Source organism: Embiotoca jacksoni, unplaced genomic scaffold (assembly GCF_022577435.1).
Source record: "Embiotoca jacksoni isolate LCO1_2020_lvr unplaced genomic scaffold, fEmbJac1.0.p SCAF_87, whole genome shotgun sequence".
Lineage (NCBI taxonomy): Eukaryota > Metazoa > Chordata > Actinopteri > Embiotocidae > Embiotoca > Embiotoca jacksoni.
The window spans coordinates 721,523-995,044 of record NW_027185444.1 but is presented as its reverse complement, the minus strand read 5'-3'; the positions used below and the strand labels follow the sequence as shown (position 1 = coordinate 995,044).

Genomic DNA, 273,522 nt, shown 5'->3' with positions numbered 1-273,522 from the left:
TAAATGTTTAATTAGACGTGCCGTATTGCTTGGTTTGGGTTTCGCCCGGCGTTTGGTTTATAACTCCGGGTGAAATCGGAGACGTTTGTAAATTCGCAGTGCGCAGATGATCACGGTGTACATTCCTGGTTTGTTTCTGAGAAGCAGATCTAATAAAAAAAGAGCTGTGGTTTTAAGCAAAAGAAGAAAAAAAAACTGGCAACGAAATCCCACGTTGTATTACATATGGGAAGTGAGTGTGAAGACTGTTTCATTATCCCCTTCAAGCATAGTACACTATTTTAAATCACTCTCGCACACACTTTTGCTCCAGGAACAGCGATTCCAGGCGTCGCCGTCTACCTGGGAAGCTCATCCGAGTTTACTGAACGCGTATTTCTGTGGATAGATACTCTTAAGGTTGGCGGGCCGTTGCTCGACCTGACGCACCCCTTCCGCTCAACACAAACGTCCGGCTTCGAGGCGTATAATACAAAGCAGGGGTGTCAAACTCATTTTAGTTAAGGGGCCACATACTGCCAACTTTGATCTCAAGTGGGCCAGACCAGTAAAGATGCCACATTTACGCCGTTTTTGAAGCAATCACTGGATCGATAAAAAAAAATTGTACTCATAAACCTCCATATTCTCATAGAAATGCAATTTATGTCTTTCTGTAATTTTCGCACTTAGCAAAGTCATCCGGCGGGCCGAGCTGGACCCCCTGGCGGGCCGGATCCGGCCCCGCGGGCCGTATGTTTGACACCCCTGATATAAAGGAACCGCGCTCCCTCGTCGGCCTTGCGTGATTACGTAACTGCAGCGCAATTGAGCCGTTAGGGTCGGACGTTCGCTGCGACGGGGGGGAGGGGGGGGGTTCTTTCTGGTCGACAGCTTCACATGTCGAGGGGGGTTTGAAATTCGTCAGGGTGACCAGTTCGCTGCCTGGCCAGCGAACTGTTGCTTCTGCCGAGGAGGCGACGACGACGCGGGGGGGGGGGGGGGGGGAGGGCGGCGGGGGAATCGGCCCGGCCCCCTCGGGTCGGAGGCTGAGACGAGATGGTTCAGATTACTGTAATAAAGCGTGGAAAATGAGTGTGGGTGGGCGGGGGGGGGGGGGGGGGGGGGGGGGGGGGGGGGGAAGAGAGGAGAAACAGAGAGAGAGAGAGGGAGAGATGATAGGGGGAGATAAGTGCTTTGTTCACCACCACGGCTTTCAGCGGCACCTGACCTCATCCTTCTTTCCGTTTTCTACTTGTTAGGCGACTTTTTTTAAAAAAAATTTAAAAGACTGTTAATTATTTTTATGTTTTTTTTTTTTTATCCAGACAGGCTTCTGGTTAGCCAGCTTCTTTTATCTATTATCCTTTTACTGGCTTTTTCTCTCCACTGCTCTCCTTGTGTATTTGTCGTGTTGTGATTTTAACTGCATATTTTAACTGTTGTTTGTGATTTTAACTGTTCAAAATCGTGCTGCTCGTGGGCCGTTTAAAAAAAAAAAAAAAAAAAAAGTTTTTATTGTGAAGCACTTTGTTATTTTATATCTGTGAAAAGTGCTTTGCCTACATGTTCTCATAGGCAAACTGTAGTTTTGCTCTAATTTTATTCACGGAGAGCAAAGACCTTTTCCTCCCGTGCAATTTATAATTGAGCAATTTCCCCCTCTGATTGCCGACACGTGCGCTTCGACACCAAAGCAGTTTTCAGGAGTTCCCTGCAGATCCCCGCGGTGACGTGTCGGGCCGGCAGGTGATTTTCCTCGCAGTGGATCAAATGATCCTTCGTCCGATTCGCAGGTAACCCGCAAGAGCTCGGTGGAGGGCCCTTTAGATCTTGACACGATGACGCCGCGCGCTCCGACAGCGACGTCAACGGCAGGCCGTCGATGTTTAAATAAGACGGGACCCCACCCGTCGGGTCCTCAGGCTGGTTTTGGCAACTATTTTCTGCCACATCGACCAACGTACACTTTCTACAGCCAGGCCTAACCCTTCCTGTCCGTCTTGTCTCAAAAGCTTCTTTTCTCTCCTCTCCCCCTGCAGCGTCCCCACGTTCCACGGCCTACAGGAAGACAATACTGAGCAAGCTCGCGGACGTCCTGGAGGAGGTGAGTGTCTCGCAAGCCTCGTGTGCATCGGCGGCACAAAGCAGGCGCAGCCCGCTCCGCAGCCTCCGATCAGCAGATGCACACGCCGTGTGTTTACTTCCTTTTATCGCATCGGGTGAAAGGGAGCCGGGAGGGGAACAGAAGACGTCCGTCTCGGAGGTTTAACCGGAACAGCTGGTGTGCGGTTGGGGTTTTCAGAAGCAGTTTGTCGCTCTTTGGTCTTTCGGGCTCCGGCGTGGTGATGTTTAATTCAATGTTCGGGAATTCGGCGCGCTGCCGCCCGATGCCGTGGCAACTTTTCAAAGGAGGGTCAAACAATTCAATCAGGCAATGAGGCACATTGTAATTAAATTGACTGAATGCATCAGTGGGGGGGTGGGAGGGGGGGGTGGGGTACCTGTTCGCATCTCAATGTCGGTATGGCAACCTCCCTTCCTCAGAACCTGTAAGTGCAGCATTTTGATGTTTTCCCATCATTTTTCTTCATGACATCCACATGCCGTCAATTCGTTCCTACTGACGAGGGAATTAATCCGCTCTTAAGATTTGCTTGAGTCGTTTAATCCATCAAAATAAATAAACAAATAAATAATAATAATAATAATAGTAAATTAAAAAAATTAAAAAAAGTTCAACCAAAATTAATGCAGACTCGATGTTTACTATGATGGATGAAAAAAAACAAAAAAAACAACAACTCCAAAGACTCGGCATCATTGATTTTCCATTTCGTTGGTAAATAAATGGAAACCAATGCCCTGCCCGGAAGCCGGAAAATTAAAACAGTACAACACGTTTAGCAAAATGGACAGCACTTGTTATATGTAAATGTCAGGAATAAACTAAGACATGCAAAATCACCGATATGTTCTTTAGTCCTCCAGATTATTCTTTTTGCATTTTGAGATGTCGCAATATCACATCTGCACAGCACTTCGTTTGATCTTTCCTCCAGAATAATTAGTTATGCAAACACTCTCATTTACACTTTTGATGCTGCTATCACTGAGGCTTTCAATATGTTAAAATTACATTCAAAAATGGCCTTTTCATATTTGTTAAGATATTCAGTGTCTGAGTGAAGAGAAAACAGTCCAGATCCTTTGGCTTTAGTCAGTGGACCACTGATTGTAAAAAAAACAACAAAACAAAACAAACTTGTTTCTACTTTTTAAATCTCAAGTCAAAGGGAAAGGATTTATCGCGCCGTTTCTAGTCGTTGTATTCTGCACGAATAGGAAATAAACACGTGTATCGATGCGACGATTATTAATGCCTCACAGTTTCGGGCCGATGCAGCGGCGCGCAAAGCATGCGACGTTTACACCACCGATCCCATGTTTCCGTATGTGTAACGTACCAAAGTCAAACCAAAAATGGCGTCCGGCGTTCGCAACGCGGACCCTCCTGCACGCCGGTAAAGGTCACGCCAACGGTAATGCAAATTGCAGTCGAAGACCGCGAGGTCACAGTTTGAAAAGGTCGGCGGGGGGAACAATTCAACTGAAGAGAAGCAGTTCAGTTCAGCGAGGGCCGCTAAGGCCCAGAGGACTCCCCCCCCCCCCCGCCCCCCCGGAAAAAAAAAGGCCCCCGCGAAGGAAGCGAATCGGGGGGAAAAGTAGGGCAGCGAGCTTCTGCGCGCTCCGACGCAACGGCGTCCAGAGAGACTGAAATAGGCGAAACACTGGAACTGCGTGACCTGTTTTTGGGGGTTTTTTTTTATTCCCAGACGCTCCGCTATAAATCATTAGAAATACATTCGTCAGCAGCTATGTAGAAACAATTACACCGCCACACCTGTTGTGTCTTCTAAAAACAACTCTCACACCGCGGTGATCAAACACTCCTCGACCGGAGCCCGTTTTGAAAGGCGCGGACTATTTCGCGAGCGATTTCAAATGACGAGGGAAGAAAACCAAAATAGACGGGCGGGTGTGGGATATCGGACTCGGCCCCCATTCGGGGTTTTTTCCCCTCCTGTATTTTTAGAAACAAAACCGGAGCCCGCATGTGCGGACGTTCTGTTTGTTGGAGGTCACAAAACAGTTCAAATCCCTCACGGTGTCTTTTATCCTGTCCTCTACTTTAATAGATCATTTCGGTCAGATATTGATTTTTTTTTTTTTTTTTATTACATAAGAGTGATGACGGCGGCGCTGCGGGGTACTTCGCCGGGGAAACGGAAGACTTGACGCATGTCGGCGTGTGGTCCTTGGGAAAGTTTGACGGGGCTCCGTTTTGTGCTTTTTGTGCCGCGGCTCCCTCCCCGCGTCGTTATTTAACTTCATGTTAATACGCGAGATGTTTTTCGCGTTATATTAAGTTAGGTCGCATCACCGTCACCTGCAGGAAACTGGTCCTTGGAGCAAATGCATTTCTCATCCAGCACTGAAGGTGATTTATTTGTATTTTTTTTAACACAAGGCGTGGACGTGAGTGCTGAAGCGTTTTTTTTTTTTTTTTTTTTTTATATCTGTATGCGTCGTGCGAGCCTGTTGACCAGTCGGGTATATAGGCTGCTCAGTTCGCCCCGCGATGCCATCCAGTACCCTATCCAGTACCCTATCCAGTACCCTACCTATCCAGTACCCTATCCAGTACCCTACCTATCCAGTACCCTATCCAGTACCCTCAATAGGATTACTTGGGGTGTAGAAAAAATGGACTGATGGATGGATATAAATTTGCTCTTGGGTAGGAGCTGCGATCGGTCCTCACGTTTGACGCAGCGGCATTCGCACATTCAGTCATTTCCAGTAAACCTGCCTGTTCACATTCAAGGTCTCGGGGGCACGTCCGTCGCGAGCGAGCGGTGGGCGGAAGGCAGCAGAACACGCCGGCCTGTGGCTTTAACGAGAAGGAGCGTCTAATTTTGATTTATCTCGCAGAAGCCAATTCGGCTTCACCTCCTCTTGACGAGTACGTTGGGTCTCCGACGGGAGAGTCTCTCCCGAGACGAAAGAGGAGACGAAACAATTCCAATGAGCAGGACTAACGCTTTTTCTTCTCTCCTCTTCTCTTCTCTTCTCTTCTGGCAGACACATTATGAAGATGGCGAGTACATTATCAGACAGGGGGCCAGAGGAGACACCTTCTTCATCATCAGTAAAGGAAAGGTGAGGACAGCGCCTCCGGCCTACCGCCAGAGTAATCAGCAACCGACACCACAAAACCGCCGCACCAATAGACACCTGCCTTTCTAAGCAAATGTGGAGGGGGGGGTGGGGCGGGAAGAGGGGGGGAAGAAGAGGGGGGGGGGTTTAGGGTGGAAGTTGGAGGCCCATCTGTCGTCCGGAGATGACGTCGTCTCTTGCAGCAGCGATGGGAGTATCTGGAGAGGAGAAAGGGATTCGCTTCGGTTTCACCTTTCGGTAATCGACACCGGCTCCCGCCCACGAGCGCGGTCCTCTCCGGTTTCACCGCAGGACGGCTTTCGCGTACTTTTCAGTGAGCATGTTTTGACGCCGAGATGCCCGCCACGCTTCGTTTTGTTTTTTTCTTTCCTCCCTGCTCCTGATCTGCAGCTTCCTCGTCCTCTTCCTGACCTTCCTTCGAAACAAGTTTCCAGTCCATCTCGCAGTTGTTCTCCCGGGTCACGTTTGCTCTCCCGTGTCCGTTGCACCGCTTTCATCCCTGGACGGCGTCATTAAACCCCGGTGGGGTGTCGCTGGCGAAAGCGTGTAACGCTGCCGCCGGTCCACTAGAGGGCAGCGTGTGGCGTTGCCCCGAGGCGAGAAGGAGAGCAGGTCGGGTGAACGAGGTCGAGGTCGAGGTCAAGGAGGACGGGAGGGTCGCGAGGTGGAGCGAGTTGGAGGATTTTCCCTCGGAGGCCGGAATTGGAGTCTGCGAGGTGACGAGGATTTCTTGAAAGCGACGTAGTTCTGGCGTGTAGCCGTAACAACGTGTTGTTGTTGTTGTTGTTCTTTTTCTCTCTTAACCCTCACCGTTTGTGACATTTGGTTCTCCAGTGGACCCTACGGTGAGACACCGGGCGGCATCATTACGTACATTCACCAGCAACACGACTGTCACTGTTAACCGTCTCCTGAGTCCACAAAAGGTAGCGGGGTTGATTAAAGACCTCCAATGTAGTGGGCAACGTAGTAATAATAATAATAACATGTTGGTAACCAATTATTATCCTTCAAATCCAGCTGAGTAGGCCAAATTCACAGTATTTGTGACACATCCAGGATGTCAGTGTCACTGTGAAAGATGAATATATATATATATTATGTTCCCCATTTTGTTTGTTGTTGTTTTGTTTATTTTACTTTCCTTTGACCCTTAACAGATGCAACTCCCCTCACAAGGCCAACACAACTCCACATAAGCTCACAGATAGGTGGAGACACACACACACACACACACACACACACACACACACAACACACACACACGCGCGCGCGCACGCACGCACGCACACACACACACACGCACCTCCCTCCACCCCACCGGCCATTTTTTTTTAGACATCGCTTAGACGTCCAACCCCGGGAACTGACGCGCGAATGAAACGGTTAAACCTTCTCCATCGTCTCGCCGTTTTACGCCACTTTTGTTCTCCGTCCCTAAAAGTCCCACTTGTCCTTCCGCCCTTAACTCCCCCCCCTCCCGCGTTTTCCCTTCTTTCGGCAGGTTAACGTGACCCGGGAAGACTTGCCCAACGGAGATCCCGTCTACCTCCGCACCCTTGGAAAAGGAGACTGGTTTGGAGAGAAAGCGCTGCAGGGGTAAGATTGCTCCTTAAAAAACAAAAAAAAAACACCCGGCTCTTCCGAATGAAATTTGCCGTCCTCCGTTCTTTCGCCGGTTTCCTTTAAATCGAACCGTTTCTGACCGCTCTGTTACATTCTTCCCACTCGGCGTCGACGCGCGTCTCTCGTTTCTAATTTACAAAGCGTCATCAAGCCGCTCGCCGCTCAAGCGCTCGCTCTTCTTAACGGCCCTGATTGCTCCCTAAATGTTCAGAATTGCTTCCCCCCCCCCCCCCCCGAGCGCTCACTATAATACTTGATTTACTGTCGCTGTTCCAGGCGAACACCGCCCCCCCCCCCACCTAAAAAAAAAAAAAAAAAAAAAAACGCTAATCAGAAAAAAAATTGAGTTTAAGCTGTCACAGATTTTATTTTTCTGCTTTTCAAAACACGTCGAGGCAACTTCTGATAAATAAAAAAAAAAAAAAAAAAATTGCGACTGACAAAAATCTGAAACGACCGGCTGCGCAATCGCACTCGCATTCACATCCGTGTAAACGGCACGACTCTCTGAACACGCTGCTATTTTACTTATACTTTTACTTTTATTTATACAAATATTATATATAGCTTCTGGCCTCAAAAGACCGTGGGGCCCCAAAAGTGATTATATTTTTTTTTTATCCCGCTTGTTTGCCCCGTCTTGTCAGGACTGCGCATCTCCAGCCGCAATGTATTATTTAAACAGACTGCTGTGACAGAAAGTAGTCTGAGCTGTAATATACTGTGGAGGGGGGTCAGGTAGAAACAGAAAACATACTGAACACCATTTGGGGCCAACAGTGTGAACATTAAAAAAAAAAAGAAAATGGCGATGTCGCCATCTAGTGGCTGCCGAATATATTAAAGAAAAACAAAAAAAGAAAACTGCCTCTAATTCAGCTTTCAGACTGAAAACTTCTGACTTTTAAAACAAAAAGACTGAAGCTGAACGAAAGCAGCAGCAGCATCCTGCGGGAAATGAATGGAAGCTCGCGTGCTTGTCAAAACATAATAAATTAGGATGTTTATTTTCAAAAGGGGGAAAAACTCTTGGGCGCGAGGTTCGGCGACGTTCGGGCGGCGGCCGGAGGGGGGGGGGGGGGGGGGGACGTCCCGCGTTATTTTTCTCGAGACGTCCCGCGTTATTTTTCTCAGAGCGACCGAACGCGGTAAGCGCGGCCCGCGTTCGGTCGTCGTGACGACGTAGCTCGTGAAGTAAGAATAACGTCACGCACTTAACGAGGAACGTATAAACGAGGACGCGTTTTTAAAGAGACATTTTGATTTTTTTAAAATTTAAAAAAAAAAAAATTTCTTCTTCTTCTTGAACACGTCGCGAGCGCAAAAATGAAAAGCGCAACAACAAAAAAACAACAACAAACAAACAAAAAAAAAATCGATTGAATTCTGTCGCGGGACAAACGGAGGAACGGGTGGAGCCGTTGTCGGATGGACGCGGCAGCTCATCGGAGGTGGATGAGGTGCCGTCCGTGCCCGAGTGGTCATCCGCCAATATCTGCTTCGCCTTCCTCTCCACCTTTCAAACTTTGTTGTTCCCCTCCACCAGCTGTGACCTTTATTCAAAAGGGTTCAGCAGAGAGCGAGTGTGTGCGTGTGTGTTGTGTGTGTGTGCGTGTGCGTGTGTGTGTGTGCGTGTGTGCGTGTGTGTGTGTGCGTGTGTGTGTGTGCGTGTGTGTGTGTGTGTGTGTGTGTGTGCGTGTGTGTGTGTGCGTGTGTGTGTGTGTTCGGACGCGGGGGAAAGCGGAGAGAGAGAGAGAGCGAGCGATGGAACTGTCACCTCACTTCGTTGAAAAAAGGTCGCCGTACGTCCCCGAGCTCAGACTTGGAGAGCGCTTTCACCCGGAGTCCAATGATTTTGATCCGCTCCCCGTCGGGACATCAACTCCAATCCCACGAACTCACCCTGTTGTTTCCCCCTGCTTTTTTTTTTTTTCCTTTGAAAACATTGGAGCATAAAATAATCTGTTTATGGGACGTTATTTATTTTTTTTTGTGCCGCTCCGGACAACAACGACACGTGGATTGGACGTTTGTAAACAAAGCGCCGAGAGACCCGGCGGTGTCTCGTGTCGGGACGGCTGCTCCGGACCCGCGGTCCCGAGCTGACTCCCCGCGGGACTCCGATGCGCCGAATATTTGTCGCGGTGAAAGGACATGGATTCTTGGGAGACGGACTCGGAGGATTCATGCGACTGGGGAGACTCCTCTGAAGAAGAAGCAGCAGCATCATCATCGTCGTCGTCATCATCCTCCTCATCATCATCAGAGGAAAATGAACTTGATGTCAAAAATACTAAAGAGTAAAAGCCAATCCTGCCGTGATGTGTGCTGCCTGTTGAGAGTGAGGTTTCCATCGTGTGCCAGTTCCGTTTATGGAGTTGAATAAGGCTTGAATAATAAAGGATATTAGTTGAACAATAAAGGATATTAGTTGAATAATAAAGGATATTAGTTGAATAATAAAGGATATTAATAATAGGATGTAATAATGGCCATAGAGTGTCTGACCTTTTCAATCAAATCCTCGACATTTTTGTTGTTGTTGTTGTTGTTGTTGTTCTCCTGATTGCGTTGTGTGTGTTTATGTCCTCCAGGGAGGACATCAGGACAGCCAACGTCATCGCAGCGGAGGCGGTCACCTGTCTGGTCATCGATCGAGAGTGAGTATCAATAAAGTCATTCCTTTTAGTGAGCGTTCTATATTCTACGCGGTCAATCCTTTCCTTTGTTGTTGTTGTTGTTGTTTTTTTTTTTAAGCACGGAAAGAAATGTACCGGTAACCGATGACACGAGTTCGATCGAACCCGATCAAATTCTGCTCCGCTCCCCCCCCCGCGGTCCGACGAGGAAGGTTTTCCCGCGGACGACGACGTCGCTGTAAAAATCGTCACGGCGCTGAATTTCTAGACCAAACAAAAACGGCGTGGATACCCGGCTCTCGTGGACATTTCTAATTGATTCAATATATCCAAGTCAATTCAATTTAAACAAATTTCAATAAACGGGAGCTGGAGAAAAAAAACAACAGGTTGGGAATTTTTGCGCAGGATCGCGCTCGGGAGTTAACTCGATGCCAAAAACTAAAAACTTTTTGGACTTCAGATATGCCGGAGATTCAGGGTGTGAAATATCTCCTGACGTCAGCTTCAGCAGGACATTTAGATGTGTGCTAAATTTGTGCAGGAATGACAACAACAACAACAACAAAAAAAAGATTTTATCACTTTATCGGGACCTTTCTTTGAAGTACATAACCATACTGTATATGTATGGTGTAATTACGTCGGCCCGGAGAGATCGTTGTTGTTGTTTTGTTTGTTTGTTTTTTTCTGTTTTTGAAAAAAGTTTCCTCGAGCGCCGTTTTAATATTTAAACTCTCTGTTTTCAGCTCTTTCAAGCACCTGATCGGAGGTCTGGAGGACGTGTCCAGCAAAGGCCACGAGGACGCCGACGCCAAAGCCAAGTGAGACGAATGCGAAGGAATTCAAATAACCTGCTCTCAATCCCCATTTTCGGTGTTAATACATTTACAAACGTAACATATTAACTTACCGTCCGCTGTTTCAGTGAACCTCCGCCGAATCTGAAAACGGCAACAACAACAACAACAACAAAAAGTGTCGTACTTGTGAGATCGGAGCTTTCAAAGAAAAAAAAAATGCTGAGGTCGTCGTGAACGCCGCAAAAAGGGGAGTTTTCACACGGACCCGAGCGGGCAAAACTGGCGGGAAAAAAGACACGACGAGGCTCAAACACGCGGAGCGAAGTTGACCACAAAATAAAACGGGAAGCGCGACAACCGTTAAGTCGCGAGTGTCCGCCGGCCGTCCCGGTTTTAGAGACAAACGTGCTTTGAGGCCAGCTGTCGGTGCCTCTCGAGTCGTCCGTTACATAACAAGTAGCGGAGGGGGGGGGGGGGGGGGGGGGGGGGGGGGGGGGGGGGGAAGCGGAGGGCGCGACCTCCGCCTCTGGTTTCCGAATGTGCTCTTTATTGATCGTCGCCGCGGAAACAGGAGGAGGACAGCGCTGTCGCTGGGACGCCTTGGCGACGGGGTGACTAATCTCGGGGTTTCGTTCAGCCGTCTGCCGGCGTAACCTCATACGGCTCTCACTCGGGGCGGGGGCGGGGTGGGGGGGTGGGGGGGGGGTGGGGGGGGAGAAATGAGAAGCCGGCAACGGCAGATTAAAAGAGAGCTGGGGGGGGTGGGGGGGGGGGCTTCATCCGATATGGAGATAGACGGACCCGAGTAAAGAAGAACAGAGGGGGGGGGAACCAAGACCGGATGGCTGGACTTTCCGTCCGATGGCTTCGGCTTTCCGGCCGGCAAACCGTCCGCCGAATCGTACTTTTTTCTTTTTTTTTTTTTTTTCTTTTTGCGGGACCGTCCCGTCTCTCGACGGGAACCCTAACCCCCCCCCCCCCCCCGAAATAGATCCGCTCACTCCCCTCTCTTGCTTTTCTCAGATCTGGCCTCATCAAAGCCGTCTTTTTACGCCGACTTGGCTTCTCCCCGCCCTGCGCCGTGTCGTCCCTCGCTGGCGCCCCCCCCAACCCAGCAAAGCGTTGTTGTTTTGGTGTTTTGTTTTTTTTTTTTCTTTTTTTTCCTAGGTGAGGAAAGCCTGAGTCAGAGTCCCACGGCGACGGAAACTATCTCTAATTGGTCACAGCGGATGAGCGCGTTTCAGCAGAACTGTGACTGACAGGTCTTTTCTTCAAAAGACGACGACCCCACCCCCCCCGCCCCCGGCGGAGAGACGCGCCGCGTTTTTTTTTTTTTTTGATCAGGCCGCTGCTTCCTCTCTTGCAGGAGGAGCTCCCGTGCGACACCAAACAAACCCCCAATACTTCCATCTCTAATGCAACGTCGCACTCCCCCCCCCCCCCCCCCCGTTTAAAAAAAGACCGCCGCTTTGTTTAGTCGACGGCGAGGTGAGAAACTGAAGTCGAGACAAGAGAGACAAGAGTTCCCGTAAGAGACATTATTGAGAATCTTTTCCTCGAGCTTTTTCTCCTCTTACGTTCACATCACCTCTGCTGTTGATGTGTAAAGACCTAAAAAAAACAAAAACAACAACAAAAAAAAACAACAACCTGCCCTTTAAGTTGGTTAACAGCTACTTTTTCATTCTCCACTTTCTTCGGATCAAATTGGTCAAATTTTCCACTTCCTGTTTGACCGGCGATTCGGGGAGGGGGTGGGGTGGGGGGCGGCCCATCCGGCAATAAAAGCATTCGCGACCCCGACCGTCGGTGAGAAATATACGACCCGGTAAGACGGCATTGTCCGACGAGCGAGTTTAATAACGCAGGAGTTACTCATAAAAAAAAAAAAAAAAAAAAAAATGGCATATAAAGAAAGTCTCGTTTTGAGGTCGGAGGTGCGTTCTTCTCCTCCCTCTGCTCCGCTGAGTCAGAGAAGAACTGGAGCAACACACACACACACACACACACACACACAGACACACACAGACACACACACACAGACACACACACACACACACACACACACACACACACACACACACACACAGGTCACCATACAGCATATACTCACACACACTTAAGACACGGGGGAGAGGGGTGGGGGGGGGGAAATTGCATCATTTTTATGACCTCATCCGCTCAGTGATACAGATTATCGCCCACATGGGACACGTTGTACTGCAGTGCAAAGTGACGGATTGGGCCAAACGACGAGTGACGACGTCATTTTAACGTCAACGTTAAGGGACCTCACGCTGTCCAGGGTTACGTCGCAGCGTCGGATGCGGACGGGCGCCGTGTTCCTTTTTTTTTTTTTTTTTTTTTTTTTTCTCGTTCAAGGTCACGGTTTGAAAATCTATCCGAGGCGGATGATGTCGGGTTCCAGTCCCACCGGGTCAGCTCGCCGGTATCCGATTCCCCGTTTCCGACACGTCGCGCCGATCCGTGGCTGCGCGGGAGAAAAGAAATCTGTGTTCGCGCCGCCGCTTTAGTGAGTGTCTCCGCTATTCACGGAGTCCCGCGGAGCCCGTGTGTCCTCGGTTGAGACAAAGGGCGAAGAAGAAAAACAAAACTATTAATTCACAAACATTGTTGCGGAGTGACTCGTTTCAAGGTTTCCTGGTTTTATTCAATTAAATAAGCTTTCATCTATTGTACTAAATAGAATCGGCTGTCTGGGGGTCGTTCTCCCGTTTCCTGCTTTACACAAAAGATTCATTTAGTGGTTCGGCTTTGTGGAGTTTTTGTTCTGCAGCTCTTGACTTTTGCTCCCTGTGTCATGTATAAGTACGCAACACTGCCACCTGCTGGTCAAACAGTGCTACTACTATTAAGCCTTTTTTTTTTTTTTTTAAACCCCTGGCAATGTAGAATTATCCCGATTGCTGATCCCTTTTATATCTTGACAGAATTTGCCAAAACCCCATTCATTAACAGGAGATACACACACACACACACACACACACACACCATATCAATCATCGGAGTTGTGATTTATTTGTGTACCAGAAGTCACCTTGACCTTATCGATAATCCTCTCCCGCACGCGCTAATTCTCATGCTCTCGGTTACTTACCTCTGTCCTTTTCTTAAGCAGAGATCATGTTGGGATTTGGAAGTTTTTTTTTTCTGGGCCAGCTTCCAGACCGGGGGGGAGGGGGGGGGGGGGGGTTGGAGGAAGGGGGAGAGACAAAAGATGAAAGGATCACCTGTAAACCTTCGCATGAACGCGTAGTAGCGTGGATATACACACACCAAAATAAAGCGTGAGCGTCCTGGTAACCCGACGTGTTTCTGAAAAACACTGCGCTCGGTAACCCGTCAACACGTGCCACCACAGCGCCGGTATGCAGCTCGGAGAAAAGGTTTAATCGTTCCCGGCTCGCAGAATGACTGATGCGTCTGCGTCGATCCGAGGCGAGCGAAATTCCCTTTTCACGTCTGAAACGGCCAAGTAATCCAGGACGAAGCGAGGCAAAACTAAGATTTGCCGTTTTATTGAATCAGATTCAAACCCGGAGCGCCGCTCATAAATGCCGGCCATTGTTGAAACTTACTTCGACGTGAATAAACTTGATCCCCCCCGCTCATCCCAGAAGGAAGACTGCAGACTTATCAAAACAAAATCCTCCTTTCTGATAAAACGTCTGTCGGGTTGGCGTCGCAGCCGTACCGTGTTTTGAAAGGGGGGGGGGGGGGCCTCGCGTCGAAGTGGAACTCCGTTCCGACTGACCCAGAAAGGCTCCGTCCCGGGCTTAGATCTGTCCTGAGCCCACTGATCCAGAGAGTGAGCTGGCGAAACTCTGTCCGGATCAAACAATAACCGGAGGAAAGACACGGGGGAGGGGGGGGAGGGGGGGGGGGGCGTCTGAGGATCAGGGCTCGGACACGTGGAAGCAATCTCCGCCGCCGGCGCGTGCAGGTCACCGACGGCATGTTTGCGGCCTTCGGCGGCGGAGCCAAGTCGTGTCCTTCGGAGCCAACCGAGCAGCGGGCGGCCCTCGTGTGACGGATATCCCATCTTTGGTTCTTTCCTATCGAGAACGGGGACGGGCCGGGGGGACGGGCCGGGGGGGGGGGGGGAACAGCCGGCCCGTGTTCCGACGGAGGGTCGGGTCGGGTCGACTTGCCGGGAGACTAAAAACTCGCACACATCCTTGTCCTCGCGTTCATATTTGCACGCTCCTCAGGAGCATCCTTGATAGATTACCGCGAGCTAAATCCTCTAAGATTTGCAAACAAACGAGCTCAAGGGGGAGAGAGACGGATATTTTGTCTGAGGTTGTCGAAAGTGGATTATGCATTCTTTCATCCTTCGTCTCGTCTCTAATCCTGTTCCCCGTTTCTTTTTCCCCGTTCCCGGCAACCGCAGGTACGAGGCGGAGAATGCGTTTTTTCTTCACCCTCAATCTGGCCGACTTCAACATCATCGACACTCTGGGGGTCGGAGGCTTCGGACGCGTCGAACTGGTACGAGGCGCCGCCCGGGACGACGTCGCCGCCCGGCCCGTCCTCGACGGCCGTCTCTAAAATTGTCCGACGAGCTCGTGCGAGTTAATGTGCAGCTCGACCTTTTTTTTATTTATTTATTTATTTATTTTTTTTTTGGTGGGTGGGGGGGTATTTACGATCCAATTCCTTTTCCTTCTCCCCGCAGGTTCAGCTGAAGAGCGACGAGAACAAGACCTTCGCCATGAAGATCCTGAAGAAGCGACACATCGTTGACACCAGGCAGCAGGAGCACATTCGTTCGGAGAAACTCATCATGCAAGAGGCCCACTCGGACTTCATCGTCAGGTACCGGCCCCCCCCCGAACCCCCGACCGGGCTGGGGAATTGGGCAGCATGACAGGCGGCTAAGAGGTTAAAGTAGGGCAAAGCCGGTAATAACGGACGGTTCACCGGTCGCCCTCGAATAACGACGCCGCGCTCGATTTGCCATTTATTAAGTGCCGCCGACTCGGCACAAAGACAATCCGCGGGAAAACGGCGTTCCGCCGACCGCCCGGCAACCGCGAAGGACATCGCGCGCACGGGAGCCGCCCGCCGCGGAAGGAAGGAAAACTCTCGGCGACAAAACGGCACAAAATTGCAAAAGATTCAACTTTTGCCAAAGAACAGGGGAAAGAGGCGCGCTGGACATCGGCAGCGCATTTTTTTTTTGGTCGGATGAAACCAAAATATACATTTGTTCGGATGGAATCGGGTCCGGCTCGTTCGGCGCGGGGCCGGGCCGGGAACGCCGCGGCGCAGCGCCTGGGCGCGAAACGCGAAGGCGGTGGGGGGGAGGGGGGGGGAACGTGCCGATACGAGGCTGCGAAACAATAGAGGGGAAGATGTCTTTTAGTTTTTGAGTACTAGAAAACTGAACGGAGAGATAACTCCCGATCTTAAAAAAAAAAAAAAATGCTTAGCGGGAGGAAAAACACTTTTTTTTTTTTTTTTTTTTTTTCAAGATGGCGCGGGTTTTTTTTAAAGAAGGAAAAAGAGAAAACTCTGGGTCTGTTCAAGTAAGACCTCCGACTTGAATCCGGTCCGCGGGGTTGAACGTGCGTCGACGGAGTGAACCGGAAGGCGCGATTTTAGCCGAATGCGCTTTTTTAGGACGTGTCCGTCGTTCGCCGTCGCGCCGCGACAGCTTCTACATTTTGGAACAGGACGACGTAGATCAGGGGTGTCAAACATACGGCCCGCGGCGCCGGATCCGGCCCGCCAGGGGGTCCAGCTCGGCCCGCCGGATGACTTTGCTAAGTGTGAAAATTACAGAAAGACATAAATTGCATTTCTATGAGAAAATGGAGGTTTATGAGTACAAACGTTTTTTTTTAATTTTTTTTTTTTTTTTTTTATAATCGATCCAGTAATTGCTTCAAAAACAGCGTAAATGGGCTGATGTCTGAGTTTTTGGTCTTTATGTTTCTAGTTTATTGTAGAAAGACCTTAAAATAGGGTTTATCATCCAAAAACCTTCACCAATGATTTAAACAAAGAGAAATATTGTCGTTATGTATGCGTTATTATGCTATGATTTTACTGGTCTGGCCCACTTGAGATCAAAGTGGGCAGTATGTGGCCCCCTTAAATAAAATGAGTTTGACACCCCTGACGTCGATGAATTCCTTTTCCTCAGCCCCCCAAAAAACCCCTTCGGAGATATTGACGCATCCGACGGCTGTCTGAGACTATTTCTGTGTGTTTTGCAGACTTTATCGAACCTTCAAAGACAGCAAGTACCTCTACATGCTGATGGAGGCGTGTTTAGGAGGAGAACTGTGGACCATTCTGAGAGACCGGTAAGCTCCGTTTTAAGTTTAGTTGAGGTCATTAAATCGAATTGTTTTTTTGTTTTTTTTTAAAAAAAAAAAAGATTTGAACTCCGCTTTGACCGAACCTCCCGGTTCTGGTCGGTCTGAGAAAAGACATTATTGTCTGACTGTTGCGGTTGTCTGCCGGCGGTACGCTTCGGCACCCGGGCGCGCTTGATTCACGACCCGGCTCTTTTTGTCCCGCCGCGTTTCCAGGGGTTCATTTGAAGACTCGACCACCAGGTTTTACACCGCCTGTGTGGTGGAGGCTTTTGCTTACCTGCATTCCAAAGGCATCATCTACAGAGACCTTAAACCAGAGAACCTTATATTGGACCACAGGGGTTATGCCAAACTGGTAAGCGATGGGATGTGCACCCGCCTCTTAAAATCCTCTTAATTGGATGTCTTTTTTTTTTTTTTCTTACTTTTTTTTTTTTTAAGATGGCTGATGCAAACAAGAGATATCGTTATCTGATGTTACAAAGAAATATTAAAAGAAGTTTGAACACTGCCTCAAGCTGGTTTTGAATAAACATATTAAAACAAGATAAAGAAAAGTATAATTGAGGTTAAATCGTGTTCTTTTGTTTGTTTTTGAGGCGTGATACCGTTTCATTTTCCCCTCCGGGGAGAAACCAGTTGTTGTTTTTTTTTCTCTTTAGGCAGAACGGCTACTCAGCTCTTTCTATTCATAATGCCAAAGCCATTAATGCCACCGTTTCCATCTTCGCCGTTATTCAACACACATTGAGAATGAATATAATCCGAGACAAATAAGGATAAAATTGATATGAAAAGGACTGAAATTCTTGTTCTACTTTGCCTAACTGTCAAAAAAACAACAACAACATCTTCCTTTTCTTCAGGTGGACTTTGGCTTTGCCAAAAAGATCGGGTTTGGGAAGAAAACGTGGACCTTTTGCGGGACGCCGGAGTACGTAGCACCAGAGATCATTCTGAACAAGGGCCACGACATCTCAGCCGACTACTGGTCTCTAGGAATCCTCATGTTTGAGCTCTTAACTGGCAGGTACTACACAAGCCTGAGCACGTCCATTAAAAACTCAAAAGTATTTCCCAGGATGGCGTATTTGTTACCAGGCAAAAAAAAAAAAAAAACTATTCGGAAGCTTCCGAGAGGCGACAAATTCAAATGTGACAATTCGGCGCGCAAGCGGCGGTTTAACTTTTGAACTCGATTCGACTCTCGTCAGGAGAAAATTGTTCGCGCTGACGCATTTTTTTTACTGGAAAGTTAATATCTTTGGCTTCTGCCACGCAGTCCTCCGTTCTCTGGCCCCGATCCTATGAAAACCTACAACATCATCCTGAGAGGCATCGACATGATTGAATTCCCAAAGAAAATTACCAAAAATGCTGCCAACCTAATCAAAAAGCTATGCAGGTAAGTGTTGCCTCTGGCGGTTTAAACTCACAGTAATTCATCTAAGTGGTCTGTGTGCTGAATCATCAAATGGTTTTTTTTCTTTTTTTTTTTTTTTAATATAATTCAGGGATAATCCGTCTGAAAGACTGGGAAACTTGAAAAATGGAGTCAAAGACATCCAAAAGCACAAGTAAGGAAATGTATCGACGGGTAGCGTTATTTTTAACGTTTGTTTTCTCCTCACGGTCTAATGATGATGTAATGCTGTTCTCTCCCCCCCCCCCTCCCTTTTTTTTTTTTTTTTTTTTTTTTTTTTTTTAGATGGTTTGAGGGCTTTAACTGGGAGGGCTTGAAGAAGGGGACACTGACACCTCCTATTATCCCTAATGTAAGTGCACGCCACTCGCAACCTCACCCAGCGCCTCCCGCTGCAGATCGTGGCACGCGTTACCTTTCATGTGTCAAACCGCAACTCGACCGTTTGGCCGAGGGCACAAAAGCGCCGGACGTAGCTTCCGGCTTTCCTGCAAGTCGCTCGTTTGCGGTCAATCCCCCCCCCCCCCCTCAGAATTCATTCGCATGCGGCGTGCTTTCTACGTCAACGACCCTTCTTGTCTTTCCGCCAGGTCACGTCGGCGGTCGACACGAGTAACTTCGACAGCTTCCCGGAGGACAACGAGGACCCGCCGCCCGACGACAACTCCGGCTGGGACGTTGATTTCTGAAAGCGCCCCTTAAAACCAAAAGAAACTCTTCTTTTTGTTGGCTTTCGATCGGCTGGGACGCCATCTTGGAAGACATGGCTGCGTTGTATAAAAAAAAATTTAAAAAAAAAACAACAAAAAAAACAACCTAGAAAAACAAAAACAAAAAACTGCATTCAAAATGAAAGAGAAGATATGGAAAAGAACATAAACAGACGGATGGCAAACCCTCTGGGTCACCGATATGCCTTTATTTCACTGTGGCTCTGGATCAAGCATTTATAATGGGACTGCTGTAGCACTTCTTCAGTGTTGTCTTACACTCCACTCGAAAGGGAAAGGAAAAGAAAGTGCAGGGATACACACACACGCGCGCGCACACACACACACACACACACACACACACACACACACACACACACACACACACAGGCTACAACCGAGGCCGATAATGGAGCCGGGGTTTTCTCATGAAAGATTGTTTGGTGGTTGGATGAACGTTTGACAGTTTGTTTTAAGTTTCGGGTCGAGGATAAATAAGTGTGTGAAAATGCGGAGGCCGGCTCCAAAAGAGAGGAGGCCGGCTCCAAAAGAGAGGAGGCCGACGGTCGGGTTTTTTTTTTTGTTCCTCTGCAATATTTGGTCAAAATATCTGGTGGACTTTGGGGGCTGCCGGGTTTTCGACATGCAGCCGCTCGCCGCTGCGACCCGCGACACTTTCCAGAGACGGTTTTGCAAGCATCAAGTGCTCAAGACGAACCCGAATGTCACCGGTTTTCTTCTTATTTACCATCCGCGGTACGCGTTATTTGAAATCCTAATGTTGTCACACGTGGAACGCAACTGTGGCTGAAAATCAAATACTTAGTACACTTCATGTAAGATGAATCTACCTTGGAAAAGCACAAGCGCTGCGCGTTCAGTGGAAAGAGACGGCGACTCTTCAAGTGCCCCGCTTAACACCTCGCGAATCACAAAACGCCGGCACGCGTTGAAACGTCAACTGGTGTTTCCATGAAGCGACGTGTCATTATGCACTTAAGACCGTTAACTGAGGAAATCAGCAGTTAGAGCTCATTTTCTGCTTCAGTAAAAGTCGTTTTTTTTTGGTTCTTTAATGCGCTTTTAATCACACATATGAACGCCTCTCTACCTGCGTTCTATCAGTTTATTTTGAAATCACCCAAAATGCCTCTTCCCATTCACCCAAACCGGACATCCTCCGTTCGCTCCTGTAAAGTTCTGACATAACTGTGAACATGGCTTCAATGTCTTTTGGTGCTGTTGATAAATTATAATAAGCGATGTTGAGATGACAGTACTGGTTATTGTTTTTGTATCGTGGGTTTTATTTAAAAAAAAAAAATTTTTTGTGCTCGATTACTTTGTAACGTACTTGACGTCATTCTTTAAGAAATTGGAGACTCGCGTGAGTCCGTAAACTTGAGTGAAAATTTGTTTGGTATCGCTTTGACGCCACCGTCGCATTGTGCCAAGTGGTATTCTCACGGTTTTTTTTTTGTTTGTTTTTGTTTTGTTGTTGTTGTTTGTTTTTTTTCTAAACAGGTTTAACTATGTTAAGTTCATCCATATAAATTCAACACTCTCTTTTTTTTTTTTTTGGAGCTAAAATCAACCACATTCACATTATCTGAAGACTATCTTGACTTAACCCCCATCTTGTGGAAATGTTGAGATGTCTCCTAGCGACAGACGGCAAGAGAAAACATGATATTTTGTGAAACCTCTCAACTCTGACCACTGGGCGCCATGATCTCACCCAGCTCCTCACCTCTCGCGTCCCAAAAATCAGAACATAAAATCAAAAGAAATGTAAGTGCCTTAAGTCAACGGCATACAAAAATTTAACATCACGAGACCTTTTCAATGCTGCATGAACACATATACACCTCGGAAACGTATGTGTCCTCTTAGATGGCTGCTTCTCATCCTTTGTTATATCTTAATAAATACATTAATCACCCTGGAAAGAGAATTTCTAGTCATTTTGATGGCTGGTAAAAGTGTGTGTGAAATAAATTCCCTGCTTTCGCCTTTTGATTTATCTCACGGGGGAAACATGTAATAACAGTGAAATGATACGAATCGATCATACCCGACACGGCTGCAATGACATGCTTTTCTCTTTGACGTAAAACCACCACTGGCCTGATGTGAAACACCAGTGAGCATTAATCACGGCTCAGAGCGACCGTGCATCACGTCGAGAGTCGCGAAAATTGAGCATTTAGAGATGGCGAGAATGATCTGCAGTTCTGAACTTTTCACAAATAGGGAAAAAAAACCAACAATATTCTTGTTTACCGCTGTTGACAATCTTTAAAAAGGTGTGATGGCAACTATCATGACGCAAACTCTTGATACATTGTTTTGGTTTATATAAAGCTGCAAATCATATTTCAACCCAGCAAGTCAAGCAGACTGACACATTTACATTTAAAATGACAGAACTGTGTTGAAATGGTTCGAAAAGAAAAAAAAGAAAAAAAAAAGAGAAGACATCTTAAATCTGTAGATGTACCATAAGTATTTTATTGTGTTAAGGCCAGGTTATGTTTATGACCAAGCCTTATGTGTGTCATTACTTTCCAAACCAATGGTTTTGAGTTTTTACTGAATGCCTTCTGCAAAGTTTCCAGATATTTGCCTTTGTTATGTTGTTTTTCTGCTGTACATTCATTTTGCAGAGTGCCACGTGTAAGATTTTTAAAATTATAGAGTAAAAAAAAAACAACAACAAAAAAAAAAAACTTTTGAGTCGTCTTTGTCTCTTAGTTATTTTTAAAACTTGACAGTTGATTGAAAGCCTGTGCTGTGAAGATGCTGCAGTTTGCCGCGGCCGCCACACGAGGGAGCTGCTGGTAAGACAAATCTCCCTCGACTTCCCTGATGATGCCTCTGGCCTGCTGTGAACCGGTTAAAGGCTCCATGAGATCTAATAATCAGTCCCGCAGTTTAAAGTCGCCCACTTAGTGGTAAGTGCAGATGATTCAGCTTCTCTGGTCTCTGTGTTATTCGCACAACAAATCTGTTTGGGGGACAGGGAAATGGCTTCAGCCATAACAACAGGGTGACACTTCTGCGAGATCAAAGGGGATCAAAGTGCATCAAAGGAGCTCACCTTACCAGCGCTGACATTTAGTAAAGTGGAGATAAAAGCTCGACTTCAAAAGATATGCAGCAATTCAAACGCGCAAAGTGCTGGTGTGTTTGTCAGGTGTCTACGGCGTGGCGTATCTCTCGTAGTTTCACGCGCGCACGCGCACGCACGCACACGCACGTCCTCGCACTCAAAATGCAGGCTGTACGTGACCAGCAGATGACGTCCAAGTGCCAAGATATGTTCAGAGAGAAACTGAAGCGATCGTTTCCATCTCACGCTTCAGCAGCACCTGTGAGCTTTTTTTTTTTTTTTTTTTTTTTTTTTCTCTCACCACACGGAAAACGGACTTTATATTTATTCAGTTCAGACCGTCTCCTTATAGGTTGTGACGAAAACAACAACAACACCAACAACAACAAAAACAATAATAAAACAAGGAAAAATACTAACTTTCCACCGAAACGCAGTTGCAATCACTTTCGGGAGCGTCTTACTTCGGAGACAGAAGGAACTCGCTGCACATTTCACGAACACCAAGACTTAAATCAAATGTTGAAAACGAGTCTCCTTGTTAGCAGGAGGGTGAAAAGCTGGTCTGACGGGGGGGGGGGGGGGGGGGGGCTGGTTTGGCAGATTTGGGTCAAACGCACATTTTCCCGAGCTCATTTGAATATTCCTAAATAAACATCTCCTCGGCGCGGACGTTTGCGCGCAGCGGCGCCTTTCAAAAGAGAGAGAGGGGGGGGGGGGGGTCAGAGATCAGGATAGATCAGAGAGACGCCTTTAATCTCGAAGTGCCAGTCAACCCTGAAAGGCCTCTCCGCGGAAGTCTATTAATTCGGTAAACTTTTCACACCCTTTAATGGTCCGCGTATCCTACACATTGATGTCCGCCGCCGGTGTAATCAAGCACACTTTTGGGAGGATAATTACCCCCTTCGCAATCAGAGGGATCAAATGAAGTAGTTAATCGACGCGAGCAACTTCAATCACTGTCTTCACACAGCCAAAGGGCAGTTAGTCTGCTTGAATGTCAAAGAAAACGGGAGTAACCAAACAGCCTTCAACAGAGATGGGGCAGATATGAAGAAAACCCCAAATATAACACCAAATAGCGTTAGGAAGACAACAGACTTCAGCCGGAAGCAAAATAATGGATTTACTAAAAATTTAAAAAAAAAAAAAAAAAAAAGTGCTGCAATGTTGTGTAGGATATACGTTTGTTCTTCAAATTATAACAATTTGAAAGTTATGAGAGTAAAGATGGTAAATGGTCTGCACTCGTAGCGGTCTCAACGCGCTTTTACAGGGTTTAAAAAAAAAAAAAAAAAAAAATGTTGTATTACCCATTCACACAGTATTGAGGCTGAGCTGCCAAAGATGTATATTTAATAATCAATCACCAGTTTTGAGGGGAAAAACAAAAACAAAAAAGGTACTGTGGTGATTCAAATAGGTGATAAAACAAAGAAAATGTGATGTCTCACTGTAGTCAAAACCACAACGGGTCGGCTATAACCATCACTGGAGTGAGACACCGAGACGTGCGTGTTTGTTTTTGTGTTTTTTTTTTCCACAACTTAAGTTGTAACAAAGGAGAATAAGACACGTAACTGTTGGACCTTGAAAACAATGACGCTTGTTTTAAGAAGAAGAAGGAAGGAAAAAAAAGAAAAGAGAAGGGACAATAATTAGTCACTTTTTTTGTGTGTGTTTTTTAATTAAAATGTTGCTTATTCACTAGGTTTATTCCCCCCCCCCCCTTCCCCGTGCGTCACTACGTGATTGGCATTTCAGATAGACTTTATCATCGGGCATGTCATTATCATTACAAAAACACTGGGAGACGCAGTCCGGTGCAGGGAGAATAGATGGGCATTTCCGTACAGTGGGGCTGTTTTAAATTCCACCCCCTCCGCCTTTGTTGTGCACAGCGAGGGGCGGGAAGACAAACAGGTCCACATGTATAAAGATCATCCCAGGACTGAGAGGCAGGAGACTTCCAAGCATCGTGCCGAAACACTCTGGAAACTTTGGGATTCAGGATTCGAGGCCGCTTTGGACTTTGTCACTCCGTTGTTGTTGTTGTTGTTGGTTTTTTTTTGGTCAGCGAAACAGCAAGGATTTTTTCTTTTTTTCTTTCCGTGTGTTTGCAACTGCGTTTAAGGGGAGAATCATGCAGATGCCGTCAGCGCACCGCTTCTTGACTGTGTATCTCGCCCTGTTTGGATACCTTGGGGACGTTTACGCGGGGACGGTCCTGATGAACTCCAACGCCATCAAAAACTTGCCCGGCGTTTCGGTCGGAAAAGGAGCCGAAACTGTCAGTCAAAGTCCGCGTACCTCACCCTCCAGCATGGGACACAAATTACCCGTAGACACCTTGCAGGTAATTTAACTGTCCCGCGCGTAAAAGTCAAGTCGGTGCGCCGCGACAAAAGTTGGCTTCACGTACGTTGTATAACGGCAATATCTTTTGTGACACGCTGCATTTGTTTTTTGTTTTTTTTAATCATACTATAGCAGTCAGGTGTTTGCACGGATGATGAAGACTGCGGAGGAGATGAATTCTGCAACGACGCGCGAGGCGTCTGCCTGCCCTGCCGTAAGAGCCGGAAGCGTTGCGCGAGGGACTCCATGTGTTGTGCCGGAAACCGCTGCAGCAACGGTGAGCGGAGAAATCTTTTTATGAAACAAATACTGACTCAAGTCACGTTTCTCTCGGTAGTAATATTGTCTGTGGTGTGTGCGTAGCTACTGATGTCTTATCGGTTCTTTAATGGATGACTTTATTATCCACCCTGATCGAATCCAGACCCTAAATGCATCTCTTCCCCCCCTCCTTTTTTTTTTCTTTTTTTTTTTTCTTAGGTGTTTGTCAGGTGAATGACATAGATGGCACAGACGCATCCGTCACCGCTGGCTGGCACAAATACAACAACACCATGGGGCATCAAGCAAAGAGGCCTCCCACAACCCACAGTCATCAGCCGAACGCTGCCAAAGGTAACTTGTCCTGTTGAGAATCCTCTCCGTCTCACCCCGCCGTCTTCCGAGAAAAACGACGCGAGAAGTGTCCCGTAACATAACTTTCACCTTTCCACTTTTACCCCCAGGCCAAGAGGGCGACACGTGCCTGAGGTCCGCAGACTGCTCCGAGGGTCTGTGCTGCGCCAGGCACTTCTGGTCTCGCATCTGTAAGCCCGTGCTGACGGAGGGCCAGGTGTGTACGCGCCACCGCAGGAAAGGCAACCACGGCTTGGAGCTGTTCCAGCGCTGTGACTGTGGCGAGGGCCTGTCCTGCCGACCGGAGAAAGGAGAGCGAGATCACGGTGTCAGCAGGACGGCAGCCCGGAACCTACACACCTGTCAGAGACGCTGATGCAAACGCCTGGACTCTCTCTCTCACACACACACACACACACACACACACACACACACACACACACACACACAGAGACAAAAATACACACTCACAAACACACACACACACACACACCCAGGAAGCCCACAAATGCCAAGTCATACACACTTCCAAACACACCTTGCATACACTCTATATGCTGACACACACACACACACACACACACACACACACACACACACACACACACACACACACACACACACACACACACACACACACACACGACACTCAACACCTAAGACATTCTTTCCTGCCAAAGTTGCTGACACAAACACAGCACCCGGAAGGATAGGACATGATTCCTGGAAAAACGATACACCCAGAGGGATGCAACAATGCAACACTGACTGATCCAATTCTCCCATCAACAGATAAGGAGCCAGAACGTTAGGAAGTGACATTTCAGAAGTATCGGGAAGGTCGATTCATGTCGTCGGTCACGGCAGAGATGTTTTTGTTTCTCTTTTTATGGAACTTCAAGCCGCGGTTATTGCAGTATGTTACTGTATTGTACATATTATTCCGGAGGCGGCACTTAATTGAGCCATTTTCTGTCAACACCAGTATTATAAAACATGGTGCTGCATGCAATGTAAATTTGTTATATAAATTGTTTTATAAAGAAATGTTATATAGAGAAAATTGGAATATATTTGTTTTATTAAATGTCACGTGATAAAACCTTACTCCTCTTTTCTGCACCTCATTTTTTTTGGCGCGACGTTCGATCGATTGCATTTACAAAAACAACTGTCCCCTTCGGGGAGAGCAAAGAGTTGTTTTGAACAACCACGGTGTGGTGTTTTAACTCGCAGCGAACACAGTCGACACAAATCCGTGGCTGAGGATGGTTTCAGCGTTGGGGCCCATGATCTGTTTCCCCAGACTCACTATACACACAGTTGATGTAATACGTGCAGGTAGAGACACTCTCACCTGCTCATCAGATGAGCACTAAAAAAACAAAACAAAAAAAAAAAACAGGCCGGGATGCGGCCGTATCAAATGATGACTGCACAGAGGTAATAACAAAGTATGTATGTCCTGGCGAGTGTTTGCCGTCTAAAAACCTTTGGTGTTGGCTACTTTCTAATTAGAACTTCCCCGCCTTCATGTGCAGCAGAGCAGATAGCGAGCTATTCAAGGTAAAGCCTCTAATTACTTCCATCTTACACAATCTACACAAGGATTTATGAAATGAGGTGCACCGCAGCATTTCGTTTTGTGACGCAACCCAAAAAAAAACTTTAAAAAAAAAAAGAAAAAAAAAATCTTGGTTCTCAATCTCTCCCAATTGCAGAGCACACCCCATTTCCCGGCTGTTGCGCAATGGATGTGCTCTAATGTGCAGAGGCCATGAATCCACTGAAATACACCTCGGTGCCTGTAATTAGACCCGTTCAGATTAGAAGATGGGTGAGGAAATTACTGTACTCTTTTGCTTGATTCTCTCGTCAGATCAAAAGAAGCACAAGTCACTCTTGATATCTGACCGAGCCAGATAACCTCTTCATCTGTTTACATCCAAAGACATCAATTTGAAGTTTGTCTGAGGAGGACAAGGTAAGATTTACTCTTGACTGTTATTAAAGATCAGTGGTAAAAAAAAAATAAAAAAAAAATAGCTCAGGACATTAACTTAAGTGCTGTTCTCATGTACCTGCACGCCACTCGAGTATTTCTATTTCATGCTACTTCAATACTTTTACAGTCAGGTACAAAACATTGTTTAACAACACATTGCAACACACAGAGCAATAAAATGAACCATTGTACTGGCATCCGTAATAATGACACAATCAAAAAACTAAAGCACCGCCAGCAGACATTCTGCCTGCGTAATGAGTCCAATATTTATAATAACAGTATAAATTTTCAGAATTTAGATGATTATACCTAAACTATCACTGGAGCGAGATAGTTTCACTTTTAATAGAGCATTTTTAAAAAAAATTTTTACATTGTGGTCTTTCTATTTTTACCAAAGTAGAAGGTTCTGAATATTTATCCCACCGCTCTTTTGCGTATAGGCACATTCGACCAAGAGGCGGGCAGACATTCAGAGAGACACGCTCCATTTAAACAATTTAGCGTCCATTTTTCACAGTAATTAAGAGTAATGGGAGCATTGTCGGCAGCACAATATACTACGCGGGCTCGGCCAAGTCATGTTTGTGGGGGTCCCGGAATCTGTGTGTGTGTGTGTGTGTGAGCCTGTCATCATTACGCCGACCACAGACTAACACAGGCCACAGGCATGTGCCCGAAACTCGGGGAAGGCCAGATTGTCTGTGCGTGTGTGCTTTACACGCGCAATGAGGTGGACTCCAGTCAAACAACAACAACAGCAGCAGCAGCAGCAGCAGCAGCAGCAGCAACAACAACAACAACAACAAACACCGCGACGCGCCGTCGTGCCCCGACGCGCCGCCCGAAAGCTTTTACGCATTCACGCACATGTGCACACGCGCACACACACACACACACACGCATTCGCACGCTCTTATAGGGAGGTGAATCGCAGGGTGTGAGAGGTTAGGAGGAACAGCACGTTTCGCCCACGCAGCGGCATCTGAACCAACAACATTCGGTGTTGTCATACCACAAGAATGAATCGGCACTTCCACTGGCATTTCATGCTACTGTACGCTTCCAAAAAAAAAAAAAACTGGAAACGTGTAACTACGGCACACATTTATCTTAACAGCACACATGCGCGCTACAATTCATGAAAATCCTGATTGACGCTTGTTTCGCGTGTATTTTATTGGCACAACCCGAACTTAAAACAAACCAGATCCTGGTCTGGGTGCAGATCGTATATTCTCCGGGAGAACTTTGATCATGATAACACTCGACGGGCAATAAAACCCAAAAACCTATTTGTTTATACCACCGTCTTAAAATCTTTTATCTCCCTTCATGATCTGAGAGTTACAATAAAGCTTTTATCCGCATGGGTAGCTGGTGTATTGCCATTGTTATTCTAACACGGCGGCCAAACCCTCTTGACAGACCTCACTAAGTTAACAAACTCATGAGTGAAAGATGAAAGGGTGAAGAAATGAGGCAAAGTACACAGAGGTGATGCATGTTATTCTGTCAAGATGAAAGCGGTGGCATACTTCTGGAATGAGCGTTCGTATCAAAACCAGGCTCCTATGTAAACAACATTTCACAGCGAGGTGTCAAACTTCTGGGGGTGCTGGCGCTGATCACTTCATAGAAGAGAAAACACAATGCTCGCCATTCATCTTTGTGGGATGACAATCTGCCTGGTTGAGCAATAAGGGGAAATCTCCCCGTCCTTGGGAAATAGTAATTAAACAAAGGACAACTCATTCAGCACAATGTGTTGAGTGTGTGAATGCAGGTGGAGAACAGGTTTGCTCCACTTAATTTAACTCCCGGCTGATGTCAACACAACAGGGGGAAACAAGGCTTTTCTAAGAACAGTGGTGGTGGTGGTGGTGAATGACGCGTTGTATTTTGATTGGGTTTCAGGTTACGTCCCAGGTAAATCACCGGTGACAATTGTTCCCAGTCGCTTCGCGTGCATTCATGTCTTATCAAATTTCACTTCTCTTTCGCCTCTCTGTCCGTCTCCACGCGGGTGTGAAAGCAAGTTAAAGGCTGAGCGAGGTGCAAAAAGGTCCCGCCGTCCCTCGTGCCAGCGTTGTTCGGGAGCTCAGACCGGGGGATCCGCTCGGAGTTCGGTTTGTGCGAAGTCCGGATTCGGGAGAAACGAAAAGGCCGGTCCTCCGGCTGCGTGGCGCGGGCCAAAAAAAAAAAAAAAAAAAAAGCAACGATTGAGGATTTTTAGGGGGAGTTTTGTGTTGTTCGAATTTCAACAGTTTGTCTGTTCAGCATCGCTGACTCCGGGATAGATTTACAGTTTTTGGTTGGTGAGCAAAATGGTTTTGTTTAAGTCTCTGCAGAGGCCGAACGAGGCCGAATCTGCCAAACCGGAGTGTGATGAAGACGTTGGGATTGCTCCGCACAGCAACTGCACGCAGCAGCTGTTAGCGAAGAAAAAAAAAGTAACGGGTCCTTAAATATTTGTACCTTTTTTTGTATTTTGTATTTTTAGACACAAGTAACACTGCTCAGGTGTTGGTAGTATATTTCTCACTCACTGCGTTGCCCTGCAATTAATCTCCATGTTAAGTTTGGTTCAACATTTCCTGGCTCCCATCTTTCCAATCAAAGTGAAAGTGAAATTTGTGAAGTTGCTTTCTTGAGGTGAATCGGATGAAAAATATCAATCCCTCTCTCGTGTGACAAACAGAATATAGCTAGTTATTTGTTGAGTTTTTTACATGCCACGCTGGCTGCTTCCCCGTGTCCGGTCTTATTGCTAAGCTAAAACAAGCTAAATAAGCAGCTGGTGGCTGGCTGTCCGCTCATCTAACTCCCAGAAGGTCCTAATGGGTGACCGGTTTGATCCATCCTGGTGTTCCTTCCATCTGCTGCCGATATCTCTGCCGTGGTCTCAGGTCCCTCTCCGATGAAGTCATACCGCACTGGAGTCCACCATTTACCACATGAAGGGAACTCGGCTGCTCTGACCTCAGCTGTAAAGGCCCGAAATCTGTAAGCGTTGTTGGGCTTAAACAGGAACAAGTGGCCGTGTCAGATTGCCTGAACTGGCTGTTGCGGTCCCGCCGCATGAAAGCGAGCGAAGAGATGCCCGACCGCAAAGTGCTTTCCTGAGGCTCCGTCGCCCTCCGGATTCACGCATATGTTTGTTTTCCCTCTGCTGCCGCTCGCGTCGCAGAAAACAAACAACAACAACAAAAAAAAAACTCTGCGGGCGGTGGGGCTCGAGGACCGGACAGACATTCCAGTTCACGCACTCAACCACCTGAAACCTTCAGGTGGATTCCCTCCCTCTCCGGTCCCTCTGTGCGCAACACAGCCGGCTGCTTCAGCGCAAACAACAACAAAAAAAAATAATCTGCCCGTCGCTTTCACAAATAATACCCCGATATGCGATGTCCGTGCGCCCTGCCAGAGGAGCAGAGAGCACAGATGCACCGGGGGAGGAGGGGTGGGGGGTGGGTAGAGTTGCAGCTGGGGATAAAAAAAAAAAAAAAAAAATGCCTACTCTTCATTATGGCTGGTCCAGAAGCCTGCCGCTTGCTGCTGGCGGCCTCGGGGCTGGGGCTAGGACAAGGGCCAGGGCCAGAGCTGGCTCAGCTCCTGGCTGCTATGTAAAGTCTGCCTCAGCCACAACCACATTGCGCAAAGCTGCTTCACACATATAATTTACTCATTATTTACAAAGTTTTTGAAGACGTTAAAAAAAAAAAAAAAAATACATATATATTTATATATATATATATATATATATATTGCAGAGCGAGAGAGTTGGTGGAAAACTAACGCAGACCGAGTTGCTATTCAGTTAAAAGAATAAAGTTTTATCCCGTTATATAACACCGAACGATGGCAGGCTTATGGAGTCACAGTCAATTAGCACAGCTGATTGAATAGAGGGGACCGCAGAAACATTATACTTTGAAAAATAACTTCGACTACTGAGGAGAGACAGTTTGACCAACAACTGGCAAACCCCAGTGTGTGTGCACGCCATCAGTAGGCACTGCTGGTGACCATACCTAATCCAGTATGCTCGCAGCAGACAGACTGCTACTTTTATGAAGGAAATAGTCTCTGAGCCTTCGGTTCATTCCATAAGACACCCTGACAGGAGATGGGTGCGTCTCTGGACGTGAAGAAATATCTCTGCGCTTCAAAAGGAGCATCAAAAAGCCCCCGTTGTTGCGTAATGGCAGACCTTTGGTCAAAGGGGAAGCATCCCCTCAGACAGAGGCACAGTAATGGTCAAAGTGGTTCGACCGTTGTCCTATTAATAGTCATCAGGACTTAATCAGAGCTTTCCGCCGCTCCCCACCTCCTTTCGCGACACCCTGCCTCCTCCAAGTCAATCTCGTCATCTCCTTCAACACCCAGACTCTTTAATGTCCCCCTGCTTGTTCTCCATCCTTTCAAAAACACCATCTTTAACCCCAACAAAGACAAAGGCTGATGCACATTTGTGTTGGGACTTTTCAAAGGTGGAGCCCATGATAATAGAATGGAGAGGAGGAGGAGGAGGCTGAGGCTTTGATCTCTCCGGGGGGTAAATGGATTGGATTGTCTTGCCCCATGCTGGTGGGACTAAGCTGGGGACAGTGTGAGTCACTTGGGGGTTGGGGGGTATATCAAAGGTAAGTTATCTTCAGAGGGTCTTCACAGCAGCACATTAGTACTCTATCTAAATGTTGATTTGGTCACACCAACATCTAAGGAGCCCTAAATGAGCTGACAAGGGGAAACACAGAGTGAATGCAAATGAGCAAAGCGGTCAAGTTCATTTTTCTCGGCAGACGCCCCCCCCCACCACTCTTTCTCTCCTAATCCGCAGCTTTAACTATTATACCTGTCCAAAGCAGGGACGTTTAAAAAAAAAAAAAAAAAAGTCTTAATGTTAATTCCAAACATCAACATTTCCACAAATTACACCCGGACTCAAGTCCGCTATATTTCGTGACGTACTGCCCGGTTCTTCCACTCACAGAACCAAACCTTAATACTACAGCATGCTCATTGTCTATGTTGTGGGGAAGGAAATGATTGGGAACACCCTATAGCCACAGCAAACAGCCATGTTGAGGTTGCCGACTGTGTGTGTGTGTTCCTCCGATGTGGGTGGGAAACATCATATTACTGTCACTCTCACAGCTGACTTGAAGAGAAAGGTATAAATCACACACACACACACGCAGTCGCGCACACACACACACGCACGCACGCACGCACACACACACACACACTCCAGCACCGACCGTCAGCCACAGCCAGAGACAAAGAATTAAGTTTATCGTGCATGACATCTTTTGCCGTAATTTGATCAACTGTGGACATCGAGAGGATCTGTTCACGAATGTCCCCGCTGTTACAAACCGCACGTTTCACATTACCCCGGCCTCACGTCAGAGGAAGGGACAGATGGGTACATTTTGGATCGAAGGAAAGAGAAAGGACACAACTGGAAAGTGCGTTTACGGCCGGGCGACTCGAGTTTACGTGAACGCCGCGAAGCTCTCAACCCTCATTGTCGCTCTGTTTGTCACCAGTTCCGCAGAAGTCAAATGATATCTTTCCACATTTATTATTTCAAAGACTGCCAGGCTTGTTAGAGTGAGTTCTCAGCAATAGCCGTAAAAAGAGGGGAAATTAGACTCCTTGGCCGGTGTCACAGTTTGCCACTCTCTGTGTGCATGGCCCAAATGTGGGATCGCAAATAAGCATCTCTATTTTTGGGCACTTTAAGACCAGTAGCACCCGTCTGGGTCAGTCCATATCATTAGAAACAGCTCCAGAGATGAACAAATTCTCCTGGCACTCAAATATAATTCTGGTCCTTAAGCCCGTAGTACCATTAAATCAAAGCCAAGCCTGAAAACCTCCCTTCATCCTTGGTGTTATTTTTAAATCTCTACTGAAATGTAAGTTGACACGTTGATTGAAAATGCCCACTACTTTGGTTATCTTTGTGCATCAAAAAGGTCCAACTCAGCACATTCCCGAGGGGCTTGAAATTGCGCTCAGAAGCCTCAGTCTAAACCCCCCCCCCCTTGTTACAGAAATGTACATTTCAGCCCTTCTCTCTACTCAGCCCTTATGCCAGCTGTCTGTTAGGCCTTTCTCCTTTCTCTTTGGCTGTTGGCAAATATATTAGCCAGACAGAGATTGGCGTTGCCAATTGGTACTCCTTTGCATAATAGTTGTTGCATCTATTGTCTCATTTAAACTGACCGCAGTGTGTTTTGGTGGAGCCCACGAGGGTTGGCCTCTCCACAGCTCTAATTAGCATTCCTTTCAGATAAAACAATGATCACTTGAATACGGCTGAGCTGAGCTTGCAGGAAGCGATCTAAAGAGCTGATAGGAACCCGTGATTACCAAAGCCAGTAACTCCAATCCCCAACGCATAATGTTTTTCATTCAACGTGACCCCCCCATCACCTCATTTTGTCCCATCCACTAATCTTGTCTTAAGTTAGCTTCAAACTACCGCTTTGCCCCGTGGCTACAGGCCTTATCATTTATTGATTATGTCTCTTAGATTAAAGGACCTCCTTTCATTTCCACAAGAATGCGCCCCACTCTTTGTGTCCATGTGGAAGCATTTGCTGGACAGATGGGTTATTTTCCCCCTCTCGATGAGGTCCCACCGGTCAGAAAGGGATTCGCAGGGACTTGGTAAGTAATGGTGCTGTTGATATCCAATTGTTGCAACCTGGCGATGAGTGTTTGACCATGAATGTTAAACAGGAAAGATTTAAAAAAAAAAAAAAAAAAAAAAAAAAAAAAAAATGAAAATAAAAAAAAAATAACAGCATGTAGAAAAACAACACCGCTAAACCTGAAAATCTCAACATTAATCACATGAGCCAGTTTGACAACAAGTCATCTTAATTCCTCCAGACAATTCAGGGCTGTCAAATGACTGCATAACACTACCTCAAACCCCCTCAAGCCTCCCAGACTTAATTCCATGTGCTGAGACGTCGAATTGCCTGAATGTGGGTTACACACAAATGACGGACATTTTGTCTTGGGGTAATTACTAATATGCCACTGTTGTTGCCCAGGCTGCCTGTATCTGGGTTTTGGTTTAAATGTTGGGTTTACTCTCCCTGGGCTGCGTGGTTTGCAACGGCTTAATCACAAAGCCACAAGCATCTCAGAAATTTTGATAGGAGCCAAACTGGGAAGGCTTCATATCTAACACTGTTCTTGCTGGTCCTACACATAGCTGCCGTTTCTGCAGAGTCAGCGGGGCAATTCAATTGAAAGAGTTTATGTTGACAAACTTCAAACATGCAAACAGATTTAAAAAAAAAAAAATGAAGTTAAGGGTAGTTCTGGACTGTCAAATATTACAAGTAAATCTGCCAAGAAAGGGCTGGAGCTGTCGTGCGTAGGAACGGAAAGAAATCTTCAAAACTCAATATTAAATATTATCTCAACATCTCGAGAATGCCGACGCCTGCCACGTAATGCCGTTTTGCCATTTTGTCACTGTTATTGGACAGTTTCTCTTAGTTTTCATCGGCAACAGCTGGGGCATCTGGAGACCGTTTCCAGACCGGTATTCAGGCCGGGAATAGAGGGACGCGCAAGAAACCAAAGCGGGGCGTGAAGATTGAAGAGAAATAAAACGAGAGGAGGTCTCCGAACGGACATCGAGGAAAAACCACAAGCTCCTGTGAGATAACGCAGATCCCCCAGTCTGTGGACAAACACACGGGCGGCATTGCACTCATCAGCCCCGGGACAGGCTCTTTCAGCATCCCAAGAGGCCAGATGACATACAATAATTTCTGGCGCGCAGGTGTTTACGATCCTTTTCAAACAAGCTCGTTTACAAAAACAACAGCATTAAAAATAAATAAATAAATAAATAAAAGGGAATCAAGAGTTACAAGCGACGAGGCAATTAACGCCCGCGCACCATGTAGGGCGCCTCGGCTCACTGCTAATGGTTCGGGGCCAAGTGCCGAGCCTGCGTTTTATTGAGCGCTCTCGGTTGCGAGACGTCCAAAACGTTAGCGGGATCTTTTGAAACTTCGGCTCGTTGGAGACACGGAGGCGTTGTTGTCGGGCTGCGCGCGTGATTTACAGTCAAGCTGATAGACTTAAAAAAAACAACAAAAAAACTTGCTTCTGTTGACTCCCGCCGTGCAATCAAATAAAGATTCACTTTTTTTTTTGCAACTTCGGAGGTTGTGCAGGAGCTGTGAGACGTTGCAGTCAGAGGCGGGTGCAAAGCTTGGGCCTCCGAGCTACAATTTTTTCCAACAGAGGAGAATGGCTGACTCATCTGAAGAAACAATTAGCGGTTTATTTACGGTAAAGGTAAAGTCATTTCCTGTTGAAGTTAAGCCATATTAAGCTGCGTTTATATGAAAGGTGCAATCAAGTTTAAAATGCTTACTAATGTTATAAATCCAGTCGACTTAATTATTTATTGCCATTATTATTTATTTATTTACAGGAGATCATTCCTGCCCACCACAATCAGTATGTAAAATAGCTCACCTCTGGCCAAATCTGTCCTTCATCGTTAACACTGTTGCACTGTTGTTTAATGTAATTCAATTTGATTTTATTTGTATATACGGTGCATTTTTAAATGTTTTGTACTTTTATTACCTCTTATTTTTATTTTGTAATTTTTGCTGCTTTTGCTGTATCTTCCATGCCGCTGTAACGAAAAAAAAAAATGTCCCCGTATTGGGATCAATAAAGTATATATTTATCTGTCCATCTTATGACATTTCTTGCGTTTGCCTGTCAACAAGTGTCATGTGTTCCTCCCCTTTAAATACAATTTGTAGGAATGTTATGAGTGACGGGAAACATAGCACCAATATGTTTCACCTCTGTTTGGTTAGACTTACACACAAACACAACTTGGTTAGATTTAGGGAAAGATCAGGGTTTTCGGCAAAATAGAGGATAGTCACAGTTGTGGTTATAATAATAAACATTGGGTTAGGTCTATGGAACCATGATGGTTAAAAGGAAATGTTGACTTTGAAAAGGGAAATGAAAAGTGATCGTTTGAAGCCATGGTGACAACAATAAACATGAATTTAGGGTTCCATGAATTTGTCATGATTAACAGACCGTCTGATTGAAATGGGAAAAGAAAGAGTCTCCCGTGTTAATGTCCAACGGTTTGTTGACCCATCCATCCACCCCTCCTCTGCACTTGACCTACTCTTCTTCTTTTGCACCTGTCATACTCACTGTAGCCAATAGAGGGAGCTGTCACAATTAAATCTCAGTATTGCCAAAATGAGCTGCTTGCACGACAACCTAAGGGGTCATTGTCATATGGGAATATGGGAGGAAAGTATTTCGCCTTGTAAGTTTCTTTTATCGCACATGTTTTTCTCAGTTTAGTCCTTTTTTTTTCTTTCTTTTTCTCTCAATTCTGTGCATCACTTTTCCTCTCATCTTCATCTCCTTCCTTCCCTTCTTCCCTCTGATCTGTAACAGGCAATGCAGGAACGCTAACCCCTGCTGTTCTGAGATCTGTGAGTACATTGTGAGGAATGTGTGTCCTTCCTGACATTACAACGCTCTTTATCAACTAACAAGTGGAGTAGGAGGGGAGCGGGCAGGAAGAGAGGAGGATGTTGAGATGTTAGGGAGTACTTTGGGAGTGAGGGGGAAAAAAAAAAAAAAAGAGAGCTCTTTGTGGCCGCTTATCTGACAGGATATGAAGCGACTCAATGGCTTTGGCATTTGGCAAAATAGCTTCCTTCAATGGGCATTCACTAAGAGGCATCCCCTGACATGAGGCCACATATGTCTGAGCAGTTGACGGTGAGAGAGGGAGGGGAAAAAAAGAAAAAGAGTATTTCAGGAAGAGAGAAGGCAGCCGGAGGGTGTTTTTAGAAGTTCCGTATTTTGTTAATTGCCCTTGATAAGATGCCGCAATTTGCCGGTAGTTGTGATGATTATCGACGGCAGCAATTTAACAGATGTTAGTGCACCGTTAGAGCTTTTAACAACATCAGTCTTTCCAGCGCTGCGTAACGGACCATTCCGACAAATGACCGAAACCAGGAACAGTTCGAGTGCGAGTAGAAGAGGCACATTTTTAGAGTTAAAGAACCAAACTTAACTCAACAAAAGGACACTCGAAGTTCTTCGCACACACACACACACTACCGTTTGAGTATTATTTTTGTTAATGGGATCTAAGGGGACATCGTTTTCCTTATGTGGTGTAATTGAAGCTGCTGTATTAAAGGGTTGTGTTCCTCTCCTGCTGCTGAGACACCAAGTAATGCAAACCTCATCCCAGTTATTAACCCAGGAAGTCCCCACGGTGCACTGCACTCTAATGAGAGGCCGAAATTTATTTCATTTATTTATTTCCTTCAGATGTTGCCCCTTTGACCAATGTGAGGCTCATTTAGAAATACTCACTGGTCCATTTCTGTTCATGTGTCCAAACGCTCTCTCAGATGGTTCCTTTATCATGTGTTTTGATGGTTTTCTCTGATCAGCTGAATAAAAAGGAAAATTTAATTTCTTGAAGTTCCTCGGCCTATATTTCTATTCATTCATCCCTTGCTGGTTGATCTTATTTCTTCTTTTGGGAATGTAAATGAAGTATTTGAAATTGAAAGGAAAAGAGAAAAGAGAGATTTTAACCCGTCACCTGTCATGAGAAAGATACACAACATATTGTTCATTGGGATTACTCATATCATTCCCCCCAAAAAACACACACACACACACACCATCTCTTGGTGGTCGCTACACGATTTGTTTCACAAGCAGTTCTAATTCTGTCTGTTAGTTGCATTTTATTATCAATTAATAAAGCCACAAAGCAAACACGCTTTTAATTAATTGCATCTGTGGGTTCACCTTCTCAAAATCAGATGCACGCAGATATTTTTTTTCATCTGCCAGCATTTGTAGATAAATCTAATTGGCGTTGTCCACACCCCTCTCTCTGAACAATAGGCCTTTTTCCTCACAAAACAACAGCTCCTTGTCTTTAAACAAATTAACACTAATGCATCTTAATGGGGTTGAAATTACAACCCCATGTTGCCACAGGGCAATTTCTGACAGGGACTTGTTATTCTCGATCTAACCAAACATCTGGAGTTTCCCATAATGCACTTTTTATTGGTCCTCTGGCTCAATCTCCATTTTTCACCTGATTGGCTGTGTTTCTTACAGTGCACCCCCCGAGGAATGGCACCACTGTTGTGTATCCAAGGAAGAGATTAACTCTTCAGCACTCAAAACACTCAAAAACTGATTTTCTCACAGAGGGCAAAAAGCCGTCACAGTTGTATTGTTTCCTTTGCTTTGATGTCAGACTTGAGCCCTGACGGACGTATAATATCATTTACAGTCAAAATCAGGGGTGGTCTTTGCCGGTGTTAACAGCTCACCCTGCTTTTTGTCCCACTGATTCCAAAAGACCAGATTTTTCTCAGGCTGTTGAACATGAACCGAATGGTTTAATTGCAAGCAGACACAAAAGAGATGGATATTTGAATCATGCTGAGTAAAATATGCCTCCATCTGGATTTGATAAGCACATAAATGAATGCCATCTGATGCTTTACACTTCAAACAATTACATTAATTCCAGGGCACCTACTATACTTTGACTGTGGAGGGAAAAAAGGCACTAATCATAGAGCAGACACGTGGTTAGGAAATATGCAGTTTCGTGTTGTGAATACTTCATAGCTGTCGTGGCTGAAAAAAACACGAGAATAGAAAAATAAAGAAATAAAATTGGCCTCTTTATGAGTGAGAACGATTTGATTTTATCACATGGATACGCACTCTCATCCCCAAGAGAAACGGGATTGAAGGGTTTTCACCTTTTAATACCAAAACAGTTTTTAGCCAGTGTTTGGAAACAACAAAAACTTTTGCCAAAAGATCTCCTGCAATCCCCGACTCAATAACATTTACGCACCAATAGCTCTGATCACAAGAGTTCATGAAATATGTGTCAAAACAGGTTGCAGAGGAAGCATGAATCTATAATTATACAGATGGTATAATTATGAATCAAGCACATATACAATTCATGGTATAATTATGAATCTCGGCAGCTATAAGCCACTAATGGGAACTGGGAGTGTGGAGTTATTCAACATGCAGACAGCTAATTACTGTGTAGACCTCGTTAATTGGTTATGACCCTGTTTAAAAAAGGGAGCGTGATCAGGTTGGCAGATTTATGGAGCAGTAGCCCACGTTCACAACCCTGATGTTTTGAAGTGGCTTTTTTTTTTTTTTTTTTTTTTTCCTAAAGTATCTTTCACCTGTGTTTACCAGAATAGGTATGAGAAATGTGTGACGGAGGGATCGAGCAAAGAATATAGTTATCTCTGAGGACGTGTGGCGTTTTTTATTTTTTTTTAATTTTTTTTACAACAAATGAGAATGATTACATTTGCCGGTGTGTCTGATACTGAGACTTTTACACACGATTAGATGAAAAAAGCTGCCTTGCAGAAACATCCAAACGATTAGCTTTTGTGGTAGTAAAAAGAAGAAGAAGAAGAAGAAGAAAAAAAAAAGAAGCTTTCGGATCACCAAAGCAGCTTGGTTTTGCATGGAAACAACTGCGGCTGCGTGTTTGGTTCTCATGGAAGCCACATGACAGGGAGGTCATGAGAAAGACAGCAGGCCCGGCGCTGTGTGCGATCTCACCACACTCGTTCTCCACCACACTTTTGATGTTTCCCTCCTCAACTTTTATCATTGCCCGAGAGACCCCTACTCTCACTGTCAGGAAGGCAGACACACACAGACACACAGACACGCACACGCACACACAAACCCCCCCCACCCCCCACCCTCCTCTGCTCCTTCTCCATCTATGCAGAAGCTTGGCTACTGCTACCCATTTCCAGCTTCACACAACTATTTTAACAAGCACAGAAATCATTTAGCGGACACTTTCCTGGATCATAAAACGCCAAATGATGGCTTTGGGATCCTGAGCTTTTATTGATCTGTGTTCTCCGATCAAATGTATACGTCCTGGGCCAAGCCTAGTCAGCTCTCTCGAAGGGAGGAAATGAGGGGGGTGGGGGTGGGGGGGGGGGTGCTCATGTGAGGCTGAAATGTGATATGGAGCCTGTGTCGCATTAGCCTTAACGGGGCGTGTGGCAGACGCACTGGCACCACAGAGGGAAGACGGGTGGAGGAGGAGGAGGAGGAGGACTAGGAGGAAGATGAGGGAGGCAAATCGCCGGACGCCTTGACGCAGGATGAGTATGTGGAGCTTATGCAGCAGGAAGGAATGTCATCATCCCGGCTGGAAGGTTTTCTGCCCCCCCACCCCCTCCCCACACACACACACACACACACACACACACACACACACACACACACACACACACACACACACACACACACCAGAGAGGGAGAACGACGCTTATCCCTGGATCTAAGTCACCTTTGTACCCACAGCACACACATCATCACACATCCCCTGTCAGCCTGTCATCCCGCAGGGTCACGGTCAAGCTGGCGCTCCCTCTCGCTGTGTGTCATGTTGTCTCTCTCCTGCTCTGTAATTTCCTTTTTCTTTTTTTTTTTTCCCCTCTCGTGTCTCCCGGAAAGAATGTGTCTCCTGTCGCTCCACCAGTCAGTGTCAGGGGGTGCAAAACAGACCATTTCGGTGTCTGACTCGGTTACGGAGTCACAGAGGTGCCAGAAGGATTCCAAGAATTCCAGCTTTTGCATCCGCAACCGTGACGCCACCTGAGGGAATGCCATAGGAGATCACACCAGACGCTTCCTGCACACGCTCAGCGTTCACCCAGTCATGCCGTTTCATGTCCCAATGACGTTGAGATCAGGCTGGAAAGTAATTGCACGTGAACCTGAGTGGAATACTGTGCAAAACATTCTTGCTGTGCTCGTGCACGACTGCAAATGGAAGGAAGAGTGAAGGAAGAGTGATGATGACAGAGAGGATGAAGGAGCAATAGAGGCAGCAACAAGGGAAGGAGAGACAGAGCCAGAGCGAGAAGAGTGGAGGGGTAATGACTAGGTCTGCTCAGGACAGAGGAGGCGACAGAGGGGGAAGCGTCTCCGATCGTCTCCTCGTGGCTCCTCTTTGGCGTCTGCGATCCTCGGACCCTTCACGCAATCTCCCTTATTACAAGGCTTCCCCTCTCCACACGGGCACCACTACAAAATGGAGCAATTACATTTAATTAGGCTGCAGAGGGTAGCAAGCCTGCCCCATCCCAAAACCTCAGAGAAGTGCAGACTTCAGGTAACACAACGGTCGGGGAGAACTTCAAAGAGATGCAAAATTACAGCGCCATTAGTGGAGCCACCGCAGAACTGCTGTGAAGCCAGGGAATCATTTGACCCAGAGAGGTAGATTCAAAGGAGTTAAACTGAAAAGCAGTGCAGTAGAGACAAAAACATCTCAACAGCAAAGATTAAGGGGGCAGACTGAGCTCTTCTCTAAACATTGTTTGTGTTGCATGGGAGACTTGAAAAACTAAGGAGTCTTTACAACGCCTATTAGTTATCCCATGCCCCTCTAGCCTCTCTGGAGGAATTCTCTTTTGGTCCCTGCGAAACCATTTGTGGTTTTACTAAAATATAGACGAAGTTTGCTCCGAAACAAACAAACCAGGAGTAAGTGTCCACAAAGGTCAGTCAGGCTGTCCAGGATTATATCATATGCCAAGTAATCCCACTATATCTGCCTGCTGTTTGCAGTCTGTAGCTCACGGAGAGCATGATGACCGTAAACATTTTATTGATGCTGACTCACTTGGTCTCCAACCAGAGTGGAAAATTCTGATTTAAAATGCTGGTAGATCCGCTCCGGAGACAGAAGGACTCCTGTTTAAATGCACAACATCCACGCAGGTGAACCAACAAACAGAAATGACTCAACCCGCATATTTCACATTTTTCTGGATGGTTGTAATGCAATTAAGGAGACCGAGTTAAGTAATAGGTCAGCGCTTTTTAATTTTTTTTTTTTATGTCTCACAGATTAAAGGATAAAACGTTGGTGTGTTATGTTCCTCCATAAATGAATGGAGGAACATTGGTTACCAAGGCGCCCAGACAACTTCTTGAAGCAATTATTAGTACAGCTTTAAACAGGAATCTCCTAATGAGGGCACATCTTTTAAAAGAAGGATATTCAACCCTGTAATAGAGTTAGACTTGTAGCATTTATGCAAAACAGTCACATCACCTAAGGACACTTAACGTGGCTGTTTCAATGAATCTATGACCCATCTGCACACTATACCATTAGCACACAACAATTGGAGATTTCTCTTTACGTGGCTGCTCCAGTCTGACTCACTGCCACTGAAATGTTCTTTTGCACATGTTATGCGTGTCTTTTGTAGTTAACTGCGACTCCATAAAGAAATGGCGGGGTCTTTTTTTTTTTCCCACCACAAATTAGTCTCATGCTGCGTCGTGATTTACTGTCTCCGTTATAGTAATCACAACCAGATCTGCTCTCACCGTAGACTTCGACCGACTGCTGGAAACTTTGACAGACAGCCAGTCGTACTGTTGTCGCCTGAGCCACCGGTGCTCTGAGTGTGCAAAAAACACAAGCCATATTTCAGTGACTGGGCTGATGGTTACCGCAGTTTTCAAATGTACCCAACCACTGGAATTAATATTTTGTTGCTTTTTTTCTCTCTTTTTTTTTTTTTTCTTTCACATAGTCGACTATAGAATCCGTAATTATAGTAGCATTCCTTACAAAATACTGTACACGGTCATAAAATAAGTAAATGGATACTTTTACTGAAAGAAAAAAATGCTATCGGAAAACACCGTGGTATGTAACAAGCGTATACGGACATTTAAATTACTGGGCCATGAGACTGAAGAGCACTTTGTACGACAAACTGAGCACCGGTGTAACAATGGACAGACATCACAGGAAAGTTGCCGCCTCACACCGCTTAAATCCAGTAAATTGCAGCAGATTTTCAACACCTGAGACAGATATACCCTTCAAACGTATATTCATACTGCACTGAGGACAATAACAGTGCCATAACATAGCCCCAAAATGGTCCGGCAGGAATCGACATCTAAACATGAAAAGTTGTTTTATGTGGGACGAGAAGGGAATGTTGATATATAGTGTAGCATGACTCAGCATCCGGCAAACTCTTCAAAAAGACATCGTGTCTCGCTCGAGCATCCTGAGATTGGTCTGCTGCGGCTGGATCTCGATGACAACACGATAAGACCAAAAGCATTCCAGCGTTCATCAGCTGCTATCTGAACGAGGCCTGCCTCCACTTTAGACAGCATGGCTCTCTTTAAAGACAACTTCAACTTAAATGCAGTGTCTGATGATCGGTGCAGCCAGTAGATACAGTGAGTGATATCAATCTTTCAGACTGCCCCCCCCCCCCCAAAAAAAAGAACCCACGACTCTTTTGTGCAAGCAGCTTATTAGGACCTGCAGATCCCTTTGAAAGTTCAGCGAAATATAGTGGCTGTATAAATAATGACAATCTGGTGTCGGATGGATGGTTTGATATTGATATTGCAGCAGATTTAGGTGCCAGGAGTCGCTTCCTGGTTCTTGGACTGGGTTTACTGTCGCCACGACGACAACAGTTGAATAATTTTGAGGAAGTAGCAACTTCCACGCACAGCACGGCTCAAGTAACCATTTTAACCCAAACCATCACCTTTACCTCACCTCAACTAAGCGGTTTACCTGCCGAACCAGGGGGTCGTACCGGTCGGAAGACTCGTCGCAATCTTTGGATGAGAGAAAGTGACTCAAGAACAATCTGAATCACAAGTATTTGGAAACGTACACATTTTGGTTCATCGGGTTCTGTACTTCAGCAAATTCCAGTTTAAAATGATTTCAATAGATGCTGGATTGAAGTGTTGAATTTGAGTAGGTTTACTTAAATATAGATTTGGGTGACATGATGCAAAAATAAAGTCTTAGTTGTAGCGGCAGATGCTTTTTTTTATCTATCAGGGTAGAAAGATACAAAGTGCAGCCTCAGGCCTTCACTGCCGCTGCTTTGTTGTCTGTTTTCCTTTGGTCTGGTCTTTAGCAAGCGAAATATGCAGCTGAATCGGAATGAGACACGGTGATTGACGGATATTTCATCTCTTCGCCCTGAGAAGCTCTTTGTATATGATCGTTGGGCCTCATTCACCAACCGTTCTTAAGAAGAAATGTCTTCTTAAACCCCACTTGCACAGTTTTAACGAAGATTCTGGAATTCAGCGGTGTTTTCTTATTTGAGATTTTGTTCCCTTGGGTAAGAACAAAATCTACGCTCACTCAAGAGCACTCTTAAGCACCCCCGAATGCTGAAATGTTTGTGCCAACTAAATGGTTAATAAGTTTTCTTCAATTCAACAGTCGTATAATATTATACAATTTCATCTGCGGTGATATTTCTTTGTAAGTCATTATTTTAAGAATTATTTTCTTTACAGTGTGATACTTAACATCTCAAGAAGGAAACACACCGCTAAAAAAAATAAAAAAATCTAAGAGGTGTCCGTGTATTTTCTACCTTTTGTTTCTGGAATGGACAGAATTGGTTTTGCGCCGTTCTCCTGATTGAGCAATAACCGTGTGCATCTATTTTTGTTCAAAATTTGACATCCGGTACTTCGGCTACGTTATTAAATATGACAACACTTTCTCTTGGAGTCCGCCGCTCCACCGGCATTATTTACGTTTCTCTCAACTCCCTCGCTCCCTCTGTGTGCACACGGCACTGCAGCGGCATGCCCTTTTATGGGCATTGGCACGGTGTTTACTTATGGTAATTAGGAGCAACTGGCACACTCTTTCAACTTATGAGGACTGTGGGATTCATCAAGGGAAGAACACGAGAACAAATCTGGGGTTTAAGAACACGTCGTGAATCTGACGTACTTAGAGCACTTAAGAACAAATTTAAGAACGATATCGGTGAATGAGACCCATTGTTCTCCTGAATGATGAAATCTCATCCAATTAGTTTTGACAAATTTGGCTGACTCCAAGCTCACTGAATGCTCCTGTATATTTCTGCCTTTATCCAAGGGAAAAAAAAAAAAAAATTAAAAAAAATAAATCAATACATGCCATTGTGCCACTTGAAATGGCAGCAATACAAATCCAAGCTGAAGAGTGCTCTCACTATCTCTGACAGATGAGGTTGTTTTTCTTATCATGAGTTGTTCCTTTCTTTCCCACAGCTCCCTCCTCCCATCACTTCAATGGAGATCAATTTTTGTTCCATCAGCTTTATACAACTTTCTTCGACAACTCTACTGGGGCTTTTTTTTTTTTTTATGTTATGCTCCTCGGCATAGCAAATTGTTTGCCAATGTTTAGTTTTGCTTCGGGCCTCATTATTATCTCTTGACTCTCTCAAACTGAGAGCCAACTGCAGCTCAATATAAAGCTGCTTTTCCACCGCATAGTGTGGCTCAACTCGACTTCTCTCTTTTGGTACCAGGTGCTTTCTGGATTTTCCTTTGCCACCTCATGTAGTAGTGTAGCGGGTCATAACAATGGTGTGTGACACACCGTGATGTCATCTTGGATACACAATAGACACACTTGCCAGATCGACCAAACCCTATTACCAAACAGAGGAACATCTGCACCTCCTCGGCTGACTGTCGTGTGGTTTCGCGGGTGACCATGAATCACGTAGCCCAGCGAATAAAAAAAATACTGCGTTGACTATGTTTGCGCAGGTTGTGCATTGTCGTGGTATGATGACACCATGATGCAATGATGGCAATGAATATTTTAGTGATGATTCTCTCTTAACAATACGTTTTCTGCAGTGCTTACACGTCACCTTTTAGCATCGGCCCGGGTTGCTTCGATCCTCAGCGGAGGCGGTCCCATAAAAATACCAGGTATTATCAATAACTTTTGCCTGTTGGAAAACCATAAAATGTGAATTTAGTCAGCTCAAATGGCAATTCTCTGAGTCAAGTGTGATCTCTCTAACATGCTGCTGCCCAAGAAAAAAATAATGAGGTCCCAATAGCAATTACTTTTGAATTGCAATTTGGGTAGTTTGTGGTAAAAAGGCAATATCTCTCACACAGTTCTGCCCATATTGACATTCACCTACTCCAATCAAAGCTGAGACTTGGCCATTTATTGCAGTATCTATTATGCTGTTTTTAAATTGAATCTGCTGAAGCACAGAGCCTGAAGAACAAAATGTGAAAATGTAAAGAAAGAAAAAAAAAATAAACGGTACAAATGTCCAAATACTTGCAGTTTGGCCTGTAGATAAAAAGGCAGTGAAGTGAAACAAAAGACCGGAGCAATATGTTGCCTCTGAATGGTTCACGGAACGGAAGATATGAGGCATGTGGTGCCCAGCTGCATTCAGTCTGAAGATATATTACTGCCATAAAGGTGTTTTTGAACTGATCTATGCGGATAAAATCATAAATCGAAGTGTCAGGTCAAACATCTAAATCAGGGATCATCAAGATCAATGTAGTGGAGTCAGTTAGGAAAGAAAACTAAAAACGGGTGATCGAAGGTGAGTTGGAAAAAAAATTGCACACATCTCAAATTTAAAGAGAATATTTACTCCTTTGAGGGATTAGCTTTAAAATGTCAGGTGCTGCTTTATGCCAAAACCCACAGCGACACATCCAAACAACGCTCTTGAAGGTCGGCAGACGTCTAGGGCTCAGACGGCACGCTTGCCCTCACACATCCATGGAAGCATGTCATTGATCACATGTGCGTGGCATTAACAAAGACACAAACAAGGCAGGGGTGTACCGCAACCCTGTGATTATTCTAATTTATGAAGATGTCAGAAAGCACTCCACGAAAATACGATCCGCTTTCCCTAAAAAGCTTAATGGATGAGCATTTCATCTCGCAGCCTTTCTGGGAGAATATTAAATTGCTCTGAATTATGGAGACCACAATGTTCTTTAACATGGTGGCAGAGTTTGAAAAGAAGCTTCAATTTGAGAGAAACTTAAGATTTTAAATATACATTTTTCAAACAACAAATCACAAAGGCCACAGAGGTCCTAAAACTTTAGAATTCCTCATCCCCGCTGAAGTGCCCGAACAATGACATCCTGCTCTGACAAAGAGGCCAGACTGCAGCTCTCCATCACAACTCCAATCAATGAAATCTAGACAGACACAAAATACACAGCGGGCAGCATCGCCAAAAGGCCGTACTGTATCATAAATCACCATAGAGACCACCGTGCTACCAAACCACACAGAGCTACTTTAAAAGGGGATCACTTATGCTCAAATCCCTGTAAATGATTAAGAGCTGAGGTCATGAGTGACATCTTACATGTCGACAGCCTCGCCTTACACAGTTTCCCGGAGTTTCTAACGTAGCTTCGCTTTCACCGTCCAGAGTATGTCCTAGAGTTGTCCAACGTGGAAAACTGTCACCTCAGCCAGATTCGCAGATGTGCGCTTTGGTTTTGTATCAATATGCATCATTTCAGGATCATATTAAATCCCGTGTCTCAACACCTTCAGCTAATTATGCCCAGAGGTAAAAAAAAAAAAAAAAAAACAACTCGAGCCCCGGCAGGCCAAATTTGGCCGCCTCGCTCCATGGGAACCTGGACCAAACAGGTTGCATAACTCTCCCTCTCAAGAGGTCTCTGTCTATTTCTTTTTCACCCTTGTCCTCCTTTCAGTAAACACCTCTACTTTGACACGAGTGGCAATTTTCATCTCACTGATTGAAGAGTAAAGCTGCTGCTGGTCCGCCACACAGACTCCTGCCCTGCTCTGCCTTGCTCCCTCTCTCACTTTGTACTATCAGTCATTTAAAAGAACCTCCCCCATAATCTTAATCCTTCAAGTCTCAAGGCCCCTTCAGAACGGAGTCTGAGCCCTCTGTGTCTCCTCTGGCCTGTTTTTTTGGTGTTTTTTTTTCTCGATTGCTCTTGAGATACTAAACAGCGCGACGTTAACTTGTTTTAGTCACAAAGCTGTTTTTCCAGCAGAGTGACTTTGAGCATGCATTTCCACACGCAAGCTAATAAATATATTAAGAACTCATAGGCAACAAACAAAAACTCGCAACCTTTAATGAGTCCACTGCTTGCACTAACACAAAGAGTCACTTCATTGCGCCTCTCTTAATCTGCCAGTAGCCTGTCCCTTTAATAGCACTGCCTAATTGTAATGACTGTGTCTGTTTGTCTTGGGATGAATGAGGCTCTTGGATGGAAGGGAGGCGGCAGGCCTAGACCACATCAGCGAGGCTGGGCAGTGGTGATGACTAACAGCTCATCAGTATTGGAGACGGAGGGCACCTCATCAAAGACTAAATCAACTAAACTGCCCCCCGCCCCCTCCCTCTTCTCCCCCAGATTAGAACCACGAGTGGCCAAAGCCTTGAAGCAATGATTTAGGATAATCTTAACCTCACCAAAGCCTTAACTAATATGAAGAGAAAACACAAAACTAACCACAGATTGTGTCTAGACAGAGCTTTAATCTACTCTGATGACTTATTCTAAGAACTTGCAGATGAGCACATTGACATCACTGGTCTAGTTTAGGAGGGAATATTACACATGGTAGGCATAAGCTCCTTCATACTATACATTTAAAATATTCGACAACCTACCAAGTAAATAAACAAACAGGACACGGACAGAAAATGTAATATTAAGACATAAATTGTTGCAGAAAAGCATGTCAACAAAATCAAGTTTTGAAAGGACGTCAGTTCCGCTGCGACCGACATGAATCCGCTTCGAGCTCCGCGAGCAGGTCATTTTAAAGACTTGTAGCTCCGGCAGCAAAAAGAGATTGCTTGTTGTTTTTAATCCAGACTCTGCATTGCCTATCAGAGGTGCGCCTCGGGACCCTGCGACATAGTTAATAGCAACAGAGACAACCGGGTCTCAAAGGTGATGAGTAAAATCAATTCTGAACTGAGCCGCAGCGACTTTCCACAAAGGTCAACTGGTAATTAATTCAACGCAACTGGTCGCATTTCAGTTCGTTTTGTCTTCCTTTGTTGTCTCAGTAAGTCGATGCGTTAGACAGACGGCGAAAAGTTAGTTAATGGGTTACATGAAGCGGTGTTGATCCAACTGGTAAATGCTGTAATAATATGCGATAATGTCCTATCTCGATTACATTTTATAAAAAAAAACTTAACCAGAACAAATTAATAAGACTCCCCATCTGATTAGTGGAATGTGATGCAAAAATTATTATTATTATTATTTTTTTTTTTAAAGACCACACAAAAACCATAATCAGATGCTTACAAATATGAGTTCAAAACAGCTTCAAAGTTTGAGGGTTTGTAGTGATCTCAAGACACTAAAATCCCACAAAATTATATATCCAAAAATATGTAAATCTTTCATTAATGAGGCCTAAAATATGTGAGGAATTGCAGTTAAAAACGTGTCCATTTCAACCTGCTAATATCAAACTTTGCCGGGGGAGGAAAATATTATGACAATATTAGTCATTCTGTTGCCCCATTACTTTCAGCAGTGGGATGAGTTTGCTTTAAATACTGTATTTGCTTAGATGGACAGGAGAGCAGCTACAAAATAATAATTAGCTCTAAGGATAACTCCAGACTGCAGCATTCATTATGGCATGTGATGATAACACTGTGTTTGATGAGAGGAGCAAAACAACATGCCTCCTTTGCATTTCCCTCACTGCTCAGTTGATGTTCCTGCATGATGAAAGCATCCCATAATCCCGCTGGAATGACAGTGGACAAAACATGGATAAGAGCGGGGAGGAAATTGCAGTACAAACAGCCTGATGAGTGCCAGAGACACGGCCCAATGAGTATGGTCTGATCTGTGTTTGCACAGGACCGAAGCATGCAGATTGAAACTCAAAAGCCTTTGTGCGAGTGTTTGAATGTGTGTGTGTGTGTGTGTGTGTGTGTTTGCGTTGAGCAACAAGCTGAGGTTGGTGTACCAACAGCGAACGAGGGCAACAGGTGATTCAGGGGAAGAAACTTCTGCAGAAATGGATTCCCATGGGATTTGTGGCCAACTCACACACACACACCCTCCCCCACTTCCCCCCCCCCTCCCGCCCACCTCCTTCACCCTCTGCCTGTTTCCTCTCAGAGATCCCAGAGGTGTGATCACAATGACTTTAACTGAGATCAATTGTGGATTATTGACAGGCAGAATCTGACTCACAATAAACATCTCTTTTTTTCACATGAATTGAGCAAGGCACAAGGTTTTGGATGATAATCTTTTCTTCCTCTCAGAAAGCGTCTAATTGCATTGGCTGGTAAGCCCACACAGAATGGTATGCAGTTATGAATGGTGTGTTTACGCAGGTCGTTTTTAAGTGAAGTGTATGTTTGCTCTCATATTGCATATAATTTGCCCGGTAACACTCACATCTGCTATTAACTTACCACAGAGTTACTTCAGGCAAAAACAAAAGGTACTACATCTTTGTGTTATAATCTGGACGGCAATGCAACGAACAACAACAAGTAAAGACTGACGTTTTTTCTGCTCTAAAACTTCACATGTAGGTTTATAATTAAGAATTCGGCTCCTGTGGAGTGCAGACATCCCAAACATCATATTAAATTGCTCTTTTTCAAACTCTGCGTATAACCAGCCATCCAGTGGTCACAGATGCAGATATTAAAAAGACATTTACATCCAAAATCATTGTTAAAGTCGCTGTAATAAGGGGAAAGTGTCTATTCCCATGCTCGCATTGTCCCTCCACACACAGTCATGGCTAAATCAGTGGCGCCACAGCCGCAGAAGCAGGTAGTAATAAGGCTCTGGATGGTGGCCCATAGATGTGTTAGCTGATGTGTTACTCAGAGGGCCCCTATGAAAAGACCCCAGGCGCCTATCCCAGTGCCTGTCTCCACAGCACTAAGCGACCATTAGGCTGGATTTAAAGGGCAAGACATTTAGGCTGCTGTCATCTTGTGTCAGTCCACCACAGGGACCGCGCCGTGGTTAAACGGGCTCGTAAATAAACACCACAGGCCTACAGGCAGGGAGCTGGGCTGTGGTGCTGCTGCTGCTGGTGGTGGGGGAGCTGACCGCAGGTTTGGACCGAGACTCTTTTCAACGCCCCTCTCCCCATCCGAGCCAGCAGCTCCACGGTTGCCAGACCTAACCTTCGGCTTCATAAGTCATCGACTAGACTGACAGCTCCCCACACAGTCGCTTTGTCCCGCTCTCGCTTTCTCTCCTCCCGTCTTTCTTTCTCCTCCTCTCCCACACACACTTTTGCATCTGTCTCGCGCTGTCCCCTGGCTCCGCTCGGAGGCAACGCCGCCACCGTGGTGGTGGCGACAGCAGTGATGGAAAAACTGAGGGCTTCTTTCTGAGCAGCCCTGGGGTCCCCCCCCCCCCCCCTCTTCTCCCCAACCCCTCCCTATCCCCTCCCCCGTTGCTCACCCTCTGTCTCTCCCTTGTCTGTCTTCTCCTGGAGTGGAGACCACACAGATGTTTCAAACCACATCCAAGCAGTCTGGCTGTGATGAGCACATTTGCACACAGAGTGTAAGTTAACAATCTGCCAACAGCTAAAATGCGTCTGACTATGGCCTAGTACTAATCTTTGTCTAAGACAACGGCCACTGGAACTAAAATTGAAGCTGCTTACGTAACTCGGGTAGACTTGCTGGGAGAGACACACACACACACACACACACACACACACACACACACACACACACACACACACATAAAGGCAAATTATCACGTGAGGTACGGGATGAGCTGTTGCTTTGGAAACAGGGCGAACAACTTAATACCTCTGGGTTGCCTGTTGAAGACTCTCAACAGCAGTAATGTTTTGATCATCCAAAATAAGACCAAGTATAACACTGTTTGCTGAAAGGCTTGTTCCTGAAATCACTCAAGAAATAAATATACTGAGCAAGAAAGCCGTGGATTAAGAATGTATTACCGTCAGGAACTGCTTAAATGGTGTGATTCAGTCAAACTCCGACGAATAAAGAGGAATATAAGAGTTACTGAATGCCACGTCCTCTTTGAGTAATCAGCCATCTTTACCAGCCTTGCAGACATCAATGCAAGTATGTCTCAGCCCCTGTCATTTAAAACAGCTACTGTTTTAATGCACCAAAAACTAGTCAAACCCCTCAATTACTCTTCATGTGAATACTGTGTGTGTGTGTGTGTGTGTGTGTGTGTGTGTGTGTGTGTGTGTGAGTGTGTTTGTGTGTGCTGCGCATACTCATCTGAAGTCTGTGGTTTGGTATGGTTTGGCGGGTGTGGGAAAGTGTGGTTAGAGCTACACTCACACAAATAGCGGTTTTCTGTGTGAGCAGACAGTGAAATTCTCATTTTAAGACAACAACACAGTGTGTACCTCGAGGCTCGCCGATGGCCAAACCGCACAATGTTTAAATCATTTTGGCTTAATTGCTTTTTAACAAGGCTCCCTACTGCGTTGACATTATACATTAACACTGTGGGTGCTGAAAGCTCACAGTCTGACAGGTTTGCTCACGTACAACTGCTTCTGACTCACAATAACATAAGAGAGGCTTTTTGAGAAAAACTCCATTAAGCGCCGTTTATAAAATTAACAACAATGAGAGCAGAGAACGCTTCCAAGCAGCATTAAAATTCTATTTTTATGCCCCGAGATCTATCAAAATCCCATAAAAAAAACACAGTGGCTTCACATCCTGGAACAATGTTTCCACTGTGCCCAATAAACTGAGCTCTCACTTGCAGACTTGCACAGCTGGCAGATATAGGATGAGATATGATCTGACCTTGTATCCAGTGATATAGTGGTGCATGATACATGGTACAAACACAGGACTACCAGTCATAAACCCCTTCATTAGGAGAGCCAGACAGTGTGGAGCATGTATTTTACTACACACCCAACATTTCAGATAGAATATAACCTTTGGGCGGAATATTGTAGGACTGGGCTCTCTCTCTCTCTCTCTCTGTGTGTGTGTGTGTGTGTGTGTGTGTGTGTGTGTGTGCGTGTGTGCTTGTGCGTGCGTGCTTGTGCGTGCGTGCGTGACCTGTCTGTCAGTTAAACCTTACTTTGGGTTTTGAGTACATATCCAAAATAACAATGTGCAGCATAGAAATTATAAAGCACTCAAGATGTACAATATGTAGTTATGGAAACCTAAAAACATCTGAGATGACTTCTAAAATGGTATTAAGTCAGATGGCACACGCTTTGCACACACAACGGTCGACGAAGGTAGAGAAACGTCAAAACAAAACCTGCGGAGACATCCTAATATCCTCGAATTAGTTTGAAAGCAGGTCCCCAGATAGCTCTGACTGCGGTCATCGGGCGCCTATTTTGGAGACGCACAGTCTTAAATAGCTGCAGGAAATGAGGAGATGATGATGGACTTCTACTCTCTGCCTAAGCACCGCTCTCTGAAAATAGGAGCGACGTGTTGTTTTCTACATGCCAGACAGAAAGATGAAAATAATCCGATTAAAATAAAAGTTAACTAATGAGGCAGGCAGGAGCGCCAACAAGTCATTGATGTAAACATTATGGCCATATTTGTAATGGAGAAAAGGCATGAAGACTCGATCAATTAATGAGAAATATGGAATAGGCTGCCACAAAGACAAGGCAAAAACATTAGCAGCAAGAAAAGAGAACGTTTTGGTTCAGAAAGTGTCCAGAAATGTCACTTATTCCAAATATTTGGCATTTCTATGTTCCTATTTTGGTCAAAAAGAATTATCAGCATCATCATTTACAGCACTTTGTGGAGAAGGAACCCACACAAGAAAAATAACCAGCCATGCTGCAGTGCCTCTAAAGTCCAAACATGTCAGCAGTCAAATATATTATCTTTAATATCTACTCCATCAGTACCACCTCTTTATGAACGATTGTCATCACTACATTTGCCTTCTCATCTCTCAGGCATAAGTCAAACCACAGCCATGAGTTTCAGGCGCCATCTTGTGGCCGTATGCGTTACTACATCCGTGTTTACATGAGGCAGAAAAATGCATCATGAATTAATTAAATGCTTTCAGAGCACTCAGGGCAAGAAAAACTTCAGATGATGTTTTCTTTAGTTTTCCATGGTTTCACGTCGATTTTTTTTTTTGCTTGTATTTTGATACAAACAATAAAAATGAAATGCTACTGCTTACTACATAAATCTCTATATGACAAAATGTTCCGCTCTCAAATGCGTTGTAGGGAACAAAAGCAGCAAAAATGACAGCTGGGTAATGTAACAATGAATAATGGCACCACATTTACAAGTCATTGCAAAATTCAGCATCATCTCTGTTGTTTGCCTGTTTTATGATGTGAAAATCAAATGTCGCGCAGCTATTTTTCTGCGTGAATGACAGCAGGAAAACCCAGTGACTGGCAGATAATTAACATTTCATAACTGTGGCATTTAATAACATTCAATAACTTCACGAGCAGCAAAGGCAATGAAAAATACTACTGAGCTCTTGGAAATGTTGCTGCTATCAACTCAAGCAGAGTAAAAACATAAAATATGATTAAGCACGAACAGGAATAACTTAGAAAGACTGATTACATGCAATTCTGCTGCAAATATTTGGTTCATTTGAAAATAGTTAATGAAGTTCTTGGTGGCCATGTGTCATTTCGTAGGCTGTCTCTGGGTGGGTTTAACAGTTTTGGATGCTACCATGGGGTCACGCAGGGATTCCCAAAGTTATTCTCAGCCGGCTTCTCCTGGTTTTTCTCCGATCAGGTCTGACTCCACTGCACTCCCGGGGAAATATAATTAGTAAGCAGTGATGTGCTGAAATGTGAAGAAGTCGGGTTAAGTGTAATCTTAACAGGTGGCTGAGCTGCAGGGCAAAACTGAAAATAAGTGAGAGCCAAATTGATCACCGGGAAAATGAGTGGCTTCTGGGTGCCCCGAAGAGAATTCACCGAATGTTTATGAATTGCTCTTAAGTGTGGTTAATCAAGTTATGGCTGATGGGGAAGCTTTGATAAATTTAGCATCGATCCGGAAAGGCCAGATCTCCAATGATACCGTCACTTGTCAGCAGGGGTAATGAACTATTGAGGGCTGCAACATCAGAACTCGATAAGTAGTTGAGCTGTGTCACAACACAGAAAAGGGCACAAGAACAATATCATAAACTATGTGACTTCATCTGGCACTAATAAAGCAAGAAGGGCAAAACATGCTGCCGTCTCTGTTCTTCATTTTAAACATAGAGTAGGACAACTAATCAATCTTAATGCTGTGTACATCTTGTTTAAAGCATCCCTTCAAATGTAAAGACAGACCACCTGGAATCGTTGCCTCAGTTTTGCTCTTATGAGACATTTGTTGTCTGTGGTTGCTAAAGCGTAACATTAATGAAAGTCTTGAGTGGATATAGACTAAATCTGAATTTATTATTTTACAACAGTGAATGAATTTAGACCAGTGGGAGCAACTAAACATTTACAAGTTCAACAGTAATCACAGCATCCTGTGGTATAAACTACAAAACTCCAGAACCAGGAAAGTCACAGACATGCATCTTGTTAACGTTCTATAACAATCCTCAAAGCTAAAAAGAAAAAAAAAAAAAAGAAAAAAAAAGCCCTTTGAATTTATAGTTTTGCTGTTTTTCAAAGAAATGACCCTGACACCAGATGGTGAATGTTTGGGACAAACACTACAGCACAGCACCCTCTAATGTGGCTCCGCTGTAATAACCAACCTGCAAACAGGCCCAATCTACCCTGCAGCACTAAACTATTCCCGTCCGCCCCTGTGCTGGCAGCAGGGAACACTTGATTTAGTTTAATGAGTAAAAAGCCAGAGTTCACTGAATAACAAAAATAATGACACGCTGGATGCTTCTCAGTGACGCTGCAATTTCACCAGTACCCATGCTGTGAGAAAAACAAAACACACGGCCTCTTATAAAATGTGTGGTAGCGCGGCTTCTTTTTCTTTCTTGTATCCACATCCTTCACTGATTTTTAACTGAAACACTTAAGTAGTGAAATGGATCACTTTATTTTGGAGGAAATGAAGACTACAACTCCCCAGGTCTGAGCACGCAATAAGCAACGGTGACAGATAGGTATTACGAGGAGTTTCCTCTTGCCTCCGTTGGGGATTTGTGATAATCTCCTTTAGAATGAGTCATAGGTAGATTACCATATTGCCTGCTGTCGGCCAGGATATCCTATATAGGCTATGCTAATACGTGAAACTCAGGAGGCTCGCTGGTGGACTTGGAATGACTACAGTGCTTACATGTACCTGGGAAGCACATCCCTCAGCCACTATGAATGCATTAGCCACTGCTGCTATGCACACAGGAAATCAAATCTTCATGCTTATGTTATGGCTTCAGCCAACAAACATCTCTTTATACATTTATGACATGCGGTATTTACCCGTGGTATAAGCGCGGCTGCCGTATTTGCCTTTTCACACACTCAGGAGTAAAGATGTAAAGGCGTACAAGTAAGATAGTCATTTTAATACAGTTTCTATTCTGTGAAAAGACTGTGATTCTTTACGGGCACCCTTGTTTTCATTTTGGACATTTACAAATATATACAGCGTTTGCTAGATTTTCATGCATTTTGAATCATCAGTTTCAAAATTAAAGCCTTATAATAACTGATGAACAGATTCTATTTTTTTAACACAGTTTGCTAAAGAAAATAAGATAAATATATCAGAAAATGATTCGCAACCCTGAGAGCGTCTTAATTCCTCTTGAGGATTACATTGCTGACCATAATAGCAGTAAAACACTTAACACTTAAAAAGAACATCAAAACATCAACGTAGCAACCGGGGCCTGTAACAGCATAACTTGGGGATGGTTTAGCCATAAGTAAAAGCTTTATCAAAAAGGACCCTTTTAAATATAATCTTAAAATGCTTTTTGCAACAGAGGTATTATTAGGGCCTTGAAACATATGGGATTTGCACAGAAATCAGAATTTCCCGATTTTCAAGATATTTCAGAGTAAAATGAATATAATATGTGAAACACTCTGCTGTAACAGTTGCGTCGACTGGCTTTCAGAGCATGAAATCAAAATAAATAATACGAGTGCACTAGTTCTCACTCGACTCAGTTTTATGTTCAGCAGCCGGAACAAAACCCGAAGAATAAATATGAGCCTTGACGTTGCAAATGTTTTGTTCAATTTTGAAAACTGACGAACCCCTGGCCTCAATGCTTCTGCATCTATAGTGTGACAAGAACTCCTTTTAAACTGTGACAAATTATGGTAAATGGAATTATGTGTTTACCTGATACCGTCCTCTTCCTCACCTCTTCGACAGCTCTTCTGGTGTCGCCGCTGTCTGTTGCACTCCTCCTCTGCTCTCTCCTCTCTCCTGTCCTGGTCATAAAAAAAAAAGATGCAATCAGCATGCAGCAACAAAAATAAATGGAAAAACAAACCACATCTCTTTTTTTTTTTGCTGCGATGTTTCGATCATAAACACTTCATTTATTTGAACATTTATTTGAACACACCAACTAATATCAGTTTAAGCATAAACAAACCATCAATTCATTATTTTATCCCATACAAAGGGGATATGCCAAAATCAATAGTCATTATTTCATACAGGCTGTGAGTTTACCCAACAATATGACAGTTACAGGCCACAATTGAATGCAGCTTAAACCTCTAAATATCAGCTTCTCTTTGGACCTTAAACATATATATGTCTTTGGGGGATGTTACACAAAACACTCAAATAATAGGTCATTTTTAATTTTTCTAAATAATTAAAAGTGACGCTGGCTGAGCAGACTCAGGTTTTTTTTTTTTGTTTTTTTTCCTGTAGCATGATGGAGGAATTGGTTTTGTTCATAATTTGATTGATATCAATACCAATAGCAATAATAACAACAGGTTATAGGCTGCCTACCTTCCTGCTGGCACTTGAAGCATGTACTAACCTGTTGCCAGCTTGACTTTCTGCTTTCTATTGGGAGTGAACTATTGTATTCTGATCCGATCATCAATCAATCAGACTTTATTTTTGTAGCACTTTTCCATACAAACACAATCTAACACAAAGTGCTTTACGCAATCCCCCCTTCCCCCCCGCGCACACACACACACACACACCCACCCACACCCACACACACACCCTTTACATCCACGCTCAAAGCAGTAAATGTTAGTTTTATAAATGAAGGACTTAATAAAGATAGGAACAGAGGAAGTCAAGAATCCCTAGTGATAAATCACACTAATCCGCAACGAGGAAACACCAGACACAGGATCAAAGTTAAACATTAAATAAAATACCTAAGTAAAGTCCAAGGATATACAGTGGGTACGGAAAGTATTCAGACCCCTTTACATTTTTCACTCTTTGTTTCATTGCAGCCATTTGCTAAAATCAAAAAAGTTCATTTTATTTCTCATTAATGTACACTCAGCACCCCATCTTGACAGAAAAAAACAGAAATGTAGAAATTTGTGCAAATTTATTAAAAAAGAAAAACTGAAATATCACATGGTCATAAGTATTCAGACCCTTTGCTGTGACACTCATATTTAACTCACATGCTGTCCATTTCTTCTGATCCTCCTTGAGATGGTTCTACTCCTTCATTGGAGTCCAGCTGTGTTTAATTAAACTGATTGGACTTGATTAGGAAAGGCACACACCTGTCTATATAAGACCTTACAGCTCACAGTGCATGTCAGAGCAAATGAGAATCATGAGGTCGAAGGAACTGTCCAAGGAGCTCAGAGACAGAATTGTGGCAAGGCACAGATCTGGCCAAGGTTACGAAATAATTTCTGCAGCACTCAAGGTTCCTAAGAGCACAGTGGCCTCCATAATCCTTAAATGGAAGAAGTTTGGGACGACCAGAACTTTTCCTCGACCTGGCCGTCCAGCCAAACTGAGCAATCATGGGAGAAGAGCCTTGGTGAGAGAGGTAAAGAAGAACCCAAAGATCACTGTGGCTGAGCTCCAGAGATGCAGTAGGGGGATGGGAGAAAGTTCCACAAAGTCAACTATCACTGCAGCCCTCCACCAGTCGGGGCTTTATGGCAGAGTGGCCCGACGGAAGCCTCTCCTCAGTGCAAGACATATGAAAGCCCGCATAGAGTTTGCCAAAAAACACATGAAGGACTCCCAGACTATGAGAAATAAGATTCTCTGGTCTGATGAGACCAAGATTGAACTTTTTGGCGTTAATTCTAAGCGGTATGTGTGGAGAAAACCAGGCACTGCTCATCACCTGCCCAATACAATCCCAACAGTGAAACATGGTGGTGACAGCATCATGCTATGGGGGTGTTTTTCAGCTGCAGGGACAGGACGACTGGTTGCAATTGAAGGAAAGATGAATGTGGCCAAGTACAGAGATATCCTGGAAGAAAACCTCTTCCAGAGTGCTCTGGACCTCAGACTGGGCCGAAGGTTCACCTTCCAACAAGACAATGACCCTAAGCACACAGCTAAAATAACAAAGGAGTGGCTTCGGAACAACTCTGTGACCATTCTTGACTGGCCCAGCCAGAGCCCTGACCTAAACCCAATTGAGCATCTCTGGAGAGACCTGAAAATGGCTGTCCACCAACGTTCACCATCCAACCTGACGTAACTGGAGAGGATCTGCAAGGAAGAATGGCAGAGGATCCCCAAATCCAGGTGTGAAAAGCTTGTTGCATCATTCCCAAGAAGACTCATGGCTCAAAAGGGTGCTTCTACTCAATACTGGGCAAAGGGTCTGAATACTTATGACCATGTGATATTTCAGTTTTTCTTTTTTAATACATTTGCACAAATTTCTACATTTGTGCAAATGTCTGTCAAGATGGGGTGCTGAGTGTACATTGAGAAATAAAATTAACTTTTTTGATTTTAGCAAATGGCTGCAATGAAACAAAGAGTGAAAAATGTAAAGGGGTCTGAATACTTTCCGTACCCACTGTATACCACTTAATAAAACCAACTAAAATGTATAAACAGACAATTAGATAAATGCAATTCAGTTAAAGGCCAGACTAAAAAGATAGGTTTGAAGTTTGTTTAAAAAAAAACATGAACAGGTTTGCTGCCCATCTGTGAGCTGAACGTTGTCAAATCAGTTGCAGAGATGCATGTGCTTCACATATGTGCTTCAAGGGAAACAAATTATGGCTTGAAGGCTTATCAGCTAAATTCAAAGGGAAGTCATCCCACTTTCTTTCTATATTTAGTCCATATGCCACTTTAATATTAAAGTGAGTGCAGTCTAGCTATACAAGTGGTTCTCAAACCACGCAACATCTTACACTGGTGTGCTTTGGAACTAGTTTTGTATATGGTGGTTTACATTCATATAATCATAAATAATTGAGTGCCATGGAAATATGCTTTCAGCGTGCTTTTTATGACAAACATGTTTGAGAACCACTGAGCTAGACAAGATGGAAAGCTCAAGAGACCTATTGTTCACCGACCTTAGCTTGTAGATGAGGCGCCCTCTTCCTTTCCTTCCACTTCCTGGCCTTTATCCTTTTTCTTTCTGAATAAGCTTCTTATATCCTTCTGAAGTCAGATTTTTTTTTTTTTTACCAACTCCAACGTCAAAGTCCAAGATGGCTGCTCAGTGCATCAACACTGGTGAAAGCCGTAGCGATACTGTTTATAGGTAGGTAGGTAGGTATTTACTTTATTAATCCCCGAGGGGAAATTTTTTAAATTCCATTTAATTATGAGCAAGTCTGTCTTATTTGTGAGTAACTAAAACATTCGTACACACAGTAGTGTCCAACTTCTATCTCTGGACAGGTTGTTGCGGCGTTTGTATGCGCAGAAATACCGCGTAGTGTGTTACTATCAACTAGTATTACAAACATTGGCTAAAAACGGCTAAGCGGGCTTTTCAGATTTGTTGCTCGGCGACGCCGCCAACGAGTATGACGTCATCCGCAGCTTCAGACTTCCGATGTAAGTTAAACGTAGCGCTCGCGCTCTCACAGAATGCGCATGCAGTGTAAAGTAGATCCTTGACTTAGATATAGAGGAGCCAAAACAATATTATTTTAAGGGCATTTACGCTGCATGATCAGAAGGACAGGTGCATAAATGATTTTTATTCTTTTTAATTGTGTATTAAATCCAACATACCTATTCACACCTATCTAACAATTCATTCATTTATTCATTAATTCATTCATTTACTTTTGGGGCGATCTGGAACTATTCGTAAATCATTTATGGCTGTAGTCTTGGACACCCAGACCTAATGACACCATTACTCCAGAATATACAGCTGATTTTCTTACATCAAATGCAATACAATGGGATGCGGAAATGCTTTATACAATGCCAGCAGGGAATCATTAGCCCACGGGGCTATTACATATCAGACTACTGACGCTTGTATTTGAAATATGAAAAATCTGAATCCCACTTCCTATTGAGCCTTTGCTCCTGTTTTACATTCACTCGGAATATTTGATTACAAGGTGATTTAATATTGATGTGTTCTTGTGAAGGTGCTCCCACTTCTTCTTCCTGTCAAATTGAATGTTAACATATCGGGAGCTGTGTGGCTCTATCTGCTGCAGCGATACAACATCCCCAGCAAGCCAATGATTTTGTTCACTTGTTAAAGAGGTGTTAGGCATATCTGAACACATGCATTAGCTCTCTGCACTGATTAAACTAAGGGCCGGAAACAAGGCCTCCAAAGGCCAATTAGAAAAAGTAAGCTGTCACAAGCTAGCATACAGACACAGCGTGACCCTGTACCTTTGTTTAGTGCAAACAACTCCTAACTTTGCAAAGTCCCTGGTGAATGAATAATCACCATCCATAAAACCTTTGGAGATTTATGAATCTCTGGGAAGCACAGTAGTATTCCTGTGTCATGATTTAAATCCGCAGGTCTATTACAGAATTACTGCTGCAGAAAATGACTTCACATAAACACAAACTGCAGCAGAACCTGTTTTGGGTGATGTATGAATACATCTAAATGAACCTAGGGGGCAAAGATTATATTATACAGGGAAATAACGACTCAGTTCATAAAACTGAATTTCTACATATCTTACTACGAAGCCCAGATCAATGTGACTTTTGATGTTAAATTGCATTTATCACGACCTTAGCTATTCTTGATAGGAAAACTAAAAATACAACTGCATATCTGCGTTCATGTGATGACATCTTTTGAGTAAGGTCACAAGAACATTTTAAAATAAGCCTACAGCCATGTGAGTCACAGTGGAGATTTGAGCTGAGTGGTAACATCGGTTTAGCTTGTACAACCCAGTTCACCGTCTTTGTTCAGGTGAATGCGCTAAATTTCAGGGCAAACAATCATTTGTTTGCTGTTACCGAAGTCACAAGAATTCCTTTTCTGGTCATCATGACTGTTTGTACATAATTTTATCCAAATCCATCCAATAGTTGCCATCCACAAAGACATACTACCATCATGAATAAACATTTTATTGAAGAATGCATTGCAAAAATATCAGCCAAAATAGAGATTTTAAGAATTTTTAAGATTGATGTGGTACCATTAACAAATTTGTTTGTCTCTCTATTTTGGTCTTACTTGACTCAATTGTATCATACTGCTTTGAGATATATTTCAAATTCAGGCTGCAGGGCTCATCACTGTGCACTGGGTTGGATGGTCTCCACTTGCTATGTGCAGGCTGCCACACAATATATATCAGTATACAAGACTGTTCTCGGTAGATTACCCTTGTATATACAGTATGTTCTTAAATTGTTTCTGTTCTCACCGCCTTCCAATTTAATTAACTTTGTCAAACATTTTTTGGTATACATTTAACCTCTTGTGATGCGTGGACATTAGTAAGTTTGCACTACTTGTAATGCTTTGTTTTGTATTGTATGTATATAATCAATGTGCACTTGACAATTTTGTTATCTTCTAAGTCACGACTGAAAAGGAGATTTTATCTCAATTGTTTTTTTTTTAAGGTTAAACAAAATAACATAAAAACTGCCGTGACCTCAACTCATCGGGACTAATATTTACAAATGTGCCTGCGTATCTCCCGTGATGTAACCTAGAGCAAATAAACCATTTTAGAGGATCACACTGGGCATGCACTTTGTCCCCCCCCCCCCCCCCCCCCCCCCTCTCTCTCTCTCTCTCTCTCTATATATATATATATATGTATAAATAGAAGCCTCTCACTGTTTTGACAGTGAACACCAGTAAAACTTCAGGTCTGCTTAGAAATTTCTTGTAGGTGTGCAACATTTCATCACCTTCAGACTGTTTAGTTTCATAAATAATAATTGCAAATGACGAATAAATCCCATTTGAGGAGACAGTGGATTGTAGGTTCTCTCAAGAATAACATTCATTGAAAGGGATATGTCCATTCTTAATGTTGTAATTTGATCTACTAAGTGAAATGATCAGGGTGAAGGGAAACAAAAGGCTTTGGACATAATCATGTGACAGACAGAAATGTTCATAAAAATGCTTCCATTATTCATTGGGAGAATTTTAATCCAATTCATTACAAAAAGAGATTGATGACGTATGCATGTCCTTGTGTTTGAGAAGATGAGGGCACAGAGTGATTTCGTACCCTATTGCGATTGTTTTTTTTTTTCTGGTTAAGAATATAATTTAAGGCTATGTCAAATAGTACACACAACATACAGTAGGTTTTAAAGGACAGTTTGTAAAAATTAGCACATGATATTGTACCCACAAACAGCACGTTTATACAGTGCTGTTCTCCTGTCAGCAGTGGTAGTACCTTTAAATGTGCATGCGAAGAGGAGAAAGTGGCTTAAGATAGACAGTGAACACTGGAGGAGACACAAATGGCAATTAAAACAGGATGATTTGTATGCTTTTTTTTTGGCAGGTCTTGCTTCCGTATTTTGTTTTCCTTTCCCATCAAGATAGTGCAGAGGTTTATTTTGGTCCTTAAGGACACTAGGCTTGTTGTGGCCTATTTTCTGAGCATCTTTTCAAGCACTCTGGCATTCAGCTCCTGCTCCTCTCTGAACGTCACCCTATGAAGAGCGTTGTGAACTTGACTGGCATTCTCATGCTTTGATTGACTGCAGGACACTTTTTTTTAAATGTCATTCGGGATGTGTAATATGTTTCACTCTCTGAAAACCAAGAACCGAACGGAGAAGGTGATTACGATTTCCATTATCATTTCCATTTGGCCTTTTTGGTTATAAAAAACATTTTTCTTTTTTGCAGTTTGTGTCGATAGGTAAGAAAGTAGGCTCAGCAGTGTCATTTTTTTTTTTACACTTCTTGGCAGACTTCCCACAGCTTTTCAGAGACACAGGAGCTCTCCATATCCCTGTGTTTGGTGACCTGTCAGTGCTCTGCCTTGAAGTGAAAGCCCCCTTCACAGAGAAGACCTCCTTCTGTCAGACCTCTCTCTGCCGATACTATATTGTTGTAGGATTACTGCAGAGGTCTACGACCCCATTCACAGCCCTATTACACAAGTCGAAGACTACAACCTCAAACATTCTTATCGTCTTCATAAAGACGGCAGCTGTGCAATTTAACATTTTCAAATTAATTAGCCACATTGCTAAAGCCCCCCTCACAGTGAGTACAGGACAAAGTTGCAGAAACAGTCAGTGTTTGTTTTGATTCTCACAACACAGTAAAAGAGGTTAGAGCTTTATTGTTGAATGTGATACATTTTTTTTGGTATTCTTTCCATAAACATGATATGAACAGAGAGAACCTGCATCATGTAAAGGGATTGAAAATACCACATTCTGTAGGTACAAATGTCCATATAAAAACACTGTGATCATACTGTCTAATTTCACTGTGGAAATACAGCGATGACAGCCATGTGGATATAATGTCTGTAATGTCATGTGTTAGATTCCCCATCTCCATTAGATACAAAATAGACAAAAATAATTTCATATATTTTTCAGAAATTTTCAAAAACATTGTCAAGTGATCACAACATAAAATAATCAATGACAATCCAGATTATTTGCAAGTAAAATGCTATTAGCAAAATAAGTTTCTTTTAACTTTGTCATAGACTATATCATCACAACTTTCTTCATATTTCCACCATGATTTCTCTGTAAATATATCTAACATATTGAAATAAACGACAATCTCTGTGATCTGAGTAAAGCAAACAAAAAAGAAACTGCGTAAAGAAAACGAAACAAAGAATCACTCAATAACAGGCCCATCTTCTGTGTTGAATTAAAAGATAAAATTACAGTCAAACACGGTTCACATAAAATTTCATATTTCTTTGAGGCACTCATCGCCTTTCAGCTCTATGTCCCCATCTCTAATAGCCCTGCTGCTGATAAACGCTTGGTACAAGTAAGCTTTAACATATGATTAAATAAAATTTTAATGCAAGTGCAATCACCTGTCATGGACAGTGATTGGAGCTTATCCAGCTGAGGCACACGTTTTATGATCATTTTCTAAACAAAAACTTCATAATAAAGAGAGAAAAAGAACAAAAAGGAAACACATTTACTGCATGGCCAGTCAGAGTTTTGTCATTGGTATGTGCAGGCTGTTCCAGGGTCCCATCCACAGTTCGTCCTCATCTGATAGTGTGTGGTCACTGTGGGACTCCAGTGTCTCCCTACTGCTCTTGTGGCTGTCCACTGAAGTCTCTAGCTCCTCACTGACACATGGGCCACTGCTGTTTCTGTCAATCATGGTATTGGCAATATTGGTTTTGGACCCAAAACTTTTAAGATCTGTTATTGTAGACCCCACAGAGCCAGAAGAGGACCGAGGGTTGAGGTTGACATCCATGTTTGGGGGAACACACGTACCTATTCCATTTTCTGTGTCGTTTCCTGAACCCTCAATGCTGATAACAGGAGGGGGTTCTTCATGAGTCACACCCAGCTTGTCTAGTTTTTTGAAATGCTTACCCAGCCGACACGGAGAGCCCATCTTTAGGTTGTTTAGATGGGGCGGGCGCCTAGTTCGGACAATGGTGCCATTCTGTGCGAGGTAGATGTTCCCGTTGATGTTGCTGTGGCTGTTGGGGAGTCTGTTCCGTTGGGTCTCTGTAGTGCTCTCCTCTCCAGTGGAGCTGGTCTCGTTCTCCCGATCTACTATCAGCTTAATCCGCTTCTTTCTTCCAGGCTGAGAAGGACATGGTGGAGAGATCAATATATCGTTTTTTTTTTTTTCAGAAGGTATAGTATACACGAGTCTCAGAAATGCAGAAATGCAAACAAAACCCTGCAGACACCAGGCTTGTTCACCAGGTAGTAAGGTCATAGTATTCACAGTTCTCGCCAGAATTTCTGCCCTCGTTCAAGAAAAAAAAAAAAAAAAGGATTTCTGGTGGAATTCAAATTTGTGTATTTTTGATGACGATATGAAACAATAATTTCCTTCCTTAAACCTCATTAATGATACTAAACAAGTACTGACATACAACTATAAAAGGCTGCTAATGGGACTAGTTAAAAGGATTTTTTTTGTTCTACTAAAAATGTTCATATTGAAAGAAATGGGAAAAAAATATATTAAGAAAATGAGAAAGAACCCTATTTCATGACCAAGTATATCCAGTTCTGGGCTCTATTTTATAGCCTGCAAAAAGTAGGCCAAACTACAACCTAATGTCTTTTGCTAGTTTCATACCAACGCAGTCGTCATTTTCCAGTGCAGCACCCATGCCAAAAATGGTCGTGTTGGTCTTAAAATGAGGTGTCTAATTTGAGACAGCAGAATGTGATTGCACCTTTGATCAACCAAAACCTGGTCTTTAGTCAACGGCACACTATGTTAATGTTATTTTAAGGGCGCATTATGAAAATCTTAATTTGTGCCTACAAAGGTGGGTGCACAATGTGCTTAAAATCTGCTTATGACACACACAGCGACATGCAGCAGCTCACAAACATGCAAAGATTCAAATATAAAAAGATTACAATATGACAGATTATTACTGTTTACATCAATCTGTTCAATCTGCCCACAAGCAGATTTGTTTTCTCTACAGAGAAACAACAAGTTTTAATAGCATTCCATCAAGCTACAAGCACACCTGGCATTTTAAGGAAATGGGAGATAACACTGTTTATTTCATATTACAGCCAAACACACCTATACTATAATTACACCTTCATTGGCTCGGCTATAGCCCACGGAGACATTTATGTGGTGGTTATAGGCTTTATCAGCATTGTGTGAACTCATTTGGCAATTTCTTGAATGTAACAGGTATTCATGTATATGTTATAGTCCCACTCTATAGGTTTAAAAGACCAAATACGACCCCATTGAACCGTGCGCATTATTTTGCACACAGATTATATACCGTTAAACAAAAAAAGCGGATTTGTCATGTCCTAAATGCACTTATGTTATGCTCTTTATAACATGCATTTAGAATATTAAAATACAGCCTTCTGTGCTAGAATGAAATTTATGGCGAGAAAAATTAGTTTTCTACGGAAAAGTTTCATATTGTTTAGGCCTCAAAAGTAATCATTTCGAGATCACATAAAAGATTGAGAAAAGAAGATAGTACTGCAACATGCAAAATCTCAGTAGAAAAAGCCTAAAGAAAAAGGTACAAAACACACAGCAAACATCAGAGAGAGAAATAGGTCAAAGATGTAAGAACAAAAGTCAGATTCAAATAGTTTGCAAGCAGGAAACCACCACGGATTCCTTGCGAAGGGGAAATGAGGAAGAAGTGGACGTCTGAAACACTCTGCAGAGGCAAGCAATATGTCTTCACTCCCATGCAAGGGTAATTGATTTTATTCACTCTTACTTCACAGTAGACAATATCTCTCTCTAGAAGGTAGTCGAGTTTCCTTTAGACTCTGAATCAGCATCTGACGTTTCTTCGGTTTCTTCAGAGCCATTTGACGCGCTGCCGGTCGCTGATCCAGAGCCGCTGACTGAAGATTTGTCAGAGGAAATGGCGTCCTCATCGACCTCAGTGATAGGGGACAGTCCCCCGTATGTCTCTTCAGAGGTGTCACCCATGCTTCTGACCTCAGAGCTGTAAGGGGGACCAGTGTAGGGGGCAGAGGGCCCAGGGTCTCCAGACGCATCAATGGACCTCCCAGACCGTGCTTCATCGCTGACCTCGCTGGTGGACTCTTTACTCTCCTCTGCACTCTCAGATTCTTCCTCATCCTCTTCTTCACTCTCTTCTGTGATTGTGTCTTCAGATCCACGACTGGGGATGGACTGTTGGGAACGCCGGCTGCCACTGGCGGACCGGGAGCCAGCTGAGCTTTCCTCCTTGCTGCCTGAGGAACTCTTTTCTGTCATCTGACTGCCGGATGAGGCCCCTGAACCAGATGTTTTTTTCTGGCTGGACCCACGAGATGAAGAGCCTTCACTTCCTGATCCTGAGCCTGACTCTGCCTCACTGGCTGTTCCTGTCCCTGACTCGGTCTCACTGAGTTCTTCACTGGACTTCTCTGAGATGACTTCTGATGACTTGGTTCTTGAGTCAGATAAAGATGCAGCAGTGCCAGCGCTACCACTGACACTCTCACTTGCACTCTCACTTCCTTTGCTACCACTGACACTCTCACTTGCACTTTCACTTCCTTTGCTCCTACTCCCACTCCCACTTCCACTCCCACTCCCACTTCCACTCCCACTTCCACTCCCCCCAGAAGCACTGCTGCCCTTGCTGGCCTCAGTAGCTGATGATTTCATTGAAGAGCGAGCTGAAGACCCACTTTCTCTAGTGCTACCTGAAGCCTCTTCCTCCTCTGACTCTTCATCAGAGTCTCGCTCTGTTCCTGAACTCTTTTCAGTGCTCGTCTCCTTCTCTGTTGCTGTGCCCGTTCCTGATTCTGTTTCTTTCTCAGATCTAGAATCTTCTTCAGAATCTTTCTCAGTTTCTGTCTCTTTCTCTGAAGCTGATGACTTCTCTGACTCAGATTCTTTCTGTGACTCTGATTCTCTTTCAGTCCCAGATTCTTTCTCACTGACAGATTCTTCTTCTTCAGATTTGGACTTGCTTTCTTCATCAGAATCCCCTGGCTCTTCATCAGGCTCTTCCTCTGAGTCTACAGTGCTTTCGTTAGCATCATCCCGGTCTAAATCGACTTTGAGATAATCTTTGTCAATGCTGCTCTTCTCTGAGGATTCCTCATCAGAGTCTTTCTCCTTACTGCTTCCACTTGCACCTGCCTCTGGCTCACTTTCTGTCACACTAATAGACACTTTAGACTTCTTGTCATCCTCACTGGCTGCTTGTGAGGCCTCCTCATCTCTCTCGCTGCCTGTGGCTGAGCCACGGCTCACACTACTCTGTGACTTCCTCCGGAGCAGCAACTTGTTACTTAAGTTGATTTTCTTCAAAACTTTGCTAAGCCGGCTGCGAGTATCAGACTTGCTATCTATTGGTCCTGTGAGTGCTGGTCCGTCAGTCAGACTCTCCTGGCTGTCAATACGGCGGGCTGACATCAGTTTGGCATAATCCTTGTCCTTCTTCCCGGCGCCAAACATCTTAAACATCTTGGCTTTTTTCCAAGGAGATGGGCCAGAAGGACCGGCACCCGATGGCCGTTCGCCTCCCTTGCTGGCCGCCAGGAGTTTGCTGAGTTTCATGACAGACTTCAGTTTCTTGGCAGCCTTAGAAGGCTCGCCCTCCTCTGCTGGCTCAGCTTGTTCGATTTCATCCTCTGGCGGCACGTCCCTGAATGCAACCCTCTTTGGTGGACCTCTACCCCGCATGCCACCGCGGCCCCTGCCTCTGCCTTCGCCCTAAGACAGTCATATTTTATTTAATAACCTTTGGTGATGATAAAGCCATAATGTTAGAATGTCACATAGGGATAACACTGCTGTTTTAATAGCACACTGGACATACAACCTATTAAGGCAATCGCTAATATTCTTGACATTATCACTGAACATATAAAATTTACATCCAAGGAAAGCTGATACCTCAGGGCCATGTGGACTGTAGTAATACCCATCATCCTCCATGATTACCTCTCCATATTCATCATACATGGGAGAGATCAGCCTCCGTCGACTGCCAAACTGAGGAAGGTCATACCTGAGGAACAGATTCAAACAAAATATATATATATATATATATATATATATATATAGATAAAACATTGTTTAGAAATACTGTACACAACATTAACAATTGGATTATAGTTTCAATAATCCTTTAAGTGAATCAGATGGCGGTGATGAATTGATGATAACATGCTGCAAAATTAGGTCACAAACAAATGAATTAGCTTATAAAGAAAAACTGTGTATCATATTGGGCACAAATCCTACAATACAGGGAGGCTCAAAATGTCTCACTATGCATAGACCAGTGACCTTAATCATCTGCTATGGAGACAAGAATAATAGCAAAGTCAGTAGACTCCCAACTCCATGTGTAAATTAAAGGGTTTGTTAACCCATAAACATATCGCGTTTTAAAATGGTCATCTGCCGTATTGATTTTGGTGCATATAGTATATTGTAACTTGTCCAATAGGTCATAAAAGGGCTTACTTTTTACTGTTTGTAATTATTCTCATTATTATTTCTAATTCCTTCTCCTAAATTTCCCCCCGTTTTATCTGGCTGGCTTTTTAGTTACTGCTTTTGGTACTTTTTTTGTATATTCGGGAATATATTTGATTAGATAGGCAGTAACTGCTGTGGTGATTTGTTGCCCTTTTTAGAAATTACTTTTCAATTTAGGAACAATTTAATGGAGAGGGAAAAAACAACAACATGCAGTGGCTAAAAGAGCTTTTCCCCAAATAAATATATTGGAGGAGATTTGACCATGTTTGTCCAAATAGTCCAAAAAATTAAAAGAATGGAAGCAAATACTGAGATAGGAACCTGTGTTGTAATAGGTAAGACCTAAAAGCCTATATAAACACTTGAATTAATACAGGTTGCATTAATCCTCTCAAATATGCTGATTTGCTGTTATTTTTTGTTCCTGAATAAGTCCGGCTACACTTCATTGCCTTCGCCAGAGGAGTAGTCCAACAACACTACCTCCCAAACGCTGTTTTGGCAGAATGCACACCTGCATCTTTCACCAACTGTCATCAAAATAAAACAACAACAACAAAAACAACTGTGAAACACTATTTCCGTGTTGATGGTCAAATATACAAAACATTCCAGTGTAGATGAAAACAACTTGAGGATGACAAATATTCAATAATTATCCACCATTAGGTTATCTGTATTAGGAGGCTGGATTTAGCCTCACTTGGATAAGACGTGAATTACTATTCTTACTCCACGAGTCTAGAATAGAGGTGCCTGAAGGAAAGAGGCCATTGGCAATTTGCGTCAGTGCCACCTTCTGAACATATGAGGTCCGCTATGAGGATCACACGGTCTGGTGATTGCTGGATTAAAAGCTTAACGGCTGGTAAAGTGTGCCCCTCATCGCAAACGGAAACAGATCAAAGGCGTCCGCTTGCAGTGACGGTACACTCTTTGGCAACAGCAGCTTTTGCCATGAAGTTTGTGACATATTCAAATAAAATTACAGCTCTTTGCAAATGAAGGCCAGTGTGATTCAGACACAGTAATCAGACTTTGTAAAGGTGACTTGTAAGGTGGGCTGGTGAGTAACTACAGAGGCAATTATAGCACTTAATTTCACCAGTCAGTTTTTAACGTTTGTTCGATTTTCTTTCAGTGATTTAAGCTTGTAAAGTGTGAAAACCTTTCCCCGTTTTGATCAACTCGCGGTGTTAATTCCCCAGAGGGGTGCAAGTCACCTGCAACAGAGTGGGAGCGTTTAATGAATAACAATATCTCAGCAGCTGTTGCGGCTTCGAGTTCCATGTTTTACCTCTCTAGACCATATGGGCGTGTAACAGGCAAGCCAAAACACCCTCTGTCCATTCAGCTCTGGGAAAAACTTTCAGACTCTCAGGTGCCCAGCTCGAGGCAGAATAATTGATCTCATTTAGCGGGAGTAAAGGGGGTAAATTCCCGGATGATATGTAACGCAGAAGCGGCAGCATAAGTGATGCTCATCATTTTAGTCTGAACTTTTTTGAAGTGCTCTTCATCCCTCTCAGCACTGTGAGCTGGAAAGCAAGATCAAGATAAACAAGTCCTAATGATGTAATTTTTTTTTTTTTTTTCACTTTAAATGAACCGATGGAGATCAATTGCATGGATCAGAGTGCGACTGGTGAGAGATGAGACAGTCAGTGAGCTGCATGCTCACCCTTGGTCATAATTATAGTAGTCCTGTGTGTAGTAGTCCTGGCCCGGGTCGATACCCGACTCCATGGAGAGTTCCTGCATTTCACAGAGGCAGACAGAGAAATTAGCCCTCCTTGGCGAGAGACAGCAAAAGAGCAGCAGCAGCAGCATGCGGGGTGACTACTGTATACAGCAGAACGACTACAATCCCTGTGAATTAAGAAAAGCAGGAGTGTTTCTACCTCAGGTCTCAGAAGAGATGGCCTCAGCAGTTGCTGTTGCTGCCAAAGATTAGTGCCGAAGAAGGATAAGGTAAGGGAAGGAAGGGATGGTCAGGAGAGACACACACATAAGGACGAGTTAAGATATAAAGCCAGAAAATGCTGGTCTCTTTAATGCTCACTGCGAGGTCTACTGTATGTTATCCACTATGGAGGAGCAAGGTGAAAAGACTGATGAAATAAGGATGGAAATAAAGGAAGGAAAAAGAGGAAAGATGCTAACCAATCACTGGAGAAGGAAATGCAACAAAAATAAAACGTATTTCAGATATTGAAAGTGACAAAGAGATTTTGATGTCAAACACTGACAGAGTCACTTCGCTTTGTCCCTGATTGTGTTTTTTTTTTTTTCAACTGACGAGAAAAACTAATCCAAATGCTTATCTGCTTTTTGACAGAACATCGAAGAACACAACAGACTTTCGAATCAAACCTGAACTGTAATGTCAGTGTTAGAAGTTCTATCACCGGGATCTCATCTTAATCTCATTCAGTGTTTTCCATCAAGTGTATTTGAGATAAGAATAATGGGATATAACTGCCTCAAGCTGCCTTCAAAATGTCCCGGCACAACAATGAGATAAAAACACATCACAACAGGAATGCTTACCTGTCTGCCGTACCCTCGCCTCCTGTGTGTCGCAGAGAGGAGGAAATAAGACAAATAATGAATATGGATTGACAGAAACATTTCAAGTGCTTTTAGATAAGTGAAATTTAAAGTCTACGGGACAAATGTGTCTACATTCTGCTGACCAGTGAGGAAATACCAGCTTTACTTACTGTGCATTTTCATGTGTTAAATTACAGCGTTGCAGAAATTGTTCAGTTTTTAAAGACGGTGCCTAAGGCTGCAAAGTTATCACGCTGGAGTAGGCTGTTTTTTTTTTTTCCTCCCCATTATCTCATCCAGGCAGGGAAAAAAAAAAAAAAGATACAATAAATGCAAATATGAAAAAGGCTGCTTAGATTGGAAAGCGAAAACTGTTTATACAGATGTATCTGGAGAATCTACGAGGAGATATAAAAAAAAAGGACATTGTGATTAATGCAGAATTTCTGACACAAAGAAAGTTAATAAAATTGTCTTTGGTTATCACGTCATAATAATAACGCCATGAGTTTTATATATATATATATATTGCTATATTGGAGTAAGTAAATCTTAGAAATTTCACTCTATTAAACACATTAAAAAAAAACTCAGAGCTGCTCTTGCAGTGCCTTCAGTACAAGTCAATGAGGAACGGCGAGTAATGGAGCAGCTCGGCTGAAACCTCCAGGTTCACAAGCATACAACTGTAACCTGTCTGGGCCCATAAATAATGTCGACTTTCACACTCTCAGATATATGGCCAAGCAATGATGTGAGATTCCTCTGGAGAGTTGTAATCTGTTATTATGGCCTAGGACCAGGGGACAGCGCAGAGCCGTATGCCACACCTCCCAGGCAGAGTGGATGATGGGAGTGGGCTCTGATGAATGACCTGTTGGCTTGGCTGCTGGCTACTGCTGCTTCATGCAACATCGAGAAAAAAATGGTCCAGTGGACACTCGCCATAGGAAGTTTGCACAAGAGAGGACTTGGTGGAAGACAGGTGATGAAGAAATGCAGAAAAAGAGGTGAGAGAGGTGAGCTCAGAATTACAGCAAGACCTGAATACAGAGCAGCCAAGAGTATCATATCTACAACAGCAGGGCGATATTGCTCCTGTAAATAAGTTAGGTAATAAGGTAATATACGTTTTATATGGTAAATGTAGGGTCTTTATGACTCTCAAAGTAAACTCATTACAGTGGGATTCTGTTCAAGACATAATAGTCAACAGTTTGGGGAATTCTTCTTATTGACATTAAAACAAGAAGATTAATACCACCCTCATTTCAGTGAGATCCGTACTTGTGTGTAGCTAAAGATAGCAGCTCAGCACAGCAAAGCACAAAGAAACAGGGAGACACAGTAGCTAACCCTGGCTCTGTCCGAAGGTAACACAACTGGTTACCAAAGCTCACTAATTAATAGCCTATGTTTTATCTCATTATTGTGAGTTGTGCACAAATTTCTGGGCTGGAGTATTTCTCGGTTGTAACCCTAATAGTAAACATTTCATTTCAGAGCCAATGGTGGGCGGTTTTGTTGGACAAAGTCAGGTGAAATACTTTCTTCTGTTTCTTTCTTTTATGCTCAGCTAACATTCTGCTGGCTTTAGCTTGCTATTTATTGTACGGGCCTGAGAGTGGTATCAATCCTCGGATCTAACTATCAGCGAGAAAGCTGCGCGTCACTAAATGTTGACCTACTCTTATAAAAAACAAAAAAACAAAAAAACAAAACTTGCATACTATAGTAGGCTATTTGGTAAAGGAGCAATTTGATTTTTTTTTTTTTTTAGGCAACCAAAGACCTCTATAATCACCATTTTGTGTGCACATGGATATTAATTATTTCCTAACTTTTTGTAGCCTCTGCCACGTGCTCGTTACTTTGTATTTCCTTTGACATACGATGCGGAGTTTTACTTTTTAACATGACGCTAACTTCAGCTTTAGTTTGTAAAAAAAAATAATCCTGAATCCTGTAAATTGTCGTTGGAAAAGTTCCCCGGAAACAAACTTTTCTGCTTTCTTTGTATTAGTTGTTTTCCTGTTACTGCATACAATTTCATACATACAAAAGAGATTGATAAAAACCAATTGTAAAAGTGTTATATAAAAAAAATAGCATCCATTAAGGATACTATTTGGGTTGAAAGAAACAGCATGTGAGTTGCTCGCGTCTTTACAAAAAAAGATTACCCCATGCGGTGAACATGGAATATAGAATTAGCAGGCCTTCGATCTGCCCATCAGGAGAACATGTGATGAATTAAACATTCCATTGTTCTGAAAGTGAAATATGCTAAGACCACTTGCCTTAAGGCATGGAGGCTGAGACAAACGCATGAAGGGTGCGCGGGGGAAAGACAGAGGAGAGAAAGTGGAAAAACCTTAGCACAGAACAAAAGCGAGAGGGGCGATAGGGGTTGCATTGCAATGAGGCTAAAGAAGGTAATATGATCTCCCGAGAAACTCGTGGAAAGATTAACCAGAAGAGGACAAGGATTGGAAAGTATTAGACCAAACCACAAGGAGAGAGGAATTTAGGACAGAGAAACACAGACAGGCAGAAGGTCAGAGGGACGGATAAGGAAAGGAGAAGGTAACAGAAGCTGACAGTCCCACAGGCAGCAACCCTGGTTAACGATTGATTGGTTCTCTAATTAGCCTTCTCCAGCGTGCAGACGAACATCACAGTGACTACTTTATCATGCTGAGAGGCTCTATGCAGATACGTGAAAAGAAGAGTCCCCCAGAGGTTGGCGGTCTTCATTCAACATGAGCCTGCCGGGAACCCAGCTGATGTTTTTTTTTTGTTTTGTTAATGCTGTAGCTTTAACCTACAAGAGAAAACATAGATGCGCCTGTCGTTATTATATTCAAATGAAAAATATTTCCTGTTGCCCGTCTTATTACTTCAAGTTTATATTTTATAAATACATTGTCTTTTGATCATATGTTTTTTTTCATTTCCTTGACTGTTTATTTCAGAATATGTATTTCTTGTTTATGTCTTCATAGTCTTGTTCTGTTGCTCAGTGGATGTTTTTTATGTCACTGCATACAACATTTGTGCAGTTCATATCTCACTTTCATTCATCATTATATTTAGTTGAATACACCTGCAAATACATTTTTTTTTTTTAATGTGAAATTAAGAAATTGCAACAACTTTCTGACTATGTTTCATCAAAGAATATGCAATCACCCTTGCTAAAAATTCAGAATCCTTTTTCACAGATTTCCATACCTTTGGGAAATTAGGAAAAACAGTGATGGTCAGTTTATCTCATTTGAAAAAAGAACATATATACTATATAAACTATATACTGTATAATGCGCGAAAAAACTATATCATGTTTTTCTTTTACCTAATTTGGATTCTGCATGTATGGAATGCCACTCCAAATTTGTCATGCTTTTATTGCGAAAAAATAAAAGAGCAAATTTGAAATTAATGATATGCAGCCAGCAAATGGTTGAGGAAACAGACCGCAGGGCTGTAGGATTTAAAAATATCATTGGATCAAAATAGCTTTTGCTGTGAAATGATAATGTTCAGATTATGAACTGAAAGAACATGCATAAACACGATGATCTGACTAATCTGTGAACTCTGGGACACACTTTACACTATCATAGATCTCATAACAGTTCTCTATAATTGCAAATAAAATGAGCCAGAGTCGTACAGAATATTTAAGCCTTTTTTTTTTTGTTCTAATGAAAGCCTGTAAGCATATTGTACAGTCAGTGCTGCAGACCTGAATACATTTCTTGGCTGGTGGCTCTAAAATTTTGATTTCCACACAAAGCATCAAGTAAAAAAAGCATTTTTACCTTCAAAAAAACTCACTCAGTCCAAACATGTGACATGGCTAAAGCACATACAGTATAAAATACTCTCAAGTGTGCAAAAAACAAAAATGTAAAAACAACAGAAAAAACAGGCATGAAGATGTAGAAACGGAGATAATGAGAAAATGGAGACAAAAAAAAAGTCAGAACTCTGTGGACTGAGAAGAAACGTTTTCACTGGGCTCAGGTGAGTTTGGGCGGTTCGAGTTCAATTGGCTTGTCTGCTGAACCTCTGCTGCTTTGTTCACTTGGTTCTGTCCATTTTCAGCACAGTTCATACTTGTTGAGTTGATTTGGGCTGCAGAGCTGAAGTTGGGTTTTGGCGTGCTCTGCTCGTTGCTGGGTTCAGCGCTTTGCAGTTCGTCAGCAAACTCTGATTCCTCGAACACCTCCGGTTTCTTGTTCAACTTGGGCGCCTTGCAGTTTTTGTCTACTTGGCTGTACAGGTTGGCAACAGACCTCTCTATGTCGGCTAGATTCTGGATGTTTTTCAGGATCCCTTTGAGCTCCTTCCTCGTCCCAACGTCAGTTTGTGATGGGCTAAGAGGAGGTGGGTGTTTTCGTTTGGAGACAGGGCGAAGCGAGGACAAGGGCGGCAAAGAAGTGGGAACAAACTGGACGACTGGGCGTAAAGGATCGCCAGCGGGCGAGGGTGGGGGTTGGGGAGGAAGAGGCGGTGGAGGCAGGGGAGCAAGCTGTTTATTGTCAGGAGGAGGAGAGAAGTGAGGGGTATACTGAGGTTTATTAAGGTAGGAGGGTAAAGGAGGACAAGGAGGAGGTCTAGGGGGAGGAGAAGTGGGTGGGGAATGTGGACGTGGTTGCCGCGGAGGAGGAGGTGCTGGATTTTCCGGTGGGTCTGGTATGATCTCCAGGGTGATCTGACAAGGCTGCCCCATCATGTAGCTGGACATGCTGGAGCTGAACGTCCTGAGAACCGGCGAAGTTGGCCTCTGGCTAACCAGGGGCCACGACTCCTCTCCCTGAGTGATATTAATGCTGGGGGGCAAATCTCTGCGCACAGACATGGGGCTGTGGGAGTAATCCATGATTGAAAGCAGGGCTTCTGAGGTCAGCTCCAGGATATCCTCACTGTCTCCATCCCTCACAAGGATGGAAGAGAGGGAGTTTTGGGAGCCCCTGTTTTGCTTGAGGGTTTGTTCCTGGAGAGCCTGTTGCTCAAACTGCCTGGCCTGCTCACGGACTGACAACTTGGTCTCTGCGCGGCCATTCAGGCGAAGTGTGTCTGAACTCTCCGGCCTTTGCCCGCCTCTCATGGCTGCCTGGAGTATCTGCAGCTCCCAATCGGCTGGGTCCATAAGACCATGTCTCCTTGGCACCTCGTAGCCGTGCAGCCCCCCGTGGATGTGAGCAGGCACTGGCCGGGCGCACCCTGACCCCGCTGAGTGGGAGGGAGAGAAGAACCTCAGTGCGTACGGATTTTCCCCCTCTGTAAAGCGATCAGGACTGCCGAGGGGACTGCTATCATCATAGACAGGGTTCTGCGTAGTGAGCGGGTTACGGTCAGAGCAGAAGGTCACGTTGCTCTCTGACTTGGGTAAGTTGAAGTGCAATGATCCGTTGCTGCGGGCTGCAATGGCACGACAGGCAAAGGTGCTAAGAATCCTCTGGTGGTCAGCCTCTTCAATGACAGACTTTTTAGCCCTGCCCCAGTGAAAGGTGGAGGTAAAGAAGAAAAGAGACTTGAAATGGGTGAAGATTGATGGTTTAGGGGTGAGCGAAGCAAAGAACAAAAGGGTGAGGTAAAAGCAACAGCGCTATAACACGTTAACTGATTGTGACCCTTAGTATTGTGACTGTAGTTTTACAGGTAAATTCAACAAATCAGTTGATTTATTGGTTTAAATGGACATAAATATGGTGCAGTCTCTAATTGTTTTCACAGTACACACACAGATGTGTCTATTTTTTTTTAGGGAAACCAAAGGAAAAATACTTTTTAGAAACGTATTATCATGCCCACAGCTATATTGGGCTTTGTTTCAAAGTGTAATAAAAAGAACAAACATCAGCTCACATTGAGTGCATTAGTAAAATCAGTCACAACACTGAGAGGTGTGAAAATGAAGGCAACAGAACACAAAAGGAGATAATAGTCTAAAGAGAAGGGAGAGAGGAGACAGCTGGAGTGATATATTTTGACGTGCAGCACCTGCAGACTAAGGCAGCTTCCCTTTTTCTGACTGCACGGAATTGAAAGAGTCACACAATGTTTGAAAAACTAAAAAAACTATCCTGTCCCTTCAAACTGCCACCACCAAGGTCAACGAACAACACTGGCTCTTCCAGTTCAAATGTAGTTACACAAAGGGCTTTTGACGATAAAAGAAAAACTCTAGCATTTTAATGAAGGTTAATTACATACCACAACCACAACTACATATATAGCCTGTTTGTATATTCAGCCAAAGCTATGAGGAAGAGGGGAAATAAGGGTGTCGCTCTTGTGCTATATTTACACAGAAATTGCTCACACGTAATTTGTCAGGATTACTTACTGCAGTCTGAATCCAGTGAGACAAGGGAAGAGAAATGATGGATAAGATAGAAACACAGACAGATGGTAAGAAGACTAAGAAAGAAATGTCAGAGGTGTTAATGAAAAATTAGGATGTGGATGAAGTGTAGACGCAAGCCAAGTTTCTGCATTCTGAGCTAAAGTACTGTCCTGATTCATTTTCTGTGTATTTGACACGCAAAATACACACACACACACACACACACACACACACACACACACACACACACACACAATTTACCTTCCTGCATAGAAAACTTTGAACATTACACGTGGACTTTTATACTGTTTTCATGTGATTATTTACAGGACTAACTCCTCTTGTTGTGGTTGAAGGATTAAAAATGAAACCCAAATACACAATAATCAGTTACAATACGATGCCCATGAGAGCTTTTCTCATGCTATAGAGCCAAAAGCCTCTGCTTGTTGTTGACTGTTGGTCAACATCTGTTGTAAACACTGCAAAAGCTCTTTACAGCTTGCCATTACATTTCCTATTCCTTTTTCAAACATCAATTTTGATGTTAGTAGCAGTATGACTTAAACATGCTGTAAATCTAAATTGTTAGACCCTACAGGGCAGCAGTTTTAATTCAACCTCGTTTAATCCTCAAGCATTAACATTTCATTGCACACTCAGGGCACTATTCAGTATGAAGGGTAAAATTCGATTGAACTGATGGCAAAACACTTTGGACATATGGGCAAGCCTAGGAAGCTATTAATGTACTGTAGTTATTAATCAAACCAAGGTTTAAAGTAACTTATGGCCATGATTAAGCACGGACCCGATTTTGTATTATTTTCAGTTTCCAGTAAACTATTTGGTATTTTATGAACTTAAGCACACTCTTACCTTGAGAGTAGGTCTTGCAAAAATGAATACGCAGTCAAATTAGAAATACATACATAAGCTAAAGACTAATCACCAGCTGTGCTGTTGAATACAGTGGGGTTTGCAGACATTAGAAGTGGATCACAGTTAGGAAGACAAAGAGCAGAGAGATCCATTGATGCAGCGACTAATATGCAGCAGGGAGATTTCTGAGGTCAACATGCAGAGCTGGCAGTTGGTATTTTTAGGGAGAGGATTGATAAGATTTTAAATCTTAAAGTGTTGGTGTACAAAGCAGGAAAATGCCCACTAGCATTAAAGCTGAAAGCATTTCCTCTGAGTTTTGATCTAAAACTCAAAGGTAAGAAACCTGTAGAGCCAGACGCGGAGATGTGGGATGTGTGAGGGTGACAGAAACTGAAGGGACAAGGTTGACTCACATGCTGCTGTCGCCCAGCTCTTCATAGAGATTAGCAGTGGGAGCACCCGCTGGAGCTGCTTTTCCTCCCGGTGGTAAAGCCATCTGAATCCGGGCAGTTTTGGCACACTCTGCCTGCCGCCTGTGGAAAGTGTTATTATTTACAGTCACTGTTATATGTGGTTTTACTCCATATGCAAGAAGACATGAAAGGAAAAAAGTAATGGGCAAGGAGAACCAACATTTAGTGTAGTTAAGAATAAACCAGACACATCACTTATACATGATGTCTCAAGCATGAATTAACCATGCATTTTCAGTCATTTATGCAAAAAAAGGAAAGCAAACATTAAAGTACGTGCAGCTTATTGGACACCAGATAATTGATGTGACAGATCAACTCTGGTTGAAGTGTTACGAGTCTTGTTGACTTTGGGTGGATTTTCCTTCTGAATTTCATCAGATATTCCACATGAAGAGAAACTGTTCTGTCACGTCACACATTCACTCCGTAAACTATAAGATGAATCACTGTTGCTTCGTGTCATTGTGCTAGAGCCACATGAAAAGAGTGGCATTAACCATCACAAGCTCACAACATTCATCTTGAAATAACTAATGAATAATGAAGATGAGAGAAACTGCACTTCTTACACGCGCATCAAGCAATGAAAGAGCAATCACTTGTAAAACATGACGATTTACTTACTCTTTGAACCTGGTGATGGGTTTTGATGTAGAGAAAAGCAGATGAAACAAGAAGAGAGAGAGGGGAGACAAAAAACACGTTTAATCACATAATTTGGCATGACTCACACAATTTTGATGCTAGAAGGAAATTAATGTCTTTTTAAAGGAGCACACGTTAGGTGAAATATTGAGTCATTATTAGTTACATAAGACTTACTCAGATACAAGTGAATATACCTAACATACTGCATTCAAAACTAACCAAAAAAAACATGTATGTTCTCTTCAATTTCTATCCATAGTGTGAAACCCTTAAGCCTCCAGCAGTGACTGCAGGGCTACATGCAAAAGTAGCATTTGCTTTTTTCTTAAGTGAATCTTGTATGCTTCATATCACCATAACTTATTCACAGCAAAATTCAATTATTCCACATGAATGAACAAATTGATGTTTTAAATATCACAGTCACTCCTAAATTTAGGCAACAGTGAATTATGTTGACAAATAGAAATGCGAAAATTATTTCCTAAATCGTTTAACTTTACCAAAGTAATGTCGGCAGCAACAAAGCGCCATCTGCTGCGACAGGCTGCGCGTTGTCGCCATCAACAGTTTTCTGCAGTGTGTTTGCTCTGTGCATTTGGATAAGAACTACCACTCTACCCATCTGCTGCGAATAAACATTCCCAAACATAACGGCGCAAGGAACACTCGCAGCATACCAACGATTAGAGGAGATAAGAACGCGTCTCCTGCCAAATAAGAGTTCAATTACCTCACCAGTGTGAATGACGCGTTAAACAAAAAAGCATCATATTTTTGTGAACGGCGGTGTGTGCGTCAACAAGGGAGATAGAGCCAGAAAAACAGAAAGACCACTGTTATTGTGTGTGTGTGACGGGCAGATAATCAGAGATGATTAAGGGGTGCGAAGACGCACTGTGACGGTCACAATTGGCTGTAGATGTTTGTCACAAATGAGTGTTAATTAATCTGCTTTCACAGAGCATGAGCAGGGAGATTAGCCCAGCAGAGTGCGCAGTCAGCATGTCTGATGAGCGAGAGAGAGAGAGAGAGAGAGGAGGGAAAGAGACGCACACAAAACGACAGCAACCGAGCAAGCAGTGCTCTCGCTTTATCTTAAATACTTAACAATTTACATTTTTTAACAATGCTGTTTGTGGTTTTGCTGGCTCTGCTCTAATATGCCTCTGGGCACAGGATGTAAACAATGGCTTACCTTCCAATAATAAATATCTGATTTGTCTGTGCAGAGCAACCCTTTAGCTAAAACCATGAGTGTAATAATATTTCCCAAGACAATGATCCGCTTAATAATAATAATGTATTTCCCTCTTAATTCCCTGACAACCAGTTAAGGATGATTAATCAATTGTAGAAGACGGCGATTATTACAAAGGACAGAATACTGACTGTTTGTAGGTGACCATGACGATGAGGATGGCAGGGATGCAGCAGAGGATGATGATGATGGCCAGGGCCAGGAGAGCTCCCTCTGTGTAGCCCACAGCCTGGGCTGCCTTCTTCACACTGGCCACAATGTCTGGCGAGCGGATCTCGAGGATGCGGCCGCCCTCACCCAGATGTGGCTGGAACTCCTTATTGATTTCTAGCACATTACCGTCAAGAAATCTGTGACAATGAGAACAGAAGAAAAAAAGAGTTTCCTAGCAGCACAAAACCACTTAGTTTGCAATTTATCTTAATTTTTGCAAAATCTCGAATATCATATTTATCTTAATGAGGCTGTAATCAATATTTTTATAATAGCAATGTGTCAAATTACAATGTTAAAACAATGTGACGCTGCAGAGAATTAACACATTAAACTACAGCTCTCCTCTTCTTTAAGAAGCTTTATGGCTATGGTTCACAAGTCCACTGTTTTGGTTCACTTTCACTGATCTCACAGCATCATTTTGGCTACAGCAGGCAGGAAAAAGCTTTAAAAACCCACTGTACAATACCTGCGCAGCACCAGATAGCAGACAGACACAGTTAGACACTCGCTGGTGAACAAAGCGGATTATTTAGCAGCTAAAGACACAGACATTTAGCACAATAGTTGGTGGAGAACAAAAACAGAGCTAAAACAGAGCAAATATTGGAGTTGTAATTACCAGATGGCCAGAAACATGCCACCCATATAATGTGTTAATCCATAACAGCTGGATGTAATAAATAAGCAACTGGTTGATAACATAATGGCTTTACCAACTTGAGGTAATGATGCTGTACGTCAGCATGTATGTTTCTGCTGCCCTGAGGTGGCCAACAATGTCAGTTATTGTAGGTTTGAGTAGCTTATTTGCTGAAAAAAATAAATATTTTAAGGTCAGTTGCACCTGCTAATTAAGATAATCACATTTAGGGCTGGATGATATGGACATCCTGTATCACAATGTATTTAACCAAATACCTCGAAATTTATATTGGACAATATTGTAAGGATGACTATTGGTGCTTTGACAAAATATTTACATTATGACATTTTTGATAAATAATCATCAGTAATTTGGATATAATGACCGAAGTGAGTAATGTCAAATAACAGAGCAGCTAGAACAGGTTGATAAGTTCAGAAAATTAAACCACTTTACTGTAATACAGACTTTAAAACCAGGAGAAGACGAAGCTAATATACAATATACAAAATCTAAGATAATAGCTAGTTTCGTATCACAGTATCAATATCATATCAATATATTGCCTAGCTGTAATCACATCACAAGTGATTAAACAGCAGCAGGGGATATATATCATACTGATCTGACAATGATGAAATATATTTTTAAACTTTGAGTGCAAATAAAAAAATAGATGAAAAACATTCTACCACATGGTCCTGATTCACATGTCTCCTGTTTCTAGTACTGAGCAATGGCATAATTTGCATGTACATGCATACAAATAATCCACCCACTGTTGTTCCAGTGTTATTTTGTAAATCTAACACTTGCTACAGAGTAGCTTTCAAACAATCTGCATCACTGCCATATCCAATTACTGTCAGTTTTGTTTTTCTATAGGTGAATAAATGACTGGAGATGAAGGTTATTAACTGGACTCCAGCGACCTATCCTCCAGAGAGCGCAAATAACGAGTGCTGCATTCAAGGTGAAACAAAGACACTCTGTAATGCAAGACTCCACTTTCACTGTTGTCCTTCTTTTATTCCTTCTGTGATCTGACAGCAGAGTCACAGCTATATAACATACAATTACCCCACAACATTATCAGACATGCACAGCATGCATAAAGGGCCTTTCTCCTCTAATCTAAAAGGTTTTGCCAACAGTATCTGTATCTAAGGGAGCGGACTCCTATTACAGCAGGGACATAACAAACCTTTTTAAAATTAGCTCGGCTCTCTCAAAAGCAGGCACAATGATTGCAATGAAGCTGTTTTTGTCATACAATTGCCACCCTACTTAATTCCCGACAAAGGATGTGGTGCTCTTCTGATGGTCAAGGACACAGTAGCAATAGTAATTATTTAACTCCGTACATAAACAAAGCACCTCTAAATGTCATTTGAGTGGAGGATTTCTATCTCACAATCTCACTCGGATGAAGGTGGTGTGGGGTTTCGGAGCGACACAGAGCAGAAATGACAGAAACAATTGATTAAGAGAAATAAAGACAGATGATGGTGTCAGGTTGCTAAATGTACGTTAAGCAGGAGCATATATTGGCAGAGAGTGAAGGGGACAACTCAGAAGAGGGTGTTTCCTATTGATTGAAACCTCTCATGCTCTGGTGGAGTCGCCGTTTTAAAATCGGTGTCTGATCGGTTTGACAGACGGAAAAAGAACCATGAGAATGGAGAGCGCAGGAGTGTTCTCGGGTGCCCGCCAAGGCCAAGGTCCTTTTTTCTTCTGATGGGATGACAGTGTCCTGTATGCACTTTTTCTGTGGTGCTTCGCCTCTCTTTGGTGTTTCAGGACACTGTCTCAGACAGACAGACTGACCCTGGGCACTCTTTAGCTCTATGTCCCGAAATAAAAGGAATAAAATGTATTGCTGGCATATCTCCCAGCTCTCAGTGCAGCCTTTGAGGCATTGGCATGATGGCCTGATGGACTGATTGAAATCCTCCCTGCCCCACTCTTACTTACGTCCCTCCATGACCTCACCCCCTTCCTTTTGTCTCAGATATCTTCCCCTTTCCTATGAAAAATGACAGACACGTACAGTGCACCTGCAGGAAAATTAAAACCTTATAAAGAAAAAAAAAAAGGAAGCAGCCATGGGTGGTGATACTGTAAAAGAGGAAGCCAAGAGGAGCCTGGATAAGTGATGAATTTGCTGATTCACTGTTTGAATGAAAGGTAAAGAGAGACTGCGTGAAAAACATGCAGCGCAGCAGGGACATCAGGACATTAATTTAAACCACCCCGTGGACTGGTCTTCTTGTAATAAAATTCACCCACTCACTTGAAGAGCTCCTTTGGTGAAATGGCCCTGTTCGTGAGCGGGTCAATGGCATATACCATCAGGTCCGACTTGGAATAGTCCTCGAGCTCAAAGCCGTCGCCATGACGACGTGGGCCGATAGACTCCACAATGACCTTGGCACCTGGAATCTGGTCCTGGATGTGTTGCTCCATAATCCTGAGATGTACATAAAATCACAAGTCAAAGTTTAATGGAGGACACAATAAAGAACTTAAGACCCAACAGTAGTTGATGTTTAGACTTAAATAAGCCAAACTCCCAAGTTCAGATGGGTTCAAACCATTTCTGGCACCTTTACGCTCAAAGCAATATGACAGACATCAATCTTAAGTGCTCCACTCGGGCAATGATTGCCCCATTGGGCAGCAGTCTGCCGCTCCACATTGGGCTCTTGGCAAAGTGAGGCTCTGATAATCCTTTCGAGGTAGAAAGAAATCCACACCTCAAATCACAGCCAATAAAGGAAAGCCTTGCTGTCTGCCTTTGCCAAGGTGGATAAACAGATTGAGGACTTGGGTGAAATGTTCCCAAATCAACAATTTACGCTGTGCAAAATCGCACACCACTCAAATGACATCACCGCTTAACATAACTAATGCGTGTGTTTTTCAGCCTAAAGAGCTGTGTCACTTGTGTGAGAGAGACAGGGAGCTCTTGAAAAACATCTATTAACACCCATTTGCCTTTCAGATTGACTAATTAGGCTAAACGTTGCGTCCCAAGAGCGGCAAAAAGATGCTTCATGAATCTCTACCAATTAATTTAGACCAGGAGAACAGACTTCAGAGAATACATTCAACCGTCTCATTGGCTCATCCATGATCTCATTGGATGGATCAATGGTAAATGAACAACAAAGGGCAACAAGTTAAAGTTTGACATATTCAATCTTTATTAGTCCTGATTAATAGTTGTTTGGCACAACTGCAGTATACAAATCACTATGGCCCTTCAAAAAATATTAACATGTAAATTAAAGTGCCACCTTGAACCAAGTGCACCTGATATCACAGTGAGCAAAGAACTGCCCAAAAAAGATGCTATTATTGTTCTTGTTCCAATTCTACAGGAAACTGATTAACAAAGAGAATAAACTAGAGGGCAAAGAAATGAGCTAGAAAATATGCTGCATGGATGAAAGGAGGAGAGATTTGGTAACGGGCATCTGATGAAAGAAGTAATTTACTTAATTTATTTATACAGTATTACATCCTCTTTTTAGAGAGGAGCTTGCTTAATATACAATTTACAGAAAAAAATAATTTCTACATTCATGCAAACACTGATATTATTTTCCTTGGTTCAACTTTCATATTTCTTGAAACATGATTTATGGCTTACCTAATGAGTTCCTCCTTTTTCTCTTCCACTAAAGTGGGTGGAACAGTGGACACAACAACTTGCATGTCCAATGCATTGACCACAGAAACCTGAGAGAGGGAATCCGATAGAGACAAGGACAGAAAAATAAAGACCAAAATATTAAAAGCACAGCAGAAAATAGATGTACATTTTGATTGAGGCAGTTATTCACGTCCTACTGTGAGTGTGGTGAACTCATTCAAATGTTTTTTGGTGGACCAAATTAGATCCTCTAATTGCCTTCATGTATTGGTGCCATGCGACAAACTTAACAGGACCTAATTCTGATGCCACAGTTAAGTGCATAGGCAACAGTCTCTGTGCTCTGAAGCCAAATCTCCCATGTGGCTCCTGTGAAATTAGGTTTCCCCTTGAAAATTAACGAGCACCACAGTTAAGCACTCGCTGCTCTCTCGTATCCAGGCAATGTCCCAGACCCTCCTTCTGTCTCGTTAGAGGCTTGTTAGCCAGACATATTTCACTGAAATGAAAAATAAGCCTGCCCACAGTCAGGAAAGATAAGCATTGAATTGGGGGCAGAGCTGAACCCAAACACAGCGGGTGTGCGGGGAAATTATTGGGAAAAAGAGAAATGCACAGACAGCAAGCGAAACACAGGCACATATTGAGACAAACATACAGGCACACATAATATTTACAGAGCTAAAACTCATGGCTGAAAGAAAAGACTTTAATAGAATCATCAGCTAGTGGCAGAGGCCACATGTGGAGCGTGTTGAACCTACTGTGAATAATTTAATAGACTGAAGCCTAAACATTTAGTGCTGAGTAAACAAAACATATAATAATCATCGAGGCTCATAATGACCAAAAAAATAAAAAAAGGAAAAACAGAGACAAAAACAGAAACCAAATTTACTTACAAATACAGTTTGTGGCTCTTCTTCATGACAGAATATTTTAATATATTGACAGAATGGTTGCGAAAAGACATATTTCATGCCAACAGTTCTATATGTAGGCATGGATAAAACATCACTCTTCAACAGTATGTTCCACATTAGTCTTTTTTTGTTTTATACATTGTAATGCAGATGTTATTACAACCAATATTTACTGATAATGACAACAATATGTATTGATAGCATTAAAATTGTACAAACAAACTATTGCAAATTATCATGCAGAATGCAGTTTAAAAATATTTAATAGGTCACAATTAACTCAAAACAGAAATCTGAATATTTTGTATTTTAACAAGTGAACATGTACACTGTTTCTGCTTGTTTTTAATTTGAAGAGGTCAGTATTTTCTCCCAGAGCTGCCGTTTCAATGAATACTGTCCTGTCAGAGGTTGAGGGTGGCCTCATCATTATTATTTTTTTTCTCCTTTTATGCAGCCCTGTTAGTGATGGCTGCTGCTCTCTGCAGGATCCTGGATTGAGAGGTTCTTGGAACTAAAGCAACCCAAGAACTTCCCCTTTACCATTCATTTGTTTGACATCGACTTTCTGTAATAATGCTGTATCTGACAAAATTTGTCTATAATCTGAATCAGCCATACTTCATATTTAGCATACAGAGAGGAGGGCGGTATCCATATTATCTCCTAACTCCACCGGAGGACGAAAAACTGTCTTTCCCAAAATGTTAAAATTAAATGAAAATGTTTTGCCTTAAAAATCCCCAAATCCCAAGATGACTAAACTAATGTCAGTCGAGTAATTTTCTTGACAAAGCCCCTCCAGAGCCACAGAAGACATTATACAATAGTTTTCAGAGGCTGTGCAGCACTCAACAAGTCATCTGACCCATATAAGTGGTTTGTTCCTACCCTAAAAAAACATACCACAGGAGTGTTTCATAAAATCCACGCTTCTGGTTAGGTTTAGGCACAAAAACTGCTTGGTTATGGAAAGAAATTGGTTTGGGTTAAACTGATCACTCAAACCCTGTTGTGCTTTAACTTTACTACAAAGTGATGAAACCTCTGCCGTCATTGCAACAGCAAACGTGGTTTTAAAAGACTGCCCTGAAACAGGAAGCAAAAACAGTCTCCAGTACCCGAGTCCACTCTTGTGACGACTAAACTAACTCTAAAATAGCAAACTAGCTGAAATGCCCTTTTAATAAAGTTCCCCTGTCTTCATGAATTGTAAACAGGTGACACTGAAAACCATTTACATTCAAAAGCACAGCTCTCTGCAGAGATACCCAACTGTAGAGGCCACACACAGCATGCAATCAATATGCCTCTTATGCACCAGTGAAATACAAGTCAAGGACTAGCAGTGTATGTGCATCCTGTATATATTTATCTATCTCTACAAACACACATGCACATGACAAAAAGCAACAAACTGAAAACTCACCACCACTTCGGCACTGCTGCTGAGTCCTTTTCCATAGTCATCTGTGGCAATGACCTCAAACTTGAAGTAGGATCTGCGCATATTTCGAAACATTGTGGCCGACTTGATGATGCCCGTGTAGGTCTCGATGACAAAACTGTCCTGGCCCTCTGGTGTGGGTGGAATGATCAGGCGGTATGCCATGGCACTGTAATTCCCAGTGTCCTTATCATTGGCCTGTCACACACACACAGTACACAAAACCTAATTAGACAGGGAAACGACGACGCTCACAAGGACAAGAAAAAGAGAAAATACTTATCCAGACGTGTCTTTCAAAACATCTGAAACCATCATCCAGCAATCACTGCTTGAGCTCTTGACCATGATGTTACCTGTTTGGTTCCAAGCATATTGTTCTTCTGTCCACTTCCCAATCAGAGATATTAAGCTTTTGATACCCGCAGTAACATCAGTAAAATGGGCTCGAAGAGCAATGCTCTTCCTTGTGTGACTCCATATACAAAAAAGTCCCCCATGGCTCATCAATCTTGCTTTTTTTTTTTTAAACCACACAATGGTTCTGCAGCCATGAGACAAATCAAAATGATTTAATTTCCTCATGACAAGAGACCAGAAGGGCTGTCTGATTATATAATTGGAGGTCAGCACTGTTTTGTGTTTTCTCTGAGGAGCAGAATTGTCTTTTCTGCATCTATTTTTGGTTCCCCTAATGTTATGTTACTTAATGATGGAGTCTACAAGATGAGACCTATTTCAGTCTTATGTTGAATTATAGCTGCCTATTGTCTACCCTGTAGTTTACTGTCAGTGGGAACCACTGGCACATTTGTTTTTAACAATTCATCGATCACAGATAACTAAAATGAGAGGTACAAAGTGGAGCTTTTAAGTGGCGTTCTCCTATTTGGGGAGACATTTGCTTATAGCTTTATTCCAAGCAGGTGCTTTGTAAAAAATAGCTGACAAGATGGAAAAGAGCCGCAGCTGGAGGCTCATAAGTTATCGCAACCTCAAGTGGTTTGTTTCAAGCTGCTGCACCTTTACCCATTGTTACACGCTGTAAAAGGCTAAAGAGGTGGCAAGGTTTTCTCACATAAAGATCTTTATTAGAATCATGTTTGTTTCTTAAAGCCTGCAGTGACTCAAGTTACGAACACAAACTCGACAAGTCATCATCTTTTAAGCTGATATGGAAAACTTATTAGCAAACAGCTGCTTAGTCACACTTCCAGCAGTTACAGATCAATGTCATTATCCATATGTTGTAATGTTTCTGGCTCCCTGGCAAACATAAGCCCAATTTTTCCTGTCTCTGTTTTGGGTCTCCTGAGGGAAATATCTGTCTCTTTAGCTCTAAGTGCTAACTATGTTCACCAGCTTGTTGTGTCTCTGCCGTTTGGTGCTGGCCCGCTCGCGTACAGTGAGGTTTTTAGCTGAAAATAGCTGCCTGCTGTGCTCAAACAGAATTGTTGGAGAGTGGGGAGAGTGAACATAAAACAGTAAAGTTGTTGCCAGGCGGCTTAACAATGAGTTAAAACTCGCTATGAAGCTCCATAAAGCAAAGGGCAGCTGCAGAGTCAGGTGATACTTCTCTGTGGGTTCAGCACTATGAGCGACACTTAACATAAGACATTTGACATTTTAATACATTGTTAGCATAAAAATGTTCATTATGCATATTCAAATTGGAAAATCCATAAAAATGTTTTCATGAACTTTAGATTTTTGGGTTATTTGGAGTCAGTGCTCATACCAGCTCTTCAACCAAATCCTCAAAAACAAGATAATTTATTAATATAATAGTTTGCAAGAAGCTTGTCAAAACACTTTATCTTGTAGTGGACAAAACCAAAAAATGTGTCCACCGACCTCTGAGGCAGAAGTTCTGATTGGCCACTGAGCTCACATGCTCGCAGGCATCAATTTTCAGAGTGCCTGTCTGTGGCGAGTGACACTGACAAATAGGAGCAATCTCTTTTTTTCTCCAGCTATTGGCACAGGAGGGGGTGTTGGGTGTGGGGGACAAGGTCCCAATGATAGGACTGCATAAATCAACAGAGTGAGATACCCTCAAAATTGACCAAATATAGGTGCCAGCATTTTATGTAGGGCAAACATTCAGAAGTGTTGTAGACACTGGGGTGAAAAACTGTCAGTGAGCGAGACTTGTTTTTTTAAGCTGCCATAAGAACAGCAGGAGGACATTTTATGGTTTGTATTAAAAACCCTTCTAAACACCAAAGAATAAACTTTGAAAAATGCTTTGAGAGGTTTAAGTATCTTAAAAAAAGCTACTCTGGTGTTTAAAACAAGGGGCCAGGCAGTCAGGGAAGGAGAAAAGTGACATTCACTTCACAGTCGTTTGGCTACCTATCAATCAGGGGACAGTAATTAAGTGCCACACAAAGCAGCGTGTAATCATGTAATCATATTTTTCTTCAACACAGCACTCTTTTGCCCTCTTAATAAAATAATTTCCACTTATGTTTTACACACCAGAGGTAGTAGATGTCGGCAAACCTTTGTGGTACTGTAAAGGTCATCTGCTTATAGAAAAACCTCTGCAAGCTACTGCTAGTGACAATATAATGCGTCTATCGCTATTTCTGGCAAAGAGTCAATATAATATAATAATAACAGCATGAAGTGAAAGTGTCAGAATCTTCCAAATGTTGATTTATAATGGGTATCTCAGAGAAAGAAGCGCTCAGGTTACTAATTGAGTTAGTCACAAATGCTTCACACCTTAGTTCAGTGTCCTCCGAGAAAATATACATGGCACTTAACCCATAATTCTACTCTTTTGTGTCTACGCCAAGTTAAACGACTGACAGAAAAGGGATTCCCGGTTGGTCAGGTGGTTTGAGCCTGTGAGCCCCCCCACGCTGTCCTTTCAGTGCTACATCTGAGCAAAATGGGCTATACATATTTAGATGACATGGGAATTTGACGTTGGTAAACAAGCCGTTATTTCCTTGAGTTCCTTATCTGACAGCTGCTGTAATTTCAATCCCTGTCTCAGGTTTCAGCTGGTACATATTTACTTTGTTGTTTCCTTTCCTGGAAACGTACTCCAACCCAACACCCAGGCATTACTTGCCTACCTCTAACCTTTAAACCAAGTTTTTACCCTAAAATTGAATAGGCCTTTTTCACAGCAGACATTTTGACTTATTGTAGGGAAAGCACAGGTGCATTAATGATGGCTACGTTCCACTGAGGGGAGGTCTTTCATCTGTGCATGTTGGCAAATGCACAAATTGAGACACTTAATGAAACTGAGCCATCATTCCCACACCTGTGCTTTCCATTATGTCTATTACACGTTTTGTTTTTGCCATCTAAGATCTTCTTTGGGCACAAAGTATGCCTGTTTTTGAGACAGCAGCAACAAAGAAAAATATTTTATTGATTGAAATGTTTCTGGGGAATTGTCAATATAACATTCTGGGAGCAGAGCAATGTTTCTTGAATTCTTGAGAAAAGATTTCTCTATTTCAGCAGCTGTAAAAAAGGTTTCTTGGATGTGCACATAAGTACACACATCTCACAAATCGGATTATAGATTGCTACTTATCAAACAACCAAGATATTTGTAGTTAAAAGAAGTAAGTACGAAGATATATTACCATGCCATCTGTGCCACCTGTTAATCTTACAATTTGCCTGTAAAAACAGCCGGGATAAGCAAGAACACAGATGTAACAGCACTAATATTGACTGCATCTCTTTTTTTGCAAGCTAGGCATTGCATGTGCTTGTTTTTGAGGCTTTCATACACAAACAGAAGCCTAATTGTGCGCAGACACCCACTCCTTTCACGCACACAGAAAATGGACATACAGTATATAACATAGCATGAAAAAAAGAAGCCGACTCTACAGGGCAGGCAGATAATCAGGCAGGATGGCCAGCCATGCTTCTGTGAACATACTGGGATTACCACCGCTCAGTTCACTCTGATCCCACCTGTTCGTGGACAAGGCAGACAGCAGGGAGAGCAAAACTGATGTTGAGATGTAGCGAGCGACAACGGAAGAGAGCAAACTGTGCTGCACAGAGCAGATCGGATGAATTCTCCCACCATGGCTGCAGGGTAAGTGTTGAAGAAGTGGGAGCACAATCAAGCGTTTCAGTTTCAGCCTTGTTTCAATGTATGCGGATACAAAAACCAGCAAAAACAAAGGAAAGAGCCGATGTTTTCTTACCACTATCTTTAGGACGGAACTGAAGATCTTGGTGTCTTCCGTCACGCCGCCTATGTAGAGCTTCCTAGTGAAGACGGGATGGTGGTCATTCTCATCCTGCACCTCAATGAACACCTTGGCTGTGTTAGCTGCAAAAAGCACATGGCACCAGAGGGTTAACCAAAATTACAGATCTCGTATGTACAGTATCTAGCATAGTAAATACGTAACCGACAAACATATGGCTTTCGACTGGCACTTTAATGTACCTATTCATGCATTTGATGAGCCTGGTTTGCTGGAGGCCCTCACAAATGTAGAACTGTGACATACAAGCTTAAAAACTTGATATCATCAACAGCCACTAGCTGTTGAATAAACACATCTCACTCTGTCATCTGAGCTGGTGATGATCAAATGTCGCACGGTTTGGCCTCAAAATTGTCCCATCAGAAGTCCACAACTTCAAAAGACAGCCTCAAATGATTTCCCGGAAAATTTGGAAAGTGATTCATTGCTGAAAACATCACGGTGTGTCAACAAAGCTTGCTCAAATAAGATTCCATTGGCTGGCCATCACCAGTTTTTAATATAGTAATAGTTATATTTTTTTTCTCGTCTGAGAAAGGGTGCTTTGACCAATTTGAAATCAATTTTTTTTTAAATTCTGAAATTCAGGAATCAGATTCACCTAGTCTTTGAAATTTGATCCAACAATAGTTGCTACAGGAAAACCTTTTTTTTTCTTTTTCCTAGTTTTGTTTTGACCAAAAGTAAATAGTGACGTTTGGAAAACCCCCTCTTCATTTAGTAATAATTTTCAGCTGCATTGCAATAACTATTTGAAGTGGATTTGTAATTGCAGGCTGCAAAGATAAACATGTTTTCTTCCTCTGAACTCAATCCTATCAAATCAAACAGCGTGAGGAGCTATTTCGGTGAAGCTGACAACTTTGAGTAAATAATGAGGAGGTTAATTCTGTTTTGATTACAGCAAATATTCTGCAAAAAAACTGAGTGAAGTCTGTTGATGACTTCTCTCTCATTGCCCCCACAAGTAGATCAGGAAAACAACTCAGCCAGTCTGCATTCTGCTTATCGACCAATCACAACACTCTCACTCTGAGTGGAATATGGCTCTGTTAAATCCTCATAAAACTGATGATGAAACCTCACCTTCGAAGCCATTATTTTTAAGTGAGGTCCACATTGAATCATTACTGTGGAGAAGTTTGCTTTCCCCTCAACTTGGTGCATGACAATGCCATCAATAAAAGGCTCTGAAAGTTTGACAGGCTTGCATTTTGCACATTATTGGGAATAATAATTTGAAGAGCATCCAATAATCAAACTGCAATAGTTTCCCTGGAGTTAGGAGTTAGAGGAAACACCGTGAAAGGCAATGAGGCAGAATATGTGGCATTTAAACACTAAATCTGCTGGTTAACTCCTTTTTGTAAGGCTTCTGAAATAACCATTCTGTCCCTTTAAAAAGAACACACACAATACACTGAGTGTAAACATTCATCCCCTAATTTGTCACAGTTGCACCAATGCAATGTGCAGCAGAAATATTTGCGGCCCCAAATCCTTCCAACGCTGCAGTTTAGGTAAAAAACATGCAGTGTCAAGGACCATTTTTCTTCTGCTGGGATACAAAAATATAAAATCATGTGGCATTTGGAGCTAAGGATGCACCGGGGGAATGGGACAAACCAAACACAGCACATCAAATTACAGGCACAGAAGCTATAGTGTGAGGCACTGAGGGAGGACTCGAGGGGATGGGGAAGAGGTCTGCAGAGTGTCTCCCTCCTCGCTCTCTTTGAAGAAAGTGTCCACGTTCTATCCTTGGAGTATCACGACATAAAAACAGAAATACAGTCTCTCCCATTCTCCACTCTTGCTCTCACACATACTTCTCAGCATGCATGAAAGAATGAGGCCCATTAAGATGAGGGATGGTTTCTAATGGAGACTGGGTCTGAGTGTGTGCACTATCGTTTACAAATCATTTAATTAAATCTTGTCTTTTTCTGGACTATCATATGTGTGCACGTACATATTAATGTCTGTATGCATGCATGTGTGCATATTGATCATGTGCATACATATACAGTGTCTGACTGAGTGTCCTAAAAGGACTAAAATAATCTAGCAGACAAATCAGTCCAGTAATGCGCTGATGATTAAAACTCAATAAAAATGCATTAATAAGAGGGAAGATGTTCTTCATCGTGGAGTCCTGATCTGCATTACAATAATACAAGTAAGAGAAGAAACAGTTTCTTTACACCCGGCCCACACAGGATCTGTGCCTATAGATGACAGGGAAGCTCTTTACTTTGAATGACCAAGAGTCCTCTACTTTATATTTAGCAAATAAATGGTGTGTGCTTTTGTGTGCCTGTCTACTTAGAATTACTGTCATCTGTATGTGTGCGTAAGTAGAGAAGATCATTGATTATTTATTGAACCCCATTTGTTGTTAGCACTTCATCCTTCATCATAAGGAGAACTTGTATGTCAGTAAACTGGCCATCAACAAGCCTAATGATACTCCAACGTGAGTGTGGCCATCAGAATGTGGCCTGAACAGATCAGAGCTCAATGCTTCCTGAGTATGTTTCCACCTGTACTTTTGCTGGCCACTTGTGGTCAGATCACGGCCAGTTCACATATGTCCGGATTGAAGTAGCCAAATGGAAACAGCCTTAAAGCGCCGTCCAAGATCACAGCATGCCTAAAACAAAGTGCTTTTAGAGTTGCTCACCCGTCACCGCAACCTGTGGAGGCAGATGGCCGCCAGCCTCTAAACCTGGTTCTGTCGGGGGTTTCTCATGCATGGCTAAAAAGACGTTTTTTCCTTCCCACTGTCTTCCCACTCACTTGTGGGATTTGCTGGGTTTCTCTCCATAATACTATGTTAAGATCCCTGAGATTAGGTTGTGATTTGGTGCCCTATAAATAAATGTAATGGTCAATGACATGTGAAATCCCCTTCTCTCTCAAACTCAGTTCACCTACCTATGTCCCTGTCTTGTGTACAAAACTATGAACGCCTTTGAGAAGAGACTCTCTGAAAGCAGGCAAAGTGATCCTGAAATACTCTTCTTCATGTGAGATCGATGAGGCAATGCGATGCAAAAGGAAAAAGCTGTGAAATCAGGTTTTTGTTCATGTTGTCAACCAGCACATCGTAGAGTCCAGTTTGTTTCAAGCATGCTGAGGCATTAAGAATGAGAACACACGGGAGTTCCATTAACCAAGAATTTGTCATGATTAATGCATTGTCACCCACCCTCGTTTTGGGGGCGGTCCGCCTAAATCAAAACAAATGGGCTATTTTTTCATCGTTAGACACTTGGGTCATATTGGGACTTAAAGTTTTTAACAATTCATGAAACTGTTGGACTGCCATGCTGCATTGAAGCTGGGATAAATAATATTATTTTAGTTCTATTAATAATCACCATGACTGAAAGATCAGAGTCGAATATATCGATAGGTTGAATGGCATTTTAAATTGAATAACCAATCACATCCTGCAGCATCTACACAAATGGATTAGAGCAGTATAGAAAGCATAAAAGCATAGAAATAGAACTATACACATGATGGAAGAATGTTTTTTCTTGTTTTGATCCAAAATGGCAGCACTAAAAGTGTCGGTAGCACAAATGCATTTGAAAAACGGTACAATAATGGTGTAATAAACGGAACTTCTTTGGTATGCTGTATTGTTTGCTGCATTTAAAAGCACATCTGAAGCTACTGATGCATGCCTATGTTAGTCCAGCAAGAGAGCACGATTAATATTTCGTGACATTTTTCTTCAGTACATCCCTTGCAAGGCCGAATTGAGCATTTAATAATGCACACATACAAATGTGTAATGCAAAATAGCTGTACTGCAGTAAATGTGAAAACATAAAGGACAAAAACAGGCTGTGATAGAATTTATACAATTGTATTCAACAATAATCGGTCAGACTCAGGGTTTATGATTCAGTACGAATGCAATACCAGGAATCCTCTGAAACCTGAAAGCAACACAACAAAACATTCACCCACATATTGGCAGATATGTCTTACTTTTAGAAGGCACACGCAGGTTGGACATGACAACCAACATCGAGTCTGCCTGGACCCTGAGGACATAGCTGGTCACATTTTCATAATCCAGAGGTTGAGCTGTGAAGATGACGCCGGTCTTGTTGTTCACCTGGAAATGACCTGGAACAACACAAAAGTAGAGTGCATGAATATCTGGAAAAAAGACGAGGTTACAGAGTGAATGGAAACACTCGATAGTGGCGTAGTTGAGTTATTTTCTAATGGCGTAGTGTTACGATCAGAGCTACTGTGTACCACTTGGTTTTGTTTGCACTCATAGTACTTCACATGTCTTGCTGAATATTGTTTAAATGTCACGGCAGGTTTAACAATAGAATTAATTTGCACTCCTACCCTGGATCTCTTCTCTTCAAGGTCAATTGTTAACCAAGTGTAGAGATCAATAGGCCTTTATTAAAATAGTATAGCACGATAACACAGAACCTGTAACAAGTTCAAGTTTAATTCTCAAGATACCGAAACAGCTTGAAGTCTTCACATTAACTACAGAAAAAAAAAATCAATATAATACTCTGTGGTGACTGGCAGCGCTGGGGGAAAAGAGAGTCACTAGACAATAGGGAAATCTCACTATCAATATCAATAGAGCTGCTTAAATTATGAACTAAGCTTTTTTTTTACACTTGAATCATTGTTGGATCACTGACAGGAAACATCAGAGAAAGACCTCCAGCTAATTGTATTATTCTTTCATTGGCATCCTTCAACTCTTTTCTTGAAGATATTACTGCCAGAGACCCGGGGATAAATGTCTTATTTTAGTGATTTCCGGACTGACTCTAGCTCCTGTTTTCCAGGGACACGCAAGCGGATCATTGCAGGAGCTCTTGACGTACACGTGGAGCAGGAGCGACTGACTGACAGCTTTCCTCTACACTCTGTCCAGCTTTTGGCTGAATAACTTGGGTCAACCTCACACCTGTCTGGTGTTCTCTCTCTCCGTGGTTGTAATTATGCTCTTCAGACTTTGCCAACAAGTGCGAAAAAACGTCTACAGCTTGCAAATAGGCCAAAACTGTCAGCTCCACTTCTACAGAAAAACAAGACTTCTAGACAAACAGTCCCTATGGCTAAAATGGGATTTTTGTTCAGTGTTTGAAAATCTGAATCTCATTTTCATGTTGGTAAAATTTTTGCAGCTGAAGAAGTTGACACACTGTTAGAAAAGCTTCTGTACTTAAAGATAAGAGAGCTTTGTTCTTCAAACACAAAGCCTTTATCATAATTTAAGAGAAAGTGTTTGGCAGGGAGTGTTTGGAAACAAAATATCTTGTATAATAATATATAAAAAACAGAAAAAGGTTAATTGACTGCACGCTATATTATCTATAGCCCATACCGAGTTCATTTCCTGCAACGATGGAGTAGAAGATGGTTTGATTGATGGCAGCGGCTAGAATTGTGCCCACGGGAGTGCCGAATGGCGCCAGCTCACTTACTGGAGGAAACCTGGAAAGACATTCAACACAAATCATGAGCCAAACAGCATGACCTGACATAGTGGCCGATATTCCAGTATCACAGGAATACAAAGAGAGACAAATGATTTAAGGCATTATGAGTAAAGTGCTATCAGACTACAGAGAAAGGCATTAATTACTGTGATTGTGTGATTGCTTTAAAACGATAACCTTTTGGAAATAATTCATATAATTGGTTTTGCCCACCGGTGAGTGTGAAGCCTCTGCCAGAATTTTCAAACAAACTATCTGCCAAATAATTTGTAAACCTGTTGGCAAGTGTACCGAAGAGAACTGGTGCTGTTTTAAAGTCAAAGTTTATCCTGATTATTTAACTTTGTATGAAGTTAATGAATAAATACAACATATTCATGGTATTATTTTTGAAAGCATCTTCACTTTACTTTTAGTGCCTAAAATGTTTGCACTGCACTGTATATCGATTTTCCCCCCCCCCCCCACATTTCTATTTCATACTTATTTGCAATATTATTGTTCCTCCTGCCTTCTCTTATGAATTCACAGTTTGAATGACACATCTTTCTTTTTTGTCAAAGAACATGACTAACGGTTTTCTTTTTAAATCATCTTGGAAAAGAAAAGACAGAACAATAATTTATAACATCTGAAACTGTTTAACAACAGTCACTCATTGTTCCAATTATTTTGTTTTGCTGTTACTGCTTTTGTGCGTTAACTTGAAATTCTATCAGTCTCCTGATAACAACACAACACATTATTTTTTTCCTCCCTGGTATATGAATAAGTACATGATTTTTCTCTAAGGAAGCACAATGCAGTTTGGGAAAAAATATAACTTATAAATAAATAATGCAGAACTGCTTGGAGGGTTGCCAAATCGCCCCACATATCCAATAATAACTTAGTAGTGAACATAAGAACACTCAGAAGACTGAATACGGGTTAAGTGCATGGGCAGCAGGGGCAGTGAAGAAGAGAGTGCAGCTATGAAGCAAAGCTCTCATTTTTTTGCTCAGTCTTTGCTTCAACTCTCAACTATGGTTGCAGACTTTGAGCAGTGTATCGACCCAGGGTTGTGACAGTCGTGACCACTAGAATGCCACTGAAGAGACAAGCGGAGAGTCAAGTGGAAGTTTCTCTGCTGTGTGGCTGGTCTGATTGAAGCATGTTTGAGCTGCTTAAACATAGAAAAGAAAGAAAAACTGGAAAAAAAAGCACAAACAAATAACAAACAAACAAAAATATTTCATGGTGAGTGTAACTTGTTATGTGAGCAGACTGAAATATGTTTTCCTTGGCAAGTTACAACTTGTAACAGCTAATATTTGCCCTTGACTATAGGGCACACACGTGTGCAATCACATCCAGCAGATACTGTATGATTGTCACCACTCTCCACAGAAATTACAAGCGGCCATAAACGGCAGGGAACCCATGTCTTGGTGCTGTGTCGGTGAGGGAAGATTTAAGGTGATAATGTCAGCTCGCTGCGAAACCCTCTTGTGATACTGTTACTGCCTTCTCGTTTGTTCTTCTCATCTCTGCGAATGAGGTGTGTGCATGCGTGGTGGTGTGCTTTCTATTGTGATTTTCAGTCAAAGTTGGTCTATTATTCACAGCAGTGCAAAGAAATGTGTGTCAGTGTTGTGGGAGTAATACTCACGCCGTAATCTGTGACTGTTGCAGTCTATTATACAGAGATGTCAAAGTTACAGGGGAGAGACTATCTTGGCAGTCTGAGTTATAAACATCGAGTGTTTAAGTCTGTTAATAGCATGCTGGTGAGGGCTTTCATTTCTCTCACCTTTGCTGACCTCTCAGCTTCTTCAACAACATAATAAAACTGTCCAAAGAACAAATAATTTAAGAGGAATAATCATTGTGTTTGCCAATGTTACACACACTAGGTTTTTGTTTTACACAGGAATTTGACATTGTCATTTAATCTGTGAGAAATTAACACACAGACACACAACCGGAGCAGTGGGCTACTGTAGCTGTACACAAGGAGGAGATGGGGGTTAGGCACCTTGCTCAAGGGTACTTCAGCCATGGTTGTCTTCCTTGTTGGCACGGGCCTGCGGTCCTCTGCTGCCCCATGCAATTTCTCTTCAGGGTTTACTTTTATTTTATAGAGCAACTTTCCTTTATAGGATAGCAATTGGGAGAGGTTCCACAAGGAAGATCGAAGCAATTTATCATGGTGAAGACAGAGAGCAAGAAGAAATTCAGTCACACAGAAACGGAGCAGTGTATCTGCTGAAAGGATACGCAGGTTTTGAGACAGTCAATGACACTGTCGTTGCTGCTCATTGGAGTAAAACAACACACCCAGAAACCTTTCAGACACTTTGCAGGTATAACAGCCACTATGGAATATGTGCTTACCTCTCTCAAAAGTTTTCTAGACGAACAAAGGTGCAAATAGCACATTCTTGAAGGACAAAGAGTAAAAAATGTCCGTCTATCCATCCGAGTGGCTACAGTTACTGTCTCTGGAGACAAACAATCTCCAAGGACATCTCAGATTGAGAATAAATCTGGAAAATGGGAGCCATTCTCTAGTATAGAGGATGATACAACATAACCATCTTCAGAGATAATAGTTTAGAATGTATGCTGCAACATAATGACTTACTTGCATGAGCTCACAAAGCCTTTTACAAAAACATGCAGTGCTGTTATTGACACATGAATAATTTGTTGTTTGGATAATACTAAATGACTTCTGTTCAATTTCCCTCTGGGTGTACTACTGGGGTGTCATTGAATAATTGCTTCCTCTGCGGCATCCAGGAGCATGAAGCCACGCCATGATCCACAGTGATGGGAACCAATTTATTAATGTGGCCTTCGAATAAGTAGATTACCTGTTTGGCTCAGGAACAGGCTGACAAAAACATAGAGTCAAGCCCTTGAACAATGTGAGCACAATGAGGTGCAGCGCAGCCCAAAATGTGACTCTAAATCAGCCATGTACAGTAATTGTGCCATTCATTTGAATCGAGGCTACCAGGATGGTTGTTCTGAACGTACGTGCCTTCCCTTCTAATGCATTTTTCAGCAATCTATGTGTGTCGTGGAGATTATCAGGACAGAAATGAGGATGTCACTGGACAGATGAGACACTTTTCAGCAGCCACGACTGAGACTGATACAAGTCTCACACAGAAACTTTGTGTATTTTGCAGGTTACAGAGCACTTGCAACTGGCATATGTTTATTGATATCAGACTAAAGGTCAAAAGGTGAAGTGACTGTTGTACTGGCTGCAGCACAAAAGGCCTTTTCTTTACTGGCTGCTGCAGGGTCATTTCGATCAAGTTATTAGGGCCCGAGCACCGAAGGTGCGAAAACCCTATTGTTATTCAAGCAATTATTATTATTTTTCTCCTAAAAGATAAATTGACTATTTGGAGGCTTTATCAAATTCAAAAACTCATTAAAGTTTTTACACACATCTCTCCCGGCGAAAGATTTCGTATTCTAGTGGAGTCGCGAGTGGGCGTGGCCAAATGGCTCGCTAGCGCCCCCTAAAGAGAAGCCCCGGCGGCCACATTTACCTACATGCACGAAATCCGGTGGACACGTGTATCACACCTAGACGCACGAAAAAGTGACCTTGACCATTACGTCACCTCGACAGGAAGTCCGCCATTTTGAATTTAGTCGCCATTTTTGGCGATTCGCACGTTGTACTTTAACGAACTCCTCCTCGGGATTTTGTCGGGCCGACTTGAAATTGAGTCTGTGCCCTCTTAACATGTTTGGAATTAAAAGTTATCATAAGAATTTGTTTTCATCGATCGGTGTGCCCGTGGCATGTCATCCAAAATATGATATAAAACTTTTTTTTCATAATTTGGATGAAATTTAAACATTTCATGATTTAAAAAAAAAAAAAAGTCATTAAAGAAGGGGGAATCGAACTCCCAAACTTTTTACTGAGGCAACAGTGCTAACCACTGCGCCACCAACGTTCCTAGGTGATGCTGCATTGTGACAAATCTTTAGCTCACTGCAACCTTTTTTCCGGATGCCCCAAACAATCGGAAAGGGGATTCATCAGAGAAAATGACTTTACCCCAGTCCTCAGCAGTCCAATCCCTGTACCTTTTGCAGAATATCAGTCTGTCCCTCATGTTTTTCCTGGAGAGAAGTGGCTTCTTTGCAGCCCTTCTTGACACCAGGCCATCCTCCAAAAGTCTTCGCCTCACTGTGCGTGCAGATGCACTCACACCTGCCTGCTGCCATTGATGAGCAAGCTCTGCACTGGTGGTGCCCCGATGCCGCAGCTGAATCAATTTTAGGAGACGGTCTTGGCGCTTGCTGGACTTTCTTGGGTGCCCTGAAGCCTTCATCACAACAATTGAACCTCTCTCTTTGAAGTTCTTGATGATCCGATAAATGGTTGATTTAGGTGCAATCTTACTAGCAGCAATATCCTTGCCTGTGAAGCCCTTTTTGTGCAAAGCAATGATGACTGCACGTGTTTCCTTACAGGTAACCATGGTTAACAGAGGAAGAACAATGATTTCAAGCACCACCCTCCTTTTAAAGCTTCCAGTCTGTTATTCTAACTCAATCAGCATGACTGAGTGATCTTCCTCTTGTCCTCGTCAACACTCTCACCTGTGTTAACGTGAGAATCACTGACATGATGTCAGCTGATCCTTTTGTGGCAGGGCTGAAATGCAGTGGAAATGTTTTTTTGGGGGATTAAGTTCATTTTCATGGCAAAGAGGGACTTTGCAATTCATCTGATCACTCTTCATAACATTCTGGAGTATATGCAAATTGCCATCATAAAAACTGAGGCAGCAGACTTTGTGTTCATCATTTTATGTGAAAGCCAGCAAGCATCAACCTCATATTTAGCATTCGTGAGGCCTAAAGCTGATTTTTCTACTAAACCTGTAAGAAAATAACAAATTTGGGTATTAGTGTGGAGTTGAACTGAAGTGGAGGCAAGCACCAATCACCTCAGGTGAGCTTTATGGCAGAGTAATCAAAGTAAGTGACACAATCACTTTCAAAATCCCCACCAGACCACACACAGCTGCAGCCATTGAAATCCTAAATTTATCTGGCAAAAGGCAAAGGGCCTCAGGTAAGGATATTTTCATGTCATCATATCCTCTTTTACTTTTCATGTGTGATTTAGTTCCACAGCGGTTCACCAAACTCATAGAAACTGCATCGGTGCCGTTTATTGGTACATTTCGTTCACCAAAAAACAAACAAACAATTGTCAGAAATCAAAACAAAACACAACACATAGTGCAAGCCACAATGCCCATCTCACTCAAACAGAATGTTTTTTTCCCTTTACATTCTATTTCACTTGTTTATTTAAGTCAATTTCTGTAATATTGAAATTTCAAATTTGTCCACATGCAGGCATTATAATTCTGAAGTCAAACAAGTGTTTTTCCCCGGTGGAGAAAGGTGGACTATCTGTGTGTGACAGGATTGTACCAGCCATACATTTCTGTTAAGCTTTGGTGGATGCAGCTTTGGCAAAACTCCGTTCTGGAGCAGTGCTGGATAACCTGTGCAGACCTATTCATAGGTTTTTCTCAGGTCTGCTGAATGTGACTGGGGTATGAAAGACTGCGTGGAGCTGCTGCACCGAGCTGCATGGTGTAATTGCCAGGGAAGAGGCAGAGCTGACATGTTATCACCTCCCTACAAAGTGGCTGTGCCTCAGGGTTGTAAGCTGGCGAGAAATGCCAACGGGGGTGTGAAGGTGTCTGAAGTGTGCAGATTAGTATAAAGGTGTACCCGCATGTAGACATACGAGTGTGACAGAAAGGTTAGTATATACAGTAGATCATGATGGGTAGATAGATGGGAGGACAGACTTAAGAAGAAACAAACTGAAATATTGAGTGTGGGCACATGAAAGGTCAGAGTGGAATGACTGACCAGCTACATGAGCAAAAAAAAACACTAATAATGTGATAATGAAAGTGGCGTGAGTTATCAGTTGACTGACACACTGACACTTTCAGGGACCAGAGAAGGTAAATAAATTGTATATTTAAGAGTCAAGGAGTAGGCAAAGTCAAAGAGTCAATTATGCATAATGAAATATCATGTACTGCTAAGCAGGGCCAAAGTCACTTTTTATTCCTTTCATATTCAGATGAGGAAAAATCCCACCCAGAGAGCGAGTGAGAGGGAGAGAGAGGGAGATAAAGAGAAGAGGAAGATGCTGACATGTCTACAGGCAGCAGCAGAGAGTCCCAGTGTCAACATGAGAGAGGGTGAATGACATGCCACTGAGAAGCGCGGGCGGCACACAGGTGTCAGCGAGCACTCTGCCCCAGGGCAATGGCAGAGTGATGCTTACGAGACAAGGCAGAGGCGTATAAACCTTGTTGTGCACCACAGGGGCCACTGTTACCGTGTTGCATATCTTGCTACCTCGCCTTCTCTCTCTCCTTTCATGCACTGCAACACGGAGAGAACAAGAGGCAATGGACGCGCCGAGAGATGCAAGGAGTGACCCCGCTGAGTCTCTGCTAAAGTCCGTGTTCTTCTGGTGGCTATGTAGATGCAGTGCTGCATAAAGGTCCTGGACAATGAGTCCAGACATGAGTTATTTAAGTACAATGCCGAATGCCCGTAAATATACATTTTCAAAGGTGTTGCAGCACATTTCAGCCTGACTGTTCTGTTGGTGGTGGTATTATGCTGCACATTTTTGTTCAGTAATTGTGAATCAGTCTAATTTAATGACAGCTCAGGCGGCTAAATGTGCTTGAGAGTTTGTTAGTTAGCGGCTGTGTCACGCTGGTGTTAACTTGTTTGTTCTTGCCTGGAAGCAAATTCTGAGTGCAACAAACAGAGACTCCTAAGTTGAACTAAATTACACATAGGGGATGCGTTTCAGCTCTTCCTCGAACACAAGCTGACATAAAAGGAAAAACACTGCTGTGAATGCACCACTCATGTTTGTCATTAAAACCACAGTTCCAAGATATTCTGAAAGCCGAGGCAAAGTCAGCTAAGTGACAAAGCATGATTCCCACAAGAAATGGCCTTTTAAGTTGAATCTTATTGCAGGATGTTCGTTACATTAGCATCGTTTACATTTAAAAGGACTGTCAAAATACAAGTACTGCAGCATTGTAGTCACTGATGGCATCATAAATTCAGGTGTCCAAACCTGTATTGCACTCTAATGATTGAAGGCATCTGTAAATACTGTGTCACATGGTTTTTCAAAAAAATATTCAGGGCTCAATGTGTTCGTTTTTTTAAACCTTGCAATCGTTTCGAGATAAAAAGGGCACTGCCATCCCTCATTTAAGGTAATGTTAGTTGGAGCTGCAGTGTGTTATTGACCAAAAGGCGAACTTTAAAGATTACAGGTTATGTTTGGCTAGAGCGAAGAGGGATGGTGGAGTGGAGAAAAGTAAACGAGAAACAGAGATAAAAAAAAAAAAAAAAGAGCTATTACGAGATCCCGAGACCACTCCAGATATGCCGAAGCTTTTGGAGCCAAGGAATTATAAAGCTGTGTCATTTAGCTCGAGTCTATTCTCTACCAGGGATAGACATTATTCTGTTCTACTGTCATTGTGAGGGGAAAAAAAGAAAACACAGCAAGAACACAGCATCCAGCTAGGCCACAATAGCACAGCAGCATAAAGGTTACTGCTGTAATGTTGGCTATCAGAAAGTCCACATTAAATAGCAAACAAAAAAACTCTGCGGTCTACCAATAAATAACAAAAACTGCTCTTCCAAATGTATTCCTCCATTCTGCAGTTATATATGGAAATCCCCTCATATGATGCACATGTGTCTGTTTTGAGCATGTACACTATCAGAATGCAATTTTGTATGTATTCGGCTATTTACAATCAGAAAAGACCTGTCTGCGGTGACGTCTGTGGATTATCCAGAGAAAGAAGGTTATTGTATCTGGAGAAACACAATAATGATGGCTTTCAAATGTATTGTTGCAGCAGAAGGTGGAGCCACTCAGAAATCACAAAAAGCCGAAGGGACCTGCACGGCCAGACAACACTAGAGATATGTGAAAATATATTTTTTTGTGCTTCAGGTGAACTCACCATTTAACTTCAACCCTTCAGAAGCAAAAACATGGCAGGCAGTGAACACAGCAGATACTATAGTGTACACAGTATGCATTTATGAAAAAGGAAGTCTGTATTTACATCAACAAGACAGTGGCAAAACAAAGTATAATCCTGTACTGACCAATTTCAGTAACCAAGATCACTTTTTCCTCTCCTGAATTATTGTTTGCTTTTTTGCATCATACCATTTACTGTGGTGACCGTCTGCTCAGTTTGGACTGGTTAAGCAAATATATATATATATTTTTTTAAATCACTGAATTAAAGCAACACAAAACAACTTCTGACTGCTGGAGGGCAGAATGTAGACTTCATTAAAACGTCACTCCACACCTCTGCAGGAATTCTTCAGGGAAATGTGGACTCTGTACGCATGTTTGCTGGATTTATTTAATGACAATTAACAATACAACAGTAAACGTAAATATTCACATCATGAGCCTAACCACACTTCCATTTATCTCATTAACAATGACTCTCTCAAATTGATATTGACAGAAAAACGATCTGCATAACTTGATCATTAAAGCAAAAGAAAGAACAGACCAATACTGCTCTTTTGAGAGAAAATCATTTTAAAGGTCACTGTCATGCTACAGATTGTATTCAGGACCAATCAGATGCCTCCCTGCTGGTACTGCATGATGGTTCAGAAGCTTAACATCTAAAGGGCCTCAAAACATATGCACAACTTCCATATTATGGCAATACCTTGTTTTATAACTGAATGTCATTTGGCAACATATTTTGGGATATTTCACAACTGTTGAGGCATCAAGGTGATGCAGTGGTCCTGTTAATAAGGGAGATAAAATATATAACTATATGAATACAAATTATTATTATGTTAATTTAAAGGTGGAATTTGTTGTTTTTCAATTGATGCATGAAGTGAAAATTTGTCCTTCCTGCTTCCCAGCATTGCACCACTTTTGCTAAATATGAAAACCCCACAGCTTCCAGACACAACATTATGATTAAAATAGTTCAATTCAAAATGATCACTATACATTTCTTTCATACCAATCGCGGCTGCCAAATACAAATGAACAATTTATTACCTTCAGCAAGTGCTCTCTCTGTTGTGAAGCAAATTCAACACTTGCAGATATTAGCGCACAATGTTTGTGAGCTGCTGACACATGCTAAGAGGATTGAGCAAGATAAATGCTCTGGTGCTAACAAACTGATGGAAAAAAAGATTTGTCTCTTCCTCTTGATTGCATTTGTGGCTCCAGAAAGTCTTGTCAAGCAGGCTCTGAAAAGTTTCTTCTGTTTTCTCTCTTATTTGCAAGTGATTCCTTTTTGTTTTACTTTCCGCATCTAATTGACGACTTCCTTATCTTGTGACCTACAACCAACTCAGTATCACCATACGAAAGCAGATACAAAGGGAATGGGAGTGACTGTCAACTGTTTGTCACACTGTATAAAAGCTGCCCTACGGAGGAGTGACGTAGAGCACTGCTGGACACCTCTCTTTGAGGGTGGCATGTATTTGCTCCTTCTTGCAAGAATAAATGTCCGATATGTTTGATTTTGAACCAAGCCTCGGCCATTTTTCCCAACACAAACATCTCAGAAATCCTCTCTGACATTGACCGTTGACATGACGTGATACTTAAGCAAGTGTTTGCATTCAATTTTTCTGTTTTGTAATGCAAGAAAAACAATTTTTTTTTACAGCCCCTCGTCTGATCATGTGCTACTCCACCGATCACTTATCTTGCCATGCCAGACTCAGAATTTCTTTTGTATTCACAGTATGCTCGTTTTTTTTTGTTTGTTCTGTATTGCACAAGAAAGAAAGCAGGCTTCAATCAAAAAAGTCTTCTGGAGGGCAAGATAGAAAACATTAGCAGCGCTCGAGAAGGAACATTTACTGTGCAGCAAGACACTGCGTGCCAGCTTAGCCATGTCAGCCCATAGGACATCACTTCACATATCATCCACTGGCTCATTTAGCACACAAGAGGTGACCTGGTCAGCGCGTGTCCGGATGCTGCCGGGCAAAAGTGTTGTTCACACGGAGCCAGCTACCGAGGCATGCAATGTGATATCACACGGCGCCATGTAGGTACTAATGCCATCCTGCATGTTTTACTGTCAAATTACTGCTCCTGTCCAAATTATCGGTTCTACCACACCAACACCTGGAGGCTGGTCCCACAGAAGGGCTTTAGTGCCTCTCTAACTAGCAGAATGCAGAAGGAATGCAGCAGGAATGCAGCAGCAGAGACCTCTTTCTGAGTGATGTCAGTAAGAGTCCAATCACATACAGTATCTGTGGTGGATTGAAATACTTTTCTTTAACTATGTTCACCACATCTGTTCAGTCAAAGTGTATTTACACTGATCAGCAGGCTCCGACTGATGTAAAGCATGTATATTTGTTTTGTTTTCAGGGACATCCGCATTTGATAAATTGGAGCTTTCAGAGAAACTGTCCAATTGTAATCATGCATTGGATACTGATATGAATTGCTGCTTAAGTTGGAAACTCATAATAAGAGTAGCTGCATATGACATTGACATGGTGTCATCCTCTAAATAGTTACGGATGCTTATCTGGAAAGTTGGTATGAGTCTTAATAGTCGAACATATTGCTTGCGTTCACTGGCTCTCAGCGCCGACCTTTATCTGATATTTGGGATGTGTGCAATGAATGTGACTTGGCATCTGTTAGACAGCCGAGTGATGTCTGCCTATTTAGTGGAGACAAGTGAAAGGTCAGTGCGCTGCTTGGTGTTTGAAGGTTTAAGGCTCAGGGCAACCGACTCAAACCAGCGGCTAAAAATCAATCATGCCCTTTAGAAGCATAGAGGAGCTTTCACACCTTACAGCTGTGATTCAGTGGAGGGAAGAAGGAAGGAAGGAAGGAAGGAAGAAAGGAAGGAAGGAAGGAAGGAAGGAATCAAGGAACCATTCAAGGAAGGAAGGAAGGAAAGAAGGAAGCATAGCAGGGGAGATTTCTAGATGGATATATAGAAATAGAGAAGGCGGAAGTCACTTTTTAAATGTAGGCTTGTAGCGAGGCTTGGTGCCAGTGAGTGGGAGACTACACTGTAGAGTTTACAGCTAACCCTTTGAATGTCTAGCAATGAGCATAGTTGAGTAGGCTGTGAGCACCTCTATCAAGTCTGGGAAAACAACAGCTTCAAGAAGGCTGCCAATAAAAGAGATGTATGCAGTGAAAGCATGTCATCTGTCTAAATATGTGAGGATTACAGCCTTGACTGAATCGATAAATACCTTTTAACTCTTGATGATAGGAACATTTGATGGAGGGCGAGGAGTTAAGTTACATTACTTTTTGATTCCTTTAAAATGAACAGAATTTTTTTTTTTATTATTATTATTTTTTTTAATTAAAATACATTATTGTTTAAGTTTGTGAGTAATTTATAATAGCTCCAGGGTGGGAGATATGTGGGTGGTATTTCAAGCTACAGGATATCCAGCTACTTCAGGTACTGTGTGGCCATTTGTGACTCAGACTGCTGTGAACATTAAATCAGCCACTGTGGCCAGTGGACAGCCACAGGAAATGTATGCAGGCAGCCTCTGTGGTCTATAAATATCAAGAAACTGCAGAAAAGAGACGTGCTCTATAATATCCCGCAGTTTGAGTTATTACCACTGACATTCACATTAAAAGTAACAATGTCTAATGGAGAAGCTATGTCTCAAGGCTCAGAAAAGTAATATCTGTATTTCATACAAAAGGCACTCTTAAGAAGTTGAGTGTATGCTGAAACCAAGAAAATGCTAATTTTAATGTGTGGGGCAACAAACAGGAAGCAATTTTAGTATACTGTCACTAATTGTGTAATTAGCGAGGAAGCAAGCATAAGTAGTGACACTGTGTTGTTGTCTGTCGTAATATTCAATGTTGACACTGTTTACTATGCTAACAGTATAACCAACAGCATCGCTGAATAATGGGCTGCAGTGCTCTCCTCAGGATTGCCAGACTGCATATTAACACGGCAGGTATGGCACAACATCTGTTGTCTGTGACTGCAGTGAACTGCTGTAAGAGGGAATAAATAATGTCATGACATTTTACTTTCAAACCACATTAGACACTATAAAAGTCAAGATTACTTGGCTACACAATAATTCAAACACTTCTACACTACTCTTACGATATAGTATAGAAGGTATATAAAAATACACAATACCAAAATACGCGTAAATATTTAAATATGGACAAGCACTTCCATTGATGTGTATTTAAAAGACATTTAAACTCGAACAATATACTGCATATTTGGGCTAAAAAGGGTTAATGTTCAGTAATACAGCACATAACTAATGGCCATTTTATTACAGTGAGCACACAGACAGGAGTTCACCCACTTGCTGAGGAGAAAATGAAGGGATACTGACTGTAAAGTGCGGAGAGAAGCAAAGAGAAGACAAAGCGAGAGAGTAACTGACAGAGAGAAATATAAGCAGAGAGGAAAAACTCAGGGGGATGTGGGAGCTTGGCAGGGTGGTGGTGAGGGGAGGACGATGAGGAGGAGAGCAAAATGACACACTCAGAAGCGGTGAGGCAAAAGTCTCATGTGATTTGGAGTAGATTTAGAAGGGGAAGTGCTGAGGGGGAGATGGGCTGCACGGAAAACTGCTCAGATTGCATGTTTGTAACACTGGGCCGGAGAAGTAGCCTCAGTGTGAGAGGTGGGGATTCACATGGTGGGACTATGTTAGATAGCAACTTAGCCCCTCGTCTCCAAGCGCACGCACACACACACACACACACACACACACACATGGGGAAATACAATTTTCCAAATTTTTCCTTCCTATGTGCCCGGAGCTAAAGATTTCCCCAAAGGGTCCTGTCCGTGAGATCCATGTAAAACAGGCAATCACTGGGGTTTCATGATAGAGCTAAAAACAATCTCTATCTCCCTGAAAACTTGACCAAAATTACTCTCCAAGCTCATGCACATTTTTTTAAAAGTAAAAAAAAAGACCCCTAAACGAGCATTAAATAAATTCACCATTACCAGCTGGTATAATTTTTCAAATTTAAATTGCAATTTTAGTTCACAGCTCTGTGCAGTGTCAACTACGCATGACAATGATGTTTGTTGAATTTAAAAAGTAGAATTTTGTTCATTATTGCATCAAATCAGTTGGTGGTAATTGTTTGGGCAAGGATCCATCAACAAATGACATCAGCTAAAAACGGATGAGAGCGAGGGAAGATATTGAAAAAAGAAAAAGTACTCTGGGTGACAGAGATGAAAGATTAACAAGGTGAAAGAAAAATCCATCCCAAAAAGCTATAGGCACAAGGGGCTTACAGAGCCAATCGCTCATCCCCTGCCTGAACATATATAGCTCCGATCAACAGAGTCGAGTGGAACAGACCAAAGTGGAGCTGCGCATACAACTCTGCATCAAAGCTGCAAAAAATGGTGGTAGAAAAAAATAACACACTAAAAACAGAAACAGCAGTGACAATGACAGAGTTTGTTGTGTTTCGATCAAAATAGACATGAAAAAGAGTGCAATAAATATTTATATGAAACTATTCTCAACAAATTGTGAGAGAAAACTGCAATATAAAGTAATTATGGAAACTGACTTTCAGCCAAACGGAACCACCAGCTTCTCAAGCTACATTAGTTTGCACATATACATCCAGTAGATAGCAGTTGGACGAAGTTTAATTTTTTTCTTTGACCACCAAGATGAGAAAAATACCAGGATTTTTTTTCTTTTTAAATTGACCAACACGTATTACTACATAGATGAGGGCGGTTAGACACAATCACAAAGTGTACTTGTGAGCTAAGAGGCTTAAAGCTGGAAGATGGGTGATAATTATTTGTAGGTTCAGCACAAAAAGCAATCCCATTAATACATTTATATACGATTAACTTTGGTACATAATATCTATGATATTATTTATTCCTGGGTTAAAAATAAGTTTGAAATGGTTAATGCAAACCATTATGAAGCCATATATGTGTTTCCAAGGACACAACAAGTGGTGTTTCGCTCAAAACCTCTGAAAAGCAAGTGGCAACACGCTTGCTACAGTAGCAACTACGGTATAAGCCATTTATTTTAGCCAACAATGACTGGGAGCCGCTCATTTCCCTCCGACAGATGGAGAGGACCCACCATAAAGCAGCAGAATAAATCATTAAGTCAACCAAAGCCCTGCAGAGTTGTTTTAATTGTGTGCTCTGGAGCTGTAGGCATAGCTTACCTGATTGCTGCTATAACTAACTGCCTTCACAGAGACAGGCGAGATGTTCTGTGGACGTTTAGGAAGTGATTTGTGCTCAGAAGGTTCCTCGGGGAGAGGACCATGTGGAGAGATAGAGAGGCGAGGAACGAGGAGACAGTTGATCGCGGAGCGAGCAGATTGGATACTCTCCACTGGAGAGAACCTTGTCCAGCAGGACAGGCTCGAGCACCTGGCTAATGCTTTCATGGCTCATAATTTACAGCAGGCCTGCCGCTGTGTATGGTTAGCATTGTCAATGTGACACCCTCCAGAGGTCTGCGCCTGTGGTCCCGACCTTCTGCGTGTGTGTTTCAGACAGACAACTCATTCAAAGCCTTAATCAATGGCCTTTCAACTGTGATGCTGCTGCGCCCGTGTATCAATCATTGAACAAAGCTGAGCAACGGAAGAACGTGAGCACACAAACAAAGTGCTGGATTATACACCATCAGGAAATCATTTATTCGCCGCGCACACTCTAATCCGTCTGAGGAAATACACGCATAGACACACTCCAAAAAAAAAAAGGCAGGGAGATGGGCAGAAAGACAAACCTGTGCACAAAGAATGACACAACATCTCAAGTGATGTGTTGACAGGTTGGGCAGGACTTCCACTTCCTATCTTATACATAAAGGCATATCAAATTCTGCTACAGAAGACAGTCTGCCAAGACTCCCCGCTATGACTGACATAGAAGCTAGGAAATCAATCGACTTAAAACAAGCTTTACTGTAAGCTCCTAACGACTGCATTGTGCCAGGTTACTTTGCCATTAGACACAGTCTGCCGAGGATCTCGAAAACGCTGAAGACAAGGCACCTACTGCAGCACAACATAATAGACAGCATCTGTAAATGTAACTTTTTCTACATCACAGAAGACTTCTCATTGCAGCTTCAATTTGCATGTTAATAAACCATGTTTTTTTTTTTTCAATTATAAATGGGTTCTTGGCCTCCTCCCGAATTACAGTATCACCAGTAGAGACTCTCAGCTCTGGCCCAGTACAGCCCTATATTGCAAGAGCAGTATAGATTATGTTCCCTCATTCTGCATTTCTCTCTGCTGGTTTAACAGTCTGGACAGTAAATCGTGCCAAAGGAGACTCTTGATAAACTCAGAGGGAAGCCCTGTTTTTCCCTCAGAGAGAAACAAATGTGGTTTCGCAGCGGTGATGATGTACACCATGTACCCTGAAGCGCTGATATATATTTATACATAAAACACATTGAGCCAGTCATGCGCAGAAAAGAGCGCATGACAAAGATGGAGACACAGAATCAGAACTGGAGTCTATTCACTGGGCGTTGACAGCGGGTACACAATAATGCACAGATGGCTATTGTTACCACAAAATAATAAATGCATGAGGAACAGTGACTTTACGGACATTCTCAGCAGTGGAAAGCAGAATAAAAAATTTACCAGGTGATTAAATATCAATCAACGTGTTAGAGGAACGCAATGAAAGATGCGACCACAGATGTGAACGTGCGTTCCACTCTCTGCAGCCTTTTCCACCTTCCCTCCCTGTCTGACACTCCAGTCTAAGCTGCTCTTTGGTGTGTGAAGTTACATGTGGAGGCAGCTGCATCAGCAGTGTGTCAAGGAGACTTACTTGTACTCCTCCTGGGTGAAGATAGGGATGCGGGATGGCTGGAGGACAGTGATCTCCACCAAAGTGCTGTTGGACTTCACTGGCTCCCCGTCATCATAGGCTATCACAAACAACTACAGTGGGCGAGATAACACGTGTAAACAACAAACGCATGCAAATGCAATCACAAAATTACTACTTATAACTTTTTATCCATACTAACTACTCACTACACATTTAATTGAATTTTGAAGATAGCCAGCTATTTTTTTTTTGTAGACATTTTCGGCACCCTAATAATGACACACTGGCAAAATAGGACCTGGCGAGCAGCCTGCAAAGCTTCCAGAGAGCGGGTATGAACGTATTGATCTACATTCATAGACTGTGAAGAATGGAGCTGGGGGGAAGCAACAGGAGAGGGGCAGCAGGGGGAGAGAAATAGGCAGAAAGAGAATAAACTGAAAAATGTTTAAAGAAACAAGAGTGAAGAAAAAAGAGAGAGACTAGAGATAGACAACATCTGAGGGTAGCGACGGATTAATACCTAATATCCCACAGCACCTGCTGCGTTGTTCACAACCATAGATGTGCCTGTGCAAGGTCACCTTAAGTTGATAAAACATGCGAGTGCCTGGGAGGGCATTTGTTTAATCAATAAGAAAACTCAATATTACTGATCACAGAAACAAAAGACGCAACGATACGATCACTGAGATGAGTCTGGAAACACGGTGAGACTGCCCCAGAAAACTTTGATTTTAAAGAGTCAATATGTTCACATTTCTGACCCACTGACATTCACTGCAACTCCTTTCACAGTAAAACAAGAAAAGCAGAGCAGTTAATATCCAGGGATGTCACAAGAACCGATACTTTGATACCAAGTCAAAGTCAAACTTATTTATCTATGGTCCCAAAGATACTGGATATGCTGGCGGTACTGAGAATAATGGATGATAACAACGACATGTGTGATGGCAGCTGCAAAAGAAGGTGCAACAACAGGTCTGCTGTGCCTTGTGGAAATAAAATACCAAAGTCACACAGGGAGACATTTGGTGTTTGAGTTGGATGATCAGGGACAAGATCAGACAAAGCCAGAATGCAAATAGTGTCACAGAGCCTTTGGAACAAAGGAGTCGCCGCCTCAAACTTATCCAAGTACCTCGATTTAAGTAGTTTCAGTTCTATATAAACAACATGTTGTCCTCATCTCTCGTGGCAATGCTCCTAACACAACACTCACATAGGCTAACTTCAGTTTGTTCAGGCCACACCTCATAACTGAGCTGAGTGCTGCTCATAGTCAGTAGGCGACAGTCAAACTGTTCAGTCTGCCAAAATGAAATATCGTGCAAGTGCAACGGGTTTTATTTTCAATTAAAGAGTTAATTTAGAAATGCATTGACTTGATAGTTTTATTATTTTAGTATCCAATTTGGTATTGAGAATAGTGGAAATTCAAATCACATGTCTGATATCATGACATCCCAAATAATCTCAACTATGAGATATAAACAGTGTTCATTTCATGTAAACAAATTTGGGGATTCTTGTATTTGACTTTTAGGATAATTAGAATTATTATCATTATCCCATTATCATCAATAATATTTATTAATGCTGTTATCATGTTGACATCAATAACAACTAACATTTGCCTTGTATCAAAATCTTGTAATATGAAGGCCGACCAGATCAGGCAGAGTACAGAGGTTAAACTGTATCATTCATGATTTATGATCACTGACTCTTTACCTGCTCACTACTGTACCAATCAACTAATAATAATTATGCAAGTGTACAGTGCAGCCAATGTAACGTTGTATTTCTCACTATTACTCTGCTGATAAATTTAAGTCGACGTTCTCAACTTTTCAGCTCCAGATGTGCTACATATTGTTGATATAACTCAGACAGCTTAAATTCGTGCACAGATCTTTTCATGCTAAATGTAACAATTTACTAACTGAATAACAAACATCGACAAAGTGACACACTGACACCAGAAGCAGAAGTTAACTCACCAGTACTGTCAACATAATCACAGCCACTCACCTTAAAGGTGACGCTGGGCTCTTCATTGAGGTTGACCTTGGTGACGACTCTTCCAGTTACCTCTTCCACATCAAAGATGCTCCCACTGTACGGTGACCGGTCCAGGTCCACTCTGTAGCGGATAAAACTGGCTGGAGTGCCCTGCAGGAAGGAGAACATGGACCACCTCAATCCGATAACAATCTACTCATCTGGACACCACCTTTCACATATTCAAATGAAACCAAAGAAGACGGAGAGAGATTGTCTGAGAGTAATTGCTGTAAAATACATTCAACACATGAGGCTAAAGCAATATTGGTTCCTGACGAATGTAATTTATATAATTGTTACATTTGAGTGTTTCAATAAGCATCAGAGTTGAAGTGGTTAATGTAAGAAAAGGTTGCTCTTCTTACCGTAAGCTGAATCCTAATGTCTCTTTCCATACTCGTATCCATTCTAACAACTCTTAACTTGTCATAGCCTCCATTAGTCTGCTCCTCATCAGACAGGCTAAAATAAACTCTCTATTATTCATTGATTCAGACCTGTCCCCTTCATTTGAAACAAAAACGTCTCCATTAAATTCATCCCTTTAGTCTCCAGAGTAACACAATTACATTCATTAGTGACAGCCTGGACTTGAACATGACCCTTTCATTAAGATTAATCGTGGTTCCTGATTACTAATCATCTCTATAGCTTATCTTATTTCAGTTTCATCCCTTTGGACCTTAAATTCAGTCTTATTCTTAATAAGCTTTTTGAAGCTTTGCTCCACTGCCTGAACTGCTTTGGCTCCCCGGGGACGTGGGTAAAAACTAGGGCTAAAGAGAGATAGAGAGAGGTAAATCCTGGAGTAGCAGTGGATCCCTCGGGAGGCTTACGAGCACAAACGTGTCTCTAAGAGGTTACAAAACAATCTGACTGTATTCACTAAGGGGATTCTCACAAAAAAAAAAAAAAAAATCTAATCTCTAAAAGCTCTTTAAATTGTTTTCTAACATGTAATGGAAAAGATGTCAGATCAGGACCATTAATAAAAAAAAAGATTTCTCACAGAAGGATCTATTACAGTGACTTCTGTAGAAAGACCTTCGCAGCGATGGCAACAGATATGGTTATGTAAATGCATTTCTAAAGTAAGTAAAAGCAGCCAACCTTTAGCTTTTGTTCTTCCCGCTTATATCATCAGAATAACTTTAATCATGTACCTATCTTCACTCTTGAACATCTGGACCATACTGTACAAACAACATAAATATTTACTGGCAAATGTATCGTCTGCACCTTCTAATTTATTGAACGTACAGCACAATTTCACTGTGACAATATGTTCCCACACAGTGACACAGAAAGGATAAAAATGAGTCAAGTACTAGGTGTACTGCCGTTACAGACACATTTTACCTCGATTCTGTCCACAGACATTTTCAGCTGTACAACACGTTTTCTCTTTATGGCATTCTACTCACAGACGATGAATATTTTATGTGCACCTCTAGAGTGAACTCACTGTGTCATTACCACTGCGGACAAGCACCAAAAAGGTAGACATACAGTACCTCAAAAGAAGTCATCAATAAAATTTCTACATTTCACGTCGCAGATTTTTTTTTTAAAGAAAGGTTACTTTCCAAACATATTCTTTGTTTTGTACTTTTTCTTCATACGAATCCAATTCTGTTCAATATAAAACTCCCCTTTCAGAAAATGAAAAAAGAATCTCCGAAGCACAGGGAAGCACTGAATGATGCCTTAGAGACACACAACGCAATAGCAAGGCTTGAGCTGAGACAGTAGCAAAGCCAACAAATCAATATGACGTATTTTGGTGGTGTTGTGAAATGATTAATGTTGGATTTGATTTGCAAGTGACTTTATTGAGGAAATGGGAATCACTAAAAGCAGGAGCAGTAAACTTCCTCTGCTGTGATGATCCAAACCTCACTAGAAAAAAGTCCTTCAATCTTGTGCTGAAGAATGAAGGTTCTTACTGGAACATTTGTCTCCATGGTGATCTCCTCTCGTATTCAGGTGATTAGTATTGACGTTATGGGGTTGAGTGGCATGCCAAAAATACACCCGTTTTTTTTTTTTTTTAAAAGCCATTACTATCACTGCTCCCAAGGTACAGATGGACAGATAATATCCAAAATATATGAGCAGGAATTCAGGAGAAGCATGCATTGCTCACATACAGTACAGTGTGTTACATCATCACTGCAATTCTGCCTTTCGCTTTCTTTCTTTCTTGAGTGCAAGTATTTATGAGTTATAAGCTCTGTTCCACCAAACTGAGGTGTCTATGACAGCCACCCTGTCAATAAAAAGCTTTGAGCTGCCGTATCCAGGTCAATAAGAGACTGGGTTAGACGGCTCCTGTTAGGAGATCAAATCCCTCAGTCTGTCAAACCATTTTCCCGTGTCACTGTCATGATTTAAGCGGTGCCAGGGTAACATAATTATGATTTCTTATTTGTGCTTTAGCACTGCTGGATATTTTCTACTGTACAAAAAAAAAAAAAAATCCTGTGTGAGATAATGAAAAAAAAGCCACAACTTTCACATTAACAAAAAGGATTTTAGAATTGCAAAAGCCACAACTTTCACATTAACAAAAAGGATTTTAGAGTTGCAACAACAGTAAGGTGAAGGAGCAGTAGAAGCAGGAGCAGGAGGTATCTCCCTCTAAGTGAAAAAGTGAGATGTACAGCAGTCACTGTACACTACAACCACCCACAGCTGGAAATGACAGGCGGCCATACCCCTCAGCGTGCATGTGCTGCAGAGGGAATGCAATCTTATCCGGCCCTATTGAGATCCCACCGGCGAGAGGGACACTAATGACAAACATTGAGTCCAGTCCTACAGGACTTTACAGAAATACACATTCAGAACTGGAAGCGATATTGTGGCACAACAGGGAAATCATTATGCCCTTTTTTTCCTCGTGAATTTTACAAATATAAAAGGAAAAAAAATACTTAATGCTTCACGTGACTGCAGAAACCCTGTCGAGAAAAAAAACACAAAACCAAACCAAAAGGAAAGAAAGGTTCAAGACTGCTAGCTCACTGAGTGCAATCAAACATCAAGGTGGGTGGGCCTGCTAATAAAATAAGTTAATTTGAGGTAAATGACATGGGTCCAGGGATTCTCAGAAACTGGACTAACTACATAATTTCTAACCTGAACAGGCTGTCACTTTCTCTCCAGTACCAGGACAATCTGCTTAGATGTAGGGAGTTAGAGGACTGTGAGGAAACATGATGCTGTCTGAGGCATCACTCGCAGGTGATGAGGTGAAACAAGATCCCCTCACAGTGAGAACTAATGGAGAGGAATGAACGTACACACAGCACCGAAGCTCTAATGAGCATTGCAGTCTTGAAAACATCTTTAAAATGCAGTGTGTGAAATGCTGCGGTTGAAACTGGCTGATACTCTGACAGCAGCATGTCGGTAAAAATGATCAAATAAGGCTTTTTCTCTCACCGATGTTGTACCCAGTGGATGTCTTAAAGAATACATGCATTTGAAGTGTGACACATCTATTTGTTCTGACTCACTGGTGGATCTTGGTCCTCAGCAAAAACAGTTGTGATGACTGTTCCTTTCTCTGCGTTGGGTGCCACCATGCCCTTATACAGGTCTTGTATGAAGATGGGGGAGAAATCATTCATGTCCTAAAATGAAAAACAGATAAACAATTATTGTACTGTTGATATTTGCATTGCAGTTATATGACTTGTACGCGTCAGCACAAAATATTCAGTCACACTCCCATAAATGACAGCAGTGAAGAAGAGGCTGTGTAGATTACATTTGGTATTAAAAGGTTAAAATTAATGAATCAACACATTCTACTATGACTTTTGCTCATGCTGTCTGCATGCTGCACATGTAATATTGTAGCAGTTTAAATTTAGCAGTTTGTTTGACTTCAGTTAACATTTCCCAAATTTCTCCACCTTGTTAATTCATCAAGCCCGCGGCTGTGCACGAGTGCTTAAATAACCATGAGCTGAGTGTCTTCACACCTAAACATATTCATACACTGCAATTACACCTTCCCAGGGGAACATAATTCATCCATGTGTAAAATAATGAAGTATAAAAATAATATTGTGGCAGACTGAAAACCAAACATGTCATAATAATAATAATAATAATAATAATAATAATAATAATGTGTAAATTGAACTAATATGGTTTTCTTTATTTTGCTCACCTTTTTGTCAGTGTAGTGTTAACAAATCCGTATGTTTAATTAAATTGTGACAAAATTCTTTTGGTTTACTGATAAACATTCACGCTATAGTACCTGGTGATACGTAGATTAGCTTGTTGTCACGCGTCAGTGTTATGAATATGAATATGAAAGTTTTATATATAAGAGTTTGGATCAATAACAATGTGTTATCCTTTTAAGATATCTCAAGATATTGATATCTACATTTTAAGGACTATTATGGTACATATACATGAGAGTTTTCTGATCTACTTGAATGTACAGACTGACATTCTATAGAAACGTCGTGGGTGTATATTCAATATGACCAGATGTTTATATGTCTCATTCCTTGAACAAAGCAATAGCCATACAGACATGAAAACACATAAAAGCAACATCAAGAGTCGTTGACAAACTAGACAAGAAGGCTGACAGGTTACCATAAAGATAATATACTATATGAAAAAGAAACGAGACTAATGAGATGAGGAGGTAGCGTTCACAACATTTCTCATCTTTTTCTCTACATGAAGCCCCCTTCAGGCGATGAAACTGCTCCCCGAACACATGTGAGAACTTCACAGCTTTTAATCACCTTCCAGTGAATAATACACAGCAGAGCTCCATCACAATGTGGCTCGGCAAAGAAACGAAATCTTGTTAACTGTGCAGCACTTGCTTTGCTGTGTGAGGATGGAAACTCAGTAAGCCATTCACATATCTCTCAGGGAATAGCTTAACTATAATATAACTGCTGGAGCCTGATCTTCCTTTCTCTTGAGTTTTCTCTTTACTTTTCACTGTTTTGGTTGAGCCATGGGCCACAGTATGGGTTCTATATACTCAGCGGTGGAGGGCAGCTTCCCTTTGATCTATACACAGGTTTAGTGTTTCCTAGCAGAAAATCTATGATCCAACTCTTACTTTGAACAACAAAGCCTGATCCTTATGCTGCAAGTGTTGACGAGGAAGTTGTAAAGAAGACGCATGCACCGACACACTTGGGTTTGCTCAAAATATGCATCTGCCACATGTGCCACACATAATAGTACTTTATCTTTAGTCATTCGCGCACACACCGCTTTATGTTTCTGAAGGTAAAAATAAAAGAGAAAGTTTGGGATTCATTCAAAACAGAGAGACAAGCAGGACACTCAATCAATCAAGGTATACGATAAAAGAAACAATACCAAAATAGTGCAGGGGGGGAATCAAACTCAAGTTACTTCAAATAACCTTCTGGAGGTGATATACGAGGAAGGAAGTGAAAATCAGTGGAATCAACTCCATCTCTAGTCCCTTAGAAACCTTTGTGAATACATTATGCTCATTCTAAGTCATGTCTGCCATTGGTTTGATATCAGCTGCCGCCTCATGCTATCAAACACCGTGCCTAGGTGACAGCACAAAGAATGCAACAAAGCTCGTCTTTATCAGAGGACAAACTCACTCTACAGGTTGGCAGAGCATGTGGCGACTATGCTTGAACAAGCTTAGGCCCTTCCTCCCGTTCCATGTAATATAGAGAGCTTAATTCTGAAGACTTTGAGACAGTCGCAAGGCGTGAACTGAATTCATACGCAGAGATAAATGTACACGCATTTTTGAAGAATCATAAAATACACAAGCATGAACACACACAAACACTCTTGCATACACACATGAATAGTATCACAACACGAGGCGTCTAATCCTTTCGTTGGGATTCAGCTGTTAATCTCTTGAAAAGGTTGGAAAAGGAACACAAGCTCAGGAAAAACCTGACATAATTGCTGTCACAAAGCTAATGAGTCATTCAGATCCGGAATAGCACTGTGTGCGACACAGAAACACCTATCCATCACTTCTCTTTTCCTGGTAATGATGTGAGGACAAGCAGGCTGGAAGGCCAAAATGTCTTTTACAAAGGAAATGCAATCAGCTTTTGCGGTGAATGGCATAAAACTGAATTCCATGTCACAACAGCAGCTCAGGTTCAATGCTGTAATATGTCTCCAATCCCCTTTTGAATTGGGGCTTATGCAAGCTATTACTACTGTAAAACTATGCTAATGACTCACCACGTATTCACAGCCAGTGCTGCACCTCCAGAGGGACAATGAGGATAGATGAAACGAGAACTGAGAGGCTACGGTCGACTTGGCTATCTGGGGGCTCTTACCGTGATGCGGACCGTGACGGTAGCTTGCCCCGGGGGCATGACCCCATCTTGGTCGACAGCTTCCACCTGGAAAGTGTAAGAAGTCCCCATGCCCATAGCTGCCAGGTCCTCAAAGTCCAGAGCCTGCAGCACAGCTAACTCCCCAGTGACAGGGTTCAGAGAAAACAGCTGCCTGGCTGATTCCGTCTTGATCCGATATGTGACATTGGAGAAGAGGTCTGAGTCCACCGCCTGGGAGAAGGAAAAGTAAAGGCAGGTGGGGTTGGGTGGGGTGTGTATAAAGACAACAGATGACGTGTGGAAAAAGCTACAAATTCAATTTTTTTTTTTTTTTAAACCGGGACCCGACATTTGGACACTGCATAAGCTGGTGGGTATATAGGCTGTAGACAATGAATATTAATGTTTCTATTTTAATACTGCATTTTTATGCTGCAGGGGTTACTTACATCAATCATTAATCAGCCTCTGATTAAATTCAACCACTAAAGAACACTTAAGTTGCATTAAAGTTCCTCTTCTGGCATTGATTAAACCTCTAAAAACTCATCTCTGTTCATCAAAATTACATATTTAGAAACATTTTCCTTAAAGAAATCCCCTACTGACTAAAGTGGTTTGAGATGCAGCTACACCGTTGCCTTCGTATGCATTGATCCATGAGGGTTGTTTCCATTTGGCTATTTCAATCCAGACATCTGGCCTGGACGTGATCGGATCACAAGTGGCCAGCTTTAGGCCGAGTGTTTCCACCTTGCATCAACATGTGTCCTGGGTGACCACCTGTGATCAGATCTCACTTCCCCAGCCGTTTATGCAAATGGTCACGTAGGCTATGTCACGAAAATATAAAAGCAAATCAGCAGAAGAACAGGAACCTGAACATCAGAACCCCAATGATTCGGGTCAGATGAATTCATTGTTCCAGCGCGTCTCCACCGCAGTGGATAAAAGCAGCTCTCACAGCTGTGGGTCTGATGCATGTCGTAAATCAAACCACAAAACAAACAGATGCATGAGAAGAGGAGTTCAAGCTACAGGTAGGATATTTAATGCGCTGTCTGTTACAAATATAGGGATATGATATATTTCACGTTTGTAATTGTCTGAACACTGGCGTTTGTAAGTATTCGCAGCCTGAAACGTTCGGCTCGTTAGATGAATTCATTGTTATACGTTATGTTATTATTATAATTATTGATCCACAGCATCTCCGCTGCGTCTCTCCCACAGCTGTGGGTCTGCGTGTTGGAAATTACGCGATATTAACTAAAAGAAAAATAGATAAACCCAGAGGAGGCTTTGGTGAGACAAGCATCATGTGTGTTTTAATTCACTAATCAGCTGCTTCATAACGTAGCCTAAATTTGCAGTAAGTTTCTCCTGCTTTTAGTCGGCTACAGTTCAGCTGCACTCAGCAGAATCACACAGGAGATTGAATCTAAATAAAAGAAAAGCAGGCAGAGATCAGATCAGGTGAAAGACTGAATGGAGAAAAACAAATCCAAAACTAACAAACCTGCTGTAACGTGACGGTAACACACCGGAGCACCGGGTCAGATACCAACACTGGAATGTAGCGCTGCATTTATTTTTAACTGTTATTCAGAGGACGTCAGCCGAGTAGTCTTACAATGCCTCCTCCTTGCCTTTCCACTGCTAAACGAATGTGGCCACATGCGTGCCAGGCCACCTCCGAACGTGGCCTGAACAGATCAGAGCTCAGTGCTCTCCGAGTGCGTTTCCACCTGTACGTTTGCTGGCCACTTGTGTGGTACAATCACAGCCAGGTCGCATATGTCCGGATTGATGTAGCCAAATGGAAACGGGGTGGAATGTGCTAGTCTCCGCCTCTATATCCACCCATCCCTCTGCCAATCACCTGCACCTGGGTCTGGCAGCTCGATGGCATGAAAAGCCCCACCTCACCAGCAAATGGTGATTGGTTCTTCAGATATGTGACATTTCAAACCATTTTTTTTTTTTTTTTTTTTTTTTAGATTTAGATATAATTTACATGGGAAATATTTAAAATACATCTAATATATAATATAATTATATAGTGTTGAGACGCAGAATGGATATTGTTGCGTTGTTGCAACCCCCTGCACACATGGCATTACTCTGATAAAAAAACAAAAGGAGTTTCTACAGGCAAGAGGCTCAGTCTTATGTTATTTTAATGTGTCAGCATAACATTTTGCTAACATTTGCTAGGTAGCGCAAAACATAAAGTGCAAGTGAGGCTGTTTTATTAGGACCATGAAAGTCTGAGATGTTTCAATACAAAAAAAAAAAAAAGTCAACCTCATGTTGGTGGTAGAGGGGATCACTGAAGTCAACAGAATAGACATTGTGCAGTATACCTGTCCAAAAATTGGAACTGAATAAGTCAAAACTTTGACCTGCTGGTAGCGTAAAATGGAAACTCAAAAGACCCAAAACTCTCTGTGGCAGTCAAGGAAGATTCAGTGGCTCACCAAAGTCAGTAGGTTTTTATCTTCTGGGCAAGAAAGGTGGATTGACTGAGCAACCGACGGCCAATGCAATCCTCATACCACTAGAATGACTAAATAGCTAAAATACATCCAGGTATGAGCAGCACGTTTTAATCTACGTATCTCAGCTACTTTCTTTTCTGTGTGAGATAGAACGACAGATGCTGGTATGCTCTTGCGGTGTCTTGCGTGCCACCCCCGTCCGTTTAGAGCCGAGGTGTGTTGTTGTCGAGGAGATTAATATTGTCACAGTGCCACTGTCACTCACACCCCTGACCCTCCCCTCCTGTTTTATCCGTCTCCGGGAGACGTCACTCACAGTATGCCAGCAATTACGCGCCTCTCTGCTTGTGTTTGCTCTGCATGCAAAGGGCTTCCCTACACTTCACTTACACAAATGCACTGACATTTGAGATGGTTAAGGCTTCACCAAAAGACACATTTCTATAATGTAAAAAAAAACAAAAAACAAACTTAAAAAAATGTATTAGGAATTATATAGACGTTTGTCAGGAAAAGATGGGAGAGAAGAGAGAAAGAAGAAAAAAACAAAACGATACTGTATCGAAGCCTGGTTACGACTTGAGAAAAACAGCTGTAACTCTGCTGTGTAAAAATGCCCAGAGAGCTGTCATGGCAGGAGAAAATGTTTTGCTCTCTGCTGTGTATGAGGTTGTATATTTTGTCTGTCTGTGTAAATGTAAGCATTTGATATTTTTAACTATAAACTACCAGCTCTTGAAGTTAAACGATGCTAAAAGCCTGTTAGCGGAAGCACCTACATGATTTAAAGACACAGGAGACGGGTAGAAATGGAGAAAAGGAGACAACAACTTTGGGAACAAACACAATAAACAAGTTCTTACACTTAGTTTCAGGACCAGAGTTCCCACGGGGCTGTTCTCGGGTACGTTCACCACATAGGTTTGCTGGGAGAAGACTGGGCTGTTGTCATCGATATCCGTGACTAGGATCAAGAGGGTCAAAGTGGTCCGTCGCGGGTCCACTGCCCCATCTGAGGCCTCCACCACCAACTCATATTGGCTCTTCAACTCCCTGTCAAGTGGCACTCTCGTATAGATGCTTGCATTAGCGCTGATTGTAAACAAGTTGGGATGATTCACTATGCGGTATTGCACCTGTCCATTAGCTCCTGCATCTGGATCTGTGGCCTGGGGATAGAGAAAATGATCACAGGGCTCAGTTACGGGAAGATTAATGATAATCTTTGTGCAGTTGGTGTAGGAATACGCAGAATATTAATATCGGAGCAGCTCACCCTCGTAGATGAACTGCTTTTGTTTGACTTCAGTGTGAGTGATGTGATGTCTGACACTTACAGCTTTTGTTGTTTTCAAACAATCATGATTTAATGCTCCCAAAGAACTACTATGGCCATGATTAATTTCACCAGCATATCTGCACATGTTTGAGTAGTCAACTAAACAGAGAGACAGTGTGAAATATAATTGATAATCAGACGGAAGCACAATAGTTGGCTAATATGTGAAAAGAAACATCAATAAAACGTCATCAATAATCCTCTTTTCATCGTTGAGGCTGCTCAAGTAGTATGACAACCTGTGGGAAAGACCATTTTGCATATACCAATAATAGAAGAGAGATAAATATTCACTAAGATACGGCAGATGAACAACCCAACACAGATATTTCGCTTTAGGTAAACAGCAGATGTTGTGAGTTTGATCCATTACATGATCCATTAGAGCTTGGCTTCATCTTAACAGCTTGCATATTTACAGAGGTTTCAAGTACAAAGCCACGTCAATCTACGGTGCAGCAGCTGAGCCAAAACAACTCGCAGACATTTGAGACTCATTTCTATGTTCTTTATGTTGATTCTGCCAAAAACTCATGAGCAATCATCTGGGGAAAAAAAACAGAACACAAAAGGAAATAATTGAAAGCTGAATTAAAAACTGTGAGAGCATGTCATTCTGTAAATAAAAATATTAAAATAAAAACAGAAAAAAATGAATTGTCAGAGAACGAAGAGCAAAAGAGAGGCACAGGTGATGCTGTGATTATTCAGCAGGGCTAAAATGAGTTTGTAGTGTTTTAATTCGTGTATGGATATGATAAGTGAATTTTATAATGCCTGTGTATACATACACGTGTGTGCGTCTTCTAACAGTCTCCTGTGTGGTGGCAAGTCTGTATTGTAATTGAGAGGCAGAAGGAACAATGGGAGGAGAAAAAAAGAGCTGGACGTACATCAAGCTCCATTTCAACTGACTGATTGGAAAATATTTCTCACCCTCAGTGCAAGTAAAGACAAGGCAGCACAAAGGAGGGAAGAAAAAAAAAAAAAAAGGAAACGGTGGAAAAGGAAGGAGGATATACATTTCTAAAAGCCGATTGTAATTTGTTTTACATGAAGTGTTTGAAAAACATTCCAAACCAAGTCTAAAAAAAAAAAAAAAATAACTTGGCATTTTAAGGGTTTAGAAAACAACCAGATTATTTATTTATTATTTCATAATTTCTTTTGTCTCTTGTGTTTTTTTTTTTTTTCAGCAACAAGAAAGTAGCCCAAAAGCCACAAAATAAAAAACACCCACATGTCCCAATCAATCAGTGTATTTTTTTTTAGAGCAGCTGAAGTCAGACACACTGGCCAGGCAGAGAGGAACACATACTAATTTATGATAAAACATTAATTTGACCTTTTGAATAATTTCATCATTCATTGTAGCATCTGAAATTTGTATGATTTTTCAAGTCAATATGTGCATATGGATCACTACTTATCTGCAGTGATTACATGAAAACAGAAATGATCACTGCTCCTTGCCTTGTAAGAGGTGTAATCTAATTAATTCACATCCAATGAAATCAAATATCAAATTAGCATATTTGTAGTCAGAAAACAGAAAAGACAACAGTGCTCTGCAGGAGACATGACAAACACGAGCAATCATGTTGTAAATTCAGGCCTTTGTCCACATGATATAGTCCTTTGATCGTGTACTGTAGCTTGTTATTTACTGAGACAATTTATTCACCCATGTCTAAATCACTGTTCTGGTTTTCCTCACATTTCCTCGCACTGTTTGTTAGGCTCTTTCACAGAGTTGTTCAGCCAGGAGCCAGGGGTTATTTAGTGATGTTAACTTGCACAGACGTCTGATTGTGAGGTGGTGGTTCGCGAGAAGGCCCGTGCGCCGATTGTCGGAGCAGCAGATGATCCCGTACGTGCAGGTCTTCGCCGCACAAAAAGCAGCTGAAATTGGTTGGAGCAGTTTAAAAAGTCAAGGCCCCGCAGACCACTAATATATTATACTCCCACAAATGTGTCCACTATTTCTGCTTTTTTGCATTTTCAATAACAACATATTCATCTTTCTTTGGAAGATGAATGTGTAAACCCTAAACTTCAGTCTGAATCATTTATATTGATAATGATGTCTTGTTGTTGCCTGGTTTCAGCATTTTCAAACATAAATTGAAGCACTGATGTCTTCCTCTCCAAACCAAACAAAAGGAGTGTGTTCACCAGGTGAAATGCAGCATGACATAATTTTGCATATGTATATATACACCATTAAATACACGTTATCAGGGAATCTGCCTGGCAAAAATTAAATGGCATCATGTTCAACAGCCTGTCAATTAGCGACAATTTTACATGATGCTTTCTATGATGTGTCTGACACAAATGCTAATCGATTTGTCCTCCGGTCATCTGCACTCTCGGATCAAGGCTCCCTGCGATGAGCAAACAGAATGGATTTATGTGGTGTAGGATTTGTCAGTGACAAAATAAACACCTCTATTAGCACGACCAGCAATGCTGTCACTTGTGATAACCCAGTAAATCGTCTCCAGTCGGCGTGAGTGTGTGTAAAATAAGAACAGGTGGGAACCAGTTCCAATTACTGCAACGATAATCCAAAATGCTTTAAGGCTAGCATTAAGCTACTTAATAGCATTATGCATTTGCACTGCAGTCGTCTTCACGTTGGCAACTGCTTGAAGCTTTGTAGTTTGCCGCATTATTACTCTCTCCCTGCAGGGGAATTTAAGGCAGTACATCTACTGTAACACATCCGATTTAGATTTGAAATACTCGACACAAATAGTATCTTAATTCCAACAGTCTGCATCTCATTCATGCCCTCATCTGTCACTTGATTCTGTAGTAGCTGTAGGCCAATGTTTTGATAGGGATGACAACAAGACCAACTTTAAACAAGCCTGCACTTGCACAAAGCTCCGAGAAAAATCTCTACATCACAAGATGTTATTCCGGCCCACGGAGAGAGACCTAACAGTTACTGAAGATTTGTCAGCCTATCACGACGGGTGATGAAACACAGAGAAATACTTAAGTAAAGAACATTAAGTGACGATGTTCTGGCTGCCCAACTTTCTTATCTTCTCATTTTCTCTTTTCAGCTCTGGCACATGGACAAAGTTGTCAGTGTCAGGTGTGTAAAACAGTGTGCGAATGTGAAATATCAGTTAATTAGTTAAGAAGCCATTTAACATTTCTTCTGCCTTCTTTCTTGCAAACTCAGACTGTTGACTATGTAACATAATTAACATTTATCACAATATTTCTAAATCAAATGTATCCTCTCTTGCTTCTGCACTTTGCTGATGACTTAATGAGGCTGTAAGGAGTTAATGAAATGTTGAAAACAGGCATTTTATAAAATTCATTGTATGCACTAATTGGGAGTTGGAATCTCAATGTTACATGTTTTTCCCTTCCTGGCATTCAATTAAACCTGTAAAAACAAATCTCTGTTTATTAACATTACATATTTTGATGTTTTTTATTCCAAGAAAAAAAAGAAATCCCCTGATACCTTAAAATGACTTAGATGTAACTCGAAGCCAATTTCGCCACTTTCCTGCAGCCAGAGCTAGCAGGTCAAAGATATGGAAAGCTCCACCTCTAGGTAGACAGAACTGGTTCCTGAGGTGTGTGACGTATGAAATGCTGGGTGTCTAAATCTTTTTTTAAATTTTTTTTAGAAAACTAAATTTTTTTAGTCCATCACTGCAACTCCAAAACACAAATCCTCAGCCACGGACGTGAATGCTTATTTCACCCATGATGTCTTCTAGCATATAAAAAAACCACCACACAGACATGTTAACACTGCTATTATAAAATGTGTGCAGTCCATCTCGCTTGCACTTTGCCTTCAACTATAAAATACCAGCTTAAAGCATAATAACACTTCACAACAGAATACAAAAACACGTATGTTGTGTGTTACGGGCACAGTTTATTTAGAAGTCACATCCTGAAGGGAACGGGTGGCCTCAAATACTGTGCAATGAGCATGATATATTAAAATGCTAAAAATGTGCTCCTCGCATGGAAAATGTCTCTTTGCCATGAAAGGATTAAGTCAAAGAGATAAACCAGAAAGAAGCAAAAGGATATCATAGAGTCAGGCTGCAGGTAGACATAAATAATAGGTAACAGAAGTTTAATGACAAACTGTGCTGAGTTTTCAAAATGTCAAGGTATTTAAAGTTTTCCAATTTTATTTGTATTTTTATTAATGAGGACATTTCCTTTTTTATTGCCTTTTCTCAAACAAAGTCAACTCAAAGCGCTTCACAAAAGGAATACAAATCTATTAAAATTTAACATGAGAATGAAAAGAAAAATAAATTAAGTAGAGTAAATAAAATTAAATTTCAACAGTCTGCATCTCTATTTAGTTATAAAACAGTGTAACAAGTAAATTAGTTAACATGAGGGAAACAATCCATGTCCTATTCATGGTATTTTTACCAAATCGAATCTATTAAAGGACCATCATATTCTCTTAATTGTGTTTACCCTACGTAATCCGTTTAAATAGTCTGCAGTTATTTACTGAAACACAGTGTTACATTGAATAAAAAGCCTCTGTACCTTCTTGATCATCTACAACAGGCTGTGGCCCCTCTGTGCTTGTGCATGGAGAGCAGGATTGTGTTGAGCTAAGTACTTTAATGTACTTTTCTTTTCAGGCGCAGCCTCAGCTCTTCCTGGCGTGGGACCAGCTGAGGAAATTGTCCAAAGCGGGACAGGGGGAGAGAGTCGGTGTGGTGGGCTGAGCCACAATCTAGCTGCTGGCTGCATTTCTAAGAAGCACTTGGAAGTGCGACAGAGGACGGTACATTTACCGCATGCAAACACCAGGCTTCCTTCATATGTCCTTTTGTCTTCTTTCACACTTCATGAACTCCTTACATTTAGGGGTAGCCCAATTTAACACCCCCTAAAAAAAATATGCAATGGCATGCCTAATGTTAAAAGTTATGTATCCTGAAAGATGACAAATGTGAGAATTCCTGTTTAGCATTGGCAAAGACCCGAGGTTTTTGTTTGTGTGAGCAATTACAAAGACCTGACAAGGATCTGAAACGGCACAGAAATGTATACTCTCATCAAAATGTTCTTGATGATTCTCTAAAGTATTTTGCTGTTTAAAGCCACAATTACTTTTATATAAATAAAGATGGAAATATTTTGGAGAAATCAACAACTACACAAAGATACAGGTTATGTTGAGAAATGATACATCTATTTAGTTAAGAATTGTTTATTTTTTTGAACATGTTCATTACACCTGGTAACATACTGTCAATTACCAGTTACCATTTATTTTGCTATATTTTTCTGGTGCTGTGAACCTGCATCAAAGAGCAGAAAATACTCAGAAAAAATAATGTGTATATAAAATATCGTGTGATATTATAAGAGTGCTCCAAACACCCTGCAAATTGCCCTAAAATGTATTCTTGCTCACTATTTTGAAGCTAAACTCTGAACTGTATTGAGGTTTATATTGTGTTTCAAAACACTGAGTTGGGAGGAAATGTGGGGATTTAGGTGATAGATTATATTCAAAATCAGGGAGTGAAGCCGTATGAAAAATATAAAAAAGGCAATAAAAAAAAAAAATCAAGAACCAAGGATTGTACTGCCTCACTGTATGCCTGTGGTATGTGTGCACATTCATAGAGGGTGTCAGCTATCATTATTCCATGAATTACCCCGTGACAAGCATCAAGCCAATTAATCTACAACGGTAATTAGAAAAATCTGGCAGCTCTGTGGAGCTAAACCGAGGCAGCCATCAGGGAAGCAGCTTTGCCCAACAAGATTGACCACATTGAAAAATGACAGGTATTATTTAATGGGCAACAACAATGGAAATGGAGGTACAGTCAAGACTTAATGGTCGGTATAAAACAGGTGGACATGCAACAATGAAAAGAATAAATGGAATCTAGAGGGCAAAAAAGGAAGTTTAATAATGTCAGAAGAACAAAAAGATCACAGTTCCTATGAAACATTACACTTACCCTGACTTGTCCTACAAACAAATTGGCCTCTTCCTCTTGAACAGTAAAATTGGTGGGAATGGTGACATCAAACTTGGGGTCATTATCGTTGACATCAGTGACGACTATGTTCACCGTGGTCGTGGAAGTCTGAAGGAAAAAAAAAGAAAAAAGAGCACAATAAAACACAACCCTTTCCACCCTTTCCTTTCATATTGAGTATAGAGTTTTCATGAGAAAGACCAAAAACACAGCTGAAATATTATATAGAAACTTGGATCCTGTCTTTTGGGTAAATACTGAAATCAACTTTTAAATGAATAATTTATGGTGTGACTGTAAAAATGAGATTTATCATGCTCAAGTAAGAATTTCAAAAGGATTAAAATCAAACAAAGTTGACTATCAAAAATTTACAATGAATTACTTTTTGGAAGTACTTTTGACCTTGTGAATTCGAGGACAACCAAAGGCCATTTTAAGACAAAAACAAAAAATAGAACGAGAGTGCTGTGGAGAAACAACACAGGTTAGCAGCTATGGTTGGAAAAACAAGCTTTCATGATGTATAAAATGCAGGCTGGTTTTCTTTTACTGGTTGGCAAAAGACAAAAGTATAATAAGTAATTTGTTAGGAGACAATATTAATGAAAAAAAGGTTAAAAATAAGCAAGAACCAAATGCTAAACTGTTTTTTCAATCAGAATCTTCCTAGTCAGGAGAGTATTGGCATTTACAGTCTTAAGTACATTTTCAAGAAGACAGCAACAATTCTGGTGTTGATATGCGATGAAAATATTCTCAACCATCCAGGAAATTCAAACACAAATACACTACTATGCCAAATTTTACTATATGGTTAAGCAAAGCAAGGACTTTAGAAGCCTTTGCCAGTTTAGCAGGGTTTCTTCCTGCTAAGCTGTTTGAAATTTATTTCAAACGGCTGCTTTAATACGCTGCACCAAACCCTGCAAAAAGCCCTTTTAGACAATGTTAAAAGTCTTTCAATTGCTATCACTTAAAAAACAAATTGTCAACTTGTTAGTCATACTACTGTGATGCATCTTAGATGTTACAGACAGAGTAAATGGCTTAGATTTGGTGAAGCTTTCAAAATAAATTTATAAACATTGGAAAACCGATAACTCCATAAGTGTACACTGTTTGTTGGTTTCTCATTAATACTTAGTACTGTATAAAACTACTGATATGCTGGCTGACACTGGTTCATGGTTGCTTTATTCAGATTTCCACGTGGTTATGATCGCAACAGTTTTTCCCTCCTGAGGTCAATAGGCAAAATAACTAATATGAATATTAATTCAATGAATACGCTTGCTTAAAATGTAAAGCCCTGTTTGCAAAGGGAAAGTCATAATGTTTTAACATTCACATCACAAGACGGTACACCTGTATATAATACTGATGTAAGAAGGAAGGGAGTGTATTCATCTTTTGTACTCTTGCAGGAAATTATGCTTGACAGTGGTTATTAGGAGAAAACTAAAGAAGGTTGAAAAGCGTATCATATCTATCGTATCTTTCTTTGTCTTAGTATCAGCTTTTTCCTCTTAAAACAAAGGTTGACACATCAAGCATGCAGACTTCAGTTATTCAAGCAACTTATCACATCTGGCACTTTTTATTGCATTAAATAATTAACCACAATTTGCATGTTTATCTTTTTGATCTCCAAGTTCACTGGACAAATCAAATCCCCCGCAGCATTATTTTAGGTGTCCATGGATTTGTAAGGCTAGTGTGGACCACTGCACTGCTGTTAACCTTCAAACAATGACACAGTACACCCAGCTATAGCACTTCTATAAATCAACATTGAAAATGGCTGAATATGCACAATCTGTAATATCTCAGTACCCTGGGACGATCCTGTATGCAAATAACGGTGTAAATGGCTTCCTTTGGGGGAGGAAAGATGGGTGGGTTATCGGTGGAGTTGGCCCTTCCAAGGAAAAACTACTCCCGAGAAGAAAGCTGTTTGAAGTTGCCCTGGCAGACATTGAGCACGCGTCGTGAAGAAAACGACCTACTTCGTGTCACCTTTATCTCACCGTCTGTTGGGAAATCCTTCCCCATTGTTGTTTCTTTGTTCTAAATTCTGAGGCGCACGTAATCAGCCTTTACATGTGCATGTTGACATGGCAGGTAACCCATCCTAAAACACACCCATGCCTCTGTTACTTGAGGTGAAGGTAGAATGCAATAGGATGCAGCTCACTGTCAGCGTTGTGATGGGATCTCCTTATTTTTTCATTTCACAGAAGACCCGAAGCCAATTAGTGTCTACAGCTTTGCGTGGGTATTCTTATCAAAGCCAAAAATCCTACCTCCATGGACAGGAGTGTGATTAATGAGCTGCTATTATTTATTTAACATAAAAGAGATAGGAGCTCTGTGATGTCTCGTCTTCTGTCCTCACAGCCAGAAAGATGCAGAGGTGGCTGATGGTGTTCTGCTTTTAAGTGACAATCCTGACCAGAAGCTATATTGCAGGGACTGATATGATCAGGCTGTTAGGAGTCATGTACTCGCTCCTCCGAGGGAAAAATAACAATTTTATCCAGCATCCAAGGGTGAGTTTTGGGGATCTGAGTCTACTTCGCAGCTTTGATTGAAGCTTGCTCTGTTGAGAATACAAATTTTGAATTTGTCACACAAATGAGCACAATTTGTCTTAATGCACGAGTAGATCTGGGAGTTAATATCACGAAGAAAAAGTTTATGTATGCAGGCACGTGTCTGCAAATTTGACTGTACTCAAAGAGACGTAGCACCAGGGGGGGCAAGATGGCTTGCCTCGTTCCTTGTGTCAGGTTTCCATGGTGACCCAAGTTCTGTGCTAATTACACATCCAAATCCCCTGTGTCCCCCCGCCCGTCCTTTTCTCTATCGCTCTCCATCTCCTTTTGGTCCCCTCCTCCTGTGCTTATTTCGATCCTTTTTCATTTTCCAGCCATCCTTGCAGAACTCTGTCGCACCGAATGAGCTCTGCACCTCCACACTCCCACAAACCTTTACCTGCTCTCCCCCATTCAGCTCACTTCCTGTTGTGACAGCATTTCTTCCTGGCTGTGACATTTAGCTCACACAAGTCAGCCCATAATTTACTCGGTGGACAAGATGTTTTCGCACACGCAGACACACACACACACACAATATGCAGGTAAAGGGTGTCGGTTTGCAGCCTGTCCATCAATATCCGGACAAAGAGCACCAGCTTGTGGCTACCTCATTCTGTGAGGTGAAGACCCATCTTACACGCTTTTTATTTATTTGCTCTTTTTTCTCTGACCCTGTCACTGTCCATCTCCTCTGCCGCCCTCACTCTAACTGTTACACTCTTTTTTTCCCCTGTGCACTCCCACAGTTCTGGGGCTCTCAGTGGGAAACACTAACACAGGCTTCTTCTGTGGCTCCACTTGTCCAACACGCTATATCTGCCCAACAGCTGAGAAGGAGCAGTGGATCTGAGTGTTTATGAGTGCGCAGGTGAGAGGGAGGGAGGGGGGAGGCAATCAACATGACTCTTGTGACAGCTCATCAGCTAATGTTCATTACCTATCACACACGGCATCTTAAAAATGAAACCGCATTTCACCTCTGACTGAAACAGAGACAGCTGCAAAAACTGAGCCAACTGAGGTGAAGTCTAATTAAATTAAGTCGGTTTATATGATTATCAGCTCTCGGTGGGACACGGAGCAGCCAGCGTTCTCTTTTGGTTATAGTGTCGACTCTTTCTCAAGGCTAAGTTACAAAGCAGCTGTGAATGCAAACACTCAAAAGTATACTACTCAGATACTCGTGATAAAACTGAACAGGCAGTGACTTTTTTTTAAAAGGGACTCAACTGATTCTACACTTGAATAGCAGTTTACTAGTCATGGTTAGTGCATCTGAGACTCTGAAAAGAGCTGTATAATGTCAAGTATACGACAGTAACATGCTGATGATATGATGTCATGATGATGTCTTCATTGTAAATTCAGCGTGGGCTTGGAACTAAATTTATAACAGAAAGCCTCTGTTGAAATCTGGAAGTGTGAAGACTGAGAAATGTAGGGACTTACTAAACAAAGGTGGGAAAGATGGGGGTCTAATTAAAAGATGCTCTTGGTTGTATGATGGGAAATGCAGGATTCAAGTGAGAGGTTGAGAGGTGAAGCATCTTCAAGACCTTCAATAACGTCCAGTTGCTTTTGGATAACACTTAGAAATACCCTGACCTGGATGACAGAGAATCTTCACAGGAAGCTTGATGATATTAGAAACTTAAAGTTTGGCTATTTTGGCTTCTGTTGCTTCAGTTTTAGACATTGTCTATCTCGCTATTTTTGATTTATTTATTTTTTTCTCAAGTCACTGAATTTTATGGCAGTCATTTTTTAAAAGGCTCATCTTTGTGCAAAGAGTGTGCTCCAAACCACTGTGTTCATTATCATTGTCATTTTATCTTAACAAAAGAAATATTATCCCAGTCATGCTGGGTACAATGCTACATTCCTGTAGCTAATAAAAAAAGAACACACAACTATTAAAAAATACTGATTGCTCAAACTGGCTGTACGTAAAATACACCAACAAAATATACTATTGTCAGATGTAAAACAGCAGACGTAAACGCTATTTGAAATGCAGACAGCGAAGCTAGAAGTTGTATCATTCAAGCACCATATGAGTGACAGGGAATCTTAGTGAGTCTAATGCTGTGCAAAACACTTCGCAAGCTCAGTTCATTTGTCAGTGGAAAACATTAACATTAATGCAATGGTTATTGCCAGCTCCCTTTGTAATTGTAAAGACAAACATTTGGTGAGTGACAATCGCTCTAGTTTGAATAAAGGGAAGTTATAAATAGACTGACAGACTCTAAAAGTTTTTTTCAGATGAACACAACTGGTAATAAAAAAACTAACTCTTGAACAATAGAATTCACAGCAGTTATTTTTTACTATGGCTTTCATTAACCAGTGAGGAACTCCCAATAAGGAACTTAACAGGTTACCAAAGTCTTAAATATAATTTCTAAATACAGTGTATGGAGAAATATGAACAGCCAGGACTTAATATTCTGGTCTCCCATCGATTTGGCATAAAAATAAATGGTGCTCCTCACTTCTAATGCCACCACAGATTTTCTGAATCCGTGACAAAATCACAGGGCATTAAACTCTGTGAGCTCAAACACCCTGTTAGACTTTCCAAGTTAATGAGGCGCCTGGGTTCAGCGAGCCAAATTTCCAAGCTAATAAGCTAGTTTGAGATGATATTATTTGAGCTTAATGTGCTCTAAATGTTTGAAGATCATCAACCCTGAAGAATCCGGCCAATGGTTTAAGAAAAAACGGTTGTGCCTCACCCCTCCAGGGTTGCCGTCAGACGCTGTGGCAATCAGACGGTACTGATCAGTGGTCTCTCTGTCCAGAGGCTTGCTCAGAAGTAGAAGGCCAATCCTGTAGAGAGGAGTCAGACAAGACACTGGCATTACTGTTATAAAGAAGGACACAACAAACAGCTTGTAAGGAGCATTCATTTAAAGAAATGTATTCATAAACACTTCATCGCTCATGAGAGAGAGTTTATTTACTTCCAGATTTGACAGATTTATAAAACGTGGCCGCTAATCAAAGAGGATGAGTTTAGGGTGAAGAACAGGTGGGAGTTTAAATGCTCCCACTCTGTCTTCCTCTCCGTTTAGCCAGTATCTTGCTCCCAAAGCGCATGGACCACCGACAGAAAGATTCATGTTTTCCTTCAAATGACTGCAGCAGACACAGCGGCCCTCCTGCTCGTTCACAAGGTATAATTTGGCTCTCCGGCATTCCAAACACAAAGCATGGATGCATTCCCATGCAGAAAGGCAAATTATCTTTGTTTGCACACAGGCACACGAGACAAGCGAGAGCAAGTGCATCCACACACAAACAAACACACAGCATGCACAAAACAATTTCCCTGCCGCACTCCGGAGAGGCTCTGCCAGGACCACAAACGGAAGGAAAGACGAATGCATCTGAATGCACTGCTAGATTAATGCCCAAAATCGCAATTCCCTGCTGTCACCCCGCTCCTTCACATTTCTAATTTAAAGCTCCTGTGGCCAAACAGTTCAAGCAGAACCTGATCACCACTTTCCTCCTGCCTCTGCAACCCACAACAGTCAAACTATTCAGACTCTTTTTAAAATCTAATGAGCAAATTACTGAAACTTTATTCAACGTCGTCTATTTCTCTAAGCACTTGTCTCAAGTTACAGTGAACACACTGGTTCGAAGCCACCACACCTGATGATCGGTGCTTAAAGAGGGCAAACACAGCTTTTTAAAACCTCCATTAAAGTGAGGCACACCATCCATCACTGGCTGCTGTGCTGTTGTTTATTTCTACATAAGCAGGAGAGTAGAAAATAGCCCTCTCTGTACTCAGTGAAGCGGAAGTTACAGGAAGCTTTGATGTGAATATGATAATGATGATATACGTTGATAACTGTCATAATTATAGGGATAATGATGATGATCTTGATGGTGATAATGACAAAGATTAGAATGATTAATGCCGCTTAGCTGGCCTGGGGACTGTTTTTCCCCACTACAGCTGGAATGTTGAACTCCACTTGAGCGGCTGGGTCTGAGAGGTTCACTGATCATGTGTGATAGCGTCCCGCCTCCTTTCCCCAGCCACCGCAAATGAAAAGATGTTGTCAGACGGATGGACACTGTTAACAGCATCGTCTACCCTGCCAGCGGTGCGGGTTACGGGCTATTCATGCCAGTCACTCGTCACAGTTGATCTTTCATTCTGCTCCGCTCAGGTCTCTATATGGTCAATTGGCCTTGAGGCCCAGGGCGGGGTGAGTTCCAGGTGGCATGAATGTTTCACCTGAAGTCAAAACTGTCTCGGTGAGGTAAATAACTGAGCTGCAATTTGAATCTCACTAAATCTCAATTTTCACTAAAAGCAGACTTTTGTTACAGATTTGAAGTTCTTTAGACTTGGAAACAGAATTACCAACTCATTTAAGGCACGGTAAACTTCATTGATTTCACAAAGTGAAATTAAAGATACATTTACGGCCTGGAAATGTTTGATAGCTCCTAGTGTATTTATTTATTCAAACTGACTGACCAATTGATCACTGTTTGGTTTCACTGCCCTGTAAAAGTGCAACTTTCTCTGACCTTCCTTCAATTTCTGTTTTAATTTCACTTTGAAGTAGAGCTGCAACGATTAGTTGATTAATGACAGAAAATGAATTCTTTTTTTTAATGAAAAAACACCAAAGTTCTCTGATTTCAGCTTCCTAAATGTGAATATTTTTTGGTTCCTTTAGTCCTTCATCATAATAACATGAATGTCTTTTAGTTGTGGACTGTTGGCCAGTAGAAAACAAGATATTTTAGGTTGCCCGTCAGGCTTTGGCAAAAATTGATTGACAGTTGACAACTAATTGAATAACGGAGAAAATAATCGTTATTTATTAGTTGCAGCCCTACTTTTAAACAAGACGGTTGGCTGCCAACTGGAACACACAGCAAGGATAAACATTGGCATGGTTTCCACATTTTGAGAAGAAACAAAAAATAAAAAGCTTGGTTACCAGCATGATACTGTAATCAAACAAACGTTAGAATAACAGAAAGATCTGAAGACTGAAAATCTATAATAAACGTTATACACCTTTAAAAAGGTTAATGTTTGCAAATTGCAAATTTCAAATGGTAGCCTATCGGATTTGAGGCTAATCCGATACTGATACTTAAGAGATTCTACATCTTATTGAAGAGTGTTACTCATTTCTTTAAAAAGATTCCAAGATTCTTGACCAAACAGTTTGTACCGAGTTGACGTTTCATAGTTGAAATTAACTCAACATTTGTTTCTGGTGGACACGTGTAAGAAGAGACATAATGTTGAGTGAATATGAAGTACTTCCACCTCCTTCAGGGGAACCTGCCCTATTTATAAGGGGTTCTAGCCTGGAGAGCTCATTATTCATAGTAGCTGCAATGAATCAGCCCCATATGTCGCCACATGCAGAAATGCAAAAACCTCTTCATCAAATCACATCGGAGATCTGAGGGTTGAAAAACGAGACTGTGAAGTAGGGCTCTGTGTACTGCACACTCATCAAGTGTACCAGCTAATCATTTTTTTATTCATCATGTGCTATATCAGCACCTGCTTGAAGTTATTATATTGATAGGCTGCTGAGAGCTTGTGATGTGATTGTAATATTTCTGCCACACAGAGAATATCCAAAAGGAGAATGTATCTATTCATTTGAGCAAGATTTCGGTTATATTTGGTTTAGGAGATTACAGCGGCAATGGCAACAGTTGCGGGGATTTTAATTATAGCACTACGTTTTTGCTCACCATTACCACTATGAAACCATAAAGTAAAAATCCCTTCATAAAAAGAAATGATTTTAACACTGTGGATACGATTAAGACAAACAAAAAGCAGACGTACACTGATGCAACACAGCTTTGTCAGTTCATAGCTGGGAGACTGAGGGTGGAGACAAAATAGGCTTTAATCAATTTGTGAGAAACGTGTCTGGCAGGGTCCTGCGTTCTCTTCTCTCCATATTTGCTTACTTATTTAATGGATGGAAAAAAAAAAGCCCTGACTACATCAATATTTCATGCCTTTCTTTTGCTCCATGCTTGCGGTTGGGTGAAGTGGCTTTTTCGAATGCTGATGTTGATTATGAGATTTAAGGTGAGATATTTGTGTGCCTTTTTCCTCCCCAGTAATATTAGCAGTGTAATGCTCTGTTTCATATCAGACTGTGAAGAGGACCGAACTGAGAAAGCAGAGGGAAAGATCTCCAGTCACCAAATAAAGTTGCATTTTGTGTGATCAGCTATTCTGAAGTCAGCTCTGCCTATCTGCTCCAGTTATCTCTGACCTCGCTGGTAGAAAGACATGTCTCTTAGTGCTTTATTTCAAATTACTAGGGCAGTATTCTAGTAATACTGTATGATGAAAGGAATTTGTCCTTTTCATCTTATACCACTGAGGAAAATACAGTATTGCAAATTGTAACCAATCACAAAAAAAGGAGCTTTGATCTGAGATATATTTACAGATGTCGAAACAAAACTAATAATTGACAAGGCAGCATCTATTCCAAACCATTACAACTGCACATCTCTTTTCCTCTCGTTCCTTTTTCCTTCCACCACTCGCTCAGGTAGTCTATAGTTCATCACCAGAGAGAGCTAATGATGATAGACCCGGCCTGGTTTGTTTGAAGTGCCTCCTCCATGGTCATCATAGTAAAAGACAGAACAGCATTGTCAACATGTTATTACTATTTGTTTAGCCTTTGTTTCATGACTGTCTCTCAAGTGCAAAGAAAAAGGTTATCTGAGATTACGTGTTACGTAGCCCCTTTGATTGTTATTATTACCTCATAAATTCAATAAAGCTTTTGATAAACCCACTACTGTGAACAAGAACATTGTCTTGTTTGGTCAAAAACCTCAATAAACTGCCAAACTCATGTCTTCGTTTTTAGAGTTATCCCTATGACAGATTGCCAGGGGCCTGTTTTGTTAGTTGGACCATAGCCACTTATCCTGTTCAGCATGCATTGTGAGAAAGTTGGCGTAAGTGACATACCAACAAAAATAATCACAAGACATTTTTTTTTTTAAATGCTACAGTTCACCAATAACCTGCGCAAGTTTGAGAGGAACCAAGAGAACCTGAAGAAAAATCGCGCACAACCTCATCTGGACTTACGTTTCAGTGAGGTTGAAGGTATTCTGAGAATCCCCACTCACGATGCGATATGTGATCGGATCATTTTCTCTGTCTGTCGCCTGGAGGAAGAAAAAAAAAAAAATCAAAGAGTATAAAAGTCAGACAATGTCATTAAAGCTGAAGGGTATAAGATTAGGAAGTTGTATCTCAACTGTCCTGATCTATATACATTATGCAATATATCCCCACAAAGCACAACTGTAGCATTACACCAAATGCATTATGTGAGGGTGTGTATTTGTGACTCACCTGCAGATTGAGCAGAATAGCTCCTATCCTCATGGCTTCGCTGACTTCCACGCTGTAGGTGAGCAGAGGGAAGCGTGGGGGGCTCTGGTTGTTGGGTGGCAAAACTTCAATGTAGACTGTAGTGATGGAGCTCCTGGCAGAAAGAAAAGCACCAGCCCACTGACAGCATCAGTTTCAGTTTGACAACCTGTTGAGCTGCACAACTGTACCTGCCTACAGCACAGAGAAAAATGTTCATAATATAGCTCACATCGAAGTGGACTTATGTGGAGTTTTGAGTTTTAAAGAAAGTTTTCTTTCCTGGTTCAGAATGGTATCACGAATGTTTCTTTGTGTACTCAAGTGTCAAACAGAAAAAGCCTCTTATTCAAAATTTGTTCACAAGTGCTTCAAATCAAGACTTTTGTTCTCAGTCGTTCACGCATGAAAAAGGAACTAACTGCGTTGATTAATTAATAGTATGTTGTGTGACACATCTTTTGTGGAACTGTTGTAAAGGTACCTGCAGCCTGCTGCAGCTTGCTTTATTCCTGGGCTATTGAAATATTTCAATGTCTTTGTTTTACTTGAAATAAAAAAGGAAAAATAGCCCACCCGCAGCTACAGTGTACACTTGTCTAAAATGATTGGCTTTTAAACTGAAAAGAAGAGAAATTGCTTTGTATCACAAGATAAAGAGAAGAGTATGTATGAGAAATGTCAAACATTCACTCACAGCAACTGATCAGAACTGCTACTTTTCAATGACTCAGCCCAGAAATGATGCTTTGGGTCATTAACAAGCTAAATTGTGAATTAGTATGAGCACATCTTAAATCAAATAAGACTTGTAAAACATCATGTGCTCCAACCCCCTGCCACTTGAGAAGACATGCATAAATGAAACTGACTGCACACAAATACATAAATAAAAAACCCTGCTCTTTATGAAATAGTAATTACCTTAACATCACATTGATCCCAATAAAACAACAACACCCACATTCCACTCGTGCAGAACTCCATTAATGTTCACAGAAATCATACACAAGAGTTTTAGAAGGGTGCAAGGCCACCATACCTTCTCTGGGTCTCTGGTGCATTGTCAAAGGCCCTGACAGTCAGTGCGTAAGATTGTCCAACAGTTAAAGTGACACCCGGCGCCACAGTGATGCGTCCAGTGCGATTACTGATGATGAAATGTCCTTGGTCACCAGCCAGTATCTCATAGGTCACCAAACCGTTCAGTCCCTCATCAGCATCTGCGGCTGTTAACTGAGAGAATAGAGGGAGGTATGAAACAGATACACATTAAACACATGGTGTGTCTGCGTTTTCTTTTGTACTTTGTAGTTACAAGGAGGTTCACAGCCACCAGCACGCTTACTGAACAAGTCAAGCAGTAAATATTTCTCAATAGGAGGCTGGGACTGACTTCAGACAGTTGCTAAACTGGTATCCATTTGGTGCATTATTATTATCTGCTCTGAAAGATGGGATACCAATGTGGTTGGCATTTAGCTAAAGGTATACATGTCACTAAGGCTGCAATAAGACTGACTACACTCAAAGTGATTTCAGTGTGGTGACCTTAATGATCAATAAAGCTGTAGTAGGAATTAGTTGCAGGTTGCCTTTGGAAAGACAGCTGTCGTATATAGTTCTTTTGGGAAGTAAGATTAAAAAAGCATAATATATAAATATATAATTTCTTTCATACTTTCTTCTCAAATGAATTAAGCAACCACCATTTCCTTCGCGCTAATTATTTAGGGCATCCTGCTGCTTGTAATTATGAGCCCTCTTGGTGTAGTTGGCTTCATATCTTTAAGGCCTTGCAACTTTAATCCAAGCTACCCCGACCTCCTTTTTTATGCTCCTGTCGTTGGAGTAAAAGCTGCAGCATCAAATAAGCAGCAGCAACCTCAGGGGGCTTGTGGCTCATAAACGGCTTATAAAAATCGGTTAAGCGGTCATACCAGACACTCTGTGACCCCTGGCCTCATTTTGGGGAGGGTGAAACGGCTGTTTTTTAAAACCGATTAAACTTGACCTTTTCAGTGTCTGCCATTTTTTTTTTGAGAGGCAGTGCCGAGAGGACAGATGAACTGAAAGACAAAAAGATCACGCTGTGACTACCAAATGAGAGACAATGAAATGATGGACCTCCCCCCACATTTATAACACACTGGGGTTAGGGATTTACATTTTCAAGACAGTCTGCATGTAAATGTACCTGCACGTATCATTCCTCCTTTGTTTGTGCGTAGAGGTTTGATTTAGTTGGTGTTAGCATGTGTGTGCGTGCATAGCACAACACAAAAAAAGAAATAATGACCTTTAAAGCCAGTGCAGTCATAGAATCAACATTATATCATTCCTATTAATCCATAAAAATAATCACAACTGACTAAAATGTTAAAAAAAAATTAAATCCTGTTTTTAAGCGAAATCCTTTTACTGCAAAGGGAAGGATTTGATAAATGGGCATCACTGAGGCCTTGCAGTATGAATTACCCAGGCTTGTGCACTGAAGATGGAGATAAAAACAGCTTCTCTGACTTGTCTGTCATGGCTGCAGATCAGATGAAGGGAACAGTGCCTGTCAACACAATGCACTGGATTGTTGTGGTTATTTACTTTGAGCGTGAAAAAACGTGTATGAGAGAGATTCTGTTTGATGGGGACAAAGACGGAGGCGTCGAGCCGAGTGCCAGAGCTGGAGACCAGAGGAGGGAGAGAGGTGAGACAATGATTATTGGATTGATTACCTGTAGTATCGTCTCTCCTGGCTGCATGTCTGTGAAGACGTCAACGCTGTAAGAGACCTTAGCGAATGTGGGCGTGTTGTCATTGGCATCAATGACCAGGATGTTGACAGTTACTGGGATACTCTGCTGTACGCCATCTGATGCCACCATCTGTACGCACAAGAAAAATAAAACATATTGTAACTTGCTCAAATAAATCACAGACAACAGATTTCTTTCATTGAAGCATGAGCTTTTTGATTTTTTTTTTTGGCTTTGATAAGTGAATGTCAAACATCAACATGTTTTTATCAGCCCAGTAGCATCACTTGCAATTTGAATTTGTGTATTCTCATTGTTCCTTCCTTTAACATTTAAAAAGCCTTTGGAGATGAGACGACAGGGCTCGTATCAAGCTTGCCTAAAGGACAGTTTGCAAGCTGATAAAACTATATGTTTATTTGTCCCTGGCAGCTGTGATCTCCAGTACTTGGCAAGGGAGAAGGAAAGTGAGTAGAACAACAAATGAAGTGCAGGACAGAGGCGATCTAAACAACAGCTGTAGCAGCAACAAGAAATACATGTTTCTGTGAGGGGAAATTGCTTTTCTCCTAACAAAAAAAGTGCATTCTGCGCTGAAATGGAAATGACAAGTCTTGCTGGTTATACCGTGCAGTCAGGAGGGAGCCTTTAGTAGCAGCTAAACATTCACAGTGAAAGTGTTGAACAGAAACACATGATTACATATATGACAGCCCTTTTTTCTTCTGTCAATCTGCACTTCTGTTCTCCTGCCAGTCCCAGGAGAGAGATGCCAGAATATTGTGGGGAGCCAGAGGGGAAAGCAGATTTGGATTTCCTGATTCATCCTCACTGTATGTATAGGCCAACTGTACTTATAGACAGTTATACGTGTTGGCTAATGTAAACAACATAATGCCTGCCTGCTTGCTCATCTCTCTCTCTCTCTCTCTCTCTCTCTCTCTCTCTCACACACACACACACAAACAAACACAAACACAAACAGTGAGAATACAAACAAAGCATGAACATAATAATCTTTGAAGGCTGGTTTTTATCTAAATTGGATCTGTGTACTCTCTCCTTCCAGTCTGGGGTACTTAGAGTAATTATTAAATTAATTTGATGCTAGCATTTGCGCAATGACAAGATTTCTCTCAATAACACTCTTTGAAATGAAATATTCTGCACAAAAGCAACAACAGCACAGCCTTCAAAGTCTCTGCAGTTATCTAGTAAATATTATGTTAGCAATCTTTTAGCAGGAACTCAGAAAGCCATGCATTCATTTAAAATGTCTGATAATATCACCAATTAGGATTATTTCTCCAAGACACCATGTTTCCTCGTGTATATCACTTTATCTTGCTTCAGCTCCAGAAGTGAAGAAAAACATCTGACTGACACATTGACCTAATTGTAGGCTAGATTTGAACATAATGGTATGTTATGAAACAGCAGTGCAGATTTTGTACTTAAAAAGAATAGGATGCCATTAGTAACTCTATCCTGCTAATTTCATTTATGTAGGCTATGTGTCCCACATTAAAAGCAAGGTCACTCACGGCCTCATAGACCATCACTGTACTTACACATGTGAAACAGTATCACTGGACTCCCACACATGGTTACTCAATAAGGCATGAGTGAAACACAAGCTGTTACAAAGCCTGAGTGGACAGGTAGATAGATTCATATAGAAGCACTATTCTGGTTCTGCCAGACGTACAGTATATAGGATGGGTGAAAAATTCTACTGAAAACATCCTTTATGGACAACCTGTTTATGTTTTATATTCATGTAGCATGCACAGTGTAAGATTGATGGGTCAAGTATGAGAGGTGGATCAAATTGATTCAAGTATATAAGAGCTAGGATCATATTTTGTCAATTGGTGTTGCTAAAATATCAAGGTAAATGTTATTTATAACAATAACCATCACATTTTCCTGAAACACCAGTTTTAGTAATAAAATATGTTGGGGCCCGGTCAGACTCAGCCCGAAGAAACAACATGGGGCAGCCACCCTGTGGACCCACCACCCGCAGGGACAAGCATGGGGGTCTGGTGCGTTGCAGACCGGCTGCATAGACTAGCTGTAGGGACGTGGAACGTCACGTGGCTAGCGGATAAAGACCCGGAGCTGGTGTGGGAGGTGGCGTGGTACCAACTAGATATAGTTGGGCTCACCTCCACGCACATCACTGACTCTGGTCAGGACTTCGTCCTTTTCTGGAGTTCGCCAGAGTGAGAGGCACCGGGCGGGAGTGAGGATACTCACAAGCCCCTGGCTGAGCACCGCCGTGTTGGAGTTCTCCCCAGCGAACGAGGGGGTTGCCTCCATGCGCCGGCGGGTTGCAGGTGGGAAGACTCAGAATTTGTAGTTGTATCAGCTGATCTGCGGCTGTATGTCTTGGACACTCGAGTGAAGAGAGGGGCAGAGCTGTCAACTGATCACCACCTTGTGGTGAGTTGGATCAGATGGCGGGGGAGTCGGCTGCAAAGACCTGGCAAACCCAAACGCGTAGTGAGGGTGAACTGGGAACGTCTGGCGCAGACCCCGGTCTGGGAGGTCTTCCAACTCTCGCCTTCAGAAGAACTTCTCGCACATCCCGAGGGAGGTTGGGGACATGGAAACCGAGTGGACCATGTTCAAAGCCTCTATTGTGGACGCAGCCGCTAGGAGTTGTGGTCGGAAGGTCATCGGTGCCTGTCGTGGCGGCAACCCGAGAACCCGGGGGTGGACACCGGGCGTGAGGGAAGCTGTCAAGCTGAAAAAGGAGGCCTATCAGGTCTGGTTGGCTCAGGGGTCTTAAAATCATTTTGCGATGGCACCCACAACATAAGAGTGATAGTTCATACCACAGCTACTTTATTTAGCTCTTACAAGCCACTCGTATCTCCTGCTTTCCTCCACACCATTTCTGTTAGTGTACTATAGCCAGTCACGGCCAAAGCAGATGAAGCCGGGATCACTGGTTGTGACACTATAAAGGCTTCTCTTTGTGTCTAAACAAAAGCGACCTTCTAATGAAGTGCAGCGTGCTGTGCTGTGTTCATGGTGTCCTGCAATAATCAGGGTCACAACAGCACTAGAGGTTTAAGTGCTGTCAACACCATCAGAATCTCACAGCAGTATATCGTAAAAGCAGTATACAAGCATCTCGGTAATAGAGACTGTACATTCTAATGTAAGGTGAAAATAATCAATACAAAGCAGCAAATAGGTTCTCTTTTACAAAAACGCAACCATCTCAAAACCCCTAATCTGAAAAGCATTTAATGAGACCTGCCATCTCCAGGAGAGACATTCACAAACAACTAAAAACACTCATTCAGGCAACAAGCTTTTATTCTGGATGGAAATATTGATGAAGAGGATGCTTCAGAGCATATCAGAGATATAGCAGGCACAATGCTACTGATGATCCAGGAAGCAAATTTGTCTTTTCTATCTGATACTGAATGAAGCCACCATTCTAAACAGCTGTAAGGGCCATTCAAATCTAAAAATGAAATGGTGAACATTGATTCACCTCCCAGCGTCTAAGCTCATCATATCCAAAATCACAATGAAACTGTACTGGATAAACAGAACTGTGCACACAGAGCACTAAAGGGTAAAATATGTACACACACACACAAGAAGCACATCATGTTTTCATTAACTAATGATGCCCATAACACTTCAACCAACCCAACCAAACCCAACTCTAGATTACAAGCTACAGTGAACCAAGTCATCCTTGTTCAGAAACTCCTCCAGTCCTCAGGGAACCATTCCCACAGAGCTCACTGTGGACTCAATGCCGGTTCGCTGATACTCTCTAATCCAAAAGGGATCCCAGAGGATAGGAGGAGCTACTGTATTTCCAAAGAGGCTGCCATCTCTCTGAGCAGCATAAAAACAAGTTACTTTAGTGAAATAGGCTGCTGATGTCAATGTAAAGGCAATGAAAACACCAAATGTACAGTAAAAAAATAAAGATTAATAAAACATTACAAAGTTAAAGCACAACCCACATCAGAATCCTACTGGTATATGAAGCTAGCAGCATAGTTCAGTGAGAAGAATTCCTAAATAATATTTTTTTTTTCAAATAACCAGTTCATCATTTCGAGATACATTCTCTTTTGCTTATTTGCTGAGATCAGGGTGATATCAGGCCATGATTTCTAGTGTCAGATTATTTCTTTTTTATATGTACCAGATGGGTATATTGCAGTGTCACATTCCAAGGCAGATCAGTTAGTTTTATAATTATGGCAATCACGATTTTTAATTGACATCTTAAAAGCTTCGGTTGTTTGAGTATGATTGTCTGAGTGTTGGAATAATCTATAAATTAAATTGCATTTTTACAACAGATTTTAAATCCAATTTCCTGTCTTTATGAGGAGACGTGAGCTGAGGTCTGTGGTGGCTGGCAGGGCCACAAGCAAATAGATGAAACACATCCAACGTAAGAAACACCTTCATTAATTTGACTAAATTTAACTGAAAGAAATATATTGCAAATACAGAAAAAACAAGCAAAATCATCTCCATACAACCAGAGAATTAAGTTATAATTCAATAACAGATTCTGAAGGACACTAATTGTCGAAATCACAGATAATTGGTTACAGGTTACAAGACTGGGGTCCTACAATCAGAATGTTCAGGCTAAAATAATAGTTATTTCCTTTTGAAAAATGTTTCGTAACAAAGCATTCAAAAAGTTGTAATGTCACACGGACAAGTTCAGAAAGTTCTGTGCCACTTGCAGCGTTTCCACATTGGAACTTTCTGTATTCTCAGCGTGCTTTTTCATGCTGCATTTGCGCTGTCCAATCGGTCAATGGGTTTCTTGATTATTTTTTTTTGTCATCTACTCAAGTGTTGCCATCTTGCCTGGGTTTCTTAAATTACAGTAGCTCTATAAAGTATATACAAATAATTTAACATGAAATAAAAGTCAACTGATCATACAAAACAATAATACCGGTTGATCTTTGAATGGAAATTTGTAAATCAAGTGAACAAACTAGTTTACTTTACTGCTGTTTGCCAACTGATAAAGGTCATATTGTTCTGGAAGTGTCAGGTCAGCTTTATGTCTCAAAGTGCCTCTTGGTATAGCTCTAACCTGTGACTTCTATTAATATACACTAAATGGGGGATGTAGGTCACAGGTCTACAGTGCTGTCTTGCAGATAGCTACACCGAGTTGGAGGCCTACCGTGAAAGTATAGGTCATCTGCTTCTCTCGGTCCACAGGTTTGAGGAGCCTCAGGTAGCGGATTATCCCAGTTGGGGTGAGGCCGAAGATCGTGGTGTAGTCATCCAGGGTAATCTTCACCCCGGGGTCTTTTGTCTTCCAGCAGAAAGATATACAAAAAGAAACGTGTTACCATGGCGACACAAGTGTTTCATCAGTTTTTCCAAGGCCGCAGCTGTGGGAAGACCTATCAAACAGTACATTTTCATCTGCCAAAAAGTTGAGAGAGTAAACTGCTGCCAGGTCTCCCATATGTCTTCAGTCAACAGCGGAGGGAGCTGAGAATGGAACCGTAAACCAACGTCTTTCTGAACATGATTGGATCAAGGAAACAAAGGAAGATAAGAAAAGACTTCTGCTAAAAGAGCGTACACCTATTACCACTCCTTATTGTAAAATGGGGGAAAAAATAAAATACAAATTAAGCGGTAGTTAAACAATACGGATTTTACAAATTTTGTTTAAGGTGTAAAGTTGTGAAAAAAAAATTGAACATAAAAAGAGCCATTTAACAAAGATGTGTCATCACTGCCGTGTTAACAAATAAACCTGAAGTCCATTATGGTCCATTGATGCAAGTCAGCTTCGATTCACGTCCATCAATGAGTCCTCTTAAGAGAGTTAGGTAAACATCAGGACCGGGTGGCTTATTGATTTTGTTATCTCTGTTTCCACTTCACTTTGATTTGTTAATCTTCTCCAAAGACTCAGTGGAGGTATATTTTGAAAGATGAACTAAAGGTAGTGATTATTTCTGTTGCGTGTCTGTGTTTTCCCCCATTTGAATATAACTCCATCAGCGCAGTTGGTGTATGAAATTAAAAGCTGCGTCCACTGTGGTGGGTGAACGCACACAAACATACACAATTACACAGTTTGTTAACTGTGCCAAACAAATATGTCAACACACCCACTTCATCCAACTATACACATACACACAAGAGTTAACTCATAAAATAACAATATTCTTGACAGAAGTTGGTATTCAAAGAGAATAATTGCATCCGTTTTGGTTTCAGGAAATGCAGAAACAGCAATCTGCATATAAAGAAGTAGAACACTTCAAAACAAGCAAAACACTTCAAACACACACTCCTATTAGGATACAACATATTATTCTATGCACACACCCATCATTACCGGAGACCTGCTTAGTATTTGATTCATTGCTTATGAAATTTGAAAGTAACAAAAAACATATAAATTGTTTTTTAACAGAGTTACAAAGTTGATAAATTTCAGTTAAGGATGTCTCCAGCAGTGATGAGCACTCTGTTTTTACTTTCTATAGAATGATCATGCATTAACAGCAGGGATGTCCTGTGTCAATTTACAAAAAAAAGGATGAAGCCGATCAAGTTTTCTTTTTTTAATGGATCATTACTGGCAATACAAATTCTATTCACTTCTGATCCTTTGTTTATAGTAACTTATTTCACTCTAAGTATGGCAGCTGTCAAAGCCACCTGATTTCAACATTTACAAAAACACTGGACTAAGCGCAGTATAGCAGGCAACAAAACAGCAGACATCAGTTTAAATTCCAGATATGAATACTGACATTGAGCCACAGCGGGCAAAGGGAGTACTTTTCAGGTACACCAGACAAACAAAATAAAACAAATGCATTTAACCTTCAGCATTTTGTTCCAAGTGGAGCGCGAGAGCAGGTCGTACTCCAAAGACATTATATAAAAAACTCTAGGACGCTACATCAATATATTGTAAGAAACCAATTAAAGCTGTGATGCAGGTTTAATGCAAAGCTATTAAGCTGTCAAATCCCAAAACTCAATTTGCTTTACCCATATCAATAGAGGCCTACTTTACGTTATTAAGTGAGCACAGTACAGCTGCATTATGCAGCAAAACATAAATACTGGTCTAACTCAGGATCAGAAGATACTCCAAATTTAAATGACTCGCATTGGAGATAAAGAGAAAACAAAATCTGGATCAGGACATCCCTTTATTAAAATGTGTGTGTCTGTGTGTATCACTGCATCTAAAAGCAGCCCCCTTTACCTACAGGTGTATCACCGGGAGCCAGCTACAACAAGGGAAAAAATACAGCCTGATGAACATGTACACAACACAAACACGTATATAAATGTGGACCTTTAATCAATATCTAATCAATGCACTACAAGCGCTTTGTGTTTGTATGCACACACACACACACGTGGATGGACATGTGTAAAGTGTAGGCAACAGGGCATTTAGGCTGATAAAGGCTCTCTCTCTCTCTCTCTCTCTCTCTCTCTGTACCTCCTCAACATCATTATCCAAAGCGATGATTCCCAGCGGGGCGGTGAGGTTGTTGCTGGCTGAGATCGTTGTACCGACTGGGGAGGACTCACTCACGTAGCCCTGATAGGTGGCAAACTGGAAATACGGCGCCTGGTTGTTCTCATCCAGGATCTCAATGATGAGGTCAGCGTAGGCAGGGAGGGGATGACCATTGTCCTGTTCAGCCTGGAAATAAATAACAAGACTGAAAAGTCACAGTGTGAGAAATATCAACAAGACTACTCTGCTGGGAACTTGTGCTGCCCCAACTCTTATGAAAACAAAGGGACAGAAAGGTATAATTTCTCTGAGTGTCATTTCAATTACAAAAAAAGCTGTATTGACTAAATTTAATCAGGGTCCATTTAGGATTAGGACTTAGTAATTACCAGGACACTTAACGAAAATACCACCGTTTGCAGTGGAGAGAGAGTAATTAGTGGCTCTCCTACTCCGCCAAATGAGTGACCAGTGATAAAAGAGGCTCATTGGGAATATTACTAGCCGAGTCAATGCCAAAATTAACCACTTAGAAATTAAGGAAGTGTACTCGGACTGCCTTCAGGTCTGTCTCTACTGTGAAAAGTCAACTTAAGTGAACTGTGCGTCTGTTCAGCCTCTGTTCTGCTTGAAAGCTCAGGAATGAACCATGGCACAATCTGATATAATCAAATCCCCAATGACCCCACTGGCACATCTCTTCAGCATGTTAATATTGTTCTCCATAAACAGACATGCAGTATAAAGGCATTGAACAGAGCTCATTGAAAAACTATTATTTAAATAGCTGAATCAGGTCACAGTCAGTTCATGAGAAAACCAGCATTATTCTTTAAAAAAAATTCCATTTCTTCCTCACAAAATCAATGTTTGTTTTAATCTTGAACTAACCAAAATACTAGAGCATGCCATGTATCTGGACACAACAAATGTTACAATACGACTTGCAGATAAATCCCCAGAGTTGTAAACTCTTCCAAAAATGCACGAGTCTGTTTGTGTCACGCGCGGTGAAACTAAACTGGATCAGTCTGTAACAATCACTACAATGCAAACATTACTTCCTCTTCATTTTCCAGCACAGTTGGTGGATAACACATCGGCTTCAGTAACACAGTATATTACCTCAAATCATAGCATGTGCTCTCTCTGCTGCTCAAACGGTACAAAAACCTAAAGGAGATGCACTTAAAAGCTGAGCTGCATCTGACACTACCACAGCCCAGTCAAACCAGACCAAATGACGGTGGTCTGGTCAGGCTGTCACTACAATCATTCCCCTCCTGAATGTGAATGTGTTAATGTGAATGTGTCACTATTGCCTCCCACACGGGGATGCCTCAGAAACATTAAGGTTTTGAAAATACAGATGGAGAGGGGGAATGAGGTGACATCAGTTTAAGCCTTGACCTGGAACTAATTCTGCACATTAACTCGATTTCACTGGGCTTGTGTTGCAGAGTGCCGGTTGTAACGGAAGAATATCCTTATACGGCCAAATGCTGAAGCGAAGACTTCATGTTTATGGTCTGGTGTGTATACCCTTGTGTGTAAAGCTGACGTTCACACTGGTTATTATTTCAGGCACAATGTTATGCCAGACTATCTTTCGTGAACATCTTCTATCTTTTTCCCTTATCTCAGTGATAATAAAGAACACCCACAAGATGCTGACCCGGAGATCCAATCTGTTCGCAGAAACACCTGAGGGAAAAGTGCTGTCATTGACGGACATAATGTGCGTGTGTGTGTGTAGATGTTCTCTCGGTTTGCCGACATCCACGCAGGCGCACACACACACACACACACACACACACACACACACACACACACACACACACACACACACACACACACACACACACTTTTATCTGAGAGAGAAGACAGGGTGTAGGATTACAGTGTTCCCTGGTGATTTAGCTCTTTAGCGGTGTCCCTATTTCAGAGAGGCAGTACTAAATGACCTGTTCTCCACTGCTACAACACCGAGGCCTGGAGGAGATTCGCTGCAACCAAAAGTCACTGTTTATCACTCAATCTTGATTCACCCTTCCTGATTCCATCATACCTAAAGTGTCATACTGCATCTCTTCTTTCTATTTTCTGTCTTTCGTAGCTATTTCTCTCCATCCACATCTTCCTTTGTAACTTGTCTTCATTTAATCCTCGTCATCTTGGTGGTGTGACTCCATCAGGGTCGGTGATTACTTTTAAAGAACAACAGATGTGTTATCTGAAATATGCTTCAGAGTTTGCAGCTCATTTCACCATTAGCTTACCTGAAGCCTTAGCTATGTGGACCACATACTGTGGTGTATCAGTGCACTCTCAAGATACCAAAGTCTAATTCTCACTTTCTTGCTCCCCTGAGTCCTGGAGCAACAGTTCCTCCCCCTCTTCATGACTCTGGTAGATAAGGCCCCTATCATCCTTCACGCACATCTCTCTATCCATCTTGGTCTATTCCAGCTTTCTTTCCTCCAGCTATGCACAGTCCTCCCAAAGACATGCAGAATACTTCTCATATGATCAACCTCCCCTTCCTCTTGTGGAAATCAGGTCTTGCTCTCATCTCTTTGCTCCCCAGCTATACCAGTAAATAGTGGGTTACATGGTGCTCAGAGGTGTCTAGAGGTTAGTGATGTCTAGATGGAAAGTTCATCTTCACTGCTGCTCTGCACCAGCAGCACCAAAGCAATCCCTGACTCTCCCTCTAAATTAGGATGCATGAGAGTGCAGCAGCCTCTCCTCCTGCTAAGTCCATAAATCATAACATCTTTTTCACCCCCATCTCCTAAGCAGCTGAAGATAAGGTTAATGGCCTTTAGGACTGAGGTTATCTTGGTAGGACAGGTAAGAGTGCATGCTAAAGTTATCAAGATCAACTTGACGTGGCACAAGCACATTAAAAATATAGTCGAGATGTTGAATAAAACAGCTTTGTTTGCAGAGTGCAGAGGAAGCAGAGCAATTCATAATTTACCGTGGGCTGAGCATGGAAAAGATTGTCAGGCTCCATCACATTCAGTAAATGTTTCTGCATGTTTTGTTTTTTAAATGCCATGTTTCAAACAAGCACACTACAAAAACCTGTGTAATGGTGAACAGCTTTTTTAGAGGGTTTAGGTTCAATCAAAACTCCCATAAAACTCTTGGCGGTGATGTCCTCTAACCTTTAACTAAACTAGCGCTGATTCTGACAATGCAAAAAATAAGGGCAGCAAAAGTAGAGTAATTTTATTGTTTACCTTGATGATGAGTGTGAACCTTTGATACAAGTCCCTGCTGATTGGCTGCAGCACACGCAGCTCTGCAGTGGTTCTGTTCAGGGAGAAATACGCTGGATATGTGACTGGGTGACCTACAATAAGGAATAAAAACGCTTACGTTACCATCAAGAACTGCAGTGAACATTTAGAAGACAACTCATGGTATAACAACGGCAGCAAAGAGCATTAAATATGTAAAATCAATGAAGATACGTGATGGACCTACCAACCAGGATGTAGTAGAGAATTCCAGGTCTATTTGATGGGGGCTGTATGTTTCTGTCCATGTCCACAGCCCGGATTGAAGGGGTTACATTCAGTGGGTTCAGTTTGCTCTGCAGTCAGTCAACAATACAGCAAGACAATGGGATGCAAATCCATTAATTTTCTGTCATGTAGTTGGGATATTGCCTACAAAAATAACTTGACTGCATTATTATGCAGAGACAGGAATTTTGAGTGTCTTGTGAAATGGAAAATTCACCCTAAAAAAGATATCATCTGCCCCAGAAAACATTTTGTGTGCTATATATTAATATTTTGGCTGCGGTATAATCGTATGTGATGTGTTGTACAATCCTCGCAACTCTGCTCCTCCACATAAAAACAGTATTCTCTAGAGAATGTGCTCTGGACTCTGCGCCTGGCCCATTAAACTGTTTACTGCTTTCAAGGGGGATGAGAGGAGCTGTTGTGATTGGCTGTCGTCCCAGCTATACCTGCTGATACTGTATTCCAACAATATTATGTTAAAATGTAAGGGGCAATAAAGTAATTGTGCCTTGCTGTGCTCGGATTACACTTAAATAGAACACTGCAGCCACGTGTTTCTTCCCTACATCTGTTTTAGTAGCCACACTTCTCCCACTTTTAGAAAAACCAGAGGATAGAGATCTAACTTACTGTGGTATATAAAAAATAAATAAGAAATTCCAACACGGCGTATCAGGACTTGTAAATCATTATACATTTCTAATGTCCATTTAATTCTGATGTTGGCAATTGCCTTAACAGTAATAATACACAGGCCAATTATTAGGTTACTTAATAATTAATTCTGAGGTTTTTGACATATTTCGCATCAGCATACTTCTAAATGTGCCCAATAGTGTTGTGCATCTGTATGTGGTGCTGTAGGCTACTTTTCCTGCACAGGCATACTCAGACATCATCAGCACTAATTATCCCACCTTTACCTCTACACTTTTGCACCAACATATGGTAAAGTGGGAATATGTCTAGCACATCACATTTAAGTAAAACTGTCTTCATGCAAATGCCTCCATATGGCCGATACAGTATGTGCGAGTAGAGGCTCAGGGGCCTGATCCGAACTTCCTTAGCAAAGACAGGCACATGGCTAATAGCTCTCTGGCAGAAGAATCCCCCCCCCCGAGGGGGTATATTTATATCCCACAGCTCTGGAGTAATCCTTACACCCCTCCCCAACCAGCCCTCTCGCTTTTACAATGTCTGGAGGTGTGCTTAATCAAATCCCCCTAGCTCTGCACAATGATGATTAGCTATAATACCCTCCTCCAGCAGTCATTATACAGGGGGACTCCAGAGCCCACATCATATCCCCCCAGGGCAAAAAATAAATACAGATCAACTTATTAATGCCTGTCTAGCCATTGTGATTAATTATAATACACTCATCAATTATGAGAAGACAAATCTCCCCATGGATAGACATGTTAGCATAATGGTTACGCTGCAGAATTGAGACACATCAAGAGACCAGCAAAGTCTGACAGAAAAATGCGAAAGCTAACATAGGTCATTCTTAACAAAACTGTTATGAGATTACATTGTACACTGTTTAAGGTGAGTAACAGGAAGAGAATAAGGGGTAAATGTTATGAAACAGAATTAATAAATGAGCAATATTTTTGAGATATTATAGGAGACTTTCTATTGACAATAGTGTAAACATGTATTGTATAAAGGGTAAACTTCACTGTAACGTATTTGTATGAGGCTTGTGTATGGTTCGATGAAATCATGCTGTGCGGAACAAGAAGAAAAAATAAAAAAAACAGGGAAAAATGCCAATATTTTTCTAACTGATGAAAAAGCTACCTTTTGTGTAGCTGGTGCTCCCGGGTCCTGCACACTTATCAGTCTTCCAATTTTCATCATATATTATACATTAACAGGGACAAACTCTCTGGAAAGTGGAACGTCTGGACAAACAACTGTGACTTACGATGCCCGTTCAACTACAGCTAAAGACACACATATACAGACAGAACAAATACATACGGTACATGTATATAGATTTTCGTTACTCCATCATCCTCTGTAGGCCTCTGTCAACGACTTGATTTCTCAAGCAATCTATATACTGCACTGTAAATCCCACTGTGGCTTTATAAGAGGCCTTCGTGTCTTTCAGAGCCTGTTCACACCTGTCATTATGTTTCCTGGGGGATCAGATCACAAGTGGACAGTTCTATTAAGTACAGCAGTTTACACCTGGCATTTCATGCGTCTTTCAATTTGAAACACTTCAGTTCATTCTAATAATCATTTCATGCATGAAAATACACAGTGCATATAAAATAGATTTCTAAATCAAATAGCTAAAATGTATAAAGCTATATATAAAGTTATATATACTTTTTATTAATTGTTCTTTCCACCTCAGATTCTTTATCTCGTATTCTCGGTTTTCATGCTGTCTTCCTTTCTCTTTTTTTGGCTTCTATGAATTCCAGTGGTGTTCAGCTGTCATCCCAGGTCAGCTCGGAGCTCTAATTGCTGGTATAACGGACCAGAAAATGCCCCCAGAATTGCCATGCTGAGATAAAACGGCAAAGCGTGCGCTGCCTCCAGGTGAGGAGGCAGAGAAAAGGTGTACACGGACAATTAGGATACTAAAATGTGTGGCGATGGCATTTAACAAGAATTTTTACATGTGGCACAAATCTCAATCATAAAATCACAATGCCTATGCACAAAATGACAGACAAACACACAACCTGCGTGCAAATATGCACATGCTACTAACAGGAGGAAACGTGTTAAAATGACCTCGTGTTAGAGCAGCGTGTTCCAGCTTGCCTGTCTGCCTGGTTCTTACCGGTTCAGTAAATTCAGGGATGGCAACGCGGTAGGTGAGGGGGTTGCAGTCGTGAGTGTTGTTCACCAGAACACAAGGCAGGAACATGGGACCCAGATCGTCTCCATCCAGAACATCCACAGTCAAAGTCGTAGTAGCTGTTCGTCGGTTAGGGAGGTATGGAGCGCGGTCCTGGAAGACGAACATATGCTTTTAATTAATTTGAACCTTGAAACTCCCACACAATGTGGTGCTTTGCGCACTGGGGCAACACACTGCTCAGGCTAAAATCAATAAAACATGTAAAAGCCATAACAGATCTGTGCTGCTGTTCTTCAGCATACATTTGTCTATAAATAGAACATTACTGAAATATTTTCAGTATTTTTCTTTTTTATTAAAAGGCTAACAGGGGAAATTTGGAATATGCTCTTTCCATAAAAGACCATAATCTCTGCTAAATGACAAATTTGTTATTTAAATGCAATTAGGAAAACTTTCAATTATATAATTTATCCGGAAAAACGCTGTCAGACCATTTTGATAAGAACAAGTTTAAAAATAAAATCTGAATATCAATTTATAATTGTATTCAAAAAAATTCTACACTTATCTGCCTAATGTTTTGTACAGAAGACTCTCATATCCTTGGCAGACAGCTTGTCAAGTAGTACTCAGGTAAAGATGCTTTGATGTAACAGATGTTAAGATGTAAATGATGTGTCCAACATCAAACCACTTCAAATCAGACTGAACTGCACTGCTCCTTTTGCATTACACTAAACCTTTTTCTTCTTCAGAAAAAGAAATTCTTCGCGATAAAACAGAAACAGCACAGCAGTCATCCTTAAAGATTGCCCGTTGTGGTACTGTTGCTTGGCAGAGTGGTACCCTGAGAAGTGAGCAGTAGAGCACTTCAGAGGTTTACATTCTCAGTGTAATTGAACTTTTGACACAAGAAGCGCAGAGTTCTAGTAAATATCACGTCTTCTTCCTCTCTGCTCAGATGTCCTTTTGCAAGAGGATGTGAAACCTTCCTGGAGGACCTCTTGCCAGTGTAACCGAGGTTTCAAACAGAGCAATAAATACCCATATGTAGTGACTTACACAACCATAAATAACAATAATAATAATAATAATTCATGGTAACAATCTGTGCTTGAAGTGGGCCTGTACTCACTGGTTCCTAATTTCGCCTGCCGGTTTCTCTCTGTCAGTAGCTATAATCCAAGTAATTAATCTTACAATAATGTTGGTCTGGCACCAAAAGGACAAAGACCGTATGAATCAAGTCCCACAGAGCTGTAAAAGTCAATGTCTTCCTAACCAGTCCTAAATGCAGGCTGGGAGCAGGAAGCTAATGATAGCACCACTGCTAGCAGTGAAGAGCCTGCGAGTATTGAGTATTGTATAGAGTATTGTTAGCATCAGCAAAAACACCTGTGGCCACAGTTCAGTTTTACTCCAGAAATGTAAGCATACTGTAAGTATGGGAATATCGTATTCATTATTAATAGCAACAAGTGGCGTATGCTTGCTGAATTAATGCTGCCATCAAATATTCAATTAGATAATTCAACCTAATGGTCTACAGTCTCTCCGAAAGTTGGCTGAATGCTGCAACTTTATTTTCTGTATGGCCTGTCTGTCGTAAACAAACTTAAAACCTTAAGTTATTTTAAGCCTAAAATAACTTATTGTGAGTAAGAAGAGGGAAAATGAAAGTTGGTTTAAGTGTAACTTAACTGCTTTCCACCTACTGGTAGTATTTTGTATCTGTATTCTGGGCTTTTGTTGGCGTTAGTCAACTCACGGTTTGTTAATTCAAAGGTTAAAGCCTCTGGTCTATTTCACTTGGCTCCGTCATTCCTCCGGACCTAGAAGTGTTACAGTAGCTTGATAGGTGCCTGTGATGCAGAGACACAAGTGCCACACCAGTCTAAAAAGTCCAGTCTTTTGCTCTCTCATGCAGGAAATAGAGAGAACAGGAGATGGGTTGACAGCTAAATGATTATTTGTCCTGCAGTACTTTATCTTCTCCATTTCACAGTATAGCGTTGTATTTAACCACTGCTTGTTAGGGTATTCAGTTATGTAATATGGGGTTGGAAAAAGATAATAATAATAATAATAAGAGTCATGACATTTTCTGCTTCAATTTAAAAAGGTTCCATTTAAGGAGACTTTCAGCTTTCACAAAGTAAGACTTTGAAGCATCCAAAACAGACCATACAGGAATGGTGAAACATTTGATCCCAGCCAGGGTGTTTCTCCAATTGACATAAAATTCTTGGCTGGTAGCTCCACAGTTGGTCAAAGACATTTGCTACCTAATGGCTACGGGTTAGGGCCGAAGATAGAGCATAAAAATGTGTTCCTTCCAATTCAGTCCAACTTTTAATGGCACTATTAGGATTACTTGTTCTTACTTTTCACTGTCGTGTTTTCTAGTGAGAGAGTGAAGGAAAATGCACTCCCTCAAGTAAAATCCATATTTAAATCAATCCTAATATGCAAATATGCTCTGGTACATACAGATTGTAAACAGTTATCTTTGAACTTGTCAAAGACTGCGTCAGTCAAAAGTAAGTTGTAATGAAAGCCTGAGGGGTTCAACCCTCTAAATTTTGCGGTCTGTGAGCAATCTCTGAATTAGCATTACTTAATTATAGGTAAAACAACTTGTAACTGACAGCTAATTGAGAGCACCTCAAATTACTTGTTACTTATTAATATGTCATAATTAACAAGCATCCCTCGTGTGACTGGTAAACCTGAAAATTAAAAGGGTGGTTTATTAGTGATGACAACAATTTTGAAAGAAAAACCTTGCCTTAAAAATGCACTCAGATATAGAAATTAAGCAATTCAAAGACTTGGACTCATCAGAGCAGCAAACTGTTGAGTTCTTCTTCAAAACAAAAACAAAAAATATAACTAAAAAAAAAAACCGTACAAATCAAGGCCGATTTATAACCAGCTGATATTGCACACTTGCTGGTTTTACACTTCTTTCTTCAAAAGCGGTTGTGCCTGTGCAGATTAGTTACATTACATTTCATTTAGCTGACGCTTTTATCCAAAGCGACTTACAATAAGTGTATTTCAACCATGAGGGTACAAAACCCAGAACAACAGGGATCAAGAAAATACAATTTCTTTAAGAAAGCCAAACTACAAAGTGCTATCAGTAAGTGCCATTTTAAGCGCTACTAAAGTTCTACTATTCAAGGTAAAGTCGGAAGAGGTGTGTTTTTAGTTTGCGGCGGAAGATGTACAGAGTTTCCGCTGTCCCGATGTCGTTGGGGAGCTCATTCCTCCATTTAGGAGCCAGGACAGCAACCAGTCGTGATTTTGTAGAGTGTTTAGCTCATAGTGAGGGAGCAACAAGCCGATTGGTAGAAGCAGAGCGGAGGGAGCGGGCTGGGATGTAGGGTTTGACCATAGTTCACTTACATTGGCTTGGACCAACACCAGGTAGCGGGTTCTCTCCTCATAGTTTAGCCTCTCTGCCAGAATAATGTCTCCTGAAAGGGTGTTTCCGACAGCTACTGTCCTGTTAGAATCCTGAAAGGGAAAAGACGGAAAGAAAGGGGGAACAATAAGTCATGATTGCTGAATAAATTGTGTAGAGGGTGTTTAATATTGTGTGATTTGTCCTTATACCGGGTCATTGGGGTTGTAAAGGATGCTGTATTCTATGTGTCCATTGGGCCCGTCATCAATGTCTGTAGCGCCATTATATCCTGAGAAGCCAGTGAAAATAATCGTTCCAACTGGTGTAAGCTAGAGAAAAATTTGAGAAAGAAAAAGAAAAGTGAACAGCTCAAACAGCCCCTGTGAGTACATCAACTTACAGCAGTGTATTGCTGTTGCCACTCCTCCCCATTAATATACAGACAGAATAAAAAAAAAAAAATCAAAAGGGGAAAGTTGCAGTCAGCAGCAGTCTGAAGGCTTACGTGCAGCACTGTCAAAATAACAGCAAGTAAGTATGAGAACCACTGCTGTTCCCCTGAGCCCTCAGCAGAGTCCACAGGACCAGGCAGTGGGCAGGAGATCTTGTTCAGGGGAGTTGACAGCAAAGTAGAATGACTCACTGCACAGTTAGGGCAGCTGCATGTGGCTATGATAACACACTATGACAGGAATTCTGAACATACAATGCACAGAAAGTGTGTACAATACATTGGGTTGAATTAGTGCAGGTGTTGCCGGGGTGTTCTGAATGAAAAAATGTTTTACTGTCTTGTGCTCTCTAGATTTATATGGCTGAATGAAAAGCAAGCTTCTACAAAATTCCCTAATGTCTCCTGACCTGCCAGACGGCATGAATACACACTGCTAGATCTACTAGTCAGCCACAATGTGGGGAAAAAGATTGTGTTGCCACATTGCACAGAGCTGTTGTAAAAGACAAAGATGCTGAGACTGCAATCATTACTTGCATATTGAAACATAATAATTTGAAGTTTAGTAGAAATGAACTAGTAACTACATCTTGAAGGCAGTCAGGACGATAAGTTCCTAAACAACATGAATCAGCCACTAGATTTGAGTTTCAGGTCCATTTAGAAAGTCAATCTGCACCAGTGGGCTTAGACATAAAGCAGCTATGTAATTAGACAATTAAAATCTTTGGCAGTCTCACTGACTGAAAAGGAATTTTGTGGCAAACAGCAATGCATGCCACTATGTCATCCTTTGTGAATCCCGCCCAGGGACACTGAGATGAATGAGCTGAAATAAGCACACACGCTGGGCTGGACCAATTTTCACTAGGATTGGCTAATTTTTCAACCAAGAAAACCTAATGCAATCAGTATACTTTGATGCTACAATAGCATTCAAACTATTCACACAGTGTCTTTAAGTTTCAAATCATACAGAACCAACAAGAGAACTTGCTGCCTTACCTCATTCACTGCAACATAGTAGCGCGGCTGCTGAAAGCGAGGCGTGTTGTCATTCTTGTCCCTCACAACAATCCGTACCTCGTGAAAGATGACAGTACCAACCAGCTCATTGGTGCACTGGACCTTAACCACAATGGTGGTGATGGATTTGGGGGGCTGGAAGACAGAAATTTAGGTGTTGGGAGTTGAAGTTGTTGTATATTTCTAATTCCCTTCTTTCTGACATATAGCTGCCTGCGGTAATGATAAGCTGTTGCTAACAGTATCAGTATTTTCATTATATTTATAATTTCTGATAAACATTATGCATAATTCATCAGATATTATAAATTGATACCTCAACTGTTCCACTACTCAATCCTCTTGTTGATGATGATGCCAACATAGTACTAGTGTAAACAAATCGTGGCTGCTGTTAATTTATATTTTAGGCTGTCTTGTGCAGCCTGATTTTTCTTTTTGAATATTAGATTCAAGATAGTATGTTAAAAAAAAAAAAAAAAAAAAGTTTGATCAAGAGAGCTATGTGCCATGTGCTAAGCTCTGTTCAAATGTATTGGACAGCAGCAGCTTGTCCTATCGCCACCACTGCTTGTGAGACATCATCTGAATTTAGCAACAAGGGTGAAGTTGCCCTGCGGCAGCTTCTTTTCCTCCCTCTCCTTTTCCTTCGCGGAGGTTTGCCTCTCGTGCTCCTCCACTTTTGTCATTTCTCCTGGCCATATTTCGGAGACATTCCCATTAATAGCTTCACGTCCACCTCCCCTTCCCTTGATCCATCTAATCTAACAACATATTTTAAAACAGCTTCTTTGCCACAGCAGCAACACCCTATTCTAATCCCCCCAAATCTCACATCATATACTGCACAATTTAGACTGATCTGTATGCACTGCATGTTCAAGTGGATGTATTATGTACAGACACAGACATGCAGAGACAACCATGTTAATTTATTCACGATGTTTAGCACTAGGGGTGAATTATTGTGCTACACCGACACAAGTTTGTGTTGCCTTTGATAGTTATAAAATAAAAAATACATTTCTCTCCATCTCTCCTGTACTCACATCTCTGTCCAGAACGCGCCCGGTGCTGTTGAGGTAGAGTCTCTGCTGTGCTGGTTCCAGTATCACCCAGTAGTCATAGTTGTCCAGTAATGTCAGTGAGATGGTTCTGCCGGGGTCTTGGGAACGGCCTTTTATCTGCATGCTATCCACCAAAACCGTACCTGTGGGGGCAGAGCAGTTCCCGTTTTAATGAATGGCCATGATGTTGACAGACAGTCATCCTTCAGTGTTTTATTCTTATGTTAATCGGTGAGCTTGTTGGCAGAAAAGAAGTGAATCGTAAATTAAATGGCTTTTCATAAGACCTAGGCTACCTATTGACTATGAAAACATAACATAGAAAAGCAAAGGAACTGGAATATGAGGTTAAATAACTTCATTCAGTTGAAATTAGATCATCGTCATGAACAGTAGCAGTTAATAGGATTTTTCATTCTGTGTAACATGCTTAACCTTTTTAATCCTTTATGTAAAACTTTCAGGAGAAACTTAAACATGTTTTGTTTTGTTTTTTTTAAACTTACGCCTACAGTAATCATGAGAAGACTGGAAATAATGTCTCAGACCTGTATACACTACTCCACATCTTTCTGAGGCAGATTTCTACAACTGATAATTATCATCCTAGGGTGCATCAACACCTCGTTTACGTTACCCAGCTATTAATCAGTGATTAATTAAACTCTTGCCACGGCAGACCTCTGTGACAAGCCAGTTACATCGGAAGTTTGTTCGACTCTTGTGGCTAAATCAGTGGCTAAAATAGGAACTAACAGCTAATGCAAATTCGAACTGCTCCCAGTTACTCAAGCTGTGTGGTGTTTTACTTCAAACTACATGTACTCATAAACCATGCCTGAAAATACCAAATTCAGAAGGATAACACTGAATGACGAGGAAAAAAAAAAAGGTAAACAAAACTTATATTCCACTTACGGCGTGGCCAGAGTTATTCTGTGAATCAGTTTTGTTAGGATAGTGCTCACATGTATAACACATTTTGACCACATGTTGCCACATATGATAAGATGGGAAAATGTCAAAAAGTTGGGTTTCTCACTATCCAAAATCAAAATGTTTTAAAACCACATGCTATCAAATAAGCAAAAAATGAGCCAATGCGCTATTTTTAAAAGCCTTAAATGAAAATTAGTTAATGTTATAACTTATTCTGATTTGAACCGTATTCACATGGTTTATATTAATACCTCTGCATGATTCTAGTATTATCAAGTTTCCCGTTTCTTTACTGAGGTACTTAGTTACAACCACATTTTGTGATTGATTTTATTTTTGACAATTATTTCCTTCATTTGACTGTTTTCTGGTGCGTATTTAGACCTGCATTAAAATTGGTGACACCGTTTAGATTTATTGATTTACAGCCTAATAGCTCTGCATAGCTATAATATAATGGATAGTAACATTGAGTAGTTCTATCATTTCCATAGAATGCCTCTGCAGTACATGGTGTCGCAGGATTTAGAGAGACACTTCAGCAAAATTGGTAACAAACAAAATGCCTACCGACAGAAGCACGTTAGATGTTTGGTTGACCTTCTGAATGCATAGACACAAAAAGACACTCTGCTTGCAATGTTCACTGCTGTTCCTGTCATAAAATCAACAGAGACTGGCGGCTGCTTTAATGCATTTTGTGTCTCAGTGGGTCACTTGCTTGCTACACTGTGTGGACAGAGATGAAATGGAGCACAGAGGGATTATTTTGACAGCTGTCATTTACATGTTTGGATTAGCATATGATTTATTTATTTAAGATATCATGCATGATAGGCTGTGAAAAGAATCTGATAAGACACAGTGTTAATCTAAATTTGACTGTTTATGCTTGTTAGTGCTGTTGGATGACTTGCCTCAGTAAAAGAAAAATGCTTTGTTTCAATTTGTATACGAATATGTAATTGGCTAATCACATTTGTAAATCACATGACAGACGTTTTACATTGAAGTGCATTTTACAACTGCACTACAAGCTATTTATTTACAGGCATAAGTAGCTCATTTCATGACCACTATGAATACTGTTCATTTCATAAAAAGGAAGAGAAGCATGTAAAGCTTACAGCATGTGAGCAAAACAACAGCTGGCAAACATACAATTTTAAGTATTCAGGTGGCTTTATTTTGATTTACTGCCTTTTCCCCGTCTTAATCCATCCCTTTTATTTTCCACGTCTCGCATGTAATTAACACGATGCATAAAGTCATTGAGGTGCAATAAAAGCCCAAAAGCAAATTTGAAGTTTCAAGCTAGTTAACTTGACCATAAATAGATGTTTAAACTAAAAACACTTGACGTGTCTTACTAATCTACCAGCTGTAAATTTAGGAGGATGGCGGTGCGTTAATGTGCTTTGTAATTGCTGTCCCAAACACCTTGTACTTCATCATTTCATAAAGCAGGTTTTGTCATTTAGCCATTAGTCACTCAGGCTTTCACATACTCGAGACAGAGCACAAATGGAGGTGTAATGGAGGCTTTTGCATTATAATTATAATACCCACTGCAGCATTTTTAAGCTCTTATTAATGACTGTGCTCCTTCTCCTTGTTTGCAGCAGTCAAGGTTTGATGCATTTGTGTGTTGCGATCACAAAGACCAATAATTATCTGTCTCACTTGGGCTAAACTGAAAAAAAATGGTTCCTTGAAAAATTTAATTTGAAAGTCAAAAGAGCCCTGTGTTGCTGGTTCATTAATCTAAAACACAGCTTTTCATAAATATATCTGCCTCAGTAACTTGAGTGGTGAACTACATCTTCTTGAAACTCGCAGGTTGTAAATTATGCAGCTGATAACATTACAAGGGAGGACACAGAGAGTCTCCTCTTTTCTCAAGTTAATTGAACTTCAGCTTTTCTGTTGTGACAGGCAATACTCCCACTGCTCTGGGCACTTCCTCTCTTAATATCAGGCACACAGAAAAGTTGTTGTCCTCATCAGTCAAGACGACGGCAGAGAGTCAGACCTATTCAGACAAGTGCTACTCGGAGGTCCACATACTTTTTACTGTATACTTCATTTGTCAATAAATAAAATTACTCTGTTTAGTAGCCTGCGACTCAGTCAGAGGCGACTCTGATCTGGGCTTCACAGTGGACTAACCCCACAGAGACAACACAGAGGGCTCACTTTTATCCCAAATATCAATAATGCTGGCATCCAAAGATGATGGCAGCAGATAAGTGACAAGGCCCATTTCAGATAGGATTCCAGACTTAGCATGAAAAAAGGTTAGATGCATCTAAAGGTTCGTTGGTATTAGCACTGAGTCTTGTCCAAAAAAAACAAAACTTTGAGCTTGATCCACAATCTGAATTTTTCTAGGTTCATGGTACCACAAAGAAACACACCAAATGCAATAAGTTCGCGTGGGAGAGTAAAAACAATTAACTCACAACTACAAATCAAAACAGCAACAGAGCAAATATTGCTAAAGGCAGGAATCAGTCGATTAAACAACTTATTTTTTAAAAAGTGGCCTACATAATTTTATCTCAAACAAACCAAATATGGAATACTTTTCTTCCTTGAATGGGAGTATAAAGTTCACATAGAAATGTTGGTATGTGTTTGAAAGATGGGGGCCAAAATCGCTGCAGTTATCTTGTGCACATAGCTCTTTTCATGCCGCATATAAATGATCAACAATTTGAGTTATTCCTCATAGAAGAAATCTCTCCTTAATAGCTGTTTAAAGGTTCTCTTTTTATGCAACAGTTAAAACTGTTAAAAATCACTGCACTTGTTCCCACTGACTTTAACAGAAATCGTTTTTATGGGTAAACGTTCAACAGCAGATCAGCTGGCTTTAATCGATGAGAACTCCATGTTCTAGTTTTGTGGCTGTTCACAATCCAAAAACTGCCCTGCTTAAGGCAATAAATGAATGACCTTATAGTTTCAACCAATGTGAGAACATCTTTCCATGTCTGTGCAGCATTATAAACATTTGCTATATTGCTTCGCAGACTTAGTGAGCAATAGGTGCAAAAATATTGAGGTCCTCATAACTAGTTAGGTCAGCTAACCACCTGATTTCTAACCCCTGCAGGCCTGTACCCCAGTTTTTTACTTAATGCACAACAAATCCAGCTGAACAAAGTCAATATGAATAAATTGACAACTAGTCTGTGTAAACGTAACTCTTTTAATTTAGGAAATTTTATAAGATTTTGCATTCATTCCTAAAACAAATCTGGTGATTGAGTTGTGTATTTGTAATGTCCCATCTCGATTACTGTAGTTCACATTTGTATGAAAATCATAAAAAAACAGTTTCTGGCAATATAATGAGAATATTAGTTCTGTCCTGGCATCACTTTAATGGTTGATTATTAAATTTTGAAGTGATGTTAGGCTCTAACTGATAACTCTAAAAGCACAGAGGTGATTCCTTATCTTAATGGCTGAGGTCCTGCGAAGCTCCTTTTTTGGATCTTATGAAGTCCAGATAACAAAATGATGTTTGGTTTTTGCAATTCAGGTGCCACAATTTGAGAACGAGATAACTGATGATCTGATCAGGGCAAAATTTACTATTAATGACCAATCTTCCAGTCTGGTAACATTTATATTAACAACTTTACTATTTACAGCCATTTGTTAACACAACATTTGAAAGAGCGGCCATGTCCAGGACTTTGAAGAGCTTCTTAAAGCTGCCCATGGTGCTGAAGAGTACGATGAATAATGATTATGGCATGGTATGTAGTATAAATACTGGACCTACAAAGCTTAAGAACATGACACAATAGTACATTATTTAAATGTAACAGAACTTTTTATATTCATCACACACCAGAATAAAAAAAGGAAAAACTATTTGATAATATATGATAATACATGGAAAATATGAAATCAAGGCAGTTAAGGTTATCTTGAGAGCAGCAGTGTGTGGGTTATATTTCTGCCTCTCATATCCTCTGCTTTGTTCAACACCTTTTAATGTGTTTTTAGTGTGTATTCTTGTTGTTAGCCACAGGCAAGAAGTATACCATGTAGGGCACATTCTCCAATAAATATAAAATTCAAGTATGTATTGGAATATATAATGAAGATCTAGTAGTCTACACCTAGTAGTCTTCACCAAAGGACAGAATTATGTATTCATAACTGTGGGGCCTCTGCAGCACATCATCGTAGACTGAGCAATGCTGCCTGGCATGACTCAGAGGAGGAAGATCTCTCCTGAGATACTTTAAAAATGAAAATGTCTGTGTATTCACAGTAAGTGGTGGTCAAGCAGCAATTATGGAAATAATACAATTGAAATGTCATGTAGGAAGACTCGATGGTATTTGTCTCAAACCTTCATTGAAGTGTTTAACTTTCTTTAAAACTCACACACCGACTACCCACCACTCAAGCAAAGACTCTCATAAATACATACAGTACAAACATGAGCAGAGCACCAGCTGTGAAGACTGACTGTGCAGAATACATTGCCAAAATTAAAATAGCGTATGTGTATTACAGCCCCCACCAAATCAGAAGGGATGTGATATTACTGCCATCTCAGCACTCCAAAAGCTTAATAACCGCTAATTACTTTTGATATAATTTGACATGAAAAACATCTGTCAAGGTCTGCATTTTTTTCTGGTGAATAAACTGGAGTCAAAGTAACAAATGAAAAAAAGCAGCAGCTGTTTGCTTCAGTAAACAAAAGTGTTGTGAGGAATAATCTCTTCCACTGGAGGAGAATCAACATTTTTTTTTTTTTTTTTACTTCCTTTTCGTACTGGGTTGAGTGTTCATAGTAAGTGTGCACACACTGAGTTTACATGTACATGCCTACAATACATAGTAGACAGACTTGGGTCTGACTTTACAGCAAGACTAAAGCTAGCGCTCATTTGAAAAGGCTGCAAGAGAAAGCTCTGGGGGAGAAAAAAAAAAAAAGCTTAACTTTTACCACGATTCAATAACCAGGACACGGCATTTTGACATATTGAACACTGCTGGTACATTGTGAACAATTGGTATGATGAAAGTAAAAGAAAAAGCTGCTGTGATAACTTTTCCAATGCCCGAATAGATACACCCCACCAACAAAGCCCACTGCAATGTTTTACCACAGGGTTGTTTGGTCTGAATGCTCATTAACAGTTAACAGCCCTGCGAGCAGCTCACAACATGCTCACAGTGACACTGTTAGGAAGTTGATGTTAAGTAGGTATAATGTTAAGATGTTCGGCATCTTAGTGTACCAAGTTAGCAAGTTTGAAAATCTGCCCGAAACACAGGGATAGTTGAGGATTGGTACATGAAAGAATGTGTCAATAGTTTTTTTTTTTTTTTTTTTAGGATTTTAGTAATAAACTGCAGTTTGAGGTTGAATGAAAAGTCAGGCAAGTGCTTAAGTAATTACAGTTAATCCTAAAGGGGATATCAACATGTATATACCCAATATGCATCAACCATTCAAAATTACATAGAGTACAAAGACAGCAAACATTAAAACACATATCTTTGGTCTTTTGTGTGCACACATGCAAACAAGTGTACAGGCTAGAGCATGTTGAGGAAAGATGTTTTGTACAGGCTATTCCACTCCATATGGGATAAAAAAAATAAAATAAAAAAAACCGTGGGTTTTGATCCCTGGTTTTATCATACACTATTGAGAGGATCAGACTCCATCTGTGTTCCAAAGTTGGGCAGATGCTCTGCTACCATCAAAACTTCAATTTATTCCGAGGATAACCAGATGACCTGCATCAAGTGAGTGCAGAGTATAGGCCAGTGTATTTGATTGAATGATAGGAGATGATATGATGCAGCCAAACCATTCAGGGCATTATGTTTTCTATCTGTAACATTTCATGTGATCTGGGAGGCATAACTCCTGATTACAGTAATTGGGGCTAGATTCTTGTCCAGTCAAAAATGACAAAAAAACAAAATGCGTTCTCTCACACACACACACACACACACACACACACAAAAGCACTCTAATTTCATTGACTGCATCTAGCAGTGGGAACTCTACTGTCTGCCAACTTCCATAATGTTGCACATCTAAAGTATGATCTGTGCACAGGTTCCAAAGCAGCGCCTCATGCCTCTGCACGATCCAGGCTGGTTTGAAAATTATTTAAAAAAAAAAAAAAAAAAGTAAAAAGCTGGAAAAAAGAAACCTTTTGGGCCAGTTGCCAAATGTGGCAACAGCTACTGATTCCCACAGATTTCTGTCTGCTTTGTAATTGTTAAGGCATGTTGGTTGTAGTGAAACAAGTACTCCCAGGGTCCAAAGATTTGTTGGCATCACCTGGTAGAAATGAAGATGACAGAAAGTCATCATAAATAAGCCTGTAAAATCAAATTAATGGCATACTATGTTGTAAGTGTATAGTACAGGCATACATTGTCAGTTGATTTTAATTGTGCTGGAGCAGAAGAAAAATCTAATAATTTAAAATTCTTCACACATCTGTGAATGAATGAAAAAAAATATTTCAAAACCTAATTTGCTTCTTGACGAAAATGAGAATGCTGGAATGTGCTGAAACTTTCATAAAATAAAAGAGTGAGGCAGCAGATATCACAGTGTCATCAAATTATATTAACGAGCTAGCAAATGTGACATTACTATTTAATTTTGAGTCTCACCCATATCTGCCACATAGTTGGGATAATTTTGTTTCTTTTGGTGCAATATCACCATTTGAGATAAATGGGCCCAGCAAATGCATTTTGACAGTTTAGCTTTAATAAATTAATGACAATGTAAAGAGGTTTAGTTTCAGTCTAAGCAGCCTTTTATGCAGTCCTGAGTGAATGAATGAAATACACAGTTTAGTAAACATTGACATAGACTATACAACTAATCATAAGTGGATCAGGGAGGCCTATTTCTTTAAACAATCTGCTCTCTTTTAATCAACGTAAGTCTGTTATGATATACACTTTGAATAAACAGTTACTGTGGAATGGTGATGTATTATGTATATAAGAATCAAGTGCTGTATTAGACTTTTCCAGGGAGCATATGGCTTGTGTGGTGAAAGAGAAGATGGACAACACAGATTTAATGGATGGTAGAGAAAAATACAGTAGGCCATCAGCAGTGTGCTGATAATAAGCTGTAGATAGAAAGGTTGTTGTTGCTTTATCTACTAAACAATACAAAAAAGTACAGACTGAAGAATATAATATAGATATTTTTTATTTAACCTTTAATTCCAAGATACATAGATTTTATCACAATGAAGTCAATAATGTACCATTTACAAGGTTATCTATAGAAGCATCTATAACCGTGTTCCCAGTCACCATAATGATAATTGCCATCCAATTTGTTTGCTCTGCATTGGAGGTAGTGGATTGTAAGCAGCAGGCTACGTGACATGAGCACGCACTGTTATAATTCAAAAATCACTACACCGTGAGGGGCATGGACAAACACAAACCTTGGTTTGGGTAATTTGGTGGTTGGAACAATTCATGCTGCCAAAAATGTGACGATATCAAATTACTCGATAGAAATCTTTACATATTACATATTTCTTTACAGAATGTTGTCTTTTACTCTCCCAAAAGCTTTTAGAATGGTTGCAGAGCAAAAGGACATGTCCAAGCACGAAGTCAGTGACAACACACACAATATGTCAGATGATTCTACATCAACCACGTGGTGTAGAATCTAGGGTTACTTCCAGTGTGTCCAAGACCTTCATCTGCTCCCCTACAGCCTTTTAGGTCAAAACCTTTAAATGAGAAACCTTTTTCCAGGAACGAAAGGGCATTCATTGCCATGAAGTTGTATGCGAGATGTAGTGCTTTTCACAAGAGAATGGACAAGCTCAATCTACGACTGAAGTCCTATCGATGTTTAAATGCCAGACAGCTTTGGATTTGTCGACAGTGCCATGGTGATCCATCAATTACATGAGGACATTTTGAGCTCGTAAATAACACGTCTTTAATAATTCAGTTCAACAGGGTGCTGCTCCGCTTTGAATGCACAATTTAAAAATCAAGAGTGAAGCAGGATACAAATAACTTTGTCGAGATTAGATTTTTAAATTCAAAGTGTGTATCAAAGTAACTGAATGATATGTGGACAAACACTTAGTCATATATTCTTAACCATCCTCTAGCATGCTTGATTAGTATCTCTACATCTGAAATAGAGGATCTTTACAGCTGGAGCGGCTCAATTGAGAATGCAATTGATATGGCTGTTATCAGACTATTGAGTAGATGTCGAACAATGATAAATCAATAATTTTTTTCCTGGGAAAAATATCAATGTCTTTGTTGAACACATCTAAAAGATTCAGTTGGAATTTTGCAACATTTTACAGTAACAACTACTTGCCAATAAATACTGTGATGATAACGGCTTTTTCAAGTCAAACTGGGTGTATAATAAATGACAGAAAGCCTTTGTGCATCCCTACAATGTTAGTTTGAACATATCCTGAGTCGAGCTGCCATCACTTTTAAGCAATTCCCTCTGCAACTTTATATTGGCTTGAAATGACATGAGAAATGAAACAATCTCATCTCTCCTGTTTCTAAGTTTTGGGAGAGAGTGATGAATATTCACCAATATGTCCAAACTGTTACAGGACACAAGAAAGGATCTTTAGTTTTTAATGACGACAAAATTTAACCCCGGCAGTGTTTTGTGATCATTTTAAATTCCTTCTGAAAAAATATCACAAACAAAGAACCTAACATATTTCTGTTGGAATTAAAACTTAGTTGTCCAATGTGAACAATAATCATATTCAAATCTAACCATGAGTTTGTCTCAACATCGCAGTGACCGAATACTCTGCAGCTTCATCACAGCCTCTGTTAGTCTGACAGCCAATCTTAAAAATACAAGCAAACTGAAAATAAAACTGCCTTCATCAACAAGTAACAAATGTATTATCAGCTTCCTGCAATAAAATAAGTGTAATTCATAGACATTATGTTTGAGAAACGGGGATTCCTTAATTGGAGTAATGATTTGAGAAAAAACTGGTTCACAGGTAGACTTGGGATGTCTTGGCCATTAGCAGAGTTTTGTGTGAAGTAGAAACTGTCCTCGCACACAACACTATCCTCTCCCTGCAACATATGTTCAGATATAAAAAATAAAAAAAAACACTCTCTTTCACTATCACGAATACAAAAAAGATTACGATTGCAGAGGGTACAATGGTGATGGGGAGAGACATATTGTTACCAAACACAGTTTTGATGCCACCTAGGTTACTAAAGTGCATGTAATTTACTGCCTTAACAACAAATTAGTTTATTGTGTGCATGTAATCATAGTCATTTAATATAAAGGAAGAACCCACTCAAAATCGGAGAGAATCACTGTATCTGACAGCCAACTGTTCTCTCATATATTTCATCCCATTCTGCCTCATTTATAAGTTACCAAGGACACTTGCTGAGAGATCAGGGAAGCAAGGAAAAGTCGCTTAGCCTTGGCATATACAGTGTGTGTTGTGGATAACAATAACAACCGTACCAATGTCCCAGCAGCACCCTACCTTGTCACTGTGATTTGGACACACATTAGTTTTAATATAAAAATAGTGGCAATTATACAATTTTCTTCTATTTGCAACTTCTTATTTTTAAAAGAATTTTGCAAACTTGATTTCCAACTATGTGTATGTTAAATAACAATATTAAGAGTCTACAGTTGAGTTAGAGTCTCTGTAAAGCTGCCCTCAGGCTCAGCAGTGCTCTGCGCTAAATTCTAACACTGGCAAAGTAGAGCTGAGGCTGTCGTAATTTTTGCAGGTATTTGATCATAAATCAAACTATTGGACAAATTCTTGACCTGATAATGGCACTACAAGAAACATAAAAGAACAGTATAAAAAAAAAGAAAGAAAGATTCATTCACCACAACTGGACATGAATGTCTGTACTAAATGTCATGATCCATTTAATGTAATCGTTTATACAGTTTATAACTACACATTTTCCTTTATTCATGTACAGGTCTATGAATATGCAAGTAGTCCCCATCTCTATCTTCAACCACCTCCATATCATTGAGCTGCTGGTTCAAGCTGCAACTTGATGATATGGAAAGCCTCACCCTGCCAGTTGATGGGATTGGTTATTCCGGTATGTGATGTTTGAAACCCTGGTTGTGTGAATCTGTGTCATGTCTTCTAGTGTATAAAAATGCCACATACACATGTTATCAAGGTTAAAAACTGGACTTTCTCTGTTTTTTTTTTTGTTTTTTTTTAATGTTTCAATAAATAAGTGAACATTTTGACCTGTTGGCACGATATCAAACGTTTGGGGATCCTCAGGTTTCATGACCCTGGGACTACAAATGCCTGAACAAAATGTAATGGCAATCCAGCCAATGGTTGGTGGGATATTTCAGTTGAAACCAAGTGGGTGACCCACTAAGTCATCTCTATAGCAAAGACTCAGACTGTGTTCCAAATGATATACTTCCCTTAGTACACTCACATATGAGTAATCTTACATGTTAGCACTTTTACTTGTGTAGTATTTTAATTTCAAATGTCTCAAACCGCACACTGCCGCCCTGCACTCACTGGAAATAACCGTAGCATGTGAATGCGTCACCTGCCGACATATCTTCCAGCTTTAACTATCTTACCATGAGAAGAACGTGTTTTTGTGCCCTCTGTTTAATGCACACAACATACACACTGATGGCTTTTGTCCGGGAGCAGTATGGTGGTACTTAGTGAAAAATAAACACTCTTGTGCAGTGTTGCAAAAAAGCTATATCTTCCTTGGTGGCTGCAGTTTGTAAATACATTGGTTGTTTCTCCCTTTCCTCTACGTGGCCAAATATGCAACTTGTCCAGCATTTCAGACAAAAATGTTGGACCATTTTAAACTGGCTACTTATGGTGTACATTATATTTCCATACTTGACAGTCTGAACACACTTATGCAGTAAAAATGGTGAGTGTTAGTACGTAGGTAAGCGGCATCAGACTCACAGCAAAGTGGGAGGTTGTAGCTCAAGAAGTAGAGCTGGGAGTTGTGTAAACTCGGGCTCAGTGGATTAATCATTTGGCAACTGAACAAACCCTAAATTGCTCTGTGTGTGTGTGTGTGTGTGTGTGTGTAAATAGGTGAATCAATGGCAAATTGTGAAGTCACCACTTTACAACCATGACCAACACAAAAGTAGGACTGTGGTCAGTCAATCGATACAGCCACTTTCTATTTGTTGAACAACATGCTTTACTCTGCTTGTCAGTTTCTGTTGCGTTAAAATGAACTCGAAACATGAAATACAAATGACCAATCATTTTAATGTCTGTTCAACCTACTGTGAGGATTAAACTAATGCATGATCTCATTATAATTTATTAATTAAAAATGAATTGATGAATGGTCTGTATCTAATCATCAGAGGAATGTAAATTACCATCTGAAAAACACAAATAAATCCAATAATAAAGACGGCTTTATATGCCTCCTTAAGAGCAGGTTTGACTTGGTTTCAAAAGAAAATAGGATGCTAGTACACACTGACACACAGACAAATGTTCCCCTGCAATTTAAAATGCTGTTCCTTCAATATGTACGAGAAGCAATCCACCAAAACTTCTTTCAAATTGTAGTATTATGTAAAATAAATTAACTAAATTCTGGCTGCTTTTTGTTGGCAATGAGTTGTGTACCACTCCAAAGACTCATGGTGGTTTTGATTAACCTTAATTGCATTGCAGTATTAACAGTTATGAGTTATAAAATGCCAGCCTCATTAAAACTGCCTCAAACATCATTATGGTGTTCACAAACCTGGCATCTCTGTTTTAGTAAAACAGTCCAAGCAACTCTCTACTGATGATGCGATCAACATAATGCTGGCTCTGCAGCCTTGGGGGAGAAAAAAACAATCCACTGTCAAGTGAATTATAGAATAAAAGGTGTAAACAGTTTTCAGGGTTTTGTCTTTTGTCAAACAGGTTTTATTGTGGTGTTGCTCATGCAGAAGGCAACTTTTTTTTTGCAGTTTCCCATCTCATCTGCACCACAGTACAGTGTGGAAACGTAGCAACTATCAGTCTGCTCTATAGTCTCTTCACGTACATAGGGGGAGAAGCTGCAGTGAAAGAACACTGGGATTCCCTTAGAGAGACGTGAATGAAAAAAAAATATTTTATGATGACACTATTAATCAGGGTGACAATCCCACCATATTCTGGGGGAAAACCAGCTGAATAATGTAGTGAGGGTTGTGTGCTCCCACCAGGGCCAGCACTCACAAAAAAGCCATTTCTCACTATGACTTTTAAAATAAAATAGTTGGGGTAAACTTAGTACAGACAGCTTACTTGTTGTGATTTTCTCTGATCATGCATAAAGTAAACACATTCAGTTAAATTAAGCAATTTGACTCAGAGATTATTTGCATTTGCAAAGACTGAGCATTTTTCATTGATATTTAAAACCCCAAAGAATCCAAGTAGGTTCATGCAAACAATGATACAGTGCAGCTTAACACATGAAAGGCCTGTTTCTTTGTCGTAATGAGGATAAGCACAACGTGATTTACAACAGGAACAGAAGTAATTATGCTGACCGTTTATCTCCACAATATACTGTAATTGCTGTCTTTATTTGCACATCAAGCACTAATATGTTCTCCACTTCTAAAAAAACAAAAAAACAATAGCCTTTACAGGAATAGTAGGGGCAAGTACAGGCTGTTGCGGGCCACTTTAAATCTGGTAAATAAAGACCTTCAGTGTCTGGAAAGCAGAAGAGTTGATCATAAATTGTGTTATATAAAGATAATGGCTCGTTAGGCGAATACATTATAAAAAAAAAAAAAAAAAATAGGTTCTGTACTCAGGCAGTCACAATGTATTGTATGTGGTGAGCAACTGAGCCTCACTCGGTGTCCCGCCCTCCTGTTTTGCTCTCTAATCCACAATGAGCAGGTGTTGTGCACTAATCCCGGCCTTTCAGCTATGCTCTAATTATATATTGATGACTTGGCAATAATCACAACTGGACGGGACCGTGTTTGTTTGTGTCTGAATATGTAACACAGAAACAGGAGGAGAGAGAATGCGTTTGAACAATAATTAGACATCTGCCGAAAATTATATATATAAAAAAAGTGAAGGTCACGAACAACAGCAACATGTCCCAGGTTAAGTATCATTCACTCACACAGCCTCTGTAACTACACTTACACAGAAATAAGCACGGGCACATACACATGCTAAAAATGTATGTGCACACAAGACAGCAGTGCTCGTTTTGTTTTGAGTAACAGATTCACAGCTTCACGAAATCAAATTGCCCACTTGGGTAACGCCGCCCCACTTGTCCAGATGTTTCCACTCCTGTTAAATTGCAATTATTAAGCACAACAGTGATGTCCAAAGTCCTGATCAGCAAAATTAGAGCGAACCTTGGGAGAATATCATAACAAATGTTCAATATGGTCTTAAAAATTTAAGCCGTTTGAAATCGACCCTCCTGCCAGACCACAGTCAACATGATGTTCATGTTTGATGACACACTACCAAAAACTGTCATAATAGTGCTCAATATTTGTGATTTTGAGATTCTGAAAAGCCCATCCTAAAACAGCCAGCACATAGACATACAGCAACCCTCACCCTCTAGTACACTGCTACCTGCACCCCGCACTGTTTTTTCAAAGCAGCTACAGTATTGTACGTACAGTTAGTTAACTCTGTAACAGTGCAATGCAAAGATCAGTATATATATATACTGATCTTTTGGTGAAGAGAGGGACACTGCTTCACTGCTGGCTGTTTATATATATATATATATATATATATATATATATATATTTTTTTTTTACCACACTTGGTAAAAGAGTTACAAATTATACCCTTGCCATTTGTACAGAGCGACACTGAAAGCCCTATACATCACTTTGCTCCCCTGCTGACAACTACTATTGTTTGAATCCAGTAGCATTCAGGGATATAGGTGTTTGAAGATTCATCATAGCGAGGCATACTGCTACATGCTTGGGGGGTTTCTAACTGGACTATTAGCTTAATGTTGGACTATATCTTTAGAGAAAATGTTAACTGCCTTTCAGGTACAATTAACTGAATAAAAATGTTTCGGGTACTGTAGGTCTAAGGTAGTTCAATGTTAATTCAAGAATTTGACCCTTAATCTGAAGTACGCATTTAATTTCCAGTGCAAGCTCCTACTAGATGTCACGTAAGGAAATGTAAAAAAGGAATAAATAGATATAAAGAAAAGGAAAGCCTTAAAACTGACTACATATTCTAAATGTCAATGTAAATGAATGAAGCAACAGAGAGCATGATTTAACTAATGACAAGCTTGGTGGAGATTGAGGGACTGGATTGACTTAAAGGAGAGAAGGTAATGAGTCCTTGGTGGCTGAGAAAAAAAACTCACATAGGCATCTCATTAATTGTTTAAACCTCAAACATTTATCCCTTTCTAGAGATGCCTACCAGCCCTATGAATCCTGCAGACATAGGACCTGGTATTTTGCTCAGGAGGAAAGCCAGCACCACTCAAGAGATCGTCATCCAGGATGAGACAAGAGACCTTTAAACAGACATGGTATTCAGCATTGGCACTGTATTTTCTCAGCTCTGTCAAATCTTTTAATGCCATGTCAGGGCTGCTCTGTGACAAGTTGTACTCGGTGTAAAAACAGAAGCAACTAAAAGTTGAAAACCGACCTGAGAAAAGAGCTGAACCACCACACAAGTTTTAGGTGGCTCACTTTGTTCGTCTTTATACAGACACTGCTGCAGTCATCGCTTCATTTTCTGTCTGGTGAGCTTTGTGTGGAGCGGTGCGAGTTCAGAGACAAGCGTGAAGAGGCAGAGTCAGACAAAGGGCATTGTTTCCTCCCAAGTGTGTACTTTTCATCACATGAATGATTGGTTTGAGTACTTGTAACAACAAAAGGGCACAAAGTGTTGGAGTGCTCTTGAAAGTAACACTCTCAATTTTAATCAATATTGTATTGAAAAAAAAAAAAATAAAAAAAGTGCAGGTTTTTTTTGTGAATCCTCTCTACGTATAAGAAAACAAATTTAAGCCCATGCAAAAAGTAATGAAACTGAGCATAGTTATAATTAAATAGACAAGTCCTGAAATGTGGATATGCATGCAAGATAATACTGTGCCTCGGTCTGCACTTGGGTAATATTAACAGCATATGATGCGAATGTGAAATTTGCATCATCGACCCCTCTTTTAGGTGGTGTTAAGCAATGGAGTATTAGTTCTACATTAAGAGAACTAATGAGAGAACTATATACACGTTTCTTTATTTGCATTTTGAGAATAAGGTCAAACATTTAGTGTTAGTGCCAGGCATACAACATTTTAACTTTATTCTTGAAATTTCAACATTATTCTTGAAAGGTAAAATTTTAAAAAAGTCTTCTTATTTCTTTAATTTTTTTCCTTCATGGCCCTAAATCTCCGCTGTAGTTTTAAGACTGGTGATGACTGTAGTCCTAATGGGAGGCTTATAATGAATCAATCAAAGTGCTTGTCATAACAATTACTGTGAGCCTGGTTATATCGCTGGCTATAAGTACAAGCTGGACCTCTGCCCAGTACTTGCAATGGACTTGCAGGCAAGTAATTAAAAATGGTCAGTTATATGAATCAAATTATTTGGGCTGTTTTGATCTAAACCAGGTCCACCTATACTTCACCTACTGTACTAAAGAAAAGTAGCAGTAACCAAAGGAACCCCTTTCAAAGCTTGCAGCGTTGCATACCTTTACCAACAGAGATTAGGTTTGATTTCCCATCAAACCACTTGTTTTTGAGCATTCAGGCCATAATGTTTCAAATCAAACATACATTTAAGTGACACAATTACCTGCATCATCTGTCTATGGAGGATTTTTTTTACTTTGATTGCCTCATTGAAGGGGATGTCAGCCTTCATCAAAATGCAATGATTTATCAGCATTTAGAGTTAATTTACCTTGGCAGCACACCACAAAAGAATACTAAATTGACTTCCCTTTAATAAAGTCCTTCAGTAACACTCATTTTGATGTCCTGTAAGCTGTTGTTCAAAATGCAGAGGATGGAGAGTATCCTCACACGCTTCAGGCAACAGTTGATATAAATCATGAATTTGCAGAGACAAGATAAAAGCTAGGAGACAACACTCTCATTCATGGACACACTGATTCCCAACTGTTTTCATAGGAAGCCTTCTGTCAATGGAAAAATACACCCCCTCTCAACCACTGCCTCTTTTCTCTCCTCACATATGCAGCTGCCCCTATACAGATAGAAATCTCTTCAATCTGATTAAATGCTTTTGGATTTAGCTCAAAGGCTGAAAACGCAAAGGAACCTATAGAAGACGAGCTTTGGGAGGACTTTTCAAGAGCGTAAGACTTTATGTGTTGTGTCTGGAACCTGTCAGCAGGTCTGCAGAAGCAGCAGCTTAGATAAATTAAACATGTTACGCTTCATTTGAGCAACTGGGTTGCTATCCCCTCATGACTTTCCTCTTCCTAAAGTGAAAACCTCAGAGTAAAACATAGCAAAATGGAAAAAAAGGGCAAGAAATTTTGCTTATTTCACGATGCCTACGACAGAGTCTATTGTGTGCCCCGAGTCAAATATAATTCCACGCAGACAATCTATGAATGAACAACTGTTGACACAGTAAAGTGCCTTAAAAGTTGAAAATGTTATCATGTTTCTGAACAACACACTTTATCCACAGGGAACCTTATAGTTTCATGGCTCTTCTGCTTCAGATTAGATTTGCTCTTCTGTGAAGCTAAGGGAGAGGATTATATATTTATTTGTTTGTCCATCTTTTCTGACCCTGACTAAACAAAGCCAGACAGACGGGTGATTATGTTGTTTTCCTTCCCATTCACAGACATGAACAGATATAAAGGCAAATACTCAAAAAAGATGGGATCTTATTATGTGCCATTTGTATGGTTTCTGTGTGACAGAAAAAGAGAGATGAAACACATTTAGAAGGATAATTGCCTTGGTCAATAACGGCGGCTTGCCTGTTTTACATTCCATTATGGAGTGGACGGGCACTGGCCCGTTTCATCACGGAGAGATAAATAAAAGGATGGAGGAGCCAGAAGAGACCCATATCCCAGGTAAATGAGAGCTTTATGAAGAAGATTAGTGCAAATCCCTCACAGAGAGCATCGGCACATGTGGGCCGAGAGAGGCTTTCGGATAGAGGTTTGGCCACCTCCATCTCACAAATTCCCCCAGCAATCGATCAAAGCCCTAAATCACAGCTGCACAAACAGAGAGGAAGGAGTAGGTGAGACTATGACAGCCTGAATTGTAGGCCATTGCGCTGATGAATGGGCAGTCATACCTGATGCAGAGCCGCCCATTCATAGTATCTCGATACAAATATGCACATAAGGCGTGTGCATATGTGCACATACATTTTCTCACTAACATACAGAGCCACCCACGAAACAGAGCACATACAGTATCGCAAGGAAGCAGGGTATCTGTGAAATATTGTTGTGATTGTATAAATAAGCTCTGAATACCATCTGTAGTGAGAGCTGCTCATTAAACTCTATTAACCTGCAGTACTAATATCTGCAGGGACAGTGAGACAAACACACACCTGCTCCATTTAGGGAAAAAAAACATTTCTCATTCCCTCAATGGATGTATAGCTCCTTCCCAAGCAGCAGTCAGCACTCCCTATCACATATACACGCATATTTGCACGTAAAGACATACTTGTCAACAAAACGCATTATCGCAAAGAGCCCTGAAGGTGAGCGAGGAAAAGAGAGGGAAACTCGAGACAGCTGAGAAGTGGGTGCAGGTGATGAAGAGGGCAGAGGAAAGATGAAAAAGGAGGCACAGAATAGTTTTCTCCTGACCCACTCGAGTGCTGCGTGTCTGATCAATGCTTCAGTGATTCCTGTACTGCTGTAGCACAGGTAAATACAACCTGCGCTGGGAGCAGACAACTCATTAACGGAGCCCCACATCAAGTCTGCATGCCAAACACCATCTGCATTCACTGAGAGACACACGCACCGTCTTTACCCTGGGAGAGCAGTACAAATATACAAGCCAAGAACAACCACAATGTATTTATCTTTAATTCAAAACGCAATCAAAATAACAAACCATCGTGTTTGACTAAACATCTCCTCTACCCGCCTGCATCAAGCTGAGCTTTACTCTACACTACAACGCTCAACAGTCCCGAATGGCCAAGTATTAATATGTATTATGTTACCAAAGTAACAGTCACTGTAGTACAAAAATAATCCCTACAGTGTAATCCACCCCACTTGAGCACAGCAGCATTTACCATTCTGGAATACAGCGTGAAGTAGGAGTAAAAATAAGAGAGGAACATAGAGTTGGTGGGCGACTGTTTGGTACATACCGTTGGGGCTCTCCTCGTCAATAGTCACTATGGTTGCAGGGGGGCCAGGCCGGGACAGTTTACATGCTGCAAACACAAGAAAAACACGTGGATTAATATAAAAGACACTCTATTACTGTATGTTGTGTATATTACTTTGAAATAATATGGTAGCTGATGATTGCGTGTTAGGTAGAATAAAATCAAAGAATAATAATAAGTACAATAAATAAAAGTAGAGTTATAAGTAAGGCCAAAAACTGTTGTTAAACAGAAGTTTTGGAAAGTAACTAGGTACATTTATTTAAACTCTTAATTACAATTCACTGACTAGTTTTAATTCATGCCAGATTTTTTTTCCTGGTTAATTATTTAACATTTTAAACAAAGCATACCATAAACTTACTTGGAACTACTATTAGTACTGCCACTAACTGTCTGTTGGGGGACATAAATGAGGTTTTAGCAGTTAACCAAAGAGCCAAGATAATATCATCAAAATTACAATTTCAGGCCAAAAGAGGAGAAATTATCCAGTAGTTTCTCAAGAAAATATAAACACTTAGGTTAGAAACTGCTGGAGCAAATTAACTTATTTTAATTTATAAAGTAGGTAAAAGTATCTTCACCTTGACCAGCTTCAGTTGCTTTTAGTTTTTCAACTGCGCTGAGTACTTTGAATATTCTATTTAAGTAAAAGTACAAAAATATTAATGAAGGACTGACGTCCACATATTGCCAACAGCAATGTTACAACAACATAATTATTTTTTATTTTTTTTAAAAAAAAGCGGCTGGCATACAATCTCTGACAGTTTAAATATTTAATTGGTGTGAAGACGAAAAAACGAAAAATGTTGTCTTTCTGTAATGCCATTGGTTCCCCCGCCGATACGTCTTTTTAAAGCAGGCGGCATTAATAACTGCTCCCACAGAAACATCAACAGGAATGGACTGCACAATACAGACAGCGGACAAACAGGGTGGTGAAAGCATGTGGCATCATCATAAGCAGAGCACTGACGGGAGCGACTTCACAGATGGAGGTCACAGCAGCGAGATGGTACGAGCACATGGGACACAGGTAATGGCAGCTTGACAGACAGCACCAGATGGGGCAGCAGGAGAGGTGGAGAGGAGGAGACGGGAGAAAGGGAAGTGTCTCGTCTAGAGGAATAGGCGCTGCCTTCGAGGCAACGCGCTGTGCAGCTGATGTGAGGAAAGTTCAGGATTAAATGTCTTTCAACAGGCGAGAGAGGGAGGGGGGGGGGGGTGTGAGATAGAAGGACATGGTGCAAGAGAGAATATCGGGATGTAATAGCACAAAAGGAAAACGGATAACAGATCCTTGCCCTCTTACCCTCATACTGCCAGTCTGAAGGAAGTCAGAGGTTAGTGTAGCCAGAGGGAAGCAGAGCAGAAGCATGGAAGGAAAAAAAAAAAAAGAAGAAGCATGCAACAGTTAAGGAAGAGCTCTGAAGTTAGGAAGGAAGAGAAAAATATCATTATATAAAAGCAGAAATATTAGAAATGGGGGTGGGGGGGGTGAAGAGGCAGTTTTAAAGAGGACTTCTTTAGAGAAACCTTAGATGTTAATGAACCACACAGTTTTTACATGTTACTGCCAGTAGATGCTGGCTGACATCATTCCACAAGAGAAGCAGTGAGGTGCAGTGTAAATAAGAGTCAAGTCAAATGTCCATATATTTAGTGGTAATATGTGACCTGGAAAGAGAAGAAAGGAAGAAAGAGCAGGAAAAGTCACAAAGAAGTTATTCAAAATATCATTCTCTCTCTTTAAAGACCGCTCTGCCTCCATCTTGCCAGATATTGAATCGCAAGCAGCTTGCTGTCAGGCGGTGTCGTCTTACATGACATGTAATCAGAGATGGACATTGACACCGCATCAACAGTCAGCACTCTCGTGTTTCACACCCGCCTTCTGTTGCCTGACTTTGTTTGTGCAACTATGCACCTGTTACCAGGTGCAAAACAGTGGATAGTTTTCTTATTAAATATGCATCTCCACGAGCCATCACTAATGTGGTGGTTTAAAAGTGCAAATTAATCAGATAAAAAGCTTTGGATGGGATCTGCCTGCATCTTTTAATCATGGCCGTTTCCACAGAGTAGATACACACAATAATTAGCAATTGAATGGCAATGAAAACCTGAGGCTACTGTTGGGAATATGTCAGGCAAATCATTAATTGCATTTTCACTCTCTTCTTCCCCCTCATAGTGTCATGATATGGAAATGTTTTTTTATTCAGAGTTTATGTAGAGTTGAGATTTACATCCATGCAAGGCATTTCGTCTTCGCTCCTAACATGTCAGTGGGACGATCCATTCTCAGGACAAGACAATATGATGAAAGGCATACGCAACGTACCCAAACTTAAAATCCTTGAGGAATAATCGTACAGACATACTTATGTTGCACTGCTAATTCTAAAGGTGTACTCACTGTTCATTTCTGTGATTTTATGGCAATTAGAAAAGCTGTACCTGTCTGCCGGAGAAATCGGGTTTCCTTTAATAGCGACAAAATGAACAGAGCAAGTGGGTCACACCTCGCAATCTGAGACACAAACAACAAGCAACATCAAAATATGTATGCAAATCTGCTCAGAGAATATACTCTGTGTGAAGTAGAAGAGTGTGCCCGTGTGTGTGTGTGTGTGTGTGTGTGTGTGTAATAAAAGGGTCTTGCACTCATTTTGAGAATCTTTAAGCGATCACAGACATTCTGTTTTGTTAGTTTTGCATATGTGTGTTCAGGCAGAATTGTGTGTGTGTGTGTGTGTGTGTGTGTGCATGCGCAGCTTTAAGTGGTAGTTGCAGCACTAGGAGAGGAAGATGTGAAGAGTTTACTTTGAAGACAAAAGGCAGAACCCAGCAGAGATAAAGAATAGCACCTCCATTTTGCAGTGATAACAGTCCTATATTGCGATCAAAGAACAAACATGTTGCACTCAATTTCATGTGAACATGAACACGTACACAGAAAAACTCAAAGCCTGCTCACAGTCGTGTTCACTACTAAATTGAAACGATCCCAACTTCTTGCCACTTTTACACCTTTTAGCAGTGGGTGATATTTTCTATTGACGTTCTATGTCAAGCTTTCCTCCCATTTAAGAAGTCCTCCAGTATAATGAGAGAATATCAGAAATGTTTTGTGGCCTTGTCACTTCCCCATGCCTTTCTATATTTTTACAAGAATGTGTCAAATTGTCCCATCACATCTCCTGTTCACCCCCGCCTACAGCACTCAAAATAATGATTCAAAGTAAAGTGCGCAGGCCCTAACACATACAAATATGTAGTAAACAAACACTATTTTAACATTTATCTACAAATCTGACAGAGCCTGACCCGTCCTAAAAAGCTACCCTTTTTATCGTGGATGCATAGAGATGTTAAGGAGAGGATGGTAAATACATAGATAGTTTGGTGTGGTAGGATGTATATTTAAAACTGCAGAGAAAAGCCAAACTTTTTATAGAGTACGATGGATATTGTATACAGTGACTACATTATGTTGAGTATACTTGTCTGACATGTCGGTCTATAAGGGAAAAATGGGGATAAGGGACAAAGTGTAACTATACTGTTGTTTTCTCAGTGCTCTGTAGAAATTGTTGTGTGTCTCGCGAAGATGTTTAATGCAATCGATAAAAACTGTATGCAGGAGCATGGGGCCCTCTGTTACTGAGGTCTGAGGTCAGTTAACAGTCTTGGACTTGAGAGTGTTTTCAACAGTAACCAGATTTTAAGAATAGAGAGCATTTAGTATCCCTCCTATCAACCTTATTTTCAGATACAATATTGTGGTTGGATTAAAAAAAAAAAAAAAAAAGGCTGGTGACTGTTTGAGGTGTTGTGCAGGTGTGTATATATATATATATATATATATATATATATAAAAAGTACTTAAAGATTATTTTATTGGAAAGAACTGTAATGTTCTATGCAAGCCAATGCCATTAGAAAAGAGGAAGCCATTAGAGTAACATCATGTACCAGTTGAATCATCTGTCGGAGAATCTCCCGCCCTCAGTCAAGTGAAATTCCTCCTTCGTCAAGCAGTGTTTTTCTTTCTTTTCTTTTTTTTTTTTTTTAAAGTTAGGGTGATTTTACACAAAGGAAATTGAAACTCTCGCTTCCTTCTGGTGTGAAGTGGAAGTTTCACTCTCCATGTTCAATGTCTTAGTGTTTGGTCTCTTGAACTTTTGTTTGAGGGGTCTGAAGTCAGTAGAATTTTGTACGACTAAATGTGCATACTGAATATTGATTTCTAGCTTCCACACTTCCCATCAGATTTGTTGGATTCTGTCACTGGTTGAGTGCTTCTATGACGGATGAAAGATTCGCTATTGTATATTTCTGCAGACTTTGTTGGATTTATAACAGGGTAGCTGTTAGTTCTACCAGTGCGATGGACTGAATCCAAACTCTTATTGACTACAAGAGGAAAACTGACATGTTCTCAGCTAACATTGCATGGATCTTTATGATGTTTGAATTTGTCTAATTTAGATTAAATTTCGTGTACATTCACCAAATTGTAAAGGATACAAAAGTAAGGCCAAAAGAACTGCAATTTTTTTGCAATAGTTGGGTAGATTACACTGATGTTCATTGGCATTACTTTGGGAGCATGACTCAAAAGCCCTGTTGGCTTTTGAGTCGTGCTCCCAAAGTAATGCGCCAACTTGTTTTGACCAAACTCACATTGTATTAACACTGTAGATGATTGTTGGTTTGTAGGCATGTTGCAGCAAACTGGTTTCAAATGTGAGGCCTAAGGGCTGAGGTCATGTACCCAACTCATTACTAAAGCTTTTACGACTGCAGCGGGTTTTTTCTTCGTCTCCAGTATGTACTCCTATGCACCTAAAATAAAATAAAAGCTTTCATATGCATCACCAATGTATCACATGTATTTTAGTTCTTTCATGAAAATATTTGAATAAGAGAGTCCTCAGACAACCTCCTAAGCAATTCAAGTTATTACAAAGCTGCCCATCAACTGCTATATTACCGGGGGAACAAGACAGTGATGAGATGAATTCTGCTCACTGACATTTAGTTTCAAAAGGCTTTTTTTTTTTTTACCTGCCACTCGATTCGATGGCCTGTGCCTTCATCTGCAAAAGCACCTTTTTAGCAACCAATAAATCAAACTGCTGCTTTCTCGGGCAATGGAGATTTAAAAAAAAAAAAAAAAAAAAAAATACTTTAAAGGACAAGTAACCTAACAAGCAAGGTGGTTCAGAGGGCTGCACTGTTTCAATCAATCTGCCAGACCTTTACAATACACCTACAAAGACTCAGAAGCATCTTATTTAGATAACTAAGAAATACGAAATTATTGCCCGCTCTAGATGTGGGCAGTCATACAAAACAAACTGTCAAAGAAAAGCGAGGGGTCAAAAAAAAAAAAAAAAAAAGAGGGAAAGAGGTAGGAAGATTATTGAGAAAGGGCAAAAGCAATGAAGAGGAAAGTGGGAACTCAATTCTCATCCTTTAGATGGATGGGAAACTGCCAACTCAACACAAGGTTCCTCTTATCATAAAATGTTTCATACTGTATGTCCATACGCAATCATAAATGCTTCTGCCCTTTTAAATAAATATCAGGCCCTATGCAGTGATAAGGAAATGTCTGACAGAGCCTGTGGAAAGTTATTCTGGCAAGGTCAGGGAAATCTTGATTAGATATTTTCTCTTCTTTCAGTCCCAGCACCAATGGTCCACCTGAGGGAAAAATCTCTGAAATGTCTGCTGACCTCTGATTTGACCAGCACCCATTAAAAAAAACCTCGAGGTTAGAGGTTAGAGTTATGATTAATCGCAGAGGTGGCAAACAGCCCAGGGTAGGGATGAGCGGACACAGAGCAAACATGGACACTTTTAATTTCCCAGCTAGATTGATGGAGAATATTTTGCATGGATTCATGTCCAGTGGGGCAATGCGGCATTCTGGGACAGGTCCAGTAGGGGCTGACAAAAGGACAGTGAGAGGGACAAAGGGCAGCTATCCAGTGGCACCAGCTGCCAGGTAATGGCTGCTTTTGGGCAACAGCAGGCCAAAACAGAACAGCAGTCTGTGATGTAGTAAGCAGGACTAAGGCCAGTTGTCCACAGGGACCAGTTGTCAGAACTGGGCATTACCATTCACATTATACAATAACAAGTAACATAAATATAAGAGCTATATTTAAATGATCTAAGGGGAACTGTCTAAGTTGTATTTAGTTCAAAGGCGCATGCTTCAAAGGAGTTGCACTTAATCTCTTAATTAATAGGGAAAAATAAAACCAATGTGTCATCTACTATTTCCTTTAAAAGCCAGGTTTACTTTCACCTGGGCAAACAGATATTATAATGGCAGATTTACCAAGCAGTAAAAAAAGAATGCTTCTCTGCAGAGCAAACAAATCGTGTGCAGACTGATGTACACAATAATAATCTTGGGCGCAAGTACAGTTGCTATTTAACGAGTGAGCTGGAGAGGGGGGGGGGGGGGGCCTAAATGTTAAATATTGTGTTATGGCTGACTTGGTTCAAATTATGTGCCGTTTTCTTTGAAGGTTAAGATAATTAAGTGATGACAGATTGGAATAAAAGAGCTAAAACTATAATAAAGCATCAATCATGCACATCTGTTAAAATCAGCAAAAGCCTCAAGTTTCTATCTCCACTTTATGCCCAGTGTTTAGGTAGCAGAAGTAGGTATGCAGTTCATATTGGACAAGCACTTGATCGGTGCAAAAAGCACGATGTTTAAAAATTGCAGTTGATTTCACTGCTACATTCGTAGGTTTGTCTACTAAAGCTCTTAGCACTGCTCTGTTGCATTTTCATACACCTACTGTACATTCTAGTTCACCGTCATCAGTTATACTTCTCTTATACTCCTCTTATATTTCATGCCGTTTTATTACTTCTAACTTCTACCTTGTGTTATTTATAACAGTATTCAGGGAGTGCTGTTGCATCTCAAACATGTTATCAGTAAAGCAACAATTGATTATCCAGCTGCTGAATGTTTCCATGAATGCCATCCAGCCTTAGTGGGTATCATGTTCATCTGTCGGATGGAAGAATTAACAGATTAAATCAAAAAGAGAATACATGAACCATCACCAAAACATACAGAACAGATAAGAAAATCAATATAATGCAACATTTAAGTAATTGTCTTCTCAGATTCGATGCCGACAGTTTAGATCCACATTGCTTGCACTTCCCTGAAAAAGCTTTTTTTTTTTAATTTTTTTAATCTAATTTAAAATACGATTCTGATACATTGATCTAAGATTTTTTTTTTTTCCCTTGATACCCAAGAGATTTTTGCAGCCAATAGACTTCCCTAAGGTAACAGATCTGATGCAGTTGCAACACAATTATGATCATAGCAGATAACTCGTACTCAGCTACTTCCGACCCAGCACAGTGCAAAACAACAGTTGGAAATCTGTGAGTCAGTTCGGCTTTGTGGATAACCAAACTTGCAGCACAACGTCCTCCTTACATGAAGACACCAAGACGTTCACTATTCCCTTACATGCAAGAATAAAACAGCTCAATCAATGCGACGACACGCTGTGCTATGTGCTTCTTCTCGTGCCGTTTCCATGTGCAATCACTGTTTCTTACTCTCTCCACATCGCTTTCTTTCCTTACAAATCATTAGAAGTGTTTCTCTCTCTGTCGTGCTCCTTGCGGTAATTGTGCGCGTGTTCATTTTTTAAGGGCAATGTGCGTATGGCACAAAAATTGAAAGAAAATGAGGCAGACAGTGAAAAAAGAAACAGTGGGGGCAAGTGGGGCAGCAAGAGTGATTGTAAAAGTAAAGAAGAAGGTCAGAGACAGAAATGAATTCCTGCAGCATCATGTAAATTATTAGTGGCTGATCATGGAAGAGAGAAGGGGATTACTTTACTGATATGTAATCCCTTGTAGACACTCTCTCTACTACTCTTCTTCAGACTCCCCCCACACTACTGCCCATCTTTGTTTCTGGGAGGTTAACCACACAGACAGCAGGGCGAAGGTTGCAATCACGCTCCCTGTTAATAGTTCAGCACACACATGCTAACGTACTGAGCTCCAAGATGGGCCTGTTGGTACAGACCCCAGGCAGCACGGGGCCCAGTCTTACCAAGAGAGCACCCCCCCCCCCTCCCTCCCTCCCTCCCTCCCTCCCTCCCGCTACCCACTGCCTGATTACGGCCTACTGGCGAGCAGATTAAAACCCTTTCCCCCTGTCACTCCACTGCTCCCCCACTCCACAGGCTTCTGCTGCAGCCAGACACAGTCTGCACATCTGGCCCCTAATCAGACAATCCCAAAAATAGACAAACAATTGTGGGTCAGAATGGATGTGCAGATGGGAAGAGAAGGAAAGAGAGGGAGCAGGCAGAGATGGAAATAGTGTCAGCGAGGAAGGTAGGCTGATGTCACATGGCAGAAGTGTCCACAGGCATATTTACTAATCCACACCTCACCACACGCACAAGCACAAACACACACACACAAATAACGATTGAGCGTGTATGCATTGGTGTGCGCACGCGCATTTGTGTGACATCTGGACTTAGTGACAGAGGGATTTGGAGGTATGGACAGTGTACACCTGTCCACTGGGGTTTGGACTGAAGTTTGACCTTTCATTACCATTTGTTCAACGACTGCATGTTAGTGCACTCACACAGGGATAGATGGACAAAGATAAGGTACACTCCAGTGTTTAAATTCATACAGTCAGAACTGATTCTCTGCAGGGGGAGACCATGGGGCGTAGAGTACAGCAGAGATAGTAAAATGCAAGGTAAGGAGGAGACCATGAAAAGATGGAACATGTAAGAGAGTATTGTTGATGAAAAATGTGTCAAAGAAAGCAATTAGGAGACAGAATACAGATGGAATGGAAAAGATAGGGACGATAGAAACAGAAAACAGTTTCAGCTCTACTTGAAACAAATATGCTATTTTTATCTTGACAGATGCAGACCATTTTTAAGTTATTTTTTATGGGAATGAGCTATTAGTCAATTACAGGAAAGTGACAGACTGTAGCAGTCACAAATAAGCTTCTGTCTTTAATATAAATTATACTTTTAAGAGGTCCCTGCATGAATCAATTTATTTGAGGAGAGACAATAACACCAAAACACTTGGAGCTTTTATTTCAATTAAATCCATTAATTGATTAGTGTTGAAATCACAAGGTTTGTCAAAGTCAGCCCTCTGTTCTCACACCGTGTCTCCATCCACATTAATTAGAAATAGGAGAATCATAATAGTTCTTTTCTAATTAGTTAAAGACTTGAAAGGAACTGTGATGTCAACTGAAAATGTGAAATCTCTCCAGAGCGCGGTGCCATCTAAAAACGTCTGGTTGCTATTTTCATTTGATAGACAGAGAACAAACAAGTTGACAGAGTCAAAAGTCAAGGACGCCTTGAGGTGGGCAGAGCAGGGAGATTCATGAGTGAGAAGATGAGGGATGTGGTGTTGGTGAGGTGAAAATCTCTGCTCAAATCAAGATCATCCCTGGGTGACAGTGAATGGCAAAGGGAGGCAACAGCACCCATATTCGCCATTACCCTTCAAACCACAACTCAAATATACTCAGTCTCACCTGCTGCTCCAACTGCACTGTGGATCATTTTCTGGCAGACGCTGATCCAATCAGCGCACATTTGCCTCATAATTATTTCTGCCAGCAACCCTTCAAATTACAGACTGCAGCCATAAATATAATCACAATTTCTTTCCTACTGATAATGGTTGCTTTATGGCTAAAACAGGAGACGATGTAATATTTCAACAAAAATGCAAGGACTTGCACGAGCCAGGCCAGTATGTGATCACACTGTACAGTATGTACAAAAACTAGATGTGTAACAGTACTTTTGGATTTGATACGAGACCAGTCAAAGTAATCTATTTATGCCAACATTCTCGCACTCTTGCTGCATCCAGAATGTTTTTTTTCAGTGCATCAGCTGTCTATGCTACAGCATGCCAGCAGTGGTTAGTTTTAAAAGCTGGGTAGACACTGAAAATGTAATTAAGCCTGTATATGTTAACTCACTTCCTGCACGGTCAGAAGCTGCAACTTCGCTGCTCATGCTGTACGGGTCAATCGACCGGACACCATGTAGAGCTCATACTGAACGTAAGCACCTCGTACCTGGTTTGTTTTGTCCAGTGATAATTTCAATAAAGTTTATTCAAACAAGATGGCTGTGACTTTAATGTTTGCAGAAAGAGAGTTTCTGCAATTCTAAAGCTAAAATCTAAAAATGACTGAAAGGACTCATGAATTGGAATTCCCCCCAATCTCTGTAAAAAAAAAAAAAAAAAAAGTTGACAGGACGTATTGAAACCAGGATTGACATATCCCCTTTTTTGCCAAGGCAAATAAATATAATTTCTCTGAGACAGGGCTCAATTTAATCACTGGGAAATGTGTGCAAGGCCTGCTCTGATTGATCTAAAATTCAGAAATACAATATACTCGATAGCCTAAAACTTTTTGGTTGGAACCTTTGGTATGTGACATATCAAACCTTGGCTGCCTGAATTAGTATTTTTTTAGACTGTCAAGGTGGAAATGCTCAGCCACGGTGTTGACATGTCATCTAGCATATAAAAAATACCACATGGACGTTATCAAGATTAAAAACTTTTCACCGTAGAGGGTCTATAATTCAGTACCAATAAATTTCACTATAATTGTCATTTTGTGGATTTTAAACACTATAATGTATAGATATTGTGAGGAAAGGGCAGGAAATGAATGCAGTTTCCTGAAGCAGATATTATTTTTTTTTTTTATCTCAAGGTCAGTGGACTTAAAGGATCATTGCTCCTTCATTTCAAGCAATACCAATAGACACGTTTGTAAATGAACACCTAAAAGGAAAAATATATATTTGTGCCCCAAAGCCTTAACAAGTCATACAATTAAATGGAAATCATCCACACCTATATTACATGAGGAAGTTATTGAGTTTCAAAGCTGTTATGTTTTGGGTCAATGGCTGCCTCACTACACATAACAGCACCGATCTATTAAAGCAGTCAGCAGTGAGACTTCAAACAAAAAAGGTAACCACAAAGTTCTCCTCTAAAGATTCAGTCAGTCTCAAGTACTCTACTATAAACCCATGAAGCAAATGTCTCAAAAATAAAATCTTAATTCAAATTGCATAAGCAGAGGTAATACTCTTATCCAAAACACTTTTACATTAATAAATTTGTCAGGGGAAGCAGGAAGGAGACGAAAAGAAGGAAGGAAATGGGATTGGGATGAAGGGAAATCTGCTTCTGAAAAGTACAGCATCTTAAAATGGACCTGAATTGCAACGTTTCTACACAGGCGGGGATTGAAGCACGTCTGTGTTTGTGTGTGTGCGTGCAGCTTCCCCTCAGCACTATGTTTAAAGACATGCCAAACTTACACAGTTGGAATTCAATTTTAACTGGCATCTGCTACAAACTCAGTGAGGTGAGACTATAAATACGAATATTCCCACTGTAATGTGGGAACTTAAGACATTAAACTACAAGGAGAATCCTCTTCGTCTGATCAGTAAACTGTGTCGGAACAAAGTTGGATTTACATCACCTTTGAAAAACATTATGTACATTTGAATGGAATGATTGTATGAATACTATAAATGAATACTCACTCATGAGCTCACCTGAACATTTCAGTGGTCCTCCACAAGTATTGTTAAACTCTAATTAAAATGCTATGACTACACACAGGCATACATTTATTATTTATATTTTCACATTACTTGCAATAACACAAATGTAGCTAAATGACTGTCAGAACAGAAATCTACAATGAATTTTCATATAAATGACTTTGCAGGCAGGATTCACATTACACAGTCATGAAGGCATGGAAACTCGTATTTTGCAACCTTTGAGCTAGAAAATAAGAATTTCGGTTTTGGGCAATTTAGCAAAACAACTCCATTTGGCACATACTACATCAGTAACACTGGTGAGATGCTGTTGAACAAAAGCTTTACCAACATGCTGGTCTTTTGACAGTGAAAAGAAACATTGCCTTTTCCGCATTACACGGAGTGTGGCTACAGTTAAGTGAAAAGGTGGAGGCCCGAGGGGGATCGTCTCAGTGCTGGCTGCTCATACCTTCTGTGTCTTGGCCCCAGCTGTGGGTTAGCAAAGAGAGGATTGCCATTCCCGTCCCCAGCCATCTGACGAGCCACCACCCCCGTCGCATCTTCTGTCAAGCCTTATTGCCTGCCCACCTGGACCAAAAAAAAAACAAAAAAAACAGAGGATTTTTCATTCATGTCTCAGCAAGCCCTCTGGGCCTCACGCATACACAGCTGTGACCAACACACAAGCTCAGACACACATGTACATCTACCTACAGCATTTCATTAAGTCTCCCAATCCAATTTTTCTTAAATATTGTAATCCACTGCATTTAATCTGCATGTGTGCAAATACTTCACGCCTCCTGAAATGCTTGGAATTTCTAAAATGAAGCAATATTTTGATTCACTATAAATGCAGAATTAAATAGAATTACAGCCTCCATTTCATTTGCATCTTACAGGCTGGGAAGTATATTAAAAACCTACAGTTACCAATGTGTAAAATTACCTTGAAGATTAATTTTAGGTGAAACCTTTCCTGACTTTTCCTTGGAGAATTCAGACCAAGTATCACTCACTTTTCTCTTACATAACCAACAATGCATGAATGTTTGGAGAGCGTGATCCGCCTTACGTGGTGCACCCAGGCCAACACTCTGCGTTACCGTTTAGAGAATCTTTACAGCCATGACTGACATGCATCAACACAACAGGTTAGTCATGTGGAGGCAAATATGTGGCTAATCGGCTAATTAGCTTGACTGGGTCATGCATAGGGACTACAATGAGAGCCATGTACTTAATTTAGGGGGAATATGCCGAATACCAAACAAGTTTTAATATGCTTAAAAGCACATGTCTACGTCTAAGGGCGGGGTGAATACTTTATAAAGATAAGAAGAAGAAAATCTCGGGTGGAATGTTTAACTTCAGCTGTAGCATTGTATCACCAGAAACGCAAACTGCGGCACAGACAGTGTATCAGCTCCATACACTATATTGGCACCTGGACCAAACTGACACACGGGATTTACAGTAAATACAACTATTCAGGCTCTAGTGGAAATTACAAGCAGAGCAGCGCATGCAGATTATATGTTGAGCCCTGTCGTGCAACTCGCAGCTTCCACTCCGTGGGAGAGGAAGGCAAAGTGTCAGTACGAGGAATAGAAGGGTTCTATCTGTCTGAGCTATTTGATGTCACACCTTCCTCACAAGGCTTATTCTCAGAGCAGGCGATAAGCTGTGAAATCATCTTTCATAGCATATGCTAAAGGGACAAGGGTGGGGGACTCCCAAGCATCAACACTCTCATATCAAAGCTTGTTTGACAAAAACCAAATCTGTAACTCGCACTATCAGCACCTCTTCATTTGTAACGGTGATTTCGCTCTCTTTTTCTGTTCACTTTTGTCTTGCGCATGTATTTACTTACTTCTGAATCTGTGCTGACACCCAAACATATTTTGTACAACTTCACCCCAACATACCGAAACAGACATTGTGCATGAGCACTCTATGGGCAACAGGAGACAACTGTGTTCTCGTCTCTTACAGTGCAACAACAAGAGTGATTTCACACTGGTTTCCTATTCACTCACTGCCTTCTCATCTCTCTGGCTCCCAGTGGTGTTTCCTTTTGAAGCGGATTATATTTCCCAGATTCGTACAGCTATCGCTTTCTTAAGAGGGCCAAGTAAGATTGCTTTGATCCCTTTCACATGAGAAAACTCCAGACCTGCACAAGCAGCCACCCTGAAGAGAGAAATCATTTCTTTCCACAGCTTCCTTCAAATCTACTCTGGGTTGACATGGGAACGCTGTATCTCATTTACATAGACTAACAACAATTCTCCTTCAAACTTAATGAACAGGGAAACTGGAGAGATTGCGGACCAAGTGGTGAAAGGAAAAATGTCCCAAAGCTCAGTTTTTGTAGCAGTCCTTTCATAGTTGCCCATGACTCATATCATGAACACAAATCCATACTTTCAGCAACAACACAAAGCTTTGAGGAGACTCTAAGGACAACAGTTAAATTCCACTCCGCTGTACTTTAATACATATGACATCACAGTAATTCAATTGACACTCAAAAATAAGTTAAAACTGGGAAGGAGTGCGTCATTGGGGATAAATTCCATGATAACATTTCAGCATCTTGTGATTCAAGGATCTGAGAGAAGACTAGACCTCTGCAGTTCATCTTGACTCTGTATTCAGGTTTGTAAAATTCATCCTGTGAAACGTTATGCCAATTACAAGTTATTTTAGAGTTAGGGCATTTCTGTTAGCCGTTTATGTGTGCATGTCATTTCTGATATCAAGGCTGATTCAGTGGTGGAAATTCCAGAAGAAAAAGTTGCTAGCCGACCATTGAAAAGAACAAAGAGACATTGAACCCTTTGTCTGCCTCCATAGGAGGAAAAAAAATATTTATGGGCCTCAAGGCGCACAGAGGGGTGAAGCCATCTCACTGTGAAAATTAAAAGGTTAAGATCCAAGTAGGGGGTCGGGACCAAGTGTCACTGGATGAGAACCAACTCAGCCGCCAAGTCCGCCAGCCCTTGGAGGAGGCTGTCGGGAGTGCGTTGCGTAGATGGAGGGAGTGGGGGACACAAGGTCTGGTCTGGAGCGAGGCCCAGTGAAAGATCCTCAGCAATCTGAACACAAAGAAGAGTGCAGCTGCTCAGGGCTGGCGGGCAGGCACCTATTGTGTTGCATACGCCTATGAAGCATGTGCATTTGCCCGAGCTTGTATAATGAAGGGACTTTGAACAGAGAGGGCAGAGCTGTGGGAGGATGGCTGTACTTCCACCTGCATTTTTTTTGTTGTTGCATTTTTCAGAAAACTGCCCCCATTCACTTCAAGTCATTTTGCCCATTAAAAATGCTATATGTCTATGCAGTATCTCTGACATCGTATCTGTTTGGTGACAAAAAAAAAAAAGCTTGAGCTTAAGGAAGAGGACAAGAGAGAGGAGATGGTGTTTAAAATAGTGTGGGGAGAGGTGAATGAAGCAATCGCAGTTATGGGTTACAAAGAGAGTGAAGCAGCAGTGCTCTACCCCCTAACTGCAGGGGCTTTGCGCTCACTGAAAGGCAAAAAAAAAAAAAGCGTGTCGCTGTCTTTCGTCCTCTGTCTGTGCTCCTTTCGATCCCCTCTCATCTGGCATCGAGTTCTTTTTCCACCTCTTCCTGTTCGTGCGCGTTCAACACAATATTTAATACTTTTCCACTTCAAGAAAGTAGAGAGGAGTAAAGATAACCACTTAAATATTGAGATTCAGTCACATTAAATACCAAACTGAATTTTGGATGGCTTTGGTCATCAGTGTCAAAAATGTCACAACTCATTTGCTAATTTTGTATCCATCATGTATTGCCTGAAGCAGACAGTATTACTCAATTTCCAATTACTTAATATACCATCCTGAAGCATTTTTTAATGTTCTTTATTATAGGTCAGTCTTTGGAACGGATATGAAAGAGGTGAGAAAATCTCTCAGAAGTGAAAATTCTGGTCTTTCAATTATTAATAAGTCAGTGAACCAGTGAAGATGTTTAGTTCAGGTGTTGTTGAGTTGTTCCACTATTTGTGTCACCACACAGAGGAAATTATATGAACAGCAGAGCATTGTGACCAGCAGGGATTCATCCCCATATCCGTTTCCCTGCTCACAGCAGTACTTTTATTCTCTGGTGCAAAAAGACTGCCTTTGACTCACCATGAATGAAGTAAGAGATAAAATAATTAAGTTAGACCTAGTTTTGCAGAATATAAATATTATAACTGAATAACTTATATTTAACTTGCACGAAGCAAGTTAACTTTCTCAAGCAAATACTAAAAGACTAAAAAAAGAGTCTAACTGGTCCTCTACATGTTTGTGTATTATACTCAAGCCACCCTCTTGAAGGTCTCAAAGTCAACTGCATTTTCACTCAGTCTTGTCTTGATCTTGTTCAAAGACCGCTAAAGACCACAACTGTGGGGCAAATAACTAAATTGCCTGTGAATTGATCTATTTGTTAACATTAATACTGTAATTGGATATAAAACGTACTGCTTCAAATGTAACCAATAACTTGAAATTTCTGGTATTGTTAATGGTTGTCCAAGCTCCAAGAAAGTGAATGCAGTAGACAGCTAAAGAGTCTGTGGCTGTCTGGAAGATGAAGCCACCTGATCCTCTTTAATACGATTTGGCTGACTAAACCACAAAGACTATCTGGAAAACGGCATCCAAAAGAAAAGCCACAGCAGTGTGTAAATTCTACAATGCAAAGCTTACTGAAAAGGGTGGAAACAAGCCAAACTTTTGTCCTAAAGAAAGGTGCCAAGTGGAAGACACAAGGACACAAGCAAAGCTAACTAGCTAATGCTAGCAATCAGCCTCCATATTCCTATCAAAACTCTACAGCAATCTATTCTAACCTCACTCAAAGAGATTTAGCTACCCATGTATATAAGCTGCTGTATGTTTTAGGGTGCTTCCGTTGCTTGCCACCTAGCTCGGTATGCAAACCCATCCATATATATGGGAACAAAAGAGGTGAATGAAAAGGGATTTCTTTTTTTCTGTGGGTGTTTTTAAGAGAATGTGGACCTTTCAGATCAATGTGAGGAGCACCTATGGTACGCATGTACTACATTTGAACCCAAGTGTGCAGTGTGGGACTTGCACTGGTCTGGTCTTGTTCATGACTCAGTGTCACAATGCCTCGTTTAGTCTCAACCTTAAATCTTGGGCTTGTCTCGGTCTCGATACACTCTGGTCTTGGCCATGACTTGGTCTTGACAACAACACTAAAATCAGCAGCAAAATGTTCCTTTCATGTGATACAGCAGTGCTGCAATGTTGAACTGCTTTTCCTGCTTTACATCCAAATACACCCCGAGTTGCACAAAAATCACTGAACTTGCCAGACGGAGAATGTGCGTCTGTAATGTGACCATTCAAGCATTGAATTAATGACACCTCAATGTTGTTTTCCAGCTGTTACGTGTTGACGTTGCTCCTCCGTGACAGTAGATGATTTTTGAGTGGGTCAGTCTAAGACTACTGTCTGTTAAATATGTAACAGCACAGTCAACCACTGTAGCAGAACAAAATAGGCCTGAGGCAAAAAAAAGCCAAGTTTCACAGACATAATCTGACTGATATACCACTCCAGCAGTCTCTTATCTTGACTGTATTTTATTACACTCTACAATCACAATGCCATGTGTTTGAAATCCTTTTCACTACATTAACCATAATAGTTCCAGATGGATATGAATCATGATGCAAAGAACCGAGTTTCACCGTTACATTTTACATCAAACTAAACTTTTCATGTGTAATGAAAGACTTTTTTTTTTTTTTTTTGAATACTGAAAATGACACACATAATTTCCACTCACAGAATCGTACAAACAAATACATGAAATGTCCTTAAATGAACAAGCACGCAAGGGTGACCCAGTAGCTTAATGGTTCAGGCACTGAACACAACTGCTACTTTACCAACCAGCGGACTAGTGACATATTACAACCACACTGTTTCAGTTATTCAGTCTAACCTCCTTCATATCAGTGCGGTGGAAAAATAGGAGTCATATCTGTCTATCCTTCTGCTCAACAGATGTATACAAAACTCACGTTACAAAATATTACTGAACCAAACTTCACTGCAGTTGTTGCTGCTGTTTGATTTGTTGTCCAAATCAATAAGTCTACGCTTTGAAACAAAGTCTTGCAGTGTTCCTCCTAAGATGTATTAAAGTGAAATTGGTACTTCCATGATTAAAGTGTTTTCAGACACTGTTGCAAAGAGTTCAAGTGAGTTTGAAATTCCAAGTAATTCAGAGTGCCTCATATCCTACCTGGTGAAATGCACCATTCCTCACAAGATTTGCCATCCTCATCAATCTCAATCAATCAGCTCCCTCCCCTTGGTGCAGGTAATAAAACTTGCGAACTCATCAGTGTAACAAAAACACCAAATTGCATCTTAAGCAGCTCCCCCTTATCTCCATTTGCAGTACAGAGCAATGTCATCCAATTCACCAAGTGACCAGATGAAAAACAATGTACTGTAAATTATGCAAACATCAAAGTCATAAACCCAGGGGCTTCATAAATTAGATTTCATCAGACATGATTTTACTGAATAGTGCCGGAGTCTGTAAATAAACTATAGCACAAGAAGTATTTGTTTAATCACAATGTTTACAACATCCCACTTAGAATGATAATAGCAGCAGATTGTCTTGTCATATTTAAATACAATACAATCATTGGAGACATGCCTGGTCCTTTGACAGGTACATGGAGAGCAATAATGTTTTAATGTATATAGCCAATACATAAAATGTTTTAATGATTCTAAAACTAAAGCAGAACAACAGCAAAGAGCAAAGAAAAAATGCAAAATGAACAAGATAAATGAGTAGAGGCAGGTAAAAAAAAAAAAAAAAGGTTGATTATTTCATTAGATTAAAGGTTTGATTGGCCGTATGCAGCGGCACTGCATTCTTTCCATACAGCAAGAAACATTTTCTGAGTGTAGCTTCAGATAGCTCAGTCAAATTGTATGGAAAAAAAACCTTATCAACCCTACCTCGCATTCCCAGGAGACTCAACTTCAACTAACCTCACCCAGTGTCCACTTGTGCAACATTTTTTACATATTTTATACATTCAGACTCTCTCCTGTTCAGACTAACTGGCGGAGAGCCACCAATATATTATGCATAATTCCATATGTCCAAGAAAGAAGCATTTCCTTTTCCTACAGATCTACTTTCTGTAAAATAAGTGCATACGTCATCTGTTGTTGTGATGATGTGACTTTCCCAATCAACACACGACTGGATATCTCCTTAGAAAGCTTTGACGTTGGAAAATGCATAACTGATGCAGAAGAGGGTCATTTTAGTTGCAAATCATCAATATCATTTAAAAAAAAATTACCTTCTATTCTATTTCAGGGCACTGCATTTGTGACTGAATTTATCATTTACTCACAAATATATAAATAATTAAACACCAATTAATATATTTAATAAAATGTGTCAAATGTTCATGTAAATTACACACTCCATCACTTTTTAATGGAACCATACTGCATTCTGTGACACCATTACAATTATCTTCTCAAAATAAATCAGTTTCACTACAGTATACCTGCTAATTGTTTTCTCCAGTAATCAACGTTTTGATCTATAAAATGCCAGGAAATTGTGTCGCATGCATCCGAGTTCTCCACAGTCAAATGAGAAGCCTTTTGAGAAACACAAAACAAAAATATATTCAGCTGTCAGTTACATAAAACAAAACAAATCCTCAAATTAGAGGAGCCAGAACTTCAGTACAATGTATGGAATTTTTGCTGAAAAATGACAAAACAATTCATCTGCTATCAGGTGCAGAATAGTTGCAGATTATCTCTCTGTTTAACAATTATTTCACTGTTTTTTTCCCCATCTCTATAGAACACAAAATTTAAATTTAAAAAAAGGATTTGGGGTCCAGTGGACAACCCACTGAGCTACAATCACCATCATCAGAGCACCAAACACCAAATGGTGAGTAAACCTGAACTGGAAACGAGCCACAAAGTGCATCACTTATTACAGGAAATGACCAAATAGCCTCAACGGGTAACATCACGGGTATGTATGTGATGTCTCACCTGACACTGCAAGTTGATCTAAAGTTGGCCGCAGCCACAAAATCCAGCATGTAATATAGCTGTCACAGTAATGCAACACCAACAGCTCAATTCGAGAGTGCAACTCAAAACGAGAAGATGTAAATGTATCTGATACCACTTTCAGCAAGGTCACTCAGAGACACACATGTGCATGTGAAAAAAAATCCACAAAAACCAAACAACAGAAATGATAATTATAGCAAATTTGAGGTTTGTGTGATTAGGTGTGCGAGACCAGTGCAGTGCTATTTATTACTCACTGCGAGATGTAATCAGTGGCAGCAAAGGAGCACCGGTGCTCTAATGACAGGAGTGATTAGCCGTGGCTAACAGACTGGCCTGCACATAGCTCACTCCCAGCTACAGATAGCATTCAAACACCAAACGGAGAGAGATCAGGCCAAACATCCAGGCAAGCAGCCGGTGCTGAAGCCTTATCTCTCTCTCTCCTCCTCCTCTGTGTTTATCTGCACAACCCACACCAGTTCATAGATATAGAGACAATTCATTAACTGATTATAGTAGGGTATTTGATCACTGAGACAAGGAGACTTTTGAGAGGACACTGTAACTCACGCTCTGAACCGTTGGGCCAAACACTCCCCCCCCACACAAATTTAAGTGCATCAGGCAGTTTACTATGAGAGCGAATGGCTTTAAATCAACTTGACATCAGTAAACTGCACAAATTTACGAATCCAGTTGTTTAGTCATGTTTGAAGCAAAGAAAACCGAAGGCATGAAGAAGAGAAAAAAAGATTCACTTCCCTTTGAATGGAGCTCACCATCTAGAAAACAGCTTTTTAATTTGCTCCTAAAGTCACAGCGAAATAACAAATGGCTTTTACTCCTCATTAGTTTTTCCATTTTCCATGCCATCATGCCACCTATTTAAATGCCACAAATCAAATACATGTTCCATCCAAATCTCAGTTTTACTTACCACGGTGCATCCCTAATAGTTTATTTTATGTCATAAAAGTAAGGCCCAAACTGCTTATTAATAATGTATTTGAGCAAAATCTGCTTTAGTTACACCAATCATGCACATATCAGAGCTGTTTTAAGCTTTTGAAGGATTACTTGCTACATTATAACCATCTCTTATCTTTCATTACAGTATGAGAAATTAGGATGTCCTCAAAATGCTGTTTACTGACAATTTAAATTTTAAACTTATTGCCTCATGAGGGCAAAGAGATAGAAAAACAGAATAAGAGCTAAGCGACATAACAACATAATCACTTAGTATTGCAATTATGGCTGTCATTACTAAAATGATGCATCCATCTTTGTGAAAATGATTGTATTAGTGAACTACAGAACCTTTCACTGTTCTATAATAAGCAATTAAAGTATTGTTTGCTCCGTTATATATGTTAAACAGAGGTTGTCAAAATAAGGGTTTTCCACATGAAATCAGACGAAGTAGTTTATACATTTCAGCAATGAAAAAAAAAGCTGCTGCTGTTTAGAGAGTATGCACCAAAGTCCGGGAGTGTGATAATAGTTTGGTCTGGACTTACAGATACCAAACAGGTAAATTCCAAAATTAATCAGTATTCACATCATCAATATCGATTGCATTTGCATTGTAGGTTTTCGTATCCGGCCGCAGTAAACACCGATTGCATTGCGCTAAAACTTAATTTGGTTCAGTCAACTCTGCAGGTGCTTCCCCCTGCAGGATGATGCAACTGCTGTTATGAGATGAGCGATTCCTGTGTGAGTGTTCATCGTATGTGCGTGGCGTGGCTGCGGGAGAGAGTAGCCCTCAGTGCGAGCAGTGATCTCAGTGTGCACTTGACACACAAATGAAAAGCTGCTAATGCAGTTATTGTTCATTCGGTTTCCCTAATTATGTAACTTTGTTCCCTCCCACCTGTGACAGGGAGTGTGTTCTATCAGTCTCCCTGTGAAGAAACGTGCTGAGCTTGACGGGTGCTAATGCTAAACACAGACTAAAAGGCTGGGATGTTTAGCCTGGGTATTTTGGCTGCAGAGAATGACCCTAATGGAAAATGTACAAACACCATTATGTGCTTTTGCGGTGTTGGAAGCAGCAAATGAAAGATTTAATGTGGGCCTCAAGTGCTCTCATGATTATTGTGATGGGCTGGGGTGGTCTGAATATGATAAACCCAGCGCACCTGTTTATGCAATGTACTTTCACAGATAAAAATATAACTTGTTCCAAGTACAAGTAGCAAGAGGAAAGAGGAAACTCCGATGTTTGTCAGGACTGGAATAATAGCAGTGGCGACTCTCTTATTAAATATGTAAAGATGAGATGATGATGAACAGTATTAAAAAATATGAGAAATCTGATGGTTAGCCACACAGACAAATCATATAACCACTGCAGTCTAGAAACTGTTCCTTTTTGCAATATTTAAAACTCATAGTCTGACTAGTTTGCACTAAACATGTCTAAATCTTGTTTGGCAAACTATTTCATTATTTTTTTTTAAAAATAGCACTACTACCAGAGCCCTGCTTACTGAGTGACAAATTACATTAAACTTCCTATTGTTGATTCCCAATTAAAAAACTCCCTCTAGTGCGCTGATGGAAAGCTTTTAATTTTAAGAAGTGGATTAGACACACACCTCATCTTAGGAGTGAAAATAACATCCAAACAGAAATTCGGTTAGAAGCTGCAAAATTGAATTTGGAGATAGAGGTGTGAATCTTCCCTGGCCTCATGTAATTAAACTCTATGATGATTCACCTGTCAATGATTCGACTGTACAATGCAACAAGATGCAATTTAAAAGGGGGCGAGTGTGACTGAGGTTTTCATAGCGGCAGCTTACAGATTTCCCCTAAATGCTTCACATGTAGACTATCTGTAGATGCTACAATTCACAGATGTCCCAGTAGACTCTAACTTGGCAGCTGTGGACAGAGAAGTCTCTAGTCCCCATGCAGCTCAAACAGGTTTGTGAGAAATTCTATATGGTTTATGACAAAAAGGTTTTCTTGATTAAGATTTACACGCGTTCAAACCAAGTGATTCTATCTACCTGGGACAGTGTTAATCTACTCGGCGAAGCAGAGTCCATGTATGGCAAATGCTGGGCTCAAATTTGATGTGTTTATGTGCTTTCAATGTGTATATGCATTGTGATGCATTTTAGAATCAAGAAATATCTACACCTGTACTTGGAGAGAATTTTTAAAACAGTGCTTTCGCCCTAGTGATGAAAACAGTCACGTGTGTATTGAGTCAATTTTGCTTAAGACAAAGCTTTAGGTTAAAGGAGGACACTGTCCCAGGATTGCACCAATTGTTCACGCAGACAGTACTACAACAGCTTGGGTCAAATATGTAGTGTAGTATTCACTACTATACCTGACTCATTGTGACAACATTAACTCTGATGAGATACAGCCAAAGAAATGACCGAGTCACACTGTTTTATTGACTAAAGCTATAGGGTTAAGGATGCAATCATACATTATTGTACATTTTGATACAAGCTATCACACACTATAGAGTAGGAAAACACACGATAAGCAGTAATGGGCTGCTGGCATTTAAACTACTCTATTATTTCATGTCAGGGGAGACTGATGGCTGCAGGACATGAGGGAGCAGTTCAAGAGGAAGCAAGACAAAGTCAGCCTCACATTGATATGTGAGAGATTCCTCATCATAATCACTTCCTTCCCGTTTCCCATTGGATGACCCGTAAGAGCAAGTTCAAAAGTAAACGAATATGCAGGGCAGTAAGTAAGTATTCAGCTGTGTCTAATGTCAACAGAGCCCGGTGGTCCACTAAACCTCTCATTTTCTAATTCAGGGCGGGCGAGGCACAGATCTCAGAGGTTCTAATCCCTCTGCTTTAGTCATCTCATGACCACGCTCTAAATCTCTAAACCCTCGCTGAGCTCAGTCCATGAGGGTACCACAACCACTCTGCAACTGCTTAGCATCAACAATGTCCTATCCATGTCACAAGGCGCACTGCTCTGCACAATAGGAACCACTTACCCACATGGTCTTAAGCACACGTGGCTGATACCAGACAAAAGAATGATTCTGACGTTTTCTAAATCTTTCACGTCAGTGGGTGACTTTCACCCGTGCTTATCACAGCATGGTTGTGATTGTCACCGGGTTTGTCTCAAAGCTTTGACAAGTAATGGAATGGCTAATCCTTACACAGAAAAATGTAAACCTAAAGGCAATGTTTGAATTAGGTCATATGTATTTAACAAGATCAATAATATGGTAAAATAAATATAAAGAGATATTTCAGTAAATTGGACACTGGATTTTGCTTCGGAAACCTTGCATGATGAAATTAGTTTAAGGAAGAGTTCAGAGGATTTGAACAATACAGATTGCTGCTGCATGCCTGTGATGCATGCCTGTAATGCGGACTTCAATAAACTGATGAAAATACTGCATCTTATTTTTCTATTGGTCTTCCAAGGTCAGTTCAAAAATCTACATTTGGCAGCTGCATATTCCATATGATCTCGGAGATTTAACATCTCAACTCTTATTATTACTATTGTAAAGAAGTTTCATATAGACATTGAACTTTAGCAAGATGTGCAAAATAATGCATACATTTTAACTTTTAAAAGCAGACTTTAGTGCCACCACACAATGCAATCTGCTCACCTTTGTAACTTCCTGTGACTACTTCAAATGCGTCAAAGGATTCTGTCTTGGCTGGTATAAAAGAAAAACCCTAAACATGGATAGAAATCTATGACACAAAGCAAGGAACAAGGAAAATCCGCTGCTTGGAGTGACCCAGTCAAAGCCCAGACCTGAACCCAGTAAATGACCCCAAGACACCTGTTCACACCAAACAACAACAAAAAAAACAACCTGGGGTTATTGTAGCTTATCTTCTTTTCGTGCTAGACCTTTCTGAGCTCAGCTTTTAGGAGATCGGCAACATGACAAAACGGTGGCGGTGGACCTGGAGCCGATTCACTCTTTGTGGCTGTTTCTCAAACTGAAGCCAAACTCGTTTAATATTAGACAGCTAGCCACATAGAACATTTTTAATATGCTGTACCACTCTTAGCAAGCTGTGATCACAAGATTGTTTGCCTCGGATGCTTTTCCCATGATAGTTTTCTTTCTTTTCTCTTTTGGTGGCCTAATTTTACTTTTTCATTGCTTCAAAGTTCATCTTGACATATATTTTTGTTTATTTTGTTGCTTAAAACAAGCTAATGAAAATAATTATGCAATGAAAGGGAATGTAAATCATTCCAGGGGTGCATAAATATACTTATTAACATGGTGTCAATTATAATGTTACACTCTAGACCTTCATGGTGAGAAAAATGGCAGAGAAACTTTTGGAAAGTCCTCCACTGCAGCGCACCACAGGGTTTAAAGCATGGCTCAAGGGAATTTCTGCAGCGCTGACAGGAACCACAGATGTAATGCCAGCCACCCTCTAGTCAACAACTCACAGCTGGAACACACCCAGTCTGACTAAAGTCACAATAAACAAATAAATAATGCAAATGCCCTGAATTCCAACTTTCAAAAAGGGTTTCTATTGCTCAACTTGTCATAGACTGAAATCCAAATGAAACAAAAGATAAAAACGAATACAATGCTAATTATAATAATAATAATAATAATTGGTGACAGGCCAAGAGACTAGTACTCCACTGGCAACTAAAAGCATTAAAAGCAAAGGGCTCTTAACAGATGTTGACTAAGTATTTACAATATACAGAGAATGATATCTCACCCTTCATTGACTTTCCTGCTTGGCTTCTGTGTGACAGCTGCATCTCCTCTAAGCTTATGAATCGTGACTTATTTTTCCAGCACATCTTGTGTTCATTTCTAGTTTTATTTAGGAGAAGAAAAGTGGATTTGTAGCCTGGATACTACCTCTATTTAAGTTATCACTATGTAATTGCAAAGGTAAGATGAGGGAACAGAACTAACACCTGCGACTCACGGGCTAAATATGGAAATATAATATTTGTGTATCAATGTTTAATTCATTTTCTGGGACATAAGTGGAATGGCAAGAACAAACTTGAGACAAACCCAAAATTGACCGTAACGATGACAGCTGTAGCAGAGATGAAAGTGAAAAACAGTGATGAGAGGGTAGAGCTACCGACAACAAACTGAAAGGAGAAAAATAAAATTTCACCACCCAATAATTGCATGATTGTATTAAAACAGATGTTGGCAAATTACATGGCCAGCCCTTGATTCAGAAATCAGATTGTCTGTCAATCTCCTGCAGCCACACCAGTGTCTTTGGCTCATTTCCATGCACCATGTTATACTTGTTTACTACTAATAGTTTCCATTCGCACACTCCATTTCCATCCCGCTACAGGTGGTGGAGATGAAATAAGTAGTTTACCGCCTCTGATATCTGACACTGAGCTGCTGATCTGATAATGGTGGTCTTGCTGTGCTATACCTGCTCTTCCCCACATGGAAACAGAGAGGTTGACAGCAAATCATAACACAGGCTTACAACCCACAGCATCTCCTGTTAATCTGCGAAATAACATCACTGGAAACGGAAACACCTGGAGGAAGGTGAAAAGGAAGAAAAAAAAAACAATCCACAATAGCTCCTGTTTCCGCTTCCTCTCACTGTGCACTTGGGCCCAAATCATTTCAGGCATCACTACCCACGAGTCTCTTATCAAATAATATTGAAATGGTTGCCCTGAGGTGTCCATTGTGCATATGCATATAGTCATATTTGCTGAATGATAAGTAAGTTATGATAGTAGCGCGCTGTGGGGAAAATATTCTTTATCCTATGATGAAATCCCATTTTAATAACTCAAAGTGCCTCTTCAATTTGTGAAAGCTTTAATATTTAGATTGTGATGTTTTAAAGTTTCCAGGTAATATTTAGACAAACTTAAATCTCTTCTAACAAACATTTTTATATAAACAATTAATCTAATGACTGTCCGTCTTGGAAAGGGAATGTTCATACTGATCAACTCACTGAGAATCATTACACAACTCTGCAGTAGCACTCAGCTTTAAATGTGCTCATATCATCTTATTGCTCATCATTTTACTTTTGAAAAGGAATTTTCCTTTAATATTTGATTCCTCTAGGCAAAGAAAGAAGGCACATGGGCAAATACTATAAAATGCAAAGGCTTTTAAGACTATGGAAGGAGAAAGTCTGGTGTTCCAAGATTAACCAGGTTTCAAAGATGAGAACGACAATGAGAATTTATTTGCCACACAACCTTTCAGTTTTGGCTCACTCATGCTCTCATTGATGTTGCTTAAAGATGCATCACGTAGCTAATGTTGGTTTATAAAGATGTGTGTAGCAAGATGTGTAAATAGGAAAATGTTTCGTAGCACATTTTCCATAACTTTATAAGGTGATATGTCAGTGTTGCAGTTTATGAGCCCCACAAGCTACTAGATTTAAATGACTTCCTTTCGATAAACCTCTGTCTTCACTAAAAACAAACGCGATTCAATGATAATATTTGAAATAAACTCCATTTAAAAAGGATGAATTTTGTCTGTGTAGCCTCATATTCAGCTTTCACTCTATGCCAACAACGTCAATTGATGTCCAAAAACTCTTCAAAACTCATCAGTGTATCATACAGTCCTTGATAACTCCTAACACATACTTTAAGTCAATCCCAAATACAGTATGAGGTCTAAATACCCTCTTGTGCACCAAATCTATAGCAGATATAGGCCCCAACAAGTTTTAACTCCTTACATGAACTGTTTTAAAGATTTACTTCTTCAGTAGGAACCAAGGGGCTCAGAATTAAGTACCACAGACAGATCACATAGTCGGACAAAGACATTGTTGGAAATGGTCTTCATTATGATCTGCCAAAACCCCTATGATATTGTCAGCGTCTTCCTTTAACTAAAGGTGGCTTGTGTTGCACATTTTAGCATAAGACATCATGATAAGCCTAAAATTAGAGCCATTTTCTACCTTCATTTCTCAAGGGCTGTAAAATTAGTGCAGTCTTATTTGTTACCGCACCAGAATGCATTTTGTGTGGGGCGCTGATGCAACAGACAAGATTGGATCATTAGTCAGTCATGGGAGTGTTGCAGCCCTTCTTAATTACCGTTTTATCACACGCGCACACACACACACACATCTGCCTGGTGTGAGTAATAAAGAGGTGAAGACTAAATTAATTCAAACTGCTCACCCGAAGTGATCTGAGGATGAGGTGCCTTCAGCTGTGTTACTGTGGACTGCTGAGCATTACTGTGTGATTCTGTATTGATAGATAATGCTGAGACAAAGCAACGTGGGAAGCCATCCAGTTCTTTATAATGCTACATTTAGTTGAAGCCGATTAGTTGTGGGATGATTAGTTTGAGTTCGACTGCCACCTGTATGCACCACACCCTCCAGCTTTCCTCATCCTTCGGTATGAACAAGACACCATTACTTCAAAGGATAATTCACCACTGCCTAATCTATCCCCTCTGGTTCACTTCAGTTACCAGAGTATTTTATAACCTCTTTCGTTCGCTCTCTTAATACTTAAAGAGAAGCTGCCCTAAGCTGCCTGTCCTCCATCATAACAATAAAGAAGGTATATACCTTTTAACAGTCCTGAAGCTCAGACCAGAGGTACAGACCTCATTTCTAACAGCAACCACCAAAACTGAACTGAAGAAGTAACTTTACCTGCATTTCCCCCTTTCGCCTCCAAACACTAGCCTATAGAGAACCTCGAAAAGGATATTACACACCTATTTCACGTTCCCCGACGCATGCCTTGGTGGGAATTCTGAAAATAACTCAAAACCTGACAAACCTAAATGTTACAGAAACCAAGTCAAAATGTTAATACTTTTTATAGCTCTAACAGATGTTCTTCAGTCATGCATAGTTTTAAAGATGATGGGACAGTGTTCTTTGACAGAAAATTCATCAACACCTATTTTGGTAATCATCTCACATTCCATCACAATAATGATATATTCAATGTAAGAGTAGAAAATGAATTCAAGAAACTGTTTATGGATAAATAAATAAAAAATACACAATTAAAATGTCTCCTATTTGACAGTTCAGTGAATTAAAAGCAACACGTACTATAGATCTCACACATCACAGAAAACATGAAACCACTTCACTACACTCTGGTTGGTTGAGTATCCGAAACAGCATCCAGGGGCCTGAATCTTTCTTTCTGGTGTATGAGTGCACACTATTTAACCTCTCTTACATAGCCCTTGGCTATATACAGTGCATAATGTGACTCCCTATAGGGCCTACCCACTCACAGCATTCACAGGTGCTTCATTGGAACAACATGCACGACTATGTGGGGGTGCTCTTCTAAGACACCTAACAAACTTAATTTTTTTTCAAACCTCTGCTGCCTCTTCAGATCCTGTCACATTCTTATGTAAAAGGACAGAAATACTTTTGACAGTTATGTGACAGATGCTAATATGTGGAGCAAAACAAGAGCGCACAGAAGTTCACATATGGAGAAGAGACTATTTGAAATTGAATGTCTACCATTCAGGTGCAGGTGTCTAAATATTGATCTGCTTAGCAATGCCTGGTAATTAAGTAGACTGAAGCATTTAAACAAACACTAGGCTACTAAAATAAAAACTCTCCACACATTACACCCTTACTTTTGATTATTTATCTATAAAGATATCTAGAGCTAAAAGGATCAGTTTGGACGCATTGCTCAAGAGTAACATTAAAGCAGTCTGACAGAAATTAACTCAAGGTCCACTTGTTGCTATTTTATATTGAGTCAGCAAAAAGCAATGGATGGCACTCAAGTTAAGATGTTTCCTCCAAGGAAACATTTTTACTTGACATAACAAGGAGCGCAAAGAAGTAACAAATAATATCAATGAGCTCCATTACATTGAGTGTCACAATAAATTCCCTTGAAGTGCAGCTGTCATTCATTTTAACCATTATGCCTGCGCTTTTGCTGCTATACGATATCAGAAATGTGTGCCAAAGAAAAGGTGTACTCAATAGTTCCACATTGCACGATTTTAGTTTTCACACAAAATGTCTTCAAAAATGATGCAAGTACGAGGCCATAATCATTCACATTCTACTCAGCTTGGCTGAACAGGCAGGGGATGTTTTGTTAATAGGAAAATTAAGTCTAAAAGTAGCTGGACGAGAGAAGTCAACTCATGTTGAGTTACTGTATATCGCTGCAGGCTTCCAGTGCCTTTTGTGGTACGCTGAAAATTTGCTTTCAAAAGGGAAGACGTTCTGTAATCATTTGCTTCACTAAGGTTTCTAAACACTTCAATTGTAGACGTCAGGGCCAAATCAATCTCGTTACATCTCCATAGAAGTACTCGTGTGAGCCAGTGAATAGACTGTGTGAGAGAGTGAATGAAGTTTTGAGGGAGTACGCATTTTCTCCTGCAGCGCGTCAGGCTACTACTCACACACGCAGGGGAAGTTATTGCCTGACGAAATGCTCTTATTGACATGCATATGAGGCGATACAAAAGTCAGCTAATAAGAAATGCAGCTGTCGAATTGAAACACTCATCGAGGCTTCCTTAATAGGATAAATTAACGACTATTTCGGAAATCAGTCATTGAAATAGTATTTAGGACTGCGGCAGCGTGGTCTGTCGGACCAAACATTTCACAGTTAACCACAGGCATTAATGGGATATCATAATCCAAGTGAGAGCCGGTGCCTTGAGTGTCTGAAAACTTCACCCTCCATATATTAGCGGCACAGATCCGGGCAGAGTTGAGGTGGACGACTGCGACTTGCCAATATTGGGCTTTACTCATTTCACAGCAAGGGAATCAACACGATACGGTGAAATGACTGCCAGTGATGCAAGCGTCCTGAACCGATTCCGCGGTCACACACGCAACATTACGCAGTGTGAACAGCGGGCTATACGCGTGCGTATCGCAACGCCCATGTGATAATTAAGGCGCCTAAAACATAACGACACCCGTCCACAAACGTAAAAGAAATCATCTTACCATGCTTTAGTTTCAGAAGTACTCTACAATCCTGTTAGTCCGAGCAAAGGAGCCACAAATAGCGGCTGGCAGTGCAGCTGCAGTCTCCTCACACGGGCACATCAGCACTCGGCTACCCCGGTGTCTTTAGCCCGACGCAGCAAGAGACAGCAACACTCCACCGGAGGGCTGGAGCCTAATGCGAGATAACTGCATGGAGCAGCCCGGCTTAAGTCTCTCTCGCTTTCTCTCGCTCTCTCTCCCTCTCTCTCTCCCTTTCTCTGGTCATGACGTGAGAAGCAGGTAATCTGATTACACCGGTCATGAAAGGTGAGAGCGGCTAAAGCTCTGTTGCCCCTCCTCCCACCATATCTGCTTGATATGCACCTGGCCAACTCAGATCTCTTCTCCCAGAGCAAGATAGATTATATGCAACAGGATTTCCTGCAATGTGTCTCTGCGGAAAAAAAAAGAAAAAGAAAGGATAAAAGTCACCAAACCCACTCATGAAGGTCTAACTAATCCATAACATATTACGTTGTGTGGACTCCTGTGCCACTCTGTCAGTTAACCTGTAGTTTCTGAAGGTCAACAGTACTGTCATCTGTCGATCGTTTTAGAGTTAAATCCATTCTGTCTGCACCAATTGGAGTGGAGCTGAGAAATAATACCACGGGAGTCAGATAGCTATGATTCAGCTGTCACTTTGCAACAATCACTGGACTTTTCTTCCCCACAGTTTAACCAAGAAGGAAAAGCCTTCCATCAATACTCTAATTAGCCGCTGTGCTGAATAAATCCCTACTACAGGTTGCAGCGAAATCCAACAAAATTGCTTTGGCATGTGAGACATAGCTAATGTCAACAGCAGTAAATTACCAGACAATACCTCTGAAAATAAAAAATGACCTTTCTCAAACAGCAGATGCAATTTGTTGAGATCTGAACAGCTTGCTAGTATCTATTAAGGCATTTAATAAAAACACACACACACACACACACACACACACACACACACACACACACACACACACACACACACACACACACAGAGGGGACACGTAATAAACTTAAATGACATTGAAGAAAGGAGCTTCACAGCCATGTAATCCCCAAAAATTCAACTGGCAATCTTTAGTTCACGGATGATCACAATCAGTAATGATGAAATGTAACCCCACATAAATAAGTGAATATAAGGGGGTATTTCTGCATCGACTTCAGACTGGTGTGGCTAAAAAATGGAAAAGAATGCAGACCAAATCTAAACCATAAATTCCAGGTTCAATTTATGAACAGATAGAAAGCACTGTAACAATTATTTTATATAACTAAATCAATAACTCAGTTTAAAACATGACCAGCATTGTTGAATAAATTGTATTTGATAGCTGCATACCATCCTACAAAAAAGGTTTAGAAACACTGATCTTTATATATGTATAATTCTTTAAATATAATTCAGATGCTCAGGAGATGCTTATTTTCGACTCGTTGGGAATACTAAAAATCCCACCATACAGGCTAATTTACTCTCCATTTCAGCTTCATACTGCATCTTCATTTAATTAATGTGCTTATAGTTTTCTTCACCATGTATAATTAAGGACTATAGGCTCATTAAAGTTTATTATATCAGGTTGTTTTAAAGACAGGTAGCTTTATAACAAGTACCTTTCCAAGAGAAGGCAGCTCTTTTATTTAATTATTGTTGGGTCATTTGTAATTTCAAAGACAGGCAGCACATTTTTAAATGATACATTAGGCCCATTATTAGGACGCAAGACAGGACAAGATAATTGCATGTTTACTCTATTGTTGTGCTTTCAAATGACAAACTATAATTTATATTAAAAAAAAAAACAACCTCTTACTGGCATGTATAGGGCCTGGATGAGCATAAGGAGCTAATCCGGGTTAAGTCATCACTACCTCCACTTGGCCAAGCTTGTTTTGGTTATGGGGAAAGCTCTGAACAAAAGCGCTCTAATAATCATTTCCTGCCACGGGGCCAATTCTCCCTCTCATCTTGCCTCTGTTGCTCCAGAGAAAACGAGGGTTCAGGGTTCAGGCAGGAGTGAAGACACTCCACAGAGAGAGGTGATTAAGGGATATTCTGCTGTTTGGAAAAATCCTAGTCTTAGCACCCCTATGAAGCCATTTTAGTAAGAAATAACCAAACCAACATCATATATATAAGTCTGCGCATGTATGTGGGTTCTGTGTATTATACTACACACTATATATGAATGTATGTGTCTTTGCAAGCAACTTGTCTTATTGGGTTTCATAACTATCAATTACAAGGCCTTTCACTCTTCATTATTCTATTATTCATAATATCACTCTTCAAATATCTGCAGTGTGTGTGCCCATGCATGCTTATAATGTTATAAATAAAAAGGGGTATGGAAACAATGTTTTTTTTCATTAGATGGGATCAGTTTCTGTGGTTTGAGCCGGACAAGTAATACATAATTCAGCTAAATCTTGCAAAGCTTTTGCTATTTAAAACAAATCACTCCAAAATACTTTTAACCAGGAGCAGTTAAGTTTGACTTTGAGGTGTCGTGTATTCTTCTGAGACTGCTCGGAGTTGTGTCTATGGCTCCTTGCTGTGCAAACAGGGGAGCCAGAGGGTCCCTTTATGAATGGTGTACACTGCTTGTTTGTATTCAGCTGAGGTTTCAATCACTAAGCAGGCAATCCCTCTTTAGGGAAATCCCTATTACTGATGCATTAATACGGCACCTTCAGCCATTTCTTTAAAGCTCAAGAAATTGATTTTGCCTAACAGATGTAAACTACCATAAGTGACAGACAGCAACGATTCAATTATTGTCAATGAATGCCTTCTTTTCTTCTTTTTTTTTTTTACATTTGGGGGGTGCAGAAAATGCCTATCATCCTTTTTGGGTGGAAGGTGCGTTATTTATTGAATTACAACAACCCATTTAAAATGATTTGGAGTCACTGAATGTTTGAATACGAGTTATTTTCAAAGAGCAACTGGATGTTTATAGATTTGGATATGTGGTTTTGGGTAAGTGGTTGCACACCATATATCAATTTAGTCCACCAATATGAAATTAAAAAAGACATCTAGTCCATATCAAATATGGAAAGTGCAAATAAACTGTTGTTTCGTTCCTTATTTGTGTTCCAGTGAAATGGAGGTGTGTGCACTTCTTTGGAGCTCATTAAATCAATAGCACAATAAATCATTCAGTGGCTCAGAAAAAGTGGTCAGAAGCAAATGAACACTATTCGTTGGATGCGTTCTTGTTGCAATTTCTTTGATATTGCTTTCCCTATTTAAGGTGGACTCCTTAAAGCATATTGTGAAACCTTGTTGAAAACTAATCAAAGCAGCAGCCATGATGCTACAAGCCTTGTCAGTAAAAAAAAAAAAAAAAAAAAAAAAAAAAAAAAAATCAAGAGCTAGAAGATACTGACAGTACAAAAATGCAAGCTCCATTTTGAATATTGTTTCTCACTCGGGACAAATGGAGCAATTCTTCTTGTTGAAGCCCCATTTCCCTGGACTCTGTATGCACTCAACTGCTCAGTCCCCAAATCCTCTGCCTGTGAGCTCTCTGTAGGCGATCCCATGAGAGTATGCGCACGTGGGTAGAAGTGCAAGTACACCCAAATACACAGATGAATAAAGATCTGAAGCTGCAAAACAGATGAGAGGCTCAAATGTTACCCCTGCAACTGAACAGCAATAAACACACAGTGTATCAGTTATTCTGTGATTTGAGGGTCAAAACACAACTACCGAAAAATAAACTTTCCTCTCCTCTAGGGACGAGCGAGTACAGCATTATCTGTATCGGTATCTGTTAAACCAACTAAATGATCTGTAACCGTATCCGTACTCGGATGGGGCGGGCCTTATACCGGAAGTGGGACTAGCCAGAAGTTGTTCATTTAAGCCTGATCATTAACCTTGTTTTATTATTTTATTAAATAAACTGAAGGTGGGAAGCTGGGTGATTTATGCAGACAGTTCACATTGAAATATGTATTCTGCCTTCAGCCACTATATTCTCGCTGAAAGCGGTTGGCTGAGTGAAGATATCTTAACGAGAAAGGCGCGAGCCGATGGAACAAAAGGAAACAACCGGCAGAAGAAGAAAGCAATGAGTCACGAGCTGTAACTTGCGACTTGTCCGGTAAGGGCAAAGTCCTCCATGTAATTCAGCTGAAGATATTTCAGCCGATGCCAGAAGTGAACCAGAAGAGTCGTGAGTTGTTTCTGATCGCTGTGGAGACTGAACAAGCTGACAGAGCGTCTCTCAGCAGAGCATCACTCTTTTAGAAGCCCACATCAGCACGGATACCGACAAACATTACTCGGATGATACTCGTACTCGTCAAAAGTACATTATCCGTACCGGATACTCATTTCATCCCAGTACTTGTCTCATTCCTACTCTCCTCTCTCTTGTTGTACCTGCACTGCACCAAGTACCACACGTTAAAATATGAGAGGACAGCTTGCAGTCAGACGTGCTGATGTGTGACACCATGTGTGAAAAAAAAAAAAAATCCTTGGTACGATTGGGATGACTTGCTTTCCGAGCACAGGATGGTGCAATGGCAAATTCTGTCTCTTCTTCTCCCAGTACATTTTCTGGAGCAATGTGAACCGGACTTCATAATGCAGTTCCCAAAAGAGCACCAACCGGCATTTACTTAGCTGCCACTCACGCGACTTCACAGACAGAAAATATGGAAAGATTTTCTTCAGCTAAAACTTTAGAACTGTCTTCTGGACAAGGTCCCTAATTAACGCCAAAGAAATATCAGAGCTCAAACCAACTTTTCCACAAAACTTAATACATAAATAAATGAATGGTGTGTATGAGGTTTTTAGCTAAACATGGGTACACTGATGAGTACAGCAGTCAGCCTACCACACAGTGAAGTTATCAGTGCTGTCCATGGTGCTGAAAAAAAGCCTTCTCTGTAGCACAAAAGCTCTCCAGCTGTTGCTCTTTCTACCATTAGTCTTCATTAGCACATGAATTATTGCTTTAATAGTTTATTGCTATGAATAAAATTGATTTATCTCCGAGAAGTAAAATAATATTTTTTTTCCATGGAATGCAGTTGATGAGTCAATATTTGGAGTTGTGAAGCTGTTGAAAGAATGATGGGTTGTCAGTTCAGACGGCCAAAAGGTGGGTTCAGAGAGTTTCCAGGCTTGAGTAAGCCAGCCTTTTAAGGGAACAAAGACAGACAGGCCCGCGCACAAAACACGCATGATTCTGCTCAGGGCACCCTTTTTTCTGTCTTCAGCTTTGGTTTGTTCTGGCTGCACGCTTTACACTAGCCCCCACCCAACCCACAAGAAAAATTGAAATTGGCTGAGCGCAAATGCCGAAGGGTGTCTGAGTCGAATAAGTGTCAAGGGACGTTCATAGTTTGGCACTGACAGCTTGTGTGATATTGAGAGGTCAGTGCAACTGAGACAGCGGGTAAGCAAGAGGGAGGGAACCAGAGGCGGGGAAGGGAGGTCAGAGACAGCAACAAGACAGGGTGTGTGTTTTCGTGTGTGTCGGTGTGTGCGGGGAGAGGGAGGGGGCGGAGGGGGGGGGGGGGGGGGGGTCTAAATGTACTTCTCATTCCCAGAGACAATAACAGCAGGAAAACATAAATACAATCAACTCTGTCCTTCTGTCAGTCCAAATAAACTCTCAGATGAGTGAGAATGAATTGAAAAGAAAGCTGCCACGACCACTACAAAACCATTGTTGATAATCTGAAATAAAGGATGAGGTTAAGGCCAAAGCAACACAACTGACTCACTAGTGTAGAGTACACAGAATATCCATGAGCTGTAGTCTGCACAGGCCGTGGATTTAAAAAGAACTAACTTGTTTGCTCAAAATACCATATTATGGTATTTTCCTGCTCCTCACAGAGGTGGTAAATATGCAATCAAAGAATGTGAATTCCAATCCAAGAGCAAGTCTAACAATGTCCTATTCAACTGAGCTCAAAGTGCAGAATTATGCAAAATATCTATGCTCCAAGATTTGAGCCACTGTGCAAGCATTTATAGTGCAGACCTGGAGTTGATATATATTTTATTGATGTCGGAGTTTTCTGCATGAGAAATCATCCTTGGTGTGAAAAGGCTTTTAGTGGGGTAAACTGTATGGACATGCAAAAAAACATCAGGTCAATCATCACTAAAAAACAAAAGCAATTTGAGAAAAAAAAATACTTTTCACGTATATCCTTGCATGGGAACTCATTTTATTGGACACTTGGGAGCCATGGAAACAAGCTGTGACCAATACTGACATGTTATATCACTCTTTCATATGCAACAATTACAGACAATATTAATATTCATTCAGAGTCTGCTTTTAGCTCTGTCTTGGTCGCCACCTACACCTGAGGGAAACATCTGGCTCTTTAGCTGCTAAATGCTCCACTATATGTCCACCAACTAGTACCGAACTAGACGGGTAGCGCACAGTGGTTTTATCAGAGCTTTAACGTTAACAACAGCTGCCTGTCGTAAAATAGGTGACGCAGTGAACTTGGTGAGTGAATCAAAGCATAAAGCTAAAACCATGAGCAGAAAAGAGTTGAAACAACTATTGGAATGGCAGAGTTGGGGGAAAATGTATATATTTTTTTCCACATAGGAACACCATACACCAGTAATAAGCAAACTGGTTGCAACTGAAATGAAAACGACATGGTTATTTCTGTAATACTTGTAATTTTTTTTTTATTTTAGTGCCCTGCAGCTGTGTGACAGGAGATACTCATGAGACATGTCTGACATGGGCATAGAAGCTAAAGGGGTTAGATAATTGGATCACACTGGGACAAAAGCACGAGCATCAGATCTGTTACAAGGCATCCCAGAGGCAAAAAAAAACCAAGACTGAGGGCTGTGATGAAAATATTCCCTCTAAATGTTTTTTTCCCCCCTCTCTTGCCTTTTCTTCTCCTCTTCAGAGTGGACCACAGTAACCTTGGGAAGTGAGCTCTTTTGACAGCTCCCACAGGTTATTACTTTTACGACCAGAGGCAACCAGACCTCCAGAGAGTCCATTAGCACCTGGAAAAGCAGTTGACCTCTTCAACTGGCAAGCAGTTTTAAACTGGACTTCATCAAATCAAATGCTTATTACTTATCAAAACCTGACAAACAAGTTATTTTGTTTAATTAGGTGAGCCATTTCTGTGGACACTAATTGGTGTCAAAGCTTGTTTACAGAGATGGAATTGTATTTTTTTTTTATCACTCAGTGCAAAGCAATACAATGTGACGATGCACTGTTTTGATTAAAGGAGTATAAAAGATTAAGGCCTGACTAGCGTTTAAAAAGACAACTAAAACATGAATAATAAAATTAATTTTGTATAAATTCTCAGTTAGGTTTTAATCATATATATATATAAATATATCAATCATTAAAATTACTTTTATAATATTCAGTTTTGTGTGGAAGGATGACTGACACATGAAAACAGACAGACTTTTAGTTTTTTACATTGTGTGAGACTTTACTCTTCACTCTCTTGCACCATTTATTGTCCATCTCTCCTCCCATCTACCAAATTCTGAGTCTTGTTCTGTCTTTATCGCTCTCTTTTGGATCACCATTCCTTGTGTCTGGAACTACAGATAAGACACAGGAAATTACGTACGTAGATGCCATCAGCAGATAAGGTCTAGATGGGGCTGAGATAAAAAACAACAACTTTCAAGCAGATACAAAGAGGAAGAGAGAGGCAACAAAAGCTATAAACCTTCTCCGCAGTGAAACATGCCCTCGGCCTTTGTGCCTAGTAGGCAGATGTCTGATTACACCTCAGAGTGTTTGTACAGTATGAGAAAAATGATTGGCGAACAGCCTCTCTCGAATCAAAAGAGACCTCCAGATTAACTGAATTTAGTTAATTGCGCTCTCTAGACTTTAGCACACACCCTTTTTATAAAATCATTCTGTCATTTCAACCTGCGAACACCCCGGGTGGCGTGTAAGCGTATGGATATAAATGCATGTGCATGATGAATAATATGCAGTTTCTGACATTTATAAATGCCTTTCACACAAGCAATCAGACAGCAGTGACGTGACAAAGACTAGAATCAAAGGTGGTGGAGTGAGTCCAATTTCAAGAGCTCCACAACATGCAGAATACTCTGGCGACAGAACGGGACTGGAGACAGACAGCTGTCAGACAAACGACATGTGAAGTGCCGTAGAGTTCGGCCCTAATCAAAGCTTTGGGCTCACCAGCAACGACTCCATGTTATTACTTGTCAGATTTTGTGTGTCCTGAATATGCCCTTTCACTATAGGCACGCTTATTGACAAGTAGATGGGCGAGAGCTGGCTTTTTCAGCATCACTTAAAAATATATTTTTAAAATATCGAACTCTTTTGTGCACAGGTATGAAACTTGTTTGATTAAGACAACAGAAAATATGACTAAACCAACCAATGTCACTTTTGTGAGGTTATTTCATCTCAACAAAATGTAAATGTTTAAATAACTATTATGAAGGCGAACGGTGGAGGGATGGGTGGAGACTATTTGCATAATCATAAACGCGCATGTACTGAATGAAGGTGAAGGTGTACGGTCACATGTAAGCCACTTTAAGGCATTCAGGAATTGTTTTTTAGAAATACCTCTGATTACGTAATTTTAATAAACAAAGAGGAGGTCAGTCAATGCCAAGAGAGGGACTTTAAGTCCACAAATTGCTGCAAGGGAAATTCAACAAGTGATTTTTTTTTTTTCTATTCACGGCACGTGTTAATCAGCCTTTCCCACTTTCTGAGATTCTCACTTTGTCATGCTCTGTCACCACCTTCATAATGCTTTAAAACTACAATAAGATGCAGTTCTACTTCACAGTCACAAGAAGTACTAAATAAAACAGAATTGAAATACCAAGCACAAAGCACAGAAACTTTCTGAATACACAAGATTTACTGGGTGACCCCCACTGCTAAATGACAAACACAAAGACATTATTCCAGGGAATTACATCCTGCTTTGCGCTCTGCACCCACACTCCACTTGTGTCATATGTTCCCTGAACCTGTTAAAACTGACTTCCAGGTGAACTGCAAGCCAATTTAGTATAGGTTTGAAGATGCCAAGGAAAAACACACACACACACACACACACACACACACACACACACACACACACACACACACACACACACACACACACACACACGAGAAAAAAAAAAGCCAAGATAACACAGCGTTTCTCAATTGCTTGTTTGTGTTCCGCCTATCGGAAACATTCAAATGAAATTGGAAATGAGTGAAACAACAATCATAAACTTGCTGCAATTTTTAACATCCCATTAAGGGATGCAAGGAAATGGTTTGCTGATTATTGTTTTGTCAGACAGATGTATTCAGGGCTTGAGGAGAGAGATTATATTAGTATTACAGTGAAGATGTAGAAGGGCATCAAATTGGATTGTCTCGAAGCCACACTTTCCTCTTTCTCCTCCATTCTGATAGGAATCTCATGAAGAGGCAGGGACTGCTTTGAAAGACAACATTACCAAATGTGATTAATCATGACATGAAAAGGATAAAGCCAGAATCTTTGGCTCAGCCGTGACCTTAAAACAAATAGAACCCTTTATGGTTCAGGTGTGATTTAGTCCTTTAATTAAGACTATTGAGCTGGAGCCGTTAACGCTACCTCAGCTGTGACTTAACTCAAGGTTGCCTTGTATGTCCAGTCGCAGATCCTGATCCCCCATCTTAGCACTATGTGAGCCTGATGTCAGCGCCTCTACTTGACAGAACATGCTACTTGGAGTATGACCATCTGAACCCCATCAGCTCCACTCGCCTTTACGCTCCATCCACTTGCTCAGTCTATATTCCTTATGCTGTGGTACATGCCCCACTTCCTGCACCACTGCCTCTGTATTTATCCCATCTCTTCTCTTCTCTCTTCTCCTTGTTCTTCAGTTCACACACAAACTCTGAACCTGTCACTCAGTAAGTGGATTGCAAATCTGTGTGCGTAGTTGCTGTGTTTGTGTCTGTGTGCAAGTTACCTTCAGAAGTGGCGGACCAAAAGCTAAATTCAACACCAGATTTTGTCCTATTTACACTACAAAGCAATGGCAGAAACTGAGAGGAGGAGACTGTCAAAAACAGAAAGGTAGCTATACAGAGAGAAATTCATATTATCAACATGTGACTCCTAATTTGCACTAGTACAAAATTTCAGTATTTGTATCTTTGAAAGACTTTTCCAGATGAAAATGAGGAAATTTGCAGCAACTACATTAGTATAAGGATTTAAATTACACAATACAAGCTAAAACTCCTTATAACATGGTGTGAAAAGTCATTTTATTAAAAATGTATCAATAATTACATAAATATCAAGTAGACTATCGCACCCTCCAGCAGACAGGGTCCTGATCTGGTGGTCTTTCATCCACACCTTCACTGACCTGGCTGTGTGGCATGGAGCATTGTCCTGGTGGAAAAAACACTCCTCCGAATTGGGGAACATTGTCAGAGCAGAAGGAAGCAAGTTTTCTTCCAGGACAACTTTGTACTTGGCTTGATTCATGCGTCCTTCACAAAGATAAATCTGCCCGATTTCAGCCTTGCTGAAGCACCCCCAGATCATCACCGATCCTCCACCAAATGTCGTAGTAGGTGTGAGACACTGGCTTATAGGCCTTTCCAGGTCTCCGTCTAACCATTAGACGACCAGGTGTTGGGCAAAGCTGAAAATTGGTGGACTGATCAGAGAAGATGATCTTACTCCTGTCCTCTATGGTCCAATCCTTATGGTCTTTTGCAAACCTCAGCCTGGCTCTTCTTTGCTTCTCGTAGATGAAGGTCTTTTTTCTAGCTTTGCACGACATCAGCCCTGCCCCTAGGAGATTGTTTCTAACTGTCCTCGCCGTGCACTTCACCCCAGCTGCTGTTTAACATTATTTTTGGAGGTCACTTGATGTCATCCTACAGTTGCTGATTGACATTCGAATGAGTTGGCGGTCACCCCCACGAGTGGAGAGTTGTTTTCATCCTCTGCCGGTCTGTAGCTTTGTTGTCCCTTATGTCTGCTGCTTGACCTTGTTGTTATGAACCGCCGTCTTTGAAATTTTAAGGATGGAAGCAACCTGACACTCACTGTATCCCTCTGCCAGTAAAACCAGAATTGAACCCTTCTTTTCCTCACTCAAAACTTTTCTTTTTAACTCTTTTGGCATGGTCAATATTCACTTTTTTTTTTTTTTTTTTTTTTTTAATTCCAATTACTTTTGAGGTACTACTAGCACTGTTTCTGCCATCCAGCTGGTCCTATTGCAAGAGGATAGTGATGACCACAGCACTGTTTTGTATACTTTTCTCCATTAAATAAGATTTGGTTCAGGTGATCACCTAATCAGTACCTCATTAAGTAGAATCAGGTGTGCCTGTATTGGAATTCAACAGACACTGGAATGGAATGGCTACCATACACATAGAGATGCTGATTTAAGAACAATTTTGAGTGGTCTCTTAATTTTTTCCAGAGCTGTAGATGTGCTTTACTTAGCTGGTGTATTTATGCAGATCACCCCTTTATCAATTGATTTCTGGCGCTGCTTCTTTTAATAGTGAGCATGGGTAACACTAATTATGAGTTGTGTGTCACTCACCTGGTTAATAATGGATGTGTACAGGGGTGTGGTGCTATTTAATAAAGAACCAGAGCACACCTGAACATCACTTGAACTGCACAGGTGCGAGCGGTTAAGTTGTGGCTCATTGCTAAGGTTGTGTAACCATTGCCATGGTGATAGTCATTGATGTATGTTTCCATTGCTTTAATTTAACAAAGTCTACCGTATAATCATGCTGTTTTTAAATAGTTATTCTGCATTACTTATCCTAAGTGTGATTGTCTGATTTACGTCACAACAGGTTCCAGCAAATTTTTCAAAATAAAAGTCTTGTTAAAAAATTGTCTTTCTGTCCACTGAAATTAAATATATGGCTTTTAATTTGAAAGGTACATTAAGTGCTGAGTTATCATTAATGCATTATGCAGTAACTTTAAAGGGGTAAATGGTAGCAGATCAAAAGGAGGCTTCTGGTAAATGTCTTGAATCAATATGACAACTCTGACCATCCAAATTGTGTTATTTGGCTCTCTTGCATGACACACTTCAGTGATTATTGGATCTTCAAGCACTTAAAAATGTTAAAGAATTTCATCCATATTAGGAGACCTGTGAACATTTATTTCCACACATGGATAAAAAAGTAGCACAGTGTCGTTCCAAGTGTCTTAGAAGCCCCAACAAAGCAAAATGTGAAGAGTCATTTATTATGAGGCCAATTACATACATCAGTGCAGCTCTATTTAGCAATATTTTTTCCCAAAAGTAAAATAATTTCCTGCAAAGAAAAATTGTTGCTGGTACTGTGAATCCTACTGGACATTACATGCAGTTTGAGCTCAGTTTTGGCACCTTGGCTGTGCGGTTTATGGCACATAATATTCATAATATGGTATTTTTTGCAGTGAGTTTCTTCTAGTTGGCTTTCCGTTCTAGTATTAAAGGTACAGGTCGACCTTGGTAATCCCTACAATTCTTACTGTAAAGACAAGATAATCTGGGCTGGGGACACTGACTATCTAGGGAAGGGTCAACACTGACCGAGTACCCTTTAAATATTTACCAGGTGCACACTGGACAAGCAGTTTTATGATGGCAAGAGATTTGCTTGAGACAGAGAGCATCAGCAAATGTCAGGGTGAATCATCTTAGGGACATAAATAAAACATAGAAAAGCAATGCTTTCAAAACCTGTGTGGTCCATCCTGTCTGATTCAGTATGTCTCTAGGATGTCCCACTCTTGTCCAGCCGAGCAAAATCACAGCGCAATCGACTGGCTAAGTAGAACATAAAAAGGACACTAATGAACACATGCATGCACGTAACAGAAACAGAATCTTTTACAGATTACAAAACCAAAAGATAACCAAAAGACAAAAATCTTAACGAGAAATACCTAATCGGAGTTCCAGTGATCAAACCACATCTCGCCCTTTTGTTAAATTCACACACCTGTAAAGAAAAAAGAAGGGTTGTGTAAGACAATGAACAACATCTAAATAGAAACACATGCAGAAATATACCATAGGTCAGTTAACAGCATTATCTGCTCACCTACTTGTGAGCATGAGTGTATTCACAATCTCTTTCTCAAATAATCACCCCTCATCCTCCCACATTTTCTGTCTGTCTCTGTTATAGTGTTCAGCGATGCATACAGGAACTAGCCTACAAACACTTGAGGTTGTCATGTGGAAAGATGGAGAGCAGTCTTGTAGGGTTATGTACTGTGGTGGATCCTGAGTTTATACCTGATTGAAATCTAATTTTCTGGACCAAAGCTGAACCCATTTCGACACAGAACAGTGGATACTGTGAGAAACGGTGGGTGTAAAGGTCCCCGCTACATGTTTAAATTGCATTATAGCATTATGTCTCATGAGATCTGACTTTGTGAAATGTTCTGTTTTAAATGACTGAGCCCTGCACTTTCATTACTGTTGCAATATACAGCTACACAAGCAAGCACCTGAGTATGTTTATCACTATGTTAGAGCACATAAAGGTGTGACATGCATACAGACACAAAGAGTTGCATCTTTCTGTTTTCTATGCTGTTTGCACTGTTTAGTTTGGAGCTTTAATTGTCTGAACAATTGTTTTGCATTGTGTACCCTATCTGAATACTGATTTTTCAAGGTACAATATGGGTGCACCCTTAAAAACTTACAGGAGTACTCCAATAATAGCACATACAAATGTATAGAGGACATTTTCAAAAAATAATTAGCTTACACTTTTTAAAAAGAGAATTAGTTATATAGTTAGCCTAAGTCTTCAAATTATTGTCCTTAGATTGAACATCAAACATATCAAAAGTATCCAAAAATTTCACACAAACACATCCAGTGACACTGAACATATGCTACATATGCAAAGTAAGTAATTAAAATAGAAAAGTCCAAACGGCACTCTACTACAAAATATTTGTAGATTACCATGTTTACTGCCAGCTGTCCATTAAGCAAACAGAACAAAAATGAACTCAACTGTACACGGAGTCAATGAAATTCAACATTGACTACATATTCTGATAACTTTGTGGTATCCAGATTTATGCTCTAGTATGCTCTCATACAGGTCTGATGAAACAGATTATTATTATTATTATTATTTTATTCTAATGGGAGCAAACACTAATTAAAGCATATTTTTCTTGCATCAAGTCCAGTTGGAGTTGCTGATCTTTTAACATACTGTTCACACTTTGCCTTTTGTGTAGACACAATGTTAAACAACAACATTTCTGACCAACAAGTCAGGCGTGATTGATGTCATCACGAATCATGGGGAGGCTCAACATTTCCTGGACAATATCTGTGCTGGACAAGGTAGACATATATCATCTCATCTGACAGTAAACTGGCAAACGATAATGTTCTGTTGTTGTTGTTGTTTGCTAGAGAAACGCATTTCATCATATTTAAATGGTCGTCATACTGATTGACATCACTGGAGATGTTTTCACAGAAACATTATCTAATAATCTGATCAATTCCAAAATGAACGCATATATGGAGTTGATCAGTGACCTGTGCACCAACCTCCAAAACTCTCAGTAGAGGAATTTCGGTTAGGCATGGCAGTTATGAAGGTGTGCTTATAATGGCAGGAAATGACCTGCAGAGAGCTTTCAGTTTTAAAGTAGTTCTGGCATCATAGAGAAACCTTAACACGTGTTCTCCTCATCGAAGTAATCAAACAAGTTAAATAGCCTTCAGGTGAAACTGCAGAGCCCCACTGAGAATGAATCAATCCACAGGCTAAAATGCACCTGCTTCTTAAAGTGGGTGAACCGTTTCAGATAGGCAAAGAAAAAGAATATGTAATGCATACACTATTTCTCCACATATGAACTAAATGAAAATGCGTGAAAATAAATAGGAAATGTCGCATTGTAAATACAATTTCCTTTGTGGAGTCAGTCATATCACATGGAAGGCATTTACATGCATTGGGTGGTTGATGGAGGGTTTATTATAGAGTGTCTTCTGAGACACACTGACTTAAATGCATAAAGGGCCACATGAAATGTATGCAGTGTTGGCATTAGTTTTTGAAAGAACGAGACGAAATGAATAAATTGGAGAGCAGAGAGGCCATATCAGATTTCAGAGTGAAGTGTATATGGCATCATGTAACCGTGAGATAAAGCTTCAGGGAAACATGTGGGAGTGGATAAACACATCTCTCAGATGCCTCAGCAGACGATGGTGTATGCCCCAGTCACGGATTGCTTCCCAGAGCACTGCTTCATTTCCCGTCTCGTCCTTTAGTAATGAATAGCATTCATCAATGCATGGATACGTCTCTGTGGCCGTAAGCAGTGAAAAACGACAGGAGGGGGAAGACAAAGACAATGGTGGGATGAGTCATTGTCTTGCTCCTCGACGCTGACATGCTGGACTAATGAAATGCTTTAATTCAATCGCCGCAGTCAATACGTTCTTGACATCCAAATCTTCTGGTGTCCATGATTACACCTTGATAGTCTCTTTCGCGGGCTGTCAAGAAATGGACAGTTGTCAAGGTTCAACAATCAGAGCGGCGGAGGCAGACAAGCATGCTCTCTGGAAATGATTCACAATGATCATCAGCCATGCTGCGCTGACGGCTTGGAGGATCAAGGCTCCACAAAGCCATTGTCACTGTCACTACAAGCAGACTATACTTCTGGTGCTGCCTCGTCCCCTCCCGCCCCCGTGGTCCCGAGGACGAGTTTCTGCTGCGCTGCACTGTGCCATGCAGTTTCAGCCCGGATTTTCCTATGAGCTTAACAGGGAGTGTAGCCCTCTCATTGTTTAGCACTTCAAAGGAAACAAGAGAAAGAGAGCGAGGGCGAGAGAGAAAAGGAGGTGATAGACAGTGTAAGAAAGGGAACATTAAAAAGGAGAAGGGAGAGGGGAAGCAGCAAAGAAACAGAGTAGGAGGGAAAATATGAGAGAAATTAGAAGAAAGGTGATGGACAGAGGGTGAATGCAAAGAGTTGCTTCACAGCAGTTGAATTTGCCGCAGGCTACATCCAGTCGGTCCGTTAAAAAAAAGAAGAAGCAAAGATTCAAGAAAGAACCAAGGCAAATTTATTGTTTTATTCTGCAGCTCACTACACTGGTATGATTTTTTTGGGGCATTTTTGCCTTTATTTTATAGTGACAGTGAGAGGGAGGGAGATGAGAAGAGGGATGACATGCAGTGAAGGGACTCACTGCTCAGAGCACGTGCACACACGGTATGCACCCTAACCACTCAGCTGATATGCTTAGGCCAAGTGTCAAATTAAATCTAACAATAATATTTTGCCAAATAACAAGGACATATGGAAATCCTATTAGGTATTTTGTTTTGGACTTCTGGCACATAAGCTGGTATATTGAATTATACAGAATTTCTGTGGAAGCCAAATGGTGCTTTTCTGTACCTTCACAATGACTTCTCCCAGTAGAGAACTGCCTCTGACATTTAGCAATCTTGTCCAAGGGCCAGCCAGTCCTAATTTCTAAATGACAAAATGTTTGTCAATGTTTTCCAAAAACAAAATATCAAACTGACAAACTTTAAGTCATGGTTATTTCAGGCACATAAGAAACATATGGCTAAAGTTAGGGGGAGATTGAATATAAAGAAGTGCTACAGGAAAGTTTGATATTTTTGACAAATGTGCTTATTTCAGTTTTTTTTAAGAGTGTCAGATGACAAGATCGATACCACTTTAATCAGTCTGGAACCAGGAGACAGTAAGCTTGTAACATATTGAGTGAAGGCAGAGGAAAACACCTCAATATTGTGGAGTATCTGCTGGTCACTTGATCTCACTAGAAAATACTCAAAGAATGTACTACCATGAAACAGTTCAGCACATTACTCCCTAAAGAACTAAACCTTGACTTCAGGTTTTGTGTGGATAAAACTAAAAATATTTTACTGTAATTGATGAGCATTAGGGATGCCGGCATAGTTAGACATAATTATTTTTTTCCCTATGGACAGAGCCAAGCTGGCTGTTTGCCCTATTGTCCACTCTATATACTTAGGTAAGCTAACATAAGGGTGGTACGTGCTTATTTACTCAAATGTCAATTCCATTAGACACTATATGGTTAAGATTAGGCAGCATTTCATGAATTAACTTATAGAATGATTAATGTCATGTCAGCAAGACAATAAATCCAACATTACCAGCCCACAACCAAAATGCTTAAGTAGCTTTTCTGGAGAGGACAGTCAGGCTATCATAGAACTAACTTCATGCATTTGGGGTTGTGTGCAAGTTGAACTTCAGTTATGAGGATAAAAACAGCCATGTTTAAGTGAAAAAAGGACAAAACGTCATGCAAAGTATCTGCTTGTGAAGATAATTAATTATGAGATGCAGGAATTTCAGCCCAACCCCATTTCTCCACCACACGCTTAATTACCTGTCTCGTAGTCTGGCAGTTATGATAATGAGAGAGCATTAGTTAATCCGTGTAATATTGAGAAATAACAGCACATCTGCATAAAATGAGGAACGAGGACCTTCACGTTCAAATTCATCTTGAAGTTTTCCTGGATTACATTTTTAAGGAAAATTGGGCCATTAAGACCACAGATTCATCGAATCTCTTATGTAACGTTCAAGCTATTTTTTTTTCTTCAGCAAATCAAAGTCTTATTTTCAAAAGCTAAAATTAAAGAAATTGGTCTTCTAACAAAATCAAGTCTTGTAAACAGGACACAGAACGTTGAACCCCCTTTAGATTTTCAGCTACACAGAGAGAGCTTATGATTACTATTGCTTATCTTTGCTGTGCCTCCTTCTGTGTGTCTTGCAGCTTTGGCCATGTTAAAACAGAGGCACCACCTCAAACAGCTTTGAGTTAAATCTCTATACAATGGCAGAATGTTCAAAATATGCATATTAACAGTTGCATTACTCTTTCTACATCGGTCCTCCTTTAAGGAGCTTATCTGCAGACTCGAGAGGGAGAGAAAAGGAAGCAGGACGATTAAACAGTCGATGTGTATTGAAGGATCTTTAAGGACTGTAATGAGAGGATGTCTGTGTATTTTATTTTTGATCAGGAAGAGGTTCTCTAAAGGTATGGTTAAACGTTCATCTGTACTATAGCCTGACTCACTGGATGTAAAATGTTGTTATAAACGACTATTTCCGGCGACATTCTCCTTCTTTTCTACTTTCTGTATGATACCGTTTTCAAAATCCCGTTGCAGAGAGAAACAACAGCCACAACCTCCACGCAAACTACTTACACGCTGAAAATGGCTCGTTTTGACAAATGTTTGAAATATGCAATAGAGCAGGCCCGCTGTTCTTTTTTAGTCTTTTGCTATTTTAATGCCAGGGATCGCCTCCCCATGTGCAAATGCTCCACCAAAACAAGTTCTCACCCCGTCACGATTTCGCTACGGCACCCTCACTGTTTGAATAAGTACAAGCAAGCCGGAGCGCTTTTCCCCCCTATAGCAGAGAGATACAGTATATGGGTGCAGGCAGACCATTCTCCAGTGCTAGTACAGCAAGTGTGAGACTATGTCTTCTTCAGCACTTCTTTAAACCATTATTGTAATTACAGTACTGTTCTGCTTGGGGTCTTAGAACCCTGCATGAGGTAAACATAAGTCATAAGCTCCAACAAGCTCCAGCCTGGTGTGCTAATTCTCAGCATGCAGTAAGTTAGTGATTTTCTAAATGTAATGGTGAAAGCAATGCATGAATTAAATATTTACAGTCATTGTTTTCATTATTATAGAAATGCTGTACTGATAGCAGTCTTGAGTTAGGCTGAATGTGACAATTTTAACAATGCACCCAATCCAGCAGCGCATATTGCTCTACCTGAGCACTTAAAACCCCATAAAAGCCAATGGCGACAGCGTGTGAAACTGGTGACTTTGGCATTAGCATTCCCTTTCATCAGGGGATTTCCCTTTTCATGAGATGAAGACCAAAACACTCCATTTGTGACTCAAACCCAAGCATCAAATATCCCTAACATGAATACAATTAGAGTTTGGTTGGTGGGCATTGTTAGGGTGCAGACTGACAGAGAGGTCTGCCTGTGAGGCACTGTTGAGGGTCTAGAGAACATTTTACATTTGCAGTGCTGAATTTAAAAGAAAAAATTTAAAAAAAAATTCTGGTGAAGACTCTGCTAGTTGAACATATAGCTAGACAATTAGGGATTTACTATGTCAGGGTGATGATAGTAAAATATAATAAGATACAGTTAAGTGTACTGTATATAATAATACAGTCTGGATCAGTTGTTTTTGACATCCCACGGAGTTTAGTTTCATAGTTCTATAGTGACCAGATACAAGACTGGGTGATACTGCTCATCTACTGTAGCTAGGCACTGGGAATAACGATATTAACAACATTTGCTCACTGATAATAACTAAATAGTACCAAAAAAAGCAAAGCAAGGATAGAAAAGGTGGGATTTGTAAAGTACAATACGAAACTGCAAGTGAAGTTAGTGCTGAAAAAAAATGAAAAAAAAGGATCCATATCAAATTATAGGAAAAGCTTCCTCCATTCCAAAGTCTTTTTTGTGTATGTTTATTATACCTAATGAAAATGGTAATGCTGTTTTTTTTTTGTTTTTTTTTTACGTGTTTCTGATACAAAACAGTGTAACTCGGTGTAAGTTCAATAATGTCTGACTTCCTCACACATTTATGGGGCAGGTTTAGCCAGTAAGCATTTTGTGACAGTTCTCTTTCATTAGTACGATAAATCATATGTCACCTGGTTTTCTTTCACCCGAAAGCAAAACTCTGACAGTCAGTGAGATCATAAAGTCTATGAGTCTTTATCATAGTGAAAGATGTTTTAAAATAACCTCACACCTGTACACAAATGCAGTCACCCTGTAAGTAACGTGACACCTGACTTTATTAGATAATTCATCAGTGCCTTCAGTGGGTGCTAAAAGAAGCTCCCCTTTATGATTTCATTCAGCATGTGACACTCCCTGGACCTGTGGTGGGAGCCATTGAGCTGAGATATTCCTTATTATTAACACGTGTCATGGCTGATGTGCCTTAATGGACAGTAAAAGCCATTGAGACACTCTCTCGTGAGAAAACAGCAGCGCTCAAACTGCCATTTTGGGGAAAAATAAAAAGTGTGGACAGACTCAGTAAATGACATGCAAGACAGAGAGGTAGAAAGAGACACATCTTTCCATTTAGTCCTGGAAATTATAGCAGATGCCATTAAACTCCATAGACAAAGTAGAAAGATTAATGCAATTGATTGAGTTTTATCTTATCTTGCTCAGCACAGCAATGATCAATGATGGCTGTTTTCCAGAGTGCAGAGAACACATTTTAAACTGAAGGTCTGAAGCACTTTCTGCACTTTTCAAGATTATATCAAGCCATTCAGTGAGTGTCCACAAAGGGTCAAGGAAACAACTGCATTGGTATTCATTGTTTTTCCACAGAGAAGCCTGGCTCTTTTAGTTGAAGTGGTACTCTTTCCCTGTATCCAGCACACAGATGAGGTTTGTGGCACGTGTGTGGAAACACAGAGATACAAGGGCAAGTTATAAACCAAGAATGATTGAAAGATTACCGAGTGACATGTGGTCCCAGCTTGGTCCTTTGTGGTGTTTAGTTGAACTTTTCTGGACTTTCCCCTCAGGCACACCTTGTCTGTTCTGACTTGTCACAGAGGCTGGACACATTTAGGGCTATGTCTCCCTCCCTGCCATAAAGTAACACCATGTACTTACTCGGATACTATAATTTAGGAATGCTGTTGCTGGTTACGTTTTTTTCTTACTTTCCTGTAGTTGTACCCCATCACCTTTTGCTCCGTAGTCCAAAAAAGGAATGGCCTATGGCGTCCTCTTCTTTTTAGCCATGTAATCCAACTTGAAATATCTTAACTACCAGGGCGGATCAAAAAGTTTCACGACTGTTCCTTTTGTGTGTGAATGGAACACAGCGCTGTGATGTACACAAAGCAGGGGAAAGCTATAACCTTCATGCATACAGTAAGCATAAGTTTTCTTGCTTGATCAACACCAGCCTATGAGTTACACACACAACTTGACAAACAGAAAGAACATCACAGTTTCACTCTGGGGGACAAATTCACAGTGCACAACCCTGCGAATGTAAAAAAAACAAAAAAAAACAGCCGGTTGTACTACTGACCTGATGCGTCTTTTACGGTCTCAGACAGTGACTTTCTGCCACTGTTGAAACATGAATGCCACTCAAAACCCCTCTCCCGATTTACTGCTTCATTACCATAGATTTTCTGAACCATGTCAAGGGTCTCCGTTTGACACAAAATCTGACGTGCCCCCTCTGCTAATGTCCCCTAAGAAATCGACAATGGACTAGACCAGTAATCTTAAAAATGTGTGCAACTCAGGTGCGGATGTTTATTTAAGCAATACAACTTGGGTTACTCTTCCTCCTGCTCCGTGTGCATCACTCTGCCTCTCCACTCCATTCACGCTCAGCAGGAGCAGTCTTGGAACTTTTTGATCCACCCATGTATTGGATAGATTGACACGGAATGGTTCCCAAAGGAAGCCCCTGATTATTCATCTAACACTACCAGCAGGTTAAAGCTTTTACTTAAATACTGAAATATCTTGACTCGTAGACACTAATGGAGCACAGACTGCAGTTGTCTCCAGGAGCACCTGCTGTTTTGGTTCATGTCAGTGTAGCCGTGTAACATGCAAAAGTGCTGGCTAAATATAGCTAAAGAGGAATATTAACCAAAGTCTCAGGGCCAAGATTTCACAATAATGACTATGAGCATCGCCTTACATTGGGTATTATTCAATTATTGGACTGCACAGAGTATCCCTTTAATGAACAGATGAATGGTCATTTGAATTGCATGTGGGCTGATTTGAAATGCATAATAAGCAACTTTGAATAAGATTATCACTTCCTGGACAGTGATCACATTGGTAGTAATTACCGTTGACCCTAGGAAATTAAAGCGTAATACACCAAAGACAAAAGAAAAAGCCCTGAAAGGAGGCTGTATGCTGGTGTCCCCATTTTTTTGACTTCACAGTGTGGGTTTATGCCAAAACAAGACCTCAGCCTGAACTGCTACTAAATAAAACAGATACAGCCATTAAATGTTCGTGTGCTGTTGTGTCCTATTCTGGTGAACTCAAGAATAAAACCTGTGCTTGATGTGTTTGAGCAGTGCATGTGTAACATTTAACAGACACGAGTTTGATGTAAAATGTCTGGGGTCAAGATTTTTCAACAAAACCCAGTAAAGAGTAAGGAATGCTGGCCATTGATTGTAGCCTTTTCAAATTGGTGGCCCCGATTGTTCTCTGTTCCCCCCCAAATAAAAATCAATTACTGGAAAACTAAAAACATAAATAGACCGAAGCACTGCGTTCTATTGTATGAACTTAAGGTCACAAAGGAAAATATCTATAAGCCAGGGTGACATGTCCAATTTAGCTGTATTTTCTATCATACTGAACATAAGGTAAAAAACAAAAGCAGGCAGAGAATGACTGTCAGATACAAATAATTTGTATTGTAAATTTGTAATGGAGTCAACTGTCAATATATTCTGTGAAGGACTACAGCAACCCTGAAAAAGGCTGACACATGCAGACAAAGTGAATGAATGAAAGTGTTGTATTTTTTTGCTAAAAAAAAACACAAAAAAAACAGACTCGCATGATCTATGATTTACTTTTTAATTTCAGGGGTTTGTCATGCTCTATTTCATAATGTAAAAAAAAAATAAATAAATAAAAAAAATAATTAGAAATAATCAATTAAAACCTGACATCAGCACAACCCGTACATTTCAGAGCTAATTTACGTATGCCTAGGTGTGTATGGTTACTCCACAATTCTGCTGAGTGCCAATAAAAACTCTGGCCTCTTTTACACATTCAGAAATCCATTAATGAAGCCTCCAGCAGTGAGGAGGCCTCTGTATCATCAGCCTTACATCTGCAAAATGGTAAATGCCATCCCTCAGAAGAGTGAGAACATAACAGTGTTTTATCTAATTTGGGGCCCTTTGATCTGAAAAAAAAAAACACAGTTTGAAGACAAAGAAGCAAGTTCTTTACTATGGTAGTCAAAGATTTCAAAAAAAATTCTGAAGCTTATTGGAATAAATATTTGTGAGTCTTCCTGCAACTCTACTTGCAGGAAGAAAAAAAGAACAGCCTCAAACTACACCTTGTTATAAATAACTTATTAAAAACATTTCCTACTGGCAGAGCTTTCAACTTCACTATGGTCGCCTTGTGGATAACGGGTGACGTCCAGGTGCTCCCTTATGCAGAAAATTAGCAACTTTCAAGTGTGAGAAGTGATATTAGCAGCACGTAGTCACAGCCACTGCAAAGTGGATGCCAACAGTGGGGAATACGTTTCTGTAAAATAGTTTTCCAAATGTTGTGCACCATGTTCGCTCCAGACAGTAAAAGGCTACCAAACAGACACGCACACCATGAGGGTGCAGGTCCACTGCCTGGCTGTCAATAATCTGTTAAATGATCCTATTAGGCTGAGATACAAAATACTGTGTTGAAATAAATTTGAAATATATTTTCAGTTCTGGTTGTTCCACCACATTCAAAATCGTTACTGCTTTTGCTGTTTGCGTCGTTAACAGGCAGCTCGCTTAATGCATACAGCTATAAAAGTTGTATTTCTCTGTAATCTATCATAATGTTAAAGCTGTTCCTTATTTAATCTTTGTCAGTTTAGGAAGCTAAACAACTTTTTTGATGCTCCCCTCCAAAAAAATATATATTCAAATAATTAAATTAATATCATAATTATGTGACAACTAGTAGAAAATTGGCTAAACTAACAACTATTAGTTGAATAGGGGAATCTTAAGTCTCGGCAAGCCCTACTAAATATACACATATATTACACTGGCTTAAAACTGTGCAATCCTTTCTGCAGTATGCAGTTTCTACCAGCCTGTGTGGTCCTTGTATGACTGTGTTAAAGTCTGTATCCAATCACTTGAGGTTTTGGCTGAGTGCTGGCAGGTTGACAGGCTGTGAGCACGTGGAGTGCACTGCTTCCAGAATCTCTTTTTCCCCCCACCACATCCATCAACATGGACCCTGTCCAGCAGTTTTATTCTAAATATATACAGCAGCACCAGCAATCATCACAAACAAGAGGTCTCGTTTCTAATAATCTGTTTCAGAAGCATTCACTCGCAGGTTCAAGCAGGTTCAGTAATGAAATTGCTGAAAGACAGTAAATTACAGCTCTCTTTGGCTGAATGTAGAGTAAGAAGAATGAGGGCATCAAAGTTCAGCTCTAACAGGAGTGAAATTCTCAACTTCATGGAGGGCAACATTGTCAAGCAGTGATGAGTGAGAGGGAGAGTAATTGGTCGTGAAATTGTCATCGCACCTGCAAGACATCCTAACACTGCTCGGAAAAGTGATAACCTTCACAACAGGACGCAAGGTTACCCAGCCATTTGCTCCCTGGCCTGCCGGCTGAATAAATGCAGTCAGACTTGTGGAAATATTTGTAAGAAGCCCCTGTTGTGGGTGTTATAAGAGTGGTGATTGTGCTTGCCAACTGACTTTCAGATGCAAATGGCAGTTTTGGTGTATAAATAGCCCTCCGGCGTCTGGTTTTATCAGAGTTGTCAAGAGAATTCATAAGGGAGGTACACGGGCGAAGGATTAGACAAGAGCAGGGCAAATTCTGGCAACAGGTTTGATTTGGTGTCCTCGCTAATGGCTGTCCTCCTCAAGAGTAGAAAGTAAGAACAGGCTATTTTTAGTTTGGTAGTATACATTTACAATAGAGTAAATTATATATGCGAACCCAGTCATAAACATCATCATCTAATGGTCAACACAAAGTGAAAATGTGACTAAGTGATTTCACTATGACACAGCATTCAGTTACTCCTTTACTTTAAAAGATATATTTTCCTATTCAATGTAGTTGAATGCCATGAGGAAATCAATGCTGCACAAATCAAAACAATTTAAAGCCATGGGACAGATGTCTTACTGCCTTCTGTTCCAATAACCATTTTGTTATTCGACCAAAGAGATATGAATTTTACAAAGTGGAATGCTGTGACCCAAATACTTTGACATTTTCGCAGAACAAATCCCTCTAAAATAATCGGTGATTCCCTAACGCGCATTGTATCCGAGTATATAAATCCTCTCCTGAAAGATTGCAGTCCTGAGATCCAGTGTGAAAAACTCTTCCCAGTTTACAGTTTGATAAAATTAATCCAAAGTATGTAAAACATACCCTGTTTTTCCCCCTTTTTTCAGTCTGCAGTCATCTCAGGATCACATCTGAAAAACATAAGATGCAGTCTAAGGGTAATTCTGATGGAAACAGAGCTGATGTTTAACTAAATCCATTCTTACTGTAATGTGCATTTAAGTCAGTGCCAAGTCTTAGGAGATATCAGCGAGTCTGTCCAGTTATTCTGCTGAATCGCAATAGTGGGGGAACATGTTTTTAGTTTTAAATGCATTTTCTCCATGATATAATCTACAGTGTCAGCTCTCTGAAAAATGTTTCCTGAAAAAGTGTGCATATCATGTGTTGCAAACTTTCATCAAAGCAAGCGAATTTGGTTACTGTGCGGTACCTGTTTAATGCAAATACGATTATGTCTTTCTTTTTTTATCGTGTTTTTACCTTTTGTGAAATGACTGTAACCAACTGATCTGGCAAGCTGCATTTTCAATCCCTGTGGCAAGAAAACGTGTTTATCCTCACATATGGAGAAATAAAATCACTTATTTCACTGAACCAAAAAGTCATTTTCTCTATTGAATGTCCTACCACTCACTGGTGAGGTAATGGGCCTTGACCATGTGCATTTACACGCTGCTGTCAACCAAGAGTGTCATATCCCACATGCAGCAAAAACACCAAATTCGTCATCTTGCCGAGTGTGAAACAAGATACAGAGGGCACACGAAAAGACTCCCCACACAAAAGGTGAAGGATTTCTGCCATGCAGAGCATAGTGCAGAAAAAAAATAGGACTTTTTTTTTTGCAATTTAATTGAGGCTCTCACATTAACTTCAAAGTGACAGAAGTAATTCCCACTCTTTGCTGGTGTTCATTTTCCCAAGATTTTTAGACCTTATCCTCTTCATTAAATACCCATGCCTCCTCATTCCCTTGAGCCTGTCATGTTCAAACAGTGCTCTCAGCTCTTTTCTAGACTGGATTAAGGAAATATTTTACATAAAATGTCAAAATAAGGAAAAAGACATGTGGACTCGGGATCATAGTGGTTAAAGTTGGGAGAGAAAATTATAATGAGGTACAGTAATTTTTCATTCTTCTTTTGTTTTAACTAAGGCCTACACTGCACTGTGCTGCTTCAAAGTTGAAACAGCTTGTACCAAGAAGAAACCTTGAAGCTTGCCTTGGAAAGGCAATTATAGGTACCAGGCTAATGTTCACCTCAGGGTGAAATTGCCTCATGTTTTCAGATATTTTGTGCCTTATTTTCATTGTGCTTTTAAAAGGTGAAGATTACATTTCTGCTACATGATAAGGGTAGTCATGGCCCTGAAAGTTAAGTTTAATAATAATAATTGCTCTTCCGCGAATCGCCACCTTAACGTGGTGGAGGGGTTTGAGTGGCTCAGTGACCCTGGTAGGGTCTCCCAAGGCAAACTGGTCTCAGGTGAGAGCCCAGACTAAGAGCGGTTCACAAAATCCAGATGAATAGCGGATCAGGGAAACCGGGGCACCCTCCCGTAGCCAGACCGAGGAGGTGAGCTCGCCGGCGAGCGTCTGGTGGCCAGGCCTTCGCCCATGGGGCCCGGTCGGGCTCAGCTCGAAGAAAGAACATGGAGCAGCCACCCTGTGGACCCACCACCCGCAGGGACAAGCATCGGGGTCGAAATAAACAATTGGTGGCACTAATTCTCCATTTATGTGACATTAAACTATAGCAGAAGATGGGCGTGCAACAAAACAATATCCTCAAGAGTGCCAGTGACACCTCGCATTGTGGAAAGTCATGTGGAAATAGTGATGGAAATATAACATTTTTGTTAGTTTCATGTGGCTATTTTTATACAGGTAAATGGAAACGAATTGAAAGATTATGCAGAATGATTGTAGTTGGCTCAAATAACTGCGATCAGGCAATTGTGTAATGATTGGGACAGACATATATAAAATCAATTCTGATTACTTGTTGCTCAACTACAAAAACAGAAATGCAAGATGATAGATATACTGTACATGCAATAACAATACTGGATTGCAGCATGGTTAAGGTGCGAGCGGAGGTCCATGTTATTGCTACTCTATGGTTTAGCCAGCAATAAATCTCAACATGTGTGTACCAACATGCCACAAAGTAGCAAAAACCCTAAAAGAAAATCTATGTATGCACAAAAAAATTACAGATGACCACCAACTGTCAGAAAACTGAAACCTGTCAACCAACATCCTCATATCATTGCAATGCAACAGTCCGATACAGCAGAACAAGTGTTTTTCTTTCCCTCTGACCCATTATTTGTCAATTTGTTAACAGAGAACTCACTCAATTCCTCCACACATACGTTTTCCTCTCCTGAGAATAACTATCGAATTATAGGCTTCTTTTCAGCAGCTGTCTGTATGTAAGTTAGCCTTTTCAAACTGAAAGGCCTGTAGTGAAATCTCATTATTCAGAGCAATGACACATACTCTGGTATTTCAGTCTACAAGCTCTCCAACAAGCAACCACTGTTACAGAGAGGAGGTTAATTAGTTGAAGGTGCCTTTAATTGACTGGCCGGATCACTCGTGACTCTCACTACCCTATTAACACTCCAGACACAGTAACAGGAGTTCACGAATCCAAGTGCAGTGTTGAAAAAAGCTCAACCTTATTCTTTTATTGAGCTATTTCACCTTACAACTTCCCACACACAGTCCCTAATCTTCAGTGCCTCGAGTGCTATTTTGAAAAAGAAAATCTGTGCTATTTAGATCTTAATAGAAGCATCAAGCACAATAGAAAACTGAAGCATGGCAGATGGTTTGTGTAGCCGTCAATAAATTGGATGCGACTCACAACAGGTGTGCAAAAAGTAAAGCACAAAGTGTTGCACTTCTTCTTTTCAAACAGTAACGATTTGCCTTACATTTGAAGGTCAACAATGAGCCAATAGTTCAGTTTTTCCCGGGTCTCTTCCTTATTCAAAGGCTGACCTCCCATTTTGTTTCTTTCGGGAAACTCGCATGACTCTCAAATTTTAATATGACGAACCATCTAAGACACACAATCGACACACTACATACAATGCAAACCCAAATGTCATTGTAACCTGGCAACCCACAACCTGATTTGAACAGCATGTGTAAAACTGCTCTCCTTGCAGGCAGGCAGTTGCCTGTGGTTTTTTAACTAGAAGGAGGCTGAGTGCTGCGTGAGAGAAAAAATAAGATATTGTGTCACTTCTAACTTTCTCTCTGAGTGATCATTTTACATGTAAATGTGGCTGAAATCACAGCCCAGCTGTTGCCTTTAAATTATGTGTATGATGCTTTTTCTAGAACTGTGGATATAAAATCTGAATTTTAGCAGAGCAGCAGCTTGGAAGTGACTGCTGGTTAACATGTCATACTTGTCCACCTGTCTGACAACAGAAACAGATACCTACGTAAATGAAAAATATCTTTATTGGGTATTCAGCTGCATTAAAATACAATATATGTGAGCGAGAGTAGAAGAGCAACCAGATGTAAAGGGCTGACACCATCTGACACTTGACAGAATGCAAATTGGATGATATGACACACAAACATGCGTATAAGTGCATGCCATCATGTAGCAACATTTAGCAGGTTTTCAAGTTCCCCCCTACCTCAAAAATAAAAACAAAAACAAAAAAAACCTTATTGTTGGTGAGGCATCTCGAAAAAGCCTCTTGCATGTGTCAGTGCCAAGAAAGTGGAGGACTGGCAACTTGATTGTAGGACCGATCCTTCTCAAACTACATCAATTTGAACCATTTATACATTGACAAAATACACGGGGAGGGGCAATAAACATTCAACATTTCCAACGTTTCCATTATGGATCTGTCTGATGGACAATGAGAATTTAAAAAAAAAAATGTTTTAATTCAATTTAAATCAGTGATATTCTTGTTGTAGACTAGAACGATCATTTATTTTCTGCAGTCTGACAATCATCAGTGAAGTGAACTCAATGTATTCAGTCTCCCTGACTGATAAAAGTAATCAATGACTACACAATATTTATTTAATCTGTTAAGGTTTCATGGTGCAAAATCAGATTGATGAAATTAACATCTCTAAACATAAAGTCTTTAAGACATCATTGTTGTTGACCCATCATCTAAATCAATCAGCTGTTAGATAAAGGGAAAGCTACGCATTTCCCATCATGCCTTCAGGTGTGAGTCGGTGGAGAGCAACTGTGGCACCTGAGTCCAAAAACTGCAGCCGCCTTGATCTCTTGATCTTGAGTGCATGACATCAGAGCAAGGCGGGGTCAAGTCAAGACTGAACTCAAAATGTCAGCAGGACACTTGTGCTGTAGGGTTTGCTCATCGTAGGGCGACTAATGGAGTATGTGTGGTAAAAATTAGGCGCTACATTTATTTCGATCAAGTCAAGCGCTACTATATTTGACCTGATTAGCAGCAGATGTCAAAACAATGACATCCCTTACTCATGATGAATAGGTTTAGTTTTTCAGGCCACATCAGTCACAAGAAAGCTTTGATTCATATTCAATTCAAGACTCACTAGAAAAGTGAGGGCCTTGTTGAAAAAGTGGCAAAGAACAAAGGATATGGAGAGGATATGTTCATTAAAAATACAGTAGTCCTTAGAAAATGTGACAGGAAAATCATAAAAGAGGCAAAATAAACCTTGTAAAGGAAAATTGCTCTTGAACAAAAAGCCTATATTGCAAGAAACTCATGAGGCAACAGTGAGTGGGCCTCCAATAGACTCATCTGAAATGAGGGGGCTTTATTCATTGTTAAGTAAATGTATGTACCTGCAGCTAAAAGCAACCGCAGCCTTCAGACTCATGCTGCATCTATTTTATGCATTAAATCATCAGTCTTATACATTCAGAATTATTTGCTCTCGTTCGACTTCACAATGGAAACAGATATAGGCAACTGTGATAAATTTGTTTCTTCTATCTATCAAACCACCATGGAGCACTTGGGTGGACAAAAGGACAAAAAAAGAGTGAAGCTACAACTTACATGGTTAAAAAGAAGATACACAATTTATCATAATATAGTCTACAGTGGGTCACATTTTGGTTGATTTTGAGGACCTACAATCAAAGAGATAAAAATCCTGTGATGTTTTTAAAATGCAAAATGAAGTTGAAAAAAGAAAGGAAATATGGTGCTAAGAGGTCTTTCTCTGCATGCAGCTAACAGCAGGATATTGTTTTCATGCAGAGGAGACCGACCCCCTCCAGCTAGAGGATTTTTTTTTTGAGACCATCCTCTCAAGAAAAGAATGACAGGACAAGTCATTTGTTCAAACAGCATAAAAAAATATTTACATTTGGGGCCAAAGCAGTAAAAAGTAAGTTTTCTTTTTACCAAGAAAGGTCTGAGTATTATGTTTTGGCAAAGTATATGTACTACAGCTCCTGTATGAATATTCGTTCTTCATTTTAAGTTAAATGTTACAGACACTAAAACGCACCAACACATCCTCATACCAAAACAACGGAGTAGGTCAATTTTCCAACAACTTCCAAAACAACATACAAGTTTTTATAGTGCCCTCTATAGGACCAACAGGTCCTGACATAAGTGAACTATCAGCAGCAGGTATACCTGACCTTATTCGTCATGGTAACAATAATAAATATATAGTTAATGTTGTGAAATGCTCACAGTTCTTGAGTAGCATGAGTTGCATTTCGTACATGGTGCAAGTTAAACACTTCACATAAGTTATGGGTGAAAGTCCCTATGGATGAAAGTTTGATCCATCCATCCATTCCCGACCTCGTCCCTATATATAATAAGACAAAAATCAACGGACTGAAAACTTGTTTGACATCTGAGACACTCAGAGACAGATCTCAATGAATACTGAAGACTGAACGCATCAGCCTCATTTTGCTGTAAACTGTTTGTGAAGCACAAGAGAGAGATGTCAAAACATCTAAGCATTACAAAGTCAAATGTGACTGCTATTAAAATAAATACTAATATATACAGATTAAATAACTCCAGCCAGGATGGAGCCCAATTTTAACTGCTAATTTAAGTTTGCAGCGAGTTTTACTGCAGTGATGGAAACTTGCTTTTCAAAGTTTTTACTTTTTATGTACAGCTCGGGTTTCAGTTCAATTTCAGTATGCAACACAGCTGTCACTGACCCTGCATGATTCACCTGTCTTGGGATTTTGGTTGAAATAATCATAATGATTCCTGACATGACTGAATTTGGTGAATTTTCACCCAAACTCCAGGCACTGGCTCAATACGAGTTCATCCTCAGTCTTTACAAGCTTAAAGGCTGAGAGGGTGTTCCTATAGCATGTGATGATACACAATTTATTTCACTATTCCAGGATCACATGAATCCCATCAATCACTATTCAATCCAAACTTCCGACAGTCAAATATATATATATAAATATTCTTTGCTTTGACTCTTCAATTTAGTGGAAATGGGCCTTCAAAAGAAAACCACTCACTGACTGGCAAAAAGAAGAAATTCTGACCCAATCATCTTGGTTGTCGGAAACCTTGTTTGACTTCCCACTGCTGAGTGCAAGTTGAGATCCTGTTCTTGATATAAAAAGGCTCCTAATGGCACAGCTCCAATGTACATTTCAGACATGATTTCAATTTATGAATAAAGCAGATGTCTCCAGTCATGAGAGGCACCAATCTTTCACTGACTTGCCTTCAGATTTTCAGACTTGCACCAGCAAAATGTACACTTAAATGAAATCAAAATCTCTTTGCTTCACTATATCATTCCCCTTAAGTACTTGGCGTGTCTTAGCATTGCTGTTAGTTGTTTGTAAACTTTGTTACGTCTGAAGTGCTAATGGCGAAGCAGAGGGTGGGTATTGTAAGTGTTGTCGTAAGCTATTCAGCAGAATAAATGTTCTTTAAAACTGCTTTGACCTTAACTGCATGTTTTGTATGCATATCAAGTCTTTGTTAATCGCCCTGTCTGGGGCAAAGTTATCAACAGTCAAATTAAAAGGCAGGACCAAGATCAGATATAACTACCATTTATATCTCGGATACAAATACAAACAGGCTCAGTAAACAACAAGAAGGCTCCCCTCCTATGCCGAACAGCGGTAGAAAGGAAATAGTAGAATGACTGAAAATACAAATTTATCATGCAAGATGTTGCTGAATGCAAACAAAACACCATCTTTTTTTTTTTCAAGATGCTCTGAAATGCCACAATGCTAAATTAGTTTAGATTTGCTTCTGAATCAGAAGCCCATTTCCTCTTTTGACATAATTGTAGATTAAGTCTTCTGAATTCAGTTTACATTTTACATTACTTTATTTAAAAAGTTATAAACATAAATTAAAATTGCACACTGCACGTCGGGGCCACATATTCCTGCTTGCAGTCGAATTTTTTTTCTCGATCTCGTCCTTATTCTTCTTAAAAAAAAAATTGGCGGCTTTAACATCTTCAAAAACCGATGAAAGTTGGTGCCTGATGCATGTGCAAAGTTTTATGAGGTTTGGAGCATTGTTTGACCTTAAACATCAACTTCCTGTGTCACGGCAAAACATTAAACTGAGCCGCATCGCCCTGGATATACTATATACCAGAAGTCTTCAACAGGGGGTCCGCGACCGCTAGGTACTGCAGGGGGTCGAGAAATGTTTGGTTGATGAGACAATTTTTCATATTTTTTTCCACCCAATTTTTTTTCCACAAATTAAAATGTCTTTAAATACACATTAACATGGATCCAACATATTGTAGTGGATGGATAAATGGAGGCAGAAGATGTTATCTTTCAGTCAGAAAAAAAAAGTTATTTTTTTTGAACGACATGCTGCAGCATGCCCTTTGGGTCACTTTTTGGACGCCACGCCACGGGCACACCGATCGACGAAAATGTATTATTTTCATAACTTTTAATTCCAAACATGTTAAGAGTGCAGATACTCAATTTCAAGTCGGTCTGACAAAATCTGTAGGAGGAGTTTGTTAAAGTATAACGTGTGAATCGCTGAAAATGGCGACTAAATTAAAAATGGCAGATTTCCTGTTGAGTTGATGTAATGGTGCGTAATGGGTTCTTCTTTGTCCCACCCAGTCGTGAGGTTTCAAGCATCCTTTGACCTTAAACATCAACTTCCTGTGTCACAGTGAAACATCAAACTTTGTCGCATCGCCACGGTGACACCCTTTGACAAAGTCGCACAAACTTCTCAATATTTCATCAACCAGAATTTAGGTTGAAGTGATCAAGCAGCTTGATGTAGCATGTGAAAGTATGAAAAGTGTAATTTCCAGTTGCCAGCAGCTGGCGCTATGACTGTGAGCAAATATTACTATGCAGGTGTCTTCAGGGTCGGACTGTTATCATACATGTAATGTCTGGAGACGGTCAGTCAGTGTACATAAGATTTACAGCAATTTGTAGTTTCATGGCTAGACGCTCCAAATGGCTGCCACGCCACGGGCACATGCATTGACGAAAACAAATTATTTTAACAACTTTTAATCACAAACATTTAAAGAGTGCACAGAAAAAATGTCAAGTTGGTCCGGACAAATCCCTAGTTCGTTAAAGTACAGCATGTGCGAATCGCCGAAAATGGCGACTAAATTAAAAATGCCGGACTTCCTGTTGAGTTGACGTAATGGTGCATCGTAACTTTTTGGTACGTCTAGGTGTGATACACATGTCCACCAAATTTCATGCATGTAGGTAAATGTAGCCGCTGGGGCATCTCTTTAGCCATTTGGCCACGCCAACTCGCGCCTCCACTAGAATACGACATTTTTCGCCGGTAGAGATGTGTGTACCAACTTTCAGAAGTTTTTGAATATGATTAAGCCACCAAAATTGCAGTTCTTTGACGAGAAAAATAAGGAACGAGAATAATAATTCCTTGGATAACAATAGTGACACGTCCATAATGTCACACATTGGTTTATGAAGGGCTGTTTTGAAGCCTCGCTGTCGGCATTTCGGCCGTTGCCATCTTGGTTTTTTGGAGCTAGAATTGACCATAATTGGATGAGCTGGGGAGCAGCGAAGGGTGGATCTGACTGAGAACCCAAGGACATTATGCCCCCCCCCCCATCTATACCAGAATTCACCTCATGACACCAGAACATCTTGTGAAAGAATTTATTGACTTGAAGGCACTTCTGCATTGGCTTAACTTTTCCAACCCAGAAACTATGTCCATTTGAACGTACAGTTGATGACTGACCCATAAATAAATTTGATTGGCTGTCAATTAACCAGTAGGAACCAGAACTATAGTTCATTGTAAATCAAGGAGTTGAGCCAATGTAGAGAGGTTAATCAAGTCAACACAAGTCCAAAATAATTACTCCTCAATAGCACTACTTGGAACTTTAAGGCTACAAGTGTTTGTTTATTTATTTTAAATTGTAATAAAACAATTTTAGGGGATCTATGGGTTAAAGTATAATCAGTGAAGTGTTGCCTAAAATCGCACAACCTGTGATTGCCTTGAAGCTCCATAGCATTGTGTGCATCTTACTATTTTTAGGCCCTAAATAGATATTCAAGGAGGTGTGTGTGTGTGTGTGTGTGTGTGTGTGTGTGTGTGTGTGTGTGTGTGTGTGTGTGTGTGTGTGTGTGTGTGTGTGTGTTCAAGAGAGACAGCAAGAAGAGCCTGAGAATTTTGAAATGCTTTATTGGTGAGGTAGGGGGGTGGATCTGCTTCATCCCTCTGAGACTAAAATCCTTAGCAGGTTGCCTTGGGTCTTGGTGTCTTTTTTTTTCCCATGATATTACCAACACTGTAACCTAGATGTTTGAAACTGTTGTAAATTCTGAATTGATACATTTCAGCTTGAGCATCATTATGCTGACACTTAAATTGAATTGTTGCTTCTCCTGGTGAGCTTCTTTGAGTGCATAGCTCCAACACCAGCACCAGGCTTGTCAGGTTTTGAATTCATAGACTGCATCCTTGGGTTTACAAGTATCTCATATATAATTAATATATATATATATATATATATATATATATATATATATATATATATATATATTGCAAGTTAATAGTAACTTAAAGCTGAATATTTTGACATTGCCTATTGTAAATATCAAATAATTGCATGTAGTGTAAAAGGGCTTTGTTAAAGTGACAAACACAGATTATAATCAATTGAGTCGTCAGCTCTGCAGATCATGTTAACATCATTACTGAAACTGAAGGTCCTGGTTTTCATTAGCGCATGAATTGTACAGTTAAACAAGCCCTCCAGCAAAATAAGTTGGTGGTCGTCATGGCAACAGTAAATGCAATTTTAAAAAACTTTCTTAATCCTGGGTTGGAAATAGGAAGCAAACAGCGGTTTCCTCCATCCAAGTCTGCTGCAATATTTATCCATCAACCCTAACCGGTCTACTCCTAAAAACTGATATAGATGTCATCTGAACGGCGTCACTTCTCTGGCCCACATTCAAAAAAAGGATCCTTCTTGACTTTCCAGTACCATTACTTGGCACATTACATACCACTACTACATGATGGAGTGTTAAGAGGACGTGACCATTTATAGATAAGTCAAAGGTTATTTGATGACAAGAAACCCGAGACACCAGATAGTCCTTGTTGACACAATCGCTTGACGTCGCCTTACTTTAAGATGTCACTGCAGGTCATAATAAGCTCCTTGCAAAAAAAAATTTAAAAAATGGGATAATATATTTTGGAGAAGAAAGTGTCATTCAGTTTTGGATTCACTCTCTAAACTGCTCTAAACCCAGCACCAAAAAGCAAAGACAAAATTAGCAACTGGCTGGTTAGTGTAGTGAAGCATTGAGCAGCTGAAGAGCCAAATATCTTCCTCCTCAGGAGGAAAGTAAAAATTGGACTTATATTTGCCATTTGGGTTGCCAGAAACACAACTATATGCCTGCTAACACGGTAGCCATAACTACTCTATACAGTGATAACATTATGTTCATTTGGTGTTAACAGCTCATTGCCCCCAAGTTTCTAAAAGTCAATAACTGCAGTTTTAAAGATAAACCAAATAGAACATTTTTAACAAGTCTATAAAAAATTATGATGTCCATTTCATAGTTATACCTCCAACACGATAAAATGTGTTTTGCTGTAGTTTTAAACTATACTGGTAAGTATGAAATTCTTTAATTCACATATTTTTGTAGCAAGCAATAGAGCAAAGATATCACAGAAAGATAGTCTGAAAAGTGGTTGCTGTAAAGTTTGCAAAATATCATCTCGTTAAATTGTAGGTCAGAGAGGGTCCATGCAATCATCTGGCAAGGTAAACTTACAGAACATGTATTATAAACTGCCACACCAGCCAAAAGATCAATACTCGTACTATAGTGTGAAATTATAACATGGCAACAGTTTTACCTGTCCACACCTACATGTGCAACTAATGTTCAGTCGAGTCATTATCATAGTATGGTAATTCACTTCTTTCCTCTGTATTTGCTTTTTGTACAGACGTATTTATTTGGAGCTGGGGCAAATATTGATTTATGCTAATATAATTTCACTCAGCAAGCATATGGACACTTGCAAACATCCTTACAAATTACAAAACCAATCTGCATGTCTTCTCTGAAATGGTATCCCCTCAAAACTGAAGTGGACAGTGGCTCCTGGAGCAAAAGTTAAAAATGAAGAATTTCATATGAAGGCAGCTGCAAAAAGGAGATAATGCTTGATGATAATTAATAGGTTAACTTGAGTAATACTGATGCACCGGTTGGATTTTGCTTATTAAACGGACAGTGATAGAAAGGCAAGTAACAAACAAGATATTTCAGCCTCTACCTAGTCACTGACTCAACTAGCAAAGGCCAAGATATCAACAGCAGGATGACTGTCAATTTTAGCTTCAGCAGATGATGTAATATTTAAGACAGCACTGCAGCTTCACACTGGGAAGAAACACCATTATGCAGCTTCTTTACTACTCAGACACAACCAGAGCTGTGCATTTGCAAGAATCTGGTGATACAATGTTATGATCAAATAAATCAAAAACATTTTTAAATCTAAAATGGTCATCGTATAAGAAACACACCGCCATATGCAAATAATCCGAATTTTAAAAAGTGTTCTTTTTAATGCAATCAGAACAGTAGGATCTGCATTAGCATTTATCACAGTCTCTGTAACATCCAACATCATGGCACTACTTATAGTATAACCTGAGCAAAGGAACTTCACATGTAAACTATGAATTAAAAATGAATACTGTATTTTTGAGAACCGACACAGATTCACAAAACATAATATTGCAATAGTCAAGTGTATTGATAGAACTGATGAGCGACTCATCTTAAGGAAAGGTTAAATTTAGCTTACACTCATTCATACTGGGGAGCAAATCAGCACAACTCTTGTTCCTCTCTTGACTGTTAAACTTCTTAAAGACACTGAGGTAATAATCTTTACAGGAATGAACTTCATATTTAACTGATATTTTCTCAGAGACCAGTGATTCAAAAGCTCAGCATTCCTAAACATACCTATCTAACACTTAAAGCTTCGCTCTCTCATCAAGACTGTTTCCAAGCAGTCGTCACTGTAGTCGACATTCAGAGATTTAACAGGAGGGTGAAAGCGCAAGAGCTGAATAACAAATTGCCCCTCAGCATTCTGTTAGATTATACTGGAGATAATCTGATTGTGCTCCCTCCTCCAATGAGGTCTGTCTGTTTACCGAATCTAAGAAAAAAGGAGATTCAAGGCATTCATAAAGAAATTATTTCATAAACCTGCTACCAAGTACAAACAGTTGTTATCTGAGAGAAAGGGAACAGCATGAACAGAACTAGTCTTTGTGTTTGATAGTGACAAGAAAAGAGAGATAAGTAGAAGGAAACAAATATGACACGGAAAAGAAGAGAGTGTGTGCAGTGCATCCATATGCATGGTTTTTCATATTCATATCAAACTCCCTTTCCATTAATTTTTTGACTATTGGTGTTGCCACATGGAGATAACTTATATGCAATAATCTTCTCCCTTCATGCTTCAGTGGAGACCCGGGCACAGTTTTCTACTACAGCTACTGGTCACGACGGTTATTCAAGCTCTACTATGACCTAATACAGCTACAAGCTTTTGGCGATAAATTTACAAGACTTCAAGACTGAGCTGATGAAATCCACCTCATGGGTCCTTCCAAAATGAAAGAAAAATGTATTCACTGACTCTTGACTGTTTTATTGTCATTGTTCTATAATCAATTTACCAGGAGACAAAACTGGACAAAACTCTCGATGAAAAACTCTATAGTTTTTGGCCATGGAATCTCACAACACATAGCCAAAAATGTGCATCAATATCTTACATTGAGAGCAATTAGTTAAAACCTATTTAACACTGTACAGGATAGGAGAGGATGGAGAGAAACTCTGAACTATCTTCTTACTTATTCCAGTGTAATCTTTAAAATAACAGTACGCTTTTTATAGTTCCATTTTAGGGTTCATTAAGTATATAAATGGGCAGTGATTTTTACAGCAAGTAGCAGTACATTAAGGTGTAAAGTAAGGTTCAATAGCTAAAAGGTGTGAAAAAACATATTCTGAGCTGGGAGAGAAATCTTCCTACTGCAGCCACTTGTAAACTTTTGCACTTCAGTGTGTCAACTTCCATGGCACTCTTCAAAAGTTACCCTTATTTGTTCATATTTTCAGATAAATGTCTTCGTTATGCCCCCTGTGGTTGTTCCTTACTGCTTATTTCCTTTCCCTTTTCCCCCCAAAAAAGAAGCGACTACAGCCTTGATAATTTCTACCTAACACAGAGCACAAGCAGCCATTAGCGCTTGCTACTGTTTTTTTTGGAGCAGGGATCCTCTCGGTTACTTCTTTATTTCCCAAAGCAATGGAGGATCTGTCTCTCTCACCGGGCCTGGACAGAATACTGCAGAGCACTGCAATTTCACGCACCCACGACAGATAAATCTTTCTGCTTGGCTGGCCATGAATCGTTTACAGACTACGTGGCCACACAGTGTGGCACTGTTGCACCTGATGTTAGAGAGGCTGCACCCTTTGAAACTTCGAGATGCAACTGTCTATGTTAAAAACTCCAAGAGCAAGTCAGGTATTATTTTGATAAATATGCATTGAATTACAATTCTATTTAAAGTACATGTGGCTCTAAGAAGGTAAAATAGAGAATTGAAATACCACAGACACTTGTGATAAGGCAATGGAATACAAGCTAAATCAATAAAATATCAAATTAGAGGCTATATATTTTTTTATCTTTTGGATTTACTTGAGTAGCTGTCACGGTATGCAAACACATACAGACTATCTGCCTTTACAGTGAGGACATCTCTTTAACCTTCAATACATTGACCTTTACTTTCTTTTCAAGATGGTTTTCAATCGCCTTACATACACCTCAATCATCAGACGCGATCCCACTGAGTGAGCCATGACAATGGGCTGCCTATGGAGTAGGACACAGGCAGAATATCAATGGAGTCTCTCTGGCCTGAGCTGCGCTACTCTTCATCTCTCATTTCCCAAATGTGCGCCTCTGGAAAGAACAGGCCCAACCCTAGACTGATGAAGACATCCTGCAGCAATGCTTTTTAAATATTCCCTGCACACTTCTAGGGCACTACCCAAACCTGTGGCTGTTGAAATCTGTCCACATAAAATAACACAACATGGAGGAGAAGAGATTTCTCAACCCATCCTTCACAAAACAGGATAAAAGAGTCACAAGGCTGTTCTTGATGCTTACTGTGAGCAGGCACTATGCACATAGTACAGAATAAAGTATCAATATATTTCATATCACTGACCCAATCCTGTCATGAATACAAGACAATCCACAGTAAGCAACAATGACACAGATAAAGTGAAATTAAAACATATGTCAGCCTCTAGCAATAACAGGGGGCTCTGAAAACATAACATAACATAACATAACATAACCCATACAGTGGTCGCACTACACTGACCCGAGCAGTCTTCCTCAGAATACTTGTTGCAGAGGGGAGGGGGGTTCACATTCAGGCTTTTCTATAGCAAACATATGACAATGGCTTTAGTGCTCATACAGATGTATAGACGGATAGACTGCCGTTAAAGGCATGTACAATGCTGTGAGCTTTCTGTACACTCAGCTGTTGGGTCAGAAGAGACTGCACGTGCACTAGAAATTGGAAATTCTGTCAGTGTGATGCAGAGACAGTCTAATGTACAAGCCAGCATCATTTCATTGTTCATTTTCTTTGCAGAATAAATGCCATGTTCTTCAATGTGTTTTCATTTTTGTTGAACCCAAAACTAAAGATGCCTCTTTTGGCTCTTGGCAAATAATTGATGCACGATCCAAATCACGTGTTCCTTAAATTGTGGCACTCCAAAGAAGAAACCACAACATTAACGATATAGGTCAAAACATTTCATAATAATGTTGCCAAACATGCGTTCACGCAGAATAAAAACACGAATCCTTCAACTATTGATCGTTTCTGAAGGGGTTCACATTCTGCAAATTGCTTTAGCCCTCGTGCGTATGGAGCGTTGGATCGACAGAGCGTTCGAGTAACCTGGCGTGTTAAGCTTGTAAAATATGGTGCTTGGACCTTGTATAATGTGCAGTGTGAATAATAACCCCCTGCACTAAACACTTTGCAGGTCGTTTTCGATGATGTTATTTAAAAAATAAAGGCGATGGCACCTGCGCGTAACAGGATCAAACAGAGGATATCAAACATAAATTGTTGTGCGCCCAGGGAGAATTTCTCGGCGCAACTTCACACAATTAATCCAAACAGCGGAAAACTCAGCACTGATAAATTATTTCCTTACCTCACAGGCGCACCCGCTGTATTCCAAGTGCACCAAAGGTCATTCCAGAGGACAAGATATAGGAGTGATGAGAAGTAGGTTAGACTGCACAATACCTAATCCTGTTCTTAGTGTCCTTCAATTGTCTTCAACCCCTTAATCTTCAAAACGAGGGGGGTCGGAGCCTTGCGGGGTGCTCGGAGACTCCGTTTATAATCTCACCATTTACAATGCGTGTGGCTCACTTTCTCTTGTTTAGATGTCAGACAAAGTTGCCCAGGTTTATCTCACAAACGCAGGAGATCCTGCGCAAAAAAAAAAATGTACATCCCTCGATGCAAAAGTACGAGAGGCCGGCGCGGTCTTCAGAGATGCAGTTTGCATACCATTCCTGACAGGTGGCAAGTCCAACTACCCGCTGAAGTGATTCACACATCATCTGGGGGATGTGGAGACGGTCGAAGCCATAAAAGCGGTTCCCCGGGAAGATTAACCCATGGGTTGTGCTGCTTTTTACCCACTTCCTCTTTTCTTGCGCTCTGGCGCCACCCAAAGTTGTGCTGGAGCTTTTTATCCACAGTCAGTGCTGTCTTCGAGTTCATGCAGCCCCCTTCAAACTAAATTAGGCCATGCACCTTAATTTGACAACATGGAGATTATAAAACACACTTCCAGTTTTATTCTATATCATTTGGTGCAGAATTTGGTATTTAATTTGATTCTCATAATAATCAGTTCAGGGCATCTAATGAATTAAATATCAGTGACATGAAACCAATCCAAATCGTTCTGCAGCCTCCACTGAACACACTCATTACAGCCAATGTTGACAATTTATATGAAAAACACCCCAGCGTGTGGGTCTTTACCATGTCAGAGTGGTGCTTGTATCATTTTCCTGATGGTAATTCTAAACCTGCAAGACTGCCACACAGTTCTTCACAATGTTTCCACTTTCAGCCATCACCTGACTGCCACACCCACTTGCACTTGATCCAAATTACCCAATCAGCTCCTGAGCAAAAAGGCTTTCCCTCGTTTTTAAGTCTGGTCCTATTGTTAACCTCTGTCTTCTCTTTTATTTGAATCTTTCATGTTTGAAATGGTCACTTGTTTTTCAACCCAGTTTTAAATAACCAACACATTAATTTAGTTTTTCACTTAATCTGCCTGACCCAATATCCTGCATTTAACCTTAAAAGTAGAGACCTCAGGCTGTGGAACATTTGATCACCTTGATAGTTCATTGCTTTTCCCTTTTTCTTGTGAATTGTATATTGTGTTACAACACTGCTGTGCAAGTCTGCTAGAAAATAATGCATTACCTGTATTTGGCGGTCTCATAAAGCCCAGTTGTAAAACATGGTCAAATGCAATGGATTTTCATTTTCTTTATATCTGATATTGGTTTAAGAGTTATTTTTTTATGCTGCACTACACCTCAAAGATCCCAAAGAGATGTTAGATTTCTGTTTTTTTTTCCGGTTCTTCATTGTTATTTCTATTTGTCACCTCCATTAAAATGTGAAGTATATTTTGTTGAAAAGGGAGGGGTTTCCACTTTAAAATCATCTTGTGGTTTAATAAAGTTAGAAGATGAAAATCAAAGAAAAGAAAAATATTGTTTTTTACTCATAAGGTAGTGGTGTTATGACCCAAAACAATGAGATATTAAAGCCAGTGTTAACAAAACATGAGTCCAATACCAATACCAGCAACACTGAGCCTTTCCAATGTGTCAATTTGTTTAGACCAATTACACATTTCCAGGTAGTCTGTTTTCAAAAATATACTGTATGTCTGCAGGCTGTTGCTTCTTATTGGCAAATTGGAGAGAATGAGTTGTCAGATTCTACTCCTGTAGCACAAATAGCAACTGTTTTGTGACAATATTGAATTAATGTTTGATTAAGAAGGAAATGTGTTTTTATGTTCCATATTTGTAAGTGTTGACAATCTGCTTAGTATCTATATCCATCAGAGAGGATTGGGAAGATCAGCTGCGAATTGTTCCTGCACTTTACCATAAATCTCGCTAAGCAGAGTGAAAACAGTTTCAGTATCAAGTGCATTAGACGGAAATGCTGAATCTGCGTGCGAGACTGTATAGTAAAAAATGCCTATATGTAAAGTCTGCCCTGAATTTATGCCACACTGATCCCATGTAAGCTCTGATCTGCAAATTCCTAACTTCCAGCCTGCTTTTATGCAAATGCATCAGCATTTTTTTAATGGTTTCTTCTCTCAACTTTGGATTTTCCTGCTGAGAAAGAGAAGATCGGCTCTTACCCTAAGTACAAAATCAAGAATAATATATGAATGAGCACAGTTGGGGTCATAGGTCACCTGCAAAAGGGAAAAAGGCTCTAGTATCGGAGAAAGGAAAACATTAGTAATTTTGAATTAAAAGTATCAAAATTGAAAGGGGGGCAATGGCCCATTGTTTTCCTACAACTCCTGGACCAAAACGTCTGTATACAGTGCATGTTAACAGCTGTTAAAAAAAAAAAAAAAAAAACAGTAAATTAACTACCAGGAGAGATAAAAGGAGAAGCTAACAATTATAATGAAATAAGACAGGCAAGCAGCTGTGGCCTAGAGGTCAAGAAGCAGGTCTTGGGAATGAAGTGTCACTGGTTTGATTCTTTTGGACAGGCAAGGAAAAACAGCTTCCCATGCTTCGGATGTATGTACGTTCTCTGTCTTGGCTGGGTTAAATGTAGCAGTCAAATTCCTGTGTGTAGAAACTGGCAAATAGACTCAAAATGAGCACCAAGATGCTTAAATAGACCACAAAGATGCATAAAACATCACAAAGACATTCAAAATGACCACAAAGAGATGCAAAACAACCACAAAGAGATTGAAAAATGGCTACAAAGAGAAACTGACTACAAAGAGAATCAAAATGACCTCAAAGACACGCAAATCGACTACAAAGAGATACAACACAGGTATTTGTTGGATTTGATATGTAAGAGAGGCAGAGGGCACGGTTATGTGTCCAGGGGCCCACTGTTTTACAATTCAACCGTGGCTGTACACTATGTCTCCCTCGTTAACCTGCCATCCCCCCTCTCCATCCCCTAGTAGCAGAGAGAGTGCAGCTGCAGAAGGGTTGTTTAGTTGAATGTGTTAGTCAAGTCTGCCTCACTCATTGATCCTTTATCTGATTGAGGTTTCTACAAAATAAAAATGCATGGCCGTGACCATGGCTCTGAAATATCAGTAGACTAACTATGCTGTGTATTGATAAGTCACATTGTGTTAATAAATGCTCCTTGTGGGCCAATCCACAAGTTGAAATTAACACATCAAACACTAATTTTATTCACAACGATGCCCCAGTCTGCTCCCGATTCAGAAGCTTCTAAACACCCCTGAAAAGCAGATCATTCATTTTGAATGCCATTTTAAGGTTATGTTCTTTGTCATATTTTCCTCTCATTTTTCATTCATGCTATTCTGATTTTGTGCTACACTCATGATGTGAGACTGATCTAATTATTATGCAACCCTTGAGCATTGCCTCTGTTAATAATTGTGTGATCTACACCAATAACAATGTAAGAATGGAAGGGCAAAGGTCAAATGGCTTCTCGACATTTAACCTTGAGACATTTAAAGTTCAGAGCGCTGCTTAATGCTGTGTTCTTGCAGCTCAGTCTACAGCGTGACAAACCTAGATGTTTCTCTTTAGTGTAGTTGTTTGTGCTGTGGAAATAAAGATGACAGGTTACTTTTTTCCTGGCAAGTTACCATGGCTGCCATGCATGTATAATTTGAATATCAGGGACATTTACAAACATTGCTGTCATGAGCATACAGTCACATACATTCAACTAATAAATACACTGTAAATATTAGTTGAAAATATCTCTTTATTTTAAATTATGTAATATGACATAATACAACTGTGTAATTCATAATACAATGACTTTGTGGAATAAAATTACTTTGTTTTATTTAAATGCAAAACTCAAATGCAATCAGTCAAAGAAAACATAAACAAACAAATTGTACCAAAAGTGCAAGATGAAAATGAGAATCTGTTGTCTGTAACCAAATTACCTGTATTTTCTGTAAGTAAATAAAACAAGAAGAGTTATGAGCTCAAAGGGAAGTACAGAGAAAAATATAAATGGACAACAAAATCAAGGAAAAACCATAATGTAAAAAAAAAAAAAAAAAAAGCAAAATTGAAATTGTCTTTAAAAAGGTGGGTCGGCTCCCATTGTGCTACCACAACAGCTTCAATGCTCCCTGGTGTTGATTCGACAAGTTTGTGGAACTCTACTGGAAGCATGGAGTACCGTTCTTCCAAATAAATATTGGTGTTTTGATAATGGTGGTGGAGAGTGATGTCTAACACATCCAATAAGTGTTTAATTGGTTTGAGATAATGACTCTGAAGACCATAACATGATTTACATTATTTTCATGCCCATCAAACCCCTCAGTGCTTATTCATGCTCTGCATGCATTGTTCTGTGGAAAACCACTCCCATCAGGATAGAAATGTTTCATCATAGGATGAAGGTGATCACTCAGGAAACCTCTGTATTGATTCCCAGTGATCTGTCCCTTCAAGGGGACAAATTTGACCCAAACCATGCCAGCAAAATGCACCTGACTGCATAACAGAGCCACTGGATCCCCTCACTGTCAAGCATTCAGTTTTTTCCTTGAAAGATGCTGCAAAGCAAATCCCAAGATTTGCTTCTCAGTACATTATATACGTGTGAAATGAGTTGCTGAAAGCATGTGCAAAGTTTGAAAACTTTGTCGCACTGAAATGTGGAGTTAGACCGTTAAACAGTTTCTCATCCGTCTTCGGCTCAGGTTGTTTTTTTTAGGCGGGGCTAAAATCTAGCCCATCTGCGTCACTGGGCTACCGCACAGACGGTTTATATAACCTTCTGCGTGGCTCCTCCTCTCGCACGGTGAAACGGTATAAAAGCCCGGAGCTCATTTGCATAAGAGGTCATCCCACTGGACTTCAGTTGCTACTCCTTGCCGTAGTCAGATTGTTATCGTACATCAGCGAGCAAGCCACAGGACGTCTCCCTCCACCCGCCAGTGCGTCTTTCCTGGATGCAAGAACCTCCAAAGCAGCGCTGCATCGCTATTTCAATGTCCTACCGATGAGGAAAGGAAAAAGAGGTGGTTTGATTTCGTGAGTTCTGTGTGCTTGTTATAATTGTACTAGATCACTTTTCCAGAGGTAACTCTGCTACATTTAGTCCGCTGTGCAAATCCCTAACGTGATTTTACTCGGTGTAGAATAACGGTATTTTCGTGAAATGGGAGCTAATGTGCTAATTAGCTTCTATTGAGCTCGTAGCCGAGCAGAGTTCAGAGGAAAGTGCTCCGATAACCGCGGATTGTTTTATGGGTGTCCATCGAGCTCCGATGAGGAACTATAATATATGTAACTCTGTATTTTACATGTCGGGGTGATGGTAAACATGGACCAGACGATATCTTGTCCTCCCGATTAATGAGGGTTGTTGTTTTTGTACTCCGGTGTAACGTTACAATCACCGACCCTCTCGGTTACGTGTACCGGTACCGGTACCGGATAAACGAGCCCGACTGCACGTGCAGGAGGCTGCAGAGAGCAGCTGGAGGTGGAGGGACATCAGTGAAAGAGAAAAACTTTCGGCTCGACCAGAGCAGGTTCAAAGTTTGAATTGACGTGATGTAATGAATTGATGTGATGGAATGCAGCGTTGTGCATGTTGCAGTCGTTACAGAACTAAGGCAACTCCTCCGCTGTTATTATCTTCACAATCGTAATGCAGACGCGTTAGAAGTAGTTGGAGAGCTCGCCGTCTGCTGTCTCTGGTGTCCAGTTCGACTCCTGTGTTACAGATCAGGGGGACAAGCTGGATTTGATTGCATCTGTATGTTTCACTCATTGGACAAATAAATTCTAATTCCATTGTGTTTTCACAAAGCAGGCTGCTCCGTCCACCAGAGAGACAAGAGTGCCAGTGTGACATCACGCATAAAGTCACCCGAGAGGTTGGATGTCAGACGGACCGCTTAGCGGGGAAAAGAACTGCAGCCACAGGACTGTCATACAGAACACTGAACACCTTCCAGGGAGTGGGCGGAGCTTCAGCGCCTTCAGGTGACACGCCCCCCACAGTCTCAGAGCAGAGAAGACTGATGATTTTCTCACGATTTCAAAGCCTAATTTAACATACACGTCTGTCTTTTTTTTTTTCATTAAAATTTGGATGGGTAGTTGACAACCCATACTTCTGTGGTGTGATGAACTTAAAACAATTTTTTATTTTTACTTAACAGCATCTTTAATTTGTCACCTGTCTGTTCATGCACAGTTCTTCCTGGCCTTGATGTCTTGAACACACGTGCTGTGTAAAGTGTTGCCGATCTGCAAGCCATTGGGTGACAGGAGATTCTCACTCAAAATAGCACGAGGAGGAAGCTGAGGAACTCTTTAGCAATGGCTCCGTGTAACAGTGTGATTAAAAGTGTCGAATTACAGACATGCTTCATGTTGTACTACAGCTGAAAGATTTGTGAACTTCAGGTGAGAATGTTATTAGGGATTAAAAGCTGTATTTGAAGCTGAGACTGGCATTAAAACAGCTTATGCCTCTCTACACAAACTAAATGACTAAGCTCAACACCAGTATTGAACATAATTAATCACTGTGTGGAAGCTGGAGAAACCTTATTATGCAACACAGGCTACTTCTCATGAAAATGGTCCTTGAGGTGTCCTTTATTGATTTTCAGGTAGGTTGGAATCATTTGTCTATAAACACTGAGCTTAATCATAATAACTCAACCTGCCTGGTTCAATCAGGAGTTTGGCTGTGACTGCGGGGAGATGTTTAATCTAATTAAAATCCATTTGTGGTTGTCTGACAGATCCATTAGCCAACAGATTTAAAGGATATAGTATTGTTGTTAAAGCACAAACAATAACAGATATTTCAGGGAGAATTAGTGCTAAATGGCTCAGCACACAGCACTTGGCCAAACCACAAATCTTCAAGTAAGCTCCCGATGAATAAAACATGTGGATTATATCAAAGCAATGTTGAGGTTTTTGTCTGAAAGAAGTTGCTGTCCTTCCTTGTTATGCAGATAAAGATGTCAGATCTGAATCTTCTTTACCATGCAGTCGCATTTCTTGACAGCTTGAATGATTCATATAACTCCGCTGTAGCTGTACAGCCATATGACTGAATCCAGAGTGAATACGGCTCTGATTTACATAAGGATTTTATTCTCGCTCTCATTTTTCTAACAATTATAGTTTTCCCATGAACTGTACACCTTATCTTCTGTGCCGTGCTGTTTCTATCCTTGTTTAAGTAGAGTATGCATAATTTTTTTTTCCTCATTATTCTTAAACAAATTCTAATGGCTCCAGATTTTAATTAAACTGAAGGCCACCATAATTAAGTCATTAATTAATCTTCACAACAGTAACCATTTTTCATGTGTCATCACATCATCTATTTATTGATGTCAGAAAAGCTGTTGTCATGAATTCACATATAAAAATGTGAAAAGTTACGCTAAGGTAAAACAAAAATGTTAATTATACAAAAGTGCTTGCTTTTATTAAAATTCTAAATCCATATTACATGTCTTTGACCTCCTGCTGTCATTTTAACTCAAGGAAAGAGGACAGAGTTTGACTTGAAGAACAGTCATCCCTTTAATCTGCTTTAAAAAAATTTAGAGGGATGTTTAATGGACTGCCTGTAAGTTTTCATAATTGATTACCATCTTGGATGCTGTGAACATGACACAGATACTCAGATACTGCAGCACAGAACAAAGTGTATAAGTGTATATATATTTAGTTTATGTGCCCAAAGTGAGCACACACTGTGCCATTCATATGATAAAAAATATGCAGTGTGCCTTGCCAATTTCATTTTCTGCCATTACAATTTTTTTTTTTTTTAACTGTCAAATATAATTAATGGTGGTGACTCCACTGATTCTGTTGTCAGATGTTGAACTAGTTCACCTCCCAGGCAGCCCTCTGCTTGGTATGCATGAAGCAGCACAAATGTAATGATGGATTTTGGCATGAGGATCAAACCAAACAAGAGCCTCGCCAATGACAGGTGGTTCCCAATCACTGTGTATTAGTGGCAAGAGGTAGGACTTTGTAAGTTACTGTGGTTTAGCGGTTGCATCCAAATCAGCACTATCCCAGATATAACACTGAAAGTTCCCAACAATGCAACATTTATGAAGAGCAGTGGGCTTCACTCACTTGAGGATAAAGGATGAGAATCAAGGTAGCTTATCCCGGTAATTGTGAAATACTCCAATGTTCTGTAAAAAGGCAATGGAACGCGCACCTAATTTATGGCTGAACTGATTCCTAGAATTCATTGTTGATTAATTTGAGTCCTAAGTGGTAAACAAAATCACGATGAGAAGGACCAGTAGTTGCAGTGAAAAGAGAGCTTGTCTTTGATACCAGTGCTCACGTTAGTCATCTCGTAAAAATTGTGAATTATGCGCCGCATGACATATGATGTGTCAAATACATATAATCCATAATTAAGCACTTTTCAATAATAAGTGAAATCCAAATTAGAATGACACCCGCAAAGTGCATGAAGCCAGCAAATGTTGGTTTGTAAATGCCATTTATTGTATAATTTTCCCACATTTAGTATTCAATTAAAAAGTTACAACTTCTCACATTAAATGTACATGATGTATACGCATCCATGTATATGTAGTGTACATTGTAATACACTACTATCGTTTTGTGAATAAATTTGACACTGGCAATAAAAAATGACATGACACGAAACTTTAAACTTTTTGAAGACGCATGTAAATGTAAAACTGGAAATGTGCTAATGCGACACATATATCTTCTCAGTAACTGTACAAATGACAGACCTACCACAAACTGCAGAATAAACTTTAGAACTACATCAACGCATCCACACAAACAACTACTTTCCATTACTCATGGCAGCAATCCTCTATGACATGATTATTTGTGAAATCTCTATAGAGACAGAAAAACACATGCCTGTGATTCAATAGCTGGGGGAGGGGACAGGCTGGAGGAGCTGCTGGAGGAGCCAGAGGAATTAAATTCTTCACATTGTGGCACAATAAAACCTCTGGACACTGACACTGTTATGCTGCGCTCAGCCAGGCCATAGATTTGGCACTGGCAAAGGATGTACACGTTGGCTGTGAGTACAGTAAAAAATACTACATGTAATACTTGGTAATCAGCTCCTTTTTGCTGAGTTTAGTCTACACTGTAATGTTTAGTCATTTAATATGGATACAATTATTCGGAAGTTTTCTAAAAGGAAGGATGGAGAGACTTTTTAAAATGACATGGTAGTTGGTTAAAAGAATGGTTCATCTTTCTTTTAAAGAATCAGATGTGGATTAATAACACGTCTCATGTCTGTACAGTTAATGTGAAGCTACCACCTGCAGCCAATTAGTGTACCTTAGCTTAGCACACAGAATATCAACAGGGTAAAACAGCTAGCCTGGCCTGTTTGTTTAATATGCACAGAAAGTGATGTCTGAAAAAAAAAACCAAAACATTATTGTTTTACAAGGGGTCACAGGCACCAGAACTATTTCTTGGCTGGGAACAGTCAGTTCCTGTACATGCTGCTGTAACGCCAAAATTTCCCCTTGCGGGAAGTAAGTAAGTAAGTAAGTAAGTATCTATCTATCTATCTATCTATCTATCTATCTATCTATCTATCTATCTATCTAAATGAATGCATTTCAAACTATTCAAAACAGTTGCTGTTAGATCAGCCATCATATTAACAGTCATATCCTTTCATTTGGCTGTCGTTAGCTGTTGGCTTTCTGATTCAAGCACCAAAAAAAAGTATCCTTCTGACATTTTTTGACAGTAAGTGTAAGTCCAGTAAGATGTAAGGTGTAAAACCAGAGTTGTTCCAAGTTGTTGTTTTTTCAATGCTAACCTCAGAGTGGATTGATATTTGTCCGATTTACACTGACTTGGCTTAAAATACATTCTGAAAGAAAGGAAAAGCTGTTATGGCCCTGGTTGAAAAATAATCTGTCTTTTTAATTTGTGGTCAAAGAAGTCCGAGACAATCGATACTTGTTTCATAAAGAAACACATTATGCAGCACTTGAATCGCTACTTGAGGCAGGATGTCGACCTCAGAGCTCAGTATGCATGTGTAAGACAGTGTGTGTAATTATAATTTTCAACCACAGTCTTTTGTTTCAGTTTTTCAGTAAATGTAAATAGAGATACATGATATTATCTGACCCAATGAGGTCAGGCAACCCTGGCTGAAAACATGTTATTATCCCTTCAAATTTCACTCAAATCAAATCTTGAATTCTTTTAACCTCAATTGCTATTCTACTCCTGTGATCGCTTTTGCACGTTTCTGTTCCCACCGAGTTCTGAAGTCATTAACCTGGTGGCTGGGGTACTGAAGCTCCAGCAGACCCCACAAAAACACTGTACATTGTGAGTGAGTGCTGGGAGCCTTGTTATCTCCAGAGAGATTTGATTTATATCCTGTCTCAGTCTGTTGTTTGGCATCTTCTCACTCCCTGCTACCCTCTGTCCCCCAGAGCATCAGCTTGCCAGCCCTTCCCATCAAAACACATTATTTCCATGCCAACGCTCTCACACAGCCACACACTTTTAATTAAAACTAGATCATTCACAACAGCAGAGATGTTGTGAAACATTTTGCAGCTTTTATAAGAATATAGCATGTCAAAGTAATTGTCTTCTGTAGAAAACTAGTAAATGGTCACCATGAGCTATTTTAGGGTGGAAAGTGAAAAGGAAAAAATGTTGTCAAAGTCATATCTCTCTGGGTGGTGGAGGCACACTGATCTGTTTTTAATGTGTCTAACAAATTGTGATCAAGGCCTGAGGCGACTTAATGCACAGCAGGAACAATAATTCATCGTAGCTTTAAAAAAAAAAAAAATTGACAAAGTACACTGGTGTAATGTCCCAGCCAGAGCCACGAGCAGAAATGTCAGCATCCATTTTTAGGAGCTAAAGGGGCCATAACAAGACAATATCATCCACAGGTGTTGTCAAAGTACCCGCTATCAAATCAAATTTATGTTAAAAAATAGAAAGAAATAAAAAACAATCTTCAGGGCACTCTGAGACAGACAGACAGATATATGGATAGACCTCATCAGAGCTTTGGTCCAGTGATGAGAAGAAATCACCTCAGTGACTCCGGGCTGCTACTCAAATCAATACCTTTTAAAAGGTTTAGACAAGACACATGGAGGCTCCCAAAATCTGTCAGACACTGCAGTTGGTGTTGCTACAATATGGCTGTTTCACTAGTTAAAAGGTGAACTTTGAATGAATTTCAATGAACTCAAATGGGAACTCACTAATACAGATTGTTTTAAGCCATAACCTGGCATGTGCACCCAATCATCCAGAAAGACATGACAGCATTTTCAATCCAAAATAATGGGCAGAAATAGCCAACAGCAAAGCAGCTGTGAGGTGACGGATAAGAAAAGTTATCTGCAAAGTGCAAATATACTGTAAAAAAAAAAGATCACGTTAGCATACTTTTGGCTGAGAACTAAACTCTTGAAGAGAGTTGTTGGCAATGGCACAGAGAAAAAAAAAGTTAAGATAATAAATTAGTTTGCTTCTTCCTCGAGGCTGTTAACAACACACGTGTGGTGGTAGTTATGGTGGCAATGTGGTGGAGTTCCCTGCAGGGCTCATAGCACCATCACTCTTTTTTGATCCCCGATGAAACTGTTTACCCATTAATTTCCTCTTCATTTAATTGGCAGATGGAGAAGCCTCCTCCTCCTTCTGAACTAGCCTGCAGGTTTATTAGTCCCTCCACAGTGGGCCAGCTTCTCTAGCAGCTCATTCATTTCACTTTGCTGTCAATTGAAGTTGTGAACTTGATGTCTTTGCCCTTTATCCCCCATTTCAATCCCTTACTGATGATTGAATGAAGAGGTAATTACAGAAAAAAGAAGGACATGAGGTAATGTTATGAATCAGAAAAAAGGTGGTCATTTACAGAAATTGTGAAAGTCTGAACATAAAATCCACAAAAAACAACCTCATGGCGGCGCTAGAGGAAACAAAATGTATAAACAAATTGCCTTTAAATCATGTGGTTAGAAATTGTCACCTCACAGTGAAAAGGTTCCGGGTTTGATTCCGGTGTTCTGGTGTTCCGGTGTTCTTCCTGTGCCTGCATGGGTTCTCTCTGGGTACTCTGGCTTCTTCCCACCATCCAAAAACATGCACCTCAGGTTAATTGGTGATTCTACAAATTGCCCTCAGGTGTGAATGAGAGCGTAAATGGTCTTTGTTTCCGTCTGTCTGATAGACTGGTGACCTGTCCAGGGTGTATCCTGCCTTCGCCCAAAGTGAGCTGGGATGGGCTCCAGCCCCCCCCCCCCCCCCCGTGACCCTGTTCAGGATAAAGCGGGTATAGATAATGGATGGGTGGATACTCTGACAGACCCAAAAATACAACTCAAAGACAAACAGGTAAAGTAAAATTCTACCAGTGATACAATCCCCAAAAGTTCATACCAGGGAGGCAAGCAAAAAAAACAAACAAATCAGACGGGCAAGCAGAGATCAGAGTCCAAAGGCAGGCCAGAAGTCTGCCTCAATATTATATGGAGTTAGTGATAAGAGTAGAAACAGTTGAGGAGATTAGAAAGGTCAGATGGACAGAACAACATGAAAAAAAGGGCAGCAGAGTTTGTTAAATTGAGAAAAGGCTGACATGAATGAATGGATGAGAACTGTAACAATTGCCATGCCTTGAGTAAATTGCTCCACATGTGAATAAGCATACAGTAATCTGTGGAAGCTGTTCTTTCCATATGTGTATGTATCTGCTATCAAGGGTTTCCAAGTGCTTTCAATATTACCTGGCTCATAAGGCTTTGCAATACTGCATACTACATGCTTTTTGAGCACTGATTCAATTTCTGCTTCTGCTATCTTTTGCTTATGGTTAACTTCCTGACTCTTTTTACTGATTAACACTGCTTATGGCTCTTTACAGTATAAAATAGACAAATAAAAGCTCTCTTAAGAACCTACTTCAGCTTCTCAAAGGGCCTGCGTTCTGGTTATTACATGGCTGCTGTGTGCCTATGTGTGTCCCTGTTGCCCACACAGCACAAAATAATAAACAACATTGTAGAAGGTCATGTTTGGAAGTGTGGAAGCACAGCGGGAGTAGAGGGAGGAAGAGAGATTGAGTGTTCCATGGAAAAGCCATCGACTGTCTCCCTTCACCTCTACCACCACCCCTCCCATTTTTCAGCTCAGTGCACTCTTTAGCAGAATTATTGATGCTGCTTGTGAGGTACAGAGGACTGGGATGAAGATGTCTCAATCCCTGGGCTGCGAAACAAGAGATATGGCACGGGATGGGGCGGCAGAAAAAACAACACATGCAATATTTATTGCTGTGTTCAATATGAGGAAAGAGAGCATGAAAAATGGAAGCAGAACAACATAGATCTAATCTGATACTGCGGTTTCTGTATTAGTGGTCGTGGATGGAGTAAATGTGGCAGTAACACAGTATGAAAATATTACAAGAAAATATTATGGCATTGTCATGCATAAAAAAATGTATCTAAAGTTGGCCCCACACAAATGGATAATTGGGCTGATTTTGAGTCTGATTCATCCCGTCTGACAATCCCGAGGGAGTTGCAGATTCAAGGCTGGTCTGAGCCGGTTATTTTCCAAATGACCCTGCAGTGCCAGGGATTCACAGACATAATTTAAATGAAACTTAGACGTAAATCAAACAGGGAAAATATCTTCCCTCACGTTTCATCTTCAATCCTTTGTGGGTGGCCATGTGCTTTTCCTGTTCCTTTATTTTCTTGGTCACTTCAGCTTTCCCACACTGTGAAATCACTCATTCATAATCAAAAACAGACAAGCACCTCAATAAAAAAAAGTCATACCAACACTGGGCAACACAATTTGAACCTTTTCCATTTATTTATCCGACAAACTAAAAAAAGTGGACCTTATTGTAGCTGATTTTTACACTGAATTAATTTTTTTCAGGCATGACTGAGTTATTCATGAATAAGGCTGTTGTTGCATTTACAATATGTACAGTCACGCCAACATAGAGGCGTTCCAGCTTTTTTAAAATAAATATTCTGAAACCAAAAATAAGAAGAAAAAAGAGTGATAGAAACATTGTGAAAAACATTTTTGGATTCAAAGGTAAGTAACGTGTTGCTATTTTTTGCAAATACAAAATGAATCCAGACTGTGATCTCAAGTTAAAAGTGTGAAAGTGTCACTTTTTAATTTTTTTTTTTTTTTTTTTTTTTTTTTTTTTTACTAACAACAATAGGTGTAATGTGGGAGTTTCATGCAATAAAAGCTGCAGGTTAGTTTCCCCCACATGGTAGACATTAGAATATTTTTTGTGGTTAATGTAGAAAATGTTATTCTCATAATGGTCATGGTACATTACAGTATGTACATAAGAAATCCTGGCATTGCAGATGTTTGACAATGGGTGTTAGGTGTGATTGATACACAGGGAATGTTTTTTTATTAGGGGGATTGAAGGTGGGATGATGTCTTCAGTTTCATCATGCTTACAGTACCTTCCCTTCAGGCCTTATCTGTTTCTTCTCTCTACTCCCAGGATGTACGTCATCATGATACACAATGTTTTTGCACCACGCTGTATGTGCATGTTTCTGTCTTTGTCTTTGGCCTTTTGTTGTTGCACTTTATCTTTCTTACACAAAGACAACCAAGGTTAAATGTTTTTCTTTTCTTTTTTTCTGAAGCCTTTGACAGCTGGTTTTGATTAGAGGAAGAGATTTCAAATGTCTGGTAGTGTCTTCCTTCCTTTTGTCTCTTTGTTTTCTCAGCGGAATTAACATTCCACACCTTGAGCTCTTTCTCAATCACGAGCACAGAGAGATGACTCTCATGTTGACAGGTAATGCAACGCACTGCCCCAAGATTCATCAATAAACTCATAAACACCTTCCCCCCTCGTGGGTATTCATAGCATGGGCAAATGGAAAGCATGACTCAAGGTAGACAGACAAGTGTATGGCCACTGTTCCTTTTGATAAATGCCACAGTCATAGAGAACGTTCCCATGATACCGTGTTTATTCGGAATGAGATCATCATCAGAAGGTGATTTTTCAAATGGTCTCGTCATAAAAATGCTGGTTGATTAAAATGAGGCTGTTATTCAAACCCTTGTTGTATTGGTGGGATACAGCTCTATCAACTTCTTTTGAGCTCAAGTTGCTTATATTATACATACTCTACCTACTCAGTGAAATTAATGATTTTGAAACCTCCGCAAAGTAGTTTCATCAATAGATGCGCACCGTAATTTGATTTCTGTAATAACACATAGTGTATTCATGCCCCTTTAGCATCACTTTGATGTTGTTGCCCATTATTCACAATTATAGCAGTTTATTGCCTTTCTCCCCCTCTTTTTAGTGTCACTGGTAAGTGCAGCAGAAAGTGCCTCCCGGATGTCATTCAGCTTATTTTCTTTTAAATGTAGTTACTATGCCCTCTAGAGGTGCATTAAAAACATCACAAAAATAAACCGTTGAGCAGCTACTGATGTTATTAATAGTTTCGTTCCTGTTGATTCCATTACAAATAGGAGAGGGGTTGATTTATAGTTGAGTTTTGACACCACATCATCTCAAAACAACATTACCACAAACTGTGTCTTTCAGAAAAAAACACTGTGCTGAATCAAGAGTTATGACACAAACAGAGAATAAACATCAGTCTTTACAATAAAAGCAGATTATGCAGCTCAGATACTGTGTAGAATTATTGCATACAGATGTTGATTGTTATTGTTTCCACACAGAAGTTGCTTATACAGGCAAATAAGGAGAAAATTATTGTTGTATCCAATAAATAGAGAAATAAAATAAAAAGTAGAAAGACAATCTTGATTGACTTTGTCC

General features: G+C 40.8%; 4 protein-coding genes across 4 annotated transcripts; 2 read left to right on the top strand and 2 right to left on the bottom strand.

Moving 5' to 3' along the window:
- The first annotated feature begins 10,234 nt into the window (after positions 1-10,234).
- On the top strand, positions 10,235-21,473 carry LOC138192502 (cGMP-dependent protein kinase 1). The gene is made up of 10 exons (XM_069139934.1): positions 10,235-10,309; positions 14,703-14,800; positions 14,988-15,127; positions 16,534-16,623; positions 16,852-16,993; positions 17,505-17,668; positions 17,921-18,043; positions 18,153-18,215; positions 18,347-18,413; positions 18,652-21,473. The coding sequence occupies exons 2-10, from the start codon at positions 14,717-14,719 to the stop codon at positions 18,748-18,750; spliced, it is 972 nt and encodes a 323-aa protein (XP_068996035.1). The 5' UTR covers positions 10,235-10,309; positions 14,703-14,716; the 3' UTR covers positions 18,751-21,473.
- A 2,400-nt stretch (positions 21,474-23,873) lies between these two features.
- On the top strand, positions 23,874-25,494 carry LOC138192501 (dickkopf-related protein 1-like). Its single transcript, XM_069139933.1, has 4 exons — positions 23,874-24,242; positions 24,377-24,521; positions 24,725-24,859; positions 24,970-25,494. Exons 1-4 carry the CDS (start codon positions 24,030-24,032, stop codon positions 25,233-25,235), a joined length of 759 nt encoding a protein of 252 aa, XP_068996034.1. The 5' UTR covers positions 23,874-24,029; the 3' UTR covers positions 25,236-25,494.
- Positions 25,495-65,958: 40,464 nt separating this feature from the next.
- On the bottom strand, positions 65,959-257,903 carry LOC138192500 (protocadherin-15-like). Its single transcript, XM_069139932.1, has 40 exons — positions 257,522-257,903; positions 229,369-229,424; positions 197,679-197,797; positions 186,850-186,864; positions 185,511-185,576; positions 166,100-166,260; positions 165,030-165,185; positions 163,780-163,899; positions 163,570-163,680; positions 160,135-160,305; positions 157,276-157,384; positions 157,029-157,141; positions 153,760-153,966; positions 151,453-151,587; positions 146,229-146,378; positions 144,539-144,732; positions 143,479-143,611; positions 143,209-143,288; positions 138,815-138,908; positions 133,456-133,584; positions 126,981-127,286; positions 123,617-123,847; positions 120,791-120,907; positions 117,237-117,377; positions 115,197-115,309; positions 99,105-99,214; positions 97,724-97,864; positions 93,650-93,777; positions 89,439-89,654; positions 87,084-87,172; positions 85,722-85,898; positions 82,698-82,916; positions 81,282-81,290; positions 80,595-80,714; positions 72,936-72,957; positions 72,287-72,325; positions 72,067-72,140; positions 69,792-69,906; positions 67,648-69,608; positions 65,959-65,999 (listed from the first exon to the last, which is right to left on the bottom strand). Exons 3-39 carry the CDS (start codon positions 197,767-197,769, stop codon positions 67,671-67,673), a joined length of 6,540 nt encoding a protein of 2,179 aa, XP_068996033.1. The 5' UTR covers positions 197,770-197,797; positions 229,369-229,424; positions 257,522-257,903; the 3' UTR covers positions 65,959-65,999; positions 67,648-67,670.
- On the bottom strand, positions 76,370-79,719 carry LOC138192488 (protocadherin-15-like). The gene is made up of 2 exons (XM_069139903.1): positions 79,696-79,719; positions 76,370-78,555 (listed from the first exon to the last, which is right to left on the bottom strand). Exons 1-2 carry the CDS (start codon positions 79,717-79,719, stop codon positions 76,924-76,926), a joined length of 1,656 nt encoding a protein of 551 aa, XP_068996004.1. The 3' UTR covers positions 76,370-76,923.
- Positions 257,904-273,522: the final 15,619 nt, after the last annotated feature.

Bases quoted from the DNA above. Each gene is read 5' to 3' on its own strand.
- LOC138192488 (XM_069139903.1), bottom strand. From the start codon at position 79,719: ATGAGAAAAGCTCTCATGGGCATC. The intron at 78,556-79,695 runs GTATTGTAACTG...AACGTGTTATAG, and splicing joins GAAAAGCTCTCATGGGCATC to CGCTGTTGCTTTTACCTCAC.
- LOC138192502 (XM_069139934.1), top strand. From the start codon at position 14,717: ATGCGTTTTTTCTTCACCCTCAATCTGGCCGACTTCAACATCATCGAC. The intron at 16,994-17,504 runs GTAAGCGATGGG...CCTTTTCTTCAG, and splicing joins ACAGGGGTTATGCCAAACTG to GTGGACTTTGGCTTTGCCAA. The intron at 18,044-18,152 runs GTAAGTGTTGCC...AATATAATTCAG, and splicing joins CTAATCAAAAAGCTATGCAG to GGATAATCCGTCTGAAAGAC.
- LOC138192500 (XM_069139932.1), bottom strand. From the start codon at position 197,769: ATGCGACGGGGGTGGTGGCTCGTCAGATGGCTGGGGACGGGAATGGCA. The intron at 166,261-185,510 runs GTATGTACCAAA...CTGCCCCCACAG, and splicing joins TGACGAGGAGAGCCCCAACG to GTACGGTTTTGGTGGATAGC. The intron at 99,215-115,196 runs GTAAGTCTCCTT...ATGTCTTTCCAG, and splicing joins TTCACCCAGGAGGAGTACAA to GTTTCCTCCAGTAAGTGAGC.
- LOC138192501 (XM_069139933.1), top strand. From the start codon at position 24,030: ATGCAGATGCCGTCAGCGCACCGCTTCTTGACTGTGTATCTCGCCCTG. The intron at 24,522-24,724 runs GTGAGCGGAGAA...TTTTTTTCTTAG, and splicing joins CGGAAACCGCTGCAGCAACG to GTGTTTGTCAGGTGAATGAC. The intron at 24,860-24,969 runs GTAACTTGTCCT...TTTTACCCCCAG, and splicing joins TCAGCCGAACGCTGCCAAAG to GCCAAGAGGGCGACACGTGC.